This window comes from Salarias fasciatus, chromosome 17 (assembly GCF_902148845.1).
Source record: "Salarias fasciatus chromosome 17, fSalaFa1.1, whole genome shotgun sequence".
Taxonomy (NCBI): domain Eukaryota; kingdom Metazoa; phylum Chordata; class Actinopteri; order Blenniiformes; family Blenniidae; genus Salarias; species Salarias fasciatus.
Window position 1 is genome coordinate 11754029 of NC_043761.1, and position 288358 is coordinate 12042386.

Below are 288358 nucleotides of genomic sequence, written 5' to 3' on the forward strand. Positions count from 1 at the left end.
CCATGAATGTATGTGAGCCGTGATGTGAGTCACTTCGTCTGATTTTCTTAAATGGTATTTTTTGGCGTTTATCAATGCAAATGATCAAATCATAACAAAACTTGCACATAAGTAAGCCTTGGAATTTCTGTCAATCTCAAGCCTTTCAGAAAGTGCAAAACAGGGTTAAGTGGCTTATTTCTGCTTTGTCTCTTTAATGTAGCGTGACCACAAACCTGAGAGATGATGAAATTGCATATTCATCTGTCCTAAGTGTGTGTGTGAGTGTGTGTGTGTGTGTGTGTGTGGTTTTTTTCCCCTCTCAAGTGCTCTTCCTGATGTTTCTGCTATTTCTTGCTGCTAAGGAGCTTTTTGGGATTTATTTTTTTCCCTCTTTCTGAATAAACCCTGGAAGGCACATGTGTGATCTGTGATGTTGTGCCATAATGAGCGGCTTCACTTGACTTGACTTGCACAACAGAACATGCCACACTGTCATTTGTATAAAAGTTATTTATACCCAGCTGGTAGAATTCAGTTGTAATTTGCCTGCAGTCATTGGACTCCATTAAATATGAGTCACGCTCTCTGCGGAGGTGAGAGCGATGCGCACACGGCGTCTCGCACAGAGCCGCAGAGGGAGGGTTAAATTATAGGATGACTTTATGACAGCTGTTGGGAAAGTGATGGTATTCTAAACAGCGCTACGAACTTGTTTTTTTTAGAAGTATATAATAGCTGTAAACAATGCTCAGTTTTACAGACTCAACTGTGTTTTCATGCTTAAAAATAATTTTATTTTAATTTCCAAACTACAGGCCGAAATGCTCCTTCACTTTCAGTGTGTTATGGTATATGTCACAACACACTGTTGCACAACTCACGGTTGTGCTCCACGTTGTGGCTCAATATAATGCAAATCATGCGTAATATTCTATTTCCGTTGTATAAGTTGTGTTCATACTTTGAGTGTCTGAGGAAGACATGCCATAAATCACCATCCTGCAGTTATTGTTGGCTTACGCAGCGACCTGTAGTTCATAAAAAGTTGTCAACACTTCCGTCATTTTACCTGGCAGCCGGTGAGAAGTGACGAGCTGCTTTCTTTAGCTATGCATGACACAAAAGACACTGTTGTACTAGGAAAGAATCTGAATAGGTTTTTCTTTTTAGATACTAATTTGACGAAGTTGTAAAGTAGGAAGTTTTGAAGTTTAGGATATAAATGGCATAAAATTGCAAAGAAAAGCTTCTATATAGTTCTCAAACATTCACATTTTCTCCCACATCCAATCAAAAGACATCAACTAACCTAATGTGTTTGAAGTCTTTGGAAATAAAGTGGAAAACCCAAAAAAAGCATCCAAACACTGCCAAGAAAACCCCCTGGCTCAGTCTGAAGACACATCAGTTGTGTTCTCACAAAGAGGCGAAAGAGCTGACCTCTGCACCGTAGTAAAAATACCCCTGGGTCAAGTTCAGTTTCCTTCGGCTTCAGCCAGATCGTTTGTCCCTGTGTGATGCAGAGAATGCGTTTCATAAGCTGCAGCGCCTCCATCTCTTGAGGAAGGCAGAGAATGCCGGTCCACTGGGAGCGTTTTGATTGGGAACGCGGTGATGAAGCATTACTGAGAGCTGCAAGTGTAAGAATGGAAAACACGACCGACAGTAGCTGAGGGGGAGCGGGGTTTATAAAACACTTAATCCAGACATTGCTTGAGACTTTATTGGAGGCTTTCTTTGAGCTTGTTTCTGACTTAAGACTTGATTTGGATTTAAAATCAGCTGTTCTGATGCAAGAAGAGTGATCTGTTGTCTTTGTCTCTCTCTCCCTGTCTCACACACACACACACACACACACACAAAGACAGGGCTTCAGCAGCTGAGTGCCAGGCAGCGCTGACCTCTCGCTTTCTACCTCGCTGTCATGCACACATGCACGTACGGACACACACTGGCCAGACAGTGCCCGTCTCTCATCCCAGTAATGATAAAAAGGCCTTTATGCTTCAAGAAACTCACATCACACTGATGCAAACGCGCGCGGCTGTACTCTCATGGCTTCAGAGGACGTTTCGTTGACTTATGTTCCCTTTCTGCAGCTAATTTTAAAATCTAGTTACCTAAATTATGCTTTTAGCCGTGCCAGAATGGCTTTACACATGCCGTCATGCACATAGAAAGGTACACACCGAGAGTACCTTTAGATGGGGGTGTTTCAGATCAAAGTGCGGGTTTGTGCCACTGACAGATGAGCAGGTGCACATGTGCTTTCATGTTCCACCTGCTCAGAGCATTGTCTGTTTCACTTTAATCCTCCTCAAAACCTCTCCAGGAAGAGAAAACCAACCAGACTCTGATGCAGGCAAACTTTATATAATGCAGTCAGTTCAGAGGACGTTGCGGTGTGACACAGAAAATTGGATTTGTATTTAAGGAAAGACAACTTTGAAATTATAAGGTTGTGAATGGTGCTATGTCAAAAAAAAAAAACCTTCATGGAAGAAAAATACTTTGGAAAATACAATTTGGGTCCATCCTCACTGCAGCTCCATTGAGCACACAGGTGTAAAAATTGTTTTAGACTCGCCATGTAACTGTCGTCAGGCTAAGAAAAAAATAAGTGCATTTACCCCCAAAACATAAATGTGTAACTGCTGATTCACTCCTTTCTTGTGAGATTGGAAAAAGCTTCTTTTACTTTCAAATCCAGACACACGGTTAACTAAGGGCAACGTCAAAGCATTGAGAAAGTCCCGACACACATCTCGGGGAAAAAACGAATGTTACGGTGCCAAAAATGGGTCAACGATTGATGCTCACCAATTTTCTGTGCCCTGGATCCCTGCTGCACTCATTATATTTAATTTACGGGGATTGGACGTTTTCAAAGGGGAAATTTGAATGATTCAGGCCCAGCAGGGGGGCTTTGACAAACAAAGGTTCTGCAAGGTGACATAAGAACCACATTTTCACAACAGCACACAATACCTAAAAGAAAAAAAGAAAAAAAAACAAGACTTCTAAAAGGTGAAATCTTCATCTGTTCTGTTTAAAGTTACTGAAAAGTCGTTGTATTTTCCATGTCTAATGAGGACCGACTGGCTTCTGAAACGTTCAAAACTAGGACGTAACTCAAGTGAAGGGATTTTTTTTTCTTTTTATGATCTGTGAAACATTGTGGCGGAACAGAAGTTAAAGTCTTGTGCAGAAAACTGTCTCATTGCTTTACCCTGAACAGTGAATCACAGTAGTATTATATTTCTGGTAGATGTACCGCACAGTCTTCAGCAGTCATTAATTCTAAAAGCTCTCATGATGATTGGAATCTGTTTCAGAATGACATTTTACATGTCTGATTAAGTCACATTTCACAAGGCAATCACAGATTGTAGCTCCTCAAAGTCTCTTTTAAATGTAAATGAAGCAATAATAATAACTAAAAACTCTTTTCTGTTTATGTATATTGTGAATTGCTCAGTGTGAATTTGCAGGGATTTTTCTCCAATCCTTTTAATAAATCCCAGAATTGAAATCTTTCACAATATCTGGTTTTAATGTGATTTCCTTCATGCCATTTTAGCTGTTCATAATACACATAATCATACCCGCAAGGGAACATAATTAGTATGGGTAACTCTTTCTATTAAAACGCTGTAATAATAAGTCAGAAACCACAAAGCAAAGCTGTTTGAAAATGAAGTGGATCAAAGGGTGTGATTATGTGTTTCAGGATGAGAGACAGAGACATTAGGTAATTACCCTCAGCTTGGACCGAGACCAGAGCGGGTGAGAACGCATATTAGATGAGTTTTATTTGTCCGGAGAGAACTGACGACTCTCTAGGACACAGAGAACAGAAAGGACACATGTGGAGAGTGAATGTTTACAGTAAGATTTAGTGCAACATGTCAAAGTGGGTTTTAACATGAGGTCTGCAGACTGGACTCTATAGTGTCACTACCTGGTAGAATATTGTACTGCAGAGCAATTCAGAGCTGGATTTCTTTAATTAAACCCTGTTTGGTGCTAAATGCTTCATTTAAAGCAGGTTTTTTTTATGAGTGCGCCACTCAAGGGCAGGGTGTCGGGTGAAAGAGCGAGAGAAAGAGAGAATAGGGAGGAGCAGAGACTGTAGCACCCAGAGGGAAAGTGACAGGTTCACTGCTGCAACATTAGATCTTTTAAAGTATACGCTTTGACACACAGAGGCACCCGCAGATTCACCTTCACACAGTAAACACGCCGAGTTACTGTCATAAAAGTCGTAAATTGAAGTGGCTTCACGCTTGACTGGAGCTGTAAAAGGAGCAGAGCTGGGGAAGGGGCTGACTGCAGTGAATTACGTGGAAGAGATGTTTTCTGTGGAAACAAGTTACAGTTTGGAATTTATCGCTGCATCACGGACCGTTGTCTCCGTTCATCCATAAACTCCGATTCCTGTCAGACAGCCAAAGACGCATGCAAAACTGACTACATGGAAGATAAAATAACAAAGATATATATTATATAAGGCGTCATATTTTTCTGAACATACATGATTATCTGATTTAACTTTAAGAATTTGTTCTAAATGAAAAAAAGAAAAAGTTTAACAAGAGCTTTGGTGTAACACCATTTCCAGACAACATACCCTAAAAGCTTCATATAGAGACAAGGGGTGCTCTCATAGTAAAACCAGGACACACACATGCATCCCAGTACAGACAGACCTGACTTAGTTACCTGAAATGCGTTCTTGAACTTGCCGTAACTCGTCCGGAAAGGGACTAATTTTTCCTCTTGAGAATAAGCAAGGTCAACACGGGTCGCGCTCCGTCCCGTGGAGTCAGTAACCTGCACTGACATATGAGCACGCAGACGTGATTCAGTCAGAGAAATTTAACGACGACCCCCGATTGTCAGAAAGATGGAACATCCTGCCACAAACAGAATCAAACAGTGTACTAATATAAAAATAATGCAGTGTTACACGTCAAATTAAAAACAAGAACCTTGGCTACAAGCTTATATAAGCAATTTTACATGCTCAAGACACAACTACAATCCCAAAGCATGTTTAACATGCAGTGACAGCTTTTCAGTGTCTTCCACTCAAATGAGAAAATAGATCACGCAACAGCGGACTCACAGATCTTTAAAAAACAAAAATCAATTACTGATATCACTGATGGTATTTACACATTCATGCTTGCAAAAAGAAAATACTGAAAAGACTGCATGATTGATATTGAGCTCAATCAGAGGCACAGAGCTGCGCCGATACGTTCCAAAAGGCAGATACGCTCTCTGTCGTGTCAGCAAACTTTCTCTTGCACATTTCCCCTCTGTATATTCTTGGTTTGACTTTACAATCAAACTTCCTCTTTCAGTGTTTTCGTGCAAGCGTCTTTGTAGTTGAGCTGCAAGACCATAAAAAGACAAGTAGGTGCATTATTCTTGACCCTGACGGCGAACTCCTTTTTAACACATAAAAAAAAATGTCATGTTGTGCAGAAAGCGCCTCGAGCGACATGTCAACATGAAGAAACAGCGGTTTGCACAGATGACTCGCTGATGTCAGCAGTTGACAATGGACAAAATCCAGAGTACAACTAAAAGTCACCAAAAATCTTGCATGCATGTGTTGGGACTAAGTAAACTCAGGTACCTGAAGTAAATTTTAACTGTGGCACAAGAGTGACACACAATTTCAAATTCCAAATTAGCCTTAAACGTACATATTCTTGCTAATCCAGTCGATACTGTACTCAAACCTGCAGGTACATATGTACATATGGCATGGCAAATTATCCAGATCACTGAACACCGCCTTACAATATATGCAAATTCTCTTCTGCATGCGTGGGCCATGCTCTCCTCTGAACAAAATCTGTCAGTCACGCAAACTCCTTTTACCTGGGAGCCGTAAATCTCTTTACAGAATCCTGTTCGTGATGGAAATACAGGCTGGACGAGGCCAAACTGATTGAAGTTTAGATAAGAGTTTGTTTGAAGGAGAGACAAAATAGCAAAAGGTTAAAGTGTTACTTCTGGCTAACAGAGAGTGTCTTAAAGTTTCTCAGAATTTTAGCTGATGGAACTGCCAGACGAGCAAAAAAAAGGACCTGCTTCAACATATGCCTTACGTGATTGCCGGGTTATTTCCCTCCAGTTCCTCTCCTTCTAATCTCTTCAAATTCACATAGCGTATTCCCAAAGCCCCGACATATGTGAAAATTATTCACTCAAGCATGGATATATCCGAATCACGCAAATGTTTCATCTCTGTTATTGCTGGACAGAATCTAGTTATCTATTTCTTCAAGGCACTTTGCAGTTTTTGTGCGAAGCTCCAGCCTGCTGCTGGCTGGAGGCTTATTCTGGTATGCGAATGATATTCATCAAATCCAAGCAATGAAACCAATAATAGACATCAGTATCCGACTGTGACTTTGAAAATCCCCAACTTTTAAAAAGACGCTCCGACTCCGGCTCTGTGAAAAAGGTGAATTTGTTGCATACCACTGCCAGGTAAAGCTAAGGTGCCGTCTGACAGTGTTGAGTGAGCTGACATCGATCATTGTGCAGCGTTGCAGCCACACACCACCATCCGTCTTGCAGCCTTGGACACTTTTTGGGGCCACAGTGTGTCGTTACGGTATTGAGGCTCTGCCCCCAGGGCACAAGGGGGGGGGGATAAATCATCCATTCTGACAGAGTATTATTCTGTCAGGCTGGCTGAGGGAAGCACATGGTGAGGACTGAGGAGTCTTCAAAACTTACAATTTAATCTTCAAAATATGAAAAAAAACAACTCAGTATTCCCACAGAAATCGGAGGCAGGAACTTTCCCAGCTGTGGAATTGAGAAGCTTGGGCAGGAACTGAGTCAACGGAGGTTTCCTGACGTTGAAAAGAAACATCAGCTCGTGAGTAACTCGTGTATATGCACATGCATGGCGTGACCTTCACGGTTAAGAAGGTCGGAGGTCAAGATCAAGAAAGCCCGGAGGAGCTTGAGTCAGCTCATGAAGGGTGCAGGCGGGTGTCGTGGGAGACGAGCTGTGGATAGATAAGATCTGACATGATGAAACAATGGGTTTCCACGAACTTATCGCAATGATTCCTCTGAAAACGTGCCCCAGGCAGCAGGCGAAGGAGGACGAATGGGAAGAGAGAGAGAGAGAGAGAAAAAAGCCCCTTAAGAAATTTCAGAAAGAGGTGGAGTGAAAGACGACACAAAAGCTCTAATTATGGCTCCTGCAGCAGACGGGGACGGTGTGCAGGAAACTGCAGTTTCCCCTGAGACAGACCAGCACATGATGGCAGTGGTGGCGGCTGGCCGAGAGCAGAGGGAGATAGTTAACATGACAGCAATACTGGGAAGAAGAAGAAGCATGAAAACATATTAAGACTCTATGCTGAAGGAACAGCTGGAGCAGATGTGAAGGGAGACATCCCGAGTGGCTCTGGCGGTATCAGACACCATCAAACAGAGAAGGAATGATTAAACACTGCAGGTGCAACATCTGAGAGCTATTTTCAAAGGTGTGTACAGTGTTGGTCATCAATATTGCACCATGGGTACATACTGTATACGAGCTGAACAGAAATGACAGGGTCAGCAGTCGCTTTGATTACTGAACTCACTCACAATCGCCTACTAACACACACACACACACACACACACACACACACACACGACCTTCACTGGGATCAGAATGGTTCAGGTTGCCCAAGTTCATTGGACACATGGACAGTGGGAGCAATGTGAGACAATGGATTAATATACATATTCTTGTTTGTGTGAAATATAAGGAGCAACTATAAATTAAGCTTGGATGCAAGGAAATGTTGTTTTTTTCCATTAAAAAGAAATCTCCATACAAGTCAATAATTACAAATCTTACTACATTTTGATTGAAAATTTGCCAATTACATTTCAGTCTGGTTGCGTTTGTTTCAAATGCTTTATTGTACACATGCATGGCACAGTTGTGTTAAAATGTTGAGACCCCCTGGCATTGGTCCAATTAGACACAATTACAAGAAGAAAGGCTTCTTCCGTTTTCATTAAAGAGACTGATGGGTAAGTTGAAATTATTTTAGTATCAGGTTGTGGAAATATGTCAAACTTAATATCAGATCAGTAACTGGTTACATTTTGATAAGCTAGATGTCACATTATTAACCTATATAAATCACAAGTAAAGGAAAAAGCATTAAAGATAATATGTGCATTTAATTACAAAGTAGTTATAGACCTTCTCCACTGTAAATATAGCACATTCAGTGAGATGTCGATCACAGGCCAATGAAAAATCTGCCAAAACTCACACATACTGGCACAGTTCTAATTGTAAAACCTACATGCGAGCATGTGCAGACAGATTCAGATAACATAAAACAAAACTGGCACTGGATGTGTTAAACATGGTGCTCGAATAAAATTAATGCATGATGAACACCGTGCTGGATCCAACTGCAGCTGTTTGGTAGCTCAACACACTGGAGTTCGCCTCTGGCTGCTGAGATCAAGTACTCCAGATTACACACACTCACATCCGGTGTGACCTGTCAAAACAAGATGCCGCTGAAGAGAAATATTTCTCTCGCCAGAGAAAGAATGTATAAACGCCCTACATAACAAAAAATGTGCACATTTAACCCAGGTAATCCCAGTGCAAACACTGACCCAACCCTATTTATTTATTTACTTACTTACTTACTTACTTACTTACTTATTTATTTATTTATTTATTTATTTATTTATTTATTTATTTATTTATTTATTTAATTTTTGGGGGTACTTTTTCAATTTGTACTGTTATGTATTACCCTAAACTGTTTTTCTTGCCAACATATTATGTAGTTACAAAAAAATAAGATTTATTATTTTGCGTTGCTCGTGATAAAGGGGTCGCTTTTTATCTGTTCTCAAGAATCTTCTTTTATTTTTAACGTATTTTTTTTTCCTTCAGGATTACGGACCTAGTTAAATAAGATTGTTATTATTACTAGTAGTATTAATAGTAGTTATTGTAGCAGCAGTATTGGTATTAGTATTGTCAGTTGTGCTATCTTTTGTGTTGTCATTGTTATTGTTATTTTGCTGTTCTTCTATTTAATTCTAATGTGATTAATGTGGCGCTGACATACACAACAACCCCCCCACAGCGTGACGGGGCCGTGCAGCGGCTTCTCACTTTAGCCTCGCGCGCTTCGGTTTTTACTCTGAAGCGACGCACGTCTTCCTCCGCGCGCCGCACGAGCGGCGGACGCTTGACGTGGCTCCGCGCGCAGTGAACGCAGCCTGCCGTCCGGACGAGTCATCGCCAGAGAGGAGCCCGGAGCAGACGGAGCAGACGGAGCCGCCGTCTGATGGCTTGAAGACGCGCGCGCGCTGGAGGGGGGGATTTCTCGCAGCACACAGGCCGCAGCAGCCGCCGCACTGCAGCGCACCGCCGCGCTCGGAAGCATCTCCGCCTCGGACTGTTGGAGCCGGAAAGTAGAGCCCGAGCCTCCCGCGACGGCAGCGAGCGAACTTGGCATCTCTGTCCGGTGGGAGGTCACTGTCTGTCGGCTGCGGCTCGCTGCGCGCACCGCCTCTCTGCTCGGACCTTTATTCGGAAGGAATACAGCTGCCGCCAAGTGATGTTTTTGTGAATTTCTCATTTTTCTCTGTTTTTTCCTTCTTTCCCCGCAACCAACTGTGGCTTTAACGTGACGCACCGCGCTGATATTAGTGCTGCGTGCTGGAGCGGACCCCCACTGCAGTTAAAAGGCTTGTTCATCAAGTTTCCACCTTCACGTTTCCACTGTGCTCACACAGTCCTCACCGATGTGATAGGTAATGCTTGGCTTTTGTGGTTTACTATCCAAATCGTGACAGATAGTCCAAGTTAGCAGCATAAGCTGATTTATTTTCTTCTTTTTTTTCTGGAGTTCCTCCACAGTCAGTGAACCCCTGCAAGGCTTCCTGCAAGGACATCTATCATCCACTTTGTAACTTTCCTACCGCTGCATTATTGATGTTCACTCATCATATCATAACTAAACCAACATGTAGAGCCGTCTATTAGTGGAGGATCTCCCCCTCTAAGACGTTTGCCTGGGAGTTTTAGTCGCTCCTGTTCTCATGTTAACAGGCGGGACATCTTTATTTCATTAGGATTTAATGACCCTGCCTACAGCAAATCGACTTAATTTAATTGTTGGCTATAGATGAGGAGGTGCTAATGCCATTGATCGCTTACCAGCCTTTCTTCCCCCTGAAAATGATTCTGATAAAAATCTTATTTTATTTAATGATCTGAAAACCGTTTATAGTGATATCAATGTGGTCGTTTAGAAGTGAAAGTATTGTCTCTTGTGGGATATCAGTGAGAAAAGTAATGCAACGCTGACTTCAGAAATCAGTAGTGTCAATGATAACTATAAATTTGCATTGGTAAAAACATGACAGATGTTATTTATTGATTTGCAGTAGAACGTCTTTTTAAATATTTTAACAGACAGTGTCAGATAAAGCTTTATAATACAAAATGTGTGTATTGTGTCTATTTGTCTTGGTGGTTAATATTCTTGCAGCAGCACATCAGACAAGCTACAGTCCTGCGATGCTTAGTGAGATATGAATGCCTTCTGTTATCTGCAGTTATGCTGAGAAGATTTATCAGCCCTGTAACAAACAGCGTTACTCCAGTCATCAGCTTTTGTGCTGCAATCACTAGATCACCTTGTCATCGCTGAATCATTTGTCAGCAGTACAACATGAGAGCATGTGTCTTTTCACCTGTGAGAAGTGAGTCTAGTTTGCAGTCATCTCATTTATAACTGTGTGATCTAAAAACACCTGTGGTTCTGAGACAGATAGCTGTTAGATTGGAGAGACAGACTTGAGAGATCAGTGTACACTTCCGATTTCTGCCTCCTTTTTGACTCATCTGTCTCTGCAGACGGTGTGGGTCCTGTGAGTTACCTCTTTGATCATTGCTTTTGCTGCAGAGTACACCTGGAATCTGAGATCTGACTGGAGTAATAAGTTCCCCAAACCCAGTTTTAATAGTCTGTGGTGTCATTAAAAAAAAAAAAAATACAGGATTGTTTTAGATGACTTTACTGACTGTAATCTCCTTAATGCTGAACATCGATTCACTCCCTTGAAATAAATGCAGAGAACAATTGCAACTTAATGAGGACAATTGTTTTTGGCAGTTTTGGACTTTTCGTGGTTTATTTTTGTACAGGCAGTTAAACTCCCATTCGGAGCTGAGTTGACTGGAGAAATTCAGCACATGGCAGAACAGTATTTTCACAGTTACCCCGCATGTTTTCTGCATCTGTGTGAGTAAAACCTGTAAAAACTTGCTCCAGATTGTTTTGATCATGATTCAGTTTACTGCAAATGACATTGAGAACCACACCAAAGCGGCTTCTGTTGCTCCGTGCCATCAGTATTACGAAGTTATCTGGCAGAGGTTATGCTGGGTGGCTTGCACTTTTGGCGAGCTCGGCGTTTTCTGTAATCTAATATGCAGAGTAACGTATTGTGCGCTGCCCTCAGTTTCTGTGCAGTCAGTCCATCTGTGCCACTCTGAGAGTCCCCTGGTCTCTCATGTTAAGCTGCTGGATTGCCACAGAGTAGCCTAACCCCAGGGTCAGCCGGGCTGTGGTGACTTTGGGCTAAATTTGGAACGTGGAGCAATTAGGCGCCCTCTCTGCCACCTCACTCCACTGCATTAACTGCATAGGGGCAACATGGAAGGGGTGGATGGGGGTGGGCTTCAGAGCTCTGTCCTGTTAATGAGCTCCACTGAATTTTCACTGATAAAATCCAAACCAGTGTTCGAAGGAGATTTTTGTGGCCTCGAATCATGACTAAATCTTTTAAAAGCCTTTTTTTGAAGGAAAGAAAAATGCATTACTTATGACAAGACTTTAATGAATGTAGAATGCTCACATTTTTTGCTGAAAGAAACCAAACTTTGCTGATCTCATCTGACTGGTTTCCAAACCTGGTTGCTCATGAAAATAACGTCCAAATAAGGCATTGGTCTCTGCTCAGTGGTCAAGAAACATGACAGGTTTGTCAAGCGCGACTAAAACTGTGACTGAATTTGGCTGTTGCTCATTGCCTGTTTTGCCTGTGCCAATCATGTGTCTGATCGCCAGCCAAATGTTGGTGAAATGTTTTGGTGTCTGACAGCTTGTGTATTTTGCCAGCCTCTTTGGCAGCGAGTCAGATATCGGCACGATTCATCGGAGGTGTTGGGAGTCAGTTATGTCATCGACAGAAAGCAGATGGTGAATTTTGTGACGTGTGATTGTAAAGGAAAGATTGCTCCATCTCACAGTATTTCTCCTCTGTTTTTGTTTTCAGCTACGAGGACGGAACAGACCGAGCTGGGCCGGGCTAGGCCAGGCGAGGCCTACCTAGCCTTCCGTCTGGCCTTTGCCAGACAAGCCTGAAGCCCCTCCAGGGACTCCCATGCTCAGTGGGGTGAGAGGGCAAACAGACACTTCTCCTTACTGAAGCTGTGAGAGATTGGACTCCAGCCAGCATTAACTGCTTTGAGGAGGCCATACTGGTCTTTTTCGACTCCACTCCTTCCATGTTGTGCTTGTCCTTCTTTGGATGTTGGAAGCAGGATGGATTCGAGTGTTGATTTGACGTCGGTTACCTCTTCGCAGCACTTGTACCCCTCCTCCTCGGACTGCCTTTCATCCCTTCCCTCCCCAATTTTAAGGCCCCTTCCTCTCACCTGGGGCTTTTTCAAGCCCTGTACGGAAGGGCCGTGGACGAACTGTAGGTTGCCTTTTTGAAAACAGAAAAAAAAACCCAAACTAACTGCAAAACAGGAGTTGTGTATTCATTCACCTGATTAGTTTTTTGCAATTTGGTTAAAGTTAGGGGAAAAACAAACACATTTTACACATGCACAGTTTCTCTTTTGTGTTTTGAGCCTATTGGAAGAATGTCGGAAAACAGTAGTAGCAGCAAAGCAGTGAAATTCATTGCCCCTCTCCCTCCGGCTTCCTCTGCCTCCCCCCATCCGTCACCCCAGACCCCCCACAAGAATGTGAACGGCTCTGCCAGTTCAGACTCGCAGGTCGTGGAGAAGCTCGGCGGACAACCCGAGGTCCAACGTCGGCGTCACACCATGGATAGAGACTCCAAAACAGCCGAACACCGCTTCTTCCGCCGGAGCGTCATCTGCGACTCAAACGCTACGGCGTTGGACCTGCCCAGCAAAGCTGCTGTGCTCCTCACCTCGCCTCCGGACTGCGACGGCGCCCCGACTTTCTTCTCTCCGCTACTGTCGGGGCGAGACCCCGAAGAGGGCGACTCTGAAGGCGAGGAGGACCGCAGAGGTTCCTACTTGCCACGTTCCATCTTTCAGCCCGGTCTGGGGCTCGGTGGGGCGGTTGCTGAAGGGATTGCCCAAAATGTTGAGAAAGATCCAAACCTTCCCACAGCTGCTGTTCCATCAAGTAGCAGGGTTGAACACAGCGTAGATGGGGCAGTGAAAGAGCCCAGTCCGACAGTATTGGATGTGACCGGCGGAGCCGAATGCAAACAGCCTGACGTCAAATCGGGACCCGAGAGCGCGCAACAGGTCGTGAAAGTGACAGAACAAGTGAGCGAGGGGTGCGTTAGCAGTCCAAGCGAGGAGAAAGACCGGGAGCAGGAGGAGGAGAGGGGTCTCGCCAAAGCGCGGGCCGAGCAGAGGGAAGCCGAGAAACGAGCGCAGGAGGATACAGAGGATCCCGAGACAAAAGCTGTGGGGACTTCACCGGACGGACGCTTCCTGAAATTCGACATCGAGATTGGAAGGGGATCTTTTAAGACTGTGTACAAGGGTCTGGATACAGAGACGACGGTGGAGGTGGCTTGGTGTGAGCTCCAGGTAAGTCCAGACTCCTCTGCATCTGGCCTGATGTTGCTCTCTCTGATATGGTTGAAATTGGCCTCGTCTGTCCTGCATGCCCCATTTTTATCATGAGATCTAGAAGCTGATTTGCTTCGTGAGAACTTCCCGTTCACTCAAATGCCCCTTTGTATAAATATTCACTGCTGAGAATGAAGGGCTTAGGCAGATTGCATCTTGGGTAAAGGTGCTTGCGTTGTGTGTAAAGCAAGACAGATCTAGATTGGCTACAGTCTGACTAAGAGGATGTGGAGATCAACCCTCAAGAAACGGACAATTTCTTGTCACGATGTGTGTGGTGGATGATAGTTCAGAATGTTCATGGTTCAGAATAATTTTTCTTGGTTTTTGACTTTTTTTGTTTGTTTTTTTTAGGTTTATTGCACATTTCATCCTGAATTGTGTTTTTTCTTTTTTAGTTTTCTCGATAAATAACACCTTCCATTTATTAATCAGTCATTGAAAATACATTTCCTGCCTCAAAGACAGACCTTAAAACACTTGAGTGATGATCTGACTCATAAATAAGACTTTGCTGCATTAACCTGCACATGTCGCAGACTGCTGTGCCGCTCCATCTCTGAAAAGAAAGTCTGAGGGCTTGAGGTGTAAATTTTGTGCTTATCGTTGCAAAAACAGACGCCTGCTCTGTTCTTACCTATGTGCTTTCGTTTTGATGTGGGTGCACTCTGAGGCTTTGGTATCAACGGTCGATTAGTGGATGTGTGTGAACGGATGCTGCGGTACTTCAGATTACTGTCACCACAAGTTACATACATGAAACCGGATGAAGATGCTAAAAAAAAAAAAAACCAAAGCTGAAGACCTTAATACAGATGGGGGCTGACCCTAATTATACCGACTTGATTATGTCAGCTTGTCATTTGCACAGTCATAATATTTTAGGCTTATCATTGTATAGAGCAGAGATATTTTGTGAAATTAGACATTTTTTATCATGTGTACTCTGCATCACAACAAAGACAATTTGAGGGTTATTGTGACTCAATTTTACTGATCCGGCCCACTCAAGATGAAACTGAGCTGTATGTGGCCCTTGAATTAAAATATGTTTGACACCCCTTAATCCTAAGACTTTCTGGAAACTTGCAAAACGTTGATGTATGACACCGTTTATCTGTGCAAGCGTAGGACAGACGACTTCCTAGCTGAAAGTTCTCTGTGGTTACAACGATAGGGGTTAGCTCCGAGCGCCGCCTCGTCCTCCGTCTGCAGACACAAGACGGCTGCACTTTGGAGCGTAGCGTGAAACGTGAAACAGGATGGCACACAGGATGCTGTTGCTCCACTCGGGTGCATCGGTGCAACTTCTGCAGCGTGCATCGGCGAGAAGGTGAGACGCGAAGCGAAGCGTTTGGCGGGTGAGAGAATGGGAGGAGGGAGGCAGGCAGCACTTGAAGGAAGTGGAGAGCCGTTCAAGCTTTCACCTCTGGTTGACGGGTCGGCTCAGAGACAGAGGAGTGCGGAGCAGTTGGAGATGTAGAAAAACACTCTCAGCCAGTCATATGACGTTCAGTGAGCCGAGGTTTTAGTGGAGGAAGAAAACGGTGACATGGGCTCACGTGGAACTGCTTGGCTTGATGAAATACTTGCTACTGTGCCAGGAAAACAAATTTGCGAGGTTTATTTGTAATTCTGTTTTTCTCTGTGATAATAACAGTCGAGGGTGACTTAATTAGGAAGCCGAAGCTATTTATACATAATTTTGTAACTTGCAAAACATGACTGGTCTTTGTGTTTCCTCCTTTTTAATATTCAGCCTTCCTCAGCTATGCGACTAATTATAAAAATGAATTGAATCCAGGAAATCTGAAGTCAGATAGACTGGGATTAAATGTTTTCTCAACAAATCTCCACATGTTTATAGTCCTCCAAACAGGATTTTTATTTCCTCTGGGATCATGCTGTTGTTTTTCTGTCGTCTTCATCACAAGATTCTCCACGATTCCTCCCGAATCCCAGCAGCTAAAACCAGCTTTGGCTGTTGCTCTGCATCCAGGAAAACACCACTTTGTTTATGAGAAAACAAACGTCTAGCCTCTGTCGAGCCTCGCCGTCTGTCACATGTATCTTGTTTTCTCCCCGTTTGCCTCTGCTACTCATCATACGGAGGAAAACTGGTGATTTCTCACAGCCCTGCACGTCGGCGCCGCCTGCTTCTCCCTTCAATACTCCTTTAATCTACAATCTGTAGGCTGGTTGGATAATCAGCATAGACCTGATGACACAATTAATGCTATGTTATACAATATACCCTGGATTACACTGCAAATCTGCAGTACGTATTACATATAGTGTATTATATAAGAGTATGGAGGGCCTGTGGTGACTGGGCTTCACACATGCAGAGACAAGTGCTGAAACTGCCTGTAATCCCCCATATGTGTGTGTGTGTGTGTGTCAATGATGACTGAGCAACTGCTGACATGTGGCAGGATGAGGGGGAGTAAAGTTACATACACATGCATGCACACGGAGACGTGCGCCGCGTCCAATCGCAGTCACTCTCTGGGTGGGAATAGGAACTGGAGATCTGTGGGATTCGGGATCTTCAGGAGCTCGTCTGTTTTCTGTGTCTGTTAATTTTGCGTGTGCGAGTGTGTTCTCGCCTCCTTGACTCGCTTCAATATGCATATGTGAGTGAGCTGCAGTTGTTTAAATTCTGGTGTCTGTTTGTGTGTGTGTTTGGGAGATAGATTCGAGGGAGTGGGGGTTGTCTCTTTACATTCCTGGGCATCTGATCCAAAACAGGTTAACTTCTGTTTCCAGGAGGAATCCCTAGATGGATGGAAGCGGAGCGAGAAGGGGGAAGGGAGACAAATCAAATTGTTTACTTAAGCTGTAAAGACGAGATTGACGATTTGATAGCGGGAGGAAAGAGAGAGAAGGTCACCCAGGAGCTTACCTTAAGGTGCCATGTTGGGCTGGAAGATGACAGATGAGAGAGAAGAGGCTGACGCAGGTGTCTCCGAATGAGAGGAATGCTTGAGACCACTTCTTTCTTGACAGGGGTTAATTATAATTGAGTTATTATGCTTTTGCATGTTTTCTCTGGGTTCATTTTAAATTACAGGTTTAGCGCAGTACAGCGGTCGAGAGCAGCAAATCTTCACAATTTCACAAACATTTCCATAAAAGAGTTTTATTTGACTGCATGGTATCAAAAATAGAAACAAAATCCATGTTGAAACCACTGTAATTAAGAGATCAAAAAGAACAAAAAAACATTTTTTTACCCCTCTTTTGCATTAGATAAAACTGAACAGATAATAACACAATAAGCCACCAACAGTGGGATTATAAAAAGCTTGACCCACTTGTCCTGAGTTGTATGCATTTAGTGATGGTGACAGATTATTTGTGCAGAAATCATAGTTCCAAATTCTCAAACGTTAGCTCTTGTATTTCGAGCTGCTCGGGATTAAATGAGGGGTGAAAACCTCAAACTATCTAAGGCATCTCAAAAATAGACACATGAATTAATTAAGAGAATAAATGAGTTTGAATGTGGTGTCGCCTCTAAGATGCTTTATGATGCTCCTTGAAACTGACATGGATTATCACAGATTATCAGTGCCAGAAGAGGATTGGGCTTTGGAATTGACTTGTTACTAAACTATCAGTCGTTCTGACAACCAAAGGCCAGCGTGTCTTAGTGATTCACTGTTTGTAAAAGTGATTTGTTTTGGGGAGACTGTGTGAATATTCGGTTATTAAAGTTATTTGTATGAGACAGCATCAGTTCGTCATCTTAGGTCCATTAGGACAAAGCAAGACAAAGATGCTGGAGTCAAATTACAGAAACACCGAGTGCTCCAGGAAGGCAGGGTTTTGAAAATATTAGGTTCTGGAAGTTAAAATGGGTTGTTTCAGGCTGTGGTTCATGAATCTACTGAAAAAGAATCGATAAAATATCATATTAGAACCCCAAACTGACCAGAATAGGACCAATTAACTATTTTTACTTGTTGAAACTCAGTTAATATCATTGTGACACATGAGCTAAGAGCTGAAGGACATTGAAAAGTAGAAAGGGGGTTGATAGAAATAAGGTCCTAAGAAGAGGACACAGATTGTGTAAGAAAGGAGGAGGGGTAAAGGTCAAAGTTCAACCTGTTTTAGAGGTGATCACCGGCAGCCTGTCGAGCATAAGGCCGCCTATAGGATCAGTCTTGCAGGGAGAGCCGCCAGGCGGCTCGGAGCGGGTAAAATTTAACGGAAGCGAGGTAAACTTTTGGAGGGTTGGGAAAGATCCGCAGCAGGTGTCGGAGGAAGGGGAAGGTAGACGCTGAGGGAGTTCACGGAGCGGATAGAGAAATGGGAAATGCTGGGAGGAGGGAGGGAGGAGAAGTGGGAGAAAAATGACAAAGGAAATGAAAAGGGTGGACAACGAGGAAGGGAGGGGGGCATGCAAACCCAGGACTAAAAGAAGAGTGTGTGTCTCTGTGTGTGTGTGTGTGTGTGTGTGTGTGTGTGTGACCTTAGGCTCCTAGCCCCCTTGGCGCTCAAAGACCTTGAAATTTCTCTCTCAACAGCAACACAAGGCGGATTAGCCCCCTCCCCACTCACACTCACACACACACACACACACACACACACACACACACACACACACACACACACACACACACACACACACGCTCTTGGGGCTTCGTGGCCTTGCCTGAGAATTGGTTATTCAGTGCCATGAGAGGAGAACTGGCCTTTAAGCTCAGACAGCTTTGTGGCGACATGTGCTCCTACTTCAGCAATGTGAAATATGTGATTCTTTGTTGTCGTTTGTCACATTGTGAACAGATTCACCCCTCAGCGTTTGATTAGTTACTGTAGTTTCATGGCACAATTATCTATCCTCCTTAAACAAGGCTGACAGCGTCCAATTTTAGCATCGCGGCGCATTGTTGTCAGGGTTGACCTATTTGAACCTGCCTGTGAATCTTTCCATGTGCTGGTGAAGGAATAAAAGAGCTTATTGGAGGGAGGAGGGCACAGCGATGTGGGACAGCCCAAGGGAGGATGAGGATATTGAGATGTTCAGCAGGATTTTTTTTTATCAGGCATTTTGAAGCTATTCCATCCCAAAGGCACTTTCACCAAACAGTAGAGTCTCTGTCAAATGTAATCTTTATGCTAATTACAAGACTTGGCTTCAACAGGCAACTATCTGTGTGCATTTTGTATTGGATTAAAAATAAATACGATTAGAGAATATCGTAAATTTCATTTTTAATCCGTCCCTTTTTTTTTATAAATTGCTTCTGGTGCAAAGTTCAAGAGAGAGTGAAGTAACTTCAGTGCGTCTTCTGTTCTGCTTTATACAAATTCGAGTTATGAGGGGAGGAGCTTATCCCAGCAGGACGGACCCCGAACATGTCACCAATCCATCACAGGGTCACCAAGGAAAACTGTTCCTTAAAAAAATGCAATAAGAAAAAACCTAAGGCAAAAGTGAGAAGCACAAAAATGTCAATATTAAGGTCTGGAGATGATCTTAAAAGCAGTGTTTGAAAGAGAGAATTGTACATTCTGGGATGCGTCTGGCACAGCAGAGCTGAGCTGTAACACTCAGCCTTTCCGGAGGTTCAGATTTCCCTGACAGAATGGCAGAGTGCAGCAGCTTCCAGCCTTCAGTCAGGACGACCGCTTCCAGCTGATTGATCGATGTGGAGCAGTAATGGCCACCTAAAAAACACACATTCAACAAAGTGTGTTTGCACTTCATGCATTTACTTGGAAATGCTTTAAATGGCACTTTCAAATCATTTGCTCAGTTCTTGTTGCTCTACTGCTCATTCGGATGATACTTGTGTGCATAAAGAGGCAAGTTTGTACTTTATATGAACTTGTGTGTACATGTGCTGCAGTGCGCTTTTTACTTATTTAGGTGGAAATGTGGTTGATATTTTCAATTTTTAATGCTTTTGGCTTCGAGACAACGTTATTTGAGAAGCAGCTGGAAAGAAAAAGAGAGTTTTTGAGCCCGTAGGTCTGTATAGATCTGCTGCTAACGATCATGATGGCACCGCTCACAAGGCAGTTATTCTTCTCTCATGAAGCTCACAGTCAGCGTGGCCAAACAAGTTTCCTGCCTCGTAAACTGGAGGAATGAAGGGTATCGGGGAGAATTTCCAGCCTGCGCTGTCGAAGTGGGAGTGCTGTTACCTGTAATGGGTCAATTTATTACACCGATAACATTCCTGCACATGAAACTCTGACATAACACTCGTGGAGAAAAACACACATGGCAAGATATTGTGCTCTGATATGCGAAGGCCCTCGGGCCCAGCTGGTTGGATTTATGAGCGAGAACATAGGAAAATGCAGCGAGTTGAGGTCGTTCAGCGTTTAGCTCTGATGTCGAGTAATCTGGATGTGATAAGGGATAAAACACGGGCACGGAAAATATCTTGGTTTGTTTCTGTTGCAGCTTTGCTCACACTTCCTTTATCTTTGTTTTTTTTCTGACACCCGGCCTCGGTCTCTCTGTCATATGTCAGAAACCAGCTGTGTGCAACAAAGGAAGAGAGATACAGAAGCTGGCACTTCCTCATTTGTAAACCTTCCCCTCCGCTGTTTATGCATGTCACCTCCTGCACTGTGTGTGTGTTTGTGTGTGTGGGGACACGGCAGTGTTTCCCCCTCGTGTTGGACAGTGAGGTCAGGCCATCCTGCCTTGGAGAATTTCATTGGTATTGATTTCAGTGGCAGGCTGGAGTGTCACATAGCTGCAGGTCATGCTGTGCCGTTAGCGAAGCCCAACGGTGTTTGTATAGATGAACTCACTCAGTTAAAAAAACACCAAGCGTGAAGCATCTCATCACATTCGCATAAATCTAACTCGAGCGGTCGATATGTGCCAAGTTCAGTTATGACACTATTTAGAGGAGAAAAAGGAATCTGACCTTTCTCCCTTGATCGCTGCTCATTTAAAAACCACTGAGGGTGTGAATTCCAGGTTATATCATGCTGAATGTAGCAGAGGGTGCTTTATAACTTTGTTCAATTAGAAGCAGGGTGTGCATGTGTGTATAGTTGAGTCATGGAAAGGCAGTATTTGTGTGTGTGTGTGTGTTGTCGGGTTCATTTGGGACAGTGAATGCATCAAGCAGATGTTAGCTGACTTGCACAGGGAGACAGTTTTCCTCTTCGCTGCCCCTCTGCTGCCCTTCACACTTTACTGTTGTGATCCATCCCCACCCTGGCTTTTCTCTGAACCTCGGCTTCCCTCCTCCCTCTCTTCATCTCCATCTCCATCTCATCATCCTCCTCTCATTACTTTCCCTCCCTGATCTGTTTCTCTCGCTGTCCTGGTCCATCTTTCTGCCTGACATCAGCTTTTCCCTCCTCAGATTTCACATGAACGTAGAAGGGAAAGCGATCTCTTCCTTCTTCTTCAGCTCTGCTTACTCATTCGTTCCATCAGTGATCCTTATTGTTATCATATGTGAAGCTGCACAGCATCACCGACTTCGTGAGAATAATCACTTCCTTCAAATCCAGGCTCCTGACTGGCCGTCAGCTGCAGATCAACAAGCGGAGGATTGTGGGATAGCATTGTTTTTAGCCCGATGTGAGGAATCTGGGATCAGCTGGGTAACTTCTAAAACCCTGCGGTTGCAAGCGGAAAAACTCCAGACACGTATCAGACTAAAAATAGCTTAGAGCGGATTATTCGGCATGATTGACAATGAGGGAACCGAGAATATCTTCAGTTTGAGTCTGCATTGAAATGCCTTGCTAAGGTCAAAGTGGAATCACACTTGTACATTGACATGAAAAGCCAGGAGGAAGTAAGAAAGCGATGAAGAGTGCAGCTGAGGTTTTGAGTCATTTCGAGGCCTCACCACACTGGTTCTAACATCTGGGCCAGGTTCATTCATGAGTGAAGAGAAAGAGTGCAGCATTTAGATTCTTTTCCAAGCATGCAGAGAGCATTGTGGGAAACATTGTAGTGTGTCAGCATGACTGAAATATCGAGCATCCTTTTAAAAATGCGCCTCCATCTTTCTGTCGGTCCATCAGCTTCACTCTATTTTTTTTTTTTTTTTTTTTTTTTTTTTGTTGCCGAAATGTTGTATGCCTGCTCAGAACATACATCATTTATCGCTCTTCTCTTCTTACTCGAAGAGGGATTTCTTCTCTGTTTCTGTTTTTAACCATTTCAGTTTTCTCAGTATTTTTTTCCCCTTTTAGAATTTGGTTCACAGATTCAAGAAATATTTTTGTGATATCAGCGCATGTTTACAGTAATACCCAAGCTCTGGTTCAGTGTCTCTATTTGGAGGGGGAAGTATTACACAGAATGACCCCTTAGCCTGGACTCAAACTGGGGTTTCCCTTGATGTGAAGGTGGTGTTAACCACTGCGCCAGGTGGGAGTTCCGCATGCGGGTTGACACCTGAGATTCAAACTGCCTTCACAGACCTCCTCCCTCACGCTTTGAGGGAATATGATGTAGAAGCCAAGAGTGCGTCCTGGCGCATGACGGCTGATGAAGCAGCGACTGCAGGGCTGATCGCCTGTTCAACAGACCTGCGCGTCTCCCTGGACAGGAGTATAGGTGACTGCCTGTGTGCCTGTCAGTGTGTGACCCCGGTCTAAAATAGATCTCGGCTCAAAACTGCCTTTGGTCTGCATCAGCGTAAAATGACCTGGGCAGTACACTGAAGCTGCTTGTGCTACAACAGCTTGTGTGTGTGTGTGTGTGTGTGTGTGTGTGTGTGTGTGTGTGTGTGTGTGTGTGTGTGTGTGTGTGTGTGTGTGTGTGTGTGTGTGTGTGTGTGTGTGTGTGTGTGTGTGTGTGTGTGTGTGTGTGTGTGTGTGTGTGTGTGTGTGTGTGTGTGTGTGTGTGCGCGCGTCTTTTCTTTATATTTGTGTTTAGTCTGCTTTTGCTTTTGTCTGTGGTGTGACTCTGCACAGACTGTTCTGCTGCGTGTGGCCTCAGTCTGTCTCGATACTGTGTGTGTGTGTGTGTGTGTGTGTGTGTGTGAGAGCTCCTGTTTCTGTCTTTGTGCCTGCTGGTGTGTTTGAGGAGGGGGCAGCTCCCCTCTTTCATTGTATCCCTCCTAGATTCCCCACATTCCAATGATAAGATGTCATTCCTCAGTCAAATAGGCTGGGCTGGGTGGTGTTCATTAAAATCCACCAGCACACCCCCCCATAATGAATCCGCTGCAGGAGCACAGGGGGCATATCTGTATGTCTGTTTGAATGTCTTACAATCCCTAATCTCTGTACTCACTGTGGATTTACGTTTCACTCCGTTCATCTGGTGCTGTTGCTTTGCTCGTCTTTTAAGATTACGCATTAAGAAAGCCTCAGTCAGTCATAGAATAATATCTCATAATCTTTACTCTGTATCGCTCTGGATAGGAAATCGGAATGATAGAGAACACACACATCATCAGTTTAAGCCAGTGGTATAGGGAATATCTAATTCAGCTGTTGAAGCCTATATATGAAGGATTGCTTGTCACTTCTCGGCATCTAACTTGCTTTTTATTTTTACTTATGGACAACAATAGTGAATAATAATGTGGAAAAAGATTAGAACGTTCCACATTCAATGAAAAACTACTACCTGCTGTCAGGTAAAGCATGTTGGGGGAAACCCCTGTAGACTGTTGATCAAAAGCGATTTTCCCAACAGAGCGATCGTCTGATAAAAGTAAGCTTTAGTTTCATAAACATGCTTGAGTCAAAAAAAAAAGAAAGAAAACAAACCGGTGCATATGAGGTGAGCCTAAGCACCGGATCAGGCAATACTATTCAGATAATAACTTGTAGGTGATTATTGGATCGGCTGAAGTAAAACCTTCCTGCTGCGTGACGAGTTTCTGAGGCAGTTTGCCAACGAGAGCCGCACAGTCTGAAGGAAAGACCTTTAAGCAGATCACCTGATTATAATTTTCCTCTTAAATTAGTGATGCAAGATCTGTTTATTTTAGGAAAGTTCAAGCAAAACAAACCGATGCTGGAGATAAAATGAGATCAGGACTGGTTTCAGTTGAACAGGTTCATTTATTTCTGGAAGTGGAACCAAAGCGCAGGCAGACAGAAGGAACAAAGTGTCTCGTTAACGTACGCTCTGCTGTTTGTCGCACTGTTTATTTTTTTCCCTCTCTCTGTCACCCTCCGACCCATTTTGTTTGTCTCTCATCCTTCGTTCACTCTCCGAGTCTGTCTCTCCATCCTCCCTGACCTCAACTAAAGCCTGTGGGAGAAAAAGAGAGAGAGAGCGAGAGACACAGACATACAGAGATGGGATTTTTTTCCCCCCTCTCATTTTTTTTTTCTTCTTCTTTCTCCTCTATAAATAGCCGCAGAGTGTCATCTGCTGAGCCATAACTGGAGCAGAATGAGTGTGGATACTTGTGTCAAAGTGGATATATGTGTGCTAACGTCTCTGTTTGTAGAGTCGGCTTTACCCTCTGCTTGCTTTTTTCAGCTTACAAGTGAAGAACATAGATATTCAGCTTAACTGTTGGTATCTAAAATGCTGTAAACTGTGTAACAGCGAGTCTGTGTGAACTTTCCCTCCTGTGGTTTAGCTGGACTGATCGCAAGCTCGGTCCGAAATAGCTTTACGATTTTTTTGCTGTCACTGTTTACAGTACCAACTTCCTAAATTTGGTCTGCCGAGCGGCTCTGAAAAGCAAACAGACAGAGCGAGCTGTGTGAATGGAGGATGTCAAGTGTCACGGCTTTTTGAGTGTGAAGAAGTCCGTGATACCATTTTTGCCCCGAAACTGACTGATTTACGCCGGCTGATTCACGCTCTACTTTAGATGTGTGTGTGCAGAGAGCCGTCCCTCCTTCATCTGCACCGGTTTTAATCATCATTTTAATTTGATTTAAATTAACTTCACCCTGATGCATATATTCCTAACATCAGCCCCCTGAAAGGCGCATGTAAGAAATATTCTGATGCTGAATCAGAGTATATAGAAACAGTCTGCCAAGCACAATGCTGAGTCAGTGACAGTCATATAAAATCACACACACACATAAAATCAGAGTCTGGTCGGCGCAGGAAGTTCTTCCCACCAGATTAGTCGTCAATCCCTCGTAAGCCACACTTGCGCGGTGTAATCAGCGCCCAGCGTGATCACTTGGACGGTATGCGACTCTCAATGTCGCTGGAATCGAATGGGGAAAACCCCTTCTGTCTTTTTAATGCCACGGTCGGGTGCGAGGGGCCAACAGCTGCACGACTCGCCCGCCACAAATCACTCTCGCTGCGAGATAAGGAGACGGCATTGTCAGCCAAAAGCAATTCCTCGAGTCACTTTATGATCTTCAAGTACCGCATAAAATGTGAAATCCTGCTATTGATTTTCAATCATGGGTCATGAAGTACAGTCCCCTTCATTGAAAAGGTCCTTTTGAACAGTTTAATCCCCCAAGTTCACTTCAGCAATAACATTCCTATTCCAGGAGCTGTTTTCTTCATTCTGCAGACATGGAGTTTTGCATTTCTTCAACCAAAAAGGGTTGCATTTATCTTTTAAATAAAGTCTCTTGATGAGATAAGAGAATCAACAGACTTGCATATCAGATCGTGCAGCAGGAAGAGTCCTCTTGGTGTCGTTTTAAGGTGGAATTAATTTTCAAGTGAAGTTTATTTCAGGCCAAAAAAAAAAGTGCCGTTCATCAGACCGTGAACATAAAGAAAGAAGAAATCCACGAAGAGACATTGAACACATGGCAATATTCACTGATTAGACTATCTGTGGTTGAAACATTGTTTAGTTTTGAGAAGTTTACACCGCCCTGAATGAACTGGGCCGTTATTAACTTCCACAGGCTGCACACGCAAGCTGGTAAGAATAAAACATGAAATACAGTTCCTGAGGCCCGGTGGCCAAAAGGTAATGAGCTGTTATGACTGCAGCCACAAAATCCCACCTCTTCATCCCATCGGGCTCTGATGCACGTGAAAGACCACCGTCTCGCCCGTCCTGGTCACATGTGGAAGTGCGCACACAAACGCAGCATTGACAGAGTTGTTTGTTTGCCGTCGCCCTTTGTTTGTGTCAGCCGTCGTCGATGGGCTGTGTTGCGCTGTCCCTTCATTGTGTAACGGGTGATAAACAGCTCCCCTCTGACACTCTGCTGTTGACTTAGTTGCTTTTGCAAAAGAAGGGAGCGCAGAGCAAATGAGAGGGAGATCGATGAAGCAAACACAAAAAGGGATGACAGATGAGGATGGACATAACCTTAAATTTTAAAAGTGGGCCTAACACCCTTACATGAGACTAAAATCAGTCTACTCCTGCATGTATACAGGGCGGTTGGGCTGGTAAGAGACGATGCTTCTGTATATCCACTAGATCTCTTCGCTAAATCCAGGCCTCGGAGTCAAGCGGCATGTAAAAAGGTAAACAGGAGCTCAAACAGGAGAAGCTACCGACTGTAAACATGGCGGAAAGTACTGACGCTTGTCTTTGGACAGATACAGAGACGCACTCGATGTCTTGCCACTGTTGTGGTTTACGATGTCATAAATATAAATACTTCGTATCACTCTTACTGTTGTAGAGCCATAAATTAGTTACAGTCCTGTGTGTTTATACCAGGACAAAGATAGTAGTCAGATTAAATGGGTGGTTTAGTTGAGCTAGAGCTGTAGATTTTAAAAAAAGCATAAAAAGTAAAGATTTTCACAAGGTGCTTGTTTGAAATAATGATCTGACTGCACACTGACCCGTGTTTTTTTTTTAATTGTTGGACTAAGATTTGGTTAAGGTTAGGTAAGTCAGTAAAGTCTGCAGGAAATGAATGTAAGTCGACGCAATGTTGGGGAAGTCATGTAAAGATTCAGGGCTCATTTGAAAGCCTCTCCCCATTTTCACAGCATCAATGTATTTAATATGAAATATCCTGTCCTCCTTGGATAATACAGTTATACATAAGAGCAGTCAAGCAGGTTGACAGAAGTGTGTATGTGAGTCACAATGCTGCTGTTAAATTTTGAGGTTATTTTTTGATAGGAGGAAAAAAAAAACAAAGATGGGAAGATAAATTTAGATGCAAAAGCAGACAGAAAATGTCAGTGAACACGGTGGAGGGTGAAACATAAAAATAGCTAGAGAAATAAATCACAAGGAAAAACGACACACAAGAGAGCTGAAGGTGGAGAGAGAAGTAGAGAGCGCAGGCTGATGATAAAAAAACAAAGCTGGAATGAGGGGATATGTGAGGAGATAAGTGGAGACGGAGTGGAGGATAAAAACAAGAGATCCAGACAAAAGTGGTAGAAAGAGCGACGGATGCGTGTGGCTGAGTGAGGGTGACGCAGACAGGCGGAGAGAGAGTGAGACAGAGAGTTAATGGGCAGCTTTAGGAGGTAATGGACTGTAGATCCCCTGTGGTCTGATGGCGGTCCCATTCAACCTGTGTACTTTGGGCATTGTCTGCCCCGTTGTACATTCAATATCCAGATGCTCCCTTGCCCTGGGGCTTTTGCACAAGACCGCAGCTTTCACAACCCTCCGTAGTAGAAGTGCAGTTTAGCTTCTGCTTGGAGAGGAAATATTTGATGTGCTGACTTCAACTTCTTTCTTCGAACCCACAGTTCCAAGAACGGAGGGAGAACTATTGAGCAATATGTTAGGATCGCTCCATAATGCTCTACGTAAACATTCGCCGTGGAGATCCTTGTTTATTATGCCTGTGTTTGACACTGATAATGCCTCACTGAGCGCGCGCGCGTGTGTGTGTGTGCGCATTTGTTTGGCGTGTGGGTGGCCGTGCATGCATAGCCATGTGGCTTCATTTGCAGAAGAACAGGTTAGGGTGTTGATATGTCTCTGGATGCTGACCAAGAACAGCTTCTGCGTTTCAGCGTCATAAAGCTGCGGGAGGTTTTCTTCATTTTATCTGGAGCCGGGAGATTCAAATATACAAAAGCTTTGGAAGTGAGAGCAGCTCAGAGGACTCTGTGAAGTGTTCGCCGAGCGCTTTGTTGTTGCGACAGAGTGAGAGGAGGTGACACAAAAGAGACACAGAAAGTAGAGGTGTCTAAAAGTTGCACTCTTAAGTTGCTGGTGGTGACACACGCCTCTGTAACACATCCTCTCTCGGTGGCTGTGTATTCAGACACCATGCGGTGCTATTCCTGGAAGGCAAGAATCATATTGTAGTTTCCGAACCACCAACTGTCTTTTATCTTTGTGCATGCATGTTCTTGGTAAATATTCAGTGTGTCTGGCTTTTATTAGCTTCACGTAATCTGAACGGTCATGCTGACAGATCAGCAGAAACTTTATTTTTCCCAGAAACGTGCAAAACATTTGGTAAAGGCTCGTTTGCGCAACCATTTCTCTCCACCTGGTGAACATTTGATCGAAAGTCCCTTTTTTTTAGAAGATTCTCTACACTCACCTGCTGCCCGTCCTGATGTGCACTTCTAGTCGCCGGTTATATAAGTAAGCGCTGCGAAAATGACGACATCTGTTTGCACTGTAAAGTACGTACTACATGTTGACAGCACACAGCCAAGAGGAATATTTGCTCTCTCTGATCAGAAACCCAGAGATTATTTTCGAACAAATAGCCGGCTTTCTTAAAAATGCATTACAGACTTGCATACCAGCATGAAAAGATCATTTGGTGTTAAGTTTTACCTGATAAGCTTGCAACAGAGCACGGCTTTGTTTTGGGTTGGGATCTATGCTGAACGGGCTTAGGAGTGCAGGCCTTTTTAGTCAGCATCTTCCAGCTCATTTTAGGGAGGATTTTCCTCTAAACTCTTCAGAAGGCTTCCTTTCTGTTGAAGCAGCAGATTTGCTCCGGCTGCAGTGGTGGGGAATGTCCTTAATTAGCCCAAACATTAGCTCGGTTGCAGCTCACTAGCTTCAAATAGGCAAAAAAAAAAAAAAAAGAGTGGAGAGGCTGGGGTGAATGGAGGTCAGTTCTACCACCTTCTCATACACCCTCCCGGTTAATGTTGTGGAATTACATTTTGTGTGGACGCCTGTTTCATTTTGTGTCTTTCTTTCGCCACAGTTCATTGAGAAATGAAGGTGTGTTCAAATATTGAGCAACAGTGAAAAGCCTGTTTGTTGGTGAGTGTAAATAGGCATTTGATGGTTTACCATGGGAAAGGCCGTCGCCCAAATCAAACAGCACAACACTGCTGTCACCCACCTTGTCCCAACACGCACGTGCTTATTTGTCACTTTTCTCTGAGTAACTTTCGGGTTGATGAACTCTGGTTCAGCGTTCTCTTAATTTACGAGGTTTCATAAGGCCGCTGAACGCTGGGCGTTTTTCTTCTTTAGTCATTCCTGTCTCTTGTTTTAATTCATGACCCGTTTCCCTTTTGTTGCAATTTGCCTTTTGTTTGTCGACCAAAACAGGTAATGCCAGCGGATCTGTCTCCCGTGCTGAACAAAGCAAAATGAGCGGCGGTAGTTTGTCCCTCTCCAGCCTCGTCTTTGTGTGAATTAATAGCATGCAGCCACACACACCCTGAAGTTAGCCTTGGCACACTGTGAAGTCTGTGTGATACCTTCAGAGGGCTGAGGCAGCATGAGTGAAAGTGTGAACCTGTTGTTGAGGTGTGTACACATGAATAATTTATGCCACTGTTTGTTTATATGAAACCTCTTCTTTCATATATGAGAGAGTGGAAATTCCTTCTTGCCACAATGTGGCAACAAACTCCTCTAAAATGAGGAAGCTCTCGCATGAGTTATCAGACGTTCCATCCTGAGGATTGAAGGCTCTGCCAGCAGTCCAAACCTCAACCCCACTGAACACTTGTGGGATCATATCGGATGTGTTGTCCATGCCTGAGCAACCAAAACTACCATGTTTCTTCCAACAAATGCTGATTGAAGGATCAGACGCCGTCCACAAAACAAGAGTTGACGCCTGAGAAGCGCTGATTTAACACGAAGAGATTTGGTGAATGTTTTAAACTCTGGCAGTGTTTAAAAGGGACATAATCAGAATATCTAATGGTATAAGATTTATATCTGAAATGCAGAGTTAAATAAAAAACATCAAGAAAACAGATTCACTTGCTTTTTCTGCATAAATATAAAAATGTTTGACAAGCCGTTCAAGTATGTAGGAATAGTGGTATTAATTTAATCGCTTTCGAGATTTCATATTATCTATGATAACTGATAACACATGCAAAAAATTACATTTTACATCAATCAGGCAAAAAATATCAGATGAACAAAATCTAATAATGTGCACCGGATGATAAGGGTGAGATAAAAATCTATTAATGTTGTCATTTCAGACATTTAATTTAGTGGAATCTTGATTTATACAAACAGAGCTCTCCTGTTGTGTACATATAGTTTGCCTTTTCCAACAAAGTAAAGTACAAGAGAGGAATTATACACAAATCTTAGAATATGAAAACTGCATGGCTTCTTTCCAGTCTTCTTTTTCCTTCTTTCTCCGAATATGTATCTTTTTTTGTCTGTTACTTTCAGTTTGTCATTCCATCCATCCTCCAGACGACCGCAGTATGACCCTGATTTTTTTTTCTTCTTCCCTCAGTCTGGTGCACAATCATTCACTCTTCTCTTCTCCCTCCGTCTGCCTCTCCCTCTCTGCACATATCTTCCTTTCTGCTCTCCTTTTTTGTCCCTCTCACACCCTCTCGCTCCTCTTCCAGCTGTCTGCCCTCAGTGTTATGCTGTTTGTCTCTCAGCTTGTCTTTCTCGTTGCTATCTTTTCGCTCTCACCATCTCTCTCTCTCTCTCTCTCTCTCTTTCTTTCCGTCTCTCCGTCTATAAATAGCAGCCTCGTGGGCTCGAGGTGTTAGCAGCAGCAACAGCAGCAGCAGCAGCAGCGCATGATTCATATTTTCAGCTCAGCCTTTTTTATTTACCTCCACTTTTGTCCTCGCCAGACTTCTTCTCCCTTATTTTCATCCCTGAGTGTTTCCCCCTGAATAAAGGTCGTGAACAATCATGGCATCCATTCATCAAGCAGCCTCTCTCTTTAAACTTCAGCACAGCCTGCAGCTGTTCCAGTGTGGGAAGATGTTGGATTTATGAACATGTGGATCGTATGTAAGCAAGTCGTTCTCTGCAAATTTTTCAAGGTACACAAAGCTCAGACATGCACAGCGCAGGCAGAATGGGTTTTGTTTCCTCCAGCTGCCTTAAAATGCACACAGAGGAACCTAAAACCGAGCATCATGTCCCGCACAGCAGCTTAGAAGATGACGATATCCACCACAGAGTTATGATCAGCTCCATTGGTTTCAACTGTGGCAGCAGAAATTGTAAAACCAGACTAATATGTATTCCATATGTTAGAGAAGATGGTTCTCTCAAGTGTTCTATAAAAGTCTTGTAAATTGGTGGAATCCTTTAACAGTCTAACAGCTTGGCCACAATGCTGTTCTATCATTGCACCTCATTATGAGACTACAGGCTCAAAAAGACATTGGAAACATATCAAGGCTGTACAGGAATCGGGGATCCCACTGTGGTTGCACGGTGAAAGGTTTTTGTCAAACAATCCAGTAAATATTTCAAGTACATCTGTGGCACTCTGCTTCATAGCAAATTCTGCGTCTGTAGTTTGATGTTTTGGGCAACAACCTAGAATCATGTCATGATTAATCAAAGAAAGCTGCGCTGATTAGGCACCGTGAGTATGTAATTAGATATTCAATCACTAAAAATCAGTGACAAACTTCCTCTCGAGGCAATTAGGCATCGGTGGATCTGCAGTTCACAGAAGAACTGCAGCAACAACAACAACAAAAATCAGTTTTTGCTGCCGATGTATTTCCTGATGAACCACTCGTGACATTTTTGGAATGTGTGCGGACACAGGAGTGAGGAAACCACACATACTAGGAGAACATGCAAACTCCATACAGAAAGTGCAGGGTTCAAACCGGTGATTTTCTTGCCGTGACGTTAAGTGTGTTAACAGCCACGTCAGCCGTGGCGCTCTGGGGAGGATCATTTCACACCACCCAAAACTCCTTCCGTCCAAACTGCCCTCTCATGACTCACATTTTAAAAATGCTCATAATTACAGAGACACATGCAGCTGACAACGTTTTGCTCATAGGTGTAAACACACACACACACACGTTTGCACCAGACCAGGCGCATGTACGTATGTACACATGTGTGCACCGACAGAGAGCATAATCACTCGCATTCATGCAGCCTTCAACATGAGCTTTCAGTCGCTGGCGTACTTGGAAACTCGCACGTGCATCCAGTCAGTAAGGAGGGGTTGAGGGTCCCGTTGAGTGCTGGGTCTGAGGTCAGATTCAGGGTCGGGGTCAGCGTCGGGGTCACATTAAGGAGTTTATCGGGGCAGACCTTTTACAGTGATGATAGATGAGCTGAGACAGAAGTAGAAGAAGAGGAGGAGAGGAAAACTACTGACACGGCATGTGAATCATATCGGATGTTCTGTGCCGAGTTCAGAGGATGCGAGTGTGCAACATCGGAGTCATTTCTGGTCTGTGTGCCAATCCTTCGTCACTCACTCTTATCTCGCCTGACTGTGAGGTGACTGATGACAGAGGTGGTTTGCTTTTCTCTAACAAATGTGGTAACTTCAGTTTCTTTTCCTCTTCCCTCTTTAAATACAAGAAAATATTGAAAATGACGAAGCTGGAGTTGTTGGAGTGCGTTTTAGCTAAAAAAAAAAAAGCCTCTCACCTCACAGCAATTAATTTTATAAAAAAACGATAATAGTTCACATACAATTAAGTATTCGTCTCAAAATTCAGTTATCAAAGCTCAAAGTTTTCAGTAGACAACCATTTCCTTGTTTTATCTTCCTGCATTCAATCATTTACTGTATATATTTGTCTATAAAATGTCAGAAAATGTTTTGAAAAATCTGATTTATCTTGAAGGGAGTAGTTAAATTTACATTATACACAACTGTTCACTCGTTTAATGAGATGTTGGTTGATAAATGTACCTGTTTTCATTCCCTGCTGTTGTGCAGTTATTAGTTGTCAAAGTTACTACCACCTCCTTTGTAAATACTTTATTGATAAATTGTAAGTTATTCAGTGATTAGACAATGCTTGGCGTGTGCAGTGACAGCTGAACTTCTGGTATTTCAAGAAGTATTTTTACGATAGCATTCTCTGTTGATAGAAATTCAGATAATAACAGCTTGCTCTGCAATCACACAGTAGCACCTGTCAGTGGAGTGTGTCACCGCTAGCAATTTGTCTGGTACACAATAAGATTTATGAAGTTGAGTAGCGCGCCTTCACTTGTGTTTCCTCATCTGTCAAATGGGAAATATAAAAGTCACAATAATACTGCGTGAAAACGTGTGATCCTTCTGCAATGCAGGAAGAAGTTGAGTTCAACTCACAAACGTCGTGGTTATGAGTGAATGTCAGAGTTGGCGGCGGAGGGAGAGGCATGTTTGCATGTGCATCACTTGTTATTCGTTATCTGTGTAGCTGGAAATGGAGAGGACATGCTATCAGGTCAGGTTGTGCATTCCCGTCTCAGCTGGTGAATCACGGCGGCGGTGTTTACAGAGGGCGGGGGTTCAGGCAGCAGAGCCGGCCCAGCGAGGAGTCGGACTCCTCTGCCCATAGCACACTCACTCGAAAGCCATTTTTGTTTTGTATATGCCAGTGAAGTGTCTGTCATAAGGTGTTCCTCTGGGTTTTATCAGTGAAACAAGTGATTTAAGGGGGAGTGCAGCTTTCACAGACTGATGCTGTTGCATGCGCAGACATGACGAACTGGATTCATCTCAATAGGATTGTAAGAGAGTAATAATTCCCAAATGCTCAGTATGACATTTTACTGGACAGCTGGATTTATCTCCACGTTGAATGTTTTCCAAGTAAGCTCAGTGTGCTGATGGTGGAAAAAGTCCTCCCTCACATAAGAGGAAACGTCATCTTGTTGGACATCGGGTGCGAGGTGGGCTGTGAGGGGGCAACGTTGGCACAAAGGCAGGTAAAGAGAGCATAATGGCCGCTGAGGGAACAAAAGGAACTAAGTGGGAGTGAAGGATGGTGAAAAGTGAGTCCTCCCGGGAAAAACACATCTGAAAGCTGTGGGAGGTTTTGAAAAGCTGCAATGTAATGGATATAATGTAATGAACTGCGTCCCAAACTTTATTTCATCTCTGAAATATATATATATTATCAATGATTAGCATAGCCAGAGCCATATTGCTCATTTGTTGTTGTCATGTGATAATATAATCATTATCTTGAAATAGGAACTTTCTCACTGGGAAACTATCCAAGTTGAAAGTTGCATGTTTTGCATTAAGCTGTGGCTGATTGATGCTGGCAGACATGATTTGAGGGAAACTGAAATAAATGGTCAAAGGTCACAGTTTTGATCTTGTTTAGTTATCCTAGAAAAATCCCATTATGTCAGTATAAATAGTATCATATTCTCATCAGCGCACAGCTCTAATGAGCAGGTGTGGGAAGCAGTTTGGATCTGGTGGCTCATATCAGTGTACAGGCGCTCCTCTCTCTTGGGCTTTACACCTGGATGGATCTGAAATGCCGGCAGTAAATCATACCAAGCGTCAGGTGTCCCGAAACACACACCAGGTTTTAGTCAAGCAGTCTTATAAGAGTCCGAGTGTGGGCGCCGGTGTAAATATCCTGCCTGATTTGATCTGTTTTTACGCTCCTCGGTCCATGTCCGCCACCCTAAAACTTCCTCACCTCCTTTTATTTCTTCAGCCCTGTTTTTCTGACCTGTGCTAATCCTCCGGCAGCTGATGTAACGCGTGCTTGTGTGTGTGTGTGTACTCGTGCTTTTGTGTGTTTTTTAATACGAGCCAGAAAGTCTACTGGAGGCATTTGTGTTGACATTGCCTCTTTTTTTCCTCCTTTGACATTCACCCTCTCTTCTCTCATTGGACAATTTTTCCTTTTTTTTTTTTTTTTTTCTAATGTTTGAGTTTGTTTTTCCATCTTTTGGACCAATTAGAGTTTTCCACAGTAATATTTTGCTTGTATATCTTTTTACAGGAAAATCACCATGCTGTCGCTGTAGTTCCTTTACATGTACCTTTCCAAAGCACACCAGTTTTCACTGTTTACTTTTCCGCCTTATCGATACACAGCTGCATGCCTGTTGATTTATCTTGAAATTATATAACAGTTATCTCTCTGTTAGCAGCTCATTTATATGTCTGACACTTGCTGCATGCTGTACTGCTGTTTGCTTGCTGCGTCTTTGGGTTCTTGGTGACTTGGACACGCTAATCTTTTATCTAGAAATTCTTACCTGAAGCATTCAAAGCGCTTCTATGAAGGATTAAAAGGAGTGTTAATCAGGCTGTCTTTGTTCCTTGACCTGATTTTGTTGTTTTAAGCCATGCTTCAGAAAATATTATAAAATACCTCACCGTGTTTGTTACAGTCGCTGCTCTTTCTCGCCTTTTAGCCACAATAAGTGAGTCAGCTATTGTACAGGTCTGTGTAAGTCTAATTGTACCCAGATGCACTTTGTGATTAATTGTACTGTTTCCTTCGAGAGGCAGCGGAGCTGTACATTATTGTAATTATCCTGTTTCTCTGCACATTACAAAGTCTGCCAACCATTATGCCAAAGAAGAGCCAGCTGAAATAACAGGCTCACCAAGCTTTTGGTCAGGACCTTGACTGATTTACAGGTTAAACACTGCCGGGACATGCTTTGTAAAATTAGCTTTTTAGTTCTAGTAATATTAAAGCATTTGTTCCTAAGGTTAATTTTTTGGTATGCACAGTTTTTGATATAGGTATTCACGGTGGATCTCTGAGCAGTATGCAAAACAACTGATTTTCATACTATGTTTGAGGAATTAGGCAACTTTCCATCCATACGTACTCACGTTCACACTTATGGGTAATTTAGTCATCATTTAACCTCAGACACATGTTTTCAGACTGCAGAAGGAAACCAGAGTCCCTGAGAAGCTCGACAAAGAATCCGATGGGAAACTTGGTCGCTGTGACACATGAGTGTTAACTCCACATCACTGCGCCGCTGTTTTTCCCATGTGATGAACTAGATGTATCAGAAAATATGAAAAATGCCTGTTATGTATTCATGAGTGTTGTAACTCTCCGCTCATTCCATAGTCCATCCGCCCGTCCATCTTCGACACCGCTTCATCCAGCTGAGAGTCATGTGGCGCTGGTCCTGGGCTGACTCTGTACAAAGGCGTGATAGATCCTGAGGGGTCACCAATCCATCACGACACTCACATGCACATATATAGGGAATCTTTAGTCACAAACTAACCTCAAAGGAAGCTGGGCTAACTGGAGAAACTTTCTACAAGGCAAGAGTGACGAACACCACTCTGCCGCGCAGCCTTATTCCTTATCTTTTTAAAGTAGGGAGAAACTAAAAATTGGATTAAGTGGTTGTACTGGAGCATTAAGAACAAACCCTCTTTCGTACCTCATTATCTGAAACAATGTGAGACACGCTCAGGCTGAACAGAAGTAATAACGGCAGTTGCTTTGTGAATAAACCTTTACCGTTTCGTCCTTTGTTAGGGCGTCTTTGTTAAAAGTTTTCATCCGGGTTATCTCGATCTAATAGTTGGCTTGGGAAAAGTTGGTTATATTGTCTGTGAATTGGTTTAGTCGTCTCATTAGTGGGACTTGGTTGTCATTATTACACTTATCCTTCCGGAGAACGAGACTCATTGAGGAGTTATACAATTCTGCCATTGTCTCAATTGACAGCTCATTATCACCCCTCCCACCGCCTTCAGTCTCTCCACTGCTTTTAGCCCGCAGCCCCTCAAATCCCTTCCTCCAATGTCTTCGCCACTACCTCCAATTATTCTCTTTCTTCCTCCAAACTTCTTCTTTTGTTCCCGTTTCCATGCGCCATTAACGTTTGACTCAACTTTGTTCTCACCTTTCTTTTCTCACCGTCTCATGCTGCTCTAAACTTTAACCCAAAGAACAAGAATGGAGTCATGACGCGACGTTTTCGCTGAAAGGGTTAAAAATTGTGTTGTGATATAATATTTGTTACATTAATTTCAAAAGCCTGTGTAAAAAACTCAGACTTGGTTTGAGAAAGGTCTCCTCAGGCTGGGCCGTAATCCTCTGAAATCCACCATGGATACTCCAAACAGTAAACGATTGATCAGAGTTTTACCCGATAAAAAGTCATTGTGTGGTCCCAGAGCTGTGTCGCAGCTCGGGGGGCTCCTGTCTTTCCAAAGGTTAAATACTGCTATTCTTTTTATAATGGATCCATGCATGTAAAGATTTTCTGGTTTCGTTTGTGTGATCATCTCGTGGTTGCATTTTATTTTTACTTTGTTTACGAAGTTTTGTCTCTGTCACCCTAATCACTTCTTGACCTTCTTCAGCCGAGTCGGATCTTTAGCTGTACAGAATATAAATTACAACTAGAATAACTTTTCATTCATCAACAGCCTTGAGTTTCCTCGACAAAGGCAGCGTGTGTTCCTTAACTGACTCAGTGCTTGTGACATTGACGTCTCAGTCTTTTAGCCGGGCTTTACTTAGACAGACAGGCACCTCTGCAGTAACTCTATATGTGTGTGTGAGTGTGTGTGTGTTCAGATATTGCATCATTGTGTGATATAATCCCACCTCTTTTCCTGCTCTCTTACCCTCCTTTCCCCCATCTCTTCTCCTCTCTCCTCTGCAGCAGTTTGTGTTTTTGGCTCGTCTTCAGCTGTCAAGGAAACCGTGATTGAAACCAGAGGGTTTTGGGGCAGAAAATTCTCATCTGGTTTTCTTAATATTCACTGCTGAAGTCAGTGAATACTCAGATAAACCATGTCTTTCTCGCTGTTATTGTGAAGTCTTGCCGAAAAAAGGCGAACTCTGCGTGGAATAATTCAGCATTGTCGTCCCAACAGGAAATACATCACAGGACAAAAATGCTCATTTCCTTTTCCTGGAAGTTTACTTCCACCATTACGTCTGTACTCACACCTCCGCCTCGTTTTTTGTTTTGTCGGCCACGTGCGTCCATCTGTAAGCACATCAGAACAATTTTGTCTGTTCCAAAATCAACAAAGAAAGAAACAGAAAAAACAGAAAAGAAAACTTGCTATTGTCCAGGTGTTCTCGTGTGTGTGTGTGTGTGTGTGTGTGAGAGAGAGAGGCTGTCTTAGAAAGCAGAAAGAAGAAAAAAGTACATGAAGAAAAAAAAAGTACAAGAAAAAGTAGGCTAATGTCTTGAAACAGTGTGCGCTTCGGCACTAACAGACTCTCATCTGGAACAAATTAACCCCAAAACCTGCATGTAGCAAAAACCACGGTCACTCGTCAGAGAGACCAACTGATACACACACACACACACACACACACACACACACACACACACACACACACACACACACACACACAGAATGGCATTTTTGGCTGCTGGCTCCGCTGGAGCCCGTCCACTCGTCTGTGGTGGATTGCTCTAGTTTCTGTTGCGCGGCTCTATCGGTAGCCTGTATCTGTTTAACTTCTCTGGTTACCCTGTCAGAGCCGCTGCCTAAATCAGTTCCTCTGCCTCCTCTCAGCTCGCCAGCTGCAGAGGAAATATAGGCCGCTGTGAGGGAAGGAAAAGGGCAAAGAGGCAGAGGAGAGGACACTCGAGAGTAAAGGAGGGAGGGAGGAAGGACGAATAGTCAATGACACTGAAGTTTGGGTTTTTGAATGTTGCTCTCGTTAATTCTCATTGACCTCCTTTTCCAGTCATTTCCAGTTCCTCTTGTCTCATTTCCTCTCATCTTTTTCCCATCTGTTCTTTTTCTCTATGTTGACACGAGCTAATCCCCCTTTTCAGTTGATTGTATGGATCGGAGCTGTGGGGTTGTGTGTGTCTGTCTGTTTATGCATGCATGCGCGCAGTTTTTACAGTGCGCGTATTCACTTCAGTGCATTTTTGAATGTGTGTGTGATTGTCTGTGTGTTGGCATGTGTTTCTGTGTATCCGCCGTAGAAACTCTAAAACCCATCATACCGTCACTTGGTGTGTTTGAAATCTGCATGTAAACACAGTTTCTAAAGTACTGCGCTCGGTGTGTGTCGGATGGGTCAGATCTGGAACTAAAACTGAAAGAGTAGTTTTTTAACTGCTTGCTGCTCCCACATGTGTAAACTCCCAAGTGTGTGTGTGTGTTTGTGTGTGCTGTCTTACAGTATTATTGTTTCTGGTTTGATTCTGGCTGTAGTCTAGTCAAGTCAGCTGGACCAGTAGTGTGAAAGATGGCAAAATGTTAGAGGAATTGTGAGAAATATACATTTTTACATTTAGAAGTTGACTACTTTTTTAAGTACTTTAGCAGATTGATTTCATCCGGCTTTGATTGTATTTGCAGCCTGGCATCCTTCCTCCTCTGCGCCTTCAGTTTTCTGTTAATAGATTTCCTGGCTCAACGCCACCTGTCACACAGTGGAGGGGCACGCACTTGGACAGTGGAAATGTGATTTGTTTCGTCCATCCTCTCACATGCCAACACGTCCCCGTGCTGAAACACAGGGACGGGATGATGCCCGCTCACTCCCAAATGGCGTAAATGGCCGAAGTCGCACCCTCTGAAGGAGCGTCGTTGCTCCAAAAAGCTGGTTTTGACTCAGCTTCTTCCATGTAGGTGAAGAGGAGGCTAAATCAATTCAAAATTGTTGAATTAAGAGGCGTCTTGTCTTCGATTTGCAACTAACCGACTGCTTCATTAGTGCGTCCTCTTTGTTTACAGCAGTGTGTTGGACACACGATGTGCTGCTACGTGACTGAATGCCAGCGGCCGCCGATGCTCTTTAAAGCGAAACCTGAGATGCGCTGATGCTCGTCTTGGGCGTTAATATCGGAGGCCCACAATTAATGGAGTGCAAAGGGATAGTCCTCTCAGATTATGTAACAGTTTTATCTGGGACAGGCCTTCGTCCTTTCCCTCTGGCCGATCCTGACCCTCTGTTAGATCACTGCTTACTGTAACAGTGCGAGGACCTCCACTTAAGACGTCATTTATGCCCCGTGGAATTCGGGCAACACGCAAAATCACACACAGACTGCAGACATGGAGGTATAAGGTTTCTTGGTAATGAGCTCCCGCCAGTAGCATCTGTTGGTGTTTTAGTAGGCTTTAGCAGGGATTTTATCCGTGATCCTTCGACAGTCTAACGGATGTTTCTTTTGTTTCGCAGCCGTGCAAACATGCTAAACAGAGCTATTGTACGGTTAACCCCTCCAGTAGCAAAATACGATTTAAAGGTCTGAGTGAGGAGACTATTTTGGAAAGGATCGTGTCCATCAGCGTATCGCTCTGTGATCTGTTTGTTTATGATGTGTTAACAGAGAGGCAGGTGGACTTAGGCTATATTAAGACTGTAACCTTTTGCACGCTAGTAACCCCCCCCACCCCCATACACACATGCGCACGCACACACGCACACGCTGATCACGCAGCAGCCCGGCGCGTCGTCCTCCTCCTCTGCAAAAGGGGTCAAATCCTTCAAAGTTCAAAGGCTCATTGGTTCCCTCAAGGAAAACCGGGAATGCTGATATATGGCGATCGTTACGTTTCAGCGTCTCAGGTTTCAAGCTAATCTTCGTCTTACATCAAAGAACGTTTTATTGTCCAATCAATCAAACGAGACCTCCAAGATAAAAATAACAGTTTAACACAGTGCTGCTTGTTTTTCCTGCAGACCAACATGCATGATGTATGTTCAGAATCAATGCCTCCAAGCAACTTTTGTAGAAACGAACTCTTTCATATGTTTTTGCATCTCTCTCTCTCCCCGTCTCATGCATGATCCTATCTAATTTGTTACATTCAGAGGAGATGACTGTGATTACAGCGCTTCCAAATATTTATCCATCCAAGATTGCTGCTGATATTCTCCTAGTGATACTCATGCACTAACAAAGCTCAAACAAACAATAGAAAATCCTTTTGATGTGGTCAGTGGGGACCTGTTCACTGTTATCCTCACATGCTTTTATTCCTTGTTTTTCCTGAAGTAACCACAAAAGAAGCCATTGTTGATTGCTGACTCAGTCAGAGCTATAAACAATGAATAGATTTATTAATGTTCTGGGATGGATTGGCTCAGCTGATTTGGGATTGGACATTACTCTGGTATTGGATTATCAGCTTCACAGTGATCAGACACACGTGTCAGATACAGGACTCTAATTGCTTGCATTTTTGTCCTTTCTTTGTCGTTTTTGTCCTGTGGAGCACCTTAAGCGTCACTGTTTCATTCATTACACTCAAAGACTTGACATTGTTTCGGGTGTAAAGAGGGTTTTTTGCCTCTTGGCATGCTGTTCAGGATTAACACTTTGGATGAAGGGATTTTACACCCTTAGTTTCACTCGTTATCCTCAGATTTCCTCTTATTACGGTTGGATCAGGACGGCTAAATCAAGTGGGCAAATCATAGGAGGCGGGAGGAGTCCATGTTTGAAATCCATCCTGCTTGTTTATCAAGTCGGGCCACTGCATTAGCAGCGCAGAGAATGTAAAGAACGATGAAGCAGCGAGGAGGCAGGGAAAGGGCAGTGGTGATGAAGCGTGACCGGCAGAGCAGAGGGTAATGACCGGTGCGTGCTGTGCGTGTCGGTCTGCGTTGGCCTGCGTCGTGCAGCCGAGCACAGAGGGCCGAGACAATGGTGTGCGCAGTGAGTGGCAGGCTGAGATGGCACCTATTGTTAACACTCATGACTATACAACATGAGCACACACACACACCCCTTGTTATTGAGGCCCGTCCCAGTGAATGAGTTTGTTTGTAACGCAGGCTACAACGCAGACAACGGCAAACGCAACCGTCAATATGTCTCTCCCATAGACAAAAAGTTAACCTAAACTTTAAAACTGATAAGATGCCCTAAAAAGAAGCATTTAGAGAATCGCCGCGCATAACTATTTCCATATTTTTTGAGGGGAACAACAGATTTGCAGCCACATCTAGGTCAATACACACACACATGGCCCTGGTTACTGCAATATGTAGAGCAGTGATTGATGGGAAACCAAAAACCACTGAAATAGGAGGAAAGATGGGGGGGGGGGGGGGGGGGGGGGGGGGGGGGGGGGGGGGATGTCAGGGAAACAAAAGGGTGAGAGGCAGTCATATAAAGACAAGTGGGAGGAGAATGAGCTGACAGAAAAGGGTTAAAGCAAACACACGGCGGTTTATAGAATTGCAGTGTAGAGTCTAAAGTTGGTGTTTTCAGGGCACCAAGCAAAAAACGTCTTGATGAGATCAGTGAGAGAGCCCACTTTCTCTCCTCATCTGACTTTTACTGGAAGTTATTTCTCGTCTTTTCAGTCATTCTTATTCAGAACAGATGCTCCCTCCCATTTTCTCTCTCTCTCTCTCTCTCTCTGTCTGGGTAACCAGAACAAGCTGCGGTAAGGATCCTGTCGAGGTTTTGGTTTGTGTGTATGTGAGTAAAAACACATGCACGTGTACGTCCCCTTGTGTTCACGTCTCTGAGAGATGAAGGTGTGCATGTGTCCCAGGGGGGTTGTGGTTCTTTGCAGGAGAGCGTTTCCAGAGCGCGGGGGGTCCGAGAGGGATCCTAATGGGACACACCAGCCCCTGCTATGGGCTCTTTACAGTATAGAGAAACAAAAAAGCTCATTCACTCAGCCAAGAAGTAATTAAGATTTACAGATCCCGATTTCGCTCTCCGGTTACAGACTTACATTCCTCAAAATTTGGGTCAGGACTCAAAGGCCGATCAGAAGAAAATCAAATTGGGTCAGAAACACATCCTGTAGACGTCGAATGAAGCACTGATAGTTCAGCCGCCCGCTTTAGGGTACAGTACATGTGTTGCAAGGAAAATGTCTGAAAAGATCTCGCTGTGATTCTCAAAGTCAGACTTCAAGTTTTAAAGTGAAGCTGAATACTTTACAGAGAGATTTCAAGCCAGATCTGTCAAAATATATAATCTGTGTCTTTAGCCCAGAGTTTTCTTGGAATTGATCAACCACTTATCTTACATTGATATCTTAAGGATTCTTCTATTTTGTATACCACTTTATCCAATTCATGATTGTTTGGAGCTGGAACTGGAAAAACAATGGAGACTCCACAAACTGGACCGGAACCGGGATAACTGATAGTGCGGCCCTGTGTCAAGGATGACCTACCTAAAGTTTTCATTTTGGCAGGATTATCACACATTATAAACTCAGCACTATGAGCCATAATGCACTTTACTTTTTATTTGGAGACTTTCCTGCAATTACAGAGTTATTGCTTCACAGGAACATGCCAGTTTTTGTTGAACTTGCCCAAGTTTTCCACTATAATACTGGATCATAAAAACTGAACTTCTGGGTGATTTAATTAAAAAAAAAAAGAGCAAAGTTTACCTTGTAATTCATTTTATTCTGAAAAGGTATTGGAAATATTGACTTTTTTTCATAGATATGGCCTGTGGTCATTACTGCTGTAGTGTCAGTGGTGTAATCTTATAGTGTGGCGGCATGAAAGGAAAATCACTTGCAGATGTTTCTCGATGCTTTTTTGGTAGTTTAAAGGCCTTTAGTTGTAAAGGTCCTCAATACGGGGCACAAGTAGCTGCATGTAAAAATGTCGTCCAACTGCGAGGGATGAGAGGGTTAATGATGCTACATAGCAAAACAATATGCTGCTGGATTTTGTTCCTTTTTTCCTTTGAATCATCTACAGATTTTCTCGATCTCTCGATTCTCTTGCGATTGGTACACTGGTTACATGTTGTTTATTTTAATCAAATCCCTTCTTGGTTGGTTTAAAAAAAAATTTTTTTTCCTCCAAACAAAATGACTTCAAAAAGACAACCAAAACCAATTATTATGTTTATGCTTCTGCTTTGGTTCCCAGAGAAATGTGGCACTTTTGAGAAATATCCTCCCTTTTGGGAGTGATTGTAGTGTCGTTGTCAAAACTACAGTTTACATGGTCTTTTTGTGCATATGTTTTTCCTGGTATTGTGGTTTCCTTTCACAGCACTTGAAGTTGATTGGTCCAGTCTCAAAACTTGCTCTCGAGGTCATTGATGACTCCAAATGTCCCATGGGTTTGAGTGTGTGAGTGTGTGTGTCCGCCATATCTGTCTGAATGTGATGGACTGTTCTGACCTGTATCCTTCCTTCACCCAGCGTCAGATGGGATCGGCTCCAGCCTCCTGCGACCCTGACTTGGATTAAGCGATCTAGAACAGGAAATAAATTTTATAGTGGACCCTGCAGTTACAGCGCTGTCATTTGAAGTACGAAGAGTTTTTTCCTTTTTTTTTTTTTTACCAGCTCTCGTTATGAGATGCTGTCTGACTCCATGTGGGCCTGTGTGAGAGCTGCTGTCTGATTCGGATGCAGCAGACCAGAGAAGCCCAACGCAGACGATCGCAGAGTGTTTCAGCCACGGCGGGACGTCCAGACTCGACGAGCTGATCGGACGGTGTCGGCTTTCAGCCTCTCTGCAGGAAACTGTACAATACTGTAACACTGCAGATTGTGTTTCAGCCAGCCAGCCTGTCTGAGTGCCTCACTTGCCCTGTGGATGTATGACTGCATCCATGTGTGTTGTTGTCCTTAGCTGGCTGTTACGGGACATAAATAGGACAGACAGGTTTAGATGTATAGGGATGTTTAGGGGGCATCTTTGAAGTTCTCATGCAAGCTTGGAGAAACACAGTGAGCGTGCACAGCTGGAGGATTACAGAGTGAGAAGTCCTTATGTTGGAGAGAAGTGTGGGTGTGAGTGTCAGATAAGAGAAGAAGGCTGCAGATTTGAGTGAATAGACATGTCTTGCTGAGGTGTGTGTGTGTGTGTGAGAGAGAGAGAGAGAGTGAGGATATTTTTGAGTCTGACAAACTCGAGTCCCATGATGTTTTGAAGCTCGGAGGGGAAGAGAAGGGATGGAGAGAATGAGGGAGGGAAGGGGAGGGATCAACTCTCAACAATAAGACTTATGTACGATTGATGAAATAATTTTTTTTTAAATATCCACATCCTGACAACAATTTCTGGCTTTTCTTATCAGCTCTTCTGTTAAATATGGCTTGACTGGCTCCACTGTTGCCTCTGCTGTGTGTGTGCGTGTGTGAGAGAGAGAGGTGTGTGTAACCACTTATACACGAGAATGAAAAAGGAAACATTAATAATGGATTAGTGAGCTCCCTCAGACTTGCTGTCTGCTTTCTGCACTCATGTCCGGGGACATACTACTACGCACAAACACAATCGCGTTTCCAGTACCTCCAAAGACGTTGCGTTGGTTTGGAGACGTAGAGAAATTACTCTGACCCTCACCAGTGGCGTTTACCTGTGTCCCGAAAACAAGTGAGATGTGAAAAAAAAATGAAGTAATCTTGAGGGAGGTGTCCTGACGGTAAGATATGTGTGTTCAGGGTCTTTTCTAAGTGCTGCTGGGAAGTGGAATATTCTCTTCCAGGCAGTCAGGTGGCCAACAGCTCCTGTCATGTGACCGTGAGACCATGTGATCATGATAGAAACAAGGCATAGGGGGAGTGAGGCAATGGCCTGCTGGACACACACACACACACACACACACACACACACGCGGATGTTTTTGTGTGTCTGTTGGTAATGGGCCATCATCGGGGAAATGCTTTCTGCAGGATGAAGGGATAAGCTGTTACAAGCCACAACACGTGCACACGCGCAACGTGCACTTGGCACTCCGGAGGCTTTCAGACAACCTCTTCTTCTCCGTCTTGATGTGTGTGTGTGTGTGTGTGTGTGTAAGTCATATGATATGGATGAGGCCCCGGGTTATACAATATGACAATATGAGCTCCTCACCTCAGAGATGGTCCTAATCTCCGACGCGGCTTACAAGGATTTCTAATAGCTTCATAACAGTTCGGCAGACTTACGTGTCGCGACCTCAATATGCTGAATAGTTGATTATTTGGATCCATGGCTCGTCGTCGCCGTGGCTCATGAGTGTTCTGCGGCTTTAAAGGTTTTGAATGATTTATGGCAAGTGCCCTCCTTGTCTCTGATGTGTTGCAGTAATGCACTAAATCCTTTTATTTTGCTGGATTCAAGTTGAAAGCTAAAATAAAACAATGTGAGGCTTCAGAAAAAAAGATCCAGCGTGTTTTATAAGAGACGTCAGGATGTTGTTAATGTTCTGGACGAAGACAAAGAGTTGAACTGGAGTCAAGGTACCCTTATTGGACCTTTTTTTGTTTTTTTAACTGGTAACCATAGAGATAATCCTCACAACGTTACGGAGAGTAGGTGTTTAACCTCCAACGTCTCATCTTGCGTCACCTTAAATCTGCTGCTGCTCTGTTTTTTTATGAAATCCCACAATCTCCTTTTTGGCCTCCCATGTTTATTTTGTCCTTCTACAATATTTACACACAGTCACAAGCAAGCTCTGAAGCACTCCTGCTGCTCTTTCCACGCTCGTCTGGGGAGCGATCTGTCTGTTCACTTTGCTGTAATTTCATCCTCTAAAAGGGTCACACATTATGAAACCCTGTGGATTGCCTCCCAGAGTGCAAATTTCCATTTGTTCCAGGTTAGATCAGATCAGATCATCTCTTTGTGGATTTTTTTGGTTTTTCCACATCTGCTGCAGCGTTCTTCAAACAGCAGCTGGGCTGTGGTGACTTTTCATTCAAAGTGATCATCCTCATGATTGATGATGATTTTAATCCTAATTGAGACGACTCAACAGTCTCCACTCACAAAGTCACTATCACAGCTTTGTAGCTCCAACTAGTGGTTGACAGCAGCACCGATTGCGTTTAACCAGATAATTTTTCTGATTGAATAGCAAGAGGATGGACATTTAATGGTTTAGCCGACTGATCCATGCACATCCATCCTCTGAGAGATCGTTTGTTTGTTCCTAAATCCTCAGTGTGTCAAGAATCCCTCACCATTAATTTAGTTTATTTTTAGGGCCGTGTTGTGCCGAATGTGTCATCTACGGTTAGCTGGAGAAAAAAGGAAGTAGGCCTTTACATGCACACACGCACACACACACAGGGCCGCACAAGCTCAACACACACTCTCAAATTACTCCGTAAAAATGTCCAAATGGCCAGAGAGAATTCTAATGAATCATTAGCCCTTTCTTCACTTCAAGAGCTGACATGACAGTAAACATGCAAAACGGGCAGCTAATTCGGATGCATTGACACCAGTACACCCGCGTTCTTGCACATGCACACACTCATGCGTGGTCCCAATCCTTTACGAGCGCTGACCCATCGGGTCGAGCCGGAATGCCCATTAAACTGCGTGGAGGACTTCTCTTTTCCTAGAAGCTGGCCGTCCTCAGAGCAGAAGAATGCGGACTGTAGCTTTCCTTTCATAGCTTTATTGGTCAGGTTCTTACTGGGCGGCTGCGACCACAGCAGATAAAAGACCCATTTAAAGCCGGGTGTTAATGTTATGTACTGCTAGTCGCATCTCCACAGCAAAAATGAGAGGAGGACAAGATTTAAAGTGATCTTCAGCTTCACCTCAGGCTCAGAATAGATTAGAAAAGCAAGCTTGTGTACGGAGGTTCGCAGGTTACAGGTTACAGCAGCCTCCAGACTCTGCATCACTGCAGAAAGTTTATTTCATTAGCTGTTTAATTGCTCTCTGTTTGTACAAGTGGAGGAACCTGCCTGTCAGTAATGAGAAAAAAGAAGACGCAAACATCTTTCTGCGACTCAGTTTTGCCCCACTCGTAAATTTAAATGTTTATTTATGAATCTCTTTTATCACTCAATCATGAAGTGATCAAAAGCAGAGGGAGCAGAATCCAGCTTCAGTCACTCCAAATGAATGTTGGTGGTTTCTCTGAGTTCAGATGAAAGGATTTACTCTCATGCCCAGTCTTTTTTTACAACAGAATTTTCTGATCATATTAGGTTTCAAATGTAATCTGTTTGTATGTATTTTATGTTTGAATGCCCAGAGCCCTTTGTATTTGTTGCTATGTTGTCGGTACATGGTTTTAAGTTTCTCGGAGCTTCAGTTCCCATGTGTTGATTAGCCGATTGTCTAAACCCATCAAAACCTTCTCCCTTTTTGATTCCCTTGTAATTGCCCTGGCTGTAATCAGATCATAATATTGATCTAGCTTGGCTTCTTTGGGAAAACATTTCTTCCCTCCAGATTTCGAACATACAGCGTGTTGTTTGTGTGTGTCTTTTACATAAGCATTACTAATTCTCCCCTTCTGTCCCATGTGCAGGACCGTAAGCTGTCCAAGTCGGAGCGTCAGCGGTTCAAAGAGGAGGCCGGGATGTTAAAGGGTCTCCAGCATCCTAACATTGTCCGCTTCTATGACTCCTGGGAGGGACCCTGCAAAGGAAAGAAATGCATTGTTCTCGTCACGGAGCTCATGACATCTGGCACGCTGAAGACGTGAGTGCAGGAGTGTTACGTGAAATTTCCACGTTTTGAGTTTCACCGTCTTGTATGCTCATCTGCTTTTTTTAGAGCTTTTTTTTTTTTTTAACCGTCTGGACAATAGGATTGGTTCAGACACTCAGCCCCTGGAGACAATTTCCAAAATTCCCCTTTTCTTCTTCTATACCACTTAATCCAGCTTAATGGTGTGAGGATCTGGAGTTGATCTTGGCTGATTATGGGTAAAAGGATACACCTTGGACAGGTCACAAATCCACCACAGAGAGAAGCACGTTCGTTTCAGTTACATATTTTTGGACTGTGGGAGCAAATTCAAGAGCCTGCATAGAAAACAGCACACACGCAGGGAGAACATGCAGCTTCCACACTTAAATGGCTTTAAGCCCACCCAAAAACACCTGGGTGAGTTTTTCCACTAGAGGGAGGAGTGCTAACCACTCCAGCGCCTGTCCAGCCCCTCCCAAAGTTACAAAAAAACAGCATCTGGATACAAAAATATTTTATCAGCCTGTTATCACGTGCAGCAGCAACCTTTCTTTCCTGCTTCTGAAGAGCTGTGCCGGTAAAGATCATGACTCACCTCCAGTTTTTAATGAAATGTTAGAATTACACACACTCTCTCACACACTCACATCTGTGTCATCCTCTTTGCTGGCACAAAAACATGCTTTTTGTGTGTGTGTGTGTGTGTGTGTGTGTGTGTGTGTGTGTGTGTGTGTGTGTGTGGGTGTGTGTGTGTGTGTGTGTGGGTGTGTGTGTGTGTGGGTGTGTGTGTGTGTGTGTTGAAGTGGCCCTTCACACGATCAGGCTCCGCTGTCACAAAAGTGTTTTCCCAGCATTTTGTCTTTCAGCTCTCACAGACAGTGCAGTCTGAAGAACCACAAGGAGGCTATTTTCTGTATGACAAGCTGTGCATCTGTAGACGCACCGCAGGCGTCTATCAGTCTCGGTGTCCCCCCCCCCCCCCCCCCCCCCCCCCCCCCCCACACCCCCCACACACCCAAAACGGACTGCAGAGAACTGATGCGCCTATCGCTGTCATTGTACATACCGTGACTGAATGGACGGCCTCTCTGCCGGCTGTGAATGCGAACGCGACGGTCGAGCTCGTGACACAATAAAAAATAAAAAAAAGGCGAGCGCGGGGACGGGTGGCACGCAGCCCGCCCTGTACAGTGTACCGTGGGACGTCAGCCCACCTGCCAGCTGCTGCCTCTGCTGCAGATTCCTCTCATTCCTGCCCGGTGGAGGGTCGACGGAAACTGACCAGACTCACTTTTACAGTCTAAGTGAATGTGACTGATAGATTCACACACAGTTACATGACCAGATAAATATATAATACGGTCATGAATGCAAAATCAGTGACACTGATGGCACACTGGTGACCTACCTACCTTTGACCACAGAGTGAGAGAATCAAGTCAGTGATATAGTCCTGTCAATGACAGTAGCGCCCTCCACTGGAAGACTGAAAAAGCTTCCCAGAAAGGCAAAAAAAAGTTGTCCTGTAAGAACCTGATCTGCATTCTTCATTCACAACAGTGGAATAAACGAAAACACTCCCAGGGGTCATAGGCCTGCAGTGCTTGCGAGCAGTATATTGTGTTGCTACAGTGAGATCTTACCTAGATGGTTGAGGGAACATTTCTGTGCAAAATTTGCATGTTTTCCATGAGTTTACTCAAGGTTAACCAGGCTCACAATCCAAACACGTCGTGTGTCTCAGGTGTTAAGCCAGTAGTGGACTGATGATGGCCTGTCCACGGTGGATCTCGTCAGCTGGAATTTGGATAAAATTGCATTTCGAACCTGCAGCTTAGTTGTTGTTTCCATGATCAGTTTCCATTGTACAACTCCAAAATACCCATCATCACTTCGAAGGTCACGTCGTGTCAGACAAACGCCATTTATTCACATTAAGTCCTCGTTCTAAAGGCTCTTTCTGCAGTGCATTCATGTGCACTCACGAGCTGGATCAAGACTACTTGGGGGATTTGGCCGTCATCCAGATGAAGCCTCAGAAAGGAGCGGGACTGTTGTACTCCGCAGCGGTGGAAAAAGAAGAGAGGGATGACAAGAGGGGGAGGACTGATAGGGAGGGAGGAGAGATGGTGAGGATGGAAACGCTGGCCAGCAGGGGTACAGTTTATTACAAGCCCCTTATCTTTGTGTCTGTGAGAACGTGTGTGAGGAAAAGGTGAGGGACATGCCTGCACTGCTGCCACTGCCCTATCAGTGCTGACGCATTTGTTTTTATACCAGTACGAATTGTTTGTACAGCACAGATACAGTCGATACTTATATATCATACAGGTTTGTGTACTCGGGTATGAGTGCTGAAAAGAGAGCTCGGTTGAAAGCTTGCACGTCGGAGGGAGATGCTTTGTGCGGCGCTGCATGCCACAGGGTTCAAACTTGTCTGTCAACACCGCTGTGACTCCAGAATGGGAGTGAATGAAAGCAGAGGAGACAGGCGGGCTGAGCGGGTAGGTAAGAGGAAGGAAGATGAAGAGGGAGGAAGATTATACGAGAGGCGCAGCTCCACGGGAGGCATGTGAGAGATGAGTCACGGTAAAGAAAGGGAGTGGATGCGAGGAAGAAAAAGGAGGGGGTGGAGCATGTGATAAAATGAACACGTTTACATTTTTGAGGTATGTTCATTCCTAAAGATTACTTTGTATCTGTTAACACAGCAAAACGCCCTGCGAAAACATGTGAATCTACCCAGATTTATGAGGCTTCAAATGACATTTACAGTGTAACTTTTGTTATTTTGCGTCTTAACAAGGCACCGCCTTGACCAAACACTGTTGATGGATAACAAGCAGATTATTTGGTGTTGATATTTTACTTGCACTTCTTATGTATCAGTTTTTCAGCTTTACTGTAGTTGAGAAGGTGTTGAATTTGTAATATCTTAACATTTTGAAGTCACAAAAAAAAACTGCAACGCAACTACTTTTATTAACCACCAGCTGCACAAAACAAGCATGTGAATTCTGCAGAAAATGGCAAAAAAGTGACATGTATTGAAAAAAATACATGTTTTGCACCAGCTGTGTGAAACTCATTGAAGTTTCTGGAGAAACTAGAGGGGGTCAGACCAGTGCAATGACAGCACAGTGACGCACAAACATCCGCAGATCCAAGTATTTTAGTCCAAATACATAGAATTCATTGATGTAAATTTAATATCTTCAAAATAAGTGGAGTTTCAACATCATGCCAATTTTAAACTTTGCATCCGGGTGCAAAATACGGTGAAATGTGTCTTTGAATTCTGATGCAACTGGAAATGCAATGACTCAACTATGTGCACAATTGCTCCCTCCGGTCAGAGGCGTACAACTCCAGAGGGGAACGGACTTTTGATTTAGATCTGCTATGGCAGTGGAATCAGTAGATCACCCATTTATGAAGTGACACCTATTTATATAAGAAGAAAATAGACGTTTGTACTGTAGATGTTCCTGTGAAATAGGAGACTTCATTACTTCATGCAGTCGGTGGGGGGTGTCGAAGCAGACCGATACGTGATGCTCGGTACAGTTTGTGTCTGACTCGCTTCTCGTCAATGAAGATTTGCTTTCGCTGCATCATCAGAGCAGCTGGAGCTGCCAGAGACGCCGAAGCCAGACTCGCTCCAAAACAACAAGGGAGGGTGAGGAAAAAAAAAGCCAACTCTATTTGAGATAACAATATCTTTTTGTGTGCTGCTCAGCTGCCTGGTCTGTTCAAGTCTTGCATATTGAATTAAATGCTGTAATTAGATCAAAAGAAAGAGGGCAGATTTTTTTCTCCTTTTTTTTTTTAGCCCTTGAAACTAAAGTGCTTTCACAAACAGGAACATATAACTAAATGAAATCACCGTGACTGTGAAATAACACATCCCAGCATAAGCTAAAGATAATGAGTCATGGGCCAGTCGGATGATCAGAGGATGACTCAGGTGGATGCAGATTAGCGAAAATAGAAAAGACTGTGCATTGGGTTTAAATAATCGAAAGTGATAATCAGGAAAAATCAATGAGTTTCCCCAGCTTTTAAAGTTAATGAAGACCAAAGTTTTGTCATCAAATAATTGAATCTGACTGAAATCAGCAGCGTCATCTCGGCTACAGACAGCGTTTTGTTCTCGCTCTGCCCTCTGAGGTCAGTTCCCCCGACACTGACTCCTCTCTCTGGACCCCTGTGGCCGTCCCTCGACTTTCCTCCCACATTCCTGAGACCTAAAGGACCAGGTGGACTGACTCTCCGTCAGCCACAGGTGTGGATATGCGGATATCTGGCACGGTGTCAAAGGGCGCCTCCCTGCTCGCCCTCTCCGTTTATGCCGGGACGACTTCCAGACTCTCATAACTCTGAACAGGAACATGCAGCTTGACACTTAGGAAGACTGTTGTAAACTACCTGAGGGTGTAATCATACATTTAACTCTACCTTGTTCTCATTTATCAGGGAAATTCCAAGCTTAAAAAATAGTCTTCGTAGAATTTAATGACCAGTAGCAAGGCATTTGTACTTCATTACTACATGATTATTCATGTATTCTCTAATTGTTTTCTGAAACTTTTTACTTCATTGCATTTGAAACTTTTCTGTTCTGAATGGAGTTGTTGCTAATTTACTGTCACTTTCAATTCTAACTTGTAAATTATCTAAACAAACATGCGCATGAGTGTGTGAATCTGTACATGGATTTATTTGTATGTTTTCATGTTTGTATCTATGATCGTCTCATGAAAACTCATGGGTTTTTTTTTAACAAAGTTATATTTTAATTGAAGCCTTATCTCCATTTCTGCAGCTCTGTTATCTTGTTTCTCCATCCTCTGCCTCTCTGTGCTTTGATTTGGGGTATTTAATTCCCTCAAAAGATTTTCAGTGGTGTGTGGGAAGCAGCCTTCAGCCTCAAAAAGAATTCAGCTCATAGCTGTTGAGCCGTGATGCTGGAACGTGATTTGGAGCCACTTACAGAGAGACGTTTCTGTTTCGCGAACGGATTGTGCTTGTTTTTAATAGCGCAATTCCTTTGTCCCGCAGCTACCTGAAGCGCTTCAAGGTGATGAAGATCAAGGTGCTTCGCTCGTGGTGCAGACAGATCCTCAAGGGCCTCCACTTCCTGCACACCAGAGCTCCTCCCATCATCCACAGAGACCTGAAATGTGACAACATCTTCATCACGGGGCCCACGGGCTCGGTGAAGATCGGGGACCTGGGCTTGGCCACGCTGAAGAGGGCCTCCTTCGCCAAGAGTGTCATCGGTAGGACTGAAATTCAGGAACTATTCAAAAAAGGCTTAAGATTGAGGCTTCTAAAAGGTGGAATTAAGCTGTCTGGAAATGTGAGAGCCACATTTACAAAGAGCAGAGCTCCACCGCACGTGCACTCTGCTGACAGTGCTCACTCAGACTCACCAGTGGGGCAGCGGCGGCTCGTCGTCCTCGTCTGGCTCTCAGGAGCCTTTTCATGTCGCTGACCACAACTATTTCAGTGCTCCTGCGTTTTCTCACTCACGCAGAGTAAATGAGGGCGCATTCTTCTGCGCGCTTAAGGCTGGAATGATACGCTCGGTGAATCTCGCAGCTTCTTTGTAGTAATTAGACCAACCACAAGTATGTGGATGCATGCAGAAATCCACACACACTCTAAGAAAACAAATATGTGGTGCCAGTCAGTCACTTTGTGTTATCCAGCTGTGTTTTGGACTTTTTTTTTTCATATATATCTAAAGCCTTCAATCACCCAATTTAGGTGTGTGTTTATGATGTGTACTGACTTGATCATCATAGTTATTCAAGTGTGTTATTCAGTTTGAATGATTTTACGACATTGCAGGCAATAAAGAACATTACAGATTATTTATGAGACACTTCAAAGAAAATAATTGAAGTGTTTTCTTCTTTTTTTTTTCCCAGGTACTCCGGAGTTTATGGCTCCAGAGATGTATGAGGAGAAGTATGATGAGTCTGTCGACGTCTACGCCTTCGGGATGTGCATGCTGGAGATGGCGACCTCGGAGTACCCCTACTCCGAGTGTCAGAACGCTGCCCAGATCTACCGGCGAGTCACCAGCGTAAGTCCGCGTTCGGAGTGTGTGTGAGAGACAGCGACGCGCAGCAGAATGTGGAGACGCCAAGTTGTGACATCTCTCCGTCCACCTCGCCCTCCCTCCTCCCTCCCTCTTGTTTACAGACTGTAATAATAAGTTTTGCATGAGCTGCAGGAGAAGCAGTCACATGTTGGTGTTTTGGTGCTTTTCCTGCCTGCCTCTCAGGCGCCCGCCCGAGGAATTTAGGCTGCATTTTGTTCTCCACCAGTAGAGGGCGATACTCAGCAATCCTGAGCATCCATTCACATTTTATACCAGGCCAGTCAAACTAACATTTAATCTTAAATAAGAAGCAGAAGAGTACTGATTCCCATCGATGGCGGACTCAAACCAGGGACCATCCCACTGTGACATGAGAGCACTACCCACTTCACCGGCGCTGTGCGGCCCACGCCTGTTTGTGTCAGGTTGTTAAAAAGGCCTTCTCCGGGGATGTTTTATGTGTTGGCCTTGAGGTGCATTAACCCTGGAGCGTGTGAGTGGTTTCACTTATCTCTGAGAGGAGGTTGAAAATAAGTGCTTGTGCAAAAAAACGAGACACTGGAAAAAAGCTCTGAATGGCCACAATGAAAAACACTGAATTATTCCCGTATAAGCTTTACGCAGGTAAACACAACAAATCCCTAATAATTAAAAAAAATGACTAGAAATCTTTTTTTTTTTCTATTCTCATCCCTCTTTGTTGCTGTAGTCCAGCCATTATCCTTCTTGTCATTTGTCCTTCGCTGCTGCTCGTCACCTCAGTATGTTGCCGGAGCGCCGCTCCGTGGCTTCTTCATCTGGTCCCGGCTTTTGGGGGGGGAGTTCCTCTTGCGGGTTTTATCTTGAGTAGTTTGGTTTCCTGCCACAATCCAATAACACGCTTCCGAGGTGAACTGGTTACTGTAAAAGCGAAATGATTACACACTGTGGTATATTTAGCTTGTGGGAGCAAATGGGGGAAACAAAAAAGAAAACCTTTTCGCTGAAATACTTGTCTGTAAAAGTAATTACCAGAAGTATGTTATTACTTTAGGATGAGTGGGATGTCCTCATTGAAATTCTGAGTGAACATGGTTCATCTCAGCTCGCCTCACCAGAATAATTACCTGCGTGGTACTTTTTCTACTTTTTTTTTCGTGATTAGATGCTTCAGCCTAAATTCTCATTCAAATCCAGAAATATGAAATCCTCTCGGTGCGGCTGTGCGCCGTCACACCGGCACTTTCAAAATGAAAGGATTTGGATTAAGATCGTCTCTTAACTCACACGGGAACGGATCCGCCCTCCGTCTCTCTGTCTTCTCTCTGTCTCCGGATATCGCAATTTAATTTATGAGGCTTCACAGGCGGAATAAATTCAGACGGTGTGTTTCAATCCATATGTCCGTCGCTCTCTCTCTCTCTCTCTCTCTCTCTCTCATCACATCCTCACTTTGATCAGACTACATCTGATTATGGCGGCGACCTCGGCCTCGGGGTTTCTGCCCGTTTGAAGCTCCAGCGAGGCGCTCGCCCAAATCAGCAGAGCATGTTGGGAAAACACTTTGTCGAGCAGCCAGATTCAGTCGTGTTTGTTATTGTCAGGCACACGCAGCCATGTGACGACCGCGGGGTGCCGCAGTCACCCGCTTCCTTTTATTTCCCTGCCTAATCCGTCCCGCCAGCTCCTCGTTCGCCTGTTTTTTCACGTCGTCTGTCCTCAAAAAGTCGCTCAACACAATAATGAATGTTATTAAACGCCACACAGCGCACTGATTTATTTTCCTACAATTTCATTTTGATTATGGACCTCAAGGTCAGCACTAATATTAGATAACTCATACTCGTGTTGTTTTTAACCCTTTAAATGCCATCTTGTGATCAGAATTTCGCTGTATTTTTAATGTGAAATTCACAAAAAAATGTTGTAAAAATAATCTAACCCTTTGTAACATGAAAAAGAAAATAAGCAAAAACTCCAGATACATGATGATTAATTCATAATAATGGATTTTGATCTGAAGTATATAACAAACAACAGTTGCTGACTCTTTTTACTCAAATGTTTTCCAGTGTTTTCTATGGCTGTTCATCAGTCAAATAAAGCTTTTAGTAGGATTTTGGTTGCAATTTTAGCTTTTAAAAGCATTTTTGAAATTCAGCCACCCACCATCTTTACCATTTCATCCATTCAGTGGTCCCGGTGAGCTTTTACACGCACTCACATTGAGACATACGGGTAATTTAGAGTCACCGGTCGACTTTAAGCTCATGCTTTTGGACTCTGGGAGGAACTAAAGTGCTTTTTTTTTTTTTTTTTTTTTTTTTTTTTGCAAATAGCTTTGACATTTACTTTTGTCGTAGTCATATTGTTTAGTAAAAAGGCTTTACTACATTTTTTTGTTTTTAGTGCATGCTGCTTCCTTTCAGCTCTTTACAGTGCACTTGTCGAAAAGATCAACTTTGTTGTAGCGGAATTTTTCAAGACTTTTTTTTTAGTTTACTGACTTTTTGAAAGCAGGGGAAATAATATATTTGGTAAAAAGTTCACCAAAATCTTTCAGTTCTTGTCCTCTTAATGCACTACAGAGTGCTAATATCCTACAATATAATGTTATTTGAAAAAATGTGGAATAAATGTGAGTCTTTGGAGAGCATTGGCTGTAAGTTTGGAAAAAAGTGAAGTGTGACGCAAACCGGTTTTCACAATAACAGTATTTATGGATTCTTGCAATTGAGCACAAGTCATGTCCGCATCAGTGTCCGCTCCACTTCAATTAGCTTATCAGATTCAGATTAAGACTTTTAAGAAGAATTTGAGAGGTTAATGACTCGTGGCATGTTCAGGGAATTAAATTATTTAATTGTTTCCAACAATCTTCTAGTCTCATTTCTAATTCCATAGTTTTTCGACACTGGTTGTGAAATTACTTTAAATAATTCAGCCTTCCAGCCCGGTCAAGCTTCTCCTACAGATCAAGTATGGTCTTTAGCTTATCTCCTGCATTGACGTCCAGTGTTGTTGACGTGCTCCGCGGCTTCTGGGACATTCCTTACCTCCAATCAGCCTTATTAAACTAAAATGTAGCTTTTTCTCCATCTCCTCGTCTCCCCGACCCTCCCCTCTTCTGCCAGGCCTAATACCATTACTTCGCCCGTCATTACTAACTTTGTTTGGCTCTGGAATCTCAAATAGTGTGTGCGAGTGTGCAGACGCATCAGTGTGTGTGTGTGTGTGTGTGTGTGTGTGTGTGTAAGAGAGAGGGAGATGGGGCTGTTATGTAACGGCAAACTGGTGGAGCGGGCCAGGAAAGAATAGAGCGGCTGGAGAGAAGAGAAGAAGAAGAAGGAGGTCGTCCGCTAGTCCGACAGTCAGCTGGTCAACCGGTCTAGATTCAGCTTTTTTTTTTTTCCTAATCATTCATCTTTTCAACATAATTCCTCTCTGAGTGCTCATAGGTAAGACACCTATTTGTCAAATTTGAAAACTTTAGAATTCCCACCTGCTGCTGTTTCTGTGGTATTTTAATTTTCCTTAACTTTCCTTCTTTCAGCTCTCTATGTTTTATTTATGCAACCAATCTGCTGCATTCATCTTTGACTTACTGTGCGTAGTTATTATACAGATTTACTAATCTGTGTTTTAACTTTGTTGGTCTGGGTTTTATGTTTTTTGACTTTATCTTTAACAGTTTCTACTTTGCCTGGAAATAGAACAAAATAGAACAGAAATAGAACAAATATGTATGTAGCCTCCATTATCTTACCAGAAACGGTATCGCGTAAACTGGATGAGTTCTTATGGATTATTTTCAGTAATCTACTGAAGTTCTTTCACCTGTTTAGTTTTCTGTTTCATTTAGACTTTCCTCTACAGAAAGTTGTTTCCCATTTCGTCTGATTCTCGTGACTCTGTCTTTTCTTGATGCAGTGCTTCTGCAGGTCTCTCCTGTTAGGATTTCCTCCCTCAAAACAGTATTCTGATGCCCTCAATTAGTTGTGAAAGGCTGCGATTCATTATTCATCTTTAACAGGACAACCTGGTTTCTCGGGGAACTCAACTCTTGGCTGAACTGTTATTTGGCATCCTATCACACAGCTGAGCCTCCGACTGTCAGATGTTTAAACTTTAGACCTCTTTCACTTAAATTGAATCAGTTGTAGTCAAAGCAGAAAATATCAGTGGAAGCTTTCACCTTTTGCATTCGATTTCAGTTTTTTTGTTTTTTACTTTCATCGTTCTGAAGGAGGAATCATTGCAGTCAGTTATCAATAGGATTCTTACATCCAGAGAAAAAAACAAATCCACTGAATGAACTGAATTATTTGTCTGTGACTGAATGAAAAGGGAACTGTTGGATTGAAATGATAGATGAATGACTGTCCTATGCATCATTACATAGATTAGCTTTTGAAAATGATGCACAGGATTTATCCTAATTTTAACCAGTTTGTCAACAACTGTTTGAAAAGTCTGAAAACATTCACAAATATAAGAAAGTTTTACACTGGTACATAACAGTTCAGGTCCATTTTTCACTCTCAGAGACAATTTCACCAAAAAAAAGTGTTGAAAAATCTAATAGTATATACAAAAGCAATTCTGTATTTTCACTTTCTTTATACAGTTTTCTCTTCTGCTGTGTTTGTTCAGGGAGTGAAGCCCGGCAGCTTTGACAAGGTGGCCATTCCTGAGGTGAAGGAAATTATCGAGGGCTGCATCAGAACAAACAAGGACGAGAGGTGAGTCTGATTAAAGCTCAGACGCTCCAGTTTTCACGGACACTGAATGAGGTGATCGGATTGGTCAACTATCTGATTGAGTTAGTAGGTCAATCCCATAACGGGTTACATGATCCCACATCCAGTGTTTTTCCAGAAACTCGCAAGTATTGAAGATTGATTCTTTAGCTTGACTAATCGAACTTGTTCTGTGACTCTTCCTGCTAAGAAACGTCCCTCTTACTTCCGGTCTCGACACTAAGAGATCTTTAAGAGCAGCAGTGTTGACCACTCGTGCATTTTTTCCCTAATCAGTATGCTTGACGTGTCATGCGGCGACGTTACATAACAGACATGCGCACAAAGCTCCGACAACATGAAGCAATCCGACATGCATTTTACACGAACTGTTTTCCTATAGTTACTCCACCTTTCATGATGCTATTATATTTTAATTCTACAGGAAATCCTTTTTAAACTCACATTGTCTTGGTTAAAGTTGATCAGATCACTGTTCTCTGTCAATATGTTGCTGGACTGCCAACACGAAGCCTTCTTTACTGCTGTTTGGAAAGTTTTCACTTCGGTTTTTCATTTTTTTCCTTCAGTTGTCCTTTTAGGAACGCTTGTTATTTTTATATTGATTAATATTTTTATCCACTTGTATGAAATTAATGTCATAAAGTGGAAAGCTGTTCTTGGCCAACATGTCAAAATTAATCAAATCCCCTGTCTCCTCTGCTCCCTCATTAGATCAGCTCACAAGGTTTTCATCGTTTCGAACAAATCACTGTCAAGCAGTAACTCCTTCCTCATTGTCATTCCTGATTCCTTGCTTCCGTTTCTGTTCGAATCACCACCCATTCTGCCCCTAATTCTAGCCTCTGACCTCTCGTTCTTCAGGTACGCCATAAAGATCCTGTTGAACCATGCGTTCTTCCAGGAGGACACGGGAGTCAGGGTCGAGCTGGCAGAGGAGGACGATGGAGAGATGATCGCCATCAAGCTGTGGCTCAGGATAGAAGACGTTAAGAAGCTGAAAGGCAAGAAAATCTTTTTTTTGCTGTCCTTCATTTAAAAACATGAGTGTAATTTACAACACATTACATCACTTTTTGGTTGCTCACTTCCTGGTTTGCCCCAGATTCTCACAGCCTGATCAGCCCTTTTTAACATATTTGCAGGCAAATACAAAGACAACGAAGCCATCGAGTTTTCCTTCGACTTGAGCAAGGATGTTCCTGAAGATGTGGCCCAGGAAATGGTGTGTATGGAAAATGAAAAGGAGAATGATGAATAGATGGATGGTAGTGGGTGAAAATGACCCAAACACATTTGTAATACTTTCTGAATATGAATAGTTAGGCAGGATTTTTGATTTCTATCTAACTTTTAAACACTCACCAGGTTGAGTCTGGCTACGTGGCTGCGGGTGACCATAAAACCATGGCCAAGGCCATCAAGGACCGCGTGTCTATGATCCGGAATAAGAGAGAACAGAGGCAGCTGGTACGAGAGGAGCAGGAGAAGAGGAAACAAGAGGCAGAACAACAACTGAAGCAGCAGCAACAGCAACAACATCAGCAGCAACAACAAGAGACGCTAAAGACTACACACTCACAGGTTTGTTGGATTACTACTCAGTTACATTTACTGCTGTTGAATACTGACTGGTTATTGGACTTGTTTATTTGGTTTTCCTGCAGGCTGAGGTGGAGGAAGCTGAAGTGGAGCATCAGCAGCAGCTTCACTATCAGCAGACCGGCATCTCACACACATGTAAGTTCAAATAATCAATAGTTTGAATTAGAATGTTTTGGGATGAGAAGAGCCATCAGAAAAAGTAACTTTTTGAATATTTGGCCCCTTGTGTCTCAGCTGAAGGAGGCGTGGACAGCGGCCAGGGCTCCTCGGTTTTCTCCTCCGACTCGCCCCACCTGGGTCAGCTGAACATGTCCTACAACTGCCCCCCTTCCTCCCAGCCCCCGTCCCAGCCCCAGACCCCCTACCCCTCCACCCCCTCCGCTGCCCCGCAGCAGCACCCCGGCTACGCCCAGCCGCAGCAGCCAGCGGTAAGTCTCGGCTTCCCTTCAGCCTCCTGTCGCCTGTGAGCGCTGGCAGAGCGTTGGGTCCTGTGTGGGATTGGGAATGAGTTGGAGTGAAGGTTGCAGTGTTTTGGGAATGGCTTGGAAAATATCACAGCCTGTTGTTATAGAGAGCACTTGACTTTAAAAAAGAAGTGTCAGACGGTTTTGAACTAAAGCATGTTCCTATAACATTAAACTCTCAGATATAAGCCAGTTTGTCACTGAGTTATAGCAACCATCTGTAGGGTAAAATGATCTTGTTATTCTGTAATTGAGGAAGTCATCTGTTCTTATTGCTTGATGAGTGTAGACCCGTATTTCACCAGGCCCAATAACTCACCTCCTGTTGGTTTGGATCATGGATGTCAGGCAGTTTTTCTCCACTTCTTTTTCCCATCACAGCACATCAACCAGTTACTTCCTTCCTTCTCTCTCATTCATCTCCTTGAGTTTTATTCTTTGAGCTGAGATCTAAATATTTTCATGTGTGCTCATTCATCTCCATTTCCAGTCGTCGCTCCGGTTGTTTATCCAGTGTCAATTAAAATGTGTTGTTTATTCCATTGTTTCAATCTGTTTTGGTTCAACGTTTATACAGTCAAGTGTGGAAATGTGGTTTTGGATGGTTACGCAAGGGAATCATTTTCATATTTCGCTGAGCAAACAAAAATGTGGGGAGAAAACTGAGGATCCTTTCTGTACTGTGCTTTATTTGTGCGTTAATTTCCGACTATGAGTTCAGTTTTATTTATATAGTGGTAATGAAAAAGTTATCTCAAGGCACTTTTAAAGAGCAAGCACAGGAGACTGTGGAAAGGAAAAACTATTTTAATAGGAAGAAAACAGATTTTCTGCTCTCTTGGTTGGAGAAGACAAGCTTTTACTTTGTCAGGTTGATCTGTATCATCTGGTTTCATTTATAAATAGATTTGTGTATCATCTGCGTAAGAGTAGTTCTTAGAGTGTTTTCCTCATAATATTTTCTGCTGCAAGGATGTATAATGTAAAAAAAAAAAAAAAAACCTGTCCTAACTCAGAAGCCATGGCGAGCCTGAGCTGAGGAGACGATACGTTGTTTAATGTAAGGCTGACCTTCCTGTGATTAACCTCCGCCATGTGCCTGCTGTGTTTAGCCGTACACATCAGCTGTTGGGCACTGGAGCATATGAGTCAAATTCCTTGCTCAAGGGGGGCTTTTAATTAGCAGCTAATGAAGAAGTGAGCATTTCTCATTTACACTGGCGATGTCGCATTAGATTTTGTGTCGCGATGACCTTTTGCTCGTAAGTGTTCCTGGCTGAGTTGTTGTTTTTGAGCTGGACAATGATTCAGTTTGCTTACTGTCTAATTGGTTAACACAATCACGGTTCAGGCATTTTTAGAGCTCTTTTTGATGCTTCTTAGAATTTCCCAGACTCTTTTTTTTTTTCTGACGAAAGCCCACATTTTGTATCCAGTGGAATAACAAATACACCTTTTTTTCTTCATCGATTTAAATAACTTCTCAAAGGTTTATTTTCAGTCATGTTTCCCCTGTTTGTGTAATGTGTTTTCAAGTGTTTATTTATATCTCACTGCTTATTTCTGGCTTCTGATTTTTTTTTTTTTTTTTTCATCATTGTTATGGTTCAGTCTGCCTTCTTGCTTTGTTTAACTTGTGTTTTCATGGAATTCTGGTTATTTGACCTTTTTTTTAATCTCCTAAAACATTACAGGAGTTGTTGTTTTGCTTTTATTGAATTTACTGTGGTTTGTGGGTGGATGTTACTTTCACTTTTTTTTTTTAATGGTATGTAATGTCTCACTGTTTTATTTATTGTGCAGTTGATGTTTTTCCAGTTTAATTTCCAGTGTTCAGTGTTTCTGTGTTCATTTCTTTGTGTTTGTTTTTCATGTTGGTCCCACCCTCTGCCGTCGCCCCTCCCTGTGCGTCCGGCAGCCGGTGTCGCTGCCCCGTCGAAGTCGTAGCATGTCTGTCTGCGTCCCTCCTTCCTCCTACTCCTTCTCTCGCGTCCCTCCAGTAAAGACCACCCCACCTCCCCCAGACCTGTCCTCTCCGTCCCCCTACACCGCCGCCGCCGCCGCCGCCGCCCCCTCTCCTTACAAACCTCTCGCAGCCGAGAGGGACACGTTCGCAGGGCGTCTCTCCAAGGCGCTGGAGACCGTCCTGCCCCTCCACTCTGCCTCCTCCCTGCCCCGGACCAGGCAGCGGAGGGCCAGCCTGCCTGCCCTGTTCTCCTCCCCTGTAGGTTCACAAACACCTGAGGTGGTGAGGAGATTAAGAGAGAGAGAGAGAGAAAATCAAGAATTAAAACCATATTAATGTTTAAGTGTTTCCTGTTTACTGCATAAAAGTCTGTGTAACAAATTGAATCCTTCTGAATTTACAGCTTTGTCCTCACATAAGTAGATTTCATATCTACAGTATCTTCGTTCGATGTTTTATTGTTTTAACATTAATCTCTAAAATACTCTCTCTCTCCCTCTACTGAACCACAGTGTGCTCATATTTAGTACAGACTGAGTGGCCTGAGCACAAACGTTGCTCTGCAGCAAATCTATCCGATGTGCATCAGATGATGGGAAGACTGCTCATTTTACACCCAGATTTAAATAAATAATCCAGAAAGAAAAAGATGTCACTCACTAAAATACATTGCTAATCTCTGAGTTCAACTTTTACCTGGATCAAACAGAACTGATACATAGATAAGTGAGTGTGTATGCTCTCCATGCGACTACAGTTCCCCTCAAGCTCCTCATGCTTTTCTCGACTCATGACTTCAATTATTTATCTATATTTTAATCTGTTTCCCGGTTTCACTTTTTCTTTATACTTAATTCAATCATGCAGGCTACACCTATTCGGCTCACCCTTTAGCAGGCCACATGTGCTCAACTTTGGCATTTCTTCCCATAACTTGAAAACTACTGATGAAGCTAAAACTGGTGAGAATTGTGAAAGACTGCTTTACATGAAACCATCAACAACTATTTTTGGCACCATTTTTGATGGATTGCTATATGGACATATAACTAGTGCAAGTTACAGTAAGTGAATTTTTAAACAAGCATATATCCAAAAAGTCATAATTAGGCCAATTTCTTGACCACTTGAGAAAATATGACAATCTAAAATAACAAAGTGGATTTTCTCAGTTACCTCAGACTTCCATGTGTGAACTATAAAGTTATATCCAGAGTTTGTTTCACAGATATGCATCCATGAAACATGAGACAGTTTTTTCTGATCCCAGATGCACGAGTCAGTATTTGCCTTTTCTTCTATTTGCACTTTCCTCCTGTGCCTCCCTTTCGCCTGCCTGGTTTCTGTGTCGTCTGACTGTCATTGTCCTGTACAAGTGTCTGTCTTTATTTGTCTCGTTGTAACCAGCTTGCAACCAGTCCGTCTCCCGGTTTTTCATTTCACCACTTCCTCCTACAGCTTTGAAATTGATCAGGTCCTTTCTTAACCTCACAATTTCACTTTCAGTGTGGAGAGTGACTCTTCTCTTTCTCTGGCGGTCTTAAATAATGCTCTTAAAATACGATTGTTCCATTTCATGTGGACCTTTGCTGTGTTTTTCTGAGTCTCATTCTTAAATCCATTGTATCTCATTGTCACAGCAGCATTCAGTGCATCATCCCTACAGTGGAGGAGGAGGAGCAGGAGGGAGTATTCCCCTCCAGACTCTCCCAGATCCCCCAACTATTTTCTTCCCGTCCATCCCCGAGCGCCCCATTTCCTTCTCGCCTCCTCCCACCGGGCCTCCGAAGGCCTACAACACCCAGCGGCGTAAGAGCACCTCGATTCTGGAGGCGCATACCCGACACTTCCAGCCGGCCTACCCCCGCTACGGGAGCAGCCTGCACCCCTTTTCCGGGATGGAGGGCGTGGAGGCCCCCTCGCTTTTCATGGTCAACCCCAGTTTTGCGGCCGCTGCTCAGAGACTGGGTGTCGGGGAGCCGCTGCACCTGCCGGGACAGTCTGACCCAAGTTTGTACGGCTACAAAGACATGAGGGCGGAGCACGAGGAGGCGGTGAGGAGACTGAGTCTGAATCAAGCTGCCTTATTGGACCATTTTGAAGCCATGGCGTACGGAGGGTACCCCATGACTGCACACCAGCTCAGCCACTTGAGTTTCCATCAGCAGAGGCAGGCAGCGGCGGCGGCCGCCAGTTTGGGCTTTGACCCTGGCCCTCCGTCTCAACCGGGCTTTCTGCACCAGCACCTGATGCAGCGAATGAGCGCACACAGCCCGATCCCTCCACCCATACCTCCCATGAGTGTTCCCGCCGGTGGCGCTGTTCCTCCGTCTGAGGCGTGTTACGCTTCCCCGTCCTCCTTCCCCGTTTCTGCGCCTCCCGTGATGGCCGACGCTCCTCCACCCACCGGCAGCGTCTTTGAGTTTCATTTAGCCGCGGCCGCTGCGGCCGCCGCTGGAGACCCGAACCTGCTGGCTTCCAGACTCTTCCGGGCCCGGAGGAGCTCCATGGACCTCCCTCTGGAGGACAACAGCGGAACCGGATCGGGTGGATCGGGCTCCTACAGCCGGCTGCAGCCCGTGACGGAGGAGCTGTACTCGTACATCAGTCCGGAGCTCCCGCTGCCACCCGGGAGTCTCCTGCTTCACCACGTCGGTGTAGCCGCAAAGGACAGGAGCCCCGAGCCCTCCAGTGACTCCCTGGCTTCCTCTGACGCCGGAGAGTTCCAGTCGCCTCCTCCCCCTCCTCTCGCCCCTTCGTTCGACTCCTCGGCGGCTCAGTCCATCCCTCGCTCGTCCTCCACCTCGCTGTACGACTCGCCGGGCGGAGCGCTTCAGATCGATCCCCAGGGACATCCCCCCTCTGGGCAGAACTTTCTCCCCACCACCCCGGCTTCTGAGCTGGCATCAACGCAGCTGGAGTCGTTGATGCAGAACGCCTGGGCCCGGCACGGAGGGGTGGTGCCAGCCCAGCCTGACATGACATACCATGAGTCATTGCTGGCCATGCAGGCTGTTAACTCCACTCTGGTACAAACCCTAAAAACACCCCAAATCACCTCTGGGTCACTTACTGGGTTTAATTCTCCTGGCTGCTTTTCAATTAAAGTTCCCAAACATCCCATTCAGGGCTTCAGTTTCCTTGATGATGGAATTTACTGCGAGTGCATTGCTCTGCACACCAGCACAAAGTGGGACCTCCGGTCATAATGTTATGGCCGATATTACCGTCTCGAACATTTGTGCATTCACTGCTGTGTTGCTCACAGGATCATTGGATGGTGGTTTGATTGGCTTGAGCACAGAATAATTTAATCCATTCATCAAAATGAATTACTCTAAAAAAAGAAGAAAAAAAAACGTAGCTGAATTAAATTACAGCAGTAACGTGACCCAGAGGCTGTTCTACCGATCCCTGTTGTTTTCGTACCCTGCCGACCCAGGTGCCCCAGCTGATGTTTATTTGTCATCATGTAGTCTTTGGTTGTGATTTTAACCCCCCTCCCCCCTTCAGTCACATCAGCAGAGAGAGTCTCACGGTCGGCCTTCATGTCTCACATCAGGAGAATACTTCTCCAGAGAAGAGCTTGACTTCAATTAGGGCGGCGTCAGTAAATATTTACAGAGGTCCCGCAGAGTTTCTGGGAAATATTCCGACCACAACTATTTAATTTTTTTTTGTCCAGCGTGATAATAATTGCCGTTCATCAAGTAATTATGATATCAACAATCGGAAGGTCGCCTGTGAGACGCTCTCTGGTTTACAGGCTTTAGCATTGAGTCTAAGTCCCTTCCTTTCTGTGTTTATGTTGTATATTTGATTTATTTTGTCAGTGTCAGTAAGTAACATTTTGTCTGTATGTTCATATATGATTGTATATGAGAAATGTGTGTTTGTGCAGGTATACTGTTTATATAGTATATTTGAACATCTGCTCGTACAAGTCCAAAGTCAGGTTGGCTCAAAAAGTCCTCATACGTCGCACAGTTACGCATTCCGGATGTAAAATGAATCTTATAGATCCCAAAAAAACAACAATGAGGTTAAACACGCCGCACGACTTTGGTGATTTGTATGGACAAACACACAGAAACATACAACAAAACTGACGGGGCTTAGACGAACCGAGCAATGTAACCATGCAGAGAGACACTCCTGTGTATATTTTAGATTCCCTCTGTTCCTTTTGTGTTGTACATGCTTAGCTTGAAGCCAGTTCCTTATAACAGCTTATTGTTTTCACCTCACAGAATTCAAAGGGCTGAATTTAAGTCATTCAGGCCCTCAGAAAGCCGATGTCACCGACCTTTCTGTTGATTTCCTCCGTCTTTGTCATCTGTCGGTTTTTTTTTTAATTTTATTTTTGTTTCGTGCCATTCCATGTGCCTTTCTGTTTGCTTTATTAAATTTCTGTTCTGTGGAGTTCCTCAATGTGTTGACACTGCTGCATGTAAGGTTAGAGAACGGTTAGTGTCACTGTGTATCCAGTGCAACACGCTGTATTTACGAGCTTCTTTAACAGTATGAAGTTGCATAGAGCCTTCCGAGGGTGGAGGCGTCAACGCATCAGTGTGTGCTGTAGACTATCTGGAAAACCTTCAAAGGGAAGAATAGAAATGTGCTGAATGAAAGGTGCTTTAAGGGAGAGAAACACCCAACATGGTAACATAAAGTCAGTCTCTCAGGCTTAAAAAACAAAAGATAGCTTTAGATTTAGCTGAATATTTCAGGGTTCAGCGCCTGTCTTCTGCTGTGTGCTTTACTGACTGACTATCACGACCAATCACTTAGGATCTGACCTGCATGTACGAACAAATCCCACTTACACCCTACCTAACCCCAGTTCTGTGCCTGTGCTACCAGTCGTGTATATGCATACAGCAGTGGTTGTTGTGCATATATCTGGATGGATTAGTGTGTATAACTGCCGTGTGCATGTGTGCATACACAAGACGATAGCTTGAGTTAAGTGATCACATAAGTAGAAGAAGTATCTTGTGTTTGCACACATGCTTATCCTCCACACGCTGCGAACATGTTGTAATTGTTACTTTTCTCTCTCCATTTGTCCCAAATCTCTCCCAATTTCTCTCCTCCATCCTCCCAATGTTTTTATAAATCCTACCACACTGCATCTCCGCCTCTCTGTCCACTATTCCGTCTTTCTTTCTCTTGATCTGATTCTAAATAGCAGGCCCAAGCTGCGTCCCCTCAGCCAACTCCAGGAGCCCCTCTGGCCCCCGCCTCCACCCATCCTGCTCCTCCCGGGACCCCCCAACAGGTACGACTCAGCTTTTTCCTTACTCTGGATCACAGTATCGCTCCTTTAATGCCCAATATCCAAAGTACATAAACACCCTGTTTCTGTGGTGACTGCATGATAGCTAATTTACTGCCGCGTTCTTTGAAGTTTGGCGCCTTTGCTTCGAGGTAGCCGCTCCCACTGAGGCGGCACTTTGCCTGCAGCGGTCACACGATGTTTATGAAGAAATCCTGTTTCCTCCCAGGAGCCAAAACACTCATGTGAACCAGTTGCAGCAATTAACTGATTAAACCGAGCAAGAAATTGGATGATAATGAGAGATCAAAAGTTTCCTTGTCCAAATAAGCTGGCAAACTGTCAAAACTTTTTTTCACTCAGCTGCTTCTTCATGGAAGAGTTTACATACGGATCGCAGCCTGCAAAAGATAGTTTTTTCAAAAAATGAATCATACTTTTACAGACTTTTTTTTAAAAAAATTCACAGTAGTTTGATCTACCAAACAGCCCAAGCATGTTTGTTTTCATCCATATACTCACATATTTCAATCAAACTTCACCTCTAACCCCTTCTGTCTCTCCGTAGGTTGTGTCGTCTAGTAGTGCATCAGTCCAGAGTCCGACGCACGCCGCCCTGCCACAGACGCCTGCACAGGTACAGAACCTTTCCATTAAATTTACAGTGAATTAAACCTTTAACTTTGCAAAACAAACAAGACTAAGCCCTTTGCAGAAAGATATTCAGTTAAACCAGGATTCAATTACACACTGAACAAGCGCTTTATTGTTGGTAGTAGTATAATCTAATTGAATTCATTACAAGAGCTCTGCTGTGATTTTGAGTGCGGTAGGTCGTTTGGGCATTCTTAGCTAAAAAATGTTGAAATGTCCCAAATGATTCAATACTAAAATGTAGCATGACTGATTTTCTGAGCCGTTTGAGAGAAATTCTGCATGAATCTTCACTTACTGTATAAGAACAAGCACACAGTGATCAGACTTGCAAGGTAAATTCCAGTCTGACACTAATCGGCTACATTATCGTATTTAATATTATCGTACAGCCTTAGGGTGAGAAAAGGGTCCAAAAAATTGTATTGGTAACATTTTCCCATATGCCTTGTAGATTCATGCACAAAACACAGACACACCCAGAGAAAGATATCAGTATCCACATGATGAAGATGTAGCTTACAGTCGCCAATGCCAATCTTTTTGCGTTTATTTAGTTTTATCCAAGTTCTCACTTGTCAGTTTCTTCTACATGTTCTTATTGCATGTTTTGCTTTTTTTTAATCACTTGAAACTCTTGGTCAGCTCAGTTCTTCTTCTCTGTTTTTCTTTCTCTGGCTTGCTCATGGGCATGCTGCCTGTGTTTACCACCGGGTTTGTTTCTGCTCGTGCTTTTTCTTTTTTTCCACACAACCACCTGTGACGTGCACGACTGTGTTTTGTGTGTGTGTGTTTGAACGTGTAGTTGTGTGACCTCAGCCCGTCTCCCAGTATTGAGCATCTTTATCTTCTGTACCAGCTAGCGCTGGTTCAGGTATCACTTGATTTGTGTGTGTGTGTGTGTTTCTGTACGTGTCGATCTCACTGTGTGTCTGTGAACTATGTGAGTCTGATTGACTTGAATCGGATTAAAACCCCAGCCGGAGTCCCAGTTCAGTGTTTTTCTCAGTGCACCCTCGTGCTTCTGACCACTTCTTGAAAAGAAAACAAGAAATTCCGAAGCAAATTTAATGGAAATGAAGATGGGCAATTTTTCAAAGATCAGAAAAAAGATTAAACTGCATTTATTGTGTAACCCGTCCTCAGAGAGCTTACAGGTGATTTAATGCAACAAGTTTTGACTAGAATATGAAAAAATGCTTAGTCGGTGAAAATTATAACTCTCCCCTTTCATTTATATACATTTAATCAAAAATCTGATGGCCTGCAGCTGTACAGTTTTGCACAAAAGAATGGTCTCCATTGCACTGAATTTAGTTGTTAAATCAAACGTGTGCTTCAACAGCTATTTATAGTTTTAGCCTCCACTCATTTCTTTTTAATGTGGTTTCTTCTGTGCACTCACTGGAGGCCCGCGACACTCTTTGAGAATCGCTGAATTAAATGTTAATTTTAAACAAAAAATTCTGTGATTTAACTCTTTTTGGAAAAAAAAAAATCTGTATGTATTTAGGTGTGTTTCCCATCTACATTCTGATGAGAATTTGCTTTACTGCATGATGTGTGAGGGTGTGTGTGTGTGTGTGTGTGTTTTTTTTTATACAGTTATTCCTCCACATGTTGTCACTTTACATGTGCTCCACTTACTGAGACCACAGAGTTGAAACGACGCCTCTGAGATCCAGACTGTAATGTCTCAGTGAACTATGGGTGACTCTTTCTGCTGGTGTCTTTACTGTAACACGAGCATCATGGAGATCAGTAAAGTCCCAGACGGGACGGTCTGAGGGATTATTTTCTCTCCTAAAGAGCAGCTTTAGCTCACTGTCTCATTACCTGATGTCTTGGTCCAATCCCTCTTGAGTTTCCTCACTCTCCCTGTCGACTTGCTTTCCGTCCTATTTCTCATCTTTTCAATCATCCTCTGCCTCATCTGCCCTCTCCCTTCTTCCCCCGTTTCCCCTTTTCTCCTCCTTTTCTTGGACTCTTCCTCCTCAGCCGAGCGTAACTCCGCCTACCTCTACCGTTCCCCTGGCGACCCTCCCGTCTATCCCCGTTACTGTGCCGACAGCGGTCGTGGTTTCCCCTCCCTCTCCTCTGCCAGTCCCCGTTGGGGTGGTGCCTACTATTGTTTCCCCTCCTGCTACTCCTCCTCCTCTTCTTCCTCCTCCTCCTCCTCCTCCTGTGCCCTCACCTGTGCCTCAGCCCTTGGCCACCGTGGTGCCAATCATCAGTGTAGTCACCGCCCCGCCTGATACCCCCATGGAAATCCTGCCCCAGGTACTGGTCAAGGCTGGTCGAACCCACCGAGCAGACGTCGCGTCTCTGCTCACAGTGGTCTATTACCAATAAATCCCATTGGTGATCATTGATGAGCTGTTTATACCATCATTTCGACAAGATGAGAGTTTTCAAAAACACATTTTTTTTTTACTGCAGATAAATCATTCAGAACAGGTTTAGTGTGTTACTTATACAATCATAGATTTAATTATTTGCATTTGTTCAATACAGTCTGTCCTAATTCACACCATTTGCCTTCTTTGTAATATTTTGAATTACTGTCAATAAATCATAAGTCCAGATGTGTTTTATCTGAACTTTCTTCCCTGTGTTTCGATATAGTCTAGAATTTTAGTGACTTTCCATGTATTTTAGTTTATTGTTGTTTCTTCTCCTCCTTCATTTTGCCTATATCGCACCTTTCCCTGCCGTTTTTTTCCCAATTTCTCCAGAAGTGTTTGTGTGATTGGCCAACACGCTGTGTCGTTTGTTTCTTCATCTTCTCACGGTTGTGTTTCAGTCTGCGTCGCAGTCGTCGGAGCTGTCACAGTCCCAGCTGCAGCCGCCTCAGGTGCTCTCAAATATCGAGAGGTAAAACACTCAGACAACTCCAGAATGTTTAAACATCCCAAAGCTGTCCGTCTCTTTGTCTTCATTGTCTTTTTTATTCTGATTTGTGTGTGTGTGCCTCCTCTTGCTCTCAGCCACTCTGAGATGTCTGGTCTGAGTGACGGAAACGAGGGAGGAGGCCGTCACGAAGGCCGGTCCACCAAGAGGCATCAGAGGCGATCTGTGAGGAGTCGATCTCGCCACGAGAAGATTACCAAGGCCAAACTCAACGTCCTCAACGTAATGTCTCACCCCACCAATTCTCCTTTCTACGCTTAATTCAAATAAAATGCGTGTTAAATGATGATTTGTTGTGTTTGTGGTGCGTCTGTTTTCCTTGTAGATCTCTAACATCGGTGACAGGGTGGCCGAATGCCAGCTGGAGACCCACAACAGGAAGATGGTGACTTTTCGGTTTGACCTGGACGGAGACAACCCTGAGGAGATAGCCCAGATTATGGTAGACAGACTGATCACCTCCACCTTCTTTTTTTCTTTCAGACCTATTTCATGGTTTCTCATTTGAGAATACCTGGTTGTGGTCAGCTTCCAATGAGCTTCTGATTAGCTGGACTACGAATGAAGCTGTTAACACTCAGATAAAGCCATACTTTCTGCATCCTCAGTGTACGAGTCCTTGCTGTATTTCGACATTCTGCGTTATAACCTGATACTAGCATACCAAGCTGCTGTGTCTCTTATGTCAGTTCCACACAGCTGACCAACCCAAGCGTGAAATAATGTGACTTGTAACTCAGTGGATGCACGGGAGACCTTGTATCTTGCATCAGAAAGGTGTCTGACCGTTAGATACGCATTTCAGACAGACCATAAATCTAGTTTATTACTCCTATATGAGGACTGCACATTGCTTTATTGATGATTTTTTTTGCATGCTTGCTGCTCTTTGTCATTTGAGAGCACTGAACTGCTCACACTGGCAGTGTTCTGGGCCTTATTCTTTCATGGAGAAAGTCCATATCCAGCTCCTGTGCAATTTAAAATTACATTTCTGTCGTCACACACTGGCCGAAGGAAGAATATTTGAAAAGTTTTACATGGTTGAACCGCCTCGCTAATTTTGACCTTGTGTGGATAATCAGGTCCAGAGTGAGTTCATCCTGGAGAGCGAGAGGGAGTCCTTCATCGAGCAGGTCAGAGAGGTGATCCAGAAAGCAGACGAGAAGGGGCTGGAGAGAGACGCGAACAGTCAGGTAAACCCAACCCAAAAAATGTCTTGTATATGATAGTATTATAGTAATCATCTGCTTCTTTATTTAATACAGTTGGTCTTTCATTTTTCTTGTCCTGTGTTGTTAATCTCCAGATGGCAGGAGACGCAGAGCAGCCGATTCCTGTGATATCTGTTCCCATGCCAGGTAAAAACTTCTGGAAAAGCAAGACAAGATTTAATTTAAGAAGATCCAGTTTTCATCTCAGATGAGTTACAATGAGACAGAACAGCTTTACACTGATGCTGATTTTCTCATTTTAGACATCGCTCCCAGTGCAACCGCCCAGGTGGTTCATTCAGCGGGTCGGAGGTTTATTGTCAGCCCCGTACCCGAAGCCAGGCTGAAGGAACAAATGCCCCCCTCCTGTTCCTCTCCTGGCCCGCCACCTGCTGCCGAAACAAGTAAGAAGTGTGTGTGTGTCTGTGTGAGCATGTTTGTCTTTTTAAAAGTCAATCAGCAGTCCCTTTGTTTCCTTCTTGTCCTAAGATTCCTTTCAGTAGCGTGAACACAGACCGAGGGAATAAAGCGTATTAACATGTGTACGTTGTCATTTTGAATCAGTGATCCTGAATTAAACATAAGAACCGTATATTTAAATGCTGGTCAGGTTTTTTTTTTTTTTTTTTTGATGTTTTCTATGTTTTCTTGGCATCTTCAACTAAATTGTATTTAGCTGATTTGGTATCAAATCAGTGTGTATGAAATGCTTCCCCTCTGTTTTTTCCAGCTCTTTCGGCTCCATCCCAGACGGCAGGCCAGGGTGTGGCGTTGTCCCAGTCGGCCGGAGCCGTCAGCTTACAGCAGGCCTTCTCCGAGCTCAGACAGAACCAGAACCAGTTCGATACGGGGCCCAGCACCGCGCCCGCCTCCATCCACGCCTCCCACCCTCTGCATCCGCCGGCTGGCCCCGCCCCCTCTCAGAGCAGCACCGTCGCTCCCGCTGTGGATCCTCTGCCTCCTAATTTAAACCCGGCGCAGGAGCAAGTTATGGAGGCGTCCCTCCCCCCGTCCTCCTCATCCTCGCCTCCCCCCGCGGTGATGAATCAGACACAGGTCCATGGTCAAGCACACATTCAGCCTCAGTCCCAGACGGCTTTTGCTGTCAGTGCGTCGCTCCCTTCTCCTTCGCCCTCGCCCGCCGTCTCCACGACACTGCCCACTTCTCCTCCAACCTCCTCCACCCTGATAACCAGCGACGCCTCCTCCGATCAGCCGACACTTTCCCCCCACTCCTCGTCTGCTCTCTCCCTCTCCTCCTCCGCCGTCCCCACCACCGCTGCCCCGGGTCCCCAGCTCGCTCCCTCTGCTGCCTCCCACCCGGCTCCGGCTCCCTCGTCCTCCGCCGGACTCCAGCCGGTGACCACGAACGTGCCGTCGGTCCAGCCCACCTTGGTCCACTCTCAGCCACAGACGGCGGCCCTGCCCGGCCAGACGCACACACAGTGCGGGGACTGTGACACGAGGTGAGAGGTGTTTGTAGATTATGTGTAGTTATGGACATCTGGATGTGTAATCATCAATCAAGAGTATCAAATTCTCAAACTGATGCTTTAATCGAGAGTTTTATTCGCTTCAGATACAGAAGCTAAATGAATTTTGTGCGTCAGGTGTGAGGCGTCCTCGGAGTCGCAGGGGAAACCAGATGACATCCAAGCTCTGGACAAGAAGCTGCGGTCTCTCTTCATGGACCTGGGCGGAGGAGGGGCGTCCAGCCAGGGCGAGGCCCCCGCCGCCGACCCCGCCTCTGGAGCCTCTGGGGCGGGTACCTCGTCCCCAGTCGGCATCGTCTCTACCTCCGTCACGTCGGTCACAGCGCCGGCCTCCGGGCAGACGGCCAATCCTCCTCAGCCGCCCTCCAGCCTGGCGCTGGGGTCGCTGGGGTCACCGGTACCAATCCAGGGTCCCGGGACGCCGATCACCACCCCAGCTCAGACTGGTCAGCAGAGCAATAAGCGGATGTGTTTTCTTAGAGAATTTTCTAAAACATATTTTAATAACCTTTCTTTCTTTTCCTGCAGTCATCTCTGCTTCATTAGGCCAGACCACTCCATCCAAAACCCCCTTATCCAGGGTACCGGTGAGTCTCACTGCACACACAGCTGTGTGTGGATCTGTGTTAACCCACCCATCGTTATGTTATAATGAGAAAGCATGTGCATGTGAGTAGCTAATTTACACTGCTGCACTTTCAGAGGCAGTCACAGTTATTATATTTGGAAACTAAGGTGGGCTGTCCTGGTCCTGCAGTCCCACAGGGTAGCATGTTTTTTTTTTTTTTTTTTTTTTATATCTCGCCTCAAATCGGTCAGAAATCATGCAGTGGTGTGGCCCTCCGGGGCCGGGAGAGCCCTCTAATTCAGCCACGTTTCTGTCAACTCTTACAGCTCATCTCGCATGGAAAAATCCCTTTAACGTTCTTCACAGTAATTGTTGTAATCTCTTCTACAAATCTCTTCTCTTTTTTTTTTCCTCCCATCACATCTCTTTGGCTGAGATTAGGCCAGTTCTCCTCCTTCAGAACTCCTGCCATCCTTCCCTGGACCTTGTCTAATACAGGTGTTTGTTTGTTTTTTTTTTTTTTTTTTGGTCATTTTTTTTTCTTTATAGAAACGCCGCCTCCACTGCAAACTAACGCTGCATTAACACAGAGATCTGAGGCAGTCTTTTGTTGTATCCTGGTGTGACCTAATTTGGCCATGCGCTGCGTATAAATAGTGCTGCCTGACGTCTCCTTTTTTGTCTCACTGTGTGTCAAAGTTCATATTTTATTGATTTTAATGCTTAGAGACAGTCAAGCCCGACTGAGAGGAAGCTCAGCAGCATTTAAATAATAAAGCACATGGAAAAGTTGCTGCTTATGCAGCCAAAACATGCACAACAAATGTGGAAAAATAAGATTGTACAAGAAATGTAGTTGGACAGATGAAAAGTGAGCGCTTCAGGGCACAAAACAGTGAAATGGCTGTAATTTCTAGACTGTTTTGTTGTGGCTCTGAATGCAGCAGCCTAATAATAGAGACTTTCCCTTCAGCTAGGAGTGCACACATAATAAAACGACATGACTTCTTTATAAAAATAGAAGAAAATCTGGCCTACAGGTTACAAGATTCACCCCTCGTGTCTTGTTCGGCTCTCCCGTGTGAGACTTCATCCGGCTTGATTAAGATCATCCTGCCGCAGTTCACAAAGGATTTAATTTTAATGATTTACTCTTTAATTAAGTGTGGAGAATCTCTCCAGAGGACCGATGGGTTGACATGCTTTCCACTGCACTTCAACTCTTAAGTGTGTAAATGAATGAAGAAAATGGTCTGCTGGAGCATTATGCATTGTTTTTTATTGAAGAAAGCAACAAAAACATGTTTACAGCCAAACTGCTGCAAACGAATGTTCTATATATTATTAGCAGTTATGATTATGAGGCATGTACACACACAAACCCTGTCATTCTAGGAATATAAGGCTTGTTGCTTATATTTTAGTCTTCTTATTGCAGATCTTTTGCATGTCACCTCAATACCTTAAACTAACTTAAAGTTAAAGAGAGAATGCTTCATGCATAATTCATTAAATCTTCCAAGAAACTTTAAAAATCATTAAATGCTTGTTGTTGGTTTTTTTGCTTTGTTCGTGCTTTTGCCGCTAATCAGTAGCTGTTTTAACAAATTGTGTGTGTGTGTGTGTGTGTCAGCACGTATTTGCTGAAGCATATCTAACAGTGTATCGATGTCTTCAGTCCCAGCAGCCTCTGGAGGACTTGGATGCACAGCTGAGGAGAGCTCTGAGCCCGGAGACCGTTCCCGCCAGCTCACACACACAGGTAAACACACACACGTTCGCATTTTGCGCCGACAGCTGCGGCTGGCAGCGTGAAATCAATGAGCGAGCTCGGTTTCTCTCGGCGTTGACTCGTCTCTCTCTGCGCTGACCCCCAGGCCTCTCACGGCGGCGTGCCTTCACTGGGACAAGCAGGTACGTGGGAGTGTATTCGCCGAGCCCGCCGTGCCGCGGCTCTGGATCTGTTGCCTGATCGTATTTTCCGTCTGTCCTCCAGTTCCCTTCTCCCTGGAGGAAGGAAGCGCGTCCGCTCCTCATTCTCCTGCCGGCGGAATCAAATTGGGAAGATTTCAGGTAAATGCGGTTTAACAGTTTATGGTCGTTTTGGTTATTTCTATGTAGTTTCACTAATGTTTTTCCCGTCTGTCTCTCTTTGCTGCTCAGGTCTCGCGTGCTGCTGACCAGCCTCCTGTCCTTCGCCCCGCCAGGACCGAGTCCTCCTCCACCTCCTCCACCTCGTCTTCCTCCTCGTCATCTTCCAGCCTCTCCAGCCCCGAGAACACGTTGCACAAAGACTCCTCGTCGCCTCTGAAAGGGGCGGGGGGGCAAAGAGGAGACGTCGTCGACGGACCGCCTCAGCGAACTCCGGCGGGCTCCCCCCGCCCCTCCCCCCTCGCCTCCCCGTGCTCCTACATGAAACCCACCACCACCATCGGACGCTTCCAGGTATTTGTTTCCTTTTTTACGTTTTTTTTTTTCTATTATTTTACTTCATCCTGGGTTTTGTTCTTCCGCTCCAGGTCACCACTAACCCGGAGGCTCGTGTCGGGCGGTTCTCGGTCAGCCGGGCCCAGGAGCAGACCCCCGAGGCCGGCAGACAGAGCCCGCTGCCCGCTGCCCACTCTGCCAACGGACCCAGTGATCCGGGCCGACTCTCCACCCCCGACTCCCCCCAGAAAGCCTCCCTGCCGAGTCTGAACAACAACTCCTTCAATAACTCCTACATCAGCAGCGACAACGACTCCGAGTTCGAGGATGAGGACTTCAAACGGGAAGTCAACCGCCTCAGAGAAAAGTACGTTATCGCCTCCTCTCCACTCTGTCGCTCCGTTTTCCTTTTCTTTAATAAGGTTAAGTGCTTTGAAGACCAAGAGTTTTCTGCTTTTTTTCTTTTATCTTTTTCCACTGTTGTATTTTTCTTCTCTTCCTTTTTTCATCCTTTCTTGAAAAGTTTGCTCTGCTCGCCTCCTCGAAAAAGTTACCGCTTCTTCTTTATTTTGCTGAACAGAATTGTATGGCTCAGATAAGTTGACTCCCCTCTCTCTAACCACCAGGCACATGCGTGAGATCCAAGCCCTCCACTCGCGCCAGAAGGAGGAAATAGACCGACTGTTCACCAGGCTGGGAAAGGTATTGTTACTCCAGCTGAATCCAACACACCACGGCACAGATCATTAGTTTTTGCCAATATAATAATCTTTAATGAATGACGATGAGCATTTTGTTCAGGTCCCTCCAGCTGCGGTGATCCCTCCTGTTGTCGCCTTGACGGCCAGGAGGAGACGACCGACGAAAAGCAAGTCATCCAAATCGTCCAGAGCCAGCTCCACGCACGGCAGCAAGAGCCCGCTTCAGCCAGGTGAGCTCTCGTCTCGGCAGCTACGTTAAAGGCTCGGTCCAGAATAAAACAAAAACATGTTTTCTTGATTTCCTTTCGTGTAACGCGAGACGCTGCACCTTCTCCCTTAAATATGAAAATAAATACGATGCGGCGTTTATTGAAATCACATTTTGTGACACCTTTAAACCTTTAAACTTGATCCAACACATCCAGTATGATTACCGTTCCCTCTAACATCACATCCTCTCTGTGTTTATGCATTTGTGCGTGCGTGTGTGTGTGTGTGCTTGTGTGTGTATTTGCTCGGTCATATGTGCATGTGGGCGTTCGCTGAATCAGACTTGGAGCTTAAAAATTTCTGACTGCTTTCCCTGTCTGTTTTTCTCCCTGTGATGGTGTAAATGTGTGTGTGTGTGTGTGTGTGTTTGTGTGTGTGTTTGTGTGTGTGTTGGGGGTGACGGGTGTGTCTCGATCCCTTCGTCATCATTGTGCGTTTGTCTGCTTTCTGTGTTGGTTCCCGCCCTGTGGCCCCCCCTCCCCCTTCCCCGTGCCGCCTTCCAGGCAGCACTTTATCCGCCCAGAGCGTTCCCACCATGTTCCCGGGCCAGCTGGCTCTGCTGACCCCGGCGGGGCTGGCCGACTCGGCCGGCGGCGGCGGCGGCGCTCTCCTCCAGCCACTCAAGCCCTCTCCCTCCAGCGACAACCTGTGCTCAGCCTACACCAGCGAGGCGGCGCTCTCCGTGCCCAGCCTGTGCGCTCCCACCCCAGGTAGGCCCCGCCCACCGAGAGACCCCAGCTGCTACACCCACTACACGAACCGCTTCGCATGCGTACCAACACACACACACAAACACACACACACACACATGCCTGTAGTTGATTTGTCTTCACTCCTTCACAAAGCAGTATGTTTCTTGGTGTGTTTTCTCTGTGTGTGTGTGTGTGTGTGTGTGTGTGTCTAACTCACTGTTAACGTCTTTCCTGTGTGTTCCTCAAATGTGTCTCTTCTTCTTCTCCTCTCTCACCTCTACATTGTCATATCTGCTTCCTCATTTCTCTATTTTTCTCTCCCTTCGGTCGATCTGCCACCATCTCTTCTTCACCTCTCTCCTTCTCTTTCTTCATCTCCTCCTCCTCCTCCTCCTCCTCCTCCTCTCCCCTCCCTCTCTTCAGGCTGTGTAAAGTTCAGCTGGGGTTCGGAGCGTTTGGCCTTCAAGCCTGGCGGCAGGAGGACGCGCTTTCTGAGTACGCCCTGCTTGGCTCTTTGTGTGTAACGCTTTATTTCTTTGCCCTTCTCCTTTTACCCTTTTACTGACTTTGGTTGTGTTTCGTTGACTTCTATATCCATCAAGTCTCGGTCGCCCCGTCTTCCTGCGGGTTTCCTTCCTCGATGGAGGAAGACCCTCTGCTTCTGATACCGGCCGAGTCCTGCAGAAATCTGATGACTCCTCACAAATTCAGCTTTGCAGGATTTAGTCAAATGCAAAACAGTTCAGCTTATCATGCAGCAGAGTTTAACACAATCTCAACCTTCTATTAGTTACCTAAATGGAATAAGTGTCTAAACTGTATTTCTTCCCAAATTAGGACCCTAAAATGAGATTTGCTCTTGCTTGCGAGTACAAACAGCTGTTTATTGATCATTAATTCACTTTGGTACAAACATCATTGTTGTGTGTGCAGAAAAATTACATAGAGGTTCGAAGTAAAATGTAAAAATTAGAAATTAGAAATGAAATCTGACTGCAGGACACAAAATACTGACGCTAATAGCTCCTACAATCCAGAGATTCCCGAAACTTTTTAATCTTTTTTCCTGCAAACTTTGCTGTCTCTCTAACTTTTCTTCAAATACGTAGATTTACAGTCTCCATGGACCAATGAGCCATCCCTCTAACATCACGTTTATTGCCGATCGTTTGCATTTTCAACTGTATGAAGTCACATATTCCACTACACCGATTAAAAATCAGGTCAAAGAAAAAAGGAAACATGAGACACTGAGCTGAAACACTGAAAACAGCTTTCATTTTCCAAACGTCTCCATGTAAAGACGATAAAACACGTAGTGCTTCACTACTCAGATCTGAACTAACACACTGATGCTCCAGTCAGTGACAGCCAGCATCCGGAGCAGCTTTATTCCATCCAGCATTTCATCTGCGCTCCTTTTCTCATTAGAGCAGAGATTTACTGTGTGTACCACCTGAGGAGATTTAAAAAAACAAAAACTACCGCAGCTATAACCAACATGAAGATAGTTGTGAAGGCTTACCCGATTAGCTGCGCAGTTTTAAAAAGGAGACACGTTTCTACTCCTCCAATCATAAATTAATACTTTTTGACAGCAGCACTGTACGAAACAGGAGCTGTTTTTCAACACATTTTAAGCAAAGATTACATCCTTTTTATGAATTTAATCTTTGACTTGTCTACTATTCCAATAATATTGTACATTTTAGAGTGGATTTCCTTTAGTGGAGCACGTATCTCAGTTTCAGTCGGTTCTGACAGATGAGGTAATCCTGGTTGTGTGTCTGATTTTTAAACCTCCATCGCTTTCTTCTAACTGCTGTCACTAGTAAGTAAATGAGCAGACTAACAAGGAAGAACTAGAGACCTGATGACTTGACTTCAGTTTTATTTTTAATAGGTAATGTATTAATTGGCATTACGGAAACCTTTTATTTAGGCACAGCTCTGTTCAGATACTGTGCTTCAGTCTGTTTTTACCAGTAAAGCGATTCTTTCATTTCTTTCCCCCTCGTTGTAAACCTGTTTTGAAATGTTCTGATATCTTGTGCTTGATGAAGGGATGTTTCTGAATGCTTCTGAACCCTCTGCAGCTCAAACCCCGTCTCTCCCTTCCTCTTCTCCCGGCCTCACTCTTTTACCCTCACCTGTTCTCTCCCTCACCTGCCCCCCCGTCACCGCACCGCCAGGAGGGGAGAGAGACAGACCTGGGTCTTAGTCCTATACAGACAGCGTAAAAAACACAGTTTTGTTTGCTCTTTAAGTTTAAATCTCAGCTGCGGGGGCCGTTTAAGGGTTTTTGTGTCGAGGATACTGAGTGTTGGACCCAGTTCTGGCAGCGCTGTGAGCTGCGGAGGGGAACGAACCAGGTGTTGGTTACCCAAAAACATCTTAAAGCCACAGCACATTGTTGCATTAAGAGCTGTATAGATGATTGAAAAAAGATGAATATTTCATGCCTAAATGTTTCTCCTCCTGTCCTACGTGTGGCGTCTGTATTTAAAGAAAACATAAGAGGAGATTTATAAGGCTCCTGGAAATAATTTGTACAATCTGTGTGACAGGTTTTTAAGATGTTATTGGGCTGCTCGACTTAAAACTGTCGGTTATTGAGTACTTGAACTGAAAGGAATAATCGTACTCAGATTCGCACATGTGTTTGGTTTCCGGGTGTTGTGGGCGGGGTTTAATTCTGACTCTCTCCCAATCCTCCTGACTCTTGTCTTCCGGCCGCACAGGGAAGATGGTGAAAAAAGTCTGCCCCTGCAACCAGCTCTGTAGTAATTATCTATCTTTTTGGTCTTCCTCCCGCCATCCGCCATCCATCCATCCTCCTCCTCCTCCTCCTCCTCCTCCTCCACCCTTCATCCTTGCACTTGCACTCCCTCCGGCGCCCTCTAGATTCAATCTGCCGAATATGAGAATCGATTCAGTTATTTCAGCCACTGTGTCAAAGTCAAACTTGCAGAAGCAGCTTCTTTTTTTTTTTAATAATTCAGAAACTCCAGTTCAAGGACTGAAATGACTGAAACACCAGGCGCATGCACCTGCAAGCTGTCCCTCACGCACACACACACATGCAGACTGTAACACACCTGACCAGCTGTGCACCACGCTGCCGTCCTCCCCTCCCCTCCCCTCCCCTCCCCTCCCCTCCCTCGTCATGGCTTGTGGTCCAGACTACACTGACCAGAATCCCATGCTGCTGCAGTCGCTGGTGATTCAGCGTCTCCTCATCCTGATTTCCCTCCATTTTGTTTAGCATGACATGACAGTCTTTGTCTGATGAGCTGTATGATCAGTTTGGTTTTGTTTTTTATTTTTTCCTGCAAAACTTCTTCTCATAATTCACTGTCTCGTGTAATATCAGGGGGAATCACATCATGGCAATAAGCCTTTTGCAATTTGTTGATATTCTGCAGGAAAACAAAGGTTTTTTTTTAAATTTCAAGCCAGTTTTTGCATTACTTTGACATCTGATTCTTCATGTTTTAGTTTTGCTGTATGTAAGAAAGGTTATGAACTGTCTGTCTTGGGTATCCATAACCATTAATTCTGTTGACAGCCTTGATTTTTGGCCTTGATTCATTCACGTCAGAGTAAAGTGACTCGATACTCTTTGACTTGGAAGAGAGCCACCGATATGAAGCAGACATGATATAAAACATACAGACTGTTTATATACGCGGCTTTGCCCAGTTTGCAGTGTGTGCTTTTATTTTCCTGCCTTTTCTCCAGTAAGTTTGATGCTGAGCTTTGGCACACGGTTACATAGATCCTGGCGTAGAGTTTGAGTGCCATCTAATGGACAATACATGAAGTACACCTTCAAAAACAGCGATACGTGGGGCAATGGCTTCACTTACAGTGCTGGCTGTGAAAAAAACATTGCTGATGGGCATGTCAGCTTCACAGATTGCCCCACGTATCACAAAAGGCATTAATAGTTTTGTGCGTATATCACATTTTCTGGTATAATTAATCATAAGTTGCCTCCCTTTCCTGTTTATCATCATAATTCCCATCATTAAAACTAAACGCTCCAGTCCTGTGACCATATCAACACGCTGCCCTAAAACTCTGACCTGATCGACCCTGGTCTGACCTTTCCACGCGGTCCAGACATTCACCCAGACCACGCCGCTGCCGAAACACCGTCTCACACTCCGCCCTCGCCTCTTTGTCTCGCCTCGCAGGGACGAACAGCACCAACGCCGTCAGCGGATCGGGCGCCCTGGGTCAGAGTCAGGGGGGCTCCCAGTGTCTGCCGCCCAACGTCTCCGCCCCCCACCAGAGGAAGGGAACCTTCACCGACGACCTCCACAAGCTGGTGGACAACTGGGCCAGAGACGCCATGAACCTCTCGCAGGTCTGCAGCCGCTTCGCGATTCGGTCTGAAATGGCTGCGACTGTGAAGTGGATGTCTAACTGTGCTCCACCCCGGGCTATGAGGAGCTCACTGCCATGTTTACTGTTTATGAATAAGAATTCTGACACTTGATCTCTGGCAGGGTAAACGGAGCGCCAAGCAGCTGCAGCAGGCTCCAGCACAGGGACACAGCTATGAGGTCGGTAGAATAACACACCTTTCCCACACTCGCCTTTCCATTCGTCAAAGCAGATGATCAATGACCTTTGACCCTGTCCGTCGTGGCCGCAGGTCATCCAGTCGGCCAGCCTGGGCAGGAAGTTCTCGGCCCCCAGTCAGCTCTGCCCCAGCAGCGTCGGCGGCTCCACCCACCTCCCCGCCAACCCCACCACTGCTACCTCTCTGGCCGCCCGCAAGGGGTCTCTGTGCCAGCCCCCCGCCTCCTCCACTCCGCCGCTCCCCCAGCCCGCCCAGTTCATCCACTACACCCCCTCCGCTGCCTACAGCGCGCAGTGGTCCGGTCCGGCCCACAGCGCCGCCGCCGCCACGCACCAGACCCCGGCGCAGCCTCTCCTGGTCAGCACCTCCCAGCCGCTGGGCCCCTACCCCCCCGCGCAGGGCCAGCTGCCCGGCCAGGGCCCGCTCCAGGCCTTCCACCTGGCCAACCCCCTGCAGAAGTCGGTCAGCAACCCCGGGGGGCCCAACCTGAGGACCACGTAGGGGCGGGAGGGCCGAGGGCTGCTTCAAATCACGGCCTGACTAGTGGACCGGGGGCAGAAAGTCTGAGATGTTCTGAAGTGATCTGTTCAGGAAGAAATGCGATTCGGCCATCTCCGCTCATCTCTGCTTCATCCACGCCGCCACGCGGCCGCCGTTCCCGCCGCGGGCCGACGGCCACGAGCCAAACGATCAAGGGTCAGAAGAAAAGACTCAGGAGTGCAACATTAAAAAAAAGGCCAAAGAGGTTCTCACAGGGTTCCAGACTGATGTCTTTAACGGATTGCGTGTGTGGTGTTGTGTTCAGGCTCTCGCGGCTCGGCCACGCTCGCCCTGAGGGCGGCGTGCGTCTCGACGCCGGTGGGAAGAAATTCCATCAGGAGGAGGAGGCGGGCGACGGCGGCCGGCTTTAGAAAGGTCTAACTCCCACCCTCCTGTCCATGCAGATCCTCTTAACAACTGTTTTATTGGTCAAGATTGTGACTTGAAAAGCAGTTTGTTGCATTTAATATCGATTTGGATCGATTATTATGAGACAGCAGCTTCCTCTTTGCTCGAAATTCCAACACTGCAGACCTTAAAATAACAGTTTTCCAACTAAATTTAAAGAGGAAACGGGTGAACAGAGGGCGGCGATGAGAAGTAGAAAGTTTCTCCGCAGTTATTAGAAACCTTTCTTAACTATTAAAAGCACAATTGATGTTGAGAAGAAGTGAAACGGATGTTGGTATTAAGAAACATCTTCTCCCTGTTGCTTCACGCCAGCGGGCTCCGGACGCCTCCTCGCGGTCGTGACGCCGCCTCCTCGTCCGGCCCTCGCTCTTCTTCACCTCTCTGTTTGCCATTCGAAGCAATAACAGCAGAAACCTTTCAGATTGGGGGGGGGGGGGCTCAACATGAGAGAACTCAGCATGAAAAAGTGGCCTTGTATTCAGAATAATATCAAAGTCCTTGTACAGTTTGTGTCCATTTTTTTTTTCTTTCTAGAATGTCAGCTATGATGATTCCATTTAGTTGTTTTTTTGGTTTTCTTGGGTTTGTTTTTTTTTTTTTTGCTTGCTGTCCCCCTCAGCTCGCAATCTGAAACACACACACACACACACACACACACACACACACACACACACACACACACACACACACACACACACACACACACACACACACACTCAGCCAAGCACAGACTCATGTAAATACACATCGCAGCTGTTGAACCGACTGGACGCCTCATCAGTCCTCAGTGTCATATTTCGGTTGGTTTTCAAGCGTCGGGGTTGAGATGATTGCAAAATGTACATTATGATCATAAATATTGTTGTTAATGATTATTCTATTTAAAAAAAAGAAAAAAAAGTTACAAAAAAGAAAAAAAATGTGTTCTGTCAATGGACCTGTTCTACGTGCGCCTTCGGCGCACGATGTGGAGACACTGTGATTCTCGTTGTTCGTTCTTAGCGGATTGTTGTTGGACAGCATTAGTTTTTAGGGTTTGATGTCACAAGTTTAAAAGGAAAAACTACACAAAAAAAAGAACCGTTTGGGGTCCTTTCACTTTCAGTTCACTGCCCCCCAACCTGGATTTACTCCACATGACACCCCTCTCTCTTCAGTAAGCGTCCCTCCATCTGGACGCGTCTCCAAAACAATGCCTTACCGACAACTAACCCGCCGCAGCTCAGTCGATCGAATTGAAAGTGGAAACTGATCCCAAAAGCCGAACGGCAGGATAGCTCATATTTAGATAACAAAGTCAAAGCTAGCTATTTTTTTTTAACACAGGACTTCTATATCAGACACTTTAAACAGCCCTCCTCTTCCCTTTCTCCCCCGGTTTTGTTAGATGAATGTGAATGTATAAACCAATGGTGTCCATTTTAATGTACTTGAAAACAAACAAAAAAAGCTCTTTTCTTTTCTTTTCTTTTGCTGTCTACGTTTTGCTCCCCTCTAGACCCCCCGCCCTCACTTGGGTGGGGGGGGAACTTACTAGTGCCTTGCATCCTTCTTGTTGCTTCTGTGGAGGTGTTGGGTGGAAGTGAGCGGGCGTAGCGTCGACGTCGGTGGACGTGGTAGTCGTAGATCACGGAGGAGGAACTGCCAGGGAGATGGACGAGACGGAGACCGTCGGTCGCCGGCGCTCTTTTGAGTTTTCAGGAGGGAGTTTTAGAAGATTGTATTTGAAGCTTGGACCACTCTGTACTTATGAGGAAGTGCACACAGCCAGGAGAGCCTGCATTGGTCCAGTCAGATTTTAATATTCTCCAGATTAATGCAGATTTTTTTATATATATATATATATATAAATATATACACCCAGTATTGACTTTTCTGTGGAATCTGCTGAACTTCAAACACAAGTTTTGAGCTCTCAGGCAGTGGGGCTGTGAGAAAAGTGCTTTTGGGCCATGATGTTCCCCTCTGCTGTCAGCTGAAGTGGCTTCAGTGGGAATTACAGTGCTGCTCTGTTTTGGAACTGCATTTAGCCTGTTAAATACTCTGAAAAGCTCTAATGGAGACAAAAAAAAAAAATAAAACAGCCTAGTTTCTTGCCCTGGTTTTGTGCACAGTTTCAGTTACATTTACCTTAAAGATGTCGATAAACAGCAATCAGTGTTTTGAGACGGTAGTTATTTAGCACAGACTCACCACGGCGTGCTTCGTTGAGGCCGCCTGCGTTTGGACGCGTCTCCATTTCAAAAGTCATACTTGTAAATCTTCACTGTGACATCTTTTTGTTTTTTGTTTTTTCTCACAAAAACTCATGACTTCTGTGTAATTTCACACAGGAAGCCACGTAGGAAGCTTTTACAAACCTCATGTTTTCTTTCTGCCTCAGTAGGATGGACTTTTGTAGCAGCTGTGATGGTTTTAATTTAAAAAAAAAGAAAAAAGTTGAGCTTTACTAAATATTGAATGTGAATGCATGGCAGTGTTAGAGGTGGCGGCAGAACAGTCTGCGGTTCCATAATGAATGGAAGATGATGGTTCAGTTCAGTGAAGCTGCAAGGCCTTTGAAATCCTCCCCTTGTTTTGTCAAAATGAAAAGTATTTGGTACAAATTTCACTGAAAAGTTTCTTTCTTTTGGGGTTGAATGTTTAGATTTGCATCAAAATACTCTGAATAGGTTACTTTGTAAAGTCTGTTCAAGAAGCATCGCTTTCGCCAGTTTTTCCTGTGACACCTTCACATAACGCAACGTTTTCCCTGCGAGTCGAGTCGAGTCGGGTTGAAGCTGTGAATAATCATTGAGCCACTCTGCGTCGGTTCTGGACTCGGTGCCATGTTCGACTTCCTGTCGGTGTGGCGCGAGCGTCGGACTCGAAGCCTCGGATAGGAAATCGGCTTCGGCGTCTTTCACAGGAGAGACGCACTTGTTTGCTTTCTGTGCAATGGCTGCAATGCAATGTTATTAACATGACAGTGTGAATTCAAGCAGGGTCGAAAGTAAAACGGACAAGTATGATTTATTTCTTTTTTAGTGGCTGAGACAGTGTAGCAGAATCAAATTAGGAGCCTTTTTTAAAAAAAATATGTTTTGCTTGTTTAAGACTCACCCCCCTCCTTTTTTTTTTTTTTTTTTTTTTTTTTTTTACAGTAGAAATGCCCACACATTAAAAAGCCAATTTAACACACAAAAACATGCAGAGATGATGTTTTATGTGGCTTGCTCCTGTGAAATGTCTTCTTTTTTTTCTCTAAATCTTACTTTGTTTTACATGCCGTTTTATTGTCTCTAACAGCACCTAATTTAATTTACCGCCTCTTGTTTTTTTTTTTCTGTATTGTGGCTGACATTGTACAAAAGTGGTTGGATTTAAAAAGAAAAGGATGAGTGAATGAAACAAAAAAAAAAATAGAATCCGAGTAGGGAGTCATCGGCAGCCTTTAACGGTATGTTTTGCACTAAGTATAGAGTGTTCAAGCTTCATTATTAAAAACAAAAACTTTGCGCTTTGCGCTACCGTACAATGAAATTTGTTACTTTATTTGTAAAAACTTAATAAATAAAAGTTGTTTAAATGAAAGTGAGTGATGGAGTGGTGTTTATCTGCAGGTAAATGGAGTGAGGTGGCTGCAGTACCCGTCCTGTCCAGCAGATGTCTTCGTCTCCTCCACCTGCAGGACTGATTGCACATCCAGCCTGAGTCCTGCAGGTTAAACACTCTGCTTCAAAGCCAATCAGGAAATCTCGAGGTGTGAACCTGTGCCGATTGCCCGTCTCCATGGAGACGGTGAAAATATGGAGGCCTGCCGGAGAGAGCAGAGACCCCAGGAAGGAAAACGAGGCTTACCGGTTCATTATAACAATAAATTTCCATCCTGTATTTTTCCTGCTGAGAAATGAAAACCACACCGCGACAAAATGTAGCACATGCTCACATGGAAAATTCACACTTAATGCTAAGTTTAACAGCTTTTATTCTTGAAAAGTAATCCAAAGTACTTTTAAAATACAGGAAACGCCTGCAGGTGGTCATAGGGGCTGTAAAGGTCAAACAGAACAGAACTCCGTGCACACATAATCTGTTTACAGTGTAAGCTGTAAGGTGTCACATTCTCTCTCTGCTACAAACGTCCCTCAAGCTTTTCTGAAGGCACTGCAAGTAAAAAGAACGGGCAGTTTTGACACATTTGAACTTTAACTGTGGTGCGAATATATAATACAAACATACAATAGCGGTGATCAGTGTGGAAACTCTCTGCTGGGTTGAGGTTTGGGTTGTGCTTCCTCCTGCAGCAGAGGTGACTAAACAGTGAGGTAATTCCATAGTTCACTGAGTCCTTAACTGTAGTATTTTTCTTTTTTCCACTAGAACTACATTTGATTCAGCTGTGACGAGTTCAAGCTTCCGATCTGTCATCTCTAGATCAAATGTCAAAGTCAAGCAATATGTCCATAGTTATTGGTCTCTATATGTTTATTTGTATTTTTTTCCAATTGCATGAGTTTTAATCTTTTTTTCAGAAGTTGCATAAAAAGATCAGTTATTTTACTTTTATTTTCTCGTGAAACCTCAAGATAAACAGCACGAGTTACATTTAAACTCTCCTCTGTACAGCATAGTCGTCATCATTATCATGTTTTATATTAAACAGTTTTTCTGATCAGTTATTTGATAAACGACAGACTGTTCCTTTTCTTCCCTCTGCAGGTTACTGCAGCTGAACGCAGAAATGCATGCATGTCTTCTGATGGTGTGTGTGTGTGTGTGTGTGTGTGTGTGTGTGTGTGTGTGTGTGTGTGTGTGTGTGTGTGTGTGTGTGTGTGTGTGTGTGTGTGAAAGTTCAAGTTCACCGGCCGCAGAAATGCAATGTTACAAAATCAACTGCTGATTGCTCCACAGCAAATTAACATAAGGAAACTGTTTTGCTTTTGTTTTTGTTTTTTTTATCTCGGTGGTCATTTTATTGAGACACATTTTCTGTTCTGTATTTGTGGCACCTTCAGATTGACAATAAGCACATTTGCATTGATCGCCTTTTTAAACTACCTGTCATCAGTAATTATGCACAGATGAATGTCTGAATGCTGTAAAACGCAGCGTGAAAACAAGTTTCAAACATGATTCTACAAGTTAATGCATGCAATTACTGCTGCTGCCTTCATTATGTAACTTGATTTGTCTTTTGATGCTTATCTTTAAAGAAAGCACATGATTGTCGTAAAATTTAAGATGCTTTATAAGCAGTCTGCTGCCTAAACCGCGCTGACCTGCGGTCACAGGTCAGCCTGAGAACCTCCACAGCACACATGGTGGAACTGGGTCAGATTTTAAAACTCCACTGGGCCGCATGGCAGCAGGAAACAGGAAGTGCTCTTTGAGTCTTTTGGTTTGAACCCGACATTCATACATTCTCACAGAGTCCGCTGTTGGTGGAAGTCAAGGAGCGCGGTTGAAAAGATGTTATCAGACGGTAAAATATTATCCATTCATTACTATTTAACCTGAGAAGACTGAAGCCTCTCCCAGCCAGCACGGGGTAAAGGGCACGGTGCACACTGCAGGAAATTTAAAGTATTGAATGAAGCAGGAGACTCTGATCTGGAGAAAGTGGTGTCAAAGTTGAATGTGTCAGACTTTTAATTATTAAAAAAAAACTGTTAGTTTCTGAATATTTACTCACCCATGACATTTAAATCTTTGATACCTGAGGACGTTTTGAATTTCTCTGTTCAATAGACTCTAAAATTATTAGATGTGGCTGAAACTGAAAGAAAACTTGTGTTATTAGTCTTTCGATTCCAGACCGGTCCTCCTTTCTGTTCTAACTTTCATTTTTCCTTCTCGCTCATTAACCGGCCCCTGACCCTCTGACTGAACAGAGCCGGTGGACCGGTGTTCCCAGAGATCATGCGCTCTCTCCCCTGACCGGCCGGCAGAAAGAGAGTGTTTGCTGTTTGGACAGGTCGTCCCTCATGCAGCAGCCGCGATGTTGCAACCTCGCTGCGCTTGGTGTGAACTGGGAGCCGTGTGAGCAGCGGCTGCAGGTGGGGGGGCGTCGGAGGCCGTGGGCGTCACTACGAGTTCCTGCTGATGTTTCCGTTGGCCCGAGAGCCGCTTTTTTTTCCTCCCCTCGTCTGTTTACTCAGCCCAGATTAACGCGGCGCGCACGGCCTCGGCGTCTCGGGACGCCTCTGGTTCCAGAGTGTCCACCTGGGAACTTCCTGTCCAGCCCGCCGTTCCCGGAGTGCGTGAAGTGCTTGTGTCCTGTCCGTGCTTGTTTGTGTCGGCTAAAGCCAGTTTGTGTGTGGTTAAATAGAGGAGGTGAGATGGAGTGTAGCCGGACATAAACAAACAGTGTCTGTATCGACACGGCCTGAACTCCCAGGGAGTGTAAACAGTCAGAACGCGGCTTTATCACTGTGTGTTGTGTCAATTTTTCTTTTCAGCTGTAATGATAATAAAGGGATTAGTCGAACAGAAGAGAAAGAAAGAGAAGAACTGTGATTTTTCTCTTGTTTCAACAGGTTGAGCTGTGGCCTTGATGAAAAAAAAACAAGATTAAAAATGTTAAATGCTTTTAAAGAATTAGAGTTCTGTGTTTTCTGCCTCTACCTCAAAGAAAAAGGCTTTTCCTCTCACTTCTCTCTCTGCACCCTGAATAAGATTAAACAGGAAGAGGAAGTTCTCGTTGTACAAAAATCACCTGAATCTGATTTCTAAGAGGTGGAGGTCGCGCAATGGATTAATTCTTGACCTTTACAGCATGAGACCCGACAGGGAGAACATCGGGTAAAAGAACTGTCCAAATCTACCGTGTGAACTAGAATGGCTGCTGCAGCAGATGCTATAGGAGGGGAGTGTGTATATGTGTGTGTGTGCGCGATTGTGTGTGTAAGAGGAAATGAAATGCAAACTGAGGAAGCGAGAGCACAAACCATCCTGAAGTGCCACAGGTTTCACATCAATAACAAAGCGCGCACCGAACAAGAGAACATTTTCATCCTAAAGACGTCAGATTACGCACTTTTGGCTACACACTCTTGCGCTTTGTGGTTTTCTGGCGAAAAGGCTCTTCAAAGCGTGCCGTGAGAGAACAAAATCGCAGACAGAAACCAGATCAGACAGAGGTTGTGAAAGAGAAACAGAAAAGGAGCTTTATTGTCAAAACACTGTGAAAATATATCATGTGGGAATGAATCACTTCTGCTGAATTAAAGGTTTAGATGGAAGGAAGTGACTTTAAAATTTGAGAAATGTTAAAAATTAATATATTACAGTCACAAAAAAATCCCTTTTTCAATGTCTGAAAGACAATGAAATATACTTTTTTAAACTTCAGCAGGCATTAAGGCACTGAGAAATAAGTATATCTGTTTGAAACTAGAGTGTTATTATATATTTGTGTGTTTGTGTCCTTTAAGGTGAGCAGTGAACTCTGAGCTGTGTTTTTCCAGGTGTTCCCTTTAAAGCACAATCTGATCCTCGATCAGTCAACTTTGCACCGTCATAAAGTTGTCAGAGGAGGAGGAAAAAGGTTTGGCCTGGCTGTGTGTAGATGTGTGTAAATGTGTGTTCAGTCAATCTCTGTGGGGAATTAGATATTGAGATGTAGTTGTGTGGTTGATGCAGCGGCCTGTACATGAGATACTGGATGCTGCTGATGTGTCCAGGCAGAGATCATCACTTTGGCAATGAAAGGCTCTTGAGTCACAAAACACACACACACACACATGCACACACACACGCATGCAGCAGCCTGTGCAGCTGCAATAAAAGCACTCAGTCTAATGTCCAGTATTTTTATGTAATTATCCAGAAATCCAACATCTGGTTCAGGTGACGGAGTCCAGGACAGTTTCTTCACACATTTTTTGTACAAACTTTACCACCATGTTCCGCTCATGTTGTGACTTTGCTACACGCATGGATAATGCATTTTCTTTACCTCAAATCATCAAAGTCGCTCAATCGCCTAAAACTGATTTAATGAAGAAGACGATGAGCTGACTGAGCTCAGATGATTCCCTCTGTCACCAGATCTGAATCCAGCAGAACAAGGATCCAAAGTGACTCATGAGATGACTTGCAATGTGTAAAACACACTTACATGTACACACGAATCACTTCTGTCTGAAGGATTTTAGATCAGCCATATTAAAATAAATCCAAACTTTTTCATTATATGTTTTGCACAAAAAAGTGTGAGAAGTTTCAGAATGTACTCAGATGTCTGCACATTTTAAACAACAGAAAAAATATATTTGTTGTTTTTTTTATTTATAGGTTAGTATATGTGAGTTTAAATTTGCTATGAATTAAACCATATCACAAGGTCAGAAATGGCCATTCAAATTGTCATTACTGTACAATTACAAATAAATGTACAGAATATTGAAGTGAAACAAGAAATTCTTCTTCTTAAAAATCTTTTCAGATTATTTGCCATTTTTAATCACATTTATTGCAATGTTAATCGTAGATACTTCATTAAGTTTAACTTGTTTAAGTTAGAAAAGAACAATATTACTATTAGAGTGTGTAAAATGAGTCGACTGTACACAAATGTTGGTTTAAATATGTTGCATTTCTTTGTTGAAAGAATTGAATTATTAGCTACAAGCATACGCATAAAGGGGAATACGCATTTATTACAATTATGGAATTATTCAGATGGAACTCATCATGTGAAAAAAATAATGAATATGTGATGCAAATTGAGGATTATGTACAAAAGACATTGCTCATTCAAAGAAAAACAAGCCTAATAAATTTAAAAAGAAGGACAAAAAATAGCTAAATTATGACCAAAAATGGTTGCTTTGGCTCTGACATCTTTCAGGTGTGCAAACTGCACTGAACCATATTATTTATATTTTATGTTGTTTTAAAATGACATTATTGCTACCTTTTGCAACATCAGATAAAGGGACATGGACATACTGTGATATCATTACAGCACAAATCTTCATGTTTCAGTTAAAATCAAAGTCATTTATTGATGATCTGATCCAAATTTAATTGTAAATGAGCATGATTCAGATGCAGGAGTGTCAAACATCTGTCCCACATGGTTTTAGTGAAGTACATGCAGACATGAGGGAGGGTCATCCTTCACACCACACCAACACAAACCTGAAACATTTTCCACTGACAGGCTGCGTCTCCAACCACCAGCGGACCTTTTTACGCACAGCGCGGTCCGTGTGCGCGCAGCTCTCTCTCTCTCTCTCTCTCTCTCTCTCTCTCTCTCTCACTTCCTCTCTGGAGGCTGAAGCCGCACTGACAGCTCCTCGCGCGCCTCGGCTCTCTCTCTCTCTCTGGACAGCACGCGCCACCATGACGCGCTGAAGATCTGGACTGTTTTCCTCATCACGCAGACTCCGGAGTTATTTCTGGCTTTAACACCGCGCTGTGTTTTGACTTGAAGAGCACTTTGGGTGAAACTTAACGAGGAAGACGTCTGATGAAAAGTGAGTAAAACTCCAAACTTTGGAATCAGCATAAAACCCTCCAGACAAGAATCACATTCTGCGTCTTTTAGGTAAACCGTCTCCGTGTTTTCTTTGTAATTCACAAATTAAACCAGTTCATTTGACACCAGCTGCCCTGCAGACTGACAGCCCGGAGGAGTGTTTTGTCAGACCGGTTTCTTTCCCAGCAGCACCTCCAGCCAGAAGCTGGCAGAGGAGAGAGTCCGCTGCAGGACACAGACATTTATTTTAGCACTTGTCTGGAGCAGGGTGGTAATTTCCCTGCTGTAGTGTACTGCCAGTCTGCAGTGTGTGTGTGTGTGTGTGTGCTGTGTTTTACAGCTGAAGCAGATTATGGGTGTTAATTTTCAGCAGTGGAGACCCTGATATCTCCTTACAGTGCAAACTCTGCTCTGCTGAGAGAGTCAGGAGGAGGAGGAGGAGGAGGAGGCTGAAGTGTGGTTCTAAATGAGTGGGAGATGAGATGAAGGTCTGGCTTTATTCCTGAAAATCTGCCCAGATGCTAAAGCAGAAAGTCTCAAACACTCATAACCACATTCTGTGTGACCGCACTCCTTGTGCCCTTAAGCAAGTCATTAAAGCAGTCTGCAGTGTGGTGTGAGGGAACGACGGACAGCCGAATGCACGACACACCGATTAAACCGTGAGTGTGTGTGTGTGTGTCATTCAGTTCAGATACATTTCCCTCCACTGGGCCAAGCCTAATTCACCAGAGCTCCAGTGAGTCACAGACATCCATCCAGACACAATTATGGCTCTAATATTCACTTTTTCCCCTCCAAACACACAATGAGCGAGGTGCCTGGACTCATGTTTTTCACTTGGCTGATACCGACCTGTTGATCTACATGGAGACTTGCTTCCATTAAGAGAAAAGTCACTTCTTTTAACTTGTTCTTTCTTACTGTAAAATCCATCTGAAGTGACCTGAAAAGACAGCAGAATATGATGTGAAGTTGTTTTCAGGCTTTGTAGCCAGAAATCATGACCCAACCGGTCGCTTTCAGACCCCTAAATATCTTTACTTGTTAATAAAGTGAAGGGCATTGGCTCGGATGTCTGCGTGTGTCATTCCATCAGTGTGTGTGTGTGTGTGTGTGTGAGACCGGGTGAATAAGGGCATTTGGGTCTGTGGCAGGATCAGGTGTCTGCCTCTACCACTTTACTGTAATTTGATTAGAATACAGTGTTTCATTAGCCGGACGGGGAGCAGAGACACCTGTCTGACTGTCTGAGAGTCTCACTCTATATTTTTTGAGAAGTTTCCATTTGACAACCTGTGTATAACCCAAGAACCTCTGGTAGAAATGAACTGTTACGATCCACACTGCTCTAATAAAACAAAAAGGTGGAACAGCCTGCATGGGGACTCATCAGTGCATCCGTTCATCTTTTTCCATTTTCCTCCAGATGCTGATTTGTCGGGCGCCGTAGCAGCCTGGTCGCAGGCCGCCTGCAGGGGCGGACATGGAGCGAGAGGGCTCGTTCAGGAGGTAAAAGCAAGCGCTCGCTCTTCACTCGCAGTTTCACCGCAGCTCCGCCACTTCTCTTTTCTTCCACTCTTTCCTTTTGCGGCTTCCTCCGTTCTTCAGGTGGACGAAAGTGTAAAACACCCTCGCCGCATTCCTGAATGAGCTCGGTCCTGCTCTCATGCATGTGGACCCCCCCCCCCCCGTTCCCCCCTTTTGTTTAGTAATTAGGCTGCGGCCTCGTCACGCTGAGCGCTTCCTCTGGATTCAGGCCCGAAACACAGAAAGCTCTCGGCTTCCGGGGATCATCCTTTTATTCCGAGCATCTCCTCATTTTCTCTTATGCTGTGTTCACCTTGTTTGAGGAAACCTGTCCCCACTTTGACGTGGGCTGCTTGTGTGTGTGTGTGTGTGTGTGTGTGTGTGTGTGTGTGTGTGTGTGTGTGTGTGTGTGTCACAGCCCAGGGCTCCTGTTTCTCACACTGACCTATTTATTTGGAGTAGAACTAAGAGTGAGGTTGACAGACAAACCAACAACAAACACACCTTCTGTCCTCCTCTCTCCGTCCCGTCCGCTCTTGTTTCTTTATTTTGACCTTTTTGTTTCTGATCAGCATCTTGCGGAGACGGATCATTACAAACGTCTTATAAACAATGATTCCAGCTCCTGAATGCAGCTTCTGTCCGTTCCGGGCCCCTCAAACAGATGGAGACAGGAGAGGAAGATGGAGTGAAATGTGTGCCACCTTTAAAACTTTCCCCTCCCTCTTTGGCAGCTCTTGAACCTCAAAGGGTTCCTTTGTTCGCCGGGCACAAAAGCTCCCGGGGTCACGTGGCCGCTGACTGGCACAGGCTGGCAAAGGGAGGTGAAGTTAGGGAGAGCGGGGGACAAAGAGATAAAGGTGGGAGGCTTAAAGAAAGGAAAGAGAGAGGAAAAGAAGAGGGAGGAAGTGGGAGAGAGAGAGAGCCAAACGAGAGGCGTCATTCACATGAGAGTAACAGACATGGAGTGGGGATATCTGCTTCCTCTACAGTTGTTAGAGTAAGTACAAACCGTGTGAGTCTCAGACTCGAGACATTTATTTTATTTTCTTCAGCTCCGTCCAGGGAAGCAGATTTAATTACGTTGCAGAGATGATATATCTCCTGTGTTGAATAAACAAGGTGGATGCAGTGAGGGTATATCATATCTTTGTCTCTCCACAGTCTGTTTAAGCAGCAATAAGTGTTTTTTTTCTTCCTCACACAGTACTCTGAGTCTGACCTTTCACCCTGTGTGGCATAAAATAGGTTGTAGAACTCGGCTGTTGCTTTTCACGTCCCGTAAATACGCCGGGTCTTTATTAGTGTTCTTTCTTTCTTCCATTTGGCTTTCAAGGAGTCTCCACAGCAAGCTGAGGCTGGGCACCGGCTCGTCCTCCAGCCTGACCGACCTCTCGCAGGCTAAACAGGCGGCCGGCGGTGGCGAGAAGGGGGCGGCGGGGGCCGCCGGGCTGGTGGACGAGTGCAGCCGGGACAAGGGGACCCAGCAGAGGAGGGCGGGGGCCAACGCCACCTGGAACAGGTCAGAGAGCTTCGCCGCGCTGTTTTGTGAAAGTCTGGGCTTTATGTTTGTGCGCGAGCCCTTCAGGCATTTATTGTATACAAAGTGTTTGAGTCGATGTTTTTACAAACATCAGCAGCTGGAAGCTGTGTCGGGGCCATTATCCACGCGATGAATAGGAAAGTCTTTTCAGACATACACACATCAGCTCTCTCAGGCTCCCTCAGGGTCCATTACGACTCTTTTCAACTGATTCTGCCTCAAAGATTTCTCTCTGCTTCCCTCCACTCTGTCTTCTCTGTGGTTGTTTTGACAGTGTTTCGGCTTTATTTGACACCGAGTGGCAGATAGGAGCTGTCATCTGAAGCTCCCTCTGATCTTTAATGAAATAACTCTCCACAATCTAGTTTTTCTGTGAGACTTGCACAGGTTCATTATTAAAGATCAAGAGTAAAAATAATCTTCTGGTGGGACTATCATGTGTGTATTTGGTGCAGCTGTGGCTCAGATTGCAGTGAGGGTCTTCCTGAATGTGACTAACATTTAATGTTGCACTTTGTGTTTATTGGTAGCATCCACAACGCAGTGATCTCCGTTTTCCAGAAGAAGGATCTGGGAGAAAATGAACTCTACACTCTGAACGAAGGTGTCAGGTTAGTTATATTTGAACAAAGATATCTTCACTTTGGACTTTTCTTGTATAGCTTAACTCTGTGGGTCACCTTGTGATTTTGTGCTTTTTAAATGACCCCAGCTGAGTCCGTAAAGGTGTAAAATATTGACTTCGTGCAGCTCTCCTCTCTCAAAACAGCTAAATACCTCCAAATAAGTCACAGTAAAGGGTGAGGTTAGTCACACACATGAGCCAAAACACACTGTTGTTATTCCGTTTATGAACAGTTGAGCATTTGTAGTTTGTGGAAACTTTTCAGAAAAATCATTTAAATGATAAAGCCTGTCTGTGTTCCTTCTATTGAGGAAAAAAATAGATCAAGTTTTGAGTTATGATTGGTCTTTTTTTTTTTTAGCAAATAGTTACCAGTCTTTGCAAAGTTTTGCTCACTGGAAAATCACAGACGCACGTTTGTCTTTGCAGAAGAATGAGCTTCTTGTGCTGAAAAGTTCACTGTTGCCTGGATTCTATCAAACTCTTTGCCAAAGTTTCTCACATTCTGCTCCTGGTAACTTGTTTCCCAGATGATCATATAATGCGGGTCTACCTGTTCTGGTACCTGTTCCGTCAGCCTCGATCAAAGGTTACATTTTTATAACAGCAGCAGAGCCGTCCTGCTGATCCCAGCTGGCCTCTGTTTACAGACCGTCATCTGGATCTGCTCCATGAAGAGCTCGCGCATCGCCGTAGCCTTTATTTACTCTGCGAACGACGCCGTTTCTCATTTCCTCAGCTTGCTGCAGTAGTTTGGGGTTGTGTGACTGTGAGCCGGTTCGGTTCGCCACTTGACGCGAACCGCTGTGTTTTTGCAGGCAGCTGCTGAAGACGGAGCTGGGCTCGTTTTTCACGGAGTACCTTCAGAACCAGCTGCTGACTAAAGGCATGGTCATTCTCCGGGACAAGATTCGCTACTATGAAGGTTATCCCGAGTTATTTATTATGCAGTGGAAGAGAAATGGTTACTACTGAACGGAAGACCTTGTCTCAAGTTTTACATTTCTCTCATTTATTAACCAACATTTCCCCTCAGCGTCAGAAAACACTGATCTCAGTGCCAGTCAATGAATAAATCTCAATATGACATAAACATCTGACTAATCCTCCTGATTTATTGAGCAACTCTACTGGTGAACACACACACGGACACACACAGAGGTTGAAGAGGTGAGAACAAGGTTTAAAGTTTTGTTTGCTCTCTTGTGGTCAATAAATGACCTATAATTCATACACACACACTCAGACACGCTGCAGGTTCGTTGTTCATTTGCAGCTCAGTCGTCACAAAAAAAAAACCCAGACAGGAAATGAACCTTTATGTCTCTTGTGTTTCCAGTGCATGAAAACACAAGTTACTGCAGCGCACACACTCAGTTGTTCCTCTCAGCGAGTGTGTGTAACGAGAAATGTGCCACACTGCGGTTAACCCAGAGAGATTTTTTACCTGATTTTGAAGATTTTTCTCAACAATGCAGAGCATTCTTCATGAATTATGAAACAAGGCTTCATATAATGTCGCTTTTACAATCAGTGTTCAGTACAAAGTGATCAGTTATTTGTCAGATTAAGTTTGATAGCTGTTTTTTATTCAATTTTTGGCCAAAAAAACCAAAATTACAACAACATTTTTACTGCAATTTAATTTACAGAAGACTAATATTTGTTCAAAATGTTATCTCTTACATTGAAAAGTCCAACAAAAAGTAAAAGCACATATGTTTATGACAGTTTTCTTTTCATCTCTCTTAATCGAATTCCCCCTGGACGGTCTTCCTGTTGGTTTCTCAGGTCAGAAGCTGCTGGACTCTCTGGCAGACACCTGGGACTTCTTCTTCTGTGACGTCCTGTCGATGCTGCAGGCCATCTTCTACCCAGTGCAGGTACACACACACACACACACACACACACACACACCACCCGACCTCCGTCTCACGTTCCAGTGAAACCGTTTCACTCTGTGTGTGTGTGTGTGTGTGTGTGTGTGTGTGTGTGTGTGTGTGTGTGTGTGTGTGTGTGTGTGTGTGTGTGTGTGTTCAGGGGAAGGAGCCGTCTGTCCGTCAGCTGGCTCTCCTCCACTTCAGGAACATCATCACCCTCAACCTGAAGCTGGACGAGGCCCTGTCTCGCCCTCGAGCCAGAGTTCCTCCCTCCATCATCCAGATGCTGCTCATCCTACAGGTACACACACACACACACACACACACACACACACACACTCCCCCTCCTTCGCCTCTTTTTCCTTGTACCCACGCTCACCCTTTCACACCCGCTGCTCACAGACGTCCCTGACTGATGTCGGGTGAGTCGGGAGGGTAAATGGCAACAGATGGAGGGAGCGGAGCGCAGAAGGGGGCCACGCAGCGTCTCTTGCAGAGGGATCTCACAGGAAGTAATCTCAGTGTGAACACACACACAGCGGAGTTGTCTTCCCATGACCACTCAGCCCCCTCTGCGTGTGTGTGTGTGTGTGTGTGTGTCAGCCTGGGAGAAACTGTGGTGTTTACACAGTCATTTAAAGCTCATGCTTCCTCACAAGACCAGAGAAGAATAATGAAGGAGGTTTTTAAACCTTTGCAGCTGTCGGTTAGTTTTAAAGGTGGATTTTGGGTTAAAAAACAAAAGATGGTTTCATTAAAGAGACACCGAGTGGAGGCAGCCTCCCTGCAGTCTGGACACTGCTGGAGGAAATGGACTTTTCTTGTCCTTCCAGGAGTCTCAGCACGCTTTTATACGATCTTTCATCCATCCACACACGCATCATTCACACACCAGTGGTGATGGCTATCATGCAAGGTTTCAGGCTTCTTGGGGGGGGGGCTTCACTGCCTCGAACACACTTCGACACACAAAGAGGATGAGAGGGATCAGACCACCAGCTCCACCAACACAGGGGTGGAAATGGCTGAAGGACGGATTGAACAATTCTTGAGGTAGAGAATGTACATATCTTCCTATACCTACACCGATTCTTCCATCGGATGGTTAGCAGTCAGGCCACACACTGAACCATCAGTTAGCTTTTATTATTGGTAAATGTCTTCTCACATGTGTGCGACTGCATGCACCGTGTGTCTGTTTCTCTTTGTGTCGGATCTTGTGGTGACTCAGATTTCGCTTCTTTCTGATTCGGGCAGAAAGCACGAAACAAGAAGGCATAGTCTGAAAAGAATACACATATATAAATACTGGTGTTTACCTGCAGTGCTTAACAACACGTGGAAAAAGGCTGGAGTCAAAATGTATGAAAAATGCTGGAAAGTAGGACAGAAAAGGCTTGAGTCGAACACAGATAAAATCCAGTCCTGAATGTGTGCTGCTGCTGCTGCTTGTTTCATCTGTTAGTAATTTCCCTCTCTTTCTGTGACGCCAGCTCACTGAAGTCTCTTCTATTTATGTGGTTTCTTTCTGCGCTGTGGCTTCCATGGACGCAGTAATTCACAGTATCGAAACCTGATTGATCTCTTCTTATTTACAGATGCTGGAGTGAGCCCTGAGTCCATATGTCTTTCCTCCCCCACAGCATGAAAACGTTAACTTTGTGATCTGAACGCCATGAGTTCATCCCAGCTGGAAGCTTACTTCATTTGTTCATTACAACCTGTGACGTTTCAAACAAAAACCCAGCGGCCGATCTTTCATAACGCACTCCAGCTAGCAACGAGTTTTAAATTCTCAACACACGCATGTCTTTATGGTTTTCTTAACCAGGGGGTCCACGAATCCAAAGGTGTAACCGATGATTACCTCCGCCTGGAGTCCCTCATCCAGAAGGTGGTCTCGCCCTACCTCGGGACTCACGGTTTATACTCCAGAGACGGATCCTCCAGTCTGCACTGTTCCTCCTGTCTGTTAGGTCTGTCTGTTAAGCTTCACGGCGTTAATGAAATGTTTTTCACATCTACAATAGCTGGATAAAGAATGACTGAATTCAGGTTTCCTCTCCTTCCTTCAGAGAAGCGTCTGCAGCACTCCTGGCCCTCCAAATCCGGAAACTCTCCCGCCGCAAAGAATCCGGTGGTCCGCTCGAAAAGCTACAACGTTCCCATGCTGACCCCGGTGGTGGAGTACGACCAGGACTCCTCCACGGGAAGCAGCATGAGCATCCGGCGCCACTCCGTCTCGGAGATCACGTCCTGCCTGGAGGAGAACGGCTCCGTGGCCAAGTCTGCCGTCGGCGGCGCCGGCGACTCCGGTCGCACCAGCTCGGCCAGCCTCGGCAGCCACTCCCAGAGCTCCGCCGCCTCGGCCGCACGCTCAGGTACACCTGGCAGAACGAATCCGCCACAGCCTCCAGCACTGAACCCGACTGTGATCAGTCCTTTGTCCAAACACAACGAGACAGACACAGCTGTCAGCAATTAACTGTAATTGTTTTTGGACTGAAAACTGGATAAACTTGCAAACTAAATTTTAAAATGTTTAATTTCCGCGTCCTGTGTTGTCCTCTGTCCAGACATGGCGTCCTCCGGCCTGAGCGCCCGTCCCCGGGCTGCGGACAGCCCCGCGGCCCCTCAGCATCCCTCCCCCTGCCTCCTCCCCGAGCCGTCCCCGGGCGACGACACGCACTGCAGCGGCTCGCTGGTGTCCGACTCCCCCTCGTCCTCCAAAGCGCTGGCACAGGACACGAGCTCGGGCCCCAGCCCGGCCTCCAGCCCGGAGGTCATGGCCGACCACGGCGCGGGCTCGCTGGACTCGGAGCTGGAGCACGACGGCATCTTCCTGGACTTCTCCCGCCGCTGCTCCGGGGGGTCGACGCACAGCAGGGACAGCAGCAGGCAGAGCGTGGCCTGACGCATTCCTCCTGCTGCTTTCCAACACTCTCAGTCATCAGGGAATCCTTCAAACTCAACTATTTTTATATACAATGTTGCTCTTTAACACATAAAAATGGCATTTTTATGTAAATCTGCCACTTTTGCCGTTGTGGGCATCACAGTCCTGTGGTGCGGATCAGTCCATTCCAATAAATTCACATTAATCACTAATTTTATTAGTGGAAAGTCTATAAAAATGCTTATGCTGTTGCCTTTTCTTTCTCAAAGGCGAAGGCTTCAAGTAATTTTATATGTACAATAAAGTATACAGTTTTAACTTAATATGTTCTTGAAATCCATTTAAATTTTGAAATTAAAGTAAAGTTGAAATGTGCTGGTTGCTGTTTTTCCTTAGTTTTTCTGGAACACAGAAGAAATGACCCACTGCTGTACCTACAGACATGAAGCTCCCCATCCTGTATCATTTATTTATGATACAATCACTGGAAAATGTTTAAAGTGATCTTAAACACACTTACTGCAATATAATTTTCCTGCAATCTAAAGTATTATTCACAAAAAATGCTGATCTAAATGCCTGAATTTGGTGATCTTGTGCACTCAGGGATTAAGGTTCAGATTTTGTCTTACACTTGTGATTAGCATTAACTTGTTTTTAGCTGAGAATAAGAAGGAATAAATCAGGAATATAGTGAACAATGTCATTTTCCCTTGAAAGGGTTGGAAGAATAATTAAAAAAGATGTTTCACTCATATAATTCCATTTTTTATATACATGTCAATGATCACCTCTCATCTATCACAGCTGAGAGCAAAAACATTCCAGTAAAAGAAATATGTGGGAGTGGAGGAAAAGACTGGGCAGAGAATAACGTTTGAAGGAATGAAAAGAATGAAGTAAAAAAGACCATTTGGCTCCTCTGGTGATTCGCTGCAGGGTCGCCAGGCTGAGCTCTCAGCACATGTAATGTTTTTCCTAAAATGCATCACATCCTCTGTGTGTGTGTGTTATTAATGAAGACATATCTTGGTTCAGTAGCAGAGTTGGGAGTAAAACACACATTCCAGAGTTTTCAGGAATTCAATTACTGTAAATTAACTAACAAGTGCTGAATGATTCATAAGACAGTAATTTGAAAACTCTGACAAGACCACTACATTTTAACCAAACTGTCCCAGAACAATAGGAAAGAAATGGATTTTTATGGGAATGTTGTTAAAAGAGGCAATTTGAAAGGTATCTTTTTACATTTTTAAGAGGTTGCAGGATATCAATTTTGAAGTCTGCAAGCTAAAACGATGGTATTTCATTATTTTTAGTATATATATATTTGTCTATTCCAGACATACAGTTTTTATACATTAAACTGTACTGTATTTTTGTTGAAACAAGCACAGATTCTTTGCTTAGCAATTACATGTTTAAAATGAAACGTAGAAAACTCAGAATCAGCCACCAGTCACCCGCAGAAGGGACGCAAAACTTAATAAATCAAAATAAATCTAGCCATTTTAGAAGTTTGTGTTCAATCAGCTACATTAAAATACATTTATTAAATGACGGTTTAGTTAAAAAAATGGAAATGAGTTCAATTTTACTTTGCAGACTGTTGGAATATAACTTCAAAGTACCACTAGAGGGCGACAGAGCGCATCTACAGTCTGTTTTGTATTGTATTGTTTTGTTGTAAGCACAACACTTATCTTTTCCCCACACACTCTGTCACTTTTGGGTATTCATTTCTTTTGTAATCTAACATATCAGACACCTCAGCAGTTCATCAGAATGTAACTTTTTCATGTTTTTGATGAAAGTTTTGATGCAAAATTCTGAGGTGAAGCTCCTATAATCACACTCCTATCATCATACACTTGTTCTTCCAAGTTCCATAATTGAAAACTACATCGCCTACCATTATCTTAAAAACAAGAATTAATTTAGTTATGTTTCCCCATTAAACGCAATTTGCTGACAGCTTGAAAAGAAATTCAATTTAATAAAGTTAATCTGCATTATGCGTTTTCGCAAAGGGTGCTGTTTGGCGCGCAGACTAGCGGCTCTCGCAGTGATGGGAAGTCGGGCTCTTTTCAGAGAGTCGGCTTTTTTAGCTCAACTCCCAGAGAAGAGCCAACTCTTTCGACTCCCGGACGACTCTTTGTTGTTGTAAAAACTGATAGCTTGTGGACTGTGGGATGGGGGGGAACGTTTATCGGGAGAGGGGGCGTGGTTTCCGCTCGGACTGTTTTGGTGTGACACTCATTCATTCTCACGTGTTCTTTGCTTGGAAAGCTTGGAGTTCTTTGCTGAACACGCCGCTTCCGACTCCCGCTCTTCGGCTCTTCAAGCTTATGTTTAGTGTTTTTATGAAAATCGCAGTAGTAGTTGGAACCGCCCGCGTCTGTTCGAAAGTTTCGGCGAGACTTGATGCAATTTGAAGCCTTGACGAAAACGTTTTAGTGCCACCTCAGAGCGCAAAACAGCACATTTGGAGTGTTGTGACTGCAGGCTGCAGCACAAGGTAAGAACGCGCCGTGCAGGCAGTAGACATGATTTATTAACTGCTGAATTGTATTGAAATAACAGTTTTACTCAGGCTGTATCATGTGATGCCGTCATTAATCCTGTTAGGCCTGACCATGTGTTCAACATGCGTATTTTTATTCTTTTTTTTTCCCCCCTGTTGAAAATAAGTTCCCTCAGCTATGGAGGAGGAGGAAGGAAACTCCATCTGCATGCAGTATTCATCATCTGAAGATGAGGACCTACTGTTTCCCGACAATCCCATTGAGGATGTGGACTACACTGCCCCGTTATCGTTTTCGGAAAGGTATGGATTGTCTCATAAATGTCATTGTTTTCTGTAGTCACAATGTTTTTATGAACTCAAAATTTATGCAATTGCATTATTATGACCTCATAATTGGAAATTTGAGTGCTGAAAAAAAAAAATTCTGCCTGGGTGCATGTGGATGCGTGTTGACTTCCCCAGCACAGTGTGTGTTTATTACACTGCTGCTCTGAGTGGGGGTCACCCAGACAATTTTTTGTTGTCCATGAAAAGTCACACTTTTATTTCCCACCATGAGTTCTGAAATGAATAGAAAATATAGTCAAGACATTGACGAAGTTAGAAATAATGATTTGTGTACACCTCTGTAGACGTTTAACCAAAAAAACAGACATTTGCAGCGAGACTTGTGAACTAGGCCACTAAATATATTTGTATTCTTCCCCATTTTGGGTATACAGCGATGAAGAGTATGAGCTACCCAAAAAGACCCCGCGGAAGAAACGCGGAAGAAGAACTGCTCCAGGAGAATCACAGCCATCGGCACCTCCCCCCACCACAGAGAAGAGACGACGCTCCTCTCTGGAAAATTCCACTGCAGCCACTCAGCCTACAGAGAAGCCGTCGGCACCTACAGGGAGTGAGACCAGGTGGCGTGACCGAGACGAAGAGGACAGCAAACCTGTCCCGTTCAGATTTGTGCCGGCCAGGACCCCCGGTCCTACGTTTCCCACCACCACAGCGTGGTCTCCCCTCAGCCTCTTCCAGCTTTTCTTTTCAGCATCTGTTGTGCAGAAAATCATTGACAATACAAACAAAAATGCTGTGAGAAGAAAAAACGCTGGGTTGAAATACAAGTGGGAAGAGCTCACCATGAAGGAGTTCTATGTCTTCATGGCCATTCTCCTCTTCACTAGCCTTGTGTCAGTCCACCACAGGTCAGACTATTGGAGGAAGAAATGGCCATACAATTTCTCCTTCCCTGGTGACCACATGACCAGGGACCGCTTTGAGGCCATTATGTGTTCGCTTCACCTCAGCGACCCAAAAGAGGATGAGGAAAATGAGGAAAAAAAACACACCGCTGAGTACGACAGGCTTTTCAAGCTGAAGCCTCTCTACACAGAGATCGTCAACGCCTGTAAAGCTCATTTCCATCCATACCAGAATATCTCCATTGATGAGCGGATGGTTGGAAGCAAAGCCAGGATCAGCATAAAACAGTACATGAAGAACAAACCAACGAAGTGGGGATACAAACTGTTTGTGCTGGCTGATTCAGTAACAGGCTATACCTGGAATTTTTTTATATATACAGGTAAAAGTGAATCCTCCACACCTCACGGTCTGTCCTACTCCTCAGTAATGGACCTTATGCCTTTCTCTGCCCTTGGTAGCGGCTACACCTTGTACACAGACAATTTTTATACAAGCCCCGCTCTCTTCACCGATCTGTTGGCTAAGAAGATTGGCTCTTGTGGTACCATTAGACAAAATCGAATTGGCCTCCCTCAGACACTCACCAATGACCTACCCAAAACGGCTGAAAGGGGGGACATTCGTTGGGTCAGGAATGGCCAGCTATTATACGTGAAATGGATGGACACAAGACAGGTAGCGATGTGCTCCACGGTCCACCAGGCCTACAGCGGACAGACGGTGACGAGAAAGCTGAAAGAGGCTGGGGTGTGGACCAACAAGGTCATCCCAGTTCCCGACAGCATCAAGGACTACAACTGCTACATGGGTGGCGTGGATTTATCGGATGCACTAATAAAATCTTACTCTATCCACAACAAAGCCATACAGTGGTATAAAACTTTTTTTTTCCACTTTGTGGACATTGCAACAGTGAACAGTTACCTGCTGCACAAGGAGGTGTTGAAGTTGCAACGGGACCCCAGCCAGACGCAGCCCTTGACCCACAAGCTCTTCAAGGAGAAGCTGGCCCAGGAGATGCTGGAGTTTGCCGTGGGCTTAGCGGCCCCCCCGCCCCCCTCCACCTCCTGCATGCCCTTATTCAACGACAGCCAGGAAGGTCGGGCCAGGAGGTACTGCAAGAGGTGCCACGACACCGGAACGCCCCGAGTGAAGACGGCTGTGGTGTGTCGGAAATGTCAGGTTCCTCTCTGCCTCACCTCAAAGAGGAACTGCTTCCAGCTGTGGCACGATGGACAGTGATGTATGTGTGTTACTGTCCAGGACAATGTGTAATGTGTAAATAGTTGTTTGGGTTTTATGTGTATGATTTTAATTTTTTTATAGAAGTATTTCTATAGATGTTAAAATTGTATAAGAAGTGAGGGTAACGGCGGTGTTGCATTTTTTTCTACAACATTTTTTTTTTATGTATTTCAGAATATTTACCGGAATGTGTGTCAGTCATATTGCAGCAGTTGTATGTCTTGAAGAAAAACAGGGGGGGTGTTTAAATAAGCTCGTCCTCTGCCCACTCCCTTTCGAGCTGGAGCTGACTCATTCGTTTTTTCTTTTCTTTGTTGCTGTTTTTAGTTTCCTCGAAGTTGAATTTTTTTTTTCTTGGTTGTTTTTTTTTTGTCTGACTTGAAATAAAGACATTCAATTCAAAAGTATTTAGTTTAAGCTTCTTTTTTTTTTTTTTTACAAATTATTTAAAAATCTGTTAAATTTGAATTCAACTTCAGTTGTTTTGTGTGGTTTATTTTTTGAGTACGAAAATAAATAGGGGGCTGGCTGAATTTTCAAAAAACAGCAAAGAAACTGCTGTATTTGGATGTACTGAACATCAGTAGTGATATACAAGTGAAATATATAATTTGGTACATTAGAAAATTCAGATGGCACTGTAGTGTGCCGTCGCCTGACCTGGCTGTACTGAAACCTACCAAATTTACTTCTGCTTCTCTTTCACTGAGTCAACCTTTGTTGAGAGAATGCTCACATATTTGGCTATGATCTGGTGGAGGTTTAGAGCTGCAGCTGGATTTTTCCAAAGAGATAATCATACATGTAGTGGTTATCAGCTACGAGTGGGCTCCTGAGCAGACGGTCCCCTGGGCTCCTGACACCAAGCAAACCCACGGGGGGGGGGGGGGTTCTTTCCCATTTGTCCTGTTTCATGTTAAACAGATGTGTCTCCCCCTGACCGGGCGTAATCTCCAAAAGGATTCTTTGGTCTGGATGCTATTCTTCTAAAATGCATCGGCAGCCACAGGGGGTTGAAGTGGGTTGGGTTGTTGGGAGTTTCTCCTCCTTTGTCACTTCATATGTTAAATACCCGTGTGTCATTAAAATTAGGTTAATTGGTCCTTTTGTGACAGGGCTGAAATGCAGTGGAAATGTGTTTTTAGTGATAAAGTCCTTTTTCAAAGTGAAGAGGGACTTTGCAATGAATTACAGTTGAGCTGGTTACTCATAACATTCTGGGGTATAGGCAAACGGCAGTTACAAAAACTAATACCACAGACTTTGTGAAAAATAATAGTTGTGTCATTCTCAAAGCTTTTGGCCATGACTGTAGTGTATTGAACAAAAAAATCTAATTTCATCTTTGTATGGGAATGGTTGGTGACGTCATTGTCATGCGCCTGCTGCGTTTTGCAGGTCGTTGCACGTCAGGAAAACTCAAGTAAAGCGACTGAAACGCATCTGTCGACTCGTCATTATTTGTGTTGCTAAAAACAGAAGAAGACACAACACAACTCACACAAACTTCACCTACATTCATTTCTCCGTAAGAGCACTGGTGTAACTCGGGCCTGCAGAATTTAACTGGTCTGATTCTGATTGACATTCACATCACGCCGTTTGAAACTCCTCTTTGTGGCTTGTAAAATCCTTCCAGCGGGAACGTTCCTCCTCCTCTGTGCTGACAATGAAATAAATGCACATAAAAAAATGTAAATTACCATTGAATTACCTGTAAAGTCACAGCGTGAGCCCTGCTTCGGGTTACAAACTGAGTACAGTTTTCTTTTGATAGCTGCAGTTTTCAGGTAGTACCACGAAAAAAAAACTAGATTTTTTTTTTCTTTTTTTTAGTTATAACAAATTACGGTAAGTTCTTAAAATTCCTTGGTCTTTCTCATGATCTCATTCACACATTTTCAGTTCTGTAAACCTGTTTCTGTGGGTAGTGCTGTCCATCCATGTGAACATTCAGTTTACAAACAGCGTTACAGAACTTAAGGTGAACTGTAAATATAATACGCACTAAACACAATTTCCTGCATTTTCTAACGGACATATTGTTCTCCATTGTTCATCAGTTGAAGACGTCTCCGTCCTGCGTGGCGATGAGGCGAGACTCGCCGTGATGCAACGTGAAGAAAGACTCCGGCTTCAGTCCTTTCTTCTCCAGCGTCTCTCTCAGACGAGCCGGCGGCTCCAGGTAATACTGCAGGAGGAAGAACAGACGGCGGAGTCTTTCAAACCGACTTCATTCATGCAAATTTACCAGTTTAATGTTTTCACTTTTTGGATTAAAGCTACAGAGCTTTTTATTTCAGCTTCATCATTAGTACTTTTGAAACATCGGCGACTATTTTCTCTGTATACTCGTGCCTCGTAGGCGAGGGCGAAAGTCCCCCAGTGTATCGCCAGCGACTGTTTGGCCTGCAGGTCCTGGTGAATCTGAACAGCCTCCTCCGGGTCTACATGCTGCCCCTTCATCACATCCCTAAAAAAACAACGGACAATATACGACAAGCGTGACTGGTTCTGTGCAATATTATGAGATTCAAGAGAATGGAAGGTGACTGAACTGCGTAAATACCTGGGCAGGTACGCGCCGATAGGAATCGCCGCCAGGTCGAACGGTCCGAAGCGGCGCCCGATCTCCTGGAAGGAGGAGCAGTAACCCGTATCGCCAGCGAAGAAGAAGCGATGATCGGGGCCCAGGATGGACCAGCTGCTCCATAAAGACTGGGGGGGGGGGTAGAGAGACAGAGGAGAATGACAGCGAACTGGTTGTGAAATAATATAAACATTACTTATGCAAAGATCATTTTTAATTAGATTGTCATGACAAAATCCACTGAATCCACCAACACAGGAAGGGAAAAGGCAGCGTGAAGCTTCACCGGCGCGGTACCTTGCAGTCGTCGAGCGCGGTGCGCTTGCTCCAGTGCTGGGACGGCGTGCAGACGAACGTGACGTCGTCGTGGCCGGGGACGCAGTTCTCCTCCCACCAGTCCAGCTCCATCACGTTCTCACAGCCCATCTTCACCAGCCAGTCCATCAGTCCCAGGGGCACGAACCTCATGTCACAGAAGATTATCGTTTCAACATTGTGGTTCTGTTTGTTTTGGCTGACAGTGTGGCGGTGGGCTGCAGGGCCGCCTACCAGCGTAGCTCCCCTCCGAAGCGTGCGTTAAGGCTGGCCACAGATCCCGTGTCCAGGTGATCGTAGTGCGAGTGGCTGATGACGACGGCATCGATCCGGGGAAGCTGGAGGGAACAAGGAGGAGCTAGTGAAGGTCCGTGTTCTCCGTATGAGATGAATCGTTAAGAATAAGAGCGGTGCCGGACCTGTTCCACGGTGCAGGGGGGCCCCCGGTACCTTTTGGGCCCCATGAACTGCAGGGGCGACGCCCTCTGGCTGAAGATGGGGTCTGTGAGGACGTTGACGCCGTCCATCTCCACCAGGACGGTGGCGTGGCCCAGCCAGGTCACCCTGAGCCCCGGGCCGGACTCCGACAGGTCCGGGTTCTGGACGAAGTACGGTTCCAGCACCGGGAGCTCACTGTCCAGGACCTGAGAGACACCAAACGACGAGGATCAGAAACTTGTGTAACTTACAGCTTTGTCTAATGTTACTCATTCAAGCCACATGTCCAGTATAATTTACAATGAACGATCAGCTGATAAATAAACGCAGCGTGCGCCCGAGGGGTTACACATTTTTCGATCGCGGCCTCTGAAGCCGGCTAAGCCTCCACTGAACTCAGCGAGGTTTCCAATCGGAGCTAAAAATACCGGGACAAAGGGCGGCGTTTCTATGAAAACTGAAAGTCAGCTGATGATTCCAGCAAACAGATCCGTCCTGCATGTCACACAGCCGCAAAGCCTCATGGGATTGATCCACTGATTGAATTGGTTGATATAATCTGATTCAAACAGGACAAACTGATTAAAAAGAGTTCAGAAGAAACAGAAAAAACAATACAAAAATGACCCACCTCCTTGCTTGTGGGCACATTGCTGTGGTTTTTATCAAACAGCAGGAACCTGAGTAGCAGCGGATAGGAAGGAAACTGCCAGGTGGGCCACGGGTTGATCCAGCGGCCATGTTTGTCTCGACAGGACTTTGTGACTTCCTCCTGCAGTCGGAGCATTTTTAGTTTAACACGCCACCATCCACCGAACAGCGGATGACAGGAAGTGAGGCTACCTCCAGCCTGTAGTCCAGCCGGAAGCTCTTCCTGGAGGAGCGGGAGGAGCTGCTCTTCCTGGGCGTCAGAGGGTCCGACTCTCCGCCTTCAGCGCCTCGCAGGGCGCCTCCGTCCTGGAGTCAGGGTGCAGACAGTGACGGAGTTCATGCACGGTCATCCAGCACTCATCAAACTACCGAGTTATGCAACTCAATTTCCAATGTTGGCTCCGGCTGAGGCAACACTGAGAAAACACATAACCGAGGCCTTCAGGGAGCTTCCAGCTCAACAATCCTGCATTCTTTTAAATTCTCCCCCCCCAAAAAAAATGAGGCAGATTCAAGAGAGCTTTTATAACATGAGAACTATTCCGCATACTCATCCTTACCAAATCCTTGCCCCTCCCCATTAAATATTATTCTTTGTTGCCCTAAGCTCAAAATGATGCAGGCAAAAATACAATAAACAAATCATCGAGTCAGATTTTACAGAGACTTAACAAGGTTTTTATGCAACTTTTTTCCGCCGTATAGGTGACACTGCTCCCCTCACCCGCCCCTCCTGGAGGAAGACTTCAGCTGGATTTGGCAGTGTTTGCCTTCAACAGTCAGCACGAGAACATAAACGGTGCAACAGAGGCTGTAAATAAGCTTCTTTCACATTCCCGTCAAGACTCTTCAAGATGACTTTTGAAACATTAACTTCCACACGGCCGCATTTATTCTCAAAATGTAAATAAACCTGGATTTAAGCTGGTGCGAAGGATGGATTACCTCCATCGAGGCTTTGGGGTCTTCCAGAGCCGCTCTGCCGGAGGATGACGGCTTCTCCATGGCCTTACCACCTCCAAACCTGGAATACACACACACACACACACACACACACAGAAACACACAGAGACATGTAACGCTAAAGCTTGTGTGTAAAACGGATGATAGCCAGGATCCACTTCACCTTTATTCAGATGAAACCATGATGAGATAAGGTCTTGGTGTCCAGAGTGCACTGCATGCAGTGGTTGAACCTTTGTTCAGACCGGGATCAATCCGCTGGCGTAATAATAAATGTTCTAATAGAACATTTTTTTATAATATCAATTTGACAGCTGGTGGCCAGAAGTCATTAAACACAAAAAAAATGTATGAAAAATGAAGAAGCGAAGGAGAAAACTTCGCAGAAAAGGCACAGCTGGGGTCAATTAGGAGCAAGAAAATGCCAAATCCTGACACACAGAGACAACACTGTCATCCGCCTAATTGTTCGTATTCATCACAAATTACATCGTTGATATAAGACCCAACGGCATGACTGCATGGCTGGCTAACCAAAGAGAAACGCCTTCATTTTCAAAGATGTGGATATCGATAATGGATCCTGTGCCATGCAAAAAGGGAAATGCAGTGCACTGTTAGGGGAGTAGAGGGGAGTTAAAAGCCTGACGTGCACTTTGCCCTCATGGGGGAACTCCATACATTAACGCTATGGCATGCTGATGATGCACTCAGCCTCATGAATGGACTCGGCACACAGACACGGGCCGAACAATGGCGCTCTGTGTGGACCACAACCAAAACAAAGGTCTGTGCAGCCGGGCGGCGTGCCTGATGTGCTCATGTAAACACCAAACACACACAACAGTTGTGCTAATTCCTGAGACAGGTGTTATTTTTGGAGGATTTTTTTCCCCCCCCAAAATGGCATAAATACAATCGTGTTTCACTGCTTTTGCTTCAGTAATAAATTTCCCTGTTCGCAGGAAATACTTGAATCCTCATTTAGTGTTTGAAATGAAACATCATGTCAAGATGCTGCTGCACACACAATACTAAACAAACAAGCAATCGTTAGATGGAATATTGCGATCATAATGACTTGAAATAATAATAATAAACTTAAATTAATGAAGTTAATTTCACTGTGCTTTGGGGATCTTTCAATTTCTTTTTCTTTTTGTGACCATATGTTGATCTGCAGCTCCCACCAGAAGCAGATCACTGATGACTCGGTGTTTCAAGCTGTTCTCTCCTTGTTTTTCTGACTTCTGTCCTGCTGGATGAAATGGTGTTGAACTAATAAAGGGGAAACACGGTCAACTGACAACACAGTCCTGGGAAGTCAGACTCCATCTGTTTGATTACACGCACAGTGCATGGAAACAGAGTATATATAACATTCTTAATGTAACAGTGATGGACATACAATATATCCTACAGCTTTAACACACATTACTGGCTGCAAGCCAAGAGATTAAAAAGACACACACAGCAGTGTAAGAGAAAGTGAACTGTTTCCTGCTCACGGTGAGACACATGACAGGAAATCTATGCAACAGACATGAAAAATCTGCCTGCAACACAATATGAGTCACTACCCTGTCAAACAGGCCACACACGGAGAAAACAGGCTCTGATGTTTCAGCAACATATCAGCGAAGGGAACGTGTCCTGTAGGGGCAGATAGTGGTGACAGCAGGGCAGAGGAGATTAAAGTGCCCCACTGCCCCCGGATCAGGCTGCAGGCCACCTCCACGCACGCTGCACCCGCATCGTCCGGTCCATTTCTATGCGTTTCCACAACTTACCTGTGAAGTGGCGCACACCAGAGCTCCAGCGGCCGCGTTCCCGACGAGGAGTCGCGTTTGTTGCATGAGCCTGGCGCGGGGAGGGTCGAGCCTTTAGGAGGAGCCGCGCGCCTCAGTCCGCTGCTCCATGACCGCAGCGCGACGTGAGGCCGGGGAGCGGGCGATGAGACGGCGGGGAAACGGAGGGCAGACGCAGGGAGAGGAGGAGAGGAGGACCGGAGGAGGAGGAGGAGGAGGAGGACCGGAGCTCCGTACCAGCTCCGTCTGTCTGACGTCGGCGCTCAAAGCCTCGCGCCACGTGACCCGCGCGACAAACACTGCGGGCTGTTATAAATAACCACAAACCCTCCAAAACTCCTCCACGCTCACAATCTGCCCAACCTGTGGGTTCGATCATCACTAGAATATCACAATGAAAATTATTTTTATTGTCAGTTCGATTGGGTGTGTGGCCGGTCAGGGGCGTTTCTACACGCTCCAGGGGCCGCAGGGCAGCAGGCGCCCCGGGGGCAAGATCACCGCACACACAATCACAGGTTCCTCACTGTTTCATAACATGCAGGAAACTTGCTTCACTTTACTGCCTGTTGCACGTCTGGAGTCATACTGCACCGTTCAGACTGGCGTGTTTACACTCAGGACGAAGAACTGCGATCAGCCGCACTGGAATGATGCGTTTTGTTTATCAGCACATTTCAGGACAGAGAGGCTGAGAGAGGAGGCAGGTCTGAGGCTGGGTGTGTGGATGTGGAGATTTTGCAGTGAACACATTGTTGGGTTTTGGATCCAATGAAGTTCATGGAGAGCCAGAGTTTTGTGATGATTTAGGTGGGAGAATCTAATTATTCATCATCTGGTTTGGTCAGATTTCTCGAGTTTTAAAGGTAATCAGCAACAAGGACAGGGTAAACAATAAATTAAGTCTATTTTGTGTTATATGAAGTATGATCATATTATGAGAATAAACTATTTTGGAGCTGTGTGTGTGTGTGTGTGTGTGTGTGTGTGTGTGTGTGTGTGTGTGTGTGTGTGTGTGTGTGTGTGTGTGTGTGTGTGTGTGTGTGTGTGTGTGTGTGTGTGTGTGTGGACTCACCCTGAGCTCTTCCACCTGATGAGGGTCACCTGAGCAGAGTTCAACCAGAGGAAACCCACCAAACTCCTCACCCGCAGCTGCACAGGCTTACACAGCATCCTTTCCGCTCAAAATGCCCACTTCTGCTCATATTTACTAAGAAAAAGTTCTAAAACAAAGCAGCCAGAAGACATAAAGTTAGAAAAGTTCTTGCTGTGGTCTGAGTTTCACTGCAGGAGGAGCTGAGAGAACTTCCTGTAAGATGCTTTCACTGACCCTCGGAATTTTTAGTTGTCCGTCCTTACTTTCCCGCGAGGTTTGATTTTTAAAAAGATTTTTCTAACAACAAAAAAAGCAGCGTTTATTGTTGACTTGTAGATATTGTAAACCCGCTTATAGAGCCGAAAATAATTGCACAATCTTGTAATCTGCAGTGGAAATATCTTACAGAAGCATTTTTTTAGACACCTGTGGCTTTAACTGTATTCTCTTCACGGAAGTCCTTAATTCACTACTTTCATTTTCAAAAAAACTTTTTTTCCCCAATTTCCACCTAATAAAAGTTTGGTCTAGAAACGCAAACATACGTAACCTTTAAAACGCGCAAAACACAGCTTAAAAACTAATAGATATTACAATTATGACTGGCTACAGTTTAGAAAGCAGGGCTAGATGGAGGATTACAATTTAAAAGGGTGTGCATAACAGGAATCCCATTTCTAAGCTCAGATAGATTATTCAAATAAAATAAATTCAACTGTAAATCTCAAATATCATCTCATAAAATTAGAATCTGTATGAATGTTTTTGCTGTTCTGCCTTGGAGGGTTTGCTTGTCATTTTTGGTGATTTGAGTTACATCTGCTGTTTCACTTTTTAGTTTATTCCTTCTGCGCACACACGCGCGCTGGTAGACTATGACAACTGTACAAACAATCCCTGAGCACAGACTTAAACCCAGGTTATTTTTAACATGAGGCAAGACTGCTGACCACTGTACACCGAGGAAACAGTATAAATACAAATAAAGTCAGAATAAAAATCTACCTGAAAACCAGTCACGACAGCATATCTATACCACACAACTTCATTTAGATGAATACAGTGGGACAGTAGATGCACTGATAATTAATAAAGGTAAAAGAGGTCAGCTTCCTTTTACTGTGAGCAAACTCATCGTGTGTAACTCAAGAAACACACACAAGAATACAAACACAATCACTTTATAAAAACTTTACACCAGTAAAAAAAATAAAGAAAAAGAAAAAGCCAAATAAGGAGTTTGACTGAGATTTGGCAGCATCCTCTCAGATGTCATGTGAAGGAGGTGATTTTCATGAAGGGAAATCCTACTTTCTTTTTGAGAAATGATTGCATCAAGAAATGAATTGTATGAAGATAACCGATGGAGACATTTGACATGAATTCCAAATGCTGATCAAACTAAAAAGAAATCTCAAAGTGAACCACTACAACGATCGAAGACAGATGCATTACAGATCACTAAGTATTCCCCCTCTATGTTCGACACGCCCGTTCTGTCTTTAGTGCTCTTTGTGGTCTCCATCCTCCTCCAGTTTCCGGATCTCTGCCTTCAGGTGGTTGATGTTTTCTCTGCTGGCTTTCAGTTTGTCCTTCAGCTCTGTGATTTCTTGGCTGGTTCTCTTCTTTGCTGCATCCATTTTCTCTTTTGTCCTCTGTTCCAGCTCACCGACTGCAGAAACAGAAACAAATGTGAGCTGTAAATATTTCCAGGATAAACAACTCTGCTCAGTATTTGGGTACATACACTCTGTCTCATGCTTGTACGCTCCCAGGGTGAGCTGTCTCGAGGTTGTCAGCAGCTGCTGCATCATGGCTGTGGGATCCTGAAAGATCTAGAAATTGCACAGGAAAAAGAGCTGTGAGGGTTAAATTTAACCCAGACTTCCAGGTCTCATATTCAGTTACTTCCTAATATTTATCACAATAAATGCTCATTCAGCTCAACGTGAAACAATGTGGTCACTTCTGCATGGAAGCAAGGTTACCATTTCATCATAAAATTCAGAGACAACTGTCTTCTTGGGCATGGCACTGGAGTCTGACTGGAACAGCTTCAAGAGGTGGTAGAGAGTAACCTGGAAAACACACACAGAACAAGTTCACATACCCTGATTCCAACATCCCATTAAATCCTACCAATACGTCACCACACACTTTTACTATAAGCAGCTCAAATGAATTACAAAACATGGTTGTAGTAAAGCTGAGACATACTGATTAAAACTGTTTGAGTGTATTTGTGGCGGCTCTTACAGGTCTTTCATTTGGATCAATGAAGAAGATCTTGATGGTGATCTCAAACTCTCCCCAGCCTGTCTCTGTGATCTCATATGGAGGCTTAGTAACCACTGAAAGGACAAAAACAAACAGTAAAACAACAGCAACACACTGACAGTTTTAAAATGTTATTGCATTATTTTTGTTTTTATGCTTGAAATAAAAATGAACAACTGATATTAAGTAGAAGCGTAGTTTTGGACCTGGATAAAAGAGTTAACTCACCTCTCAGCGGGTTGCCGTAGCTCTCATGCAGCTTGAACTGGATCTTCTTCACATATGCAGACATATCCTGAACAAACACGCAAAATAAATTACATTCAAGGAAATGAATCAAGCTGAGCCCAGGTGGATGCTGAATACAGTCGATGAGTACCTCATTTCTGTAAGGCTTCACATAGACAGACCACTGGTGAGTGTGTCCGTCCTCCTCCCTCTTCTTCCCAAAGTATCGGGCAACATTTCCAAACACAATGGGCTTCACAATGGTAACTCCCTGCAAACACCAGAGGGAATGAATGGAAACGTTTGGATTGTTTAAGCAATGCCGAAACGACTACCTAAATCTCATCACCCTGACATTAGAAACACTTGAAGAATATCCTGGGATTAATCAATGCTCCGTTACCTTAACGCGTCCCCCGGAATCTGGACCAAATTCCGTCATCTTTTTAAACATAGTACAGCGCAGGTAAAGCGAAACTTGTCCTGTAGTAGTCTACAGTACTTTCTCAATATCTCTGAATAACCAAGGCGAATAGTAATGCTGCCATTTATCATAATAAAACAGACATGTCTACTTTCGAACCGCCATACAAACAATCCACGGAAGGGTACGTCAATCCGGCTGAAACAGAGACTGGCGAAACGAAGGTTCCGGGTAACCCCGTCAATCGTACATTAAACACCATACACGATTCAATTCGGTCTGTTTAAATAACTATTACCATTCTAGAAAGTCTTGACACTTCGCACTGCTATAAAACACAATCTTCGGTTATTAATATTTCATAAAAATCCACAACATTGACAGTTTCTTCTCTGAAAGCGATTTAGATTAATGAATGGCACGGTTCCCCACATCCATGTAGCCACTTTTGTTTAACTTTTCTCACTACGGTGCATGGGCTGGTCATCTCGGGATCACATTTGGTATGAGCCAAGATATCTTTACCATTCTGCTTTCCTGATTTATTTTCATCAGGGCTTCAGGGTGCTGGATCTATGGGAGAGGACAGGTCACCAGTCCATCACCAGGCAGACTCTCAGCCACATTTAGGGCCACTAATTGACACATTCATATTTGTGTAATATTAGAGAAAACATGCAGACATGTGGAAAACATGTGAACCACTGATACTCATGCGAGCCAACAAGGTGCAACACAGCACCAATAGCAGGTATTTTGATTTGTGTCTTTTTTTTTTTTCTGACCTCATATGTAATACGTTCAATAAAAATGAGAAGCCAGAACCAAAATTCATTATTCGCTTTTATTTCTTCTTTGCACTTCTGGCTACAAACAAGTGTCAAAACATCAGTGTAAATGTAGAAAAGTGCAACTTACTCTAACCCCACACTTTACCTGAGCAATGCTTTGAGAGGCCTATAAAAATGCTTATTCCTCTAATACTTAAGGCTCATTTCTCTCGGGTTGTTTACGGTTTCAAATTGCAGGACAATACATCTTAATCATTCAGAACTTTCATCTTCAATACAGCTATCCAATAAAATGTTTGAGATTTCAAGTGGGTGGGATCCAATAACTTCAGTATCAAAGCATCACCTAATGAAACTAAAATACTGAAAACACAAAGGGAGATACTTTCCATCTGCTTATGCACAGTCAAATCTTGGTGGATGCAGCAGATTCTTCTCTGGCCTTGCTGTGGATGAAGACCTGCAAACACTTACCGCAGTGCTGTGGAGAGAAGCTGGAACAAAACTGGCATCTACCAACTTCTAAAGACCTGCATGCATTTACATTCTGACAGACCGGACTTTTTAGGCATCAGAAACTAAATTTTTGCTTCCCGCCAATTAATAAGAACAGTAAAATTGATTGTGTAAATGGAACCCCGACAGAGGAGATGTACACTCCTGCTTTCAACGACCACATTGAGTTTACAGTTAAACCTGTTTCGAGACGGTTTGCATTGGAAAGGTCCCAGTTAAGGTAATCAGTTTTAGAATACAAAAATTTCAATTGCATTTAATTTACAGTTTCCAGACATATAGGAAAAAAGGTTCAACATTTACCCAGAAAGCCCTTTCTGAAGCACCATAAACAAGGACACATGAAGAGCAGATTGATAACTATTCAGATGCTGTTAGGCACTCTCTCTCTCACCCTGTTTATAACCTTCATCAAATTCATTTATTGAGGATTTATAAGACATGACCAACAATACCAAGACAGGAGTTTTCAAAGCGTGGAAGGATGAACATCCCTCACAGCTGGACTCATACTATCACCTTAAAGGTGCTTCACATCATAATATAAACACCTGCGTGGATCAATTCTGAATGATGGAACTCTTTAAATGATTGTCAGTTTTACACCGACGGCTTGGCACTGATGCTCACTTTGAAACTGGTCTCCCTGACACAAACACTTTTTACCAATTTTTTTTTAGAAAAGCCCTGAGGAAGCTCCTTGACGCTCTCTGGCAGTCCGTTAGGGAAGGCCCACCACTCTTTGAAAACCGCTGTCTTAAAAGAACCCTGAGGTTAAAAACACAGGACCAGTCTCCATTACCTGTTACTGTGAATGTTTACCATGTATTTTATTACATTCGGCAAAGGCTTTTTTATTTTTTTTCTGTTTTTTAACCAGAATAATTTTGGTTACAAATGGAACAAGCAGCAAGAGAAAGTCAGAAGTGACACTAAAACACCTCCACAGTAAAACCTCGACGCTTTTTTCAACTTTGATGCGACAGTCAGACAACAAAACGCCATTTGAAAATCCCATTATTTTAAAAATCGGCAAGTTTAAAAACAGCATAAAACTGCTGAGCGTTTGAAGAAACATGCAAGATGTTGTGGAATAGGCCTCCGGTTTAAAGGGCTGCTGCACGGCATAAACTACACCAGCGTACACTGTACACGTTGAACATTTCAGGACTGGATTGTTCTGTAATTTAACGTCAATTGTGAAGCCAAACAGCAGACAGAGTGGCTGAAATCTAAAAGAAACATATCACTATCAAACATGCCGAGTGTAAAAGTACAAGCATAATAAAAACTTCTTTGAACTGACACGGTTGGAGATCACCTAAAAGGTGAGCGTTTCCTTTAAAAGCTGCTTGACTGATGATTGGGACTATATTATTTAAGACAGGTGTTTTCTACAGCACAAAAAAAAAGAAAGAAAGAAAATTGGTATGCACCGTTTTGGTGTGGAGCATTCAGTGCATTTAAATACAAATGAGTAATGACATTGTCGACAGCAGCATCTCTTCGTTTTGGTTCATGGTATGTGGTTAGAAACTGCCCCCCAAAAACAGTCCAAAGCATTTCAGACACATTTTCACATCTCAATGGGTTTTTTTTTGGGGGGGGGGGGTTGGGTGTCTGTATTTCCTCTACTTTCACTAATCAGTGCAAAACAAGGTACATTAGTGTCATTTCTCTTACCTTGAGACCCACTGATCCATATGGAAACAAAAACAAACAAAAGATGTAGCACTACTACAACAATGTACAAGAACTAAAAAAAAATAATAAAACAAATTAATCCTGAAGTTGACAAATTCAATGTGAAGAAAAAAAAAAAAACATTCTGTCATCCAAAAGAATACATTTAATATAAATGAACCAAACATGAGGAGGAAGTCACCAAATGCAGAGTGTACCTCGGTATACATTTTTATTACAACACCATCTAGTCTTTCATCAAAAAGCAGAGACATTTACAAACATACTAACCATGAAAAGAATAAATGAGAATGAGTGGGGAGGGGCTGGGGAAGAAACTTCCGACACGTATCCTATAAAAATTGATCTCGAAACTGAATATGCACAGCACAGCGAGCCAAGGAGAAATAAAAAACAAACGAGATGTGACATTTGTCTTCTATTAAGGGGGGATCGTGCGGGCCACTTCGATTGGGGGGGTGGAAAAAAAGAAAAAGAAAAAAAAAAAAAGCTTCACACTGACTTTTTCTTGATGCCAAATAAAACAGCATGAAAATAAAAAGGTGTTCAGAGAAAGTTACGCTTTCATCTTTAGTTACCAGGAGTATAGATGTTTGGATAACAAAGCCTCACACAGGTCGGCAGGGCCGTCCGTCCACGGCTCTGAGTCAGGCGGACAACACACAAGAGAGAAGGATGGGTGGAGAAGGAGAGGAGAGGAGAAATGGAGGGGGTGGAGGAAGAGATGGCGGTTGCAATCCTGTCCAGTCATGCAGGATGGGCAGGGAGCGCGTCCTCCTTTTTTCCTTCCTTCCAATCCATCCTTGATCCTCGTGAGCTGCAAGGTGTCAAAACGAAGGGTGGAGTTTGGTTTCGGGCCAGCCCAACAGTGAACACTCCCCCCACTCACCAGTTAACCTCTAACACTACACATACAGGGCGGAGGCCAGGGCTGGGTTCAAACCAGTCACGGTCACCACTTCACTCACATCTTTACATTTGATTACGAGCAGAGGCGAGTCGTCCGCCTGCTCTTAAATCTCTGGAAAGGCAGAGGCATTAAATGTGGATTTCTTTGACGTGACCTTGTTCCTGCGTTTCCCCCAATCCTGGCACAGACACAAACATGGCATGCAAAATCCAGCTGATTAAAGACCCCATGAGACACACAGCTCAACAGTTTGTGCTTTTCCTTCTTTAGTGTATTCCAAAATTAAATATTTTCACATTCAATTCCTCCTCTTTACTCTTTGCGTTTAAAAAAAAAAGAAAAAAAAGCATCTGATGACTCATCCTGAATCTTCATTCTGTATCAATACAAACATTAACGTCTCATTAGTGTGATGCAGATCTGCATGAGGCATCTTATCTGTTTGGAATAATAACACAAATATCTCACATTGTTTCATGGGGTCCTTAACAACACTCAAGTGAAACTATCCGTACACACACACGCACACCAAAACATGGCCGAACCACTCGGTTCATACCTCAGTCGCCTAAATTTAGCAAAATGAACAAACACTTCACGTTACCTTGTTGACACAAGTGAAATGCATTCAGAAAATGTATAAAGTTCATTTTTTCTTACACATTTGTCAGCCTCGACTGTTCAGAAAATGTTGAATTAATAAAGTGAGCAACACTTAAAGACCCACATTTTAAGGCTTGATGCAGTCTGGTTTGTGAAATTGACACAAGTTATGAAACAGACTGCTACGTTCAGCAAATTAGAGAACAAAACAGCATTTTACATTCGCATGAATATGAGCTGAAAAGCAAATGCATTTTTAAAAATGATTCATCCCGAATCAGGGGAGTTGTCTCCAGCAATGGCTTTCGTAACCTCATCTGACTCTACACCGCTTAAACACAAAAAACCTATCTTGATTCAGGGATTTTCAAAATGTCTTGACTTCAAGTTAAAAGCTTTAACTTTTTGCTTCATTGGTAAAATTTTGAAATCAGCATCAACAGATTTGTGCAGAAATTAGTTCACAGACAGAAGGCGACGACATATTTCAAGAAAGTTAAGACATGAAAGACAAACGGCTCGAGAGCAAATTAAACTATGAGGACCTTGCCATGATTGCAAGACTATAATCGAGTAAACATTAACAGTTATAAGAATGTGATCGCTCAGGCTTTTGACACATGTCTGATAAATCAAGCATGCAAGATACACAGAAGTGGAAATGCTACCACTGGAGGCATTGAGCTGTTCACTCATCACCAATTAGCACTCCGACATCTTTTAAACTGTGCAGAGAGAAATCTGACATTTCTGAAATTACAGAAATTTGGACACAGGGAGTCACTTCAAAATTCAAATAGTCTGGCTTCAATTTGGTTCAATGACACCAAGGAAAGCAGGTTAACTGCATCAAGTCAAGTGAGTACAGACGATCTTACACAGTTCATGGGTTCATCCTGAAGGGGGCGTTACAAGGAGCACTGCAGCAGATTAGACAATTTCTGACAATGGCCACATTTTACATGGCAACTCACTGGTGGTTTTTTTCTTTTTCTTTTTTTTAATAAACACCATGTTTTCATGTGAAGTGGACAAATCACGTTTCAACTACTGGCCAAACATTTTTTTTTTTTTGACAAACAAAATATGTTAATTATAGGAAACTAGGGCTCATGTACTCATATAAAACATTGAAATATGCAGCAGAGAGTCAGTCGAAAGGCCAAACCAAGGTCAAAATGTTCATGAAACAAACAGCCTGACGAGTTGTCAGTCATTTTTACATTCACGAACCCAAAAAGGCTGGAGAGCTAAATAATAGAGTCTGAAAATGTGGGGCTCTATAAAAACTGTATAAAACAAAGACAAACCTGCAAAGTTCTGACAAGTGTCCAGTTTATATTTAAAACTTTATTAGAAAACAATATTTCGTCTGCAAAGCCCTTTTAAAACCTGAGTTTTGTGTAGGGTGAACATCTTATAATCTTATATTCAGACCAATACGGCAATGGCTGCTTTAAGAGGCTCTCAGGACAGTTCCCAGAGTTATGTTTAAAGTCAGGATATTTTGACCACACCGAACCATTTACATACCTTCAAATATTTGAAACTACTCTTTCCATAAAAGTCTGTTTGACCCTGGTTTGACTTGAGCAAATGGTTTGTTTTCAAAAAGGACAACGGGGACCAAGAGTCCCCTCCCACACACATACATCCTCATGACACACACAGTTTCTGAGCAAGCTCGCATGGCAATATGAACAGATAAAACAGTGTTAAGTAGGGCTGGGCGATAAAACGATGAAGATCTATATTGCGAGACAGCTTCTTCAATAGACATGATCAATAGGACTTTTCACAACCGTCCATGTTTTGAGAGATAATGGGAATAGCCAATGGCAATGAGAGCTGCATCATATCGACTGATATGATCAAATTCTTGACAGGAATTTTCCCCATACCACTCAACTTTTGATAGTTTTATAAAGTGTGTGCGAAAGTTTTCAGAATGTGATAAAGAACTCAATGATATATTGAAATGTATGATGCGTCAACATTTCTCATGATGCTGAAATTCTACCGACTTTGAAGAAAATAGAATACAAGAATGAAAGTGTTATTTGTACTAAAATATTGTCATTCGTGGACGTTTCCTTTCACCTCGAGTTTCTCTCTGAACCTAAATAAGTTTGACACAGTTGGCTTCAAGCCCACAACATTTTTTTTTTCTTAAGAATTGTACTTGTGGTAAAACATTGAGGAAAAAACAATTTTGAGTTTCTGTTATGTATCGCCACTTTGAGAAAAAAAACATCAAGATATGAATTATTGGCCACATCGCCCAGCCCTGGCGTTGAGCATATCTGGACATGACAGAGGAGCCACACCACCACGGCAAACATTTGGCACTCAGTTCTCAGACGTTTCCAGGTATAAAAGAGAAAAACAAAAACAAACAAAAAAACACAGCAACGAACTAAAAGCAAAGGCATGGGGCAGAGGAGAATGGACATATTGGGATATAAAGATTTAGCCCACTTCCATTTCACAAGTACTGTGACTCATATTTCACAACAAATTCATTCAGGGAAGCTAATCAGCCTTGTGCCCACAGGGAATCTCTCATACAACAAACCACCTGTTGGAGAAGGATTCACTTCGAATATGTGTTGACATATCGCTGTCATCCGGTTGTAACAATCGGATGTGTGAAATAATCTTTAATACAACGATCTGATCTGTTGAGAAGAGATTCCCGGTGGATGCTAGGTTAAAGCTTTGTCTGTAAAACACGGCTCTGCTAACTGACAGCTACAAAGCTCAATACAACGCCTCCGTTCACATCGCCAGACACCAAAATCACATTGTTTTGCTAAATTTTCTTCCTGGTTCAGCAACTCCACAAGTTAAACCACCAAACAAAAGACAATGACGAAAATTGCTTTCTAATGTTTGGAGCATGGTTGAGATTTGAAAGATAATTTTAGTTTGAGAATAAATTTGAAGTCAGGCACAACTGCATAGAGATGCTGAAGGTCCAGGAATACCATCACGATCTGACGCAGAAAGACGCCTCACTGCCAGGGATGTGTCTTTGCACCAAAAACATGAGAACAACACAACATTTGTTCAGACATTTCAACTGCGGGGCCCAGAATTTACACAAGCTTTCCAACATGCACGAAACACCACATCGTGCCACAGAGATTACAAGATTGGCAGAACCCAACACCGAGAACCCTTGACAATCGCCCTCAAATCTCTTAAAATTAGCCTCAAATCGTTCATCTGACAGAATTGGACAACACACCACCAATAATAATGTATCAATACCCGTTAGGTACAATAACACAGCAGCAGGAAGGTTCAGATTAATCTCTCTCCAACCCACCAATAACATGATCCAACATCAAAACAGCCAGAAAAACAGAACACTACAAGTCGAAGTCACAAACACATGCATGATCATGCATGACAGTCAATCTTTTCAAATGACAGACTAACCTCAGTGAGGTAGAAATATAAACTTCAAACTGCCGATCAGTGTTTTATGACAAGCATGAAATCAAAGCTTTCAGACATTTGATCGCTCGACGTAAACATTTACAGCATAATGTTGTATTTTACAGTTTCACAAATATGATACCGTGCTCCGCGTTTGAGCTTTGTGGAGCTTTACAAAGGTTGTTTGTGTTCTCTCACAATAAGTTCTGATCTGTACAGAACAATTTAAGGGCTACAGGAGTCAAGACCAACATGTTAACATGGGACCGGACCAGGACAACATGCACTGTACAGAGTTCAGTTACGGATCCCGAATCAAAAAACAGGTGTCCAATTCATCCAATACAAATTCACATTAGGATGGGTGAACACACACACGCTAGCTCACTATCGACTATTATACTGTGAGGTCGGAGGTCAACTGGAAACAGTCCAACATTGATAACCTCATGGAGTGCGTGGTTATCAATAAACTCAGAAAGGATGTGATTTCAACAAGTCAGTCTGTTAAACTCAGCGTAGGGGTGTGCAATCGATTATTTTCCAATAATTTCACAATATCCTTTAAAATCTGATAGATGTGGGTGGCTAAGCTAACAAGCTAACAGCTGACCCGGCTAACTAGGCAGGGTGGCCTGGATGGAAAACCCACTGAAAGAAATGAGCAACGGTCCTCTTAGTTTGATTAAGCCTGGTCTGGGACCCAGGTAGAGTACAGGACTATCGACTGTTTTCTGTTCCAGATGGTGCAAATAATGCAAAATCTCACACCATCAAAACAACATTCACAATGCTGTTGTACACTACAGCAGTGTAATCTCTGCTGACAATTCAGGCTAGGATTATTAAAAATATCCCTTGCAGCTCTGTTTGTATTCCTTCATTATTCTGGTGTGGATATTATCAAAGTACTAATAATAGTCAAAGTTTCAGCCAGTTGCTGCTGCAAACTGAAGACCGACAATGACCTGTAAATGTTATTGAAAGTGAACACAAATGTCGTTCTGAACGATCAGTAAACTTTTTTTTTCTTTTTAATAAACCAGGTGCCAACATATTTTTGGTTCAGAATTACACATTTAAGATGCGTCATTTTATTATGCATTGATAAACCATGCAAACAAATTCGGATTACAAGCATAAAAACCCGATTCGAGGCCACACATCCATCACACTTTCCTCCTGAGCCTGAACCATGACACTGTAAACACTGGTGGCACCGGCGACAGCTACGTCTCTGAACAGTACTTTAAAAAGGACGTCGGCAAGTTTTTGCCCCCCCCACATCATCCCACAGTCTTAACTGAGGTGCAGTAAGTCAAAGCAGCTCTATAAAAACATTTACAGTACAATACTGGGTGATAGTACTCACATGCAGATATGGCACAGTCACAATGTCCAATTTTTATCTCCAAAAATCATCATAGATACTTGCTGATAAACTACGGTTTACTTTTTTAAGCAATAAATGACAATTACTGTGGAAGACGACACATTTGCAAAGTCCCCCCCATACAAACACAAACCAACCTGAAGAGACGGATCTCATTAAAGACTGAGTTTTGGGCTAAATGCTGCAAGAATGACTCAACAGTTAATGCTACAAATCGCTGCAGTAACTATCAGTACAGGTACTCTGACAAAGACACATTACGGTGTAAAGGCACGTCATAAAGTTGCTCAAATTTGACATTTTGGCCAGAAAAATACTAAAAATGTGATCCAAAAATTCTCAATTCTGACAATACAAAGTAACTTTAGAGGAATACATGTGGGCTTTACAGGCACAGATACACTGTAAAATCTCCACACATACAGACAGGATTGTGCATGCATCAGATTTGTATTTTGTTCTGCTCATGCACAAGTAGGCACAATTTCAGAATATTTATAATGCAATTCCAGATTCTGAATATACAAAGGGGTCAATGAACTTTCTAAGTGAACAGCTTCTAAAGTTTGTCGACCAAAACATTAACAAAATGCACACACAGAGTCCATTTTCAGTGACTGTCAGCAGTTTCTCCATGAGAACTACGGCTTATATACAGTTCTTACACAACACAAAAGTACATTTTATACAATATACACAGTCAAGACTTCAGAGTTCTCATAAAGAAACGTTAAAACAAATTTACTCACCTGCTACTTACCTGCAGCACCTCTTTTTAAAATCATTTTAAGGATTATTGACTGATTAGAAGCGAAAATCACGAGAAAGTCATTCAATCTTAATTTGGACGGGGTGAATTAAGGCCTCCCACAGGGAAGGAGGAGGAGAAACTGCGACTTCAGATCTCTTTACCGGTGCTTTCTTCTGCCAGTCTTGACCTCAAAACAGATGCAGAACAAAGACAAAGCATTGATGCTGAACCTACCTCCGTTCTCCTCTAGCGGTGTCGGTACTCTCGTTCCCTCTCTCTCTCCCGGTCTCGGTCGCGGTCCCTCTCGCGGTGGCGGTCGCGCTCGCGGCTGCGTTCTCTGTAGTAGTCCTCGTGCCTGTCGCGGCTGCGGGACTTGTGCCGCCGGCTCTTTTCCCGAGAGCGGCTTTGGTCACGTTCCCTGGAGCGTTCTCGCCTAGCAGGAGCGAAGAAGTGAGCTTCGTTGTGTCAAAGTTTTAAACGACAAATCTGAGATGGAAAACTCCCCCGTGAAAGAAGGACATAGATTCTCACTGAGTAGAAACACAATTTAGTTCAATTAATTTGATGTTTGTCGATATCTATAGTGTGAATGTTTACGTCGCCATGGAAACACAATTGTGATATATTGTCCTATGTATTTAACGTACCTGGAAGCAGAGCCATAACTTTTTGACTCGATGCCATGAAGGCAATCCTGCAGGGAGCTGATGAGGACTTTACAGCGGTCGTCTGCCGACACCTTGGACTGCTTAATCAGACTGATGGCGGTCACTAAAGTCTCTATTGCACTGCCGTAGTCAGCTGGTGAGAGAGAGAGAGAGAACAAGATCGGAGTAACGTTAGCAAACCTGAAACATTTCTTTACCGTCTTTTGAGCACGCCGCAGTTGCCGTTACCTGCACTGGCGTCAGAAACGGCTCGAGATATGGCGCTGGAGGAGATGGCTCTGTTTCTGTTCATGATCTCCTCAAACTCCGCCTCGTTCAGAGGGGTCCGCGACGCCTCCATCTCCCTATGGCACAAATTTCAACACGCAATTTGTTATCCATGTCAAACAACGGTAATTAAAGACACATTCGAAAGCCGGATTTTTTTTTTTTTTTTTTTTAAATGCATGTGGAAGAGCTGAATACTTACCGGCCTCCGGGCCCGTAGTCTCTCTCATATGGTGGTGGGCGTCCGTATGGGTCGTTTGGTCCTGGGGGGCCTCGGCTGTCGTTGGGGGGCATGCTGTTGTTGCCAGGCGGGGGGAAGAAAGCGGGGTTTACATGAGGGGCAGGTGGGGGGCCGCCCGGTGGAGGCCCCGACATGTGTGGAGGTGGAGCCAACGCCAGTGGAGGACCAATGGGGCCTGGGGGACGTGGGGGAAAGGGTCCTGGAGGTGGTGGGCCCTGCTGCGGAGGAGGGGGGCCTGGAGGAGGGCCGTACCCTGGAGGAGGGGGCCCCGGGGGGAGGGGTCCCAACGGTGGCTGGCCAAACTGACCAGGGAAGAGGACAGGGGGAGGAGGCCTGTCGCCACGGTTGGGAGGACCAGCTAAGGGAGGGGGGAGGCCCTGACCAGGAGGTGGAGGACCCGGAGGGCCTGGGGGGCCAGGAGGCCCAGGAGGGGGGCGCGGAGGACCCTGCAAGCCACCTGCAAAAACACAGGGGACAAAAAAAGCACATTAACAAAGTCACTGCGACTTCCCCACCAGCACAGGAGGCTCTCTCCAGACTTTGCAGGATAAGATGGAGAAATGAAAATCTCAGTGAAAATCAAGACAAACGTTTGGAAATGAAACAAAAATTTGAGCGTGGCCGATTTGTAGCTCTGGTATGAGTCATATGGCAGCCCGTGCTTTTTCCATGTATCCGTCATACATCGGTGCTTTAAGGTATTGATTGAGATGGGTCAAAGCAAAGACAATGACACAGGCACACGAAAGCAAGCCATGGCTACACGGAGCAACAAATGGAAAAAAAAAAAAAAAAGAAAAAGAAAATAAAAGGCCACAACATAATACTAAAAAACAAAAGGCAACAAAAAAGATGAGATACACTCTCAGAGCAAACAACTCCAACAGCTTCTTTAAAACTCAAGGCCTTTTGGCTTCATCAACATTTGATAAAAATGCCTTTCTGCTGGTAGTTTCTCTTAAAGAATGAAATGACAAGTGGAGTCTTCCAAGTCCAGATTGTTTCATGGGAAGCCATATGAGAAGATAGGGACTATTAGACTGATTTTGGTTAAAATCTCTCAGACAGGCATGACAATCTGATTTTTTAAAACATTTATATTTGATTAAAAAAAAATATTCAGGCATTTAAAACAATTTAAATAACAAACATTGAAACATAAATTGAATTTCCTGTCCAGGCCTTTGTGGGTCCAACAATGAGATGGAGACAGTGTTCAGGGAACTGTGGGAAATCTTCAACTGTCTGCAGGACAGTGTCACTGAAATCTCCTGCCAATCCACAGCTGAGGATCTATCCTAAAAGGCAATCGATCATAACAATTGGATCAACCGAGGTGTTTCACCTCTGCCACGCCAGCTCCCGTTCCTGCCCCCGGGGGGGAAGGGACTGAAACCCATATCCATCAGTGGGCCATCTTGGTGTCTAACCAGATCTGGTCTCATCCCCGAGCCTAATGGGGAAGAAAGCAAACCAATCACAAGTCTTCCCTTCATCAAACTCCTGCCTAACGTGAAGGCCTGTCACAGCCCGGCAGCACAGGGCACCAGCCACTAAGCAAAGAAGATGTGTAAAAGACAAAAAAACAAACAAATAAATAAAATAAAGTGGCATGAAGGGCTATAACACTTAAATGGAGTGCGGAGGGAAGAGAGAAGTTGGTAAATCCATTCTCTTCTACTGCTTACGCAATGCAGCCAATCCAAGATTAGCAAGAGTTTTGAGGCGGGTATGTTGCCAAATAAAGCTTTGAGCAGAATGCATGTCAGGGGATGGCATTGGAAGTTGTCAGCGAGCAGAAACTTGCAGCCAGGAGAAAAAAAAAGCTTAAAATGTTTCTCAACAGAAAGAGAAGAGGGACCAAGAAAAAACCAAATGGACAAAGGAACATGCAAAGATAGAGGTCTGCTTAAGAAAATGTCAGTATTGAGAAGGTTGTCAGAAAAAACAAAACAAGAAACAAAAACGCAAACTACGACAGAGTAGACTTGTTTCCATGCAAAGTGTGAGTAGCAGCAATGTCTGGACTGTGCCGGCTGAGGAGCAACACCAGACAGAAAGCAGGAATTTAATGTCTCCAATTTCAGTTTTCTGAAGCATGGTGGTTATTTCAATATGCAGCATCAGACATAAATAAAAAAAAAAGAATGGCAATGCTGAAAAGTATAAAGCAACCTTCCACTGACCCATAAACCTGAGAAGTGATAGAGCATGACCACGGCCAGCAATGACAGATCTACACACATTACAGTTTACTTGTTACAGTGAGATCAGCGCTTAAAATGGATCTAGTATAGATGAATCTTAAAGAAAAACAATATGATTAAAATCATATGTGCATATTAATTTCGCAATGAATAAATAATGTCAATTAAACATCTGAAACTTCTGCACTAGGAGGCGGTTAACAAATAACTTCTAACATTAATAGCTGAAATTACCCCCAGTAATAAAGTACGTTGAGGGAACAGTGTAAAATACTTGTACTCAACCTTCTCGGCAGAGCTCAACTCCTATCCACTTAATTAGAAGAGTAATAACTGGTAACCAAACTAACCAGGAAAGTGTGGTGGTGGACCTCCAGGCCCTACGGGTCCTGGGAAACGGTCACCTCCAGGGCCAGGTGGTCCAGGGAACCTGCCCCTCCCTCGGCCGCCCATGGGGAAACTGCCTCGAGGACCAGCACCAGGTGGCCCGGCTTTACCTTCCCCAGACATCTGGCCCGACTGAGTACCTGTTAAGAGAAGAAGACGTAGAAACTCATGTTCCAAATGAAGGAACTGCACAACGTTGTCCGTGTCCATTCGCCTTCTCTAGAGACTTTACACTTTAAGAACAGACACCAAGTTTGCACTTGTTGACTTACTTTTGCGTGACTGCATCTCAAACTGGCTGAGCGACTGCTTATTGCATGGTGTGACAATGGGATTCTGACCGTGGAGCTCCCTCTTTGAAAGCAGTTCCATTAACTTTCTGGAAGACCCTTCAGAGCCAACACACACCAGGGCAAACCTGGGGAACACACACAGAACATCAATACGACCAAGTGTGAGCGTGTGGGGAAAAAGCCCCTCATTCAATGGATCCCACTACGATCAATGTGCAAAGACAAAACAGTCACACACAGCAAAGAACTCACCCTTTTGACTGGCCATTGGCTCTGTTTTCAAAAAACTTGATCTCCAACACGTCTGTGATGCCGATGGTCCGGATGGCCTCCGACAGGTCTTCATCCGTTGTCCACTGCAAAAGAGAAAACAGCATCATCAGTATAGATGATTGTTTAGTCTTGCACAGCTGACAGATAAATCTATATTTAAAATGGCATTCAAAAATAACTCATAATTACTGTGACACTCACCCATGTGAGGTTTCCTATGTACAGGGCGATTCTTTTGCCCGTGTAGGTGTACACCACGTTAGGCGGGGCACTTTTCCCTCCGTCTGAGACACCTGGTGCAGGAAGTGCATCCAGGTAGTCACGGTCTTCTGGAGCGTCGCCATTATTGGCTGACGGTGATATTACATCATCATACAGGTCGATCTGCTCATGAACGGGATAGTCGGCTTCCTGTTGTGAACATAGGAGCACTTTGTTAATCCATATGCATGACAAGCAAGCAGTCCTGACAACAATGATAATAGTGGGATTGTGGTTTTATCAACATATAGGACACTAATTAATGCAAAAATATGAATTTTCAAAACACTGCCTTTATTTTAATACCTTCTGCCGCTTTAAGAGCATGCATTCACATTAGCTGTTATGATTTTCTTTTCACCAACATAGAGAATCACACTGCAAATTTGCATGTCACAAAATCCCCCAAATTAGCTCTTACTATTTTATTTACATTATTTCCAAATAATGTATACTGAATTTGTCTCAGTCATTGGTATGTGCGGAAAAATGTACTTCAAAGACAATTAAATCTCATTGCACAGGCCAACTGGGAACAAAGTTTCAGTTTATCTGATGAAATTTAAACTTATAATTTAAGTAATTGACCTAAATATTGCCAGAACTGTTCGATATGAAGAAGCTTGAACATAAAATATCAAATTTAAGTTTTCTGACAAAACCGTGGGTGGTTCTCACAATGTAAACTTGTCCTGAATTTAAACATCCCCAAATCTCTCTCTCTCTCTCTCTCACTCACACACACACACACACACACACACACACACACACACACACACACACACACACACACACACACACACACACACACACCCCTCTTGAACTCCCTGTATTAGAAGCTGGATGCGTCTTTAAAAGCAACCATAATGTTTAGAACGTAGAGTTTAAAGTTTTTTCTCTCTCTCAACAACACAGTGCTTGGAGCCAATGAACCGTGACCGAGCTGACAAAAGGGGCGTGTGGATGTGCGCGTGTAGGCAGACGTCGAGCTAATGCTACTGCTAACAACACATACGTAAATAAACCACTTTCCATCCCAAACAAGACGATAAACCGTGTCTGTTTAGAAAATGTGACCGAGGGGCAAGCCAAAGTTCCCTTCTGTAGGTTCACAGAATATGCAACTTTCTTAAAAAAATTAAGATAATATGCGAACGGGTTAGCACAGGGAGCTAGCTCCCCCAGCTGCGTTTGTTTGGCTCGCTCTCCCGCCACAGGCGTTTACGGCGAGGCCTCAAACTACGCCGGACATTGAAAATTATATCTTATATCAGAGAAATAAGAACCGCACACATAGACGCGCACTGCATGCAGCTTGTAAATGTTTGCATCGAAATGAGGCCGTGTTAGATAAGAACAACAGCAGGTAAGTAGCCCACAGCGGAGGCTGCAGGCTTGCAGCATGGCGGTGGAGGAGGCCTGGACTCATAAGGCGCTGTTTATCCTGCAGAACGCACCTCTGACCCGCTCCAACATCAACAAAACTGTTTCTTCTATTCGCAAATAAAAGCAGATGTGTGTGAAAGGTGGTTAAAGTAGATAAGGTACCTGGTTGAATTCCTCCTCTACGTCGGCGTAGATATCGATGTGATCCACACCGTCCGCCATTTTCCACTGACCCGTCGCTGTCTCCGCCCGGCCGTGCAGCGCCACAGCGGGGCTGCGAACAATGAAACGCACCGAGGCAGCGACTGCCTCCTAGTGGCCACTTCGACTCACTGCAGCACCCGATTCACAGCCACCTTCAATGCTGTTTTACAAAAAACAAAAAAACAAAAACAAGGCCACAAAACACACACACACACACACACACACACACACACACACACACACACACACACACACACACACACACACACACAAAACCTGTGGTAAAACTTACCATGATAACATGTACCATCTTGCATGGCTTCAAAATGTGGTAACCATGCACCAAATGTGTGTGTTGCCTCTTCTTCTGTGTGCTGTCATTGAATATTGCATGACGTTAAAACTTGAATATAAACCTCAATCGGTTGACCTTCTGCACTAACTTTGAGAAACAGAAGCTTTACTTAAATAATGGGACAAAACACACTAGTGTTTATGTCAATAAATAAGAAATTTAAACCAGAAGCATCATGTTTTTGTAATTAGTCACACAAATTCCCAAAATCCTAACCAAGCAGTCCAGTTCAATATGCCTCACAACTTATGCTCTCATTAACGAAACTGAATATAAATGTCAGTTTTGCCTTTAATGCTCAAAAACACTCTCAGGATTGAAGAGAAGCATAAATCAATAGACACGCAACGCACTATAGACACACAACTGGCTTCACTTTTTATTCAATCTGTTTGTTTGACCACAGTTTACCAAATGGAGTCTGAACTAAATATTTTCAGTGTTCGTTCGATTTGAAATCCAGAAGAAATTTTAATATAAAAACACCACATTGTTTTTGATGTTCTTCTGGCACCCATGGAAATTCAGGCCTATTTTTAGGCTTGACGATTACTCATGTTGAAGCCCTCACAAGCTCCAGAGCTATGTACTCTTTTTGTTTATAAAAAATTTTTTTATTGTACTTTTTTAAACTATCTTTTTGAACTTTTTTTTTTTTTTTTTACAATATTGTTTATTTTGCGTAAAGCACTTTGGCTTCCTGAGGTGCTAAAAGTGCTTCATAAATAATAGATAGCTAGTATATATGTAATAATATTAATTGAATTTAATTTTTATAATTAAAAGACAATTTAAAAAAGGCAGTTTTATAGCCAGGTGCCATTGTGGGTGTTTTCAGGTTAATTTAGGTTTTTTTGTGAGAATGCTGTAAGTACTGACATTTTTAGATTTCGTAATCACCCGACAAACCAAACAATATGAATTCAAGCTCACAGCAAATAAAGTAAAAAAAAGAACAAGTGAACGATTTATTTACATGGTACAAATCATTGTGGTCAGAGTGAAATATACAATGAATATTGTTAAGTGGACAGGACATACAAAAATGGAACAGATGAAATAAACTTAGACATACAGGCAATCTTATTACCGAAGTTTAAAGACATGCATAGTAAAATTATGAAAAAGATACCATTGAAAAAGGGGAGAAGAACAGTCAAAAAGCCAAACGCAGAAAGCTTAGAAAATATAACACACAAGAAATGCATAGAATACAAAAATACCCCGTCCAGGTAAATTTCCAAAGTCAGCTTATACCGAGATTTGTTTTCATATGAAACCTGAATTTCTAAATTCAAGAATATACATTTGTCTTGCTTGCTTTATTATTTCTGTTAAACATTTTATGAATAATTGGGGAAAGTGACACATATCACACGACTCCAGGCATTAAAAAAATGTCTAAAAATATAGATTTCTATAGTGTCAGTGAACGTGTAGACAATGTTTTCTCATAAGCACGTGCAAATTTCAACTTTAAACCAGAAATATGAATATATGTAATGTAAATCTATATGCTTAAACCATCTTTTATAGATTTATACATATAATTCTATTCTTTTTCACAATGTAGCATTGCATCGTCACATCTGCAAAGTAATTTTAGGTGTCCCAACAAATAAACACTATGTACAAAATACACAGAAAGACACAGCTGATGAAGACAAGAAGGCAAACAAACATTTAAAAAAATGTCACAGAAGAGATGTAATAATTCAAAAAAGGTCTAAAGTATCGAGTGGGCTGACAGCTCTAGTCTGTATCACGTTATTGTATCTTTATTTTGAGAGTTATCATCTTTGTCCAGTTTAAATAGAACAACTTGACATTGATCCTTTACTTCATGCCTTATAAATCATTGAGATAATTTGCAGTCATGTCAAACATAACCCGTCACTCATCACTGGGAAATAATAGAAGTCTGTGGAGAAGATGATGGAGCATTGTGTGTGTTTCTGGAAGTGTGCACGCTTGCAGGCGCATATATAATATGCATTTGTGTCCTCGGTGATGGGCTCAGAGGGATATGGCGGATGTGAAATTTTCTTTTGTTGCACCTTGTGACTCATGATCGCCGCCCGGTCTCTGTCTCTTCAGTCCCTTTTCATGCTGAGATGATGTGAAAGTGGTGTCTGAGAAAAAAAAACTAATTGAAGAGTATCCATGGCAACAACAGACCATTAACTTTTCAGTTTTTGGTTCAGATGAATGGAGTCCCAGAAGTTGCTCCAAAAAAAAAAAAAAAAATAAAATAAAAGAAACATCCAAAGTCCTTTAAGAGAGATGAGTCTGTTGCCATCGTGAGCAAAATGCCAAGTTCTTCTTGAAGAATTGAACTAGAGGTGAAAAAGCGCACAGAACCCTTGAATTCTTCCTCCCTGGACGCCGTCCTTATATGAGAGGGTGTGAAGCGGCAAGAGTTTGTCCTATTCTCCATCCATCATCAGGAAACAAGAGCAACAAGGGAGAGACAGGTGAAAAAGAGAGAGGCAGAGAGGGATATAAAAGAGGCTCCTCCACAGTCATTGGCGTTCTCCTGCAGGGACGAAACAGAAAAATGCTTCACTTTCAAGTGATTCACGAGTGGGAAATGCTTTGTGCAGGGCGACACTCGGAGGGTATTTGTGTTTTATTCAAATGTATGAACACATTTGTTCTACTTCTATTGTATTTTGAGGCGTGAGAGTCTGACCTGCGGGTGATAAGCGTGACACGACTCGGGACGCCGGCGGATTTTCTGGGATCTCATTCGGTCACATTTCACGGACGCGTTATGTGCAGCAGGGTCAAGGAGAAAGAGAATTTCTGTGGCACAAACCCATTACTCAATCAAGCACATACTTCACAGACATGACATAACCATGTGAAATGTGAGTTTCTTTCTTCTTTCTCCATGAACGCAAACATTAAAGGATATATTTGACCTCCTTGGGCTCCATGGTGATGGGTCCGTACTGTCTGGAGCAGTCGCAGTCTGCCTGCGACACCAGCAACAGGAGGTTGCTCTCTGGTATCTGCTGCACCACGAACATCCTGACACACACACACACACACACACACAAAATGAAACAACAAAAAAATCCAAGTGAGCTGCGGTGTGTTGCACCAGCCTCGTCCACATGAGGGAGTTCACACTCAGTCTGTGAGCAGGCTCTGCTCTCTCTCCTCCGTTCTGTTTGTCCCCCACTGTTTTCCCATCTTTGTTTGTGTCGTTCCCCTCTCCCTGGTCGCTCTCTCAGTTTTCCATCTTCCCCCCCCCCCCACCATTATGATTCTCAGTCTTTTCCATAACCTCACACACGCTGATCCTCTCTATTTATTGCCCTCTTTCTGATGCTCTTGTACAAACACACAACAAAGCTGCAGGAAATGGATTTTGGAGGGACGTTTTAATATGCCTGTCCGGGGGCTTAGAGAGTGCAGCGCTGCTATTTTTGTGTGTACTCACTTCTTGCATCGTCCACACTTAATAATGCTGTTGGTCTCTTTGACTGACGGCTCATAAACGAAGCTGGGGTACTCGGTGTCACACGGCTGCAGGATGTCCCCTTTCTTCTTATGAGCCGAGGCTGCTGGAGGGAGAGAGAGAGAGAGAGAGATAAGGGTCACACATGAAGGTTGGAAGTATAAATGAGTTGGAGCGAAAGAGCGTTTGAAACCTGGAAAAAAAATACGAAAACAAAAAAAAAAAAAAACAGCCAGAGTGGGATGTCAAAATGTCCTGTTTATGAAGCTTCTTTCCATCAAACTACATTAGTTTCACTGTGTTTTGAAGGATTCAGCACTTGTGTTTTTCTCACTGAAAGCAACTTATGTCACCCAATATAATAAAACATAAAGCAGACATGGACAACACCGAGCCAAAAACATCTTTATTATCATTTTGATAGAAGCTGGCTGCTGTCAAGTGTAAGTGTAAAACCTTCTCAAATTAATGTTTGCATCCAGTAAGACTGGAAGAGAGAGCTGTTCTGTCATAATTTAGACTCTTTACAGAAGAAGAATTATTTAATTCCAGACATTTTCAAGTTATTCTATTGTTGAAGAAAGATTATTGTGGAGACGACAAAGCATGTCGAGTAATGTACCATAGGAGACAAAGTCAGAATAGACATTTGAGTAAACTTTGAGTATCAGTGAGTATCTCCACTTTTAGAAACCAATATATAAGTATAAACACAATACTACAGATGAAAAATGATGAAAAAAATTAAAAACCCACAAAAACACTGGAGTATTTTTACTCACTTCCACTATAAGCAGGCTTGGCTGAATGAAGGGATGATGATGATGAGGATGATGATGATGATGAGGATGATGATGATGGTGATGGTGTGATTGATGGACAGACAGAGGCAGATGAGAGGCGGAGAAATGAGAGGACACAGAGCTGTTATTCCATAATGGCCTCCAGGGAGGTGATCAATGCCCGACGCAATGGAAAACACACGTGGGGAGCAACAACATACGAGCCGATCAATACCGTCATCTGTTTGTGTGTAAAAGCACCGAAGATGAAATGGGCCTTCAATTAGAAACGTTGCTCCTGAGTGTTATTCGCCCAGACATTTTGGTATTGGTTTAAAAAGTTTTCCTCTGAGGGTTGTGATGATTCACAAACTGCACTACGTGACTGCCATAAACAATAGCTGTATTGCTGTTTTTAAAAACAGAAGCCATGTTTTTTTTCTTTTCAACGGGAGCTCACCGTCTGCGAAATGGTCCGTGTGCCAGAAGCCGCAGAAATTGAACTCCAGGAGGAACCTTTGGGGAAGGAGGGAGAGGAGCAGAGCGGACACGGAGGGGGAGAGTCAATTAGGCGGCCATCATTATAGACTAAAGCAGATTGCAAGCAGATTGCATGCAGTTTTCAAAAACTGGGCCAGGACCCAAAGTTGTGCCAGGGGAATAATAAAATGGGTCCTCGAGTTGTCCGGCAGTAATTGGTAGCTCCGGATGCTGTTTCTAACTCTTCAACTGGATTAGCAAGCTGTTTTTTTTGTTATGAAGGTATATGCACTGTCTTTATACTGATTCAACTACCAGTAAAAATAAAAGTAAATGATGCGGAATCTTTTGAAGTTTAGAGAAGCAAACTTGTGACCAGAACTTAATTGGTTTAAATCCCATTTCAAGTTGTCTGTAGGCTCCTGAGCAAGACTCTCTACCTGCTGATGGTATGTGAAATGCTAATGAACAAAATAACTCTCACTTTCTCTCACTTTATTTTTGCTAAAATGCCCAAAATGGTGAAATATGTTGTATTTTTTGAAGTATTTCAATGCGTGAGTCCCTACTTTAATCCAACTGAAACCTGCTGTTTTTCTGCATACGTGCCCAGTGTTGCACACTTTCTGCTACAGTTTACCAGATAATCATTCTATTTCGGAAACAATGCAATAAAAACCGGACCAGCCAATTCCGGTTGCCCGTGGCAACACTTACAGTAGGAAGTTGGAGAGGAACCACTTGAGGGTTGCAGCCAAAACGTAGAAGGGCTGAGGAGACGGACAGAAAGATTACATCTACTGAGCGATTCATCAAAACGCTATGGGGGGGGGGGGGGGATATTGTGGCGTGCAATGAAGACGTGAGCGGCCTGTACGCACGCTGAGCAGTGGACGGGTGCTGCTGACGGAGTGCAGGCTCATCTTGCACATGGCCTGGTAGTCGAACAGGGACACCCTGAGGAGACACACACACACACACACACACACACGCACACACACACAAGCATAATGTTGATATCCTGTAACATTTCACCGACTCACATTGATTCCTTGGCCTCCTCCAGACAAGCACACAGCGTTATAAGGTTGAATATAATCAAAAACAATTTCTCCATTCTCTTGCAACCTGTTAACGTGAGTTCCTTTTACAAGCCTATGTGAACTGAAACTGCATGCGCGCAGCAGCGTGCGACGATACACACACTGCTGCTGAAGTTAATGCACGCTCAAAAACCAGTTATGTAATATTCTGTGTCAAATGAAGCATGACGAAATCTTTTAGCTGCGTAAAAATAGCACATCACTCATGAGATTTCAAACATAAAAGACGGGCCAAGACTTAAGAGGGGGGGGGGAGAGGAAAAAAAGAAAAAAAATCAGAGCCACTAAATAAGCTCAGAGGGGAGCAAAACAGAAAGCAGCAGGGACGGCTATAACACACAAAAACACACACACACACACACCAAAAAAGGGTGAATGAAATATCCTGAGCATCACAGGGACGATGCCGCAGTTCAAACACCATCACTGAGCGGTATTCATCTCATTTCATATTATTTCCATGGCTTTGTGAGAGCGAAACGCTGCAGGCCCCGTCAGCACGAGGTAACTGTCTGGCCTTTCGGAAAAGAAAAACACAACTATCCCATCAGTCAGTCAATTATGCAGACATTACCTTTTGAACATGCCCATTCTGATCAGGTTGGTCATGACTGATCCATCAATCTCGCCATAGAACTTCCCCGCCTGTCGGGAAACAGAGATAAACACGGTGAGCAAACTCGCAAACTGAAAATGACACCGGAGTGAAAAAAAAAACCCAAAAACATCCCACCGCAACAGAAAAATGACACGGCACGCGCCTGTTTTTGCTTACGTTGTGTTGTTTTGTTGCATAATTGTCAGCTGGGAGCGGTTGTTCCTTTTACCTCTGCACCGTTGTACTACTTCCACAGCAGTGATTCATTACTCTGACTCATTTCGCTGCTTACACGCATTATTGATAGCTACTGTGGGGGAAAAAAAAAGGGCCGCGCTTCGACAACGTGCATAATATGCAAATACAATCAGGGCCACATTACTCCGGGACGTCACGGCCGCGGAACCAAGTGTTTAAAATACTTTTTAAACTTTCATGTGGGCCTCAGAGGCATAAAAGTCCGTAAAAACTTTAGCGGTCAAATAACGTCGACCACTACATCACTGTGCTTCCCGCAAGGAGGAATTTATCCCTGAATAACAGAGATTTTAAAGCCTGAATCAGTTTTTCTGAACAGGTTTTTTTTAGGTCCTCTTGAAGCTAATGAATATTGACGTGGAGGAGAGCTCTCAAACAATCAAGTCACAGATGAAAGAGCACTCACTCTGGATTTTATGTGCGCACTTCATGCCTGTGCCTGAGGATGTGTATTCATTACTGTTGTGAGAGCCTGAATCTGTTAACACACTAACATAATGGGGACAGGTAATCCTCTGGGGGAACATTTCAACGGCAAGAGTTAACTTCTTTAAATGTACTGTGAAGGGCAGGAGAAATTTTAGGGTGGAGTGATGGTGTTTTTTTCTTCCACAGAAGGAATATTTTCCCATTATTTCTGTAGAGAAGTCCTGATATAAACTTAAAAATTGTTTAAATTTTATTCAAGTCAATCATTTATTTAATATTTCTGTAACTGAGTTTGTTTTAGGCGTACACTGAGGTTATTTAGAAATCATAAAGTACGATTGAAAATCAATGATTGACTAGAAATGCCAAAATTTGGAGCCTCCTCATCTGGACAAGCATGCACTCATTCTTACAGTCAGACTTTACTGCACTGTGTTTTGCTAAATACTGGATACAAACTGCAAATTGAATCTTAAACCAGTCAAAAATGTAAAAGAAAAAAAAACACACATCGGCAGTGTAAATATTATAAGAGCATCATGTTATACGCTTTTTGAATTGTCACATTTCAACGTTCAGCATTCATTCAGTGTAGGTTTGAAGACAGAAGAACTAAAAATCATTTTAATCAGCATCATCAGACTGCGGCCCCCCCCCCCCTGCAGCGGCTCCCAGACCATTAGGGTGAGAGGCGGCATAAGATAGATTGTAGTTATACAAAATATGAGTCACCCACAGCTCTGCGCGCGCACATGTGTGTGTGTGTGTGTGTGTGTGTGTGTGTGTGTGTGTGTGTGTGTGTGTGTGTGTGTGTGTGAGAGAGCTCACATCAGTGCGCTGCTTTGAAATCAGGACAAAGCCATTATTGTCAATCACGAAGCAGTCAATATCCTGATATGAGAGGAAGAGACAGAGACAGAGAGAACGATTACTGATGCAGGATAAGATGTGTGTCGAACAACAACAACAAAAGACGGCGCAAATGTTTTAATCATTGATGCAATTTGAACCATGCATTATGAAGCAGCTCAAAAATACAGCGGTACAAGTCTCATTTAAACGTTTTTTTTTTTTTTTCTTTAATATTTAAGAACATAGGATCTGAATTTTTGGATGATTTGAGTAAGAAAGGGGAAGTGAGACGCCTGCAGAGAGCAAGATATACTCACAATGCTGTCACAGCGAAGCGGACAAATCCCTTCTGCGTCTGAGCACTGAAGAAAAGGAAGAAAAGCACTGTCTGTAATGTAAATTTGTTATCAGAGTGAGAATTTCTCACTGCCAGAATGTGGGGCTGAGAGCTGATAGTGGGTGAAATACATATTCTAATCTGTCAAGATGTCTTTGTGCGTATGAGGCCACAATTGGAGCAATATGCTCCATCTGAAGGTGTTGGGCCCGATTGGGAGAGGAAAAACAAAAAAAAAAAGTGTCTGCGCTGATGAGAAACTGTTAATTTGGTCGTGTACCTGTGACAGGTGCGTGAGTGTCTTGTTCGCGAGTGTGTGCACGTGACCGGGGTGTGAGGCTGACTTGACGGCGCTCAGCGGGTGACGGGACGCGAAACTCGGTGGTGCTAAAACAGAGTGACGCTTTCAAACGTGAGGTGAGGCGGAAACTCGGGTACTTACATCTGTGTCGTTTGGCTGAGGAGACAAGAAGGAGGAAACAGAGAGAAAAAAAGATGTATTAGTTTTCTTCAACAAATTAAGTGTATTTTCTACAATATGAAATGTCTTCCTCATAACCACAGGGTGCAAATGCATCCGTGTTCCTTCATCTGTGGACTGAGTGAAAACATCAATACTTCTCCCGGCGACTTTACGGCCACATTTTATACGAGCGCAATATACGTGGACCGGTGTCTTCGGAGAATATGTCTCTGGGAATCATGGCCAGGATAAACAGAGCATGTCGAAAGGCTGAATGAGTCAATCTATCATCCTTTTCAATCCTATTACAGCAGAGTGTCAGTCTTTCTCCCAGCAACACATCCCTGAAATGACTGTTCTCCGCCACATTGTGGGGGAACAATGATTTGAACGAGAGAGAAGATTAGTAAGACATGTAAATGTTTATTTCTGGTACAAGGCATAGAATAATAAAACTCACAAAGCTGTGACTCTGGCTCTGATTTCAGGAGTGATCACCAGGTATTGACGGCAGCGGTTCACACCAACCAAGGAGACCTACAATCACTTTTTAAACACTGGATTATTGAAGACTGAAGTAGTGGAACTCGTCCAGTAATCTCTCATATGTAATCTGATTTTTTTGACCCCTACTGCAATGGGAGGAAGAGTCACAAGCTTTGTATTTTTAGTGTTTGATGAATTTACCCATCCTATTTCTAAACTACAATTGGCAGCCATGTTGGGGTGCTCCAGGGAGCTGATGGAGGTCAAGGGTCATGCTCAGAGACCCACAGTGATGATTGGTCAGTTGTGGGATTCGAACTTATGAACTTCTAATCGAAAGTCCACTCCTCTGACCTCTGGATCTCAACTGCCCCACATACAAATCACATGACAACAGATGGATGGGTTTTTTTTCTGTGATGAAACATTAATGTAATCCATCTAAAAATGATGGAAATTCTGAACATGCATTCATTTAAAACCCTACGCGTGACTGACGTGACAGTGATGCATCTAAAAATGTAATTGCTTCATGTGAGAAGCAGTCATTAACACACTCCAGCGAACGCAATTAATTACCTTTGGATCCCAAACAGCCATTCGCAACAGAATCATTCAATAATGCACACAGGAAGTTAATAATCCTGACTTTGTATTCTGTTTTAGTGCCTTCATCTTTGGCCAGGTTTCCATCATAAACCAGAATTTGCTGACTCACCTGATCAGACAGAGGTTAAATGGAAATAAAAATGAAAGAAAGTACAGCTCTCAGTCAATACATCCAGTTTGGTGTCAGGAAAAACATGAAATACAGTAGATGCACTGCATGAGTTAGCAGCTTCAAAATGCATCATTTGTGTGTTTTTTAAACCTGATCATTCCTGTGACTTAATAAGGATTTTAGATCTGTGGTGGTTTAAACCAAACTGTCAGATAGCTGCAGTTTAAATATGCAGATTTATGTTCATCAATATCTCCTGTCTGGTTAATTACATAAAATCCAATATGAACATTTGTTACACTGATAGCAAATTAGATTGTTATTCTCTTTCTTATATTAAACATGATTAATTTCTTCCTGATTCCTGGCTCCTTTAAATATGTTTCGTCTTGGAGCCCCACGCAGAATAGAGCGCATGTAAATACTTCTGATTGACGATAAACCTCAGTATTACATGAGAGTAGCGGTCACTTGTATGTGAGGAATATGTGGTAACAGAGGAACAGCACAGTTTTCTCTGTGAAATAAGGAGTGTCCTGCAGTGTCCGCGGCCTAAAATCTATCATCCTCTAATTCCAATTACTTTCACCTGAGAGCCTCTCATGGCGTCTGCACTTAGCTGTCAGACAAAAGCGATGAACTGTGAGAGACATATGAGGCCTTATATACCGTTGGATTTACAGGATTTAAGCTCGCGGTGTGGCTTTGCAGATTTGTACTTCTCATCTTAAACAAAGGTTGGATCATAAATTCTAAAGAAAGCAGAGTGATGAGTCATGTATCTTCACAATAAACCTCTTTCGTTTACTGTTTAGATGTAGTGTTTAATGGAGGACGCAGTGCAGGGGCGTCAAAAGAATTTTTTTTATCAGCATCTTGAATCAATCCCATTAGTTGGTGGCCCGTGCTTTGTTCTTGCCCCGACCAATTCATATTTCAGTTAATGATATCAGTTAATAGCACCCGATTTTAATGTAACTCAACGTTACGCCGCAACTATAAGGTCAGACAGGGTTTCCGTCGCTTATGTAACTTTTCTGAGATCTGCAGGCTGTGTGCAGAGTGTTTTTTTCTCTCTTTTCCTCCACTAATCAGCTCTCAAAACACATTAGGATCAAGCTGATTAGCAGTAATTAAAGCAAGCCAATTAGGTAATTGCGGTTCAAATATTTCCCAAGATCAGCTAATGAAGATACGAAAAAAAAAAAGAAGAAGAAGAAGAGGGAAAACAATCCTAACAGCTCTGAGTCAGAATGCCAGATGCTTTTTTTAGGAAGATTATGACATGTGTCATGTGATCAGTTGCCCCTCCTCCCGAAGAGAGGCCGTTCATTCAGGATTTACAGTATGGCGCAATGTCTCCACCCCCCCCAACAGGATCACTTAAAATAGACTATATGGAGAGCTTCGTGCACGCGCGCACGTGCACGGACGGACCACTTATGAACCTTCGAGTCAAAACAAGCACATCCTGTGAGCACATGCAAACAGAACCCCCATGAAATAAAGATCAAGTACATGACGGGAGAATGAGATGATTATGTAAGGCATCCTAGGAGGGGAGCGATGGAGGACGACAGGAGGAGACAACACAGGCGCTGAGGAAAGGTCGGAGGTGAGAGGAGACGTCGACATGAGCCAAAGTCAGAAGGAAAACGTGGAATTTCAGCAGAAGGAGCATCGTACACAAAAACGTGGGCTCGTCTCTACGTGACATTAATCTCACGGATAACAAGTCCACCTCAGACGACGCTAATGAGCATCTTTGCGGATGGATCTGTCCACGGCAACACACTCGCGCGCAGATGGCCGTGCATATGGTTTCTGACACGCGTTAGCGTCGACTGAAAGACGCACGTATACAGTAGAGCACCGTTCAGAACACACAGTAACACACACACGTGCGTGCGTGCGCGGTGGGAGCTGCCGAGCCCAGCCGTGGTAGCTATCAATCACCAGCTGGCTAGCTGGCAGCCTTAATGCTCTTTAAACTGCTGTCATTTACAGCCGCGGCTACAGGGGAGGAGAGGGGCCAAGTTTCCCAACACCTGCCATGGCGAACGAGTTACGCCAAATTCAGCAAGTTCTCCCAATGAATATAACGTTTTTTTTCACTCCGAGGATGGATACGGAGCGCCTTCACTGATACTTAACTTCTCTGCGCTACACTGCGGATGTGCGATCAGAACAAACCATCTGGTGACATCTGATCTTCGGAGGTATGCCGTAGGGGCGGTAAGTACTGCTTTAATACTGGGTGCAGTGATATGGAAAAGACTGCATTAAGCCTGGGATTAGACAAACTTTAAAAGCTGTAATTACTAAGTAATGGAGCAGAAAAAGAACCTATAATCATCTTTGACTTCATGTCATACTGTAATTCATGGTCTGGTACTTTACAGGGATATTCCTGCCTGCAAGACAGGAACTAATGGGACATGAAGTTTATTCATCTGCAGCAAATATTTTAATGGAAGAAGACAATCGATTCAATTTTCCAAAATGTAAACATTATTTGTTCAATGTCTCGACACGCTCTTCAAAATACTCCTAATTATAGACGCACAGGGAATGAATAAAGGGTCATTATCAAGAGGACACGGGTGAACGGATGGTTTTATGCTCCACAAAATGATGATTGTTTTGTTTGTATTCCACAAGTGTTCTCCCGCTGCCCTAATAAGCGCCATGATTAAAAAATACATCCAAATGTCTTATTCAAGCGTGTATACAATGAAGCTGAAGCACAATCATTTAAAGGGAGCAATAACAAAAGCATGACAAGAAGAAAAGCCGAGTGATGATGCACTAATGAAAAGGTTTTATAAGCAGACACCGAAATGCCAGACGTTTATGACTTATTTAAAGAGATAAGAAGAAGACTGATATAATAGCGATTTATATTTTTCAGTGTAGCTGGAAAACAGAAGTGGGTGTTTTTAGGTTAAACTGATGGTTGGAAACACTTGTACAGGTTTTTGTATTACATTTTTATCCAATTTATTGTAGTGCTGTTTCAGAAAATCCATAAGACATACAGACAATGAACAAACATACCTGCACTGCAATAGACCACAGTTTGGACTCCAAAACCTCCAGAGTCATCTGCACCCCGATGGCTGCAGAGAGAAAGAGAGAGAGAGACAACAGTTATAGTCAATGTGATCCAGGTTTGGAGATTTAGTTCTGAGCAAGCTGGAAACTGGAAGCTGAAGTCATGCTTTTTGATAGTTTAGTAAAAACCACAGATAATAAGTAGCTTCCATCTATGTCTCCATCAGTGCGAACCGCTGCAGCACATGTGACGATACGAATCCATTTGGCAAGTTTGAAAGGATAAGACATGCGAGCATGAGTTGGCTGACCTCCACCTCAACTCTTCAGTGCGCGGCTCCCCGGATGCAGGAATCTGAAGGTGAGACCGCTTAGTTGAGTTTGTAAAGAGACGGAGATGTATTGAAGTAGAGATGAGAACAGTGACCTGCACCTCCTGCCTCTGCAGCAGTCTGGGTACACAAGGATTTTTACTGACTTCACTACTAGTAGAAACAAAAAAAAAAAAAAAAAACGAGTAAAACTTCTTCTTAGAGTACTTTAAAAGGCAGAACGTTAATGACTTGATTAAAGTCCCACAGGGAGAGAGCATATCTCTGCCCAGGAGCGACGCTCTGTCTTCACAACTTCAGAAAATCCTCTTTGCAGTAACGGGCCTTCGGAGCCCCGCCCGCACTGCGTGAACCTCCTGTTCTTAGACGGCGCGCGTTTGCGCGTGCGTGCGCACGTCCCTAACCTCTCCCCCTACAACACAGCACTTTCCGTCACAAAACATTAAGCCGAGAATTAGTGTGCATTTGTACATGTATCACAAACACACACACACACACACACACACACACACACACACACACACACACACACACACACACACACACACACACGCTGTGGGCCGAGTGATTGCTTCTGTCAGCTTAGGGCTGTGTGTCTGTCAGCGTTTTAGCCGCCGCGGTAACATGAATAGGAACTGTAATTGCATAAGTTTTCGCTGCACACATACTGTATACACCCACACACACACCCAACAAACACACACACTCTGCGAGGGAAGATCTGACACTTCATATTAGCATCAAAGACTCAGCGTTTTTTTTTTTTCCCCCCCTCCCAGCATGCTTTGTTCAGCCATTCAGAGGAAGTCTCAGTGGTGCAACAGCACAAAAAAAAAAACACATATAAACACACATATGCCCGTGCACACTCACCTCCACTCATACATATAGAGTGGGAACGCATGTATAATGTATGCAAAATGATTGCTTTTAAGCTTAGAAGTGAATTTAACTGGAAGCGGCGCCACATTTGAAATGCGTTTATGATCATTTGCGGTTTTTAGTGGAACTGATTAAAACTCTTATTTCCTGATCTGCCATCGTTATTTATATTTTAATGTAATACACCAGCTGTTTTCCCAAGCACACAATCTGTGTGTGTGTGTGTGTGTTTTCTGCACTTTCATGGGGCTAATGCTCGGGTTTCTTTCTGCAATTTTGTGCTAATCAAATAAAAACTGACTGACTGATTGATTTCTCACCAGGAACAGAAACATCACAGAGAAAAACATGCTGGCATTGTTGCTTTACATTTGCATGAAATTAGGTGCCGTTGCTCAATTATTCACGGCGAACATCAAGAAAATGTGATTTTTTTATTATTTTTTTTTTTTTTATCCAAGTTGCAGTACTTTGAAATATCACAAACTAATCTAATTCAGCAGCTATCTGAGGATGAAGAGGCTGCAGTGGTCAGAGAACTGAACGTACCCCTCAATTATGCCTGTAAAATGCTATTAAGCGATGAATTATAAATCACTGGAGTTAAGAATAAATCATGAACTATGCGTCCTCATGGAAATCTGAATTTTATAAGCATTAGTCTCAAACATGTAGCGCCTTAAAGAACGTGTGCGAGTGTATCTCGCTTGTGCAGGATGGATTTTGACTATTTACTTGAAAATCAGTTGCGATGCTGAGCCATGGCTGTAATTACTGCATAATTAATCATGCACGCTGAAATTAAGCCTTCAGCTGGTTGGGAAGTCATTTGTTTGTTTATGCAGATTGCACTAATACGTTTCCTTTTTTTTTTTTTTGCCATAAATTTCATCAAACTCACGATTTGTTGTGGTTGACGTAATTAAAATTCCTCTCTCGGGTCTCTCGTCAAAAGTGGGGGTGACTTTGAAGTCGTCTACCTCTGCAATAATCTTAGATAAAGTGTAGGAAGGCCATTATAGAGGGCAGCAATAATCTGCCTCTTTCCCCCACTCTGAGATGAGGGTTGATGGGCCAAATCTAATTAAAACCAGCCTTCTAATCTGCGTTTGTGTGATTTTTTTTTTTGTCCAGTAATAGATGTTTTTCTAATTATATGTGTGCAGTGCAGGCTGTGCACACTGCACACACATAATTAGATTCAATTCAACTGCATACCCGCACACATACATGACCTTGCATGCATTCTACAGAGATATGTGTGTGTGTGTATGCGTGTGCATGTCCTTGTGTGAGAGCGCGTCGAGTAAAACCACAGTCTGAGGTGCAATTAGCACAAGCTGCCAATCACAGCGGAGTGGCGTTCAACAAGAAGAAAAAAATGTAATGAAGAAATAAATAAGAAACTTAAGCAAGAAAGAGCTTCGGTTAATTGGTTATTACACTGGTGAGACGGAGAGAGGAGGGAGCGAGGGATGTGAACCGTGAATGACTGGAGCGAGACTGCAAGAAGGAAAACAAGGCCTGAGGACACGGGTAAACAGACTACAGGCTGAGTCTCTATTGTATTTCATAAATAAGTCTATGCTACACAGAATTTATGCCCTGTGTGTGTTTTGTACAGTAATAAAAGCAGACAGCTAAAAAAAAAAGAAGAAAGACACGAGAAAAGACAGAAATCCCACTGATTGTGTCATTTATTTGTTTTTTTAGATTCAACTTTAAATTATAGTCTAACATATTGGTTCAACATTCACAATCCTCAATGGATAAACTCCACCCCGTCTTTTTTTTTTTAAACAATATTCAAGAAAATTTTAATCGCCCCATGTTTTAAAAGTGTCCTCTCAAGAGTGAATTACAGAACAGAATTAAACTTCACTGACTTGAATTATGAGCCAGTTGTCACAAAGCTGTGCCTATATATTTTCTGTTGAATGTTTTTGTTTTTGTTTTATTATTGCTGTAGCTCATCTGCATATCCCTCGATGCCACGACATTCTTCATTTTTGTAGCTTCTTTACTTTACAGGCTGGGAGCTATTCCTGAGGTAAGGCCATAAAATTTATTGACATCTGCTTGGAAATGTGTTGTTAAATAAAACTCAAATAAGAAGAAAAAAAAAACTGAATGCTTCTGGCATTCCTCCCCTTAGACTAATAATTCTTTTTATTTTTACTGTGCCTGTAACACCCAAGTGACAAATGAAGGCCTTTTCTTTTTATCGCTGAATTATGTTTTCAGGAGTAAAAGTTTGATGAAAGTTTAACCCGAAGTTCAAGTCAAACGACAGGAAAACTTTTTGAGTGATACCAAGCGCAGAGTGGTGCATAGATATTCTCCAAACCTCAAATCTGACTGGAACGAAAGCCCAGAAGAGAAGAACAGAAACTATGGAACCAGCTGGACCATCTTAGAGTGGAGTCACCATGAAATAAAACAAGCATTGAATAGTTTTGCCAGAACCTTTAACTTTTATCTTTTATATCCATATAATAGTTGAAATGTATACCTGGTTAAAGCACTCTGAAATGTCAGCAGCAGCACTGTTTGTTCATCGAATATAACATTTTAAGGGAGCCTCACGATTCAGAACTTCAGCCTTTAGTAAAATACCAAAACAATAAATCACCTGGGCCAGATGGACTCCCTGCGGAGCTATGCAAACACTCCTGGAATACTTTAACGCCTCTTCTTTGGGAGTCGTGACCGAAATGAAAAGTGCGGCCACCATACCCACTCACTTCGCCACAGCCCTGATTTTACCTTTATTGAAACCTTCCTGTGACACAGCCTCCAGCTGCCACCCTTTTTCGATAATAAACACTCCTTTATAAATCATTATAACAAACAATCAGATTAAAAAGAGTCAACTTTTCCACTTAATGTCTCTAATGAAGAAACAGAGAGCATCTGCTTGAAAATAACTCACTATTGGGTTATTCAAACACAGTTAACAACTCAAAAGAAGAGTGTGCTTATTGGATGTCTAGTAGAAATGAGCTTTAGTCACTGAAAAGGGGCTACAAAAAAAAAAAACCATAACAAGAGCAGTGTTCTGTCTGAAATCAGCCTGGTTTAATTTAACAGCAGCTACTTTTAATGACTATAACGACATAGCTCTGATTACCTTAAACCACCTTTCCCTGATCTTAAAAAGCTGAGTTTCTACACCTAACCCTCATCAAAGACCAGTAAATTCTCAACAACAGCGAGTTTTATCAGTTAATTGGCAATAAATGAGCTGCTGCTGTTCAGACTGAGTTCGGCTGAGTAGTTTTCACACGCTGGGTTTAATGTGTTTCTGTATGCGTGTGGTTCGCGGTGGCTCAGGTCGTCTGCTCCGGCTAAACGGCCGCTCGGCAGAGCTCGTGCCGACGGTTCCCTTAAGACTCCGGAGCTGAGGCTAAATATATAAGGAACGCGCAAACAAACAATCAGTTAAACCGGCACAATGGCACAAAGTCTCCCGGCACAGAGGGCACAATGAAAGCAAGGCCACTAGCGAGGAGGTCCATTTTCTCCTTTTTTCTTTCACGCACAAATACACAAGAACAGCAAACCAAGGGCGGTCGCCGGCACGACGGACAGAAAACTAATCTGAGAGGCTGTCAACCGAGGACCGACGCGATAATTAAAGGACGAGATTAATTGATGGAATGGAGTCAGGGGGCAAAGGTAGAGAGACAATGAAGAGGGATGAAGAGGACGGAGGGGGACGGCAGGACAGTGAATGGATGAATTGATTTTTAATAATGTTATGAGCTGGAAAGTGAAGCGTGACTATTAATAACAGAGCATGGAGAGGGGGGATCAGATGCATTTCTCATTCTTTTCATGTATATGTGTGTGTGTGTGTTTGGGTGTGTGTGTGTGTGTGTGTGTGTGTGTCGGGCTGGGTGTGCACACAACAACAGCAGTGGAGGTGGGAGGTGCAAAGCAGAAAATATAGGGACGGTGTGAAAAGAAGGAGAAAATATAGGGATGGAAGAAGAAATTATAATGCTAGTGTGAAAGCTACCGGCCAATTTAAAAGTCAAACCTGTAACTACTTTAAAAAAAACTCACAAAAACTAAAAGTTGAGGTACTTTTAGAGTTTTGGTTTATTTTTGTGCGTTTGCAGCAGCGAGCGAGGCTCGTATTATGAGCAGGAGATGCGCGGTGGGAAGATTTAGTTTGCATTTGCAGGAAAAAGTCAACATGTTAAAGTCAAAAATGTGTAAAATCAAGAAGAAGGTGAACGATAATAATAAAATATTGAGATTAATCCTTTTGGAGTCAAACAGAAATGGCAAAAAAAAATCATTTTAACCCTGAAATTACAATCTTTAACCTATCCATCAATCAATATTCATTGATTGTTCATCCATATTAGGATCACAGACGCACCTGCCTCCATATTGGTGAGAGTTGAGAAATGAGGGAAAGATGTTTGAAAAAAAAAAAAGAATCCTTATACTGCCCAGAAGAACATTAAAATCCCAACAGAGAATCTCTGTCAAGGAGCAAAGAAACATATTTACTTGAAACAGCAATGCACGGTGCTGCCCACAACCTTAATCTCCTCATGCAGATTTTCTTTTAATCATGTTTTTTTAATGTGGTTCACTTGTGTAGTTTTCTTCTCTCTCTGGACGCTGCTGCTTCACTATTAACCCAAAATCCTTCATCGAGTTCACTTGATCTCGCCGTTTCGTAGTGGTTTGTTTTTAACATATTGAAATGAAAGCGCTCCTCTCATGTGTGAGACACATAAAGTACATTTACAGGCTGTTCCGCCGTGCCTTTGAGCCTCATTTGAAGTTGTTTTTTTCGTCTCAGTGGACTCTGGACGGCGAGATTGCTGCGTATCTGAACGAGTGCCGCGCGCTCGTCTTCTGGCGTCTCGCTCTTTCCTGTACCGCAGCGACGAAAACAAGCAGACAAATGATAGCTTTCTCACAAAGAAATGACGCTTGTGTTCCGTCTCCCTCACAAACGCACAGAAAACATAATTACAGTTTTTATCGAGAAACGTCAAACACTCATGAGTGTGATGGAACCCAGTCAAAGGCAGCTCAAAAAAGACTTTTCTCCTTCTTTTTTTTTTAATAAATGTTTCACCTCTCCTGCTTTGCAGCCTAATCAGCGACCATTAACACTTCCAAAGGCCTCATCCTTATTCATGCTTCTCTATAATTAGGTCTGGCTTTCGTTTATTTGCACAAATTATTGCCGTTAACGAACACGAGAGGGGAAATACGAACTGCAGGAAAGTTAACAAAGAGGACAGTGCAGAATTAAAAAAAGGACAAGAGATAGAGGGGCAGAAAGGGGATTATTTTTAACGATTCTAATAACATTATCTTCTTTCCTGCTGGGAAATTATTTATTAGTTATTGATTCTTCATATCACAAAATTTCTAAGTTTCTCACTAGAAAAGGACCTTTCTAGAAAGTTTTTTCAATTAGTCACACTTAAAAGGATATTATCAGGGAAACAGTGACCGTGTTGCTTATTTGTTCAGCTCTGTTTACTGCACGGATAATCCATTAAAAAAAAAACTTCATGCGTAATGCCGTTAAATGCTAACTGGGAATTACTAAAAAATGTCAGCTCAGCGGTAATTCGATAACCTCCGTAATCTTCCTGTAAATATTTAATCAAGTTTAATCGAGGTTGATGCAGCGGAGAGATGATTTAGTGCTCAGAGTGAAGCCGCCGACCTCAGAGCGCCTCTGCCTGCCATGTTTGGGAGTTATTCTTCAAAAATCACTCACTCACTCACTCACTAAAATGTCCCATCATCCCACGTACTTTTTCAAGGTTTCGCCGGCTCTGACAAATATGTAAAAAAGAGAAAAAGAAATCTCCACGCACGGAGCTAAATAAATAACCTTTGAACTCGGATACAAAAATGACTCCCAAAAAGCAGCAGCGATCACTAAAGCTGAGGGCCGATTCTACCACTTTCTGATGCAGTGTTCAATAAAACGATGTTGCCAGGCAACAAACTTCATTTCAGCCTGTTAAAAAAAAAAAAAAAAAAGTTATTGAAAATCTGGCAAAAAAAAAAAAAAAAAAAAAAAAAAAAGAAGAAAAAGTTTAGCCACGGTTGATTTTGACGATCGGTTTGAATAGAAATCCTTGACGTCTGACAGAGAACGCTTGCCCACGCTCACGGCATGTGTCCACAAACGAAGAGGCCAGAAAAGTGGAGAAAAAAAAAATTAATTTAAACGTGCACTTCTACCAAACTTTTCCCACACTGAGGAAGTAATCGTAAGAACAGGATTCTGTGTAAAACTGGTGTTTTTATTGTTACGTGTGAGAATTCTTGAAGGTTTTTGTGTTATAGAGTGTGTGAGACACACACACACACACACACACACACACACACCTCTGTACTGATGCTCAGCAGCCTCAGAGGAGTTGCCGGAGGCTGCACTGACATCACGTTACCAAAGCAACAGGCAGAGAGCGGCGATTGGACAAACGGAGGATGACTCAACCTCCCTCCCTCCCTCCCTCCCTTCTTTCTCTCTTTCTCTCCATAATCTGTCTTTCGAGAAGTGTCTCTCACTTTGTCACGCATGCACAACTTCTCACCCGTCATGAATACAAACAGAAGCACACACATACACGTACACACACACACACAGCCCGCGCCGTGTGAAATATTTTTAATTAAAATAGTGAAAATGGTGACGACATGGTTCAAAGAAATGAGATTTGGGAGTCAAAGCTCGAAGTTTGTGCTGAGTAACCCAAGAAGCAGGTAGTGTGTTCTCTACACAGAAAGAACCAGAACATGAATGATGAATATTAAGAAAGAAAAACAGATGTAATACAGTGTTGCATCTTATCTTAAAGGTGGCAGAATAGAAGAAGCGGTGTGTAAAACGCACATCCCATGTCTGTAAAATGTTAAACAAACGGTGTTGACATTGGTTATATGCGTGGACCGTCCAAGTCAGCAGAGCCTACCTTAACTTAACCTAGTTTTACAGCCTTCTCGAGCGGACCCGTTGGAGGCACGCTCACTAAATCATTCATAGTGGAGAGACAGGGAAAAACATGTTCCTGTGTGTGCGCAGGAGAAAGAAAAAAGACCGAGCGGAGGCAAACTGCTGAGGACTTTCTCCTCTTGTCAATGTTTACATGGCGGTTTGTGCTCATAAAAGGCCCTTTCCGCTACTCTTTAAAGAGAAATTAAAGTTGTGACATTTTGAGGAGCTAATTTGGTGTGAAATTCAATTACCTACTCAATCTTTTATAATGTGAAAGGGGATCGAGTGGGGACTGGGTGCATGTGTTCTTTTAGATGTGATGACCTTTCTTCATTACCTAGACAAATTTAATGATGGCATTATCTTGAGTGAATGAATTTCTAAAGGGACAGTCCAACTCTTTAGGGAATGGTGGACTGCTTTGTAGGAAATAACATCAGAGTTGTTTTCAACACACGGTTCCTAATCATTAATAATGCAAGTTATGGCATTTGGTAAAATCCTCATTTTATATAAGAATGACAATGACAGTATGTTAGTGAAGGAGAGAATGCATTAACAGGAATAAAGTCTAAAAAAAACTCAACCCCAAAATTTGCATAATGCTTTTCAACATCAGGTGTGAATGGACTGTATTTCCTTCATCGCAGGTTAAACAGCCAGATTTAATGAACGGTGCATAACTGGATTCACCTGGCAACACAAAAAGACTGTTTTTAACTTCACTGTCTTGCTCCTGTTCTTTAATCCTGGCTTTTCTGTCTCTGTCTAAGAAGACAGATGGCATTCGCTCACCTCTCCCTCATTTATCTCCTAACAATCTCTCCCCCTTTTTCAACACCGTCCTTATTTTTCTCCCTTGTTGCATGCCTCTCTCTCTCTCTCTCTCTCTCTGTCTCTTCCTCGCTCCTCTTTGGTGATTTCTCCTGCTCTCACCTGCTCTTCACCCTCCTCGTTTCTCTTGTTTGCGCCGTCTCACCCTCATCCTCTTTCAGCCTGACACATCTCTCTCTCTCTCTCTTGTTGTCTCACCGCTCTTTCCCTCCTCTAGGAAATCCCTCTCTACCATCTGTCTCGCCGTGATGAATCCGACGCCTCTCAAAACAAATCGACTCGGCCAAATTAATGAGACTCACCAAGAGGATAAACTTTACGCGAGCGTGCGTGTTTGTGAGAGTCGGAGCGCGCGCGGACCTGAAATGCTTCATAATCCCTCAACTGTACCACTTAATTTATCCCGCAGTGATGGAGCATGTCGGCGGTGACATTCAGCAAATGAAGCCGGCTCTGAAGCATGTCTCGTCCCCACAAGCTAGACCACGAAATGAAAGATTTCAGTTATTTTTTTCATTTAGATCAGAAAATGCTCTTTTGAAAACCCAATGAATAAGACTGCCAATGCGTCACAACCTTAAACTTTGTACATAATTGATAAGCAGGGATGGCACGTTTTCCTTTTAACAGTTCAAAAACGAACAGTGCGATCCGAGCAACACTCCACAGTTTAATCAAGTTGAGATTAATTGTCATAAGACATTTCACTCAGCGCCTGACAAGAGGAGTGTATAATCTTCTGTGGGTGTGGAGAAAGCGCTTGTTAGTCTCATCGTATCGCTGCTGATGCTATCCACGTTAATTTAGCTGCAGCAAGACAAGACAACGCTTCAAGGGAAAGACTGAGTCAGGCATTATTTGATCACAAGGGTTCATTTTTCTATACAACTCAAATGTTGCGGCCAGCTGGAGTTTAACCCGCATCACCAGCCAAGACACATATTGATAGACGATCACACTCAATCACTCCTATGAGCAATTTAAAGTCACATTTTTATGCATACTCGGCCAACTAAACTCACTTTGAATATCTAGTATGCAAAACCTAATTTTGTGAAGTGATAGATGTTCGTCGTTTAGCCCAGTTCAATTTTATTGACTTTCATCTCAAATGTTTCAGCGCTGGAAGCAGCTGGAAAAGTGAAAAATGACGCGTTGTAGCATCGGAATTGAACACATCAAAGGAGCGAAAAAGCACAAACACACTCTGAATAAAAAAAAAAACAGTCGAAAAGCAATACCTCGAACGGTGAATTCTCGTTGGAGCAATCCTCATTTGACTGTATTGACTAAAAGGCCATAAAACTGTCGGGTCAATTTCAGGGTGAGAGAACAAGCCGATGAATGAGATGAGGTCCGCTTGACTCTTGGGGAACCCTCAGTTGTTGTGTGTGTGTGTCTGTGTGTGTGTGTGTAAACAGATGGATCGTGCTTTGAAGTCACTTGCTCCAATGGCGGTGGCGCTAAACGAGTCTGGCCAGCCCCGATGTTAATACAGCGGTCCGGACCGATTCATCTTCACTGACACTCCCCCAATAGCACAGTAAATTACAGAGCAAGGGAGCAAGGGGTTCAGTGCGAAGAGACATAAGAAAGAGAGGTAAAGATGGGGGGAAGAGAAGAAAGGGAGGAGTCTATAACTTATAATGAATGCAGGAGACTGGATTTGAAGTCACAAGTCGTCGATATTAGAGGCCGAGAACAGAAAAGTGCTGGAGGGGCTTAATCACGGCACCAGGTCAATAAATAAACTAATATTCCTGCAGCTGGGGAATTGATCCATCTGATGAAGAAATGCCCGGTTGCACCGTAATAGCCGGAGGGAAAGGTTAAAGAATACACTTTCTTGCTCGAAGCCAGTGCCACTAATCGCTTTTCACAACACGTATTTCCTGCATCGTTGATGGAACAGAACTGGCCAGAACAGTCGCCTTGGCAGACCGGGCTGCTGGCTGGCGCTCAGGATGGATTCCCACGCCAGAGGGCCTCTTCGCCAGACACACGAATGGCTCAAAAAAAAAGTGGCCGAATCTCTTGGACGACCGAGTGAATCAGTCTTACCGCGTATTCTTATCTTGTCTTCTCAATCAGCGCGGAAAGTTTCATTACGGCTCCATGAAGCGGACCGGCCAGCCGCGGTCTACACAATGCCATTCGTGGAATTAAACTTTAATGGATTCACTTTTTCACTGAGCGACAGCATCATTTCTATAGCTGTGCATCTTTGGTAAAGGTCGCCACATGGTTCGATCACAAACTAGAACTTTCTTCCACAGACGGAGCATTAGCGGGGCCTCAGAGGAAGGTGGCTGCAGAGCACAGTGCAGAGAGGAAGCGGAGCAGGCCGAGTGAAGATGTCAGTGATTTACATAATTGAGTTAAACACAAAAGGCACTTACGCCTCTTCGTAGGGGAAGCAAATGCATGGACCTGTGGATGGAGACGGATCCGGTGCACGGAAGATTTTTCTGTCTCCTCCTCTGTTGCTGCGCGGTTACATCACAGACAGCTGTCATTTCATCTGCTGCGAGCTGAAAGGTCACCTTAAAAACAAAGTCAGGTTTGAAGACAACCTGAATTTTGAGCGGAGCACCGAGATACGAGACCCGCTGGGTCTCAAAGCTCCCTACTTATATGAAAGCAGTTTCTCATCTGGATGATAAGCTATTCTCTTGGCGATCATGAGAAGAAAGCCTGGAGCTCAGCAGAGTGCGCTTGGTTTTATTAAAGAAAGAATAGACATAAGAATGATGGCTTGTTTGTGCGACATCGGATAAGAAATGTAGAGGTGGATACAAAAAAGACAACCACTTGCACTTGAAGTTGTGAATGACAATTGTGACTTTAAGTGCTGATAATCAACATTAACGAACAAATATAAGTAGTTCTGACAGTGCATGAGTTTCAGTTTTAATGGCCTCTGAATTCTCTGCAGCTCAAACCAACAGACCCCGGTCACTGACCCCTCCAATCTGGAGGGGAGGCCGGCGATTAATTAGAGGGCTAATTACTGCTTTGGAATAACACACACACACATATACACACACCCAGTGTGTGTATGAGTCAGCTAAGAAGTATGAGAATATCATTAACTACAATTATCTAATATCTTTTTCCAAAAACTAAAAAAAAAAAAAAAAAAAAAATGTGCATTTACAAAGAAAAAAAACAAGTTCAAACATTTTTGGGTGCAAACTACTATGAAATATTAAAAAGCACATCTTCTGTTTTATGGCACATGCTGTCAAAATTTTGTTCCAACTAAAAATGAACCACAGTATTTGAGTACGCCCATCTTTAACTGTATAAAATCTGCCAAAAAAAGAAATTAAAATTCTTTCTGAAATCCACTCTGCAGCCTTTGCCATGCATGTTATTACAAAATTATCCTTAGAAACAAACCTAATCAGGCCTGCTTCGAGAGAAAAAAGGAATTTGGAAGCTTTAATTGCTTTAATTGGTGCTGAATGCAAAAACCTTCAACTAGCTGAAATGTAGACTATGACAGGCCATGTTTAACACCCTTAGCCTAATTCTGACCTTGACCCCAGTGTAACCTGAACCGTAAAACTACAACTTGACCCTTAAATATATCCCAAATGTGTAGCATGCGCTCCAGTTTCTGACACACCAATATACACACACACACACACACACACAAAGTGATATACACATGCAGATCCTTTACAAGAGCAGACATTCGTTCAACTTCAAAATGTCTTTCAGTTATTATAAACAGCAAAATAAAGCTTCATATTCCCCCTTCGCTGTTCTGCTCCGTTATTCTTGCCAATCATCTTCCATTTAAGAGTGTTTCCTATAGCCAGCACCAACAGAGCTCCTGGCAGCTCAGAATAGGTTTCTGTTTGCCAGGAGCTACATTCATGACATAAATCCAGCACGGTGCCCACATTTGGAGGGGAAACCACGGAACTCGTCTCCGTGTTGTATATTTGTCTGTTGGACAGCTGACCGGTGCCATGTTTGAACAAGCCTGCGCAGGTATTTGGATCTGGCAACAAATAGTGATGTATGCGAACCTGGGGAAGTGTACAGTACAGAAGTTACTGCAGGGAAAGAACGGCTTGATTATATCACTGTATTCAAAGCATAATTTAATAATTAATCCGTGTTTGGCTGCTCAGTTTTTTCCACTTCACTCTACTCAGTTTAATAAAGCATCCAGTTTGTTTACCTGCTTTTATTCACAATGAAATAATGACCAAACAGTGTTTAGTTCGGTTCACAGTGAAGAAAACCGAAGAAAAAATTCCTCAATATGTTCATCTTACAGGAGAGTTTGACAGAAAATAGATTCTCGTCCAGTTGATAGAAGCTGAAGAGATGCAATAACAAAACAATAAGCTGAGAGGGAGCTGAGAACAACTGTAGACTCAGTTAAAAAGAAACCTGCTCAACACGAGGTTTTGACACATTGCACAGAGAATCAGTTCTGACAACAAAGTTCATGTTTGACTTGAGAATTTCCTGCCGTTCACGTCACAGAAAGACCTCTGATATTTACCAATGTGTCCAATACAACAGCATCGGCAACGGCCGCCTCAAGGTGATGCGACATCAATTTTCCTTTCATCCCACTTTTCCCAGAAAGGTCAGAGGTTAAGATCAGCTGTGCTCCAACGGCCTCAGAGCTGGCAGGGTCCAGCGATTGATGTATAGCTCAAGGACACCTCAGCAGGACCTTAAATGTCAGTTGTTTGGTTGACGGACGGGCCGCATTCTCGCCATATCGACTTGGGTAACGCCATAAATGTGCAACGGTCTGACAAAGCCTGCAATCCCGTGAAAACACACACGGCGTGAGTGCCACCTGGATCACAAAAGGCTTTTCTTGACGTCGTCGATGAACCGAGAGAGAGAACGGGAGAGGATGCTTGGCTGGTGAAAAGTTCTGGTTCAGTTCCTTATGGGAACCAACAGTCTCTCATTTAGACGCCGCCAACTGATTCACATGCTCATTAACAGCACAATGTGCATGTGGTGTGTGTGTGTGTGTCTGCTATGATTCAGTCCATGTAAGGAGGCAGCCAAGTAATTATATGCTGTGTGCAAACACACACAGTCCCCCCCACTGGTTCATAGCTCCTCACACACACCACAACTTCTATTTCCACGAAAAATTAGCAGAGGATTTATCCCCATCTTGCGAGAATCCCATTTCTGTCCTTGCACTGTGAATAATACAAGCGTCCACACTGTAAAACCTGTGCATCCACAGCCATATGCACAAATACATGCCACACACACACCGAGCCAAACGCTACAAGAGCTGCCACAGGGAATCGAATGGAAATGAAAGCCGAATGAGGAAGACGTGAGGAGAGAGAAAAAAAAAAAAAAAAAAAAAATCCAGGGAAGAGAAAAGCCCATGTGGCAGAGGGAGATTCTCATCTTCACTGAAATCAGCTGATCCCTCCCCCCTCCCTCCCTTCATCTCTCCTTCTGTCCCTCTTACATCAACCTCATCACACTCTGTCGTTTTCCTCCATTCCACCCTTTTTTTTTTCTTTCCTTTTTCGGACCAGCCTCCGCTTCCCTCTCTACTTTCTGCATTTTTTCCTTATCTCCCTTTTGGCTTTCACTGTTTCATATCATCTCTCCCTCTGTATTCCACCTCCCTCATCCTCTCTGTCACTGTGGGAGAGCTGCGAGGCAGACAGAGGCAGCATACACTAATGTTACTATATTTGACAAGGCACACACACACACACACACACACACACACACACACACACACACATATGCACATGTATTCTCCTGCCACATGCACGACTGCACACACATATGGAAAAAAAAAGAAGAAGAAGGAGAGGAGGGGGGGGGCAACAACACACACAAAGACACACTGGAAAGACAGCCCTCAAGTGCGTACGCGTGGATAAACACACATGCGCGCGCATGCACACACACACACTGAAGCGTGCTGAGTGCAGGAATCACAAACATAGTGACACACACAGAAGGGGTAGCGCATGACGGCAGCGAGCGAGCGCTCTCCCCTCTCTCTCTCTCTCTCTCTCTCGCTCTCAGACGCTCCGTCTCTCTCCTCTCCACGCACACTCACGCCTCTCAGACACACGGCAGCGCACGAGCCAACGGGCAGGACGGCGCTGGACGTATCATTCATATAGGGAATAGATCCGAGGAAAAGGATTAACCATCTCCATCCCTCTCCCTCTAAGGACCTTATCCTCTCTTCCCTCCTCTTGTTTCTCTAAGCCTCTCTTCACCTCATTTTTCCTCCTACAATCCCTCTTTTTTCTTTTTTTTTTTCCAACACAAGCCCTCTTTTTCCTCAATTCACTGGTGGGTTGAAGAGAAGCTGGGGGGGATTGTCTCTATAGAAAGACGGATTATTCTCGTGTTATTGGTCTGACCAGGATCTCGAATATATGGATTTCTTGAACCAAGAGGGTGACAGTTTCTCCTCTTTTTGATTTTTTTTTTTTTTTTTTTTTTCCCAAAAATTATTTTTTCAGGGGACACCTGATGGCAGAAAGCTATAGAGCTGGTGCCGTCTAAGAACATTTGGTCAAAAGGTAAGTCTGTTGGTGGTGTTAGTTTTCCACGCGTAAATCCTCCTAATGCCGCATCCTGGCTGGAATCATCATTGTTTTGGCATTGCTATGCAAAGTGGAGTGCAGGCAGAAACTGAATTTTTCAAAAGGTAATTAGGCATTTCTAACGGGGACGGAGGTGCATGTTTTGAGGACGGGGATGCTGGAAATGTCAGCCCTCGGGCTGTTGTCTGGACAAGAACAACAAACACGGCGAGCACATTAATCAGCATGTTTCAGCTCTGGCTGAAAGCTTGCAAAGGTAGACAAGAAAACAAGAGCATGAGAGCAATGAATTCTTGTTATTTTTGGGGTAAACTGTTTGATGGAATACCTAAAAATGAACAGCAATTTGAAAAAATACCCAAGTAGGAGAACAGCCACATATAAAGGTAATAAGATCTCTAATTTTTGCACAGATTGAGAGCAGTTCATTCACAGCAAGTCTTCAGAATATGTCTGCAGCTACTGTAAACATGCTGGAGGTAACAACAGAGGCTTTAAAAATTGCATGATGTATTCAGAACTCGTCCAAAAAAGTTCTGCCTGTTAGCTCTGCAGGTCGAAATGACACACATATCTGCCATTAAACTTTTAAGAGGCCTCACGTGTGAAAGATTTATGACTTAAACTATCTGATCTTTTTGATTCTTCAGAAACATTTTGAAGCAGGTTTCTTTGGTCGTTATTTTGCTGAACCCTGAGCAGATCGGGGCAGTCTGTGCAGTGGCAACAAACACTGACACAAAACTGGAATGTGCACAGTAATCACCGACTACTGAGACACTTTGGTGCTACTTCTCTCCTCGACCTTGATAGCGACCATCTAATCATGTCCTTGCTTCTCCAGCTGATGCCACGAGGTGATAGTGTGTGTGTTTTCACATGCTGCATAACACTCTAACCCTGTTTTAGAAAGTGTGATGGGAGGAAGATGAGCTGGCAGCACTGCCATTAAACCTCGGCACGGTGGGTGTGAAGGCTCTTCACTCTTATGTCCTTTTGGGGTTTTTTTTTTTAAGAAAGAGATAGATTTTTTTTGAGTACTATCAATGTGATTATGTTGCTCACAATATTGACACATCAGGGCAAAAACTACTCAACTAATTTACAGTTTAGAATCCACACTGAAATGTGTGTTTCTGTAAACATGCATGTGTTGCGCCATGTGCCTGTCAACACATATGTCCATCTGTCAAGCTTGCAGGCTCGTGCTTAGGTGTGTGCGTGTGTGTGTGTGTGTGTGTGTGTGTTTGCCGCCCCAATCTCTCCCCTCTCCTGTGTAAGAAAAGCCATTAAAAATTGATTTAGGGAGCTCGGCTGCCTCTCTCCGTCTTTGTTAGCACCCGACGCTGTAACAAACACAAATTTATGAACACGTCTCCACTCTGCTGTTTCATTTGCAAAGGCTTTTATCTAATTCGCCTTTTTGTTTTCGTGCGCGTTACTGAGAGTTAACCTTTAGTTGAACCGGGTCCTTTCAATCTGAGGGCAAATTGGACAAGTTTTGAGCCATACTGAGCAACACAGGCCAACGACAAGAAGGGTGAACACTGTGAAAAATGGGCTCAAGTGAGCGAATTCAGGAAGATATGGACACATACAATATGCATACACACACACTGCTCTCTCTTCAGCGCAGGAGGATTTCAGCCTCTTCGCGGAGGTAGTTTAGCCGTCCTGTAGTAGAAACTCCGATGTGGGAAGGAAGTGATCTATGAATGATTGCCTGATGTAACTCCAGCGCAACACTAAATGGCTGCGTTGTACATTATCCAGCTGTTGCGAAGCTGTAATATACCTGCAGTAATCGTGCCCACACTGCTTGTTACACATTGTTGAGGTGACAGGAAGCAGACGGCGAAGGCCTGAACACAAAATACACAAAGAACAGATGTAAAGCCATTTTTATTTGATGTCCCAACATGCAAGGTCAACTCTGGCCTCCAGGTCCGTGGGCGCGTGTTTAAACTCAAGTGTACATATGGGCGTCTAAATTTTGCCCGTCCCTGTGTCCGGGTCATAAAAAGCTCGCTGAGAATAGCTTGACGAGCAGGTTTAGCACCAGGTCACCTAATCAACATGATGGGAAGTAGTGGGTGAGCAGCGGCACGCAGCTGCTGAGATGAACTCCTGTTGCAGCTGCAGTTTATCACTTGAGTGACAGATCCAGCCTGGTTTTGCATACAGGGACAGTTTGGCAGGTGATGCTATGCAGGCTAAAATACAAACTTATCTATCTACATACTTTATGAAGGTCACTGTAACAGAATTTTATAGTTTTAGAGACACATGCACGCATTCCTGATACTATCTGCTTCCCAATAGTTTGATATTCAGTTTTTTTTTAACAATATATAATATTCATTACGCCCTTTCTCCATTTCTTTCTCATCTGTGTTGCAACTGTAAGTTAATGAGGTGTGAACAGGAGACCAATGAATACCAGCCAGTGTTTGACTGCAAATGTATAGAAATTCTGAAATGATTAAGCAAGTTTGAAACGATAATGGTTTTATTCTTTCAATGGTGAAATAACACACTGCTTTAAGTTAAACTGGAATATTTCCAAAACCGTTCAGATAAATAGCCAATATGAATACAAAAGCAGTCGGACTGGACCAGACAGGTGATTTTAATAAGATCCAGTTCGATAAGAATCAATTTCTGTTGTTATTTGAAGAATTTCTTGTCTCAGTTATACTGATATCTTGGATCTTCAACGATATTAAATATTAAGTGTCAAGACGTCTGGATGGAGCCACAGCTGTCCTCAAACTGACCTCACCTCTGGACATCAGGCCACAGAGCCACAGATTAAACTCCACAGGACATCGCCGGGCTGCTGCTTCAATCGGAAACGGCCAAAACGCCGCTGCATGCAGCAGCTTTTAATTGCACCGGGTCACTCACTCACAGGACCGCAGAGACCAAGACTTCAAAGTCTTAATTAATTTTATGAGACCGCTTTCTCGAGTGGCCCTCGCATGGCGTCCAAAATAAGCTGTTAGTCCAGAAGCCGTCCGGCCTTGTTAATCTTTCCACGCATAGTGCAACCGATTGAGCCTCAAAATAAATTCTCGCCACCCAGGGAACTGAAACAGAAAACATGTGTAGCGTGATACTTTAAACCAGCGTGAGGGATCCGTCCAATTTCCTTGCGTTCCCTCTAATTTCTTCTCTGCGCTTCTGAATTTTTCAAATGAAGCTCATGTGCTCATTTGAAAAAGAACAACTGAAATTTCCCAGCAGAGCTTGGCTAATGTGACTTTAATCACATGCAGGAAATCCATCTGCTGAATATCCTCGGTACGGGCTTCTGCTCCTTTGTCGGCGGAGAGAAAAGGGACCGAGAGCAGGGAGGCAGAGTGAGTGACGGAGACGAGCCGGAGAGAGAAAAGGAGCCCTGAATATTGATACAGCAAGGTCACGAGGAGAGAGAAACGATGGGGAGACAGATGAACGAGCGCCGGAGCAGATAGGAGGGGGCAAGACGGCTCGATATGAAGACGGAGCATAAAGAACGAGCCGGGAGAGCTGGGAGATTAGACAAGTGCTTTATGTTTTGCCCGGCGTCTGGCGAGTACTAATAACGATAATAACACAAACAGCACCACTGGGGCACACATACACACACTGAATGGACACATACAACACACTGGATGGGTTGTGGAGGAGAATTTCAATGTGGCCTCTGTTTACACTGCTGCACTTTTAAAAAAAAAAAAAAAAATTATACATCCTTTTCCTTCTGGTGATTCCCACCTGTCTCGTATTTTTCCCTTTTATCCTTTCACCACAGCTTTCCTAACTTCTCTGCTCACTTGCCTTCTATCTTGTTTCCATACCGCTTCGTCTGCAGTCCTGCCTCTTCATTAACCCCCCACAATGACAGCAAACGAGGATAATCTGATCCATGGCTAATTCACTCACTGCTGACTGGGTTCAGATGATTCTAGCGCAAAAAAAAAAAACAAACAAAAACAAAAACAGGGATATCTAGTATTTTCAATAACACGCGGATTGGCCCAGGGGGTGCGAGTCAACAGGGTGCATCAGCCACAACGCACCACCAGCTTTCCTCTCGTGAAATCCATTTTCGCTGCGATGACTCACAGGCGACGCAGACGACTCATGCCTTTTATTTTTCAAAGCATGTGGGATTTGTTTCATTACAATGCTGTAATTAGAGACAGATTGCCATTCAAGTTGTTTAAAGAAGGGAGAGAGGTTTCACGCGCACGTTCTGATGAATCAATCTGTTTAATTGATGCTGAAAAACCAACGATAACTGACGAGTAATGATGTTATGACACTTGAGAGTCTTCTGAATTCACACTGACAGCAAAATCACTGAAGTATTGAAAGAATAATTGCATATATAATTAAAACAAGCGGTGTTTCAACTTTGTTGTCTACAGCAAACAGTACTGTTTTGTGAAAGAAAGAGTGAATCCGTCAATAAACTACGCAGCAGCAGCAGTAATCACGGGCGCAGTGTTGACTTTAATGGCGTATGATAAGTGTTAGCCATGGAAAATGGCCTCACAGACCAGCCCTGCTTCCCTCTCCGCGTCAACATTAGTGCCTCATTACTTAGAAACGACCTCCCTCCTCTCCTTCTTCTTCTCTCACACATATATGTAGACCATGAATGAACCTTTAATTTTCCAATTTTCCATTCCTTCTTGACCTTGGTGTCTTTCCCTTCCTCATCTCAGCCGCTCTCCGTGCGAGACGGTGGCGGTCGGGGGTCCGTCTGCGTTAAAGGCGAACCGATTGTGTAAACTACCAAAGACACACACATGTATTATTAATGCCAGTGGAATACCAGAGGATGGGGGGGCTCTTTGTGATGTTTGCACACACACACACGTGCGCACACAAGTGGGCAAAAGTGCAAACACAGGCATGGAAATACCCTCTAACTGTATGTAGGGAGGCTTTGTCACTGAGGTATTGGCGGCGTTAGCCTCCACTTCTATATATGGGAATGTGTCTGTGTGTGTGTATGAGTTCGACGACGCCCCTGCACCGATAATCTGAGATGATCTTACAATAGTTATAAGTAGATTGATAAATTCGCTCGTTTCTCTCTGTTTGCAGGTGAATTTTTTCCCCCCACAGTCACCACCGTGATGGAGGCTGCAGGCATGGCGGCGTGACCCCCTCCTAAGCCCCGCCCCTCCAACAGAGGAAGGCTGCAGAGCTCTGTGTCATGCCCCTCCACACTCACCCCCCAGGGGGCATCGGCCGGCCCGTGGCCGCCGGCGCCGCCGTCTACCTGACCAGACCCGGTGAGTTGGCGAAATTTCAGGAGAGGAGACAGACGGAGATGAGAAAATCTCTCAGACTGCTCTATTCTCAACTCCTGCTAGAGAGGGAGGAGCACTGTCTGTTATGACAGCTGCTAATGTTAGCTTGCCCAGCATGAGTGAACGAACACACACACGCACGCACGCACACACGGTGACTGTGAAATGCCACATTACTGTATGTACTAATAAAGCAGCCTGCGAGCAGAGGACAGAGAACCAGCATGTTACTTGTTCTGTTTTCTTTTTTAAGACTCTTTCCTACCGAGTTAAACTTACATTATTTGTCTTATTTCTTTTCTTGTCTTAACCTCTTGCTCATTTTGGCCCACATACTGTACGCTTCTGTCTTGCTGACCTTTTTTTTCTCACCCCTTTATCCTGCCTGCTTCCTTTCATTTCTGTCATCTGTGCTCCGACATGTTTCCTGGTGTCTTTTAGCCCATAATCCTTCTTTCGTTTCCCATCTCATAGCCGTGGTACACTCGGCCCAAACAAAAATCCATCAGAGGTCGGGTGGCATAGCAACAGATAGGACAGCTGTGTGTGCGCGTGTGTGTGTGTGTTGATGCCGACTAAGCCGTGGACAGATCCTGCCCTCACACAGCCTTCAGACACATCTTCAGCCATCAGACATGGAAACACTCCTTCTCTTTATTATTTACACCGAATATGATATGAACACACACATGTGAGCGCATCTTGCATAATGCAGGTTTGGAGAACAAAAAACACAGAAGAACTCTTGTTGGGGAATCATTATTTTCCAGGTGTCTGACAAAAAAAAAAAAAAAAAAAAAAACTCCCCCACAAACTGCTGTGCAACACCGGGGACTCTAAATAACAGGGCAACGCTATCAGTCAGAACCTCCACACACCCACACAGACCCTCTCAGTCCAGATAGACCTCCCTTTGCGCTGCTCGGTCTCCATCTTTTGCCTTATTAATCCTCTCAAATGATCACCTTTCGTAGCATTTCATGCATTTATTTAAAAAAAAAAAAAAATCCTGCATTTATGTTGTATTGAAGAACTCCTCAGTACGGCCGTACCACCACAGTCTGCAGCTCGATGCGTTTTATTGACACAGACCGCATACTGCAAATATTACCAAGCATTTTATAACAGGTGTTTTCCCTGCCTTCCCTTCGCTTCCTCAAAGCTTCTCTGTATTCCCCTCACAGAGCTCAGAAGCTCTCTGATCTCTGCTGTAACTACTCACATGCTGTCTCTCTCTCTCTCTCATACACACACACACACACACTCCCACAAACACAAACAACACGCTGAAGGTTGCATATAATAGGAGCCAAAAAGGGGAAGACATCCTATCAACTCTGAGCCACAAAACCACAAAATCTGTCAGATTACTTCAGTACCGACAATCAAACGCTCATTTGGAAATTGGACTCGATGGGAGGGAATCAAAAACACGTTTTTCTTTTAAACCACGGAAATGTTGCAGGACTCTGAAAGCGTAAACTCCTGACGCGAGGAGATGAAGCAAGCGTATCTCTCAGTGTGACAGAATACACATCAGCGAGACAAATGACGGCACGCACGCCGTCGCAGAGTGTCAGTAAGTACCCGCCATAATTCCTGCTAATGGTAAAGGTGATGGAGGTTCACGTCGGATGAAGAAGGATGTGTCATCTCAGAAAGGATGTAGCGGATCTTCCAGGGCTGCTCTCATGTGTTGATACTAACATTTTGTGCCAAATGATCAATAAATATAAATTTATGTGGAGTAAAATGGTCCAAATTGTGTTTTACAAACACTCTCCGGGAATATATACAACAATGCTTTAGATTTTTATCCCCTGAAAGCTCCAAAAGATAAAGATTAAGAAATCTTTCTTTAAAAATTCATTGAAACTTTTATGGCTTAAAGAGATGGAGTTTCTCCATGTTTTAATGATCGGTTGTGAATCAAAGAGAAAAACTGAGCTGTAACAAAATCATAGCTTTAGCTTAAATCTTTAGTTTGGTCCATATTATTCATTTAATATGCAGTTAATACTCAAAGAAACATCTCTACTTATGTATTTCACATTTTAAAATGATCAGAAAAGCCTCCAGCTAGGGCTTACAAATCCAAAATTGGGCCAAATATTAGATATTTTCCTCCTGGAAGGTCTGCCTAATTCCATTTGTTTTTCTCATCTTTAGTTCAGAAATTGTTTAGCAAAAACCTTTTCGAAAAGAAGAAATGAAAGTAAGGAAAGGGTTGTATCGTAATCGTTCTTAAAAAGTTTTGACAAAACTATTAAGAGGTCAAAAGAGTGAAGTGACAGAGACAACTGAGAGAAAAGCGCAAACTGAAGGTGGAGACTGAAAATGTCCGTGACAGAAAAGTGTGAAACAAAGGAAGCAAAAGGGAGAGACGGAAACAGCGGGGAGCGGAGAGGAGGAGGAAAAGAGCTGTGAGATCAAAGACGCCTGATGGAAGACAAGACAGTGAGGAGAAGATGGGATGAAGGAAGAGAGAGAGAGAGAGAGAGAGAGAGAGAGAGAGAGACAGAGGAGAACAGAGGGGTCTGCGAGCGACACGGGGACCATATGGTGCCTCTGGGCCTCCGCAATCCCAGCAGACCGTTTCATCTCACACACGCACGCACACACACACAAACATACAGTGTATTTGATACTGTTTGTATGTGTTTATGCGTCACTGCAGCCGCAAACTAATTCCTCAACTAAAAAGTGAAACAGTAAGCAACAAGAAGAGAGAGAGGGAGAGAGGCTTTGGCTCTGAGCAGAGGTATATTACTCCGGCTGAGGTTTGGGACACAGCCACATTAAAGCGACTTCACATTACGCTTTGAGTACAGCTATAACACCGGGTGCCGGCTCCGGGAGCAGGGCTCGAAATTGAGCCATCACGGGCAGAAAACTGGCTGCATTGAAGACTAATTTAGCTCCACCTGCAGCAGATATTAAGTCGTGAAATTGACTGATGAACAAATTAGTTTGAGTCTGAGCGGTAAGGGGCCGGCGCCACATGGGGCCGAGACGCCCTTCACACCTGAGTCCTCTGAGTTCTGGATGCCCGCATGGGAAACGGTTCAGAACTACCAAACACTTATGGTTCGATTATAACCGTTTTCTTCAGCGTGTGACGGTGCGCCGGCTGCTTTTTAACCTTGTTTATGCTGCGTTTGGCGTGGACGGATATCAGTGTCAGTTTCCCCCATCGTTGGTCACACTGTATGTGATCTTTATAGAACTACACAAACACTATCAGTGTCCTAAGAGTTTAGCTTTGACCTCTGGCCAGCTTACTTACTGTGACTTATATGTCCGCATCTTGGATTTAAAACACATATTCCGTTGTGGTGATTAAATATCCAGCTAGCCTACGACTGACCCAACCTTGAACTTGTGCAGAAAGGTGTCCGCATGAATCTCTTTTGCGCGCTGCATGTCAGTTCTATTGATTTTTATATAGTTTGGTGCAGGTAAACCAGCAACGTGCCAAAGAAAACACACAAATCCATGAAACTGGCCCACTTTCAAAGGATATTGGCAGGAATAAATCTGGATAATCCCAGGCCCGATAAACAGCACCGCTATGGGTTCAGCGGCTGCCGAATGAAACGGATACACTGTCAGCATGACCCGTATGGATCGAGGCCGGGGCTGATAAGCTGTAATGATCACAGCGAGACCCATAAATCGAGGGATATACTACTTTACCCTCTCAGTCTTCATATAAGATGATGTGTTTTGTTCAATGCCAAACTCAAGCTTAGCTCAGATGAAACAACAAAATTAACTGAAATCTTGCTGGCATTCAAACACGCATGACAACAGTTACAGAGCGTGTGTTTGCCAGCGAGTATTCTGGATCGGTATCGTTCCTGCGTCCGTCCTGTTTGAGGAAGCAGTGGGTATACACCGCGGCCTGTCAGAGATCCAGCAGCGGGATCGACGCTATTCTGGTCACAAAGACGCGGATGTGGCATCAAAAGCCGAACGGCCTTCGTTCGCTCTGCTAATTCCGAGCGCTGGACGCCGGCCCTGCCGAGTGGTCACTGCAAAGTCTGCCAGCACGCATCAAAGACACGATGCTGCAGAGAAATATGTAACATCTCGGCTGGAGACGCCAAAGCTGGCATGGAATTGGATTTAGCAGATAATTAGTTTTCTACGACTTGCTTCCTTGTTTACTCTCTCCTGTTTATCTCCGTCTCTTTTGTTTTAACCGTCACTCTCACTAATTAACAGGCGCCATCACAAAAAAAAAAACAATGTCATTACATGTCGCACCCAGACGGGCCATAGACTCTTGTGGGAATGTGTGTGTGTGTGTGTGTGTCACTACAAATTGAAATAAATAGCATGAATCAGCGTGGCAGATCAGCCTACACATTACCCACTTTCTGCTCCGAGTCAAAATAATGATGCAGAGAATTCATCACCCGAGAAAGAGACGGAAAAATGACAAACGAGGAGGAGAGAAGAGTAAAAGGAAGAGAGAGGAGAAACAGAAGGAATAATTGGGGGTAATCCCATCAGGAGGGAAAAAAACAAAAAACAATGAAGATTTCAGAGAAACACTCTCGCCTCACCTCAACACAATGTCAGCTTGAGAACAGGCTAAGCCCCGACACACTGCGCCTGCTTATCCGTAAGTGCTGCACACGTGTGTGTGTGTGTGTGTGTGTGTGTGTGTGTGTGTGTGTGTGTGTGAGTGTGTTTTCCTGAGTGTGGGTAAAAGATTAGGAACGGCTGTGCCTGAAAGTCAGGTGGAAAAGGTTGAGTACGTGACAGAAAACAGATAATGTGGGTTAAACGATAAGATGTGACTCCAACCGCAAACTTCTCTCCCTCTGTGCGAATCCTCCTTTTTCACGCCGTCTACAGCGCTCGGTTGCCACGGCAACGTCATGTTGGTGCTGACATGATGTAGCTGCGCTGACCTTGATAATAGACAATGAGTGTATTCATTTATTTATGGATTCTTTAGAAATTTAGTGCAGACGTGCGGCGTGCTGTATGAAGACGGAGGAACAAACACACACTAGAACTCCATGAACGCTCACACACACACCTGGCGATTTTCCATCTGCTAAGTACTTACAAGGTGTTGTATTACAGTTTGAATCTAAGGTGTAACAGCATCTGAACAATTATATAAAGATTTAATATAAAATGCACTATAATTAATAATGTTATCTTAATGCCTTAAAAACAGGACATTAATTTAAGGAGCTTTTTACTTTGTTTAGTTTGACATCAGCGGGAGTCGGTTACACATTGTTGCGAGCGGGGTTTCGATTTGTATCGCTGGCATCAGGAAGAATGTGTTAATTAAACCTACGTACTTTTAAATAAAGCTAATTAGACTCCTTGCCAACTTTAACTCTGTTATACTGATGATGCCAAGTTTACACAAGTGAATTATCCGTGGAAGTTTCTCAGCTTGGCCAAACTCGCATCTGAAAGTGAGAACAGTTTCAACAGAAACAAAATGACAAAAAAATATTCTGATTATTTATTTTGTCCACAACAGAGAGAAAAATGCAGATTGCATGTACATATGAATAATTTCTTTCATTTTTCTGACTGAATGTATTGAGCGATTAAAGACAACTTAGATTTGGTTTCAGGTCATAATGCATGTGTGACTGTGAATCACATGTGAACCTAAAGGCTTAACTTTAGATCAGTTTCAGGCTCGCGGCGCACCGTAAAACATGAGAGCGGTAAGAAGACGGAGCAGTTAGCCTGTCGCCTGCGGGACAGCTGGTCGTCCCCGTAACAGGATCGCGGCGAGTGGAAAACAGCTCGGCCCCCGGCTATATGTAACCGGGCTCAGTGACTCAAGTGCCTGCGGTCATGATACCATAGCGGGGTCCGGTGTCACCCAGGGGCCCCCCGGATATAAACTTACAGACAGACGAGGCCCCCGGAGGTGTCAAGAGGCGTTACCTAGGCGACACGGCCAAACATCGCACGGGCAACGGCAGCCACTGCTGAGGGTGATTTTGTTTTTTCAGAAATGAGAACGATAGTATAAAGTAATTTATGTATATGTGTGCTTGAGACGGCTGCGATGCTGCACAGGCAGAGGAACTGAAAAGTGCTGCACGGAAGCCAACCGACCGCAGACACATGAATATGCAAACATGCCCTGATAGTTATAATCCTCTTCCAAAGATTAACGACAACTAATGTGCCGTTTGAGCCCCTTCCGCAACTTCAAACACACACACACACACACACACACACACATACACACACATACACACTACATGGGTGGGCTAGATAGCACGCCAGCTAAATAAAACCTGAGCTCTTATACGCTTGGAAATAAGAGAAGGAGAAATATTAAAAAGCAGCTCAAATAAGCCCTTTTTGCTTGAGCGTTGTGTAATTGATAAGTAAAAGCAGCAGGGGATTATTTACTATTATTGCACAAATAGACTTTTTCCCTCTGACTCATGAGATAATGACAGTAATGTCTTTGGCATTTTATTTTAAGGTTTTAACTGAAAATGCGAGTCCGGGCGAACTTATTTTTAATGTTTGTCGGTTTAGAGTGACTTTAAAATTTTCATCGCTGTCACATCTGACAACTGGATGGGGGCGTCGGGGGTCTGATGAGCAACACTGCTGGAAGACTTGCCTCAGAAGTCGCGCTTCAATCAAACAGAAGCATCTCGCTGCATTTTAATGCCGCGTCTCAGTTTGCTTCACGTCTCCGAGAGCATCGCCGGCCTGCGTTTCCTCCCCCCCCTCCACCACAAATGTCAGCACTTTTACCGCATGTGTTTGGGAATTCTCATAAAAGATTCAGTCTGAAGTCTGTTTCGGACCGAATTAAGCCGCACAGATCCACTTAAACTTATTTGGACTGAGCCTTCCCCTCCCCTTCCCTTCGGCTGTGGCGGAATATTTTTCCTTCTGGTTTTGGCTGCGTGGAACATCAGAGAGGATTTGGAGCAGCTAAAATAAGCCAAAAAAAACAACAACCACCACCACCTCCTCCACGAGAGCAGCTAAAACCACTCATAAATGTTGGAAGATCTGCTTCCGCTCAAAACCAGCGGCAGAAGGAGGTGTGTGGGGGTTAGAACGTACAGTAGCAAAAAACAGAAGAGACGGACAGCGGTTTGTGGAGAGTAGGGATACCACGGCAGGACAAAGCCTCGACTGCAGCAGAAGAAGGGATGAACGGAGCCGCAAATTGAAAATATGGCGAACGGAAACGAACGGGATCTCTCCCTCCTCGGCTTTGTTTGCAAGTTGTGTAACCGCGCTTCCACCATTGTCCTCACAAATCTGCTGCACTACTCTACCTTTTCACAGGGCTCCAACGCATTTTTTTTTTTTTTTTTTTTGGTGACTATCGCTGCGACTGTGCAGCAGAACCCCCCCACCCCCCCGAGCTGCTGCAGAGAAAGATCGGCCCTCTAAAGGAATTTTCACCGCAAAGTCAAACGGCACAGGAGGCTTCAGGACATTTCAAAATCTCTGCTTTCATCCCTTTATGAAGGAGGGAGTTTATTTCCCCCCCCAGAGATTAGGATTATACTGCAGGATGGAGCGGAGAGGATGACAGAGACAGGAACAGGAGAGAGTTCGCACCCTCGCTTGTAGTCGTCACTTTCAGAGCGTTTCTGGTTCAAAATGGAACAATGTCCCGGTTTAGGAAGGTCATGCATCTGTCTGGCAGGAAAGGAAAAATCTGTCTGAAAAGGGGCTATTTTTATGCTGTTGAACACAGAATTACACAGTGTTGTCTGTTTTTTTCCCTCTTTTACAGCATTATGTTTAAAAAAAATGAAGAGGAAAAAGAAATAAAAGGAAATGTTTGGTCAAATCTGTCGCTACGATTGACTCATCAACTTCCTGACTTTTTGCAGGGGCTCCAAAATCACAAAAAAACAGCACTGAGCAATAGAATAGAATAGTTCACATTGTTACTTCCTACATTTTTGGCAAATTAAAAGGACATTTTGATCTAATGAGACATTTTCGCTTGTAAATTTTTTCCCCCGAACAACTTCACGATCAGTAAGGGAATTAATTAATGTGAAAGTATGTTTAATGTAAAGAACTGCAATATTTTCTTCAAAGAAATGAAAATATGAACAGACAAAACAAGTAACAATGACAGAGTTTTACCCATTTTTCAACCCACAAATTTTAATTGGCAAGCCTCACTGAGGAAATTCAAATACTTAAATTCAAAAGTGTTTTTTTTTTTTTTTATCATGCTGCGACTTTGAATTTAGTTAAAAACGGTTAACAGTGATGATAAAATAGTTTTTTAAGGGAAAAGTTGAGCTGAAATGGCGACGGATTACTTGTAAGATCATCCAAATGTGTCCAAAAGGTAAAATGATTGATACCAACCCATCAAGGCAGGATGAAAAACAGCATCGTTCTTCCTGACGGGCCACACGTGCAGGTAAAAAATGAATTGTGGCTGAACTGCCAGGTTCCGCCTCCCGGTGTTGCTCAAGCTAACTCATTGTCACGAGACTCTCAGCTCTCTATAAACAGTTATTCAGTCCTCGTCTCCGTTGTGATCGACGCATGATTAATTAGTCAAAAGTTCGCTGTCTGTCGACTGGTGGAAGTTAAATTTCCTGGATCTCGCTGAAAGTCACTTTAAAGGGAATAAAACATCCTCTAAAAGCTCATTCTCACCGCGCCACAACAAACTTCATATTTGATCAGTAACGAGGTGTAAAAGCCCCGAGCAAAGTCAGGGCGCTTCAGAGGAATGATTATTACCCTCTCGCTCACATCTTCTGATCTTCATCACAATTTTTTTTGTTAAAAAAATGTCTGCTGGCCAGTGAAGGACTGTTTCAATGAGTTTCATCACGACCAGAGTCAGACAGACAATAAACGGTGTAAAAAAAAGAAAATGAATGATTTGGAAGGAGGAAGTAGAGAAAATATGAAGAAAAACAGATGGTGGAAAGAAGAAATATAACGGCGAGGCAGTGGGTGAGACGCAACGTGACAAAAAGACAATGGCACGCTGAGAAATGGATGCTAATAATATGCAGATGATGCGGGCGATGAAATGTGCTGGTGAGGCAAAGATTACCGTCAGGAAGGGAAAAGTGCTGCGTCTGTGTCTGCAGTTCAGACCGAGCAGTTTTCTTAATATCATGCTCGACTGCTGCTTAACATAAACGGGCGCACGCCCACTCCGCGCACACACGCAAGCCGAGATAAGGCGCAAAGTCTCGCCGATAAGCTCCGGGATGAAAACAAAGTCAGCCACTGTAACGAGACATTGAGGGAATACAGAGCAGCTCCGAGGGAGTTGAGGAGAAAAGGGAACGGGAGAGATAAAGAGGCTCGAGTGAGGGCGAGAGAGGTTCACAGGGCGGAGAGAGGGAGGGACGGACCAGGGTTCATTCAGACTGAGACGGGAAAGAAATGAAGGGAGGGTGAAAAAAGAAAACAAAGAAGAGACAAAAGACTGAGGAGCACATGAAGGAATTAAAACCTGCGGGTACAACTGAAGGAACGGCTGAAAATGATGGAAATGGAGGGGAAAAAACAGTTTGAGAATGAAACAAAAACAGAAGGGACTTCCCTCAACACACACATACACACACACACACACACACTTGTTAAAAACCACACAAGCTTGGCCTTCAAAAAAAAAAAAAAAAAAAAAAACAACAGACAGCTTCGTGACTCTGCAGAATAAACCGCTGCCATGGAAATACCTACCATTGTACTAAACACACACACATTCACACACACGCACGCACTACAGCAACGCATCTGAGCAGCGATTGGGTTCTGCTGCGATCTATGCGTTAAGTCTAAAGCATGAATTTCAATCAAACAGTGGAGAATCAGATTATCCGTGCAGTTGAGACAAGCATTAAAAATGTGGTGCAAAATTGTGTCAAGTCCAATATCTTTAAGAAGCTGACCAAAAAAAAAAAACACCTCTGAGCCAGGATGGAGGATGATTAGTTACTTTCTTTGGATTGCACAGTGGAATAGTGGTTAAAGTTGTGGTTAAATACTCTTTTTCCTTCATTTCTCATCAAGATTTTCCTTTATAGACACTGAATAACTCCGTGTCGTCTCTCTCCTCCCTCCTCTTCCTCCAGTCTTCCTCTGCGCCCTCTGCCTCCTGGCTGCGCTGCTGCTGCCGGCCTCCGCCTGCCCCCCTCCGTGCTTCTGCTCGTCGGACGGCCTGGTGGTGGACTGCGGGGGCCGGGGTCTCTCCTCCCTGCCTCCCCTGCACCTCCTGCCTCCGGGCAGCCGCTCCCTCCTGCTGGCCAACAACAAGCTGGCCTCGCTGGGAGCCTCCGCCTTCGCTAATCTCTCCTCGCTGGAGGTCAGCGGCCCATTGTTCATCAGCGAGTGTGTCTGCAAACTGCACACTCGTTTTATACACTGACCTCATACTGAAAGTCGCCCCGGGACGAGTAACTGATGTGATTCCGCGTCGTGAGTTCAATATTGAGTAAACTGCTGACATCCTGACACCCTCAACGCTGGGAAAGTTGTAGAAAGTTTTTCAGGGTGACTCAACATTTGCATACGGATGCGGCAAAATTGACATTTTAATAATAGTTCGGCGGAAATGATGGATAGCTTCTGTTCGGTAAATAAAGCCTCATTAGTTAAACAAGGCTAATGCTTCACCTCAAACAACAAACATCCCTACTGTTTGTACTTTGGTGCAACAGAAAGAACACACTGGGTCTCCTCAGGGGTGAAGCTGAACGTACAGTAAGACATTTACATAGCTATTTTTAATTTAGAATTTATCACCTCCCACACAAAAGCACAAACAGTTATCCCCAATGTGTGTTGCTTCGGTTTTGTTGCAGAAAGTCTTTGCTTTATTTTCTTTGAAAGTCCTCATGTTGCTGGAATGAGTCCAAAAACTAAGAAATAGGTTTAGATTTCTACACAAATTTCAGCAAATGAAATCACTGATGATCCGAGTATGTGATTTGAGATTTGCAGGCTGTTGAAGTCTCGATTTTCTCTGTGTGTTTCAGGAGCTGGACCTCTCTAATAACTACCTGGATAATTTACCAGCTGGATTATTCAGAGACATGTCCAACCTGACGAGGCTGACTCTGCACAACAACTCACTCACAGTGACGGACAGAGACCTCTTCCAGGTAGGCGCTGCGCATCATAAAGCAATAATCTACAGTATATTAAGTATTCTGTCTGAAAATTACTAAAACAACTCATGTTGGCGCAATGTGACAGATTCCGTCAGATCAGTCGGTGCACCAAAAATACAAGTTTGAAGCAATGATAAAGTTTTAACGGCAAGACTTTGGCTCTACAGGCTCTTTTAGTGTCAACCCGAGTAGACATACTGACACGACTGGGCAACCCTCCAGGCGGTAAATTAGTAATAAACCATTTGCTCGACACTTTCATGCACTTTTATCTGACCCAAAACAGAGTTTGTGTCATGACTCCACTTGAAACGGTAAATTCTAGAAGGGAAGTCGATGGAGCGACGGCAGCGGCGACCTCGGAGGGTCGACGAGACGCGAACTGTGCGGCACCGTGCCAAACAAACGCCCGGCTGTGATGTTTTGACAGGGTTTGGGTGGTCTTCAAAGCTTGGACCTATCGCTGAACGGTCTCTCCACGGTTCCTCTGGGCCTGCTGGATGAACTGCAGGGCCTCAGGTAGACACACGTCAAAACTATCGAGTTTTTAAAGGAAAATATCCTTTGGAAATGCGATCCCATTCTTCTGATCCCATTGACTTGTTATCCTGATTTTAAGGTGGCTGTCTCTAGCTGGTAACAGGCTTCACGGCTTAGAGAGGGCGGCGTTCGAACCTCTGGCCAACCTGCAGCACCTGGAACTGGGACACAACCCCTGGGAGTGCGACTGCAACCTCCGCGACTTCAAACACTGGATGGAGTGGCTGCTGTACAGAGGTGCGTGTCTGGTTTTCTTTCCAGGCTGCGCCTGATTTGAATGAAAGGCATCAGGCAGGAGGGCGAACGAGTCGTGAGGCGGTGGGGAGAAACTAGAGAGGAGAAGTTCACCCCTGAGATACGGCGGCGGCGGCGGCGGGGGGGTTTCCATTCGTGCAAGCCCGCGCTTCCAGCTATAAAATCTAACTGCTCAGTGTGTGAATGCACATTGCCGTGCCCATTGTGTGTTTCTCCGTACTGTATCCACGTGTCTCTGCAGGCTGTTAGTACATCAGATAACCGCAGCTGCTCGGTGCTCTCTCTCGTCATGTGTAAAAATCCACATTCACCTCAGCGCCTTAGGCTCGAGCTGCCCTGCTAATGAAGCATCTCCTCTCCTCTCCTCTCCTCTGCCTGGCTGGGCTCGGCTCCAGCTCAGTTTTGCACATGAAAAACAAAGATAATGTAATTTACAAGGAGGCGTTTCATAGTTCACATGAAATCCTGACAGGGGCTGTTAGAGGAGCAGATGATCGTCAATATGTCTTATCAAAAGCAGGACGAAGCTTGTGTTGACTTCTCTTGCGGTATTACGAGATAAAGCAGTGTTTGCAGGGGGAATTCTGTGACACACGTCAAGATAAAATCGTCCCGGAGCTAAATACCACTTTTCCCGTCCTGTCGTCCCGTCGCCGCAGCTCCGCCGCTCCGTTTCTGTAGCTTAACTTATCCGAGGGAGCGGATCAATTGCTTCGTTTACTGGGAATGAAACGCTATGTTTGGAGACATGTGCAGCATGTGATCACAACAAAGCAGATCCCCCACCTCGCTGCCGCCTGTGGGAATTAGTGAGTAAGACATTTCTCTTCCACACACACACACACACACACACACACACACACACTGGTGCTGTGCTGAAGCTAGGCATGTCATCCCATGAATTATAGAAGGGCTTAGTTGAGGCTATCGCCAACTTAGTGTAGAGGGTAGAGCAAACTGTGTGTGTGTGTGTGTGTGTGTGTGTGTGTGTGTGTGTGTGTGTGAAGTGATGTATGACTCATCCCAGTGTTGGCACAACCCGCCTTCTCTGTCTTTCCCTCTCTTTCAGTTAATTGGAAGTACTTTACAGGCGTAAGGCATTTTGAAAATGACCTCTCCCTGTCCTCCTGCCTTTGCCCCTTGCTCTCTCTCTCTCGCTCTCTCTCTCTCTCTCTCTCGTCCAGGTGGGAAGGTGGATGCGGTGGAGTGCACGCTACCGAAGGACCTGCGTGGGCGGGACATCCGTGGCGTTCCGGTGGAAATGTTTAACTACTGCCTCCAACTTGAGGATGAGAACGGGGGAGGAGGTGACGGTTCGCGCTCTGGAGGAGGAGGAGGAGGAGGAGGGGGAGGTCCGCCCTGCAGCAGGAATGCTCTTAACCCCAGCGGGGAAACGCCAATTTCCGACAACAACGGCAACTCCGGCGACGACTCCTCCTCCAGCGCCGGCGGCGGCGGCGGCGGGGAGGCCCCGTCGGACTGCGTGCGCGCCCGCTACCGGCCCGTGAGCGTGCGCCGCGCCATCGGCACGGTGGTGATCGCCGGCGTGGTGTGCGGCATCGTCTGCATCATGATGGTCGCCGCCGCGGCCTACGGCTGCATCTACGCCTCCCTGATGGCCAAATACCAGCGGGAGCTGAAGAAGAGGCAGCCGCTGATGGGCGACGGGGAGGCGGACGGGGAGGACAGGGAGGAGAAACAGATCTCCTCGGTGGCCTGAGGGGAGCGCCGGGACGAGGGAGGGCTGGCACGTCTACGAGTGAAGGCTGGAAGGGGGGGGGGACTAAAAGGGCTTAAAGCGGAGAGAGAGAGGGAAGAGCGTGTTTTTTTGTACACACCGACAGTAATAGCATCTCTCCCTCTGACACCTCTCTTCTTCCACTTTTTTTTGTCTTCCTTTCTCCGTCCTTCGTCTATTTTTAACCTCCCCCCCTCCTCCCTAACATAACTCCCTCACACACCTCCCTTATCTGCCCCCTGATCGTCTCTTCCATTTGGACCCGTTCTCTCTGCGGCGTTTGTTACCAATCATTATTCCAACTCGCCTACCAGCCACCTACTGCTGCTGCTGCTGCTGAATTTACCATTATATTACATTGGCTGGGAGACAATGGCTTGGCACTCCTATGAAACATCTTATTTAAGCTGTTACAGAACACTCAGGCTGTGCGGTCAGGCGGTATTTGTAAATCTAGACTGAAATTTCAGGGATTCATAGTTTATATGGTGTTGATCGGACCAATATTCACAGTCATTGGGAGTCTTCTGCCCTGTTGTTTCATTTTTTTTTTTTTTTTTTTTTATCACCTTCACCTCTCCAAAGCCTGTAGCCTGATCCTTTAGGACACCAGAAGTCCCACCCTTCACCATCTTCCAGCCTAATCCTCCTGATTTTCTCATGGACTCCACTCGCCGATGTGAAGAAGAAATTCAAAAGACGGGACGGATCCTGTTAGATAGTATTAAGCCGCAATTTCGCTTAAAGCCTCCCTGCTGATTTGTAACAGAGTGAATAATGGGAATATATTAAGTGCTGATGGGAAAATCAAACACGCAAAATCTCCTGAGTCATATAGACGGACATAACGATCAGTCATTGATCACTTGACATTTTAAATTCAGGACATCGGGGGGCGTCTCGTTTGGATTTTTTTTCCTCTGGATCGTCTCTGGACTAATCAAACCCTTGAAGTGTCCCACGGTGGAACTGCAGCATCGGATCGTATTGATCAGCTCAGTGAGGAGCAAAGCGTTTGACTGGGATTTGACCTCTCGCCGTCTGTCTCCTTCAGATGGAGGCAGTTTGCTTATTTGACGCCGGTTCGCTCCTCGCGCTCAGAAATAACGCCCTCCCAACATGGAAAACAAAGCCTTCAAATGCATTTTCTGCTGAATTTAGGAACCACAGAAAAAGAAAAGGTTGTTTTCACTGCTCAGACGTGAAAGTGTGTTAATGGATCACGTAACAACAATCTCAGAGAACTCTTGTTTCCTGACAAGGACTATATGAATTCATGTAAGGACTACAAACTTAAGACTCCTGCACTTTATTTTCCTTATCAGATCTTCTCTGGTCTCTGCTGTCCCTCTCTCTTTTCCTCCTTCTCTTCCTTTCTAAAATGGACAAATTGCCCAGTGGGATTATACAGAGAGAGATAACAAAAAGGAGAAATGAGAAACGCTGCTGTTTTCCTCCTCTTCGAATTCTCATCCCTTTCTTTCTCGATCTTATCTTTCTATCAGCGGAAGCCTTTTCACACTGGTAAAAGGCTTCCACCTCAGTCCGGTCCTTCCATACTGTCGCCCGTCTTTGTCCTACAAGGTCTGCAATATGCAATGAAACTCGTGTCACCCTAACATAAAAAAAAAAGAAAAAAATCTGCATCTGCCAAAGAGTTTCTGTGTTAAAAATGAAAGAAAAAAAAATGTATTTTTGCTTATTTGAGAAAAAATCTGCCTGATGGACACTCTTCCTCTGCGATTCACAACAAAAAGTGTTGATTTGCTTTGCCTTGTGATTTCACTGATGTCCTCATTTATGTCTGTATTTTCAAGGAAAACAACTGTCGGCGGTCTCCTCAGTGATATAAGTGGCATTCATTGCATATTGCTCTCTCGCCCTTCCCACGACAAAGCTCTCGCTCCCTTCCAATTCTTGATTGGCTGGAAACAAACCTATAATAATAGTGTGTTATATCTTCTACCTGAGTACAGGTGCAGGTAAATATCATTATACTAGTCTTTATGGTATGTGGGCCCCACAACCCTGAGGTATTTCTGTTGTAACCGTTTATGGATTTCCTGTGTCGACTCATGATGTGTGTCTTCTGTTGTGTTAATGGCTCCTATGTTTTTGTTTCAGGTTCTTGAATACTTCGGTAACTGTTTATTTGTCGTGTCCATTTATTTGTGTTTCTGTAGTTGGTAGAGTTTTAAAGAAACACAGAGAGGGTTTGGATGGAGCAGCGCTGAAGAATGTAACGCTGTGACGATATGTGGACGAAAGTTGCGCGAAAACGACAGTGTAGCCTTGAACTTCAGAGTCTCTGGGGCAGCGAGAGAAAAAGAAAGAGGCTGCTAAACTCTGTCTGTGATTCTTGGAAACGTTTTACTGTCACCTCCCCGGTCTGCAGCTCTTTGTGCTGGTGGTAGCTAAGCATCTTAGCTCAATCCTGTTCCTATAGCCTGTATGTGTAAAGAACAATAAAGTATAGTTTGTTACGTAAAGACTGCGGCGGTGATCACAACGGAGGGCCTCGGGCGATGATCTACGGCATGTTGTGTTATTACGATGATTGTTGTTATTGGGAATGACGACGAGATGACGGCGATGAAGCATTTTGTGGTCAATATGCATTGATTTGAATAAAAAACATATCACATCGATGTCAAATTTACATACAGACCAATGACAAAGTGCTGGAGGGAAATAAATAAAATGGATTCGGACCAAGTTCTGAAATTTGCAGGTGAAATAATTTGGAATGTGTCCTTCTTAAACAAAAGTGAATGTATAGATATACAGGCAGAAGTATATTCTGTCTGTCCTCTACGCTCTATCTCCTCTCACCTTTCCTTCATTTCCCATCTTCTCTCCTCCTTCCCGCTCTCTCACTTATCTCATCCCAATTTATCTTTCTGTCGCCTCTTTTTCCTTCATTCTTCTTTTTTTTTTTAAACTCTTTAACCTTTTCCTCTCATGTCTGCCCTATTTATCCACGGCCCTGTCTGCTCTACTGTCTCTCTGCTAGCACTTTTTCACCTCCCCTGTCTTTCCCTCCCTTTTTAACCCACTTTTAATCTCCATTCATGGTTCACTCTCCTCCTCCATGTCAAATATCTCCCCTCTTCCCTTTATTCCTTCCTTTTTCTCTCTCCCAGTGTTTTTGATTTACTTACTTATCGCTCTTTCTGCTGCTTTCTCTCAGTCTGTCGGAGGCAGCGTATTAGTTTTATTTACATACAGCCTGTCACTTCTGCCGCAGAGATATACTAATCCATGGCTGAGCCCCACAACAGTATGAACACAGTGTTTTTGTCGCCACTGTTGACTGACTTCGGATGAGCCTCTGACATGCAGAATTCTCAGCCTCCATCAAAAGAGGAGGAGAAATTAAATCTGCCACCAAAACAGCCCAGAGGCCGAGCACACGTTCCACTAAATGACCGACTTCTGTTCAGATGAACACTGCCACTCCATGGCCATCAACAGAATCACAACCGCTTGTTTAGATTTCCTTCGGTTTGTAACAATTTATCCACTTACCAGTCACTCAGGCCTCAAATTACTGGTGTAAAATAATTGTGATTTTTCTCCAACTTCTACAAGATGGAAAAAAAAAATCCTGATATTCATTCCGTTAAATGATTCCAGCTCATACAACTTTGTAAAACCCTAAAGAAACTGTCGTGTTTCAGAGCTGACTCCTGCGTTTAAAAGCCTTTTCTGTCTTCACAGTGTAAAAACAAAGCCGCAGAGGTGACTCAAACTGCAGGGATAAGAGTTATGTCAAAGGTGGGGAGAGTGTTTTTTGGTGTGTGTGTGTGTGTGTGTGTGTGTGTGTGTGTGTGTGTGTGCATGTGAGCGTGTCCCTTGACCAGGCAGCTTCTTAATATTTGATCCCACTTTGTTGGAAAGGTGAACGTCGCTCTCGACAAGAAAGCTTTCTTGTGCTTACAGCAGGAAAAACCGGCGAGGTAGACGGAGAGCAAGGGGATAAAGGAAAGGAGGGAGAGGAAGAAAAAGGTGAGGAGAGGAGTCGGAACGGCAGTTCTGACAGCTTAGAAGGAAAGAGAGATGTGTGTGAGGGTTTAAAAGGCTAAAGTAAGGAGAAACGCAGTGAGCGGCGTGTCTATGTTATGTAAAACGTCAGAAATCAAATCCATAAAACAGTCATTTTCTGTGTTCCTGCTGGAGCGAAGCAGCTTTTAGGAAAGCTGTTCCATTTGAATATCTGTTAACTGATTATGCATCAATATTTCTGCTCATTTTTATCTAGAAGACACACAACACGTCTCAAGAACGCATCTTTCACATTTCCAATTCCACATCTCAATACAACACAATAAAACAGTAAAATAACAAAGAAGACAAAAGCAGAAATGAGGAAAGAGACCCAAACACACCTGTCTCATACTTTTCCTCACCTTTTCCAGCTTTGTTCTCACTTTGTTTTCCGCTTCTAAATATAGCATGATCTCCAAACCTGGGACCATTTCTAATGAAAGCTGTGAAAAAGCAGGCAAGAGTGTGTGTATATGCGTGTTTGTGCACTTTAAGTGAGTCTGCCAATGATGGGAATCTTGTTGAGGGCTGCATAAATGTCATCCTCACTGCCAGAGGGCCAAGACATGAATCTAGAAGAAAAGTTTTGCCTCACTTTCATACTCAAATTCATCAGAGACGAGCTCTCCAGGACAAACACACAGCAGTGCGCTAAAATCTCACAACTTCCTGAGTGGACTTCCCACTGAAGCACACACACACACACACACACACACTCTGTTACAGCCACCAAAACATTTCCCTTGATGCACTCATTTGAAATTTCTTCTGGAAAAACAACAATATACATCATAAAATGACGGCTCGGGAGCACAACCAATAAATATGGCAACGTCTTCCTGAGATATCAGCACTTTTTAGGAGAAAACGCTGAGTGGACTGCGGCTCTGCCAGCCGGCAGAGGAAATCAATCAGGTTTGGAAGCAGGTAGAAAATCCGTCAGATGATTTTGCAATTTGATTTTCGATAGATGTATAAAAGAGTAACCCAAAAAGTGTATTCATACTGAAGCTGTCACCCTACCTCCGGCGATGGCTGTTTTCTTCCCCACCGTCACGGTGACCGCAGTCGTAGCAATCACGATCCTCCCGGCTGGTTGCATTAAAAACGACACACACACAATTAGCACACATGCAAATCAAACACAATCAAAACACGTCCATGCATTCATTCAGGCATGCGGAATAAATGAGAAGGAAGCCATTCTCTGAAATATTTATTTTCTCACGTCCTTAAAAAAAAAAACAAAAAAAAAAAAACATCTTTGGGAGTCTGCGAGCGCTCACTGCGATAGTGACAGCTGAAGTGTTAGTTCAGCGACGCCAGAACGTGTTGGAAAATATGTGGGAGACAGCTTGACTTGGACCAGGGAGGTCATATCTAATGCATTCACGCGATCCTCTTCGGCGAGTCTATTCGCAGCCGCTCGGCCCAGCAGATGCCCGCTGCCGCCAAGCCGCAGATTCCAGCCAGATTAACATTTTTAAGCGTTATGCAATACAGATTATAGGAGCTAATCAAATGATACATTCATAACGGGATGATGGCATGTGTGTGTTTTCCGTATCTGTGTGGTCGGAGTCTTAGTCTGAAAGATCATAGATAAGGCTGTGACACAGAACGACATGGGAGAAAAATAATGAGCAAAATATTTAAATAAAAATGGGACAGAATGTCAGAATCCCTGCTGACGGAGAGGAGGATCCCTCAGTTCATTTGCATGCTCATGCAGTGGAGAAGAAAGTGACAAGGAGGGAAGAAAAAAAAAAGGCCGAGCGGCACTAGAAAAAGTCAGGAGTGAACCTCAGTTCTCATCATATTGAAATTCAGGGATGTGGAAATACAGAAGGAGCAGAGAAACGCAGGCCGCATGCCAAGTATCCGGAACAGTCTTCCTCTACCCTCCTCCTCCTCATCCTCCTCCTCATCCTCCTCCTTCGCCTCCCTCCGTTTCCTCCCACCCTCCTCCTCTTGGAGCTCCACCTCTTCTGCACTCAAGGTGGCACTATAGTCAGCCTCATAGTCCCTGAATATATCTGGAAACAACACACTGGATTTACCACAACCGTACAATACAAAGGTCAAAGGTCAAAGGTCTGGACAGAGAGTTTCAAATATTCACACTAAGAAGTTATTGTACAATTTACTGACCATTACTCACATTGTACACTTCTACATTTTTTTTTCTTGATGATCAAAGTCCATCTGAATTATGAAACAACAATTACACCATTTAAACCTCACAGTATATCAGACTAATGAGAAACAACTTACTTACTTGATTATTTTTCCTAATAATCACATTTAACAGGTCAAGATGTAACTGAATTCCCTGTGTTTGATGAAGCTCTTTAAAAAACGTATTTTACAATTTAAAAAAAATAAATAAATCAGACTCAAGAGGAATCACATCTGACTTTCAGCTAGGATACACTTAAAGATGGAGTTAGTATAATGTCATGATTATAATGAGAGTTGTTAATGTTCTCAATCTGGAGATGATATTTGTTCTCCAAAAATAATAAATGTGTCCGAATAGTTACAACCAGGAATGAAAAAACATTAGATCGGTGTGTGTGTGTGTGAAGCCACAGCGCCTACCTCTGGTCTCCTGTCTGGGCATGTAGTAGAGAAACTGTCCAGCTGGGAACTCGGCCGCTCTGCGGTACCAAACTGGGAAATGGTCCAGCGTGAACATGTTCTCCTTGTCTTTGGAGGTCAGGAAAGTCCTGTGGAGAGACACGAATGAGATTAAAGAAGGGAACGCAACCAAAAATAACACCAGTAGGACTAAACGAGTGCTGGATACCTCAAGAAACACACCCCTAAAAAAAATCCACATAAAAAAACTGCTGAGGCTGAGCTTTAACTGACCACCAGAGGGCAGCCTGCTCTGGATCGGCCATCACTCATCTTTTTAAATGTATGGGTGGAAAAGGTGTTTTCTTACTCACTTGCCGACTCTTTTCTCAATGCCGGCGTACCTCTGGAATCGCATCAGGCCTGAACGGGTTCCCAGGAAAACGGTTTCAATCCCATCATCCATACTGAGCGAAAGAGAGAGAGAGAGAGAGAGAGAGAGAGAGAGAGAGAAAACAGGAGTGAGAGAGAGCGAGAGAGAGAGTAAATACTGATCACAAGTTGGTGAAAATGATTTAAATCAGTGTTTGTCTGCAGTCACCCGGACGTGTTGAGCATCAGAGCGGTCCAGTAGGCTTCCATAGGAGCTGTGACCACCGCGTCAAACAGCGTTTGCTGCAACAACTGCACATCGCCTGAGAGAAGGAACATCAGCAACACGACATGAGACAACATTAAAGACAGTATTAGATGTGACACGTGAATAATATGTAAATAAGACTGGAGGCTCAGTTCAGACTCACACTCCAGATCCGGCTCTTTTCCTGTCAGGTATCGGACCACCGCCTGCAGCTGGTTCAGCTTGCGATGCGCAGGGTCGATGTCTGTCTCACAGTAGGTCCTACAAGCACGTCCACGCAAAGTTAAAGAGCAAAATAAATAACGGAAGCTGTAGAACGGCAGCAACATTCATTTTTCTGGAGGGTGAGCTCACCACTCGCTCGCTATGGTCAAATCTGGAGCCAGTAAGTCATGGAGACCTTTAGAAAAGACGAAAAGTGAAGTAACAATCAGATCTGGAGCACGCACATGCAACTCAGAAATGGGACAGCTGCAGAATTGCGACACGTGTTTCACAACATTGATAGATTTCCATCTTTGAAGAGACATAAGACTGAATCTTATCTTCAAAACACTCTATTTTGTCTTGGTGAACACAGCCTGTGGTCTTGTTGCTCATTATTGTTAATGGATCTGATGCCTTTGAACATTAAATCAGCTGCTCTTCACTCCAGAAGTGGCTCCTAGTCGACTTTCTGCTGCCGCAAAGACACTCACCCTCCTCAACAGAGACGTTTCCGACGAAGATGTACTGTCCATATCCCCGACTCAGCACGATGCCCAGACTGTGAGCATAGAGAAGGAAACTTTTCATGTTATCACAAACTCTTACTCCTGCCTTAATTTGTGAGAAAAAGAACTTATAACATCTGTGACAGTATTTACTATAAGTGTAAAATTCAAGTTTTAAGTGATCTGACAAACCTGAACGGTGTCTCGTTGATGACCGTGTAAAAGTAATCATTCTTCAAAAACATCACTCTCCTCTGTGAGAAACAAGGAACGGCAGAGTTCATAAAGTTTGAAAAGAAAGAAAGGAAACTCAGGTCCGGATTCAACTCAAGGAGCAGAGCTCAGACTTATAAAAAAAGTACTTACTCCTTTATCTACTGAAGCTCTCACATCTAAAGACAGAGTTCCAGTTTCTCCTTTCACCATGGCGGTCCTCAGCTAAAACACAGACGTCACACACTCAGTGCTTACAGTTTCGACTGGTGCTGACGTGTGTGTGTGAATGTGTGTTATCTTACTTTTTCCTCTGTGTCTTCCCATTCCACCTCGGACAGGTCGACGCTGTTGTAGTTGGGTTTCGGCTTCAGCGTCTTCCCTTCTTTATACTGTCACACAAAACACATCCAATGTTTGAATCTGCGATAACAAGATGGAAAAAATAAAAAAAAAAATCTCTGTACCAGAGGTCGCAGGTCAGGGTGAGACAGGATGTAGCCGTTGTTGGTGAGGAGGTAGGCGTAACCGTGGATTCCCAGCTGAAACGCCAGAGAGACAGAATCAACGCGGCGCTGAAGGCAGTGAGTCTCAGCAGTTTGTTCGTGTCGCAGACGGTTTACCTTGTATCTCGGGGCCAATCTCATGAGTTCTCTCAAGGCCACGTCGGTTCCGACGACTCCCAGCAGGATCCCATGAGACAACTGCAACAAGGATCCAGCAAAGGAAATAAAGGAGTGTTCAAACCAATAGAAACACTGTAGACAATTTAAGATACACATCACAGATGTTTTATTCATATTATAAGAACAAAATGTACTTACAGTTTCTTTCTTTTTGCTGAAGACCGGCATGGCTACAGAGGTCATCAGGAGCAAGCTTTGAGCCTGACTGTTAAACAGCTGTTACACAGACAAATAACAAATACACCGCAATTTAAACCTTTTCTGTTAATAACCTGGAGTAGTCAGCTTTGGGGAGACGCACACTACGTCAAATGAAATGTAAAAATGTGCAAAATTAGTTGCAAAAAGCTGATATATGATAAATTATTTATAAGAATTTAGAAAAAAAAAGGGGTGTTAAGCAAAACAGCTATGAGTAAATACAGGCTATATTAGAGAAAACAAGTAAAACAAGCTGTAAAATGGTAATATAAAATAGGTTGGAATGTAATTTCAGTACACTACTTTAACTCTGAAAAGAAACAAACAGACACGGTTAATGGTCCGTGTACCAAGACGATACAAAAGTAAATAAAGTAGTTTAACTAGTAAAAACATGCATTTGTGAAAACTGAATTCATTACAATGCAATTTTTTAATACATCTTTAATTTCAGGTCTCAAGAACAAAAATATCTGACAGGAAAAACTACTGCAGGCAAATCGAACTCGCCTATAGAGGACCGGTTATCACAAAATCAGACTAACAAGCAACTATTAAGGGAAGCGAAGGAAAACTGCCGATGAAGGGTGAAGCAAGGCATTACCAAGACCACATTTATTCTCTAAGGCTAGAGAGTCCAAATGTTCTGCCACAGCTCCAAACATGTTTACCTCTTTAGTACTGGGGAACTGATGTGGAGGCAAAAGGGAGGGAAGAAGCATGAAATGATGAGCCACATGTGAAAAGATAATGAAGGCGAAGGAGGGCAAATAGGAAATACACCAAAGATGAAAGATTTGGACACATCTGAGGCTGCACAGCATGTCATGAAGCCATTTTTAAAGTGTGAGCACCGACGACAGACGCATGTTTTAACAGAGAAAGGCAGAAAGAGCGCATCTGACAGTGATAAAGACAGGTGATAAAGATGAAAGCTCAGAACAAAGTCCGCCCAGAAACAAAGCTCACTGACCACGCTGTCCATGTACGCCTCGGTCCAGATGATATCGTGGTCGTGGTTGATGACCATGGGCCGGCTGAGGACGTGGAGGTACTCCATGACGTTCTCCTGGACGTCAGCCAGCGTGGAGATGTGAGTGTAGTAACCTGGAACAGACGCACACGCACGGACGTTTAGTGTCATCCAAGGACATGAGTAAAGTCAATAAAACAGGATGAAATAACATTAAACTGTCCAAAATCAAGGCTGCACGGTGGCGTGGTGGTTAGCGCTCTTGCCTCACAGCAAGAAGGTCCTGGGTTCAAATACCGGCCGGGGCTCGGGGCCTTTCTGTGTGGAGTTTGCATGTTCTCCCCGTGTGTGCGTGGGTTCCCTCCGGGTACTCCGGCTTCCTCCCACGGTCCAAAAACATGCATGGTAGGTTAATTGGTCACCCTAAAATTGCCCCTAGGTATGAATGCGTGAGTGAATGGTTGTCTGTCTCTATATGTCAGCCCTGCGACAGACTGGCGACCTGTCCAGGGTGTACCCCGCCTTCGCCCACAGCAGCTGGGATTGGCTCCAGCCACCCGCGACCCCGAAAGGGAGCAGCGGCAGAAAATGAATGAATGAATGAATGTCCAAAATCACTCATGTTTGACCATTTCTTCCTTACAAAGTTTCTAAATTTGAAGGAAATTGAGAAAAAGGCAAAGGTTAAGAGCAACAAAATCACATCTCAGACATCAGATCTGCTCATATTCCCCCAAAAAAAACACTGGCTGTCTGTTTTAAAAACTCAGCACGAATCTCCAAATGATGCAAATGTGTTTTGTGCGAGCGCGTTCAAAGCTTGGCTTCGTCTAATGTTTGTGGCGTTTCTACAAGTGGGAGATGCTGACGTCAATGGGATACCTGCAGTGAAGCGGCTGAAGCACTGCCAGGTAAGAATACCTTATGTGTGCGTGTGTTTTCTCAGCTTTTCTCCCTTTGTAACGTCTCCCAGAAGCGAAGATGTGAATATTATTATGTAAACAGTCAAACTGGACTTAAGCGACCTGAAAGCAAAGGAGCTGTTTACAAAAAAAAAAAGAAAAACTGCAATAAAATATGTGTTTGGATAGATATTTTCGTCGCTGGCAGAAGCCGCTGCGAGTGTGTGCAGCAGAAGGGAGTGCACCTGTTAGCCATTACACACACAGACAGGCTGCGTTCTGGCTTCCAGTGTATCTGTGCAGATAATCAGTTATTTAGTCAAAGGTTTTTCTGAATGCGCTCAGACCTGGATAAAGGGATTATTTTCCAGGTCTGAGCTGACGCGTGACCCCGTGTGATTCACAAGAGGGCAGCACCTGACGCCCTGTTCCTGACAGCAGCACCTGGGATCAGACACACACTCTTATTTCTGCTGAGAGCAACACAAGGAGACTTCACTCCGACTTAGAAACCGAGTCCATTCTTTGAAAATGACTGAAATGAAGGACGGGGGATTCACCTTTGTTGTTACAGGCAATCCATTTCACGCTGTCGGCAAACGTCATCTCTCGTCCAATCAGATACGTGAACACTCGAACCTGGAGAGGCGGGGGATAAGTGATGAGCGTGGGCTGATGCTGGAGTTTATATGTTGGTATATGGCGTTTGTTTTACCCGCCGCTCTGGCCAGTTGAACTCTTCAAACACGTCTTTGTAGTCCTCCATGGCGCCGTCTGTGATCAGCATGATGGCCTGGTTACACAAGCTCCCCTGCCCCAGTGCAGTAGCCTGAACACACACACACACACACACACACACACGCAAAGCACAGTTTGCATGTTTTCCCTGTGTGTTTGACGGTTTTCCCCGGGTTTCTCTAAAATAATAATTTGATAAAGTTGAATTTAAAATATATGTGATTGTGTCTGTCATACTGTTAACATCAGATATCATTCCTATTTTTATTCTTTAATTTTTCTGTATCTTTTTTTATTATTGATATTTTGAATGAACCTCTGAAGTAGGCAACTCTTGGCAACTTATTTTATTTCTGGGCTATCAAAAGATTAATTTTTCAAATCACAATTAATCCCATAAGTGCATTTCTTAAATTCTGTTGTTTTGCATTTCAAGGCAGTTTTCATCCCATAACGTAAAGCGTTCATCAGTCCAAACAATCAGTTATAAAGTTGAATTTAAAGACTTGATTGGGAATCAAACACAGACAAAGAACATCCTGTTTGATCTTGTCGGATTTTCTTTCAAAATAAATGTGGACCAACTTAATACAATGTGTATGTAAAAAATACAGTTTTCACACTGAGGATGTGATTAATCATGATTAAAAAAAAATGAATCTTTAGTCATCCCTACATTAATTAATCATGATTAATGCGATTAACTCTGACAGTCCTATTTTAATTATATTAATTTTTTCAATCTCCTAAATTTTCCACTAAAAAACTGAAAGAAATACATATTTGAGGAATATTAAAATCCTTATTTATTTGTTGTGAGGAATAACAAACCTCATTGAGGATCTTGAAAGACTCCTTCATTGCTTTTTTCACTTTGCCTTCTCCTTTGACGTGGAGCTCTTCCACCAAAAGCTTGAAATGCTGCACAGACACACACAAAGAGGCATGATTTCCCAAACAGCCGCCATCGGAAAGCTCTCGATGTGACCCTGCTGGCAGGTGAATCCTTCACCGCAGAAAAACCCGGAGGGAGGAGACATAAGGTAGAGAGTGAAGTCGAGGGATTATCCCCCGGCTTCCTGGCACATTGACCAATAATGGCAAGTTACTCCAGCAGCAGGGGGTAATCAGGATTAATCAGTACAAGCGCACAGACACAAACAGACATGACGAGGATCAGCTGCTGGCGTGTCGGCTGGACAGAGAACAACACATCCAGGAAATATTTCACCACAAGCTGAGGAACGAGAAGCCAAGTAGTTGTTTAAAACTGTGAAAACTTCAACTTCAACAACCACAAAACCGATGATCTGTTAAAGCCTTTTGCTCCGACATGACTTTAGATGTAAGTGTGTCAGCCAACATCTGTAAGCCAATCCTGTTAGGGCCTGTCTCACTGGGCACCGGACCAATGAAATCCCACGTCGACGGGGTCACATGACCTACTTAAAAAAAACTGTCCGCTGTCCTCACCTGAACTGTGACAGTGTGGACGGGAGTGAATGTAGGGCAGGCAGCCAAGGCATGAACACAGAGAGACCGAGCAAATGATGGAGGATAAACCAAGAAAGAGGGGAAAGAATCAAACAGAATACGTTTCTGGCCTGTTCCCTCAAATAGGGCCCGCAGTTCATTTGGGTAAATCCTTTAAAGAGCAGGCTGAGAGCCTGGTGACCTATGACCCCTGTGGTGTTTTGACTGTGATGTGTGATTTAGCCAGATAAGTTAGCTTATATGACTAACGGGTTAAAAGAGGGTAATAGAATTAATTAACCGCGAGGCCTTTTCGGTGTGTGTGTGTGTGTGTGTGTGTGTGTGTGGCGTTACCTCTCTGTTGTCCAGATCGGCCTGAACCAGCGTGCCCTTGAAACAGGGCTCCACGTAGCGAACGTAGTCACTGTACTGGAAAGAGAATTAAAAAATCGTCACACGCATTGATTAGTTTCAGAAGAAGTAAATTGAAAACAGAATCAATCAACTCAAAAAACGCAAATGAGTCCATTTAAAGTTGCATGCATGAGCTGTTACAAACATGATTCTTTAAAAGTGCTTTTCTAGTTGTAAAACTAAACTTTAGCACGCGATGTTTCATTTTTGCTGTGTGGCCAATGTATCCTTAAATTCGGAGTAAAAACAGCTTAAGGGCAGAGGATTTGCAGGAGGCGTATGATTACACACACAGTAATGCCGGGATAAAGCATGCTTATTACACAGATTTGGAGTTGTAGGGTTACACACAGCCAAAATCCTGAAAAACCTCCAAACAAAATTAAATTGGAAGCTTTGATGTTACTGAAAATGAAAGCTTGGTAAGAACTCATGTGTGTACTTGCGCCTGTTCTTATGTGTGTGTTTTGCGTCTCTGTACCTGTATGTGTGTGTGTACTCACTGCTATGATGTTGACAAAGTCATTTTCTCCCAGCGTGTCCAGGATTGTGTTGATGGTGTGTTTGGCGATCGTCAGCCGGAGTCCCTTCATGCTGCCGCTCACATCCACCACGATCACCACGTCTTTAGGAGACGTGGCTGCTTGAATGTACCTGCAGGGACGGAAACGGAGAGATCAGGCCTGAACAGATTTCAGCGTTTATCCTTTTGTTTCTCTCTTATTCCGCCCATGTGTCTGTTCATCTTTATATTACAGCCCCCCCCCCCCTGATTTTCCGAGCTAATTAGCATCAATGGGATTTTCCCCCAACAGCAGCAGTCGCTGGAAACTCTCCAGATCCACGCCGTCTTCCTGCTGTGAAATCCGCCTTCCAAGAAATCACTTTTCCTGTCTGGGAGCCAGATAGACTTCCTGGAATTTGATTTGCGGTTAATAAATAGGTCTTATTCTACACAAACCTTTTATCCTGATGAAAAAAAATGACATGTTAGAGCAGAGAGGGAGCATACATTTTTTTATTCATTTATTTTTTAACTGTTAACTGTGTGGGTTAATCTTTAAAAGAGTTTTGAGAAATGTGAGTGCTTTTCTCATTTGATCTGGATGTAGGGAACATTAGCGTCACCCCAATGAAGAAACACGAAACACTTCGCCATTAGTGTGCACTAAGTGCTTCATCCAGGACCGCCCTTCCTTTACGGAAAACACACATTCTTAAGGTTTCGTCACATCAGCACCTTCATTCAATGAACTGATTATGTGTGCTGAAAAATTCTGTGCAAGATCTCAGAGTCTAAACAGGAAGCAAGAGAGCAGACAGCAGCAGAGTGTGCCTGACTCGCTGTTTAGTTCCTTCAATCAGCCCCATTTGTCTTCTATAAGTTAAAAATCAATATATACATGAGTAATAACAAATCCTGAGAAATGTCACAACACTTTCCCACTTCCTCACCAGTTTCTTTTCCTGCAGTCAAAGGTCACCACTCCGTTTTCATCTGGAATCCACTGGATCCCTGCAGAAATGAGAGATTTAACACCGGTAAGACAAGATCGGACGGATGAGTTACTGCATGCAGGGATGCCGACACACGAGGAAGCGGTGGTCGACGCAGCGGGTCAGTAAAACACGCCGGGTGACAAATCCTCCGCTAATTACTCCACGAGAATTCGAGAGCCGGCGTATTTTCTCGCCGAGGCTGAGTCACGCAGACGTACCGGGGTACAGCCTGAAGAAGCCCGACGCGCTGCCGAAGTACTGCCAGGTGAGAGTGGGATCCTTCTGGAAGTTGTCGATGAAGACGTCATTCAGGGCCTCCGACATGTACACCCCGTTCACGATGTCGGGGTCTGCGAAGACACAGAGGAATGAGGCAGACTCAACAAACATGCACCGTGGCGAGCGATGCGGCGAGTGGATGCTACCTTTATTGTAGACATTAGTAGGGACTTGGATGTTGCTCTGCTGCGTGTTGACAGGGATTTTGTTGAAATGTTCGTTCTCCTCCAGGGCGAACTCTCCGCCCAGCGGCATCGGGTTCCCGTCCTCATCCAGAGTGTTGATCAGCATCGAGTTGTAATACTCAAACTAGCAGCAAAAGCAACAATCGTTCAGTTCCAGCTACTGGATAAAGTAAAAAATATTTATATCGTCACATACCTCTAGAGTATCGTTGTAATCGTGGTAGTAATCCGCATCCTCAGCTGCTTCTGCTAACCTCTGTGAAATATCAAATGTGAAGATATTTATGATTAAACTGTCAAAGTTCCCAACAAAAACATGAGTTTATTTATAAAGAGCGAATCACTGATACCTTCACAGATTTCATCTTCCTGCCGAGCATCTCCTCCATTTCTTCAGCAAACTTCTTCACCAGCTCCCCGCCGTTCACCTCCTCCAGCTTCACCACGCCCTCCACATCCTTGTATTTCTTTCAGATAATATTAAGGAAAAAGGCTGGTTAAATGTCTCTTGCTTTCCGAGTGAATTAAAAAAATGGACACATTCATGACAAAGCATGTTTTCACACATATTGCAATCTGGTCTCATTTTTCCTTGCATACTTTAATCTGAAAGCTGGTTTTTTTTCACGCAAACAGAATGCAAAATCAGCAACACATAAACATTATTTTTCTTTACAGCTTTATGTATTTGCACAACGTATTGCTTATCATCTCAAAAGACATTGCTTCAGGTTTAGATTTTAGCTGTTATTTCAGTAACATTCTATAAGATACATCTTCATTCATACATAAAGTGTTCCTACACTGAAGTTTGGTGCATTCAAGCTTGAAGACCAAGTCACTGAATGTTCCACAGATAACAAAATACATTGATTGTACCAGAGCTGGTGATTAATGACTTTGCTGGGACAAAGATTCAATGAATGCAATCAATGCTTTTCACACCACTGTAATGTAAAACATAAAAAAAAACTTTGCTATTATATGATAAATAAACCTATTCTATATCTAAACACAACCTTTCCTGATATTCAGACACTATGGCAGCTTCTCCTCGGAACAGTTTACTGCAGCTCTGGGATTTTTTGTTCAACATAGACAAGGCAATACCTCCCGTGCGCTTTGCAAACTTTGTATATTAAATCTGTGAAGCGTGTGTGTGTGTGTGTCTGTGCAGGCAGACTGGTTAATGTTTGCTACTGTACAGTGGAAATAAAACGTGTGTTTTATCTCTGTGTGAGCACACAGTCTGAGGTGAGGCCAGATGGCGGACGGAGCTTCCAGGGCTTCTGCTGGGCGGCAGGCAGAGAAACGCTGCGCATCCTAATTACTAAAAGACATATCTGAATTGTATCAGCTTTTAAGTGTGTCATGGGATTGGTCTCTGGGCCATGTGCAGATGTTGTACAGCAAATGTGTGCCAGTCAGCTGTGATCCTATTGGTCAGTTGCAAACAGGAAGGGCGACAGAGATGAATTCAGACACTATTTTAGTTAGAAAAGCCCAAATTACATCTTAAAAGATCTTTAAAATGCTTTTGTGTTTTGTAATTCACCCTTTATTACAATTACTGAAACACTTTTCCCACATTTTAGGATTTTTCTCATGTTTTTTTTTTAACTTTACGAAGCATCTTTATGTGACATTTATAAATATTAAAATCAGTTGTGAAGTGCGACACGGCACGAATCAAACACATTTCAGCATTTCCAGCAAATTCTGAGTAGACTTCTCTCACACAGCACAGAGTTTTACCATTCTACAGCATAATGTGTTTTTGTGACCCTGTCTCTGTAAATCACCAGTGGCTTCATTGTAAATTGTTGTATTTTTCACTTTGAAGATCTTTAATCAGCACTGCTTTTTATGAACACTGATGAACACTGGTAATTTTGGCAATTAAAGTAGATGGAGAGAGTCGAATCTAATTCATCCTTTTCTTGGTGAATATGCAATAATTCAGTAGAGAAAATGAAAGCACAGCTATCACGACCATGCACTCAACTTAATTATTTCTCTCCTAGACATGAAAAAGCAAAAACTACTATAGGATGCCTCTGAAAACCAACATTTAACAAAACCAACTGAAAAATATTTAAAACAGAGTAGAAACTTGTGTTTAATTGTATTTATGTATACGTGAGTGTGTGTTTTCTTACCTTCTGAAGTAGTTTGGATCCCGAGTATCGTCCAGATAATGCAGCGATTTCTTTCCCAAATGACTCAGCCCACTGCTGCACCCTGAACACAGAGGATTCTGATCAATAACAGCCAGTCTGACATGATAACCATGCATAAAGTCATAAATTACTTGTACACAAACAATGCTAACCTGTCCTGCGCTTCATTATTTGACTGACAATGACGAATTGAATGAAACGGGATTAATATAGAGGCTTAAAAGTGGTGACAGATTAGCTGATTATCTAGTTTAATCTATAATGCACATTTATTGGACTTAACAATTACTGTGCATTAAATGTTTTAGAAAAAAAAATTCTGCTTTAATATGTTTCTCTAAAATGTTTTAAGGACATTTTGATGTAATAGTTTTCTTTCATGGCTTAATCCTCGTGTATTTTTTATTTGACTTCTTTTGTTTAACATGAAAAAAATCTAATTGGAAAAAAAGTTATGAAACTCAATGAGATCAAATGAAAAAAGGACAGAGAGATCAGGTCAAGAATGCGTTACATGGAGGAGGATAAAGGAACAACTTCAGATAATAAAACTCCAAACTTGTAACACAGTGTTTTAGGAAAACCTTCATAAATATAATAACACAAAGAATATAGGATGAAAACCGATGGCCATCATAATGGTACATGACCAATCGTGTTAAAAGGTTACTCTGAATTGACGGATAACGGCTTAAAACAGATTACAGCTAAGGTGGCAGTAAAAGCTGAAGCTCTGTCGGGTCAAGAGGTCATTTTGCGCTCGATAACGTGCGGCGATGCCGCAAATCCTGCACACCGATGCAGGCGAGGTGAGGTTTTACGAGTTTAGAGAGCGGACGGGATGTGACAGATGGCTCGACCTACGGGGAGCCGGCCGCAGCGCTGCCACTGACACCGACTGATCATTTACTGACATTGAATACAGTCGATATAAAGTGTGTTCATGATGAGAAACCTGGATTTGTTGAGTCTACTGGTCTTATCCACAAAGATTTCTTCCACTTTTACAAAGACGATCAACAATTTATCCAGAGAAATTTGAGAAATTCGATTGGCGTAGGCTGAAAATGGTTCAACACGATTCCTCTGTTCATTTATTGCTTAAAAAAGACTGATTTGCCTTGCATGTGGGCTAATGCCCGACTGTGCGGGGTCACACGGGGTCAGATTAAAAATAGAGCTTAAGGCACGCAAACCCTGCTTATCAAAAGGTCCCAATACAATGGAAGGACTCACAGCTCTGCAGGGGTCGACTCAAACCATGCTGTGAAGATCAGGTATTTACACTGCGACATATGGGAATCCTGAGATCTGATGCGAATTTGACAGATTGAAAACTCTCATAACTGAAGTGGGCATTTTAGAACTGCGACACAGGAGTGCAGGCTCAGGATTTGACCCTATTGGTCTGAAATGTTCAGGCCACGGCGCCGTTAGCTTCCAGGTCCGGAGGGGGCCACCCTGGGCAGGGTGAAGCAGCGTTTTGGGGCTCGGTGACCCGCGTCGGCCCGCTGAACTCCCCCCCGTCCCCGGAGCTTTAATCTCTCTCAGCTACACCAGCGGGCCTCCTCACAGCACATGTCCTCTCTGAGCTGTGTCAGTGCAAAAAAACTTGCACAACGTGCCGAATTTGTCCCGGAGCTGCCGCAGTGAGCTCTGCTTTATGGCTTTGGTTATAAATGTATCAATCTCCTGGCACCAACCATGAAACTCTGATTATTAGATGACATTTTTAGTGCATGGAGGCAGTTAAAGTGTGCAAACAAATTGTGTGTGTGTCCCTCTCTCTCTTACACGCACATAGGCTACACACACAGTGTTAATAGGCTACTGCGGACTGACAGCACCGCATCGATCTGCTCGTTGTTTTTAGTCAGCAGGACATTTGAAAGCAGTTCAGCCTAAAAGAAGCTTCGTCTGGCTTTCGGAGGGTAAACAAACCGCGTTCCACTCCCAGAAGAAGCATCAGTCTGCAGCAAACTGTCCACTTCTCTAACGCTGACGCCAACAGCGCTATTTAATACACAACTGTTGATGCAACCTGACAAAAAGCTCTCTGAGCATTTTTCAACTGAAGAATTTCTTCTGACTTGTACTTTTTGTAAAATTTACATTTATCTATTGAGATGTCTGGACATTTCCTCAACAAACATATTGATATATTTATATTATTGTGCTTCTGCTCTCCAAGTCAACCGTATGTATGGATCGCTGTGTTTTCATCTCCGGCTCTAAACAGGCTGGAGGTTGCAGCTCTGGCAGCTCGTCGGACCCCACAGGTGCCCAGATGGCTCGTGTGTGTCAGTGTCAGCCAAATTCAAGAGAACACTATTGACTCATCCACCTGACGTATGGCTTTTTATCTCATTGCTTTCCTTTCAAAATGATCATATTCTGATCCTTGAGATTAAAGATAAGGTTTAATGCAGTGAGGTATACATGGAAAAATGCACAAATGTGTGTTAAATTCTTTTACAGATACTTTTCTTATGCAGTGGTAGATAGTAGTACCCTGCTTCCATTATTTCCATTAATTCCAATATATCCTGGGGCAAAAATCCATTGTCAGGGGGCTTTTCTAGTGGAACCGTACTCACGTTTCTGGTGAGATCTTCTGGCCATCAACCGTCAGGCACAGCGAGCTGGAGAGGATAATCCACATCAGCATCATCAGCCGTCCTCTGTTTGGCCCACTTCTGTCCCGTTTGCCGGCATTCCCGGCGTTCTCCGGGCTCCAGCAGCTCATCCCCGCAGCCGCCATCGTCAGTCCAGAGACTGTTGCACGCTGAAGCCAGAAGCAAATATGGAAATCAGGAGAGTGCGAAGTTAGAAATCAAAGACATTTAAAAGATTTTTGGTGTGAAAACGCTGCGGCACAAACAAGGATAAAATCCAGATGAATGATACTTACTGCTATTGGAGTAATGGGGAGAGAAAAAGGGGAAAAAAAGCTCCTTCATGATGCATCTGACCTGGAAAATCATCTGAATGTGTCTCAGCTTTTATAACATCACCTAAGCTGTTATGGCCGCATCTCAAGAGATGCTTGAATCGGTTTTTGCTTATTTGTCCCCAGCCAACCCCATCAGGTCACCCTTCATCTGCTTTACTGCTTCATGAGCATGCTGCTAACTTTAGTTGTTTTTTTTTTTCTGCCATTTGTTTCTTGAAGTGCAGTGGACACTTCAGACTGAGACAAGATAAAAGCTGGTAAATGCAGAAAACAGCAGCAAAAAGAGCTGTGAAAGTGGAGTAAAAAACAATGTACAGGTGTAAACAGAAACATGTGACAATGCTAAAAACTGAAGAGAACTGCAGAGGCGACTCATCTTTCATTCACATGTTGAGTGAATAAAGTTGAATAAAGCATTTCTTACACCTGCCTTCAACTGAAGAATTGTTCATCAACTCAGATCCTCTAACACGAGAACGAAAAGCACAAAAGCAGGGGTATATTGCTCAACTCCAACCTCAGAAAGTTGTTATATATCCATTAAATCACCTATTATTTTTTTCCTTTATGTAGTTTTAACTCATGAAACACTTCCTCAAAATGTGTTGTGTTCAATGTCCTTAATCGCTCTTGTAAAAAACACAATCTGTGAGGTTTAAAAACTGCTAAGTCATGAAAAAGCAGGTCAAGATCAGCAAACATATTTAATAACATTTAGATTACGCTGGAATCAAGACTCCAGAAAGCTAAACTCCGACATCTGACAACAGATAAAGATTTGATTCCTAAAAACAGTCACAGGATTAAGGTTGGACGTGACCTCAGAGTGAGACTGAGAAGTTACAGTCCTCCAGTGGAAAGATTTAAGAGCTTCCTTCCTGGACTGACCCAATATTGAAGCAATCCTATCTGATGCTCCTTGAAAACAAGCGAGAGAGGATTTAATGGGATCTTTCCGGACGCGGCGGCGCGGCGGGGGTACGGTACTCACTGAGTCATGCTGTCAAAGGTTCACTGTGGCGTCAGGCTCCGAGAGCAAAGTTCAGAATCAAAACAGTCTGACTGATGGTTGGATGTCAGCTGAGCTGCCGATTCCGGCATGCCAAAAACTCCAGGAAGCTTTTGTCTCTGGTGTCAAAGGTCACTTCTGTGCGCGAGGGGTGACGACGGAGTCCGGCCATATTCCTACGCCTCCCTCTCCAGGAATCTTAATCCCGTCTCACTTCCTCCCATCATCCGCAGCCCTCCTCCATGCCGAGAGGGAAGACTTCCCGGGACGTCCCGCTAAAGTTCAGTCTTCACTCGCACACGAGAGGAACGGACGTTAATCCCACAAAGAAATCCTGCGGCGAGCGCACAGGTCCAGGAGGGAAGCCATGAAGCGCCGGGAGGAGAACACCACTGAGTGGAGGGATGGACAGAGGGACTCCCTCTCTCTCTCTCTCTCTCGAAGTATCTCTTCCTCCTCTCTGGCACCAGTTTATACCATAATCCAGGCAGGATTAAACCCCTCCTCCCTCCATCCCTCCCTTTCTCTCTCACTCTCTCTCTCACACACACATTAACACAATTTCTCGAACCCTCTCTTGCCTTCATCTTCTCTCTGATGCTCTTTGACCTGCTGACTTTTCCCTTTGCCCCCTGTTTTTCCTCTCAGTATTCTATTTAATTGATATCTTAATTCATCTGTTTCCCTCCAAAATCTACTAAATTCTGTGTATTTTCTGATCATGTCTTGTGTGAAACAGTGCATGAGTTTAAAGCTGTCACAGAAAAGTGTCAGAAGAGGGGAGAAAATGGCAAAAAAACAAAAAAAAAAAAAAAGGGAGCAAATGAGGAGAAGACTCAGAGCAGAGTGAAAGAGAGAAGAGCTGTGCATGGTGGGAAGATCATCCCTGTGGTGGCAGAGAGTCGAGTAACAACACAAAGAGACACCTAGTGGACTCGCACACAATCACACCTCCAGACAGGAAAACAGACTGATACCTGGGGATTGATCCCTCTGTTCATTCTGAACAATCAATAACAAAAATATCAAAAAGATCGAAAGATCACGAAAAGAAAAAGATTGGTGCTTTGATGAAATAAAAGTCTGAGACATCATTTGGAAATGTTTCTGTGAAATCAAACACATTATCACATTCCGTCTACATCACTTCACTGTTCTTATTCATTCGTGTAAAACCCGTTTTTTCAGGTAACTGCACATTTATTCAACTCATTTACTACATAAATCACACATTATGGATGTGCAGGAACAGTCAGGGCTCTGAAGAGAATAATCAGGCCTTTTTATTTGTCTCTTGGTGACTGTGTATATTGTTTAATGGACGAACTATCAGATCACGTCTTCATATTTTTAAAAACATGAATTTTAGATTCATTGGTGACTTAAAATTTTCTGAAAATATCCAGGATTTTCCTTGTTTATGTTTGGCTCAGAGTTGGATAAAGCAGTAGTAGAAATGGATGTTAAAAAAAAAAAAAATCCCCACTTTCCCTTCATGTCCTCACTTCTATGGTCAAAAACACTGACTGGTCCTCACACAGACAGGTAGCTGAGCGTACGCACACACACTCAGAGTGAAACATCTGCTCACATTGTTTCAGAAATGAAAATGCAATAAAACAATCTGTCAATGGACATGTAGCAGTAATGCGACAGCGGACGCAGAAAGGGATCAGATTAGTATGAAACGGCTCAGACCGGCGCACGCACGAGCACGCCGACTGAAAGCAAGCAGGCAAACACACACATGCTACATATGTACATGCATGTACAAACACACACCAGCAGTGTATAACAGCTGTGGGACTCCTCCCCCACTGACCCAGATCACTGATAGTGGGATGAAGGCTTCAGTCCACACCCTCCTCCTCTTACATGGCAAAAGTCTTGATTCATATTTACAGAAGAAAGGAGTTTTATACTAAATCAAATCTGAATGCAAAGTACTGGTCAAAATAAAATCTCATTTAAATGCAAATCTGTGGTCAGTTCAGGTGAGCACTGCTGACTTTTGTTTTTTTTCTTTGATTAAATGATATGATATAGAAATACACTATGTGAGGACAAAAAAACTAACTATTTAGATGCATCATAGTTAAATGTATCAGATAAAACTACATTGCTTCAATAAAATAAAAAAAATAAAAAAATCACATGATCTACAGCTTCCCAGTATCTTCCGTTTCTCACTTTGTTTTATTTTTTATTGAAAGCAGTTTGTTCACTTTAACCACACACTGGACAGGTCGCATTCCATCAAAGTGTAAATAAAAAAAAAAAATAAAAACCCAAACAAAACCCAAAGCCCACAAATTTTAAATTTTATTTATAAAATGAATTTAAATATATATAAAATACAATAAAACTAAAAACTTTTTGGGATTACCGCAAAAATCACTAATAATTTTACATGCATGAAAACTGAAAAAGAATGAAAATACATAATAAATTAGTAGAACTAAGTACTTTTTTGGCAGAAAACATTGAACAGGATGAGTCACTCACCTGGAGTTCTGGCACAATTTAGTGATGGTCTCCTTATTTTGACCTTTCCACAGTCAGACAAGAAAGAAAAAGAAAGACCTCCGAGTTTTTCCTGAAAATTACAATATGGAAAAAGTGATTTTGATCTATATATAAGTAAAACTGACGGATAACTTTGCGTTCTCCAGCTGAGAGTACAGTCTATCAGGGGTGGTTTGGAGTCACTGTGCAAAACTACAGACCCCTCCTCTTGGGACACACACACACACACACACCATTGATTAGTCTAAGACAGGGCTAACAGTCAGCCTTTAGTTTCAGCATCATCAGCTTACTCAGTGGTCTGGAACCTCCTAATCTAAGATGAAAAGTAAGTGTGTGTGTGTGTGTGTGTGTGTGTGTGTGTGTGTGTGTGTGTGTGTGTGTGTGTGTGTGTGCGTGTGTGTGTGCGTGTGCGTTTTGCTCCTGTAGAAATATAACTCATCTATTATTAACATCATTATATTTCTGTAAAACCCTTGATTCGGCACTGGAACATACATATTTTAAATAATTCCTCCTCTAAAAACATGGAGCCAAGTCGGTGTGTCTGGGAAATATTCCTGAGCCGCTTTAAATAAGTGAATCTGTGGTTATTAGTAATAACAGAGGGTGATATAACAGCGCTGGCTGGAGAGAGAAAGCCGGAAGGAAGAGAGAGAGGAGGAGGAGGAGAGGCTGCCAAACTTCCCCCAGTGGTACAAAAAACAAACAAACTGAGAAACAATCAAAATAAAAAGCAAGCAGCAGCAGCAGCAGGCTGTTTGCCCTCGGATTATTCAGCGTTTCCTTCATGTTTGGGCTCCCAGCTGCTCCCGGGCCATTAGCAGCTTCGATGACACACACACTGGTTCTAATGGACTGATATGAAACAGAGACGTAAACAATCAGAAACAATGGAGGCGAGAGAAGAGATACACCTGGGAGACTAAATAAAGTGGATTTCATGTCTAAATCTTTTATTATCTAATGTTAATCTGGATATTTTTCAGTCAAAACAAAAAATCAACACGACGACTGGCAGCAAGTGAGGGGGAAGTGGAACATTTTTACAAATATTTAAACTAGAGACATTTATTCTCTACTTTTTTGGCACTTTTCTGCACAAATTGCTATAAAAAATAATGGTCTTACATCATTTTTTTTTAAATCTATCTATAGTATTTATACTATAGCATTGACCAAAGTAACTACAGTTCCTCACCACACAGACTTGGGGGAATTCCTGTTTTGATTCTTCAAGTTTTTCTTGTGTATCAGATACTCAGGTTTTCTCCAACAGTTCAAAAAGCTGTATATAAGGTCTCTAACAGCAAATTTGTGTTTTTTACTGGCACAAAAGAAAAAAAAAAACTACAAAAAAAAAAGTTTTTCTTATGCAAGTCACAGAAATAATTTTGGAAGTAATAAATTAACTTACCTCTTGTTGTTCGTTTTTAGTTTACGATTAAGTTTTGCTGTTGAGCTGCAATCGCCTCCGGTCAGCAGCCTTGTCTCAACAGCTTGATCTGTGTGTTTAGTTAACCGTGATAAACACGCACTGCATACTAATACGCCGCCTTAAGGGCTATTGAGCAAACTAACCACACAATCTCAGCTCTACCTGCTGTGTAAACAGCTGATTAATCATTGTGGACATCATGTTACGCTATCGATCGCGGCAAACGAACGCAGTGTAGTGACAATAAAGCAATAATGAGCTCAACTTCGGTGAGACCTTCCTGAATATTAATAATCACAGCGCTGCTCGGCAATAAAAACTCACACACACACACACACACAAACACGGAGGCAGTTTTACAACATTTAGTAGCCAATTAAAATATATTCCAGTTTATGTAACAATACAGATAAAAACAAAACATCTGTAGAAACATTTCTATCAGTTTGTCATATTAGCTTCACCATTTACAGGAAAAACAACGAACATCGTCTTTTAAATTCTAATTATAAAAACTGCAAATGAGAATTAACTGCTGATATGTTGTCAGGTAGTGAAAATAGGTATATTTTAGCTGTAGTTTCTCTTTTTTCTTACATGCTGGTTATTTTTTTCCTTCGGAGTACAAAAATATGAAGTGCATAATATGTTCTTTTTCTTCTTCTTCACAAAAACATACTCTTGTTTTTGATTCAGCTGTACAGACTAGCTACAGTGACTTCAGCACGCGAGTTAAAACACGAACTGCAAACCGCGACGCTGACAAAATGAACTGTTCCCACCAGAAATGAGTGAGGAGCTGAATGATCCCAAGTGAGAAATTACTTCTTATATAGTGCATATATTTTAACAGTATTTGAACAACTTCCTACTTCAACTTCAGCTTCAAACAGGCCTGAGATCCAAAAGCAACTACTAGATATGTCTAGGCTTTGTGAGAAATTTAGACAACAGTGACGAAAACACCATTAACGACATTTCAGTGTGCTAGAATCCCCCTTTAATGAACAGAAGAAACTAACTCTGAGCGTACTTAACTTTAAAAACTGTGCAACTGTTGTCACGCCGCTGGATAAAAACACAGACGCGTCTCTGAACGAGCTCTCTGTGAGGTAGTGCAGGTTGACAGTCTCCCACCGTTGTTTCGTCGAGTTGAATTGATGTTTCCCTTGTTAAGGCTTAGAGCTCTCGCTGGTTCTGTGCTAAAAACACCATCTTGATGTGCTACTCTGAGCTGGACTCACTTTCCCTACATCCAAAATTGAACTTAATGAAGGCCATGAGGCTGACTGTTGCTCGGCGACTGAAATGGAGTGTGGAAGTTTAATTAAATTAAAGAAACATTGCTACACTTTGCTGTTAAGTAAGAGCAGACCTGGAAAACAAAGAGGTGAAGCCGTACAGTTGTTCCTTTTGTAGCCTTCAGAGTGAGTGTGTTTCTCTGATATGGTTAAAACACGTTATCATTTATTGAAAGTGCTTTTTGTTGCATCAAGAGACTTGGCTTGAAGTGAAGAGTAGACTGTTCAGGAAAGGGGAGATATAATTTGCATGTGTGTGTGTGTGTGATCCGGATGAGAAAGTGGTAAATCCATATTGGGAGAAGAAAAACAGCCCGTGGACAGACAGAGGGTGTGAGAAGTCATCAGTACTTGCTGCCGGAGCTGCTAACGAAGCGGCTGACGTAGGCTTCGTAGATGGAGTCCAGGAATGAGCTGTCAGTCTGAAAGACACAAACAGGCACCTTCAGACAAACAGGTGCTGCCAGGCGTTCCCCACGGTGCGCCGTTAGCGGACGGCACAAACGCAACAGAGCGGCGGACTGACGGTTCCTCGTGTCTGACTGGATTTCTACCTGGATCAGATGCACCAGTGTGGCTTGGAGCTGGCTTCTGGACAGGACCCTGGTTTCATCCTGCGACGGGGGTCTCAGCGAGCTCGGGGCAGCGGGACAATTGTCCTGAGCCGCTGCTGGCATCCCGCCGCCTGGCTTTGTCTGAGCGAACACGCTTGGAGAGAGAAGCATGGTGGGGGCCACAGTGGCCGGTATCCTCTCGGGGGAGGTGACCTGCAGACAGGAAATGTTATTACTGCTCATTCATTTTTATCTGATGACCAGTAACCACAATTTTAAACCAACGTCAGCAACCTCAACACGCTGACCTTTACCTGGAACTGCAGCGCAGCTTTCTGGCCCGCCGTGGCCGCGTTCGGGGCTGGGGCTGCGCCTGGATTTTGGGAGGGGCCCAGGAATCGAGGGGCCAAACCCGGGCAGAATCGAGGCGGCTCTTGAGAGGCCAGGCTCTGCTCTTGCTGAACCAACTGGAGCTTTTGGAGGAGCTCGTGAGGAGACACCACACCTTGCATATGAGAAGACAAGCCTGAAAAGAGATCAGGAATTTATTAAATGACATCATCTAGAAAGAAGGAACCATGCTGGAACCATCATTCTGATTAATGTAGCGTTTCCTGTTTGTAATTTATTCTGTTAAAGTGTCCATTTATTTCATTAATCATATATTCAGTTTTATGAGAAACTAACTTGGCCAACACTGTTGGTGAATCTTGTAATGTGTTGTTTGATCTGTTAAAAAATCTGTAAGTTCAAAACACAAACTTTAACTGGATCGCGGCAGAGTTAGTTTGAAAGCAGTCGTCTAGTTAAGTGGGCTTGAATGGGGATGTTCACACTGACATGTGGGAGGAAACCAGAAGACTCATAAAAAAAAAAACCCGACATGTGTGCAGACACTGAGAACAAACCCCAAACCAAAAACTCCCCCAGAGATGAACCATGCATATTCTTGCTTAGAAGCAGGTGAGCTCAACAACACTGTGCTGCTCTGACGGAGTCAGTTATTTGATTAAAAAAGAAAAAGACAGACTACCTAGTGGAGGTTGAATGGCTTGATCACTGGTCACCTGAGCTGGCAACAAACCTGGAAAGGAAAGGCATAAAAAAAAAAAATTAACACATGTTGCTACTACTCATTCATTCATTACTAGTGTTATACAAAATAAATCTAATGTCTCATCTTTTTTTTTTTAAATCATAAATAAAGTCATGGAGATATGCTCCATGACTGTTCTTTCACTTTGTGAATATTGACGGTATGAACGGCGTCCCACCTGCTGCCCGTGCAGCCGGAGCCGTCTGGCTGCTCTGCTGCGATTCAGCCTGAGACTTGGAGAGACTCAAAAACAGCGGCTGGCTTTGAGGTTGAAGGTGGGAACATGACACGGGATTATTCATCACAGGCTGGGAAGGCAGGTGAGGGTTCTGCTGCTGCACGTGAGGCAGGCTGGGGCAAAACGAGGGAGCAGGGGGGCAGAAGGAGGCGTTGGGAGGGGGAGGGGGAGCGGGCTGGCTTTGGAAGAGTCTCTTTATGGGGTCCGGATGAAGCTGGTGGTGGTGGTGGGCGTGGTGGTGCTGCTGCAGCTGCTGCTGGTGGTGGAGGTGGTAAAGATGGTGGTGGTGATGCTCCAGCGGCGCGCCGTTGTCGCACAGCCGGTTCTCGGGGGACTCGGACAGGGTCTGCAGCACCCCTCCAACGGCCCTCTGTCCCTGCATGAGCTTGGCGATGGCCGGGCAGTGCTGCGGCGCGTTGGGCTGCGGCTGAGCGGCGCTGGGACTCAGCAGCAGGCCCGATGCAGCCTTCCCGCAATCCTCCCCCGCCGAGGCCCTCGTGCCTCCATCTGAGATCCCAGCAGGGGCAGGGTTCCCCCCGTTGGAGGTCACGCCTCTGCCAGAGTTGAGGGAGTCATCGTAGGTGAGCGTGCGGGCGACGGGCGGGCGGGTGGCTTTCCCTGGAGAAGAGCCCATCGGAGGAGCGGCTGCAGCCGGAGGGGGGGGCCGATTTAGGAGAGGCGTAAGGCTGAGGCTGGGAGCCAAACAGAGCAGCCAAAGACAGAGACTTGGGTTCAGCACCATCGTTGTCCTGGAGGAGAGAAAAAGAAAAATTACCAAGCGTGTACAGGAATCAGTAAAGCTTTGTACAGGAACTCTTAGACTGAAATGCGTAACTACAGCTTGATAAAGGTACAAACACCTATCCACACATAGTGAGTAGGAATATAATGATTTTGATACATTTTACAGTAAAATGACCTTTTCATACATAGAAAATGAGGTGACCTTGTTCTTGGTTTAGTGTGCAGTTCAGTTTTGCTTTTCAGTCTGGCACAGCTGACACCCAAACCAAAAACTCAACGAGGTCGACCTGAATAAGGGTCGGTGTGAAACTCCCTGCGCTCTGCTGCATGTTTCATTCTGAGATATCGTATCATGTTGGCTGTACTGTTGCTTCCACCTCTTGGAAAGCCTTTTATGGCAGATCTAGCTTGAAATCTGTGCAACTATATGAGGTTCAAATAAGGATAAAACGAGCCTGTGTCTGCTGTAAGCAGTAGATTGTAAGAAGACCAGAGGTTTTACCTGAGCGTTGGGTTTAACAGGTATCGGTTTGATCAGGTTGGGATTTCCACAAAGAACGCTGCTGCCGCCAATCTCCTTCGGCTCTGAGGTAGACTTCTCCTGAGAGGGACGAGCAGACAGGGCACGTGAAGAAATGAAAGTATAAGCCCTTAAATTATTGTGATTTCTACAGATGAGAAATTCTGAAGCGTTGAGATCATATTATTCCATTTCTCCATGAAACCTTTTCATCCCATGATGCTTTATTACTTGTCCAAAATCTGGCTGAATCACTGTTGTGCTCATACCTTGTCGTACTCCGTGCGTGCTTTGGTTAACATCTGGATAATGTCCACCCCCTTTGCTTCAGTTCCTCCTCCTCCTCCTCCTCCTCCTCCTAATAATCCTCCAATACCTCCTCCTCCTCCTCCTCCTCCTGGAGACAGCCAGCCACCCTGGGACTGAGCCAAGGCCTGCTCCTGCTGGGTCAGACTGCGCAAAGAACTCCATCAGTATTTATGTCCGAGCTTCACCGACGGAGTGTTTCGACCAAACTAAATAAAATTGAGTTTGTCACAACTGGAGCAAAGTTCATCCAAACAAGCTACTGCCATTTGTTGGCTGAAATCTGAAAATCTTGGCCCTGAGTGCAGTCATTAATAACGCCACGTAGTCTGCTGTCAAACTTTGGCGAGACTATCGTTTCGCAGCCAAATCTGCTTTTTCAAGCTGTGGGTTCTGTTGCCGATGTATATATTACCCTGCGATTACATAATTACTTACATCTTCATCCTCTGGGCGATGCGCTGACAGTCCTCCTTATCATAAAACCAAATGCCGTGGATAACCACTGCAGAAAGGGGGGAGAGAGAGAGAGAGAGGCTTTGACAGGCACAGACTGAAAAATTACCTTCTGAGCACATAACATAAAAAGAAATCCAGCAAAATGTGGTTTGCAGTAAGGAAAAAAAAAAAAAAAAAACCTAAATCAAGTTAGCCTGTTGAAATAATGATACTGCTCATTTACGTCTTCGTATTTTCTGGGTCAGCAGACGACAAAATTGGCTCACTGACCTGCAAAGCCCTCACAATTGAATGAACGCACAGACATGGCGGAGCATAATTCTGCTGCTACGACACGAGTGCAGGCCGGACAGATATGTAAACGGTTTATTATTAGCCGTGCTGGGTCCAAACCTCGGGTTTAAAATGAGTCATTTCCCAGCCAAACCAATGGGAACAGAAGCCAGCGGTGCCATTAGGCGGTGAAACATGGGCCCCAGGGGTCCCCTGAACTCGGTAAACATTGTCAACGCGGGAGGAAAAAGATCCCCGCACATTTGAGGAGGGTGCAATGGATTTGTAATCACACAGTGAAAATTAATGCTTTCTGCATAATTCTTCAATTCAAGTCAGTAAGGAAACAGACCAGATCCTTTATTCGTGAATGTCTTTTATATACAGTGAACTTATAACCCTGTACAGTCATAAATTACTGAATTTAACTGAGCTTATTTCAGAGAGACATCTTGGTCTGACCTTCAATCACTTTTTTGTCGGTGAAGAAAAGAAATTAAAAACTCGGACAACTCAGACGACAACATATCAAACTGATATTACTTTGGTAAAGTGACCAGATTGCCAAAGAAATATAGAAAGAGAATAATTATTATAACAATCACCATCCAGGCAGCTGGGGTGTAGATATACGCTCACCAGACAACAAATAGAACATAAAAATGGCATTCGTGTGAAACACATCTGATTCTGATTTCAAGTTTTATCACCAAGAGGAATTTTCCATTTGAAATCGGGGACACTGATAGCTTAACTTGAGACAGATTTAAGTTTCTGTGTGAGATCAAGAAAAGGACAAATGAACAAGATGAATTCAGTCAAAGCCGGACTTTTAAAACTTTGTGGAACTCAGCGGCGCGCACTCAATATTCATTTGGATTCCAAGATAGTGGAGCCTAATCAAGCCGGTAGGACATCGACTGACATGTCAACACAATTACTTTCAGAGTGGAACTTGAAAACAGATAAGAAAATCCCAAGACAGAATTAGAAGTGTTGAAGAAGATATGAGGAGGAAGATGGAAGAGAAATTTAATGAATGGAGCACAGAGGCAGGATGATAAAGTGAAGCGGGGAAGAGAATGAGGTCTATATACGCTGTGGTGGGTAGCGTTTACCACACGGCCCTGTTAAAGACGACACACATTCCCACACACGCACACACACACACTTGGCTGCAGACGAGGTTGGGCAGGCCACAGAGGTCAGTGTGGATAAGCGGAACAGACGGAGCGGGAAAGGCAGGGACACACACACACACACACACACACACACACTCGCACAGAGTTCAGTTGAGCCTGGGAAAAAATCAGCCCCAGTACCAAATAAGTAACAGCAGTGGGAGACTGGCTGGTGGAGTCAGAGCCACTTAGTGCCGGCTGGGGATGAGACTGCTTGACAGAGACAGAGAGACACGCCTGGTCGAAGGCAGACAGCTGGAAAATTGAGGGAAATGAGAAGGGACGGATGGAAACAAGTGAGATCTGTGAGAGAAAGGCTTCATCAATTGCATCAAAAAAAAAGTGACAATAAAGTTCTCAAGTCTTCAGCTGTCAGGTTAAAATGAATGAGAGACGTCGAGCTGAAGTGAGAGATTGTAAATTGGACGATCACAAGTGACGTTTACAACACAAGACAACCACTTTGACGGTCCGCTGCTCCGTCCCAGAATCGGCCACACAGATCGGGGAAGAAAAGAAGAAGAAGGGACAGGAACATGACAAAATAAAAGACTGTTTTCAGCTGAGATTACCACAACTCCTGGAGCAATCAATACAGCTGTCCTGGCTCCTGGCCTGTAAGAAATCTGTGCTTCAACAAGACAGAGGAGAGAGAGCGAGAGTGGCAAAGAGGGCGGGAGGAAGTCTACAACTGGAGGCACTGTGCCACGAGGACGAACTCAGACTGAACGTTAGCAAGAGAGAGAGAAGAGGGAGCTGCAGTCTGGAGACTGGAGGCCGGGAGGGACTGTATTTGAAGAGTTTGCTCAAAAGAAGGAATCAAATTAACGTGAGTAGGAATGCCAGTGAACAGCGATGTGGGAAGAAGACTTCAGTAGGATGTTAACCTAAAGTCAAGACTGCATCCCAGAGGAGTGGAGGCACTGAAACCCCGAACACCGGCTTTTCATCGCAGTCTCAACAAAGCACAGTGGAACCAACATCAACGCAGTGAACCCAGCAACTGATTGACAACTGAAGCCGCGTGCTCCTTTCAGACCTTCTGTGACCACCGAGCAGTGACCAATGACCACCGAACAAATATGGGACATTCGTGGGATTTGAACGCGGAACTGATCATTTTTTCCTTTTGACTTTTTCAAGTTGTCACCATCACATCAGCCATCTGTTCTTGTCGTGGTCAAACTTTGGACTAAAGATATTTGAAGACATCTGTGATGAAAGCAATTGATTGATAACCATACGGTAACTGGGTCAAGTCAAATATTACTATTTAGAGTGCGCCTGGCTAGCTAAACTAAATATGAAAGCACATTTCTAAGCAGTTTGGATGTCCAAGATAGATTAATAGTGTTATAATTACACTGGATGATCCAGTTTTTGAAGAGAACTCATAGTAGCAGTGATGAAAAACAGCACTGATATTATTTTTGGCATGTATTTAGTCTACTGGAGACTTGTCACTTTGTCAGTACTCTTACTGTAAAGCATAGTCATGCTGGGAATTGCTGCTATACGAAAGGAAATCACTGCCTCTGTTTGCAGGAATGTGTGTTCACTGGAGGAAAAGTAAATATTTAGATATATAGCAAGTGAAACTCTAATTTGAGAAGAGAGTACTGCTTTACTCCATCCTCTTGCGGCCCACCTGCAGTGCCTTGAAACCGATCTTCTGTTATCTGGGACATTTACACTGTTCCATCAGCCTCATCGGCACTGGACAGTCGGTCACATTAAGAGCTCCTGGAGCCGATTCAGACCGATTCTGGACAGCCAATTGTGGAGAGACATTAAGATGTTGAGACGCCTGTTTCAAAGGAGGCCTAAACACGAGAGGCTGGAAGAAGAACCTGAGGTCAGGTTCAAAGGATCGCTGGTGTCAGAGACAGATCTGGGATACACGTATGTCCGACCGGGAGGTAAGACCGCTGAAACTATTCACAAACATAAGACTATAATACTCAGGGTGAATGGAGAACAGAATATGTGCCAAGCAGGGCTGGGCGATCAAACGATCAAGCTACATAATGCGAAATAACTTTTCCTTGATAGATATATGAATTACGGTTGACAGACTGCATTTGTCCATGCTTTGACAAAACAGATAGCCAACGATAATGAGAAATGCGCCACGCCGAAACAATCATGTCAAATTAACAAACAGCAGAGCAGCAGTGAGTTGCAACACATGTTGATGTTTGTACTGCTGCAGCCGTGGACCTCAGCAGCTGAGTGACCGCTTGTTCCGGACGCACGGGGCTCCAATCTCCCTTAAAACACCCCGGAAGCCGAGATCGGGGCCCTCCCAGCAATGCCCGAGCACCAATGAATTGCTCCAAAGCCGGCGAGCTCGACTAACCGACCTGAACAATCTATCCTTTTCTCCCACATCGCCCAGCCCTGTTTGACTGTTTTAAATTGTGAGCTTTTCAATGTTTATTTTTAAATGTGTGACAGTTTTACAATGTGTCAGGTTTATAATAAGTAACAGTTTTATAATAAGTGACAGCTTTAGAACATAACTAAGTGTGAGAATTAAATTCAGATTGACAGACGAGATGACCACAGTGGTGTCTCGTCTAAAGTAAGGATAATTAGATAATAAGAATAATAAGAAGTTGGTTGATACTGCAAGTAGAAAAAGATCTGGTGAAATAAACAACAGCACTGAAACCACGTTCAAAAGTTTCAGGTTACACAAGTGTGAACAAATACTACTCAATACATTTTAAATGGATTAACTGTTGAACCATAGCACCTTTATTCAAGCACTATGTCTTAAAAAACTCATTTTTAGTTACGCTATCTGAATAAATACGCTGTGACAACAGGAGTCTACTGTAATCAAGCTAGAAATATGATTGAATTTTTTTTTTTCCCACTGGCTCTACAACATTTCAGTAAATCACTTTTTTCCAGCAACAACCTAAAACATTAAGGCGTTCCTGGTAGCTGAAGCACTTTTTTTTTGTCAATAACTGGCAATGCTGATAGAAAAACATGTTAAAATTCTTTCTGCCTGAATTAGAGAATCGGCCAGATAAAAAGCATCTTTTTTTCAGGCTCAAGCTTTCTCCATTCTGCGGTATATCTTTAAAGTATATTTTTAGCCTGGGGTGCCACTTGTGCCAACTGCCATTCCAGGAAGTTACAGCAGCACTGAGAGCTACATGTTTGTCTAATGATAAGATTCCACGACCCCTGCACACAGAGGTCACCGGGCTCCAGGACTGGCAGCACTACCGATCGACTGCCTTCCAGAGAGGGACATTTTCAGGTTGCCGAGATGTCAGGGCAGTTTTCTGGCAATTATTTACACATATGTGCTATTGTGCAGTTTATTGTCTAAAGATTCAGAAAGATTCAGCACACAGGTACTGCAAGGGTAGCAAACAGAGGATGAATTTAAGGACTTTGTTAAACATATGATGCTAAAATGTCTTTAGAAGGGCCAAAAAACCTGGAAGCAGTTAAGATAGAAATCTGTTCCAACATCCAAGTATCTTTCCTAAGTTGTTTTGTTACTGATTGCCAAAAAACACAATGAGGTTAGACCATTCGTTAGCAATGTGTCCACCCACTCCATGACTCACAGTACCCATAATCTGATTTTCTTTCTTTTCCTGTGCTGTGATAAGTAGTAATAACTACTTTTGAATTCCATCCCTTCCCACCAAAATCAAGAGAGCTTTTCATTTGATATGTACATTAAATCTCTGAAGCACTGAGTGCAGGCTAGTGCCGTCACAGTTCATCTATATTCTGACACCCCACCACCCACCCCCACCTCACCTAAAAGCTAAAGGAGCAAATATCTCACCACTACACACTGCTACACACACGACTTCACTGACCTTCAAGGTGTTCAGTAGATGCTGTGTGTCAGTAAGACACATGAAATACAGTGATACAGTTCGGGGATCAAAGCAGGTGGAAGGAATCCACTGGTATCTAAACACTGCATTCCACCTGCCTTTAACTGAGGCTGAGTGAGGCCGAGGCACAGTGAGAGGGAGGTGTGTGTCACCAACTGCAGAGAGTGTGTGTATGTGTGTGTGTAGGTAATCAGTGACTGCTGTATCTAATCTGTGCTGGCTGGGTTTGTAGTGCTGTCAGGCTCTTGTCAAACAGCCCTAGTCAGCAATGTGCTTGTGTGTCTAAGAGCCGCATGTAGGTCTCAGGAGGAGATACGCTGATAAAACTCACTGGGATACCTCAGCTAAGATCCTTTTATGGAACCACTGGTCATACTGTACATGTCCGTTGATTTTTTTTTTTTCACTTAGCTTTTAATGACAGAAGGATCTGTCGACAAATGTATGAAATGAACACATTTTGAAGTCTTCTATCAGAATATGAATCACCTGCTGTTTGACACCATTGTTCTGTGGTGTGCGGCCAATACGCAGGAAAATGATGATGAATAAAAAACAGAATTGTTCTGTAAATCAAACCTTTTTTTGGAAAGATTTTCAAGCCCTGCTGATGTCCTCAGGCATCCTTTCTATTTACCTCATTCATGTTATAGTCATCTTCACTGTTTTTCTGGATACAGAGGTTTTCAGTTCTTGATGTTCAATGAACCTTCAGCTGATTCACAATGACTGGCAAGCAATCTTTAACTGTGCTCAAATGCATATAAGATACATAAAGAAAGAAAGCAAAAACAATATCTTATGCCTTACCTTTATCCGAGTTGATCTAAAACTAAAGAACATTTCAAAAGGCTGATCGATTAATGCAGTTCTGCAAAGAAGCTTTCAGCATAGTATAGTTAGGACCACGTCAATAACAATCATAGTAAGACATTATGAACTAACAGAGTATAGCAGCCACACTGCTTGACTGGTGTTGAGAACAAAACTAATTTAATGCAAGAGACATGTATCTTTCAGTGTGTCTTCCTGCTTACATCGTGCGTTGCGGTAAAGCAGGAAGGGGTCCTGGAGCTGGAAATCGAGGTCTTTGGTGATGGGCTCTGTCAGATTTTCCATGCTCAGTCTGTTCATAATGGTGAAACCATGTCTGGGAGAAGCCAGCCTGAAATTCAAAGTGGAAAATTTATAAAAATGAAACAAACTACAAACAACACCGAGTGCAATAATATCATGCCGTTCTGTACCAACTTTAGGCAGAAAATGGGCTTTGTTCTATTACTTCAATAAAACTATTCTTGATACTTACCTCAGTAAAAGTCTCAGAAATTGAGTCAAAAATGATTGAATTCTTTAAAATAACCACAAAATAACTTAGTAAATGCAATTACTCTGTGCACGGGAGTTAACACTGGAGGTAACACTCAAGAGGTCTCTAATGTCAAACAAATTCACTGGACTGCTAAATGTGCATACTCACACTTCAGATAACAGGTACAAATGCATAAAACTTATGAAATAATACCAATACCTGGTGTAGATGAAAAGTGTGCCTTCAACTTCTGTCTTCTCCTGAAAAGCAGAGAAATGAATGAAATGTGTGCATTCACTTTGCATTGCAGCTTCTGTAGATCTAGCCTGGGTCTCCCAAAACTGCAGTATACATGAGAATAGCAAAACATAGGGAGTGCCCAGTTGACTTGATCTCAACAAAATATGTTTTTAATAATAGAATGGAATAGGCTTTATTAATTTCGCAGTGGATAAATGTACAGGTGCAAGATGCTCGAAGAACACACAGGGGGTGCAAAAAGTGATGAAAAGTGCAAATAAAGAACAAGGAATAGTGCAAATCGTAGTAAGGATGATAATAGAAAAACTAAATCAAGGAAGATCAAACTGTATGTGCAAAATGAATACAATAATGCAAAATACAATAATAACAGATTTTATTCAACTCAATTGTACTTATAACAACAAAATCAACAAAATGTACGTGATCTAAACATAGAATATATTAAATAACATGTAAACATACAATTTAATAATTATATTTCTAATATAATTAAGCTTTGCTTTCTGATTTGAGCGCGCCGAGCAGACTTTACTAAGCTAAGCTAGGCTAACTTAGCATATACGAGCTTCAACCAAACTTCATGCTCACCCACTCATTCGCCCTGTTGTTGTAAGTATACAGGGCGACTTGGCTGGCCACATCCACGATGTTATTGATGTAAGGGTCCTGTCGCTGCAGAGCCGCCAGACTTATATCCAGTCCTTTAGCCGTGAGGCAGCTGCTGCTGCCCGCAGAAGTCGCTGTCATTGTTGCCTATGAAGAAGTTAGCTCGGCAGCTAGCCACAGCTACTAAAGACTCTCGGGAATTAGATATACTCTTCAAACTACAGGCAAAAGAGAAGAGAGTGGACTCGGTGGGTGCACAGTAACCTGGTTCTGAAGTTAAGACTCGCAAAACTTAAGAAATGAAGGATTCGTTTGCTCTAACAGTCATGAGTGAGTTTGAAGACGGCCATGTTTAATCAACGAGATTGTAAACAACTTAGACATGAGTAGTTGCTACACGATCGAGATTCGAGCCCGACCAATCGATGTTGAAAAATCGATGAAAGGTTTTTCTACCTTCAAGGATTTCCGGTTTTAATATTTTCGATTACTGAGAAAAAGCTCACATTCAAGTCAAGTTTACCACACAATTCGTTAAAAAATGAATAAGAAAAGAACATGATACGGACACTGAGGTAAGCCATGCTCATATATTTCATCCACCAATCTATATCAGGGGTGTAAAATGAATGGATAATACAAACTGCAGACTAAAAAGGAGTGATGAAAACTATTTTGCGGGTGGTGTTACTGATAGCAGTGCTGATTGTGGTGGTTATGGTAGCTGTTGGTTTAGTTACATTTCACTTTATTTTGTAGCAGGACAGATTGATCATTAAAAAATACATAATGTTGAACTTTGACATATTGAACTTTTTTGTGTTTTGGTCTTGTATAATAATGTAACATCACACACACACACACACACACACACACACACACACACACACACACACACACACACACACACACACACACACACACACACATATATATATATATATATATATATATATATATATATATATATATATATATATATATATATATATATATATATATATTATAGGTTTCGCACTGTAAAATATTTGTCGTTGACCAAAAATGCGCATTATATGTGCAGGACGGCAAACACTGTCCTGCTATGATATTGATGATCTGACCTGTTGAGGGAGAACGAGGCAGTATGATGAACTTTGAACTAAAATGAATTTCCCACCAACGATGAATAATTATTATTTGTAAAGTTTTTCATTGTTTTAGCATGGAAATTCAATGTAATTTCAATGTAATTTCAACATAATCTTGATTTTAACAATGCATTCTTATGTAAAATACAGCAAATTACAAATATAATGCTCTCAATTAACATTTAATATTTTTTATTTGAAATTTATTGCATTACATGTACTACACATTATACCCACAACCAATTTAACACACATTTGTTCTGTCATGAATGATTAATCTAGCATGAAACTTTGAAATTAGAAACTTCACCGCTTACATACTTTATCAAGATGAGATTGTTACCCAAATTTACAGAAAACTGTCTTCTTCTGTTGTGCTTTGATGGGTTCATGGTTCGTTAGAAAGATTTTCTGTTTTATTCTATTTTTTGCCTGGGTTCATTCCACTGTTACTCCAGGTAACCAGCCCATGTTTCCAGTATGTCATTCATCTGTTAACACAAGAGCTGTGATACTGAAGCTGCACTTCCCATTACATACACTAGAGGGCGTCAATGAGATGAGTAAAACTCCTTTTTCCTTTTACTGTATGAGCTGCAGCTGATCAGAAGGCAGAGGGGGAAATACATACAGTTGTGAGTGTACCCACACAGTTCTGCCTTGTTGAGTTACGTTGATGGTAAACAACGTCAATTGCAAAGATATGAAATGTGAAAAAATTATATGCGGCAGCAGAGACAAAGATGTTGGGATTGTAGGTGGAAATGAGGATGATGGAAAGGATCAAAATTAAAAACTGAACAGATCAAAGAGACAGCAGAGCTTTAAGGATGAAGCTAGAGAAGCCAGGTTTGGATGGTTTGGAAAATGAGCTGCAAACCAGAATGAAAAGAGGAAGATTCAAAGAAGATTCATGTATGCAGTGAAGAAAAACATAGAGATGGTTGGTAGCAGAAGAGGAAGGGGGTAATAATAGGAAGAAACAAAAACAAGTAAGTTTTTCTTTGGAAATTACTGGTTACAGTAATATAATATAAAACTTACTAGGCAAAGCAAATAAAGTTGCATTACTTAAAAAAAACATTTAAATATGCCAAAGAATTTAAATCGCCTCTTAATGGAACTTTAAGATGCATGTTCAATTATTCATTATAAAACTGAATATATGATTGATGAAATGAATGTACACTTCACAGAATAAATTACAAACAGAAAATGCTACATTAATCTAAATTATTCAAATGTTGCTTTGTGATGATATGAGAAAAGACACCAATCAGATTTCATTTGTTCCTGGAGATAGCATTGATACCTCTGTAAAAGAATAATGAAACAGAACAAATGTATGTCAGTAGATGTCTGTACTTCCATTTAAAAGCTGCCTTTGAATGATCAGGGCTCTATGGCTGTCGCATAAAACATTTTGCACCAATATGGTTCCTTCTTTGTAGATGACTGGGGAGTTTGCAACAATGTATCGGTTTTCAGTGACGTCACCATCTCATTTGACCTATATAGGCAAATTAGCAGTTATGCTAATTAGATGCTGACATCATTTAGAACGTTTCTGACTGAGCTGTTTGCAACAATGTATCACTTTTAAAGCAACAAGAGAAAGAGAGAGAACAGAAGAGAAGGCAGACAGGTTAAGAATCATGTTTTTTTAAAGCTAGGGTTGTCGATCTGAATGAGATACATTTTTTTAAATACTGGTTAAAATTATCTTTATGACCCGATGGGAAGCAATTCATAGCGTCTTTTTAAAGTAGTTTAGAAAATATCCGCTATCTACAGCAGGAGTAAAACGGGAAAAACAGCAACCAATAGTCTTGCCGGGATACCTTTTTTTTAAACCAATCAAATCCCTTCGCCGTTCGACCCGGTTCGACCTGCCCCCTGCGCGTACATGTCAAAGGCGTGCACTGACCCTGGTTCAGTGCGTGCGTAGAAGGACGGAGCGTCGTTGCAGAATGACGGAGAAGAATTTTTGGGGGGGGGTTTACTTACCGTTGAGTGCGCCCTAACTTGGCGTAGTGCAAATAAAGAAAAACGAAGAAACGAAGCGCTGAGGACAGGTTACGCCAGGAACGCACTGGACGCGGAAGCGACGCGCGCGCCTCGAACATCTCCGCGTCTCCGCTCCCAACGGGAGCTCCTCCAATGGGGTGGGAGCTGGGCGGAGCCTTGGGGAGATGCTACATTCGTGCTACATGTTAGTTTTCCAAGATTGCAAACCCTAGCTTCAATGATCATTATTCTGATTGATTTCAGTGCTTTCTTATCAACATTCTCTTGTTTATAATGCACCAACTGGCTTCAGATACAAGACACATCCTTCCCTGAAATTCATTCTTACTGACACAACAGAATATCATACAGACCAATGAACTTGTAAAATTTGTTTGTTTTTGGCGGTATTGATTGAGCTGTATTTGAATAATATATATCCAGTTGTTTATATTCTGATCTTTGCTATCACCTATTACAAAGTCACTGTGGTTAGAATTACTGACCTTTCCAATATTGTTAAGTTTGACAAAGTTGTTTCTCTGCTGAATTTAACCATCTTGAATTTATGCCATCTGAATTATATTTTTTTTAATATCTTGTGCAGTGAGTAGGTTTTTCTGCCTCTTTTTCCAAAATATCTTAAGCTATCTGGCAGTTATTCTGTGTTTTTAACTGTAGTCAGAAGCTCTTGTTACTAATGTGCTACATGGTGCTGAATCCTGTCATCAAAATATCAACCAGAAGAAGTCCAGGAAACCTTTGAAAGGTTTCATTTCCAAGCTTTCTGTGAATTATTTTTTTAGTTTTATGGATATACCTAAAGTTTGATATGTACAGCAAAAAAGGTGTATCAATCTATGTCTTCTCTGTCAGACTAATAAACAAAAGACGCCCAGCTATTTGCACAGTTCAAACAACACTGGATAAAATTACTGCTTGTCATTTCATTATGCCACTGATATCCCCGAATCCACTCCAAAGTGTAAAATGATAAACCTCCTGGTCATTTGATTACTCTGCATACATGAAAATTGCTTCTCAATGATGAATTGCGTGTCTGTTTGGTCATTACTGGATCATGATTCAGTGCATAGGTCGGCATGTCAATTTGTCAGCTTGATATTTATCTGTTCGTTGGGGCTGCAGGGTGGGCGTGCAAATGATGGCGTTAATGAGTTATCCATCAGCAGATCAATATCATCAATAAATATTCAGTTAAGACTGAATTCTCGTCTTTGATTGGTGGGGAGAAGCCGGGGTTGCTGCTGATTGGCTCAGAATGGGGGTTGATTTCACCTACAGGCAGCTTGTTTGCAGTCAATGTGAGGAGGTGAAGCTTTTTTATGAAGGGTTTTTTTTTCTATCCGAAGGTCATTTTCCATGCAGGAAACCAGATGCCACAGTTTTTAAAACGCTGAATCACTGTTATTAGATTTTTATTCTCTTGGAGGAAGATAATTCAATCCCAAAAAGAAAGCACTGTCATGTGTCTATGTAGTGAATTGGGTGGGGACATTGATCTTGTTTTAAATCTACTTAACCAAAAACAAAAAAAAGACTGAAAGAGAGAAAAAAAACACCTGACAAAATCGAAATGTGTTTTTTGAAAAAAAAAAAAAAAGCACAGCTATTGTTTCTCAAACATTGCGGTCAAAACATACATGATTCACTCCAAACTCACTCTGGTTCACATCAATCCAAGATGTTGTTGTAGCCCCACAGTGAAAGTGTGACTGAGAGTAGTATTGGATGCGGACTTATCATCTCCAGGCATTTTTTAATTGTAAAAATATGAAAAATGTTAATCTTCCAGCCCAAAAAAAAAAAGTTTTAAATCCAACTTTGGCCTGCTGGAATAAATATCTCTCCGTCCGTGAGGGGCTTCCCCTCCGACTGCCCAGCAGGTTGTTGGTTTCCCACAGGGGATACGAGCATTTCAGTGTTTGTCTGCTCAGAAATTCCCAGAGACCAACCGGGCTTCAGAGTCACACATGCTCCAACATACAAAGGGGTCCAGGACTACAAATATAGACCAGTCGTAAATAGAGCTGATATTCCATGCGCAGGCTGGACTACAGAGAACATTTCTGTGTGTGTGTGTGTGTGTGTGTGTGTGTGTGTGTGTGTGTGTGTGTCCCCTGGGCAGAAGTGTCTGTTCCCACGGCCTGCCCTCCATCCGCTCTTCCTTCCCGCAGTCTTTCTCTTCCGTCTATCTTCCATTCACTGGCCAGCGTAATCAAACAGAGGCGAGTTTGGCAGCAACGTCGAGGGACTGTTCTGACCACTGTTATGGCTTTTACTGTCCATCTGTCTCATGAATACCACAGCGATCTGCAGTGGGAAGCAACTCTAGTAACAGACACATTTGAAGTGTTTTTTTCTTTTTTTTAACTTTGCTTAAAGATCTGAAGGAAATCACATTTTCTACTCTGTTATTGTCTGACAAAAGAAAAGAGAGCATTTCATGTGAACAATTTTACAAAATATATATAATAATAAAGACAGAAGCAGTTGTGACTGATATTTCTTGTTTGTATCCTTGATTAAGGAATATGTTTTAAGAAAATACCATTTATAACAAAAAAAGTCATTGCTGAATGTAATCAAATTATAACTTACTTTTCATCTACTTCCATTTACGTCAGTAAATTTCCTTTCTCTGAGCACAATTACAGATTTGAAGGAAAGTGCCCATAAACTCTTTAATTACAGTAATGCATATTTAATTCATGACTTCCACTTCTGAAAACTGGCTTCACATAAACAAGCGTTTGAGCCCCAAAAGCAGTCGGATTTATCAACACAGAATGAATTAGTGGATTTATTTCATGACTCTTCCGCTCATGTTTTAATTCTGATATTCAACATGTGCAGCGAAACGGCTGCCTTATCCATCCAAATACACGATGATACGGAACTCAAAGGAGCTATTTCCTCCTTCAAGAATAACTCCTCACATGCTGTGATATTAAAGCATTAACAATATCAAATTATTCCATCAGCACAGACAGCCTACAATTCCTACTTTCCCGCCAGATACAGTATATTTATATAACGTCTGCATCACAAAACATCACATTCTTTCAAAATAGACAATTCGATTGTCAGATGTTATCAATAGAACCATTTATCTATTGTCTCCTTGTCTTTACTATGTCTTCTGTGACACATGAAGACGGAAAGCTTTATTCTGTTACAGAGCGGTGGGCGGGGATTCAGGGCCGCCGCGCCGAACGCATGAATACAGGCTGGGTTGAGTCATCAGATTCACCTCCTGATTACAGCCTGCAGGCAGATTGACATGAGGTCTGCACATTGTGAAGCTCCAATTCAGTGTCAGAGGCAATTATATGGGATGGCCGCTGCCATGATTACAGTCTGGATATGTGGTTCGGTACCTCCAGCGCTTTACGGTTGTGAGTCCATTTATTCAGGTTTGTTTAACGTTCCCATTATTCCTATAGGCACTGGTCACCGAAGACAACCCTTGCGTGTTATCTGGCCGAACCTCTCCAACCAAAGGGCTGTGGAGCCAAACTCACTGTCATCAAAGCTTAGCTAAAAGCTCATGTTGTTGACTTTGTTTGACATTTTAGTCTCAAATGAGCCTCGATTCATTGTTGTGTTACCTAAGAAAACAAGCCCATGTCTCCAGAAAATGACTTTACGTGCCTCAGGGGGGGGGCCAGGGCAAATTTGTTTCTGGCCATGGAGAACGATGTTGAAACACTCTTCACTTTCCTGGGGGCAAAAAAAATGAGAGGGCTAGAAAAATTAAATTAAATTCCTTGGAAAGTCATTTTCATTGTCCTTGAGATAGAAAAGCTTGCGTTGAGTGTGAGAGCGCTGACCTTCCTGAGTCCATCTGCTTTATAGGATTTGGGTTTGCATTTACGCAGCATTCAGACGTGAAAAATCAACTTCCTTGTCTGTGTGTGCTTCCTCTCTGTTTAAGAAAGCCATGAAATGATCAGCGTTTGAGTCATAAAAGAGTCGAAAAACCAGATATTTGGTGTGTGTGTAAACACAGCCTTGGCCAAAGAAAAGAATGAGGCTGAAGGAGTCCAGATGTGTAGGAACCACGGACAGATCAGACGGAGTCCGACATCTCCCATCTCTCCTGCAGAAATCTGTCTTTGCATGGTTTTTGAGGCTGCTCTGGATCTTCGGCCGCCGTCATTTTCCCCTCTCCCTCTCACACACTTTCTCTCTCTTACCGCTCGCCTCTCTCCGTCTCCTCGCTCGCCCAATAGCACACTCAGATGGTTCCACACCTTTGCTTTTTATGTCGTTTTATCGAGCTCCCGCCTCGGTCCTACTTTGATTTAGTTGTCCCTCCTCTTCATCTCACCACACAGACTTCATCATCATCATCATCATCATCATAATCTATGTCTTCATCATCACCATCATCATCATCTGGATACCATATTCCACCGTTGCCTATACAGTCTCCCTCCCTCCCTCCCTCCTTCCTTCTCTCTGGCGCGGACACACAGGCACACACACACATCTGGAAACAGTCAAAGCGTCTACATGCACTGGGAGGGGGGCTACCTCTCTCTCCCTCTCTCTCTCTCTCTCTCTCCCTCTCTCTCTCTCTCTCGGTATCACTGCAGAGCTGAGCTGCAGGAGCAGCAGAGGCAGAGAGAAGAGAGAGCTCCAACTCCCGATCAGTGAGACACAGGCAGGCAGACAGACAGGCAGACAGACAGACTGACTGGCAGACGCACCGCCGGACCATCATGGACTGGATCAGGACCGAGACACCCGTCTCCGGATGACGGCCTGGCTTCTCTTATTTGGGGGGACTCTGCTGTAGATACGTGGAATTAACCGACAACCCTTTGGGAGATTTAACCCCGTGCTACCCGTCATGGAATATTTACACTCTCCTCATTTCTTCAAATTTCTCCTCCTCTCTTCCTCCTTCTTTTCTTCCTCCATCACCTCCACCTCCTCCTCTTCTTCATCCTCTCACATTTTGACACGCTGCTGAAGATGCGCACGAATGCGTCTTTTGCGCACTTCCATTGCGACCGCCACTGACAGCGCCCGTGCTTTGTAACATTTTGAAACCTGTATTTTTTTCTATTTTTGTTTTTTTACAACAAGGAAGAGAAGAGGAAGAAAGCGAAGAGAGGGGGACGAGAGTGAGAGAGAGAGAGAGCGAGAGAGAGAGAGGTGTGAATTGAATTGAACGCGGCGCTGGTCTCATGTTTCTCGCCTAGGGCCCGGATGTACCGAGGGATGCACCGGTGCGTTTTCCCAACCGGTTCCGCCGAAAGCTCCCTCTTTTTTCTCGCCTTCACCTCCATCATGGGGATTAGGTAATATTCACTCCATCCGAAGAAGCCCTCCCCATAAACCAAAAAAAAAAAAAAAAAAAAAAAAAAAAAAGAAATAACGGAATACCCCCAAACTGTCCGTGCCAAGACAGTTCTTTCTTCTCCCCCCCTCCCCTTCTTTAATTTCTTTATTTTTGGGGGGCTTTTTCCCCCTCTTGTTATTTTCCCTCCTCCTCCTCCTCTCCAGCTTGCTCCTCTCTCTCTGCCATTCACCTATAGGGATAACGCCGGACTACATTTATGGTAAATGAAAGCAAAAACATGTACATCCCGGAGGACACCCTTGAGAACCATCAAGGTATGTGGTGTCATTTTTATTTATGATAAACACCTCAGTGTGCATGAGGGGGAGAGGGAGGGAGCGCGAGAGGTATGATGGTCTCCAAATGGGGATGGGATGGGGAAAGGAGGAGGGAGGGAGGGAGGGAGAGGGGAAAAAAAGGAAAGGGGTGTTAGCGCTTTGCTCATTTTCAACAGATGGATAGATGCACTTCTCCTCTTTCTACTTTTTCCCCCTCTGTGCGCAGTTTGTCCATTTGATCATCTCCCCCCCCGCAGCAGTTTTTGTGCAGCAAAGTGAACTTGTGCCGTAATCACGCAACAGGGCTGCAGGTACAGAGCCACCAGCAGACATGGATCGAGGCCCGTTTTCTCGCTTGGTTTCGTCCACACTTGTGGGTTTTTTTTCACAGGCCTGTCCATCGGAGGACCGTGGCACGATGGGTGGGCAGTGGTCATGTTTAGCCAACAGGCACTTGTAGGCGGGGGAGCGTTGTTGTTTAGAGACGGATTTCTGCTTGAAAATCACAGCAGACGCATGTGTGCACGCAATATTTGACTGCTCAGTGTTTTTTTTTTCTTCATCGGAGAGTAAACTAAAAGCTGATGTATGGTGTTGTCTGTATGTTTAAGGATTGGAAGCACAGCGTGTGCACAGGAGCTCCATCAGAATCGATCCCCCCGTCCTCTATAATCACTGCCTGTATTCGTCATGTTTTAATCCAAGTTTTCATGTCCGCGGGGCTCCTTAATACCAGAGAAATCGCAGGGAGATGACAGGTGGCAGCGGGAGGGCCTGCAGGACTTATTTGTCTTCGGAGAATTGGGTTGATGATGTGCTATTTTGGGGATGGCACGGAGGACAGTGCGTCGTTGCGCACGAGACACGACCCCGAAGTTTAACATTTCCGACTTTTGGAAGTGCTTAAAAAAAACTCTGCACGAAAAAAAAAAAAAGCCAGTCGAAATCCAGCGCGGGGCTCCGTTTCGTGGTGTGGAAATGGGTCTGTTTGCATTGCGCAGTATTACGCGTCGCTCCTTCCACCCACGTTGCAGAGAGCAAAGCCCAGCAATGCATTCGTTTTATGGAAAACCGAACCGTGCAATTCACCGAGCGGCTGCTTCCCCGATCCGCTGTTATCAGCCTCACAACCACCATCAGCATCCTCATCATCATCATCATCATCATCATCCTCATCATCATCATCATCATCACTATCATAGTCATCGTCGTCTCTTTCGTCCACCACCTCCATCACAACCACATACCTCTGCCTTGGCGACAGGTTCCATAGCAACAGGGGATGAGGAGAGGGGTGGCGTGTGTGTATGTGTGTGTGTGTGTGTGTGTGTGTGTGTGTGTGTTTCTGTGTGTGCGTGCGTGCATGTATTCGTGCATCTGTGTCGCAGCAAGGCACCTTCACCAACAGTTTGTTGCAGGGAGCAACTCATCACAGGCAGACTGTTGCCTGCAGAAGCTGCCACCATGTTTCATCCTCCGAATCATTGATCAGCCGAAACACAATGGCATCACGATGAAGGGCAGCTGTGTACAGTCTGTGAGACAAATCGTATAGCTCCATGATGTCATATTAATCCACCATCACCTGTAGAATGGACTTGTGGTGGTCCGCTGGTGTTTTTTAAGATCAGCATCCATCTTCCATCTTCAGCATGAGTGGAAATGTCCACCGACTCTAGTCCATCAGAATAGACGTTTGACAGCAAGAAACTCGATAGGGAGCAGGTCGAGCTTGAATATCTGTTTTGAGTTAAACCTCATTTTCATGGTGGAGTGAGGATGTAACTCAGCTCATCCTGTGAACCTTTCAAACAGCATATGTTGTTCATCTTCCTCAATAGAGAATATCACTGCAGACGTATTTGTATAAACCACTTAATTTTCTGCCGTCCACACACTTTGATACTGACATCAGATAAACTCACGGGTGTTGAAATAATAGCAATGCGAAGCTACAGTGAAATTATGCTTTCAAGTGGCGTTTAGTTAATTTGTGAAGTGGCTCAAGTTAATCAGAAGTAAATGTGTTTCATTAGCTTTAAAAGAAAGACTGTCACTGCAGCTGAAACATCAGAGTTAGCTGATTATGAGAAATTAAGTTTAGGCCACTTAATCAGCTTCAATATTTCAACATTTTGGCTGAAACTCTGACAATCAGTGCCACTTTGAGCATTCTGATGAAATGCAGGTGACTGAAATACTGCTATCGAGTAAAGTAGCATGTTTAGCATGTTTATTTTCAACAGGTTTTCTCAGTTTAGTTTGCCTGTTCTTATTATGCATGTGTGGACTTTCTCATAGTATAATGGTTTCCTCCCAAAGTCCACAAACACAGCTGATATTATACGGTTACTCTAAATGTCCCATCGGTGTGATTTGCACATGTGTGAGACCCAGGATGGATGGATGGATGGATGGATGGAGCTGCATATTTGCTTGGTGGTTTCAGCACCAAGGACAGCTCACTCTTCATTGGTCAATTGACAACTAGATGACAGCTGCATGAGGAGTCCAAAGACGATGGTCGTCAGTGAGACGTCACCTTTTCTTGCAGGCTTCATGTAACGTTACTTGTGTTTAAATGGAGATTATACAGAAGAAAAAGTCCAACTATGAGATTTGTGGCTCAGAAATAATTATATTGCTATTTCTATATGCTAAAATCGCTTGTATTTGCCTAACTTTTCTGTATTTAGGGGAGTGATGCAGTGGAGGAAGGGATGTGGACATACTTGATGAGTTTTCTGCAGATGATAGCTCTCTGGTCTACAGTTGTGATCAGAAAAAAACAAAACTTAATTTGATCTAATTTCAGCAGTTCATTTGGGGCACTTTACCTACAGTTTTTTTTTCAAAAATCGTAAAACCGCTAACATTTTATACGCTGCTGTATTCTTGACCAAATGTTATTATCTTTTATTTGACTAATTCCTGCCCGAAAGCAAAACAGAAAAGACAATATCTGCAATAACTAAATAGCTGATTCTCTTCCCGAACTTGGCATTTGACACTTGCCTCAGCTTTGAAATTCAAGCAGAGTTGATGTTAACCTTCACTGGAAAGGGAATAGCACTAGATCAACTTTAATTTTCCTGTAAGTCAGATGTGAAACATTTTCTTTGATTTTGTCAGCTGAACTGGGCTCAATGTATTTTGGTAATATGACAAAAAAGTGAAAGCCAAAATCTGGAAATTTGTTGTCATTTAATTTAAAGTTTGAGGGTAAAATGAGAGTGAGCGCTTCCCTAATGTGGCTTCAAGAAAATACACACCTGTGGAATCTCATGTCACTGCAAGCTGGGTAAATATGCGTGCACAAGCGAACACAATTTGCCCCACCCCCACCCCCACCCCCACCTTCCCCACACGAACACACGCGCACATGCTCACACACACCTATTACAGCAGCAGTTTTCGGCGGTTGAATCGGCAAGTTGATTTTTCCCGGGGGCATTGTGCCAGAAGCGTGATTCCTCCGTTAGGGATGCTAATTGCTTTCCGATGGTTACCCTGGGGTGTTGGCCACCTGCCAGTTCACCTCATTCTAATGACTCGAGTTGATATGCTTCTTGATTTCTGTTGAAGTCGCTTCAAAAGACACATTACAGCGGGGCAGTGGTGTGTCTGCTTTGCACGTATCTTTCCACACACAGTAGATCTGTTGATCTGTTTTGCACACATGCAGCTTTCGATTGTCATGTTTAGTTTCCAAGTCTGATCCACAACTGATTATCTAGTCCAAGAAAAATCTTATCCTTGAGTGTGAAGGACTCAGGTTGGAACCCCATTTGTGAAGGAGACCGTCTGGTGTACAAACTATCTAAGTCTAAAATACAAACGGCAATGAATTGCTGCAGCGACCCCTGCCAAAGGGAGCTGCTGAGTAGGCTATCATTAGATAGCAAGACCTTAGATTGAGCTGTTTCAATACCATGACCCCTTTTAACCATCACACTCGCAAAAATAAAAACAGACAAATGACCTAATGTTGTGTGTGTGTTTGAGTGTGTGCCGGTTTCTGTTTGGTGGATTGTGTGTGCGTCCCAGTAACAGACAGATATAAAACACAAACAGCGGAGCTGTTTTCAGTTTATGTTTCTTGCTAATGCTTTTAATAATGTAGCATAAAGGCAGAGAAGTTTGAGAGACAGAGCTAGTCGGTTGCAGGTGGCAGCTCTGCTCTCTCACCGGAGTCTGAGATCACTTGTTGCTTTCAGGGAGGAAAGAAGCAATATTGTAATTCAATCACAAGGTCATGCCAATTGCATCAGTCATCTCAGGACATTCTGCATTGTGATAAATGATCAAACTCTTTCTCCATAGCATGGCCAGGAAAAAAAAAATGACAGAAAGAAAAGCTGCAGCCTGTGCCTCAAATGGTAGGAATATGAGAGAAAAGAGAAACCACAAATCAGGAATTGTTAGCTCCATAGCCAAAGATAAACGGAGGAAAGTACAGTGTGAGGATAGACAGGAGAGAGCAGATTCATAAATCGTATGACAAGCAATGGTTCCTCGTGAATGCGTAGAGAGTGAAGAAAGAAGAAAAATTCAGTGCATGAAAAAGTGTCCCCCAGCAGTCTGAGCTGGTGGCAGCTTAACTAAGAAACAGCCAGGTTCACTTCAGGAACTGTAAATCCAATCTAGTACAACAAGTTTCTAAAGTAGAGACTCCTGACCTGGAGTTTGAAGCCATTTACTCAGAGAACCCTTACAGCTCAAAGCTGTGCCTCCCATTCTACTTGTGAGAAACTCAAAGCAGCTACGAAGCCAGTACTGTAAGAATGAAGTGTTCTTTTGAGGCTATATGATGTTATTAACTCTGTACGATATGATGGAGCCTGGTCTTCCATCTGTCTTCTATCTGTTGGGGGAAGCCAGAGAAAACCCACCGATGCACAGAATGCCTGATCAGACAGAACTGGTAGTGAAAAGTATCAGCGACACAGGGCTAGTCAGAAAGGACAGGAGTTCAGTGTTGGGCCCCCAGCAGTCTGCACCTATAGCAGCTTCAGGAGAAAATGCTCCAGGCTGTCCTGGAGCTGAAAGCTCCGCATCTCATTCTGCTATTTAAAAAAAACCGAGGAACCTCCAGTAAGCCAGCACTCTGAGAACGACGTGTTCGGCTGGATAATATGGGACTAACAGCTCTTGAAGATATGATGGAGCCTGGTTATTAAGAGCTTTATAAGCTAAAGAGGGGATTTTAAATGTTATTCTAGATTTAACAGGAAGCCAATGAAGAGACTTTAGATGCTTCAGTTTGAAATCATCCAGTTAGTTTGTATGCCTGGAAAATGTTGCTCGGTGTGTAGATCAGTCTTGAGGTCATTGGTTCAGGACCTATTTCGTGGCCTTGTTTGCTGATAACCTCGGCATGAAACTGTTAAAAAAAAATTCATATTCGATATTTTGTGTAATGTTTTTTATGCTTTTATAAGAAAGAAAAATAACTGTGATGCTGGACCTATACTGGATATATGCAGTTGGTCATAGATATTTCTTGGAATTTCAGGGTCATAAGGAAAAACATCTAGATGCGGTGCTTTGTACAGTCTTTGCTTCAGGCATTTTCAAGACTGTCGACGGCTGTGGAATTTTAGAAACAGCGTTCAGCAGTTACTGTATGAGTGTTTACGGATGTGTTAGTCACAGTGAGGTTATAAGAGCTGAAGTGAAGGATGTAATGAGCGATTAAAGGCCAATCAGCATTAAAGAAGTTAATATCAGCGCCTCTGAATGTGCCGTGGCTTTAACTTAAGGATGTGACTCAACAACAGCTGCTCTTAACGTAAAACACCATCTGAGAGACATACACACACACACTCAAAAAAACCCACACACACACACACTCATGGGATGAGGGATAGAGGGGAGGGGTGGATCGAAGGAGAAATAAGAGAACGGAATGACAGATTGCATTAAAGGAGATAAAAGAGAGGCACGACGGAGAGTGTCAAGAGCAGAGACAAGAAGGAGGGACGGAGCTAAGAAAAAAAAAGGAGCAAAGGGATAAAAAGGCAGAAACGGCGTCAGCCAATGGAGAGAGGAGAGAGGAAGAAAGGATGAAATGAGCAGGAAATAGAGTGACACGGGCAGGAGGGATGGACGAGGCGGTGGGCAGAGGGGGGCGAGGGCGAGGCGGCGGGATGCAGGAGGAGGAGGAGGAGGAGAGGAGGGAGGATTATCCGTGACTCTGTCTTGCTTAAGCCTCTGGTTGGGTATTGGAAATCTATCCAGAGGCTGTCCTCTGCTCTTAGTGCTATCGGGCCTCAGTCTTCATTTCTGTTGGGACAATACACCAACACCGGCAGCATTGTGTGTGTGTGTGTGTGTGTGTGTGTGTGTGTGTGTAACAGACAGTATGCAGTTGCAATTGGCCGCCTGCCACATGCTTGGCTGCCTGTGTGTGTGTGTGTGGACATGTGTCCCAGCTCTCTGAGACACACAGACTGACACACAGCTCGCCGTCTTATTCTATTGATCTGGCTGAAGCCACCAGTGGAAATAATGAATCCAGACCTGTAGCGTCCTGTTCTGCCCCCCCCCCCCCCCCCCCCCCCCCCCCACCCCTGCTTTTTCTTCCCCGCCACTGAAACCTTCACCTTAACTAACCCCGACAATTACAGACAGCTGTTTGAAAATCACATTAATATTTAAGATCTAAAGCGCCTAAATCCGTTTTTGAAAAAATTACTGCTATAATAAAAAAAAAAGGATTGAGGTTAGATTTATTGAATTCATTTTTCTGGCTTATCCCACATAGGAGCAGGAGCCCCAGCCCCGCTCGGTCGTGCAGCTGCGCTCGGGTTTATTCAATAAAATATGTCCCAACAGTGTCCACCCACTGCCCAGAAACAATGTGAGACAATTTGAGATGATAAAAGTATTGATCCTCTCAGAAAAATAAAGTGAAGCATAAGTTATGAGCAGCACTGACGGCCCTTTAGTGTAACTCATTTTGATTCTAAAGCTACAAACAGGCCTCTCTAACAAGTCAGTGGCACAGATATACTTTGTGTATCAACTGTGGATGCTGCATGATTGCTCTGCACTCAGGGATATGTTTCATAAGTTTGATTAATATCAGCACTGTTGGGAATTCTTGAATGTTTTTAGATGTGTCAAGATATCGTCTCAGTGCCATTGATTGAGGGATTTGAAGATCACAGGTTTGAGTCACAGGATATCAGAGTTGTCCCCTCGAGTATGACAGGTACAGATACTGTAAAGACTAATGAGTGTGTAGGTAAAACACACTCCTGTAGAGCGCATATATTACAACAATGCAGACTCCATCAGTGGGTGGGATTGCGTATGCAGTGTAAAGCGCGCGCTGATGCAAATGTATTGTTTTGAAATCTAAATAAAGCAAGGTGCGGTTTGGTGATTCACTGGGTGGGATGCAGGGGAAGCCACTTTTACGTAGTCTATCCCCATTTTTTTATCTCTTTTTTTTCAACCTCTTGGATAGAAAGGATTTATCTACCCTGCACAGTGAGCAAAGGTGCTGCACCTGCAAGCCAGACCAAATACACTGCGTAAGTGTATTTGCAAATCTTAAATATTAAAAAAGAAACATGGCACCCCTGCAAGTGTGTATTCTTTACTGTCTTTCTCAACCAAAACGATGCCAGTGTTTCCACAGAGTACAATTCAATAGCTGTGTTGAGTTAAAGGAGAGGCTGAGAAATGAAGGGAGACAAGAGTAGGAAGCAGTCTATATTATTCATGCCCGACCATCCACTTCTCACCCTCTTTTTTCTCTTCTCTCTCTGCCTCCCTTCCATTTCTTCTTTCTCTGCCATCTTTCCTTGGACATATTTGGTTTTGTTTTCTCCATTTTGCCTCCTCCTCCGTCACTTAGCTGCTCATTTTATGCCATTTCCAAGCAAAGTTTATTGCAGAGTGAGGATACATTTCCTCTCCTCTATGAATTAATCAGCCCATCTGCCCGCATTCACTATAATGGGACCATTTGCAGTAGATCTAACCACAGCAAAGCAAGATACAAAACACCATTTATGGTCCCGATGGGAACCCAGACGCACAAAACTGCACAACATAATGCAGGCAAGGCGCACGTCCGTACAAGTTTCTCCTGCCTGCTTTGCCCTGTTTTACTACTTAATTTGAAGTAACCCTCAAGTGCTGTTGTTCTTCAATCGACGCTGTCAAAAATCCGAGTGTGTTGTGGTTTCAGCCCAACTGTGGAGTCACATGTTTGGAAACTGAGACCTTTCTAATGGCTGAAAGTTCACCAACCCGGATTTTCTCTCTGATTACTTGATCTTATATTTATTACTCAAACCTAACAAGCTGGTTCATAACACAGTGTGAGCGTTTCAGTGAATGAGGCACATTTTGATTAATGCTTCTGTTTACATGCTGAGAGCACCTGCACAGCCCGTCCAGAAACTGCTGTTCAGACACGAGTTCAGATTGTACTGTAACAGTTTTTTAGGATGCGAGTAAACAGTCGGTGAAGAAACTGAGCTACATTCACAGTTTTACAACGTCTGACAGTTTGAGAATATTATTTTTTTTACCATACAAGGTGGTTCACCTTCACTGACAGCAATTTGGGATCAGTCTCTTCCTCAAATACTCTTTGACATATTGACATGTTGACATGGGGCATCAAACTACCAACCTTTGGATTTAAAGATGATCCGTGCTGCCAAGTGAGCCTCAGTCGCTCGCACGTATCATTATGTTAATGAGAGCACCAATACTTGGGGATTCTGAAAACAGACTCTCTAAATCAGTGTGAAAGAGCGTGAAGGTAATTATATCACCTTGTTTTAGTCACCGATACGGATATAAAGGAGGCGTATCAATAGGCCAGTATCTCTCAGGCTGATGACCTGTGGGCCGGTGATAAAACGGCTTTAGATCGTATCCGCTCCCGTCCTGTACAGTACCGTGGCCCCCAGCCTTCTCTGGGAGTGTGTGCGAGAAGCACATGCCTGTATATGTGTGTGTGTTTTAACAGAAAGTTATAAGTCATGCACCAATCTCCAGTTTTAACCCGCGCAGTCTCGATAATTACACCGTGAGAGGATGCTCTGCAACCAGGATGAGGACGATGAAGAGCTTTCGAACCTGCTGCAGCATAAAGTTTCACTCTCCTCCTGGGACACATCCTCTGTTTGTTGACGCCGCTCAATAAGCTCGGGGCGGGTCGATTTTTCTCCGGGTGTCCTTCATTGATCACTCAGTTGTTCTCTTCGAGTCAAGCCAAAGTGTTTCCAGCACCTCAGAACACTTTCCAGTCTTATTATATATTCATAGTGTTGTCTGTCTGTAATTTAAAGCTGCACTTGGATTTCCAGTTTGACATTCCTAACTACAAATAAGCACATAATGTACTGCATGTAGTGAATAGTTCAGGGAAACTGTGTTAATTATTGAAATTACAGTTGCATAACTTTTAGAAAGCCTATGAAAGTCATTGAATGGAAATGAAAGAAGAGAATAAGAATCTTTGGCCATAATTTGAAACTCAACAGCATGGTTTGCATAATGGTTTTGCATGAAAGCTCCTAAATCCTGGTTTCAATCAGTTGCCTTTATTATCAAATAATTTGAAAATGTAGAACAAAGCAATAAGCTCATCTGCTGCAGCATGTGTTTTTTCTTTTATTGCACATGTGTCGTTTTGTCAGCGAACATGAAGAAGTGCAACTGGTGTATAGGAGTGCATGCGGACAAAGTTTATTCTATGAAAGTTACAGCAGTTACCAAGACAACAGGCCAGAAATGTATCAGTTCCTGGAGAATCATGAAAGCATGGATTTGGTGTGTGTGAGAATGAAATGGCAAGCCATGGAATGAATAATATTGTGTTTGTGCTGCTGGGAACTCAAAAAATTAGGTAGTTGTGAAAGTCCTGTTTCCTAGTTGAAGGAGTTCACTTGACCGTAAAGTCATTTAGCCGTTTTTTTTTTTTTTTTGGAGGGTAACCTGTCTGATCATGTCTCAGATTGTGACAACAAACTACGAAATTTGCAAATCCCCCACGTTTGCAAATAGAATTGCTTCAGTAATAAGAACAATGAAGTGTGGAGATTTTCACTCTGACTCCAGTGAAGTCGGATTGCCACAGAGTGCATGTGAGTTCGAAAAAAGCTGTCCCGTGGATTGACAAATTTCTTCTTTCACCTCTCAGTTTAACGACTTAATTAGCGGAGTCTTAATATTTATTCATCTTTTTGCATGCTAAATAGCTTCCAGCAGTGACTTCTGGGAAATCGTCACCTTCGCCTCACTTTCCTTCCACAGATACTGTATCGCCGCTTTTCTCACACCTAGTGACAATTTTAACCACTGCTCGTCAGAACTCACCCAACTTTGACCTCAGCTACACTTGGCTGCTCAGCCATGAAGTGTGAAGAGTTCATACACACACACACATATACACACACACACACACACACTTGAAAGGAGGTCTCAACCAAAGTGTATCTACAGTGGAGGAGCAGCAGCGTTTGTTCCAGTTGTCTGTTCTTCGAGCTTTTAGAGAAGGGACCTCTGATGTGCAGAGATGATCAGAAACCGCCGTCCTCATTACTAGTTCTCATCCCACATGTTTCACATATGCATTCCTCACATGCAGCGTGCGCCGCAGCGCTGGCGCATACATGCTCTTCTGCATGCTCGCGGTTCAACGCGAGGCACGTCGTAATCTATATTTCATGAGGCTAATTTCAGAGGGTGAGGGATAAAGACGGGAAGAAGAGTGAAATGGATTCAGAGGGAAGAGTCACCCTCAGGCTCTCAGCAGGAACACCACCAGTTTTTTTTTCCTTCTTTTTAATATAACACGGGAAACGCGTTTCTGTATGCAACACTAACCCGTGTCTTTAGTCTGACCTGCAGAACATGTTGGTTTATTATTCCTTACTGAAGCCACATATATGATTTTATCTCATAATCGTATTTAAAGTTCTAACATGGGCACACCAGACAAAAAAATGAGGAGACTGAGGAATTCATAGACATGATGTTTAAGGCACGAAGATGTAAAATCGTGTGTTTTTATCTGTCTCTCGGTTTCAGCGGTCTTGTTAGTTCGGCCTCTGGTGGGCTTGTCACGGATGGATAACTGCACTACAGAGAAGGTGGTCTATCACTGTAGGTCTCCACACACACACACATACACACCCTGCTGGGTGACAGCACCCAAGCAAGATGGATTAAACTAAGAGTGGAGTGGTGTGTGACTCTCTGTATTTGTGTGTGTGTGTGTGTGTGTGTGTGTGTGTGTGTGTGTGTGTGTGTGTGTGTGTGTCGCCTCTGGGTCTGTTGAGACGTTGGTTTTTTTGGGGGCACTTTCTTCTGTGTGCGTGTCCTGAGCCGAAAGCTGTCAGATCACTTCTTGTAGCAAAGCATTGCCGGTTACAAAAGCCTGCTTTGCAGCCCGCGGTGCAGAACACTGTCTGTTAGTTTTCCCATTATGCAGCCAGACTGGGAAAGGTTAAGTAAAGCTCGAACACAGGAGAGCAAAGGGCAGCTGGTCCAGAGATGCCATCTTGGTTAGAAGCTCCAGAAAAGATGTCGGCAAAATGTTTGACTGTGTGCAGCAGCTCTGAGGTCTATCAACTCCCCTTTTTTTAACTCTTTTTAAATTGTCAACTCTGGCTATGACTGAACTTAAATAGCTGTGAACTGTTGTAACTTGTGAATGTATCTGTGGATGTTTGACTGTAAGAGGAAAGAAGGAGTGTGCACCAAGTGAAAAGATCTGTGAGGAGCGCAGTGTTGGTGAAGAGGCAGTCATGCAGCGTGGATCAGTTCTGATTTTCACTTGAGCGGTTTTATCTGGAGTTCATAGTGACAAAAGTGGATTTTAAATAAGAAGATTATCTTGATACAGTATAGATTTAGGTTTTTGCAACAATGTTAAAACCATAGAAAAGGACAAGTGGCTTTGTGTCAAGGCTGCCAGCGAGATGCTAACATCTCAGCTGTCAGACTGCTTTTTACTGTTTGTGTTTGGTTTTCCTTGCAGGAGACACGACTTGAATCAAATACTATATTCCTGGAGCACTGTGTCACTTTGGATGCAGATTGTAAAGAGCAACACCGAGGAGAGCGCAGCTTTAGAAATGCTGCAGGTACGCTGTGGTCGGAGAGGTACTGATCAGAAGCGCATCTCTGTTTATAGAAGAGCTCTCCTTTTCCGAGGGATTTTGTTGTTTTGATAATACATCTCATCAGACCCTTCATAGCAGATAAACATTCTGATAAAACTCTTAAAAAACTTTGGAAGTTCAAAGCTATTATATAATAACTACTTGTGCAGACTGGATAACCTTTATGAGAGGTGAACTAATATTCATGGATAAAATCTGCAAAGAGAACTTTTATCATCGACGGTTTCAAAATAAGACAGCATAGGGAAATGTATGTAAGCGTGACCTGACATTAGCTGGATTAGGATGCATCAGTGCTGAACTGTCAGCACTTGACTGCAAAACCAGTAAATGTACGATCCATGTTAGATTCTCCATCTGTGTTTCTGATCTCATCCGCCCTGCTCTAATTCTTCACGTCTGTCATTCTGTCCAGTCCTCCAGCCACTCTGTTCTTTCCATTGGTTTTATTTTTTTTTTCTTCTCATAAAGATTGGGGTTGGACTTTAGAGCATGATGTTTTTCTGTCGCCACTCTCCTCCTGGAATTGTGCCAGTTGTGTTTGTTTCTTCTTCCTCCTCATTTCCCTCCGTTAATCAGACAAAAGTAAGGTGTGATGCTCAGAAGTGACCCGACTATATAGGCCATGAGAGTGTCCTTGACTGCATAACTGAGAAAAAGGGCTGGAATATGTGTGTGTGTGTGTGTGTGTGTGTGTGTGTGTGTGTGTGTGTGTGTGTGTGTGTGTGTGTGTGTGTGTGTGTGTGTGTGTCCCCTGCCATCCCATCTATCTAGGCCAGTCTTGATGTGTGTGCTCCATGGACCACTTCCCAACAGACCACACTGTGGGTGTGTATGTGTGTGTGTGTGTGTGTGTGAGAGAGAGAGAGAGGAAGAGTGTGTATAGAATAGTGCACTTCCCAAAAGACCAGACTCACTTTCACGTTCAGGACTTATAATAGCTAAAACAGGCTTGTTACAGGACTCCTTTCACAATATGGGCATGCATGTGCCTGTGTGTGTGTGTATGTGTGTGTGTGTGTGTGTGTGTTTCCATGAGCCGTGTCTATGACCAGCTCCAGAAATAGGAAGTTCTAAACAACTAATTTAACTCTTTCTGAGGATCTATAGACCTCGCTGTGTATTAATCATGCAGTCGGTGGTTTGCTACTTGTCTCGCTAGCTTTACTGTCTCCACTGAGACTTAAACCTCCTACTGCGTGCTTGAATGTAAGACATGTCTTCTCGCAAGGTTTGTTCTTTCTTTTTCGCATGTAATACAAGGCTGTTCCATGTTTCAACAGGGATTATTTCAGCTTATTTTAAACTCAGATGTGTCTGTCGTGGGACTGGGAAGTTTTTTTCTCATTCAACCCAATGATGCAATGAAAACTCACAGAGCTTGTGGTCTGTGCCGTTGTAGAACAATCCCAAATCATGCTTATCACTGCCTATTGTTCTGAAGTGTTCATGATTCAACCAATAAATCAGCTACACTGTGTTCTAGTACAAACACAATAGTCCAATTGAGCTAAACCCCGTGTACTGATGTGTTGTAGATACTCCTGATATGGTGTTAGTCTGAAATGACGAGTTTTTGTTTATCATAAATGTCCACCAAGAATTTCAGCTTTGCATTTCATTCTAGTTAAAACTGCGATCCATACTGATCACATTAAATATCAACCTCATAAGTAAACACACTCACCTGGGGTAAGGATGTCTGTCAGGCCGAACGTCTGCTTTCATTCCATTTATAGACTGAAACATGTATTTAACAGCAGTCAGGGTGTAAAGACAGTGTTTAATAATTCATGGAGAAATGAGTCTCCTACAGAGAGGTATGCCTTGATATGTGGTGCTTTATGTGACTCTTTGTTGAAAGGGAAGAGTTCGTTGCAGCTTTAATGTATTTCGTGAGTCTCGATCGGACGCACACACAGAATATAAAGCATCTTCATCTTCAATCACAGAATTGATTCTGCATGTGTGTGTCTGCGGCTTAGGCTAAAGTCACTGTCTGGAGATGAGAGTACACACACTATTCATTTCCACCGACTGGAGGGAGAAGGTGGGCGTGGCGGCTTCTCACACAGAACCGCGGTGATCCGTCTTTCTCCCTCTGTTCTCCTCCGTTCTCTATCTTCTCCTCTCTGCAGCCTTTACCCCCGCTCATTTTGTCTGTGTATCAGCGATTTGTATTCCAGATCAATATGCCCGAGAGGGAGAGAGAGAGAGAGAGGGAGCGGGCGAGGGAGAAGTGGCGAGAGGAGATGATGAGGAGGTTTTTTGGGGATTGGCTTGGCGCCTGGAGTGATGTCATCAGAACAGGAGGCGCGACATGGGCTGTCTGTTGTCATGTCAACCACGGGAGACCAGCAAGCTCACGGAGGGAGAGGTGGATAAAAGCGGGAGGACGGAGGGGAGCGTGCACAACTTTAAGTGTTTTTTGTGTTGCATGGGAAAACACAATTTTACCTTTTGTGTTAAATCCGCGCGCCGCCGTGTTTACCGAGACTGTTTAATCTCCTCCCTCCGCTGGTTTCATCAGTCGATGGTGTAAAATGTCACCGTTGGCTGCTCTGCGTGCGTGCGTCTGGGTCGCAGTGCGATAAAGTTGATGATTAACGACATTACCTCAACGTGGCAGACGGGTCGCCATGGCGACAACACATTAAACAAACACTGTGATCCAACAGGGGCACTGAGAGAGGGAAAAGGCCGAGGAGAGAGGATGCAGGAGAGATAGAAACAGAGAGGGAGAGAGAGAGAGAGAAATGGATTAGATGACAAAGATGGGAAACAGAAAGGAGGAGGCGGAGGAGGAGGACAACAGCGTGATCCATTGTGATTGTTGTAACATCCTGATAGCTTGTTCGCTAACGGCAGCAGAGGTCAGACTGCATCTCACATCTTGAAAGGGTCACTTCAGTTGGACGTAATAAATTGCTGTCGTGTCAGGAAATAATCATGTAACACAGATTTTTTTTTTCTTTTTCTTTCCCTTCTCTGTTTGTTACTGGAACCGTTTCATGGAGACAGTCGTGCCCCGCGTGATTTAATATCCGCTGCTTTCAGTGACGTGCAGTCAGGTTTGTGGCAGGTAATGCAAGGACTCTCTCTCCCCCCCCCCCCCAACAGGGACGCTACAGCGGTCAGTAGCTCAGCTTGTGCCGTCTCATTTTGCACGTCCCCTCATTATTAGAACAATAAACATTCTCATTTGGCAACTCTGGTGATAAAATTAATCAGAAATTACAGTCAGAGCTCATATCAACGTACAGTTACCAGAATCTCTCTCGGTTTGTGACTAATTGTTTTCCAGTTTTCATCCCGACTGCGCAGCCACGGCTGGTTTCTGAAAGCTGTTATAAACCACACACGATTTCAAATCCATTTCCTCTAATCTCGATCGAATCCTTATCCTTCTCATCACTTTTCTGTTTGAATGCCTCCTTTTAGTGAGCAGCACTCCCTCCCTCACCTATATTTTTCTGCCACAACCACCACCGCACTCTCTTTTACCCCACCACCGTGTCCTGCCTCTGTCCTGCCTCATCTGCTCTGAACTCTCCTGGTTTCCGTCCCCCCTTGTCTTCAATAATGAAACAGAGATCTGCTCGGGGCCACTTTCCTCTCTATCAATATTCTATGCCAATTACCAGGGTTGAGTTATTAACACTGACACAGCGAGCTGTGTCGCGCTGCTCAGCCCTCGCGCATGTGTGTTCGCACGATAACAAGGTAATATGGATGACATGATCACAGTGTGGCTTGATCTCACACTTATACGCACACGGTGACATATACTTGTGTGTCTGATTGTGTGTGTGAGTCAAGTCAGCAGGTCAGAGGTCATGTTATCTGGAAGACAGACAAAAACCTTTTTGAAAATGCTGTCAAAATTATTACAGTTTAAAAAAGCAAACATCAAAGAATGAAGAATTCAACAAACTAACAGTGGGACCATTATTCAAATTGACAGAAGAGCAGTCTCGCAAGTATACGCCCCCGCAGTGCAAACAAAACTTCAAAAAGTTTGGCACATGTGCACGTTTTGTGTGGTGAGGAGGCAGGATCCCACCGGAGCTCAAAGTCCTGGTGGCATCTGAGAGAAAGCTGCCTTACTGTGCAACAGAAATCCACAAGCGTAACGGTCTCTGTTGGTTCCTGAAGCAGTCCTCCTTAATCCCCTAAGATCTCATTTTGGTGTGCAGCACATGGACGTAAACCAGGAGGGAGCATCCAGCCCAGTCAGGTCCAGCTTTCAGCATTTAGACCAGGAGGAATATCTAGTTTTTTATGCTTTTACTCTGGTTATGGTTCCTCCATATGCCAGCCATGGATGCAGATAAAGTCAAGTCATCCATGCAGTGAGTCACTGTTCACAGGATGTGCCCACTGCACACATTTCACCTGGTTTGTGAGTCTGATCAGATTTCAGGCTCAGAATTACTCCAGAATTGAAGAAATAAAGACCAAAATCAAAGCAGAGGAGGCAGTTCAGTGTGCTGCCATGTTTCCTGTTTGTCATAAATCGGTTTTAGCGGTTAAAAATGGATAATTGCTGTTTGTGACATGAACCCTTTCCTGAATCGCAGGGTACGCTCATTTATTTGGTTTGAACACGACCGCATTTTTGACCAACAGCATAATTTAATAATGGCAGTGCGGCACTTAAAACAGCAGTCAAGAAAGAAATCTTGCCGTCTCAAGGTTTAAAAGAACAGAATAAAATGGTAAACAAGCTTTCCTCTGTGTCCCACATAGCTGGAACCGATTTGAACTCTCCTTACAGCGGCTTGTGAGTGCATGGTGCCGACATGTGGGGGGGCTTCCAGCACCTCTGGCTGCTTCTTTCAACCACGAGACTCACAGGATTCAAAACACTTGAAGCATCGAAGTCAAAGCAGTGTCCCCCGTTTGCTGCTGAAGCTGAAATAACATCACACTTGAACATCCCCGGTCATAGCTGGTAATATTCCCCAGCTCAAGCATCTGTTGTCTTGATGCCACCGCTGCGCAGCTCCGCCAGCTTTCACGCCGTTTTCTTATGATCAAGTTTTTCCTCATGCTGACAGCAGCCCACTGAATCCTACATCTAACTGATGCTAATGCTAATGATTGCCGGGGCTAACAGCTCAATGCGACAGCAGGTCGCTGGGTGTTAATGACGCTGGAAGTTGTGCCACCGCAGCACAGATGTTGAGGAACTTGCTTCGACTGGTTCTTGTGGTGTTTTGCGAAGGTGAGCTGGGACCGAAAAGTGAAAAAGTCAGTTATGCATCTTTAGGCAAGAGATCATTGGGGTAATGGTCTTTGAAGCGTCCTCACCATGGGATCCGAAATGAAGTCTGACTAAATATGGTTGACGTGCGCTGAAGGAGTCATTAAAACGAGCACATAATCTGCGATAAGATGCAACAAGTGTGCGTGGTGTGTCGAGGAGGAGCCGGCCATGAAAGGAAGTCCTTGTCCGCTTGTGGTCAGCGAACATGTGCCTTCTTGGAAAAGCACTTAACTGGAGCAGGCTGCTCATGCAGGGAATGACACGGAAGAGGTTGATTCGGTTCAGATAGTCATCAGATTGGAAATCAAGATCAGGATGTTTTGGAAAGCAGCCAGTGTTGAATTCCTTGTTTTCTTTATGAGTTTAAAGAAAAAGAAAATTACTTTAAACAAGCACTTTATGATACTGATAAAAAAGAGAATACACATGCAAATGATTTGGTACACATGATTTAGATAGAACAAAGATGAAAGACTATAATTCTTAGACATGTGCTGGTGTTGTGGATGCCACTGTCAGTGTGACACACCCTCTTTCAGACTTTGCTTGCATGTTTTATCTTGCCTGCGTTGACATTAATTGGTGAATCCGCAACACTTTCTGAGGTGAATTTGAGTGCATGTTTCAGTCTGTCTCTGGAGACTTGTCCAGGGAGCACAAGCCTTCACTCATAGTCGACTGGGATCAGATCCAGCGCAGTAAATATGATAAAGCGGTATGGGAAACGGACGGATTCATTTCTTCTCAGAAATGGGCTGGAAAAAGCCCCGATCTCCCCAGCTCCCGTGTTGACCTGAAGCTGGCACCGGCGATCGCATGTAGACGCGATGTGCCAGAACTGAGGCAGGAAACCGGAGGCCTTGACCTATCTTATAAACACTGCTTTAAATAATTCAAATGGCTCCAGATTTAGATTATAGCAGCTAATGGTGATGAATGCACATTCCAGCATTCAGCCGGTTGGTTATGTAACGTCCAACCACAAGACACGTCTCCAGATATTAATCTGCCCCTGGAAAGATTACAGCACCGCTTAAGTATAGCTTTGCATTACATCCGTCATTATACACATATGTCATGTGGGTAAACTAGATAATGGATATGATGAATGTCTGACTGCTTTTTTTGTGATTTTTCTGCAGCGGTAGTGATAAGCGAGTTCGGGGGTTTTGGCGTTTGGCAAGCGGGCAACGCCAGCCAGTCCCACAGTCCGAGCCAGCCCCTCGCTGGCTGCCCGATCTGATAGGCTCGACCGATAGCGAGTTCCCAATGAAAAGGCCCAGAGAGCACGCATACGCATGCACGCCGCGTATATAAATACATATACCAGTGAGAAATCAGTCTGTTCACTTTGGGAACATCAGCATTGTGTTCCACCAACTCCTTTATCTCTCTCTCACACACACACATACACACGCGCGCATGCATACACAAATACCACAGAGCAAACAACATCTGCGGCGTCTGGCCAATCTAAGCTTTGATCTGAGGTCACATCTCAGCCATTCTGCAGAAAATGTGACAGTCATCTGCCTTCACTCATGTGTTGTTTGTTCTCCAAAAGCTCAGGAGGCAAACATGGCATGTCCCCATTTTCAAGAACAGAGTCGGCGCTCACTGTACACAGTGTACCAAACTGGCAGCCCGCACATACGTGGGCCTCTTTTTTGTCTTCGTTCTGTGTTGCGTGCGTGTGTCAGTCTTTTTCCCCAAACGTTTACTCGCGTTCGTCCCGCCATCGCTTACTGGTCTTTGTGCTTCCTGTCTTTGTTTTTCTTTGTGAAACATGTGGCTCTACCTGCACCTCGAAATCTGGCATCTGGTGGCTATCAGAGTTAATCGCCCGAGCTTCCTACGACCGCTCGTGTCACACAAACATACACACACGGATTTATAGGAACGCGGCCTTGCTGGAGAGAAACACGGAGGGTGGAGCTGGAACGTGGAGAAAATGAAGGTGGAGAGGGAGGTAAAGAGGTGGCGGGACGTGTGAAACGGGCTATCACACACTTGGGCATTGAAGAATAGAAAGACTTGATAATAACACAGCTGCAGTGCCTAAATAGATGTGAAAGGGAGGTGTGAAACGTCCTGACAGCACAGGCAGTGTTCATTTAGTGTGCTTCAGGCAGGTGAGTGAGTCAGAAGGAAAACACATGCAGACAAATTCAGCAGACTGTCCACGAAGGAGCAGATATTCTGCTACATCAATTCATGTCTGATCATCTGAATGAGCATATTCTGCTCATGTTTAGGTTCAAAAGCAGGCAGAGGTCACAGACAGACTCAGATTAAGCAACCGCCAAGCTATACTTTATCATCACAGGTTGTGTGATTTGGACAAAGGCTTCTCCGGGTCGGGGTGAGCAGTAATTTGCAGGGCAGAGTCAAGGCAGGGCCGTCCTGCTGGGAAGGACAGGTCAGGGCCTGGAAATGATAAATCCACTTATGAATGGAAGGCAGGGAGCGCAAGACAGGCACTCCGTCTCTGTTCTTTTCCACTGACTCGGCTGCCTTCTGTAGTTTCTGAGCTTTCCTGTGCCGTAGTTGTCATCTTAAGTAAGATCGAGTGCAGCGGCGGACCGCGCCTGTGAAAACTGTCCCACAATGTTATGGTTGCATATAATTGTTACTTTCCAAGCGATCCTTCTTTCCCTTGTCCTCTGCTCTCCTGTCGTGCGGCGGGACGGCTCTCCGTCGGCCCGGCTCTGACGGGAAACTTTACGTTATTGATTAGCAAAACTGTCCACGCCGTGCCATGCTGCTCCGCCGAGCGGAGGACTTGTCAGCCTCAGTAAAGACAGCTGTATCCCATCGAAACTGCTTACTGTCAAACAGACAAGGTCAGGACACCTGGCACACTCTTTGTGCATCTGTCCCTCCTCAGACTCCAAATCTTCCGGGGCTTCGTGCTTCTCCACTGATCTCCATTTCCCCATCTGAAGCTGAGCTTTACAACAAAACAACACGATCTGCAGCTTCGGTATTTTTCATCTTTAGCCTATATTTTACCTCTCAGTTTTTCTGACAGTTGATGTCTTTCACGCTATTTGTTTTTCCAACACCAAGACGGATTCCCGCCTAATTTGAAGAGACAGCTGTGTTGTAGTGGTACTTCTGCCTCACAGTGAGATAATTCAGACTCGGAATGTGCCTGTTCCCTCTTCGAATGCATAGGTTTCGTCTGGCTGCTCCACAGCCCACAGACACGTGTTTCGTTTCGGCGATTGGAAATTGTCCACAGGTGTGTTTGTGAATGGGTGTCTTTATCTTTATTGCCCTGTGCTGGACTGCTAACTTGTTCAGGCTATAGGTTGAGTGGCGCTGAGTCTGAAATGGAAGCGTGAGAGATTACCTTGTAGAAGTGACATTGACGTTGTGCGTCTGTCAAATGTAAAAAGACAACAGGTTGAGAGGCAGTAGTGAGCCGACTGAAAAGAAGCCAGATCGGATTAACAAGCAGGAAGCAGCACATTGTTCATCCATAGCATGTTAACAAAGAACAGAAACTATATGAATGGTGTGAATGTCCTTCAGCCGGTAGATGTTTTCACTGGAGCTGGATCAGTTAGCGAATCGCTTTATGAAATTGCTATATTTCACACCTGAAATCCTCCTTTTATTTACAAAATGAAGGTTTTTATACATCACGTTTATCTATTAGTGGTGTGTGAGTGCGTCCGTGCGTGTCCGTGCACGTGAGAGCTGCTTACATATGCAGTGAGACTCCATGTGTTCACAATATAGAGGATTTACTCCATTCAGGCTGCTGTTCACTGGCTTTTTATCCCTATACATTTGTTGTACAGTGCTTCGCGCACGTGCGCACACACGCACACGCGCACTCACCTGCCGTTTCCTCCTGGGATCAGTGTGAGCAGCTGTGCAAGCAGTGCAGTTGTAGGAAGTCAGGATTTTCTCCTAATTGACCTGCCTGCTTAAATAAATGTAAAAACACCCTGAGAGAGAAGAAAAAAGGTCTGTTTCAGTCATAAATGCAAAACTTTAAAGCTTTCCGGCATGAGAAGACTGTTCAGTGCTAACCAGAGGTTCAGTATGAGCAATTAATGTGATTCTAAAATCAGACAAATATTGTAAAGATTAAATAAAAGCATGAACACAGCTGTTTCCAATTTAATTTGATTACTTTTAGGTTCTTTGGTATTTGAGTGTTTGGACATATTAAAGATATGTGATGTTCCTAATCATTTATGCTCTGTTTTCTGTCTACTTTACTGGAGTTAATAGTGATTAGCTCTTTGAAACCTGCAAAGTTTGCAAGGTGCTGAATCTGACTACGAGAAAAGTCAGTTTCTGGTACAGAAGAAATTCCTCTTGTGCTTCATATGTGGTGGGCAGGAGAGTCAAGTTCCTGATTAGATTTCAGTTTCCATTGTGTGTTTGTTCGTTGTGTTAAAAGACGACTGTTGGTGTTGTGATTATCCTTTGTGAGCGTGGTCACCGGCTTGGCTTTCGATTGGGTGGAGAGAGAAACGCCAATCGCAGCAGCCAGCTGATAGATTAAAGGCGTAATTGTGAAGAGAAAGTCGCTGTGATTACACACGCACACACACACACACACACATACACGTACACATGCAGCGCAGTGGCACTTGATTAAAAGAAGCCAGTAGACAACTTACTTTCTCCTCCTGTGCGACTGCCTCCCCATTTATGTTCCCCCCACACATACACTCAATCACACTGGCACTGTCGGAACCGAGCGTCGAGGCTTCTTCCTCAGCTACCTCCGTCGAGTTTTCCCCATGCCCCTCCATCATCTGTGTTAATCAGCACCGTGTGGAGCCACTCCACATTCATTACTCCTTGATTAATCCATTAATTATGAGAAAACTCCGTTCGATTGTCACTGAGCGATATAAATGCGCGGGAGTACGCGCACGCGCGTACCAGCGTACACTTTGTATACGTGACTGACTTTTCTTTACCTGAAGGCGCGTGTGCGGAATTCATCGTTGAGCCAATGTGGATGTGATTTGTGGCGGGCTGATAGGAAGTGGTCATGCGGGCCAGACCCAGTCGGGCATCGCAAATCACTGCAGCTGGCCGGCTCGTTCGTCAAGGTGACATTCAGCCTCGCGCAGCTCACCTGAATAGGTGCATGTAAGGTAGTGCGCACACGACTGTTTACATTTTCTGCTTACTAATATGACAGACCTGAAGAGTGTTGGCTGTTTGGCTTGTTTCTTGGAGCTCACTTCCAAAATGGTTTATTTGATTTCTCAGTGAAGCTAAACACACACAGCAATTATTTTAAATATTCAAACAAAGTTAGAGCACTGCAATGCACCAAAGTAACTGATAAATTAAATACTTCATTGGCTGCATGCTGCAGATCGCTCCTCTGTGGTCCTCATAACTTTACAGGAAGCCTAAAGTTGGCAACAACCAACATACAGCATGTGCTTTAACATTTGAGTATAAGCCAAACTTTGAACGGATATTTAAGTGTAGATTCTGCTAAAAAAACAAAGACAGGATTCAGAGGCACGATTTGAATCTGACAAAGTAATCAAACTGTAAATAATATTTCCAACAGAATGTCCATAATTAGAGCGAGCTTCGGGCTCAAGAGGACGTCATACGTCTTTATTCTGATGAAAAATTTGTTGGTTTTAGAATTTTTTTTGCAGAGTTCTGCAGAATATTACAGTTTGTGCTTTTTCTTTGTTTTTCTTTTTTCTTTTTGTAAATTCCAAATGTTCTCGTAATTTGTCACAAGTAATACTTGTCTAGTAAAATGGCCCCCATGTTGGATTGTGGACATTCAACGGCCCGTGTTCAGCCTTTTGACTCACAGTGAAAGCCCCGAATGTATTCCCTGTGTGAAAATTGAACCAGCAGAATAATCAGCCTTTCTATTTTCTGCTGCTTATCTGACTCTGAGTAGGAGCGACTGCAAAGCCCCTCGCATCCTCCCCACCAGCTGCGTCCTCTAGCTTGTCTTAGGGCTGTCCTGAAACCTCCCCGGGTTGCATAATGTATACCTCCGCTCTGCCCTCAGTCCACCCCGGGGTCTCCCACCTGACCCGAATCCCTCCATCCAACACCCGGACCGCCTCGGTTGGCTTCTGGCGACAGAAGTCGAACTGGATTCGCTCTGAAAAGCCACTTCAAGTCACTTTGATGGTGATCGATGTGAGGAAGACCAGTCGTTTCAGCCGCGCGTATCCGTTTACAGTCATAACTCCCAAAACTCAGACAGGATGGTCAGGATGCAGGGGCAAATTTCATCCACCGCTCCTGTAAAGATCGCTATCTGCTGTTTTCCAGCCAACTTCAAAGGGCAGAGACTTGGACAGGGCGAACGCTCACCATATCAAATACTAAGGAGTATCTCTGAAAGCAGGGATACCTAATTTGGAATAAATATTTGACTTGTCCAAGTGTGCAGCGATACAGATAGATCAGGTGATAGATTACAATAAAAGGTGCAGCAACTGGAAACATCAATGCCAGTAAGTTTAAACACGCGACAGTCTGTCACTGCTGCTCAGTTTTATTTCCCTCTGTCTTCCTCTTTGTTCTATCAATCCATCCTTTTCTTTCATTCCCTCTCTGCTCTCTTCATCTTTTCCTTTACTCTATTCGTCTTTCATTTCGACCATCCTGTGTTCTCTCACTTCCTCCTTTCCCTTTCTCCTCTCGCCCATCATTCTCTCCCCTCTCTCTCTCTCTATTTCTCTCTAGCGGTGGATTATTTTTGGGCTGCCTGGATAATTTCAGTAGGAAGTCAAGCTCAGTGCCAGGGAAAGTGGAACGCATATAAAGAAGCCAAAAGACAAACAGAGACATCAAAAAGCCTCTCGTCTTTTTTCAGCGTCCCAGCAAGACGCCGCTTTAAAACTTTGTTTTCGATATATCTGTGTATGTGCGCGCTTCAAAGGTGCTTGTCTGCAGTTAAGTTGCTCCTAAATTTTGCTCTTCGCTCCATTTGACCAATAGTCACAACCTCATCAGGGCTTAAATGACACCTCGGCCCTGCGTTGTGTCAACAGCTCGCGTCGCCTTGCACCGCTGAGCAGAGCCGTAGCAAGGTAGCCTGGGGCATCCACCTTGTACAAACCGACAGCGTCAATCCCAGAATCAGTTAATCTGCCCGTCAACCGCTGTGCAACATCATCAAGTGTCCTTGAGCAAGACACTCGCGCCCCAGTAAATCACTGTAATTTACTTTGGACAGGGGCATCAATTAACAGCCTCCAATGAACCGTTTTACAGCCTCTCCAGGAATGCTTTTTTTCTTAAATCTTAATCTTAGTAGTGCCAGGGGATGTAAGAGATGCGTGTGGTTAATATTTCAGTAGTTTGGTCAGCGGTGAGTCTGATGCTGATGGATGTCAGCGATCCAGTCAGCAGTGTGAGCGGCGCGGGGGCGACAGATTGCAGACAAAGAGGACGGCGTCAGTTTTTAATTCAATCACGGCTAATGAAAATATGCATCAAATTAGAGAACCTGATTAATGTGCATTCTGTTCATGTGTCCTTTTGCATGTGTGTGTCTGCTTGTTTACTCCCCTGCTGCTTAATGCTAGCTCTGCCTGCCGCGCCGGAGCGCGAGTAAGATTTACGCTGCGTGCTGCGCTGACCCAGCTTATTACTGGCTGTGTGTGTGTGTGTGTGTGTGTGTGTGTGTGTGAGTAAGTGTGTGTGTGAGAAAGAGTGACAGCTACAGGTTACACTTTGGATGGTCTCCGTATGGAGGCGGCACATGATCGGCTTAGGGCAGAGCGCGTGCGCACGCACGCTCGCACGCACGCACGCACACACTCACACACAGGTGTTAATATCCTCTTGGGCCAGTCTGACTCACACAGTCTCTCTCTCTCTCTTTAACTTGGTGACTCACACAGAGGTAGATTGCCCTCAGGTGTCACAGCGTAAGATGAATAATTCACCCCCAGGACCCCTCCCCTTACTCTCCCCCCCTTTTCTTTCTCTCTTTCTTTCTCTATCTCCTTGCCCTTTCTCTCACCTCTTTTTTTTTCCTTCCACAGACTGGCTCTTCCTTGTTTTTCCTGCCTCTTCCTCCTCCTCCCGTAATTAGTCTCTGTGTGTGAGTGAAGTGGCTGCATGTGTTGCTGTGAATCAGAGAGAGAGAGAGAGAGAGATGTAAAGAACAGTAAAGTGAAAAACAAATCATCAGGAAAAAAAAAAAGGTAAAGGGCTTAGCTGGAAAAAAAAATAGCCTCAATGAGTGTAAAGTGACCTTGTGTGTATGCAGTTTGTTTAAATTCTGTCTATACATGGCAGGTGAAAGGATGCAGGGAGAGTTTTGAAGCTGGTCACCAAGTGAAACAAAAACACACACACAAGCCAATCTGTCTCCTTCCTTGGATACAGGAAGGGCAAGAGTACAGAGTCGTCACAGCTGAGCCACTAAGTTGTGTTTGGATGGTTATCAAAGAACACATTTACAGTCATACCTGGGCACCAGAGCAGCTGGATGCATTTTGAATTCTTAAGTCGCCCTTTATGTTTGCTGGGGGAAAAAAAAGGAAAGAAATAAAAATAAGAACTCACATTTTCCTTTCACCAATGAAGGTTTTCAGAGTAATTCTGCAATTCTGCACAGTGCAGTCTAGCATTTTAATGTTCTTACCACTCTGAGGTAAGAAAAAGCCATGTAAAAAACCTCTATTGAATGACAGGTGAAACAATTGTGAGACTTTCAAACATACAGGAAGCACATGATAAAAAAAAAAAAAAAAGGCAAAAAGCTTTGCATCCTATATTGAGCCACAATAGAAATAGAGAACAGGCTTTGTTTCCAGGGGGCAATATTTTGTGACGGACTGCTTTGATTGAAGGAGAGTTGAAATGTAAGTAAAACGCTGCTGCTTGATGATTGTGATTAATGTGTTTTCTAAAATCAGTATTATTGTCCATCATTCTGAAATAGTCAAAACGTTTTGTGTTGTGCTCTGCTGTCAATCGTGTGGTTCCGTCAGAAAATGTTGTCCCCCAGACCGGAACCAAGGCCTGTTCTTCCAACCAGACTAATGGGAAAATTTAATGTAAGTAATTTAACTGAAATACTTTTTGACACACCCCATTTATGTTAGGTCCTGAAAAGGACAGTATGTTTCACTCTGGAAATAACGCAGATGTATAATTGCCAGATCTTAGCTACCTAAGCTAGCATAGAGGGTAAAACGGGAAAAATGTACACCTCTGCTGACCTAAAAACAAAGCCTGCTCCCCTGTTGTGACTTTTGGTGTAGTGCTGTGGCATTTACAGTTTTGTTGTGGCGTTTCCTGGTGTGCTGTGTTGTTGGCCTCTCTGGGCCACTGTAAAAACATGGTGAAGTTTAATCATTATTTAGCCAAAAACTAGCATTCACACAAGCAAATGTTACTGTACTCATTACCTAAAAGAGTTACATTACATCACAAAAACTCTGGTTTTGTTCTGTTGAGTTTAGTCATTGTGGAGGGGAGTCTTTAAGTGTTTCTTTAAGAAATAAAGCCAGAGCACTGCATCGAAGTCCAAATCTTTCCTAGTGCAATCGTCTGGTTACAGCTTTATCGCCACACTCAATTTGAGAAACGGCTACCTGACAAGTGCAACTTGTTAATCGATTAAAAGAAATACTTGAAATAGTTAAGATAATCTGCCAATCAGATGACTATTTCAACATTTTTTTGCTTCACTGAGTAGTCTATAAGGGCCTGTTCTAAACTTCTAGTTCAGCATGAATGCCTAAATGCTTGCTGCACCTGCAGCCGTTTGCACACCGCTTATCATAGTGTGGATTCAGGAAAACTCGGCATCTTCAGGCAAGGAAGCACTAAGTCACTGTGAGAGCTTCATTTAAAAAGATCTTGAAATAACCACAGCAAACACAAATCAGAGGGGTTTAATAAAATACACAAGAATTATGTTCGATGTGTGATCTTCCAGTGCCCAAACTCATATCTGCTGGGTTTCAAAGCATGTGTAATACCCGTTAAACTCATCAGTTTACATTCATGTACAAATAAATTAAATAGCTTTAACTGTATACCTGCAAATCAGACCACAATTTGATTACTATTCCTGTTTTTGGACTTGAAGGTAACCCAGATGATGTTTACTGAACGAACATATCCTTTTTTTTCTTCACATTCACAGTTGCACACATTCACACGTCTGAGCTCCTACTTGCTTTGTTGTTTGATGAGCAGAAGCTCGCCGCTCGTGTGGCATCAGCAAGTCATCTGTATTGGCAGCACAGGTTTTATTTTGTCCTCACACCCCGCAGGAAAATATAGATGTGAGCGTCAAGTGAAGCTGAAGAGCTAAATACATAAAGCAGGCATGAAGACGCCTTTTGTTCCACTTTCACACAGGAATTTGATACTTTCAGTAGATCACAAGTTTTTATCTTTCAGCTTTTTGATTGGTCTGCGCTGCTCGTTCCCATTTTCTGTCCCGATTGTATCATTTACATGTCAAATTCGAAGGCAAAAAAACAGGATAAAAATATCTGTTTGGACAGCTTAAGATGCTATTTTAGTCGGCTTGCAGTTCACCGGAGCTTTGAAGCCTCTCAAAAAGCCTTCTTTGTCATTTTTTTCCCCTTTCCAAATTCACTCCAATCTGAAGTTAAAACAAGAGCTTTTTATATCTTGGATACTGATTTCTCCGCAAAACTCACAACGCATTGCTGTCTGAAGAATGCAATCTATTATAAGTCAAAAGGACAGCAATACAAAGAATCTTGACTGGAATAGTGCTTGATTGTCGTTTGCATCCTTTAGTGTTGCAGTTGATTGTTTTCCTGTCTTGAGGTTCGGCCGGTTGGCCTCCTCCGTGGCGAGGTCGTCTCCTCCTGCCGTGACACGATGGGGTGAAGCGATACCGTCCTCTCTCGCCGCCTCACGCTGATTATCTCCCTCTTCCTCTCTCGTTCTCTCTCCCCTCACCCTTTTTTTTTTTTTCTATCCAAAAATACCTTTAAAACCAATTAGTGGAATTAATTTCACTTATAGCAAGTTAATTATTTTGTGATGGATTGCGAGCGGGCGGAGGGAAGGAAGAGAGGGAGGAGAGGAGGACAGTGAAAAGAGCAGAGGAACCTGAGAGGAGTCCTCAGGGGAGAGCTAAACTTAGTCGCTCTTTTTAGTCTTTCTGTCTCTCCGTCACTCTTCCACTTGCTCTTTATCCGATCCGTCTGCGCGTCTCTTTCTCTACCTGTCCGTCATCCGCCTTCCTCTCCTGCCTTTGGTCCTTTCCGCTACTCTCCGTGTCGCTCCGCATTTATTTCCCGTGACAGTCCAATTTGGTGAGTCACTCCAGAAAGTCCGACGAATTATTGATAACCCACAAAAGCAAAGCTAATTATTTGTTGCCGGTAAATGATATATTAAGAGTGATGTGACAAGCTCCGATGGGGGACGGAAAAGTACGAAAACAAAAGTGGAATTCAGTATCTTTGTATATTGAAGAAAAAAATGAAAACCATGGTCCTGCTTTGAGATGTCGGTGCTGTGTGTTGTTGCCGGTGTGCCCTAACCACTCTGGAAGCGACGTGACTTCTTTTTGAAAAAAATCTTTGACTCCAACAAGCAAATTGTTGACACATTGCAAGCATCTGCATCCTTAAAATAACCAGAAAAAGGTGCGACACTGATTTAAAACAAGCTTGTAGTTAATCAGCAGCACATGCGCTCGGTGCTAACTCCACATAGCACACAAGCGTCTGACTGATGTGTATTGAAGCGGTTTCCATCTTGGACTGCAGCTCTTCTCGGTGAGGAGGAGCGTCGTGGTGGAGCGGCGGTTACTGCTCTCGTCTCACAGCTAGTTTGGACGCCCGTGTGGGCTTTGCTTGTGTGAGGTTTTCTCTGGTTTCTTGCCACAGTCCAAAAAAACATGTGCTTGAGGTAAATGGGTCACTCTGAACTGCTGGTGAGTGTGAGTGTGTGTGTGTGATTTTCTGTCTCTTTGCGGTTTACCCTGTGACGGACTGGCGGCCTGTCCAGGGCGCGCTGTGCCTTTCAGACAAATTCAGCTGGAATCAGCTCCAACACTCTGCGACAGGATGGACGGATGATCGCATGCATTGATTTTAATTGATATTATTGATATAATACATTGAATTCTTTGTAGTTTACAATCATTTCTCTCCTAAAGGTAATTCAACATTGTGAACCATTTCTATTGAAACTTTCTTTAAAGGTTTTGAACTTTTCTGATGTGTAGACTTGCCTCACCACTTTGTAGCAGCAGATTCAAGTTTGACCTCGGTGTGACCCCGCGTCCACCACTGTCAGGATGTCGCTGAGCAAGCGCATGTCTTCTTGTAAACACGCCGATGTAGCGAAGCCTTTTGCACAGAACACGACAAAGCAGATAAATATTTCTCCGACAGAGGTCAAGCTGCTCCCGACTTCTGTGTGTATTATTTAAACAGAGAGAAGAAAGTGGTTAAGAAGGAAAACCATTACACCATTAAGAAAACTGCAGTGGCTGTTAGATATAGCAAGAACAAGCTTTATACTTCACTTTTATGCTCTCGGTTTAGTTTTTTTCAGCTCTGCTGCGATCTTGCTGCAACTTCTCTTTTTCTTCCTCTCCTCTCCAAGGCAATGCATTAGCATTCGCTGTAGTCTGTGGTTTTCCCTGGTTTCCCTGTGCCCCCCCGCCCCTCCCCTCCCGTCAGTCTGGGAAGACCTCCAGTTGAAAATGCCACATGGTTTCCCTGTATTCCAAATTATTTCTCCTGGAAGCCTCGGATTCCAGTGGAAACACAGCTCAGTCATACCATTACCACTTTAGCAGAGGAATGCCTCTGGGAAACTCTTCAGCCTCTCTCTCTCTGTGTGTATGTGTGTGTGTGTGTGTGTGTGTTTCATCAGTTATCCCATAACTTATACAGGACAAACTCATGACAAGCCAGAAGAAAGAAAGAGCACCGAAGTAGACAGTAGTATAAACTTACGGCGTACACATAGGCATAAATACAGAATGAAGCATGCATGCGTGCGATGATGGAGCTGATGGCACTTCAGTGTAAATGTTTACAGTGGGACTTGCTTGGTTATGAGAGGAGGAATGCAGGAGAGAACGGAGGCTATTCGTGGCCAGCTATCTAATAGCTTCATGACTCAGAAGTACTGGCAGCCGTGAGGTACAATTGTTCTGTGCGTGCGTGTCTGTGTGTTACAGTCAAACCCGGCGCAAGAGCGGTAAAAGAGAAGTCACTTGTTGTTTATCGAAACGTCGAAATTCCCGACCACTTAGCCACATGCGCATACACAACTCGTACTGGCACGTTGTGGTTCGATTGTCTTGTCTCAGAATGCCATGAATATGTGAGCACACATCTTCAGACAGGGGGGTATTTCGCCCCAACCCACAACTTTGTGCGAAGCTCTTTTCATACCAGCATGATCTGCTCACCCCGGACCGCACTGTGGGATTGCACAAGCCTGTACATCCCCACTGTACAGAGACACACACTAAGAATCTCTGAAATAATTTAACAAAAAAAAAAAAAAAGTTTAAACGATAAACTCTCTGCACTCCTTTTTCGAGGATCTGTGTCAAAACAAGCCACCCTCAGCTTGAACCTGGTCTGGGTGAAGTTGCAGAGGGGAGCTGTGGGGAGTGGGAGGTGCTGATTGCGTTGATGTGGCCGGAAAACGCGCTCGTAACCGACAGACTGCGGTCGGCAGTTCACTACCTTACGGCGGGACGTGGCGTCTCGCTCTCGGGGGGGGTGAACCCAGACGGAAAGGCTGGCATGCTGTCAGTTATCCTTCTGACAACATTTTGTTGTCATGTTAGCTCATGAGAGAAGAGGAAATACACACATATACTTTATTCATTAAGTTTTGCACAGAAGTGGAAAAAAATAGTTCTTTATTGAAATAGAAGTACACATAAAAAAAAAAATTCTTGTAAAAGAATCAAACACATTGATTATAAGGTGGGAGGAGCCAGTTTGGGTTGGGTTTTTATTTATTGCTGTCAAAAGTGACGATAAAGCGTGGCACGAAAACAGAAACAAAAAGTGGAGAGTGAAAAAAAGAGAAGGAGAGAGAGGCAGAAGACATACTGGAGAATGTGAGAAAAAGGGAAAGTTAGATGTGCGACGAAAGAAAGATGATGCTACGGAGCGCTTCAGGATGACTCATCCATAAGCTAGTGATGCCTCACGGACGCACACACACTCAGATACACACAGAATCGTGAAGGCTCAGACATACACACACACACATAGTACACACAAATATTTAGTCATACGCTTGAGCACATACGCAAACACATTCATACACACACCAGTACACCAGCCATCCATTAGTCTGATACTGATTCAGTGAGACATGCGTGTTGGTCCAGCAGCATGTTCCTAATGAGCCAAAATGGCCGCTGCCGTGCCACAGTTTCCAGGCCAGAGCAGGGAACGGCCCCTGGGGCAGAGAAACTGGGTGAGAGGAAGAATCAGAGGGGCTGGATTTAAATGGAGCTCATTAGCTCATGGTAGCCATGAGAGGTCCCTGCACACCGAGGAGCAACACACACACACACACACACACACGCGCGCACGAAACACAGATGAATCGTCTTCCAACTACAGTATCAGCGGACACACACACACACACACGCAAAACGCTTTTCTGTTATTTCTGCATATCAGACAAGAAACAGTTTAGAGAGAACGACAGGCGGGAGAGATGGAAAGAGACAGAGGCAGTCAAAGAAATGCAAAAATAGAAATGACGATTTTTGATTGGCTAGGACAACTGGCAAGGTAGTGAGTTCTGCAGATGGCAGGGAGACGTGTGTGTGTATGTGTGTGTGCGTGTGTGTGTGTGTGATTTTTGCCAGTTGTACCCCCTTCCCTGCCTTCCCTGCTTGTCCACCCACTCAACATATGTCCTCCTCTCTCCCTTCCTCTCCTCATCCCTAATCCCTTCAATCATCATATATTTTGTCGTGTCATTTCTCTCAGCTTTTTCGCGCACAAGCGGATACGTGGGCGGCACGCGTGTTTTTTTTGTTTTTGTTTTTTTTTTTTTCTGTCACAGAAAGTACCCTTTGTGCTCCACTTCGGCTTTCTGATGTATTTATATCCGTAAACACACATACACACACTTTGCCTTTTTCGCTCTGCAGCCAAACTCTCATCAAAGGGGTGTTTGATTTCATCTTCTGTTGCCCGGGCCCCACATGTCCCAGTAGGCTGGGGGTATAAAGAGCAGGGAGGGGCTGAGCCGTAAGCCCGACACCCGCTAAGCCTCAGAACTAGAAATCTGCAAAAAAAAAAAAAAAAAACCTATTAGACGCTTTGTATTTGTCTGTCAAACATTTCGCTAATCTTTGTTGGGGAATTTCACATGAGACTTGTCATGCGTCTGTTCTACTTTGTCAGGATTTGTAGAATTATACATTGATCACAAGTTAAACACAGCTAATGTGAAGCAACACCTAAGATGTTTTAAGAAAAACACATTTTCACATCTGTTACGCTTCATTGAATTGAAGGCCATTTAGATTTGGACTGATGGTCGGTCAAAATATTGAATGCTCACTTGTGTGTTGTTTTTTTTTGTAAAGTTATCCAGTTTTATCTACCATATTTCTAATCCATGCTGCTGAAGGTGGAAGCACAGTACTTTGGCAAAGAATGAATCTGCTGTGATAATGTGACACTAAGCTAACGTGATGAAGGGGATGGAGACTAATCCTGTTGTTTAAGTACTGAAATGCAATACAAGGCGCAGCATAATCATACCTGAGGGCAGAATTGGGATGTTTGTGGATTTTGAAGAGACAAAACGCACATAAGATACTAGTAAGTCTGGCAAAATGCTATAAGGATAGAAGGTTAAAAGGTTTATTTCACCAAAACTGTTGTGCTGAAATTTATTTCAAGAGGTTTCAGAGACAGCTCGGACAGTTTATGCTGGGAGCAGTCGTGATGAGTTTGTGCTGTGGCGGCAGCGGGGACATCATGGCTTTGCCCCTGAAGTGCTCGACTATGTTGCACCGTTTTATGGATGCACCGGACACTTGTCGGTAAAAATAAATGTGAACGGCGCAAGTGCGTGGCGTGAATCTCAAGCACCGGGCTATCAGGAGAATCCATTTAAGGAAAATAAAAAATCAAAAGCTTAAGAGGCGATATAAAGGACAGCTTAGTGATTTGGCAGGACTGCAATCCTGAGGCAGCGGAGGATTCTGACTGAAAACATCATCTCTTCTGCTCTCGAACCTTGTCATATGAGCAACCACAGCCCCGGGCTGCAGACTTGGTGGTGGGAAGAGAGCAACATTCAGACAAAGTGGAGTCAGCCCATGAAACGGGAACCACAGACTTCTCTTGGTTATGATTTGAGTCCAAAACGTTGGAGCAGGTGGGAAAGCTGTTGATCTGCAGGAATCAGATGTGAATGAACCCAAGGCTTGTGAAAGCTTTCATTCTGATTCTGATAAACTGACTAAGCGGCCATTCAACTGTTTTGTAACTTTATTTGTATGTATCTTAATTGACAGTGTTCATGAGTGAAGCTGTAGAGGTGCCTTGCTCTTGCCTCTGCTGGTCCCACAGCTCCTCATGGTGGATGTGCAGGACGGGCAGAGCCGGAGTCGTAAACTTAACACTCCCTCTGAGACCGTGGCCACGCCAGACTTTTCGTGCTAAACTATGAGAGAACATTCATTAGCGTTTTATTGCCGCGCAGACACGTCACCTCATCGCTGCTGTGCACACACACGGGCACATGCACAGCGTTTTGTTATTTTTTTTTTTTTGTTCTAAACATGACAGCAATCAGCACAGAGATACGCATCTTTGCATTTTAACACACGGAGACATTAGCAAGCTTTCGATGGCTCCCTGGTGTGTTGTACTTTACACCGCGATCCGTCTCCAGGTTCGCGTAGCTGCAGCTCCTCCGAGATTCCGTGCGCGCACGCACGAGCGCGCGCATGATATATCTGCACCTCCTTTGCGAGGACACTTACTGACTCACCAGTGGAATGGCGTCACCTTGGCTCCCCTCTGCTCCACCACCTCCGCTGATGAAGGTTTTATTGAGGGGCTCTTAATCGTGGGTAATTGCAGTTTCATTTATGGTTTCAGGACCGCTCGTGTTTGTCGCGGATTTTGCAGGCGGCGACGAGCGTTCAAGAAGGTTTTTGCAGCATGCTCGTCTTAATGACCTCAATAGCTGCGCCGAGTTATTAACAGTTTTACAGCACTTGATTTGCAGTGCAATATTCCGCCTTTATCTTTTCCCCTTAATGAATTTCACAGTTCAAATTGCTTATTTGCAGGTCCAGTTATTCTCTTCTCTTTTCTTAAATTAAGTGAGCAATTTTAGACCCTGTGAGCACTTTTTGTTCTTTCTAATGTCCATGACCCTACCCCCAAACCAGTTCTGCCTCCAAGACTTCAAAAGGAATGGATACAAATAAACAGATTAGCCTGTGTTGCCCTCGCTTCATCACTTCCTGGTTGCACTTGTCTCGAAGTCTCTCGTAAAAAAGGTGCTGATACCAGATCAGGCTGACTTTGTTGAACTGTGTGTTTTAGTACAGTTGATGTGATCGGTCACACTTTGAAGACAGAACAGTCCTGATGGTTGTACGGAGCGTCATGAGGCCGTCATGCAAAATGTATCTCCAGGCTACAAATCAATAACGTCCGCGTGGTTTTTAGAAGGGAGTTTTTATATAGAAAGCTTCACGCATAACGCCCTATAAGCTGCATGAGGCTGTGAGTGGACGCCCAGCAGCGAGCTGGTCGCCGGTCATGGGATTTGGCACAACTGCCAACTAAAAAAGATGCAACTGTTTAAACAGCAGCATGAAACATGCGAGGAAAATGTAAAACAAGAAGCTCAGTTCAGTGTTTCCTTAATGTTTACCTTACAGTGCTGGTCTGATGAGTTTCTAGACGTGTCTCAGGTAACGAAGCAAATCCAGCGGTCTGATCAGATGAGCGGAATCTCACTGGCAGCTCTTGATATTCAACACTGAAAATTTCATTTATATTATATATTATTTAGCTATATAATTCATATTTAGTTATCAAACAAGAATGCAGCCCCATGCTACATGTGTGTTTTTGCGCAGACTCTCTCAGGTTCTGGGTTTTATGACGGTGACGATGTGTGCAGAGCAGCTCAGTGCAACAGCGGAGCAAACAGAGTCATTAAAAGGACAAAGACAAAATCATCATGCTGAAGGGTTTATCTTAAAAAGGCACAATTTGTATTAATTTGCATTTCCTTTATGAGGGGCTTATGCTGTGAGGACTTGTTTGGATGTATTCCAGCTTTGTTGGGAATCATTAATTAACGTGTTGAGTTAAAGAAGTTGCAGTATGTGTTTTAAGTAGCCTGGTTGGAGTTTAGAAGCCCATTTAAATCAGACACTTATGGTTTTCATGTCCAGTAAGAAAATCCGATCCAGAGCCTTTTCCTTGCAGGTTGCATGTTCTACCTGTGCACGTGTTTTCCTCTGCTACTCCACTTCCCACACTCCACATTTAAGCAGCCGTGACTGTGATCTAATATCTCTTGTCATTAGAATGCAGCGCTGCAGCTGATGATTTCAGCAGGGATCAGAACGCCACAACATCAGCGGCACGGGGGATATTTTTCCCTCTCATAAAGCGACGCCATCATAAAAATCAACACGGGCTTTTCCCCAAACCTGAGATTGTTCTGGGAGTGTTTAACACCCTCAACACATGGAGGAGGAGACTCTGAGAAGAAGGAGCGAAGCCTCCCTTGGATTAAATGTGTTTTCCTGACGGCGGAGAGAGCGGTTTCAACTATGTTAACTGCGTTTTCATCAACAGCCCAATTTCCGCACACTCCCTTCTGGCAGGTGACCAGTTTAACCACAGCCTCCGTCAGCTGGCTGCTTGACCAGATGAGAGCTACATTCCTCGCTCAAGGCCGTGAGGCGAGAGTTGGTCAGTTTCTCCCAGCCTGCAGACTTTCCTGAAGTGCGATGGGAGCATTTTGAAGGTGTTAACTCTCCGGTTGTTTACGCTCGACGCTCTTCCAGTAAATGGTCTTACTGTTTTCAAATAAAACATGATATCATTATGCAGTTAATATGTAATGTTAAAAAAAAACTTGTTGAATCTATTTTAGAATCGACATTTGGTGAATTCATGTTGTTTTTTAATGTAATTTATTGTACATAAAAGACAGAAATTGGTGTTTAAATGTTAACAGTAAAAGTCCAACAAGTAATGATAACTGGATTATTAAATATACAACAACATCTTTGTATTTTAACTTAAAATATGCAAGTATTTCAAAGCCTTCTAAAGGTCAGGCAGTGAGACAAGGAGCATCGCTGGCAACCAGAGACTTTAAACTTGCCAGGAGAGCAGGGAGGATGAGGAGCAGTGTAAATAGTCATGAAATACTGTAGTTCAGTTTTCTGGCTTTGTTTGACACACACAAGTGTTCAAGTTGACTCGAGTTTGGTTAACTGTTCTGTGTAGAATCTGCTGTGTGGTTTGTGCGATTAGGATGATGATGTGCCTTAAAGTGTTGTAAAAGGACAATTGTTCATATATATATTTAAAATTTAATGTTATCCATGTTGACTCCTTGTCTGAAATCCACTGCAGAAGATCCCAACTGAACGGAGAAACTGACTGATCTTTCATAATCCGAGCCCAGAGACTTTCTGTTTGCAGGTTGTACTTGAGAAAGTGAGCGATCGAGCAGGCAAATGATGGTCTGGTTTGCTGCCAGTGCGGCGGTGTTTGCAGCCAGAAAAGATATCCATCAGTGTTTGGATTCTGGCTGGTGATGTTTTCAAAGCCTGGCTGCAGAATTGATACAAAATACCACAATGCCACAGTCAAACCACAAATAAAAAAGGTTAAGAGCAGTTTTTTTTTTGTCAAATAATCAAAAACCAAAATCAAAAACAGTATTAAAAGGAAGCTGACAAAACTGATCTGGTTATGGGACCGACATTTGCATTGCAAAGTTACAAAATAAAATGTGGCTAAATTAGTTCCAGTAATAGATTTAGAATTCGGGAAACAGAAACCGTCCGTTAATGCATAATTTATCCGGTTAACTCCTAATGTTTGCTCTCATGGGACACATCCAGGGATTAGAAGGGCAAACAAGAATGGTAATGATTTGGCATAAAACACCGATTTGTACTATATACCACCTTCTATTTGCAAGTAAATATTGTATAAACCAATTAATGTCAAAGGTCAAATGCAGAGCAGATACAGAGGGAGAGCAGAAGTGGAAAACTAATGTGTAAAACGCTAAAGATCACATAGGGCAGTGTACACTGTTTTCACTCTCTTCTCAACCTTCGGCTGGATTCAGTGGTTCAGAAGAGATCAAGTATGATTGCAGCAATAAAAGGTGTTTGTTGCCGACTTTGAAACGCTCTTCTCGTTGAACGCGGAGTTTTTTTGACCCGTGTTAAAGCGCCGTCGACGTGACGGCTGCTCAAAGAAAGCGTTTTGGGGAAAGCTTTTGATTCCGCACCGCACGGGTGGTCACGTGCGCCCCGGCTCGCCTCGCATCGCGCCACGACGACCTTGTCAAGGTTAGGAGTTTCGTTCAGAGCGGCCGCGGTACTTGCAATTACTTTATGAAAGCGTATTGGAGCAACGGAGGCCGTCAGAGCCTTTATGCATGTAAAAGGCCAGATGTTAAAATCAGGGGGAAAAGGAAACGAGGGCCGATGAGGGTGTGATAGAAGTGCAAGAGGTTGGAAAAGGAGAAAAAAAAAAAGCTTGTTCGAACATGTTTCAAGTAGTAAAAACTGTTTCTATGTCTATTTCAGGCAAAACAGACAGCTTAATGGTTAATATGTACATTACCCAGAGCATCTGATCCTGAGCATCAGATTTTAGAAAACAACAGAGAGAGAGAGAGAGAGAGAGAGAGAGAGAGAGAGAGAGAGAGAGAGAGACAGGTAGAGAGCGGGTTTGTATCTGGGTTACTCTGGCCTCACATCTCTCCACTGCAGATGAATATTAATAAGGAGTTATTAATATCTGCTGCCTGTGCTGTGTGTCGTGAATGTGTGTGTATTGTGTGTGTGTGTGTGTGTGTGTATGTATGCGAGGTCGGCGTGGAGGCGCAGTGTGAACAAGCCCTCCTCCTCTCGCTTCTCCTCCTTCTCCTCCTCCTCCTCCTCTTCAACACGCATCTCCGTCAGTCCGTCCTCGCCTTCCTCCTCCTCCTCACGCTCTCTCGGACTCTCTCTCTCTCTCTCTCTCTCTCTCTCTCTCTCTCTCTCTCTCTCTCCTCCTCGGGAAGTTTTCCGCCGTGGCTCTTCTTCTCTATTATCGGTCGGCGTCACATCCTTCACCGCCGCATTGATCCTCTGTGTCTATCACTGCTCCTGATGTTTGAGCAGGAGAGGCGACCGCTGTTTGTAGTTTGTCCCCAAAAAAAAAAAAAAAAAAAAAGAATCAAAGAAGAATGACTCAATTTTCTGCTGTTTGTCAGCTATTATGATACATATCCATCAGAGGAGGAAAATCATGTCTTCACGTCTCAGACACTTTGTTGTGCATTCATCATCTGCACTTTTCACTGCTTATTTCTTCCTGCAAGGACCGTCTTTGACGTCTGTCAGACGCCGGCTGTTTGTTTTGTCGAGCTGTAAAGTTTAAAAGTGAGGTTACTCATTTTCTTTTTTCTTGCCTTGCTCATTAATACGCGGCCTCGGAGTGGGGGATCCCCGCACTCGTCGAGGATTAGTCACTCATCAGCTCTGCGAGACACAAATGGATGTATTTTGCTAAAAAAAAAAAAAAAAAAAAAAAACAGAAAGAAATGGCAGGTTGTAATTTCCCGGCAACCTCACGGTCCACGGCATCTTTAAAAAGTTATGAGCAAGAAATACCTGTGAAGCTACCCCGCGTAAGATCATATTCTTTTTATTTACACTTCAACACTTGCATAAAATGAGCGAACTCAATGACTTAATGTGTTTTAACCCCACATTTCATGCAGTGCTGTAAAGATATATAGTCCCCGGCCTCCTGGGACTGCGGAGACAATAACCAATCAGTGACCCACAACAGTGATTGACAGTTTAAGTCCTGAGCTCCGCTGGAATAAATTGGAAAGCCCGCATGACAGCGAACAATGTGCCACTAGGAGTGCATAATTCATACACACATATTCCCGCTGGCATTTTATTGTCATATGTGTCTCATCTGTGGAGTGTGCGCATAAGCTCACACCCTCTTTCTCATTTCCCCTCCACTTCACTTCTGACACGGGGAAGTGTGTTCCAGTTTAATGAATAAATCCATACAGAATGGGGTTTGCGGCGCCGGGCCCTCGCCGCCGCAGAAAAAAGGTGCGCTAAGTGCAATGGCGGCTGTGGTGAGTGTTGAGCAACAGCACCTGTTAAAATGACCTTATTTATAACGTAAAAAGAGAGAAAAAAGACACCATAAAAATGCTTGAAACAAGCAGATGTGTGTTTAATGCAGACAGGTGAGAGAGTGAGAGCGTTTTTATTTTTCGACGTACAGTAAACGAGCGGGAATTTCCCCCGACGATAAGACGCCCCTCCGTCCATTAACGGCGGCGCTCCTGCTCGGCATGTTAACTCCCCTCCTTGCTCGGCTGTCACGTTTGTTCTTGCAGGCCTGTTCGGTCCCGTCACAAGCCCGAGATTTACCGCCTGGCCGTACTCGCCGGTGTAAACTATAACAGGCATGTCCGGCCCCTCGCCGCGTGGGGATCCTGTGTGTGTCAGCGCATACACCCTTCACACCTCTCTCCGAGGTTGGGGGAGGGTTGTCGGTCAGCGATTACACAGGAGCAGGTGTAGGTGTGCATGCATGTGTGTGTGTGTGTGTGTGTGTGAAGTTGTGCACCGCGTTGTGGGCAGCAGGTGTGTCTGTGTGGTGTGCTCGCTCGGCCAGATAATGGGCACATATGGACGGAGTGAGGGAGTTACAAATGAGAGGCAGAAAGACACACACACATGCACACGCATGCGTGCACGGACACACACGGGGGTTTGCAAGCCTGCAAATCTCACGTATCCGACCGCTCTGCTTTCGGGTTTGTGAGTGGAGTCTGCAATGTGTGTGTCGCTGTGAGTGAAAGAATGACACATAAATTGGATAAAAATAGTATTAGGCTTACAACTGGTACTTATGATGCCAGTGATAATGAGGGTTAAACATGGAGGCACATCAGTCAAGCCATAAACAGCACGCAAGAAGAAGTGACCTTTATGACAATGAGAAAAAAATCCGATTTTAAGCTATTTATTTTTTTACTTCGTGCCTCAATCGGGGACTAAAAGTGCTCCTCTCGTGCCTCTGATGGATCGGGTGATGGACCAACTGCTTTTTTTCAGCTGCACAGACGGGTCAGCGCGTGAGAGCGAGCGAGAGAATAATTGTCAGCTATTTGAAAGTGACAGAGAGGGAAGTGATGGGGGGGGGGGGGAAGAGTGAGAAGCGGCAAATGCACGAGAGATGGAGGGAAACGCAGGGATCAGGGCGGAGGGGTGGATTAATGGAGGAAGGAGGAAAGGGTGCGCGGACGAAAATGAACTTGTCTGCTGCTGGAGAGTCAATGGAGGGAGTGACAGCCGTATAGATTAGGGAGAGAAGAGGGAGAAGGAAGGCGGGGAGGGGGAGAGGCGACGCCGTGTCACCACGGCGGAGGGTTGGCGGTTACCGGGCGGGTGGGAACGGCGAAGGAAAACCGAGATACAAGGTGGAGGAAGCGGTGATGATGAGGATGAGCGGCTGCTCTGTAACTGGTCCGAGGTCAGGTTCTGTCAGGGGAGCCTTTCAGCAGTGTCAAACATGAGGCGCGTGGACCAGAATCGGACCGCTAGAGGCTCTAATTAGGCCCGATAAAGGTTAAAAAAAAAAAAGAAAAGAAAAAGGACGCAATAGAGAGAGGGGGGGCAACTGCAATATGTTGAGGCAGTTCTTGTCGCCACGAGAGCTGCGGTGGAATATGTTTGTGTGCGCGTCCCCCATTAATTAGCGTCTGATCAGGTGTCATCATCAGTTAATTGACTGATAATTACATCTTCACTGTCCGACTAAACAGAGCCCCGACGGGACGGGTGGAAGGAGAAGAAAGAGCAGATGAAGGAGGAGCGTGGGGGGGGGGGGAAAGGAGTTACAAGGATAAATGGATAGCGAGACGGAGTTAAAAAAAAGAAAGGACGCGCAGAGGAGATGACGTGAGATACTGATTTAGGGTGGGATAATCTGATTGGTCTCCTTTTTTGTTCGCTATCTGGTTAAGCCAATTACAGGAGCAGAGCGATGTAAGATTACGGGCTCTTTTTCTCCCCAGCTAATGCAGTTTGCCGCTGTAATTTTTTGGAAGGGAGCGCTCTCCGCCGTCCACGATTATTACACCTGAGCCGCTCGCAGTGCATTATTTGTAGCGCCCGTTTTGGAGCGGCGGCACTTTGTGGCAGAGTGCTTATAGAGCTGCAGCGATAGCATCTGTCTCCAGTCTTTATCATTAAGCAGATAACGGCTCCACTGACTCGACTTTGTATCACAGCTCATTACGGCCCGCAGTTCAGTTGGCGCTGAAGTTCAGCTCGGTTGGGCTGACAGACGGTCTTACCGAACTCGGATTGATGTCTGATGGGACGTTTCGCTCTTCCTCTGTCCCATTTCATGCTTGTGCAGTCAGAAGCTTGATTGTGCTTTTATTTAGTATCAGATCATCTGCGTGGCATGCCTCACCAAATTCCAACAGATGAAACAAATCGTCAAAATCCAAGAAGGAAAAATGACTTTAACTAAACGCCACTGTGTCAGTCAGGAGGCTGGTTTCAGCAGCACTCTCCCGGTCGACGTCCTGCAGAGCGCTGATGCAAATCCAAAAAGTGCAGCGGATCCCCGTGTGCATATAAGTCTGCTTTTTCCATTTGGTGAGGAGGCAGGATCCGGGGGGGGGTCGTCGTCCCGACGGCTCCAAACACAACAATCTCTGCAGACGCCGCGAGCGGTCCTCCAAAGTCCCAAATAATCCACTTTGTCGCTCAGCACAGGTACATCCATTAGTTGGATGGACTTTAAAGCCAGTCTATGAGGCCCAACTTCAACTGTTTGCACTGGCACGAACGCCTCTCTGTTTGCAGCTTTGCAATTCAAGTTTTTTTTTTCCACCCAGCTGAGGATTCTGGGTATTTAAAAATAAAGACTTAAACTGATAGAAACAGGAAAAAAAAAAAAAAATGCCTTCATAAACACTTGCATGCACTGAGGGGTACCGCATAAAACAACTGTGTGTCGAAGTGGAAAACTTAACATAATTGAATATTGATTGACTGAATCACAGGAGTATCGCTTGCCTGCAGGTCTACTAACAGCTCTGACTGCGATGCCGGTTAAATTAATTAGCGTAATATATTTGACAGTAACGTCTTATGACGGATGGATGAATTACCGGATTAGGTCCTGTCAGTGGTGGTTACGCTGCCTTGCCCCACACCCACTGACGCCATTCTCCCTTTTTAAACCCGTTTTTTTTTTTTTTTTTTTCCTTTTTATCCCTGGATTTCAATCTCCTCATCCTCTTTTCACACCCCTCCCAGGCCCCTCCTATCATTTGCACGTCTTCATGTCAACTCCCTCCTTCATCCCTCTGAGTCAGTGAGAGCCGTGCGTCCGCCGCCCGCCGTATTCCTTCCAGCAGAATAAAAGAGCTGCTAATGGATTTACAGTCAGCCTCATGAGCCGCGGAGTGTATCATGCAACGCACACACACACACACACACACACGACTCTGCACACGCATGTGACCGGACGGACGCACAGACAGACAGATTAGTGCGCTGTGTGTTATTGAAGTTTTACTGTCCGCTAATCCTTCACACACACACACACACACACACACACACACTCACACACACAAACGCAGCGTCTCGGTGGGGTACACCCTGCGAGAGGGGCCGGCAGTGTGAGATAAACTGATCACGCCGCAGCCCAATATGCTGGAAGTGATTATGCGCGAGTGTGTTTGTGGGAGACGGGGAGCACACCGGAAATGATGATGATGATGATGATGATGATGATGTGCAACAGCAGTCGTGGAGCAGATATTAACTCACGCTGGAGTCCATCGTGTTGAGATAAATAAGGGCGATTCGACAAAAAAAAAAAAAAATTAAAAATAAATAAGAAATTCCAAGATGTGTAATTTTCTGCCAAGCAATGAAAGAAATATATTATCTGAATGTAAAGAATAACTCTGTTCTGAACACACTGCTCCTGAATATTCGCAGATATCTGGTGCTGTTGTTTTTACATTAGGTTTACCTTCAGGGCATTAAAGTTTTATTTCCACAGTAATAGAAACGATAAAGTTTATTCATACAGCGCTTGTTCAAACAAATACACCAGCGGAGTTGACAGAGGGATAAAATCCACAAACTGCGATAGAAACAGAGGATTTTTAAATAGTGAGAAACGTATATTATTAAAAAGACAACAAGGGCATTCAATAGAAAGCTCCCAATGCACAGGCAGGGTGAGAAAATAAACTATGGCATCAGGTTTATTTAATTAGTTAATTCTACCAGTTGAGGGTGAATCAGCTGCTAATTGCTAATTAATTTCAGCTGTTCAGGGTTAAGGATTGTAGGTCAAATGAGAGTGGAGTACAGAAAGCTAGCACAAGGAGGGATCCTAGCTCTGGTAATGTGTCCATTTCCTTTCTTTTTAAGTTGCGTAGCGGTATATATTTAAGTTTTTGAGTTGTTTTACACATCATCCCGTCGTTTTGGGAACTGCAGTTGTATTTATCGCAATTTAAAGCTAGCTCCACTGTCAAAAGTGCAGGAAAAGCTTGAAAAATAGAACGCCGCAACGCAGATGTGAGTGTTTTAGTCATGAAGAAAGCCTCTCCTCTTCGAATACACAAGTTAAACCGGGACAAGCACAGGTGTAAATAATAAAATTAATGACGCCTTTCTTGTGTTTAAGTGCTTTGCTTTCAGTGACCTCACTGTCACATTTTATGACATTGTTAATGTTATTAGTGGCACTCCTATGTTTCCTGCTATTATACGCTGAGCTGTTTTCCTTCAAGCCTTTGAGCACACTTTAAGTTCTCTTTTAAGCACATTGTGCTCATAAAATTTCTTTATAGTCGTTTCTTATTTTGGCTTTTTGACATTCACTTGGAATCTGAATTGAAAGTTTGTGCAAGAGAGCATTTGCAACATATTTCTATGCTGACTGGGTCGATTAATGAAAGCTTGAACGCAGCATTGTTACTCACCATTAAATATTTTTAAACCCTGTTGTTGCTCCATTTATGTAAGTTGCACTTCTTAGACCGCCGCATGTTAAGTTACACAAGAAACCATGTGTAGGTGTGGTGGCCTCGGAGTTGTTGTGAGGCAAACGGTGCGTGGTTAAGTCAAAGAAAGTAAAACAAGGCTACTTCTTACAAGAGCGATCTGGAGGAAGTACTTTAGTTTTGTTAGCTACGGATGGATGGAGCTGAGAAAATTACAAAATGATCCGATGACGAAGTTGGTTGTTGGTTTAAGTCCCGTTCTCCCAGCTATTCTCTTAACTGACAGCGTGTAAGCTCTTTAAGGAAAAGCCGCACGCCCGGACTCGAATCAGTGAAAGTCTCGCATGATGCAAGACGTGATGTTTTGTCGGGCCATCAGCAGCTTGGGTGTATATGTAACGGCTCGTAGCGCTGAAGTGAGGAGAGGAGGGTTTCAGCAGATAATAGAAATGCTCACTAACTGTGCAGGAAAAGCCCTCCCCTCTCCAGCTCCTGTATGTCTCATATTGTCTTCTCTCCCTTTGTCACCTTATCTCTGTTGTGAAGGCATATACGTTTGGATTAACTAACTTAACCCGGATTCTCTATATGTGCACATGTGACGATCTTAAGGTTGAAAACGCCACTTGTTCTCAGTGTAAGCCCGTGCGGGGTGAGATTTCGGTGAAATCCTCGTTCGGATGTGACGAGAGCGGCTGGGAGGATGTTATAACTGTCTTTAATCTGGCTAAGCATTGCAGTTTAGATAATCCGCTCTCTCTCACTTTCACTCAGTCTTATTCCTGCAGTTTGCACTGGTGAAACGGCGTAATCTCAATGAGATTATTGTAATTCTGTCTCTCATTTCTCTCAGTCTTCTTTCAAGGCCCTTCATTAAAATATGTCCATTTCTACAGTCACATAATGAATTCTTGGACTACAACTCAGTCTGGTTTCCCCCCCCTGAAGTGGTCTTTTACTCTCAGAGGCACTGCGATTTTGAGTGTGCGAGTCGCCTCAAACTGTACCACAGAAATGATTTCCTCAGTATAGAAAGCTGTGAATTGTTGGCTGCGGCGCTACAGAGTGAAGTGGCTGAGATCCACTCAGATGTGAGCGCCGTCGCCGGCTTCGCTGGCCCGCGATGAAATTAAAAGAGAGAGACTTGTGTGAGATAAAGGCCAGCGATGTTTAATGTTGAACGCAGCGAAACACCAGAGACAGATGGCGAAGAAGTAAACATCATACCGTTGGCTGTGTCACATGGGTATTTATTAGGGATTGGGCGTTGTTGCAGAATTTTAGTACTGGAAGTCAACAGTGGCAACAGAAATACAGATTCAACTTGAAAGTTTTTTTATGGAAAGGCGCCATTAAAACTCTATGGTTTGCTGACATTCTTTCTTCTTTTTTTTGTGTCTATAGGCTCCGACTACTCCCCCCCTCCCCCCATCCCTCGCCCTCCTCCCCCCGGCCTGACCAATGAGCACAGTGGCGGCGGCGGCGGCAGCCACGGTGACCATGGCGGAGGAGGGGGCGCCGTCAACCACGGCGTAGGCGTGGTGGGCCTGGCCCCGGAGCACATCCCCACGCCGGGCGCGGCCCTCAGCTGGCAGGCGGCCATCGACGCCGCGCGGCAGGCGAAGATGATGGGCAACGCCGCGGCGGGGGGCGGAGGAGGGGCGGGGCTCGGGTCGGGGGGAGGCGGGCCCATCTCCACGGCCAGCTCCACGCAACGCAAGAGGCAGCACTACAGCTCCAAACCCAAGAAACAGACCACGACGACGGCCACCCGGCCGCCGCGGGCCCTGCTCTGTCTCACGCTCAAGAACCCCATCCGGCGGGCCTGCATCAGCATCGTCGAGTGGAAGTATCCTTTCGCCACTCCTCAGGTTCCCCAGTCCGCTTCGATTTGTCCCGCTCAAACTTCACGTCTGTTGCGTAATTTCACCAAGTTTGAAAAATCCACTCAGTGACGATGAGTTAAATTGCTGTGGACCAAAGGGAATATTCTATCCCCCCACCTCCCCCCCGTAACGTTAATCCCATCCGTATGGGGCTTTAATCAATCTCTCTTCTGTCCTCTAGCTCTCAATAAGTGTGATTCCCTCCCTCTTCCCCTCAGTTGTCTTAATCCCTTCTCTCCTTCCTCTGTCTGCCCTTCTCCTTCTTTCTTTTCCGCTTTTCTCTTTCATCTTTCTCTCGTTTTTTTCCCTGTTTTTCTCACAGGAGGATGAAACAAATTGTCATTTTCATCCCTCCTTCACACCTCTTCCAAGCATTTTTTGTGTCCCCCTGGCTCTTCCTAACTGTGTTCATCCCTTCTCCCGCAGGTTCACACTTTCCTCTACTCCTCCTCCTCTTCCCCCATTCACCACCTTGGCATCTCGCGCAGTATTTATTTGTCCCCGCCTGTGTCCGTCCAAATCCTTTCTCCCTACTGTTTTCCAGCGCCGCTCCCTTTCCATCCCTTTTGAAACGCTGTGTTGAAGCTCCCATACAAAACGGCCGGGTTTTCCCATGAGTGAGCGAGCGAGGGAGAGAGAGGGAGCGCGGCGTAAATGGTCACGGTAATCAATAACAGGTGCAGGTCCACATGAGCATCAGCTCAGCACGAGGAGGAGGAGGAGGAGGAGGAGGAGGCGGCAGAGGAACGAGGAGGGCAGGGCAGGGATGAGGGGAGGACATAATGGAGCAGAGTCGCTGTGGAGAAGAGGAGGGAGAACGGCATTGTGGGGAGGATGGGATAGGTAAACAAGGAAAATTACATGGCTGCAGGAGGGAAAATGATGAGCGAGAGGAGGGGAGGAGGTGTGGAGTCATGAAGAAAGAGGAGGTTGAGGTGAACTGGTGGAGGAAAGAGAAGATGAGTTAGAAGCACGCGCACTTAAGGGAATCACTGAGTTACATGAAATCAGAGTTCAGCACACTGCCTGGATGAAGGTACTGTTGCAGAGAGTGCATTTTGTTTTTTTTTAATACTGACAGAATAGACGAGCTGTTTGAAATAGCAGAGGATTTCCCAGGAAATCATGCCTGTACTTTAAAATTTAAATTTTGTGTAATCTCAGTGAATATATGTATCGTCGCTCCGCTGGTTGAGCAGTTTACTGATCTGCAGTTAAATGGCCACCGTCCCTCCTCAAACCATCCAGTCTGGATGTACAGATGCCCAAAAAATTAATAGCTCGAAACTTGAATATTCCCTCAGGGTCACTGAAACAATCTCACCCAATAACTGATGAGCGATCACATCATTACCCATAATTCCCAGAGTCATTCATTCAAACGGCTCGAAAGGAGGAAAAGAACGAGAGAGTGATGGAGAGGAGGACGGCATCGGGACTCTTAGGGAGATGAGAGAGATTTGAGAAAGCTTGAGAGATGGCAGGAGAGGCAAATAGTTAAAAAAAAAGTAGCCAAATAAAAAACAAAAGGGATATATAGATACTCAGCATCACGGTTTGAACTTTATTCTGACTGCATGACTCCAAACACTGAACGCATATGTTAGTTTTATATGTGTGGATATGCATTATTGCTCTGTTTATATTCTGCAAGCGTGTGTGTGTGTGTGTGTGTGTGTGTGTGTGTGTGTGTGTGTGTGTGTGTGTGTGTGTGCGTGTGTGTGTGTGTGTGTGTGTGTGTGTGTGTGTTCTGAGTTGTGAGTACCGCTGTCTCCAGAGATAGCAGATCCGAAATCTTCCTCTTTCCCTCCTCTGTTACCATGACAACAGCTGCTGCTCTCAACAGGTCGACCAGGCCTGTCTGAGCTCTCTCACACACACACACACACACACACACACACACACACACACACACTCAGATTAGAGGGAACACGTTAGCACTATTGCAGAAAACACTCTCACACATACTCGTATGCAGACGATAAATCACACACACACACACACACACACACACACACACACACACACACACACACAAACACAAACACACAACAGTCTCCCATATTGTGTAATTACAGCATTTAAACATTACCTGCATGCTGGAAGGTCAGTGTGTGAGACAAGGAGAGAGCCGGGCCACATTTATGCTAACCACCATGTTCACTATATGAAATCACACTAAGTGGTGCTTTGGAAAAGGTGTCACTAAGTGCACTTTACCAACGCACACACATTATCCTGTTAACGGCTGTTATATTGCGACAGGTCGCACGAGAGGTCGCACTATCTGTGTGCGTTCTTGTCTCAATCAGGAAAGCAGATAAATGTTCTCAGCAACAGAGCGTTGGGTTCACACACACACACACACACACACACACACACACACACACACACACACACACACACACACACACACACACACACACACAGATAATATCAGTGTGTCCCAGGTTTCTTACTGGGGTTTTGTCAAGATAAGAGATGATCCGTGCTATTGTGAGCTGTGTATTTGAGACTATTGCTGTATGCAGAGAGTTTTTGGGAAAAAAAAAAAAACAAAACAGCTTCCTGGTGCGTACGCAGATAAATTCCAAAACACCTCAGACAATTCGCCCCGGTGAATGCTTATGTCATTTACTTTTTCTGTTAGTGCTTTCACAGCCAGCCCCTCCTCTGCGCTCAAAGCAAAACTATATTTCTTCCCTCATGACTTTTTAAAAGATAGCTTTTTCTATTGTTGCAATGTTGATTAATGTACAGTAAAAAGAAACTTTGTGCAAATATTTGCTTAAGGCCTGCGCAGTCTTATGTTGTTTCTCACTCAACAGCACAGCAGCCAGTAGATTTATTATCATGTTGATGGAAGCCGACCTCAAGGGTTTCCTAAAATTATGGGTCAGGAACCCAGAACGAGTCACAGGCCCGTTTTTCAATGGGTCCCCACATGTCTGAAGTGAGTTTAATGAGTCCTCAGTACAAGGGTGAGTGATTAACTTTGATTCATTTCTCGTCCCCGGCTGAAGGAGCTAAATGATCTTGTGGCAGCTGATGCCGAAGGGTCATTCCCTAATCCAAACATAAACAAAATAGCCGCCCCGCTATACAAATTTGAAGATTTTTTTTCCTTTCCCCCTCATGCTCTGTCTCTGTCTACAGAGCTAAAGTTTTAACATATTTTTAGTAGAACCACATAAGTTGGACATGAAAGATGTTTAGCGATTGTGCCCACTTTTTTTCCATCCTTCAAGAACTTACGTACTTTCAAAAAAGCTTCAAATATTAAATATATAGTCTAAAATAAATTCAAATCAAATAATGCGCATTGTGTTGCAAGTATATGAAACTCGCCACCTCTTTCCTTGACATGATGGCACATGGTTTCCCTGGTCTTGTCCCCAGTCCAACGTACCGCTTCTTATATAATCACTTCCAGCTGAAGAGTTATTATAAATACATTACTTGTTTACATACTTGTGTCGTGGACTTTTTTCCCCCCCTCCAGAGAAAGCCCAGGATCAATAATTTAATGTCATCAGTAATTCTTTCTTGGCCCTGTCAGAAATTGCTCTAGATTTTTTTTGGGATGTATAAATGCATCCTTTTACCAATAAGGACGTCATGTTTTTGTTATTTTGGTGGCACATAGGACAAGACTCTGTACATACAGGTGTATTTCTGCACCTACAGATCATAAATGCCTCCAGAAAAGTTCACCTTCAAGTCCAGTTTGGTGCAGAAAACACTTAAAACATGTTGATAAGTTAAGAGAAGCTTTAATTCACAGTGCAATGCAGCGTGCTCCATGTGAATGTCAGCTAAAATATACATGAGCTTGCTTATGGTTCGTCTTGTGCATTTGGAGCCCTGACAGCGCGGCTCGTCGCTACATCGCTGTTTATGTTATACTCTGACGTCCCGGGTCCGGACTCATTTGATATGCCGCCAGGAGAGAAAGGAGAGGACAAAAGTGGGGAGCAGAAGATGAAGAGAGCAGAGGGAGGGCGGAAGGAGGTGGAGGGAGGTGACAGCAGTGGCAGTTTGTAATTGTGTTGATGGAAACCAGACCTCCTCTATCTCTCCTTCACATTCTCTCCCGTTCTCGCCCTCCCTCTCTCTCTCTCTCTCTCTCTCTGAGGCCCAAAATAATGAGGTCACTCCCCTCTCAAGGACCGCTCCAAATAAAAACCGTGCGTCTCTCCTCGCTCTCCTTCCGTCTCGCTCTCCGTCCGCATCCCGTCTTCCACGCGACAGGCCTGCTTCTCGCCGCGCCCATATTTGGCCATGTGCTGTTACTCTTACCCCCCCCCATGGACACACAGAGGGGCTCCTAAGTGGCCCGGTGTGTCTAACGTCAACAAAAAGGCAAACTCGGCGGCTTTGATGTCTCCGTTGTGTACAATACCTTGTGTATTTATTCTTCTGATTATGTAAGGACGTATTGGATTGTTTAAAAGTGTCTCTTTGTTGAAACCATCCCTGTTAAAAGAGGTCACAGGCCAGCAATAAGGATTTTATGGTTCATGTAGTGTTTAACACTTCTCAATCACAGAGAGAAGTTTCCTGGTTTAATTTCCTATGTGTGTGTGTGTGTGTGTGTGTGTGTGTATTTTCTAAAGCAACTGCAGTTTTATCCAATAACACTTCAGCATATAGACATGGGACCGGACTGGAAGATGTGACCTTTACTTTCTGGAACTTCTGGAAATGAATTCAAATGTGTTCTGTCAATCGGCACTCGTCAGAGCTGCTGACAGCGTCCTCAAATGTCTCGCTGTGCGCCTTAACCGCCTTCCTCAGACCATTTGAGATCATCATCCTGATGACCATTTTCGCCAACTGCGTGGCCTTAGCTGTCTACATCCCCTTCCCCGAGGACGACTCGAACGCCACCAACTCCAACCTGGTGAGTACTGCGCAACGTTCTCAGCCGCTTTACTGCGTTACTGGCATCACAGTTGTTGACGCAAAACCGCACTGCTGCTTGGTTCAATGGCTTTTACAATCCCAGAAAAGAACTGAGTCTCTGTTTTCCTCTGTTGACTTTCGGGATTATCCTGACTTGCTTGTGAGATGGTTGTGGTGTGTTGCTGGTGAGGGTGGTGATTTGTGAGGCATCTTATTAGGGAGCGTTTATCTGCGCGTGTTAGCATTTGTAGCCTGTCATTTTTACTTTCACGGCTTTAATTTTTTGTCTTTTATCCCCGCGAAGCTTTGACAAGTTCATAAAGTACATGGAAAGAAGAGTGGAAGCGAGGAGGAGGCAAAAATAGGAGCAAACAGGCTTAAGAGAGAGCATCACTTGCTGTTGATTGCTCATGCAACACAGTTACTGATTATAATACTCTGTTTTGAAACCTGAATAAAATGGAGGGTTTCAATTATTTTAAGTGAGGACTCTTAAGTTTTATCACATGAGGCCATGCGAGTTTATTTGATCAAAGGCAAACCCCCATTATTATGGTTGTGAACAGAATGAGTGTTTGCAGTGAGGGACTCTGAGCTCTTCTGGTGGACTGATTTGTTTTAATTGGGTGATACTGTGCTTCTCTCATCCCAAAATACAATTTGCCCTTTCTTTCTCAGATCGCAGTGCTTCTCCAAACGGAGACATTTCCACATATCTGAGAAGCTCTCGCACTCTTTGTGTGCTGCCGGAGCTGTTTAGTGAGGTTGAGGCGAGGTGACAGCGGAGAGACGTCTGTGACAGTCAGCACTTCCTGTTCCTCTTTGGTCTTAAAGTAGCTGCTGCAAAGCTTTGAGGTGTGTTTGGGCTCATTACACCGCGGCAGGATGAGTCCTTCTGCACAGTAAGTGGAGCATGTGCGTGGAATGAAGTGCTGATTCCCAGCGCTCAGGGCGGAGTCGCTCTAATGGAGGGGTTGAGTGTCACCAGGAAAAACAGCCTGACTTGGAAGATTCCCAATAACATGTACTGCTGTGTGTTCTTTACATGTGCATCTTTAATGCCAGTACCAGTTTTGTATGTTGTTATTCTAGCTTATTGAACTTAATTGTTGTGGTTGTGACCTCCAATTTTCAAACCTACTGTCAAAGTAAGCCTTTAGTATTCTTTCATACCAGGCTTTGTTTGTGCTGCCAATTCCAAAATATAATTAAATTTACCAGGAAAACTGACATTTTTCTTTCCTGTGTGACCATGAGTCGAATCAGCCTTTCTTTGACAGCACATGTTCTGTCTTTCGGTGAAGAAAGCTCGATGTATTGATCCTTTATGGTCTCTGTTAGATCAGCTTGATTGTGACTTGGGCTGTATGGTGATTTTCTTGTTGATGCTTCATAGTGAGAAGGTTTTGTCTTTGACTTTGGGTCAGGCTGTATACAGGGGTTTCCTCCCTAAAACATGGTGAATTTGAAACCCAAAACTCTGCATTGTGGTGAATATGAGTGGATGTGCTTGTTTGTCTCTCTGTGTTTGGTCCATGACAGCGACCATGTTCTACATGCACAACGAATCTTGCTGGGTTGGAACAGTGGCTCATCAAAACCCCGTCATTTTGTGATTTTTGAGTAAAACATGCAGTACACTCAAACTGAGCTGAGGTGTGTAAAGCTTATGGTCTGGCCATCCGCCGTGGTCCAGACTTTTCATGTGCCTGCCTTGTAAAATTGAATTGCCCACCCGGGCTTCCATAAACTACCTCCTCACAAACCTTCAGTCTGGCTATGATTTAATGCTGAGAAAGTCCCCTCTTCGCTTATAGTAACAATTTGACCTCTGACACTCACACTTTCCGTCCATGTTTTCCGCTATTGCCCCGCTGCTTTAAAAGGAAAGCTCTCCCTTTAACGTTGGGTCATATGTCAGCTAAGGTTTTGGGTTGATTCAGTTTAGCTGATGATTGATATTTCACCCAACTCACTAAGAACATCAACATATCTATGTCCCAACACATCCATTCCTGCTGCTTACACAGGTTAAAAGAATTTGATATTTCCTAAAAAATACTGGACATTCACTGGTAACATGACTGGTTAACATTACCAGATTTTAGCCTGTATGTTCACAAAGTTGTGTTTGGGCGTCAAGAAAACCTCACGAAAAAATATCTATACATATATTTGCATGCATCTATTTACCCTCCGATTTCTCACTTGGAGATACAGTGTCAGAGCAGGTGTGTGAGTCAGTGGAAGAGTAAATACAACTGAGGGAGGACAGCTGTTTTCATGTCGTCAGTCTGTGTCCATCACCCACTCTCTGCCTGGCTTCGTCTCCCTCCCTGCTTTCCTGCACACGCATTTCTTATTTGCTTATTGCATTAGTTGTTCCTGAAGCGCAGCCAGTGTGTGGCTTCGCAGATCAAGCCACAATTATTCCTGAACTCCGATACCGAAGAAAGGAATTGGCGGCGGCATTCAAATAAATAATAAATCAATGCGAACCGTCAGATTGAGGTTGCTTGACCGAGCGCAGTCATTTGTGGTTGAAATGCATTCATATTGCAAGTAAGAATAAACAGTGAAGTCATTTATTTTTCACTTGTCACGTTCACTGGAGTAACACGTCCTCACATCCTACTGTCCACATGATGTTGTTATCTTTCTTTTTTTTGCTTGCACACATGCAAACACACACACATATACACACACAAACAAACACACAAACTTATTTTTATCCATAACATTCTTGAAAACTTTTCTTTTGGACTCTGCGAACCCCCGTACGTCTCTAACTAATGAACACACACCACACAGTCACACAGACACGCATACCAACGTACACAACCTACTCAGCACCACCACAGCTGTGAACAATTAGTTTTGTAACCTTCTGACAGACAGGAAGCAGCGTGCAGATGGACCAAAGTCCTAAATATACGGTTAAGCTGTGTGTCTGTGTGTGTGCGTCTCTGTGTGAGTGAGAGAGAGCGAGAGAGAGACAGAGAGTGAGAGAGAGAGAGAGAGACAGTCCCAATCAGACAAGACGGGAAATGTATTTGGGGGAAATTAATATACATTTACATTTTAGTTTTATTCACATTTGTGTCTGAAAAGTAATATTTTGAGGCACAAATATGATATTGATTAATTTTCCAGAGTTTCTATTGCTGTATTTTTTTCTTTAGGTCTTTATTTGATGGCTTCATTTAGAGCTATGGATGGAAACTGTTTGGCCAAAAGCCACCCAAACATCCAAATGACCTGACACTGTCACCTTATTGCCAAGCCATCAGGAAATACAAGCGTCTGATCATTTCGCTTACACAGTGACCACTTTTCTTCTCACAGTCGTCTTTGTATCTCAGTGCTGCAAATGGTGCCAGGGCCTTCTCATTTGTTGCTATCTAAGTTTTTGAGCTGACACAGAAGGCTTTTAAACATCGCCCCCTGAATGCTGTGCATCATTTTACAGTTTATATCATCCACTCCTCTTGTTGTGATTAGTTATTTATCTTTTTGTCATTCGGACTGACACACTGCGTTGTTTTGTATGCCTGGCCACACTTGAACAACTTAGACAAAGTTTTATTTCTCATTAAGTACAAAGTCAATGCAGGTGCATCATGACCGTGGTTCAGTGTCCTGCTGCTGCTCCTTGTATTTACCTCTGACCCTCTGTGTGATGGAGCCTGAGTTTGAGAATCAATACGACACCCCCTCGCTAAATTTGCACAAGTCTTTCTTATGTAATACCAGAGATCTGTTGTATTCCTTCCAGTACAAGATTTCTATTTCTGTCCACATCCCATAATGCGCGGCCCTGTCTCCTTGACGACATGCCCAATAATAGCAGCGGGAGAGGTTGTCATGGATATGGTAACCGTAGTGATGCTCCTCATCTGTCCTTGGTTACAGAGGAAGAGGATATAGGAACCAAAGTGTGAGAAAGTGTCTTCAGAAACAAACGGTGCACGTTGGTTTGTTTCAAGGTTTCTGCAGATTATCGAGTAGACATGAGTTGAACTGTCCAGTCTGCTGCATGTGGCTCGTGCATTTAAAGATGGCCTTTACATCGTCCCCAGGCGCTCGGAGCGTGGAGGCGGTCAGGATGTGGGGTACCCAGGCCACTGGCCTCTGTCCTCCTGAGTGAGAGCGCCGTCTGCAGACTTGGCAGAAGTTTGTAGTGGATGTTGGAGTCTGCCAAGACTTTACTGGTCTCCAGTCCTGTTTGAGATTTTTTTACTGACAGAGCATCTTGTGGGGAGGCCAGAGGGGCGCAGCTTTTCGCAGATGACCTTGTCCTTCTAGTTCCATAGCATGAGTGCTTTCAGAATGCACCGGAATAGTTTCTCACCGAGTTTTAATGCATTAGGACACTGATCAGTTGTCCCAAATGTGATTAAATGGTTTGTCATTAAATAAGGTAAAGGGGAATTAACTCATAATGCAGCAACTTGAGAGGAAACGTGACGTAGTTTGGGCATTTGATTAAGATGCCCCTTGATTGCCTGTCATTGGAGGTATAGTGGGGAAACCAACAGGGCAAAGCCTTCTGGGTAGAATCAGCTGATAATAAGAATAAGATTCAAGATTCAGTGGGAATAAAGTCAGATGGAAAAATAGACTGAATTTTTTATGATTAAAACCTTAAAGAGCTTGAAGGAAAGCCGCACTCGCTTCACTTATCCTTTCCTCCCACTTCTCTTTCTCTCTCAATCACTTTCTCCTTCATTACTCCATCTAATCAGATCAATAGGGATACTTTCAGATTGACAGAATAATGATGCCATAACCAAGCAATTAGCTAATCGATACAACTGATTAGACACTGACGGATAGAGTGGAGAGGCATGAACACACTCGCATTTACACACAGAGACACGTTCAACACCGGTGTCCCTAAGTAATAATCAGGCTTAGAAGGATTGCGGGTGATTGCAGTCTCAGATAATGCCATTGTGATTCTGCGTGTGCATTCAGGTCTGGCTAATTCACTAATTCTCATGGTGGGCTTGCAGTTGGATAGCTAAAGCAAGATCCATGCACCATTCAGAAATGTGTATTTGTGGTTGATCATATTTCACTGGTTTTTGTGTGACGAGGCGTGTGTTTCCCTGTATCAGCAGTCAGTGACAGGGCGTTCAGTGGTAGATGAATTAGCTGCTGGCTCTGCAGAAGGCGTGTGAAACGAGCACCTTTATAGAAATGAATCACCTCTTAGAGGGTAATGGACCTCACCGCAACACACACACATACACACACAAACACAACACCTACACAGTCTCTGTGTCTTACCTTTATGTTTTTTTTCCTTTTTTTCTTTTTTTCTTTTTTCAAAGACCAGCAGCAGTCATTTGTTCGGATGCTTAAAATAACCCGTGTTTGTGTTTTCCCAAGAGGCAACCTTTGTGGCCGTGTCAATTTGACTATGTGCTGCTGCAAAAATTCATTTAATGAGAAGGTCAGGGTGGATAATTGTAGGTACAAAGCATGTGACTTTGATGTAGGTGACTGCAGTCCCCTGCCAACACTTTACTTTTAAACCAAACCAAGTACTTTTTTTTTTTTTTTTTTTTGCAAAATATTACTTTTTTTTTTATCTTTGCATTCATGGTGCAAATTTGTCACAAAGCAGCCCCACTAAATGTTAGGAGATTCGACAGGTCTGGGGTGGAAGTTCTTTAGTCATTTTCTTTTTCTACAAATTCCGAAAAGGAGTCATTTTTCCTGAGTCACATCCATTAAAAATCTTATTTATCCCATTCGGGGTTTCATGTAGCCTCTCATTTCCCCCGCCATCTCAATCAAACAGTTTTAGCTTCTGTGTCTTTTAGCTACTGAAAGCCTGCTTTCTTCTAATTGAAGAAAGTCGCCTTTAAGTGGAAAGTGGAATTGAAGCCTCCCTTTATCAGTGTGGAAACCACTGACCAGCACCACTCAGTGATTGTGACACCAGTCTTATGATGTAATGTGTATTTGAAGAAATCACTTCGATATCTTAAATAATCTATTTAATATCAACATCAGGCATTGTAACAAACTGCTCATATTTCTTGAAAATACAGAAAAATCTGAAATTTAATTTGTTAAATCAGTGAACGATAGCAGACCTGCTTACTAGTATGTCACTGTTTAACATCAATTTAGTCGAACACTTCTGGATTTGAAGCTGATTCAGACCTTGGTTTTGACTTGAGGTTGAAGGGTCGTTACATCGATCATACAGAATTGCTCCTTTTCACTGAGTGTTGCACTGCTTCTGCATGTCTCTTGTTAAATGACACATTTATCAGTGAATATCTCATAACCTTGATAAACATTGGATCCACCTAGCTTTCTATATAGCAACGCTCTCTGTGGTAACTGAAGAATAACTCTCATCTGAGTTATGTATTTCTGATTATATTTTTCATGATAAATATATAAGAACCCATCGTCATGTTTCCTTGTAGACCAGGTATCATTAAACAGGTGAAATGAGTCCTGACATTCAGTGTATTAATGATCCAATGTGCCACATATTGTCTGGTGTGGTCAGAAAACCTCCACATGTTCTCATGTTATTCTTTTTTTGCACTGCATTATTTATACGATAGAGGATCGAGTTAACATGCAGTTCCTTTGGGTGCTGCTCTGCTATTCATAGACGGAGAGCAGCGATCAATCTGTGCATGCACTTGACTAGAGAAGTTTGGTCGATGTTGTCCAGTGTTCAGCGGCTGCATGCGTGTGTGTGTGTGTGTGTTTGCACGTCTGAATACATCTGCAGTTCTCATATGCATTCTTCAGCCATTGGACTTGTCAGAGTTGTTTTTTTTT

General features: G+C 43.8%; 10 protein-coding genes across 17 annotated transcripts in view; 5 read left to right on the top strand and 5 right to left on the bottom strand.

Moving 5' to 3' along the window:
- Nucleotides 1-9312: 9312 nt before the first annotated feature.
- Nucleotides 9313-85491, top strand: wnk1b (WNK lysine deficient protein kinase 1b). Of its 6 annotated transcripts, XM_030113040.1 has the most exons (39): nt 9313-9810; nt 12343-13870; nt 48085-48257; nt 53310-53530; nt 54185-54342; nt 58993-59081; nt 59964-60103; nt 60245-60324; nt 60468-60683; nt 60767-60839; nt 60939-61132; nt 63087-63392; nt 64775-66163; nt 68326-68415; nt 68981-69049; nt 71065-71346; nt 71870-71940; nt 72054-72198; nt 72302-72418; nt 73062-73172; nt 73286-73337; nt 73454-73594; nt 73921-74656; nt 74801-75129; nt 75212-75270; nt 75693-75749; nt 76930-77013; nt 77129-77165; nt 77248-77324; nt 77415-77696; nt 77771-78045; nt 78305-78380; nt 78480-78609; nt 79153-79359; nt 79765-79857; nt 82083-82124; nt 83541-83713; nt 83856-83912; nt 84005-85491. In XM_030113040.1, the coding sequence occupies exons 2-39, from the start codon at nt 12938-12940 to the stop codon at nt 84431-84433; spliced, it is 8193 nt and encodes a 2730-aa protein (XP_029968900.1). In that variant the 5' UTR covers nt 9313-9810; nt 12343-12937; the 3' UTR covers nt 84434-85491. The 6 variants fall into 6 exon arrangements, with proteins under 6 accessions (XP_029968900.1, XP_029968895.1, XP_029968897.1 ...); XM_030113035.1 differs by lacking the exons at nt 63087-63392; nt 64775-66163; nt 71065-71346; XM_030113037.1 differs by lacking the exons at nt 63087-63392; nt 64775-66163; nt 71065-71346 and having other exon boundaries at nt 79765-79836.
- An 8534-nt stretch (nt 85492-94025) lies between these two features.
- Nucleotides 94026-103197, top strand: LOC115404327 (proline-rich protein 5-like). 2 transcript variants are annotated; one of them, XM_030113609.1, is made up of 10 exons: nt 94026-94347; nt 95779-95861; nt 97207-97401; nt 97953-98033; nt 98866-98972; nt 99839-99930; nt 100088-100228; nt 101759-101903; nt 102003-102308; nt 102504-103197. In XM_030113609.1, exons 2-10 carry the CDS (start codon nt 95836-95838, stop codon nt 102839-102841), a joined length of 1431 nt encoding a protein of 476 aa, XP_029969469.1. In that variant the 5' UTR covers nt 94026-94347; nt 95779-95835; the 3' UTR covers nt 102842-103197. The 2 variants fall into 2 exon arrangements, with proteins under 2 accessions (XP_029969469.1, XP_029969470.1); XM_030113610.1 differs by having other exon boundaries at nt 94027-94347; nt 97216-97401.
- A 134-nt stretch (nt 103198-103331) lies between these two features.
- Nucleotides 103332-108196, top strand: LOC115404322 (piggyBac transposable element-derived protein 4-like). Its single transcript, XM_030113603.1, has 2 exons — nt 103332-105653; nt 106076-108196. The coding sequence occupies exons 1-2, from the start codon at nt 105529-105531 to the stop codon at nt 107793-107795; spliced, it is 1845 nt and encodes a 614-aa protein (XP_029969463.1). The 5' UTR covers nt 103332-105528; the 3' UTR covers nt 107796-108196.
- A 112-nt stretch (nt 108197-108308) lies between these two features.
- On the bottom strand, nt 108309-115842 carry napepld (N-acyl phosphatidylethanolamine phospholipase D). The gene is made up of 10 exons (XM_030113611.1): nt 115639-115842; nt 112738-112816; nt 111985-112098; nt 111773-111913; nt 111123-111347; nt 110938-111041; nt 110686-110851; nt 110368-110516; nt 110157-110271; nt 108309-109989 (listed from the first exon to the last, which is right to left on the bottom strand). The coding sequence occupies exons 1-10, from the start codon at nt 115734-115736 to the stop codon at nt 109858-109860; spliced, it is 1323 nt and encodes a 440-aa protein (XP_029969471.1). The 5' UTR covers nt 115737-115842; the 3' UTR covers nt 108309-109857.
- Nucleotides 115843-116824: 982 nt separating this feature from the next.
- On the bottom strand, nt 116825-119340 carry yeats4 (YEATS domain containing 4). The gene is made up of 7 exons (XM_030113621.1): nt 118568-119340; nt 118316-118435; nt 118165-118231; nt 117916-118010; nt 117648-117737; nt 117407-117494; nt 116825-117331 (listed from the first exon to the last, which is right to left on the bottom strand). The coding sequence occupies exons 1-7, from the start codon at nt 118616-118618 to the stop codon at nt 117162-117164; spliced, it is 681 nt and encodes a 226-aa protein (XP_029969481.1). The 5' UTR covers nt 118619-119340; the 3' UTR covers nt 116825-117161.
- A 2159-nt stretch (nt 119341-121499) lies between these two features.
- Nucleotides 121500-134959, bottom strand: cpsf6 (cleavage and polyadenylation specific factor 6). Of its 2 annotated transcripts, XM_030113604.1 has the most exons (11): nt 134846-134959; nt 133238-133447; nt 133016-133119; nt 132743-132888; nt 132434-132610; nt 131222-131329; nt 129838-130333; nt 129597-129712; nt 129348-129501; nt 128935-129133; nt 121500-122416 (listed from the first exon to the last, which is right to left on the bottom strand). In XM_030113604.1, exons 1-10 carry the CDS (start codon nt 134903-134905, stop codon nt 128947-128949), a joined length of 1758 nt encoding a protein of 585 aa, XP_029969464.1. In that variant the 5' UTR covers nt 134906-134959; the 3' UTR covers nt 121500-122416; nt 128935-128946. The 2 variants fall into 2 exon arrangements, with proteins under 2 accessions (XP_029969464.1, XP_029969465.1); XM_030113605.1 differs by lacking the exon at nt 131222-131329.
- Nucleotides 134960-136202: 1243 nt separating this feature from the next.
- cacna2d4a (calcium channel, voltage-dependent, alpha 2/delta subunit 4a) lies at nt 136203-217458 on the bottom strand. Its single transcript, XM_030113597.1, has 43 exons — nt 217448-217458; nt 211359-211362; nt 204543-204565; nt 203196-203373; nt 200578-200659; nt 198769-198885; nt 198615-198674; nt 198380-198542; nt 198173-198304; nt 197910-197970; nt 196958-197108; nt 196395-196469; nt 195399-195488; nt 194545-194658; nt 194390-194468; nt 192928-193061; nt 192626-192643; nt 191892-191969; nt 191691-191771; nt 191535-191609; nt 191373-191459; nt 191221-191292; nt 191047-191108; nt 190840-190907; nt 190496-190541; nt 190305-190402; nt 190103-190196; nt 189876-189968; nt 189523-189650; nt 187945-188013; nt 148275-148336; nt 143990-144004; nt 143528-143572; nt 143187-143249; nt 141648-141718; nt 140852-140927; nt 140688-140740; nt 139951-140006; nt 139491-139511; nt 138691-138814; nt 138160-138275; nt 137935-138017; nt 136203-137778 (listed from the first exon to the last, which is right to left on the bottom strand). Exons 4-43 carry the CDS (start codon nt 203357-203359, stop codon nt 137686-137688), a joined length of 3369 nt encoding a protein of 1122 aa, XP_029969457.1. The 5' UTR covers nt 203360-203373; nt 204543-204565; nt 211359-211362; nt 217448-217458; the 3' UTR covers nt 136203-137685.
- On the top strand, nt 163738-182879 carry lrtm2a (leucine rich repeat transmembrane protein 2a). The gene is made up of 7 exons (XM_030113618.1): nt 163738-163870; nt 168995-169185; nt 179304-179533; nt 180207-180332; nt 180772-180860; nt 180961-181118; nt 182321-182879. The coding sequence occupies exons 2-7, from the start codon at nt 169107-169109 to the stop codon at nt 182854-182856; spliced, it is 1218 nt and encodes a 405-aa protein (XP_029969478.1). The 5' UTR covers nt 163738-163870; nt 168995-169106; the 3' UTR covers nt 182857-182879.
- dcp1b (decapping mRNA 1B) lies at nt 208875-221601 on the bottom strand. The gene is given in 12 exon segments (XM_030113600.1): nt 208875-210247; nt 210380-210592; nt 210694-210905; nt 211413-211463; nt 211654-212377; nt 212379-212462; nt 212960-213058; nt 213247-213430; nt 213722-213788; nt 220109-220236; nt 220603-220643; nt 221236-221601. Coding segments are annotated over 12 exon segments (2040 nt in total). The 5' UTR covers nt 221395-221601; the 3' UTR covers nt 208875-210169.
- A 54673-nt stretch (nt 221602-276274) lies between these two features.
- cacna1c (calcium channel, voltage-dependent, L type, alpha 1C subunit) overlaps nt 276275-288358 on the top strand; it is a 110328-nt gene continuing 98244 nt past the window's right edge. The window contains 2 exon segments of the mRNA XM_030113594.1: nt 276275-276600; nt 281435-281540. Coding sequence (XP_029969454.1) covers nt 276377-276600; nt 281435-281540 — 330 coding nt within the window. The 5' untranslated portion in view covers nt 276275-276376.

Excerpts from the sequence above, each read along its gene's own strand:
- cacna2d4a (XM_030113597.1), bottom strand. The coding sequence starts at position 203,359 with ATGGCGGCTGCGGGGATGAGCTGCTGGAGCCCGGAGAACGCCGGGAAT. Across the intron at positions 138,815-139,490 it reads CAAGCCTGCTTATAGTGGAA|CAGCCTCGGCTCATAAGAAG; the intron begins GTGAGTAAAAAT and ends CTCTCCCTCCAG. Across the intron at positions 138,018-138,159 it reads GGAGCCCAAGGAGGTCAAAT|ATAACGCGTCCGTGAAATGT; the intron begins ATATCCTTTAAT and ends ACCCTGCTGCAC.
- LOC115404327 (XM_030113609.1), top strand. The coding sequence starts at position 95,836 with ATGGAGCGAGAGGGCTCGTTCAGGAG. Across the intron at positions 95,862-97,206 it reads CGAGAGGGCTCGTTCAGGAG|GCTTTCAAGGAGTCTCCACA; the intron begins GTAAAAGCAAGC and ends TTCTTCCATTTG. Across the intron at positions 99,931-100,087 it reads CCATCTTCTACCCAGTGCAG|GGGAAGGAGCCGTCTGTCCG; the intron begins GTACACACACAC and ends GTGTGTGTTCAG.
- lrtm2a (XM_030113618.1), top strand. The coding sequence starts at position 169,107 with ATGCCCCTCCACACTCACCCCCCAGGGGGCATCGGCCGGCCCGTGGCC. Across the intron at positions 179,534-180,206 it reads CTAATCTCTCCTCGCTGGAG|GAGCTGGACCTCTCTAATAA; the intron begins GTCAGCGGCCCA and ends TGTGTGTTTCAG. Across the intron at positions 181,119-182,320 it reads GGAGTGGCTGCTGTACAGAG|GTGGGAAGGTGGATGCGGTG; the intron begins GTGCGTGTCTGG and ends TCTCTCGTCCAG.
- cpsf6 (XM_030113604.1), bottom strand. The coding sequence starts at position 134,905 with ATGGCGGACGGTGTGGATCACATCGATATCTACGCCGACGTAGAGGAG. Across the intron at positions 132,889-133,015 it reads GCCAATGGCCAGTCAAAAGG|GTTTGCCCTGGTGTGTGTTG; the intron begins GTGAGTTCTTTG and ends TGTGTTCCCCAG. Across the intron at positions 132,611-132,742 it reads TGAGATGCAGTCACGCAAAA|GTACTCAGTCGGGCCAGATG; the intron begins GTAAGTCAACAA and ends TTCTCTTAACAG.
- LOC115404322 (XM_030113603.1), top strand. The coding sequence starts at position 105,529 with ATGGAGGAGGAGGAAGGAAACTCCATCTGCATGCAGTATTCATCATCT. Across the intron at positions 105,654-106,075 it reads CCGTTATCGTTTTCGGAAAG|CGATGAAGAGTATGAGCTAC; the intron begins GTATGGATTGTC and ends TTGGGTATACAG.
- wnk1b (XM_030113040.1), top strand. The coding sequence starts at position 12,938 with ATGTCGGAAAACAGTAGTAGCAGCAAAGCAGTGAAATTCATTGCCCCT. Across the intron at positions 69,050-71,064 it reads TGCCACAGACGCCTGCACAG|CCGAGCGTAACTCCGCCTAC; the intron begins GTACAGAACCTT and ends CTTCCTCCTCAG. Across the intron at positions 79,360-79,764 it reads CCTGTGCGCTCCCACCCCAG|GCTGTGTAAAGTTCAGCTGG; the intron begins GTAGGCCCCGCC and ends CCCTCTCTTCAG.
- yeats4 (XM_030113621.1), bottom strand. The coding sequence starts at position 118,618 with ATGTTTAAAAAGATGACGGAATTTGGTCCAGATTCCGGGGGACGCGTT. Across the intron at positions 117,495-117,647 it reads CTGAATTTTATGATGAAATG|ATCTTTCAGGATCCCACAGC; the intron begins GTAACCTTGCTT and ends TGCAATTTCTAG. Across the intron at positions 117,332-117,406 it reads GTACAAGCATGAGACAGAGT|TCGGTGAGCTGGAACAGAGG; the intron begins GTATGTACCCAA and ends CTGTTTCTGCAG.
- napepld (XM_030113611.1), bottom strand. The coding sequence starts at position 115,736 with ATGCTGTGTAAGCCTGTGCAGCTGCGGGTGAGGAGTTTGGTGGGTTTC. Across the intron at positions 111,042-111,122 it reads CCCCCTGCACCGTGGAACAG|CTTCCCCGGATCGATGCCGT; the intron begins GTCCGGCACCGC and ends TGTTCCCTCCAG. Across the intron at positions 109,990-110,156 it reads CTTTCGCCCTCGCCTACGAG|TATTACCTGGAGCCGCCGGC; the intron begins GCACGAGTATAC and ends TTCCTCCTGCAG.